Source organism: Meles meles, chromosome 8, assembly GCF_922984935.1.
Source record: "Meles meles chromosome 8, mMelMel3.1 paternal haplotype, whole genome shotgun sequence".
Lineage (NCBI taxonomy): Eukaryota > Metazoa > Chordata > Mammalia > Carnivora > Mustelidae > Meles > Meles meles.
In genome coordinates this window covers 104,765,552-105,011,565 of record NC_060073.1, presented here as the reverse complement: position 1 = coordinate 105,011,565, position 246,014 = coordinate 104,765,552, and the positions used below count along the sequence as shown (strand labels likewise).

Genomic DNA, 246,014 nt, shown 5'->3' with positions numbered 1-246,014 from the left:
AGGACAGCGCCCCTTAGGGGCTGGATTCGTATGTTCCCTTCTTAACTGATGGCTTTCCACAAATCCGTTTTTCGTGAGTGCACTACCACTGCTCCCGCGTTGTTCACAATCTGAGAAAGGCCTTGTAAAGAGTACAGTCTTTTCTGTAAGAAATTAAGGCAGTTCTCAGTAAGCACAATACGAACATTTAACTTGTAATCAGACTGTTGGGAACGGGGTTAAGATAAAATAGACGGAGTGTTTAAAAGTACCTGGCTGGAAATAAACGTTAAATTCTAATCCCAGACCCACTACATTTTAACAATGTGACCTTTGGTAATAATCTCTATGAGCCCCAGTTTTTTACAAACCTCATAGGTTTGTTGTGAGGACTGAGAAGAAGATTTTTTTTAATTAAAGATTATTTATTTATTTATTTATTGGACAGAGAGAGATCACAAGTAGGCAGAGAGGCAGGCAGAGAGAGTGAGAGGGAAGCAGGCTCCCTGCCGAGCAGAGAGCCCGATGCAGGGCTCCATCCCAGAACCCTGAGATCATGACCTGAGCCTAAGGCAGCGGCTTAAACCACTGAGCCACCCAGGTGCCCTAGAAGAAGATTTTTTAAAAACTGTAATTGTTAAAGTAATCTCTGCACCCAAAGTGGGACTTGAACTCTCAATCCGGAGATCAAGAGTCTTATGACACCGACTGAATCAGCCAGGTGCCCCTCAATAGAAGATTTAGATAAGAATCAAGAAAATTCAGATAATTGCTTTCATAGAGACCGCTGGAGAATTGCTGAAAGAATTTTAAGTGTTCGAAAGTTGACAGCAAAGAAGTTTTATATTGGGGGACGCCTGGGTGGCTCACTTGGTTAAGCGGCTTGCCTTTGGCTAAGGTCGTGATCCCAGCGTCCTGGGATCGAGTACTACATCAGGCTTCTTGCTCGGCAAGGAGCCTGCTTCTCCCTCTGCCTGCCACTCTGTCTGCCCGTGCTTGCTCTCTCGCTCTCTCTCTGACAAATAAATGGATAAAATCTTAAAAAAAAAAAAGTTTTAAATTGGGAAGGTGGTCCGGGAAGGGAGAAGAAGCCCACAATCTGCCACCAGCCCAAGCAGAAGTCCTCATGAAAGATTTTAAAATGAGATTATAAAACACTGCAGTATGATAGCTACATGCAATGTACAACCCTTGATTGGATTCTGATGAGAATCCTTAGTGTGATCAGCATTTCCCCTCCTTTCTGTCTGGGTCCCTGAAATGATGAATGCTGTCAGGGATTCCCGTCCACACGGGGTAAAGCATTCAGCCTCCCAGATGGCTATCTTGGATCTAGACAATTGGGAGGAGCCGACGTAGGAGAAAACAAGAAATTAATGAAGAATCAGAGTCTCGATACCAGCAAAGTATGGAAAGTAAATTATCAGGAAGATATTGAGGACCTTGTAGACTTGGCTCCAGTAAGGTAGGAGATCATGATGGAGAAGGTGTTGTGGCTGGAGATGGTAATGGTGATTCACCTGATCCTGAAAGTGCAGATGACTCAGAAAGTGATTCACAGAGAAAGAATCGGCTAAAGAACTCCAAGCTACTGAGTCCCCTGATGAAGTATCCTCAACAAAACTAAAAGACAACCTACTACTGAATGGGATGATATTTGCAAGTGACATATCCAATAAAGCATTAGTACCCAAAATATATAAAGAACTTATACAGCTCACCACCAAAGAACAAATAATCAGACTTAAAAATGGGCAGAAGAGGGGCATCTGGCTGGCTCAATCAGTAGAGCATGTGACTCTTCATCTCGGAGTTGTGAGTTCAAGCCCCATGTTGGGTACAGAGATTACTCAAAAATAAATAAATAAAACTTTAAAAATTTTAATTAAAAAAATGGGTGGAAGACACGAACAGACATTTCTCCAAAGAAGACATCCAGATGGCCAACAGACACATGAAAAGATGCTCAACGGCACTCATCATCAGGGAAATGCAAATCAAGACCACAATGAGATATCACTTCACACCTGTCAGAATGGCTAAAATAAAAAACACAAGAAACAAGTGTTGGCAAGGATGTGGAGAAAAAGGAACCCCCATGCACTGTTGGTGGGAATGCAAACTGGTGCAGCCACTCTGGAAAACAGTACGGAGGTTCCTCAAAAAGTTAAAAATAGAATTACCATATGATCCAGTAATTCCACTACTGGGTACTTACCCAAAGAATATGAAAACACGGGGGTGCCTGGGTGGCTCAGTTGTTGGGCATCTGCCTTTGGCTCGGGTCATGATCCCAGGGTCCTGGGATCGAGCCCCACATCAGGCTCCCTGCTCAGCCGGGAGCCTTCTTCTCCCTCTCCTACATCCCCTACTAGTGTTCCCTCTCTTGCTGCATCTCTCTCTGTCAAATAAATAAATAAAATCTTAAAAAAAAATCTAAATTAATGTTGGCACAAGGTTAGGTACTGGTCTTTGGACCAAAGCAACATGAAAGCAAATACTTTTGACATCTGTTGGGGTGGATTGTAACTGTAATACATTTGGAGTGTTAGGATTCCAAGCAATCTTTATATAATGTGAAACACTGTATGTTATATATATATATTTTTAAAGATTTATTTATTTGACAGAGAGAAATCACAAGAGATGTATATTATATTTTTAAATAAAATTTGGCCAAATTTTACAGAAGAAATCATTTCTCTGATCATCTGGTCCTATCTATTTAAAACTGGATTTTTTTTTAAACATAATATGTGACCGAAGTTAACTTTCTTCCTAAGGCCTAAATAAAGAGAAAGAAGTTTCCCATTAACAAAAAAAAAAAAAAAAAAAAAAGGAAAAAACTTTCATGACTTTAATATTTTTCAAGAGTGTAAAAAAATTTTTTTAATTAAATCATTAAAAAGAGTCTAGGTCAGTTTTTTTGCAGAATGTCTCTCAATATAGATTTGTCCAACTGTTGTTGCAATAAGGATCATGTTAAGCAGTTTTTGGCGGATGTACTGAATAGACACTGATATACCACAACAGGAGGCTTGGAATAAGTTTGATCACTTAGTTAAAATGGTGCTCATCTGATTTCTATACTGTAAAGTGTATCTCTTTGTAATTAGTCATCCATGGGTCCATACATTGATACCGTCATCTGTGGGCCTCCTCTTTCTAGGCTTCAATTTCTTCCATTGTTACTGGATTCCTTTAACTGTTCTTTATTTTTTTAAAGATTTTATTTATTTATTTGACAGAGAGCAAGAGATCACAAGTAGGCAGAGAGGCAGGCAGAGAGAGAGGAGGAAGCAGGCTCCCTGCTGAGCAGAGAGCCTGATGTGGGACTCAATCCCGGACCCCGAGATCATGACCTGAGCCGAAGGCAGAGGCTTAACCCACTGAATCACCCAGGTGCCCCATCCTTTCCAGATATTTGTGAATATTCTTTTTTGATACTACACAAAGCTAGACAAATGTTAGTTTCTTAAAGACTGGCTGCAATGTGGAATCTAAAACCAAGTCAATGAAGCTTTCATATTCTGATAAGTTAAAATCTATTGGTCTATCTTGTACTAAAAATGGGTATTTTACACATGCATAATTTTTTTTTTTTTAGAGTGGGTGTGTACATCCAGTGGGAGCAGGGACAGAGGGAGAAGGAGAGGGAGAGAATCCTAAGCAGGCTCCATGCCCAGCACAGAGCCCCAGGCAGGGCTTGATCTCCAGGACCCTGAGATCATGACCTGAGCCAAAATCAAGAGTCATATGCTCGGGGCAACTGGGTGGCTCAGTGGGTTAAAGCCTCTGCCTTCGGCTCAGGTCATGATCCCAGGGTCCTGGGATGGAGCCCCGCATCGGGCTCTCTGCTCAGCAGGAACCCTGCTTCCCCCTCATTCTCTCTGCCTGCCTCTCTGCCTACTTGTGATCTCTGTCTGTCAAATAAATAAATAAAATCTTAAAAAAAAAAAAGAGTCATATGCTCAACTGACAGAGCCACCCAGGCGCGCCGCATGCATGATTTTTTTAACATCATGTATTGGTCATTTGGAAGTGGTTGGTTCACTGAATTTTGCAGATCTTCCCAATGTTAATGCATTTCATTACACAATACCAAAAAAAAAAATTTGGTACTACCACCACTGGTTTTATTGGAAAAGGGTTAAAAGAGTAGGAAGCCGTCAAGCTCAAATTTTATATTTGGCAGCAAATACTGTCAGTTGTTTTCCCGGAAGGGACGTGATCACTTTGTTCATTTTGTACAAAATGTCTGCCAAATACCCAAGTCCCAGTAACCGCGGCTTGTTTCTCAGGTGTTCTTTCCAGTACAACTGGTGTTCCATGAGAAAAGAGGCTAATTCAGCTTGTAGCTCCAACAACTGAATAGATGTGTTTCCTCCAGGCAACCACTGTACTTCCAACAGAAGTAGTTTGCTTTATATGGGCGCCTGGGTGGCTCAGTCCTTAAGCGTCTGCCTTCAGCTCAGGTCAGTCAGTTGTTTTTTTTTTAAAGATTTTATTTATTTATTTGACAGACAGAGATCACAAGTAGGCAGAGAGGCAGGCAGAGAGAGAGGAAGGGAAGCAAGCACCCTGCTGAGCAGAGAGCCCGATTCGGGGCTTGATCCTAGGACCCTGAGATCATGACCTGAGCCACCCAGGCATCCCGAGAGTTTTTTAAGAGAGGAAAAATCTAGGGGCACCTGGGTGGCTCAGTGGGTTAAAGCCTCTGCCTTCGGCTCAGGTCATGATCTCAGAGTCCTGGGATGGAGCCCCACATTGGACTCTTTGTTCAGCAGGGAGCCTGCTTCCCCCTCTCTCTCTGCCTACTTGTGATCTCTCTCTCTGTCAAAAAAATACATAAAATCTTAAAAAAAAAAGAGGAAAAACCTAAAGAAAATGGAAGAAATCAGAAGTAAGAGCAAAAGTTAGTGGAATAGAAAACAAACTACAATACAGTGTATCAAAGCCAGATTCTGACAAGCTAAATCTAGGAAATACTTTGAAAATACTGATTAAGAAAAAAATGGGGAGCTCCTGGTTGGCTCAGTCAGAAAAGCGCATGACTCAATCTCGGGGTTCTAAGTTCAAGCCCCATGTTGGTTGTAGAGATTACTTAGAAGTAAAATATTTTAAAAAAGAAATGTCTAGGGGCGCCTGGGTGGCTCAGTGGGTTAAAGCCTCTGCCTTAAGCTCAGGTCATGATCCCAGGATCTTGGGATCGAGCCCTGCATTGGGCTCTCTGCTCCGCAGGGAGCTTGCTTCCTCTTCTCTCTCTGCCTGCCTCTCTGCCTACTTGTGATCTCTGTCTGTCAAATAAATAAATAAAAAGAAAGAAAACTATGAATAAATTATAAAAAAAAAAAGAAATGTCTACTCAAACCTTTGCTGATATTTTTAAAAACTGGGTTGTCTTTTTGTTGTTGCGTTGTAGGTGTTCTCTTTGTATTCTGGATACTATACTCTCATCAGATACATGATTTGCAAATATTGATTTTTCACTCTCTAGCTAGGGTCCTTTAATGAACAAAGTTTTCGATTTTGATGAAGTCAAATTTGCCTATTTTTCTTTTATTGTTTTTTATTTTACCTTCGGGGTCATATTTATACATATTATACAACAATTGCCAAATCCAAATCCAAATCCCCCTATGCTTTCCTCTAAGTTTTTTATAGTGTTAACTCTTAAATTTAGGTCTTTGATCTGTTTGGTCTTTTTTGTAGGATATTTATTTATTTATTTATTTGACAGAGAGAGACAGGGAGAGAGGGAACATAAGCAGAGGGAGTGGGAGAGGGAGAAACAGGCTTCCTGTGGAGCAGGGAGCCCGATGTGGGGCTTGATCCCAGGACGCTGGGATCATGACCTGACCCGAAGGCTGACGCTTAATGACTGAGCCACCCAGGTGCCCCTGTTTGTTATTATTATTATTTTTTTTTTAAAGTAGGGCTTGAACTCACAACCCTCAGATCAAGACCTGAGCTGAAGTCAAAAGTCAGACACTCAACCGACTAAGCCACCCAGGCGCCCCTGTCCTGTTTTGAGTTAGTTTTTGTATATGGCATGAGGTAAGGTTCCAATTACATTTTTTTTTGCATGTGGAAATCCACATTGGCTGAAGAGAGTGTTCTTTCCCTATTACATTGTCTTGACACTCTTGTCAAAATTCAATTGAGTATATACGTAGAGGTTCATTTCTGGTCTCCCAGTTCTATTCCATTAGTCTGTATGTGTATCTATATGCCAGTACTACACTGTTCTGACTACCGTAGCTTTGCATTTTGAAACTGGAATTGTGGGTCCTAAACTTTGTCCTCCGTTTTCAAGATTGCTTTAGCTAGTTGGGGTCCCTTGAATTTCCAGATGAATTTTAGGATCAGATGATCTGTTTCTGCAAAGAAACTCACTGGAATTTTGAGATATTGTCTTGAATCCTAAATCAATCTGGGGAGTGGCGTCTGGATGGTTCAGATGGGTAAGTGTTTGCTTTTAGTTCCAGTCGTGACCTCAGAGTTCTGTGATTGAGCCCCTCATTCAGGTCCCTGCTCAGCAGGGAGCCTGCTTCTCCCTCTGCCTGCTGCTCCTCCTGCTTGTGCTCTATCTGACAAATAAATACAATCTTAAAAAATATACTAACAGGGGACACCTGGGTGGCTCAGTTGGTTAAGCAGCTGCCTTCGGCTCAGGTCATGATCCCAGCATCCTGGGATCGAGTCCCACATCGGGCTTCTTGCTCAGCGGGGAGCCTGCTTCTCCCTCTGCCTCTGCCTGCCTCTCTGTCTGCTTGTGCTCACTCTCGCTCCTCTCTCTCTCTGACAAATAAATAAAATCTTTAAAAAATAAAAAATAAAAAAATATACTAACAGATTTTCTGTGGTTTCCATAGAGTTTCTACATAGAAGATCAAGTCATCTGTGAACAGAGATGGTTTTACTTCTTCCTTTCCAATTTGGATGGCTTTGATCTCTTTTCTTACTTAATTGCTCTGGCTAGAACTTCTAGAGCTATATTAAATACAAGTGGTGAACAAAAACATCCTTGTCTTATTCCTGATCTTAGAGGAAAAGCTTCCGTCATTGGTATAATGTTCACTATGGGTTTTTCCAAATATGGCCTTTGTCATGTTGAGATAATCCCTTTCTACTCCTAGATTTTTTAGTTTTGTTTTTTTTTTTATCATGAAAGGGTGATGGATTTTGTCAGATGCTTTTTTTGCAGCAGTTAAGATGATCATGTGTTTTTTCTCTTCATCCTATTAAGGTGGTGTATTATACTGATTGATTTTCACATATGAAACTACCCTTGTATGCCTGGGATAAGTCTCATTTGGTCATGCAATATGGTCTGGTTAATATACTGCTTAATTTGTTTTGTCAGTATATGTATTTTTTAAGATTTTTGCCTCTTTATTCATAAGCATATTGATTATGGTTTTCATTTCTGTAGTGCCTTGTTCTGGCTTTGGTATAGTCTGAGAAGGATTGGTGTTAGTTTGTCTTTATTTTTTAAGTTTTTTAAAGATTTTATTTATTTGTAAAAGAGAGAGCACAAGCAGGGGGAGCAGCAGGCAGAGGGAGAGGGAGAAGCAGGCTTCCCACTGAGCAGAGAGCTCAATGTGGGACTCAATCCCAGGAGCCCAGAATCAGGCCATGAGCCGAAGGCAGACATTCAACTGACTGAGCCACCCAGGTGCCCTGTTAATTCATCTCTAAACATTTGGTAAAATTCACCAGTGACGCCATCTGGTCTTGGAGTTTTCTTGTGTTAGAGATTTTTTTTTTTAAGATTTTATTTATTTATTTGACAGACAGAGATCACAAGTAGCAGAGAGGCAGGCAGAGAGAGAGAGAGGTGGAAGCAGGCTCCCTGCTGAGCAGAGAGCTCAATCCCAGGACCCTGGGATCATGGCCTGAGCTGAAGGCAGAGACTTAACCCACTGAGCCACCCAGGCGCCCGTTTACTCTTTTTATATGTAGGCATTTACTGCTATAAATTTCCCTCTGTGTATTGCTTTCTGTGAATCCCACAGGTTTGGGTATGTTGTGTGTATGTATGTGTGCATGCAAGTGTGTGTGTGTGTGTGTGTGTGTGTGTGTGTGTGTGTGTATAGACTTTATTAATTAACCTGAATGGACATATCATTATCACCCAGAGTCTACAGTTTACATTAGGGCTCACTTTTGGTGTAGTACATTTTTGGGGTTTGGACAAACAACAACATGTAGCCACCATTACAGTCTACAGGATACTTTCATTGCCCTGAAAACCTTGTCCCCCATCTGTTCCTCTCTCCCTCCCCACCAGACCCTAGAAACCACTGATCTTTTTACTGTCTCCCTTGTTACTTTCATTTGTCTGAAGGTATATTCTAATTTCCCTTGTGATTCCTTCTTTGACCCACTGGTTCTTTAAGATCATACTGCTTGGGATGCCTGGGTGGCTCTGTTGGTTAAGCGGCTGCCTTCGGCTCAGGTCATGATCCCAGCATCCTGGAATCGAGTCCTGCATCGGGCTCCTTGCTCAGCAGGGAGCCTGCTTCTCCCTGTGCCTCTGCTGCCACTCTGCCTGCCTGTGCTTGCTCAATCTCTCTCTCTCTGAGAAATAAATAAATAATCAATAAAAGATCATACCGCTTACTTTCTACATATCTGTGGGTTCTCCAGTTTTCCATCTGTTATTGATTTCTAGCTGCCTTTCATTGTGTCCATGAAGATACTTTGTATGATTTCTGTCTTAGAATGTATCGAGACTTGTTTGTGACCTAAAATATAGTCTATCCTGAAGAATATTCTATGTACAATAGAGAAGAATGACTATTCTGCTGTTGGTGGGCAGAATGTTCTATTATTGGGTGAAGTCTTTTAGGTGTAATTGATTTATGGTGAGGTTAAAGTCCTCTGTTTTCTTACTGATCTTTCATCTAGAAGTTCTATCCATCAGTGCAAGTAGGGTATCGAAATCTCAAATACTATTGTAGAATTGTCTATTTCTTCCTTCGGTTCTTTTTTTTAAAAGTTATTGATTGATTGATTGATTGATTGATTGCTTGGGGGTGCGGAGTACAGAGGGAGTGGGAGAGGGAGAAGCAGATTCCCTGCTTGATGCAGGGCTCAATCCCAGGACCCCAAGATTATGTCATGAGCTGAAGGCAGATGCTTAACCGACTGAGCCAGCCAGGTGCCCCTCTTCCTTTAATTTTTTTTTTTTTTTAAATTTTTTTTTTAAATATTTTATTTATTTATTTGACAGAGAGAGATCACAAATAGGCAGAGAGGCAGGCAGAGAGAGAGAGAGGAGGAAGCAGGCTCTCCGCACAGCAGAGAGCCCGATGTGGGGCTCGATCCCGGGACCCTGAGATCATGACCCGAGCCGAAGGCAGCGGCTTAACCCACTGAGCCACCCAGGTGCCCCTTTCTTTCTTCCTTTTTTTTTTTTTTAAGATTTTATGTATTTATTTGGCAGAGAAAGAGAGATCACAAGTAGGCAGAGAAGCAGGCAAAGGGAGAGGGGGAAGCCTGATGCGGGGCTCGATCCCAGGACCTGAGATCATGACCTGAGCCGAAGGCAGAGGCTTAACCCACTGAGCCACCCAGGCGCCCCCTTCCTTTAATTTTTCACTGAATGTCTTTTCATGCTTTGTATTTTGGGGGCCTCTTTTGTTTGGTATATACGTTTATAATTGTTATAGCTCCTTGATTAACTGACTCTCTTATTAACATACTGCGTTTGTCTCTTATAACAAGGAAAAAATATGTATGTAACAAAAGTATATAGAGAATGTCTTTTTTTTTTTTTTAAGATTTTATTTATTTATTTGACAGAGATCACAAGTAGGCAGAGAGGCAGGCAGAGAATGGGGCTCGATCCCAGGACCCTGGGACCATGACCTGAGCCGAAGGCAGAGGCTTTAACCCACTGAGCCACCTAGGCGCCCCTAAAGAATGTCTTTTTAAAAAGATTTTATTTATTTATTTGATAGACAAGAGATCACAAGTAGGCAGAGAGGCAGGCAGGCAGAGAGAGGAGGAAGCAGGCTCCCCGCTGAGCAGAGAGCCCGATGCAGGGCTCCATCCCAGGACCCTGAGATCATGACCTGAGCCAAAGGCAGAGGCTTTAACCCACTGAGCCACCCAGGTGCCCCGAGAATGCCTTTCTTAAGTCTCTTTTGACTTATAGTCTATTTTGCTGAATTGATAGAGCCACTCCAGCTCTTTTTTAGTTACATGAAATATGATTTTCCATTTTTTCACTTTCAACCTATTGGAGTCTTTGATCCAAAGTGAGTCTTTTAGAGGTGCCTGGCTGGCTCAGTTGGCAGACCAGGCCACTCTTGATCTCAGGGTCATGAGTTCAAGCTCCATGTTGGGTGTAGAGATTAAATAATTTTTAAAAAAGATTTTATTTATTTGACAAAAAGAGAGAGCACGAGTGGGGAGGAGTGGGGCAGGGAGAAGCAGGCTCCCCACTGACCGGGGAGCCTGATGCGAGGCTCGATCCCAGGACCCCGGGATCATTACTTGAGCCAAAGGCAGGTGTGTAACCAACTGTACACCCAGGTGCCCTAATAAATAAATATTTTTAAAAAAATAAAGTGAGTTGGGGTGCCTGGGTGGCTCAGGTGGTTAGGTGTGCAGCTCTTGGTTTTGGCTCAGGTCATGATCTCAAGGTTGTGAGATCAAGGCCTGCATTGGACTCCGCACTCAGTGGGGAGTCTGCTTGAGATTCCCTGCTTCTCTCTCTCCCAAAACAAACAAAAAATTTTTAAAAAATAAAGTGAGCATTCTGAAGGCAGCATATCCTTAATTATTAAGAACCACACTTACATTTACTTTTTCTCTATTCCTTAAGGTTTCCAAAATTGATATTGTCCCCTTAACAAAGTAAACTCCTTAGTCTCAATTCCTCTACTTACTATCTGCACTTTTCATCATTTATAATTTTATTTCAGAATTCTTGAACTGGCTAATAACAATAGCAAACATTTAGACAGTGTTCATTAGGTCCTTGGCCCTGCTCTGAGAGCTTTTCTATATTATTAGATATATATTGTTAACTCTCCCAACAACCTTATGAGGTAGGTCGAATTTTTATGGGAAAACTGAGGCAAGAGCAAAGAAACTTGCCCACATCACGGGGCTAATAAGCGGCAGTCAGGATTTAAGTCACTCAGATAAGCCAATTCTGGAGCTGTTGGGAAAAAAATAAGCAAGACACCCAAGAAATGTTTTAAAGTGTAATGAGGTTATTAAAAAGTATAAAACTCCAGAGCGCCTGGGTGGTTCAGTTGGTTAAGCGATTGCTTTTTGCTCAAGTCATGATCCTGGAGTCCTGGGATTGAGTCCCATATCAGGCTCCCAGCTCCATGGGGAGTCTGCTTCTCCCTCTGACCTTCTCTCTTCTCATGCTCTCTCTTTCTCTCAAATAAATAAATAAAATCTTAAAAAGAGAATAAAACTATAATAATTAAAACCGTACATTATTTTTTAAAGTTTATTTATATAAGTAATCTCTACCCCCAACATGGGGCTCGAACTCATCACCCCAAGATCAAGAGCTGTATGCTCTTCTGACTTAGCCACCCAGGTGCTCCAAAGCTGTGCATTACTAAAAAGTATCATTGAAACATAATTAAAAATTCCAATATAAGCTCAAATCCATCTGAGAACTTGTTGTATAATAAAGGTGGCTCTCTGGGGCACCTGGGTGACTCAGTGGGTTAAAGCCTCTGCCTTTGGCTCAGGTCATGATCCCAGGGTCCTGGGATTGAGCCCCGCATAGGGTTCTCTGTTCGGCAGGGAGCCTGCTTTCCCGTCTTTTTCTGCCTGCCTCTCTGCCTTCTTGTCATCTCTGTCTGTGAAATAAATAAATAAAATCTTAAAAAAAAAAAAAAAGGTGGCTCTCCATAACAGCCTAGAAAAAAACAACAACCCAGATTTAAATGGTATTGGAATACTGGCTAATCGGATCACTGCTTCATACCTTACAGTAACATAAACTCTAGGTGGGGGCGCCTGGGTGGCTCAGTGGGTTAAGCCGCTGCCTTCGGCTCGGGTCATGATCTCAGGGTCCTGGGATCGAGCCCCACATCGGGCTCTCTGCTTAGCGGAGAGCCTGCTTCCCTTCCTCTCTCTCTGCCTGCCTCTCTTGTGATTTCTCTCTGTCAAATAAATAAATAAAATCTTAAAAAAAAAAACCATAAACTCTAGGTGGATCCAAAGTCTAAACACAAAAAACTAAAACCATAAATACTAGACAAAAGCATGGAAACATTCTTATTATCTTGGAATGGCGATGACCACACCACAACAAATGCCTAAAAGCCATACAAAAATAATGGTAAGTTCTACCTAAAATAAATTTATGCTGAAGACCATATACAGAGCCAAAACCTAAACTGGGTAAGATATATTTACAATTCATGGATTAAGGACTGATTTCCTTAATAGAGTGAGAATCCTGAAAGGTCATTAAGACCAACAGAACCTAAGAGAAAAAGGGACAAGAGGTAAGGAGTGATAGCTCACAGAGAAAGAAAATACAAGCAGCACTTAAGATGCCCAACCTCAATTCTAAAATAAAATCAAAGCCACTTTTTAATTTATCAGGTTGGCAAAATTAAAGTACTAATGTTGTGTTGGTTTTAGAAACTATCTGAGGGGGGTGCCTGGGTGGCTCAGTCTGCTAAGCCTTTGGCTCATGTCATGGTCCCAGGGTCCTGGGATCAAGCCCCACATTGGGCTCCTTGCTTAGCAGGGAGCCTGCTTCTCTCTCTGCCTCTGCCCACCACTCTGCCTGCTTGTGTTCTCTCTTTCTCTCTCTCTCTCTGACAAATAAATAAATAAATAAAATCTAAAAAAAAAAAAAAAAAGAAAGAAACCATGTGAGGTTAGGTCTCATCTTGCTTTAAAAAGAAAAATCAAAGCCAAATGATTTGTCTCAGGAATAGGTTACTACCTAGTTCCTAATTTGTTGGACACTAAAACCTATGTGCTTAATCAACGAATGATGCTGCTTCCCATCCACAATGGCAAAGAATTAAAAGAAGAATTTAGATTAGGGTTTCTCCGTATCAACGCTATTGACATTTTGGGCGAGGTAATTCTTTGTGGTGGGGAGGGCTGTTCTCTGTTCATGGTAGGATGCTTGGCAGCATTCTTGACATCTATCCACTAGATACCAGTAATATCTCTCCTCCCCACCCCCCCGCCCATTTTGACAGCCCAGAATGTCTCCAAGCATTGCCAAAGGTCTTCTGGAAAACTGCCCCAAATGAACCACTGCCTTAAATATTCCTACCTTCTAATGTAACCTAAGAGATCATGAAAACAACACTGAGCCCAAAGGTAGTCATTGTTATTTGCAATACTGAAAAGCAGAAACAGATGAAAGATTAACAGATGAAAGTAACATATGAAAGATTAAGGAAAGCATGGAATATCTATTCAGTGTATTACAGAGTTGTTAGTAATGCCCATCTGATGGTAGAAACTAGAGAACTCAAAATGTAAACTCAAAATGTAAAAATCAATCCTTCCAAAAGAATGGCTATTAAAAGCTCACTACTTTTATATTTAAAATTGCTAATGGCATGCTTATGACATTAATTTAAAAATATATGCAGGGGCACCTGGGTGGCTCAGTGGGTTAAAGCCTCTGCCTTCGGCTCAGGTCATGATCCCAGTGTCCTGGGATCGAGCCCTGTATTGGGCTCTCTGCTCAGTGAGGAGCCTGCTTCCTCCTCTCTCAATGCCTGCCTCTCTGCCTACTTGTGATCTCTGTCAAATAAATAAATAAAATCTTTTAAAAAATAAATATATGTAAAATTACATACCGCTACAAGTTGAAAAACGTAAAACCTGGACGCAGAGATTTATAGCAGCTTTGTTCATGATTGGCACAACCTGGAAAAGCAACCAAGATGTCTTTCATTAGGTGAATGGCTACACCATGGTGCATCCAGACAATGGGGTATTATTCCGAGCTACAAAGAAATGAGCTGTCGAGCCACGAAGACATGGAGGAAATGCGTTTGCATGTTGCTAAGCAGAAGTAGCCAGTCTGAAAGGCTACAGGCTGTCTGACTCCAACTAGATGACATTCTGGAAAAGGCAAAACTATGGAGACAGCAAAAAGGTCTGTTTGCCAGGAGCTGGAGGGGGAAGGGAGGGATCGACGAAGAGACTTGAGTATGGGAAATATTTTGGGCAGTGGAACTACTCTATATGACATGTAATGGTGGTTACATGTATTTTACATTTGTCCAAAACTGAAGAATGTCCAAGTTCAAGACTGAACCCTAATGTAAACTATACTTTGAGTGATGACAAAATCAATATGGGGTCATAGATTATTATGACTATACTACTCTGGTGAGGGATGGTTTCAGTGGGGAAACTGTGCTTGTCTGGCGCCAGAGGGTATATGGGAAGTCTCTGTACTTTCTGCTCAATTTTGGTGTGAACTTAAAACTGCTCAAAAAAATAGTCTATTAAAAAAAAAAAGACTTCTAGGCTTAAAACTTGTCTGACGTGTTTAGCCTTTAGAGAAAAACATCTTAGATATGTAAGAGATTAATGACCGGAGTGACCTTCCTTTGGTAAAATACGGTTCCATCCAGTTTGGGTTGATGAACAACCCAAATTAGTTGTGCCGGTGAATTAATTGAGTGGTGAATGTCTAGCAACACCTTCTCCTATCAGAGCAGTTAACAGCGAGGGCTAACAGATCAGAATTAAGTTCGGACATAGTTGAGGGACTTAACACCTGATTCCTTGGGTCCATAACTGAAACCTTTATGAACTGTCAACTATCAACTTATTTATTTATTTATTTAGCTAGCTAGCTAGTTAGTAAGTAAGTAGGCTCCACACCCAAGATGGGGCTTGAACCCACAACCCTGAGATGAAGTCTCATTGCTCTATTGACTGAGCCAGCCAGGCGCCCCATGAACTGTCAATTTCTTATTTGCAAAATGGGGTTGTCATCTTAAAAAGTGATTGTCACCTAAAGAAGTCTGGGACATAGAAGTCCAAAAATGTCAGTGGAAAAATAAAAAGTTTTGTTTTCATGAAAAAACAAAACAACTTAACACATATGAATCTCAACTGGGTCCAAAATGTTAATATTGTGGTACTAGTGTATGTAATTTTGAGATTCAAACTCCTCTTACAAATTTTCTCTAATAAACATGGGACTGTCTATACTCAGGAAACAAACGTTTAAAAAATCACAGCACAAGGGATGCCTGGGCAGCCCAGTCGATGAAGCATCTGCCTTCACCTCAGGTCATGATCCCAGGGTCCTGGGATGGAGCCCTGCGTCAGCCTCCTTGCTCAGCAGGGAGCCTGCTTCTCCCTCTGCCTGCTGCCCCCGACCCCCGTTTGTGCTCTCTCTCACTGACAAATAAATTTTAAAAACTTTTTAAAAATCACGGCACAAAAACTGTAGAAAAGAATATTTTATTGAAACAGTTTCTCAATTAACAATGGACCAAAGTACAATCTGACTCAAACCTGTCCAACCAGCCTCAACCGCTAGTGAAAGAATTCAAACATACAGGACGGGGTGGGACCCTGCGGTCTCATTTCTGCCAATGTGGCAAAAAAAAAAAAAAAAAAAAAAAAGAAAAGAAAAAAAAAGGACAGAAGACAGACACAACCAGGTTCCCCCTTACCCTGGGAGCTGGGTGGCAGCTGGGGCTACTGCTCCATCCGGGATACGGAGGGTAGGCTCCCCAACATGGGCACGGTGGGTTAAGAGCCCCCATCTCAGCAGAGCAACTCAAGAAAGGCAGGCCAGCCCCTACCCCCTTCCGTCCCCCACAAGGCCTGCCACGAAAAGGGCGAGGTGGCCTTTTTACATTCACACCACGGCCTCTCCTTCTCCCAGGTTCTTGGGATAGGGGCTCACAGTAGAAAGCACATTTTGGTCAGCCCAGGAGGCTAGGGGGCCAGGGCAAGGCTATGTCTGGATGGGCAAAAGAGGAGAAAGGAGGGGGCCAAGAGTCATACAGACATGGAGGGACAGGCTACTGGGTCCATGCAGACTCCGACAGCGCTCGCAGGAGGCTGGCATCCCACGCTGGCCGCTCCGCACGCTCTCCTGAGCCCAAGAGCCCGCAAGTGGGAGCTCTGGGTTTGCACACACCTCTCCCACAGAGGTGGCTGGATTCCCTCCTTCGCTTTCTCCCTGCCTACTCTGGCCACCGCAGGGGGGAGTGCTAGGGGGGTGGGGTGCACAAGCAGGTGGGGATTAATCTAGCTTTGCTGCAGCCTGCCCGGATGGAAGGGCTTGGGCAGGAGGCAGACGGCTGCCTAACTTGCCACAGGAAGGCAAGGAAACCATGAGAAGAGGAGTCACTGGGGATGAGGCCTTTTAGGGAAAGACAAGACCGTGGAGAAGAAAAGAGCAAAGATAGGCACTCAGAAACCAGACCTGGTAACCAAGGCTCTGTAGATACTGGCCCCTGTAGGGCGGACTTCTTGGTGGAAGAGGGAGCGGGAACGAGGACAGAAAAGACTGGAGACTCTCTAATATCCCAGGGCATCCCTCCCCCTGCCAGGTCCGTTGACCCCTCACGGTCAATCTCTCACCTACCCACAGGCAAAGAATTAAGACATAATAGTGATTTTTCCCAAATTAGGGCCTGGATGGGTAGGGAACCAGGGGTGGGATTAGGAAATCGAGCAATTTCAGTTTTTACCACAGAACCATTGCAGAAGGAACTGGTGAACTGTCCCTTCCGTCCCCTTCTCCGCACCTCCGATCAAGGTGAGAGACAGGGAACTGAAGCCTGTGAGGGCAGGAGCAACCCCTCCCCCGACCCTCGATGTTTAATAAATAGAGGAGGTAGGAGAAGGGGGCGGGATGGACGGGAACCAGGGGTTATAGTTCATCATTTTTCAAAGTTGGCTTCTGTCCTGTTGGCTGTTCCTTCTGTTCCGGTTCCGCTGGGAGTGGGGAAGAGCAAAGGGATGCCAGCAGGTGAAACCAAGGTGACCTGGCTCCATTCTGTGCAGATCCCCCCCACCCCAGGACCTCCCAACCAGGCTTCCCAGGTAGCCCCAGTTCCACGCTCACCTGCTCCAGGACCTCCCAGCTCCAGAGGCTCAGCATCTGCCGGTTCAGATCCTGTTTTTGGGAAGGAAAAGGTCAGCCTCTGCAGAAGGGAGGAAGGGGCTAATGGAGGGGTTGGGAAACTTTTTCTGTAATAAGCCAGACAATAAATGTTTTAGGAGCTGTGGGCCACACCTCTTTGTGTGTGTGCGTGCGTGTGTGTGTATGTGTCTAATAACCTAAAAATGTAATGGCCACTCACAGCTTGTGGACCTTCCAGAAACCAGCTGTGCCTGCCAGTGTGCCAACCCTTAGGTTAAGCAACAGCCATATTCCCAATCACTTTCCCCAACTCACGAGTCTCTTTCTCAGGTTCTGAAATGGGCTTTGCATCTTCATTCTGGCCTGGAAGGAAACCAGGGATAAAATGTAGTCCCGGGAAGGAGAGGCCTTTTTCCTGCCCAGTAGCACCCGCAGTGGGCACCCTGCCCTCACCTGGTGGAGGGATGACCTTCTCCGCTTGGTCACTGGCATTGAGGGGAGGCTCCGCCCGGGTCCCGTTCTTGTCCTTGGGTCGGGGCCGGGGCTTGGTAAACTTGGCCTTATTGAGCAGATACTGCACCTCACGGTCCAGGGCCATCATCTTGGCCTCAATGTCTTTTGAGAGCAATACGGGCTTCTCTGTGGCGGGAAGTTTGGCCTGCTCGGCCATGGTCGCGTTCTTCCAGGCCTGTGGGTGAGGCCAGGACAAGCTGAGAGCTAGCCCTGGAGCCCGCAGACATCTGCCCCAGACGAAATACACCCCAAGCAGCCTTGGACTCTGCCCTCACATCACAAACCACTCCACTCCACCTGGCTGTCAGCCCCATAAGGGGAGGCAGGCTCCTCAAAATGGCATCCGAGGCTTTCCACAAAGGAGTCCCAAACGACGCGCTTGGGGCTTACTTGGAACCGACTACAGCCGAACCTCTCGATTATTCCCTTGTCTCTGCGCTTCTAGAGCTCTGATTCAAAGATGTTCCCCACACATCCAAAAGGGAAGTTTCTGCTTCCTGTGACCAGTCCTCCTCACCTCCCCGAACCCAGGCCCACTTGCTGAGTGCAGCTCAAGCCCCAGCTCCTTGGAGCTCAAACATCATGGGAATGGGCTCTGCTGCTACTCCAGTCTGACAACTCAGGCATGGCCATGACCCTTGTTTGGGGCTAATCTGACACGGCCCATCGCAATCAGCTGCGAGGCCAGGAGGCGGCGGCTGCTCAGTCTCCATCACTCGGCATCTCCCATGCTGCCTAGCTTGGACACCTTGCCAGGGCGAGGATCCCCGGGAGAATTTGCACCCGGATTACCCAGGTCTCGTTGATGACTTTCTCTAACGTTGTCATCTCCACTTCAGTGAAGATCTGATCCATCTCTGGGATGAGCCGGGCACCCCTGGAAGCCAGAAAGGAGATGGTGAGCCCAAGAGGAAGAGGGGTCAGGGGTGTGCACGCAGGGCATGGGAAGCTGAAGGACACTGAGGCTTGGCAGGACTGAATTGGGAAGAAAAGCAAAGGGGCTGCTCACTTGAGGAACATGCTGGAATGGTTGAGGAGATTATCAAGGGCAGACAACCGTTCAGGCCACTTCTTGCGCTCTTCCACCCGAAAAAACAACCCATGACATAGCTTCCTCAGTTCAGTCAGCTTCTCCTTCAGCATCTGAGGGATGCGGGGCGGGAGTGGGCAGAGGCGATGAAGGGAGGAGAGGCCGGCCCTGCAGCCAGCCCTGCATCCCAATCACAGCTTCACACCCCAACTCTCCTCATCTTCTCTGACCCTGGAGAGGAAAGCGAGGGCTCCCATCCCACCCACCAGGTCCTGGGAGGCCGCTTACCATGGTGGTGGCCTCAAAGCCCTCGTCCTCCAGCCAGGTGGAGGCCGCACTGAGCCTCCCAGAGATCTCCTCACGCTGCTCCTCGGTGGACACTTCCTGGTACTCAGGCTGGTACAGTTTGTCCTAGGGAGGAGCACACAGGCCCAAGCATGCACCGAGCCCCTGAGGGCAAGGCTCATAGAGCCAGACCCTCGTCAGACACCAGACGCAGGGCAGGCGTGCCTCCCAGCCTACCAACCTGGGTCTCAAAAATAAAAGCTTCCAAGCTGTTGGCAGCTTTTTCCCGTTCCTGCTTCTCTAGGTCTCGGAGTGTCAAGTCTTGAAGTCTGTGGGACAAAAAAGAATCACGCATGAGGGAGAGAGCATGTTGAACTCGGACCCTGGGTCAGACAGCTCTCCCTCCCAGGGGAGGGATTCCATATCCTGCCCACCCTACACACACTCTACACACACACACACACACACACACACACACCCTACACACACACACACACACACACACACACACACACACACACACACACACACACACACACAGTCTCTACTCACTTTTTCACTGAGCGGGCCAGCTCTTCCTCAGGTAAGTCAGGCAGGTCCAGGACCACCAGCTCCACCCCAATCTCCTCTACCATTCTCTGCTTCCGGGCAGGCTTCTGCTTCTTTTCTTCCTCTGGGGCTGGAGGAACACCCTCAGACCCTGTTTCCTTTTTCTCACTTGGCTTCTAGTGGGGAAAGAGAGGAGCGTATCAGGAAAAGCTTAGGCCCTTCTATTCTCCACAGGCGGGGCTCTGGGGACAAGCAACAAGGCAGGCATCTATTCCCTTAGCCCCTGGGGCCACCCTGGCCTTATTCGGAGCCTGCAGTTCACCTGGGCCTCAGACTTTTCCTCATTTTCTTTTTCTGCAGCCTTTTCTTCCTCAGGGGCTGCATCCTCCTTGGGCTCAGTGGATGGGGGCTGAGAAATGTCCTCTGCAGGGGCCTCAGCCTCCTCCTTGAGCTCTGCTTGCTCCCCAGGCTCATCCTTGCTCCCCTCAGCAGGGCTTTCCTCCTCCTCCTGGGAAACAATCACAGACGCCCCCCCCCGCAGGAAACCGTCACTGAGGCAGAGCCTAAGGCCCAGCCAGGCCGCGTCCCCCAGGCTTGCGGCTGCCAGCACAGCGTGGGGGCAGACAGATGACTGGATGGCAACGGTGGCCTAGTCGGACAAAGGACAAGGGCTTGGAGAAGAGGGGAATGTGCCCTGGATTCCGAGCACAGGGGCCGCCTGGAGTCCAGAGGATGGTTGGTTCACTGGGCAGGGGAAGGGGTAGTCTAGCTAGTCCCAGGCAGCTGGAAAGCCCACCCCAATCCCTGCCTCCGCTGCCACTCCTGGGGCGCACACTCCCTCCTCTGAGCTCCCCTGGCTCCATGCTGGCCTCACCTGGACGGCGTCTGTACCGTTCTCTTTAGTGTCTGCCGTTGTGCCCCCTCCGAACAGGCTAGAGATGGTGTTGCCGAGTTCTGCGAGGAAGAAAGCCCCAAAAGTCAAAAGGGCCACAGCAGTGACGCCACCTCACCCAAGGGCAAGGCCTGCCCGCCCCCAACGCATACAAACACCGCCTCCCTCACGCACGCACACGCACACATGCTCATCTTACTGGTCAGAGTGGATTCCTCCTCGGGACTGTCCTCCACCAGGGTCTCAAACACAGACTCCACCTGAAAACAGGGTGAAGAAACACACATGCTAAGCCACCTTTCCCCCAGAAATATCCTGTCACCGTGGGCGTCTACTCACGCGCATCCGGGTGACTTGTGGCGCTGCCCTAGTCCCTCACCAGCCTCCTTCTACCGGTTCCGGAGCCAAGTCACCTCTGTCCCCTTTGATTACGAGCCCTCTGAAGACAGAGTCCTAGCTCCTTTCCCGAGCCCTGCACTTCTCTACTCGACAACAGAATGGACCATTATTTCCCACAGTGTGTTTTGAAAGATTTTAACCCCAGACCTACTCTTTGAGAATGACTTACTTAGCCATCCTACAGGTCCTGAACTTTACAACACTCGTAAGCACTTATAGGCCCTGAAAACACCACAGCAAATCCCCGGTTAGCTGTGTTCAGAGACAAGACTTTTCCTTCTCATCTTCTTGATTTTTATGCTCTAATACCATATGGAGGAACCACTCTGAGAAGGCTGGTGGGACCTGGGCCCTTGGCCTGTACCCAGGGCCGCCTCCTGCTCTCACCCTGATGAGGCTGAGCACACCGCTCTCATCCAGGTTGAAGTGAGCCTTGATGCCCTTAGACTCGTGGTCAGGATACTTCTTGAAGCTCTCACCCACACCTTTTAGCTTCACCGTGGTCAAATTCTGGGAGCCGAAGACCCTAGTTGAGGGAGGAAAGAGCCATTCTAGGGAGCTCACCCAGCCTGCCTCCTCCAGCTCTAGACTACATAGCTTCCCGGCATGAAATATCTCCCCTTTCCTCCCAGAAGATGCTCACCCCAACCGTGACCGCACAGCCTGCTGCCCGTGTCAGCCCTGTGGTCCCAGACCCTCCCTCCCATCCCGACCACCCCCTCTCACCGAAGATCCTCGGGCCCCAGGAAGCCCAGGTCGCCATAGTTGATGTGGAAGTTGAAGTCGTGGTTGTAGCGGTTAAAGGTGATGACTTTGCGTTGAGGGTAGGGCCCCATTCGAGAGAAGAGAACACGCTTATTGTGCTTCAGGCTCCGAACCCCAGGCTCCTCCTCCACCTCCCTCGTGAACTCCACCTACACAGCAGGCAGAGAGGAGGCACACTGGAGAGCGGGAGCAGGTCTGGGGTAAGGGTACGCGGAGAATGTCAGCGGGCAGAGAAACAAGGGGACAGGCTAGAGCAGACAGAGGGAGCGTGCTCAGTGAGGTAAAGGGAGCTTGTCACCCGATCAGACAGGTCTACTCACCAGGATGGGGTAGATGACCCCATCTCGGACTACAAATGGCTTCACCTTGAAGGCTTTGCTGAGTGCGGCTGCCTGGTACACGGCCCCCATGGCAGCTGCTTCGTCTGCGTTGATGTTCTTCCCTAGTTCCTCCCTGTGGAAGTCCCGTGCTTCAGCACGTGGTCTCTGGAGCAACCGGCCCGGCCGCCCTCTCCTCAGCCCTGCAGCCGCCCAGCCCCGGAGCCCCAGCCCCAGCGCCTCAACCCCCACACTCACTTGCCCACAGCCTTCAGCAGCACCTCCTGAACTTTAGGGACCCGAGTGGCCCCGCCGACCAGGATCACCTGCTCGATCTCATCCTGCAGAGAAAGAATGGGACACACAACAGCTGCGTGTTAGCCCTCCTCCGCAGGGCTGACTCGTTCCTTAACACTCCTGCCCACCAACCCGTCACCCTCTCTCCCACCCATCTCTCCACCCCAGGCCCACGCGTGACTCCCCCTTACCAAATTCATCTCGGCACTCTGGAGGGCCTGCTGTACGGGCCCAGGTACCCGCTCAAATAAGTCTGCACACAGCTCTTCAAACTCCACTCGGGTCACTTTCGCCTTGAAGTCCACATCGTCCATCAGGCCCTCGATCTGGGGGAGGATGAGGCAGGTCAGAGTTCCCACCCAGGTCCTCCTCTGGCTGGGCAGGCCAGAAACCGAGGGACTGGGACTTTGGGGGGATGGCAGGAGGCCGAGGAAGAAGGGATGGGCCACACCACACGCCAGCGGCCTAGCCCGGGAGGCTGGGGTCCTCTCCCCTCAGGCGGGGAATATTTTCCCTCAGGTAGCCACGCGCGGGCACCTGTGCCATGTGATCAGCGTTGGCACTCAGGACGGTTTTGAGTCGATTCGCTTCCCGCAGCAGCTTGGCCATCGCACGGGGGTTCTCCCGCACATCCTTTGCTCTCTGGCCCTTGCGCTGTTCATTGAAAAGCTTAGCCAGGTGCTCACGCAGCCGGAGCTCCATCTCCAGGCCCCCCAGGGTGCGGTCAAATCTATTCAGGAAACAGTGACAGAGAAAAGTGTGAGGAACACACAGGGTTCCTTCATCGACCCAGGATCCTGACTCTTGTTTCACGTACGTGGCTGACACCTCAGTGACAGGTCGCCTCCTCCTCTAATTCGCTATATTTACTAGGCGTCAACTATGTGCTGGTCTCAGGGCATGTGACTGAGAGAAAAAAACCAGGATCCCTGCGGCCGAGGAGTTTACAACCTGGCACTGAAAAAACACATGAACGTGAAGCGTGTACCACCCCATGAGTTATGACGGACAGACAAGCAACAGCGTCAGAAGACAGAAAAGGGAAGCATCGCCTACTTGCTGATATCAGGAAGGTTCTGTGGAGCTGTGATAATTGAGCTGCAATTTGAAGGATGAGTGGAGGTAACAAGGCGGAGAAGAGGGAAAACAACTCGAGAGGGGAGAACAGTACCCGAAAGGACGCGCGGTGGGAGCCAGCCCAGTATGTTCCCAAGGAGGGCAGGCGCGGCTGGCGCTCAAAGAGCAAAGGGCTCTGGGTAGAGACAAGTGGGAGGAGTCAGGGCTCCCACAGGCTAACGTAAAAGGTATGAGGGATTTTTTTTAAAAGAAACAGATTATAATCAGGTCAGCATTTTGAAAAAAACCCTCTGGCTGCAATGAGGAGAAAAAACTGGAAGGAGGCCGCACTGGAGGCAAGGAGACCTTTCCGAACCCTGCAGGTCAGAGATGATAGCAGCCTGGACTCAAGCGCTGGCAGGAGAGCTGGCCAGAAAGGAATGGGTTTGAGAGAGAAGACAACGCTGTCAACAAGTACACCAGAAAAGACAAGAACAGCGAAACAACTGCATGTGGTCTACAGGTTTCCTTAGAAGCCGCTCAGAAAGGTCCCTGCCTTTCAAAATTTCCAAACCGTCCTCCTCCCTCCCCGTCTTCCCCTGGTTCTTCCAAGAGGTACCCCGTGATGATCGATGCTTTAGGAGAGAACTCGTGCAGGAAAATGAGGCGGCTGCCCCTCCGAGAAGCTCCGACCCGAGGGTGTCTCAGCGAGCCCAGCAGTGACTGCCCCGACCCGAGGGTGTCTCAGTGAGTCCAGGAGCGACTTACCCCACACCCCGGACCTGCAGCTGCGGCTGCATCCCCGCCTCCTTGGTCTTCACTGTCTGGTAGGTCACGATGGTGCACACAGTGCTGCCAGAGCCCATGTCGTAGAACATGACGTTCTGCAGAGACACCAAGACAATGCTCACGGGAACCTCATCTAACTCCAGCCGCGACACCCACTGTCTGCTTGAGGCTGAAAAGCTCCAAAAGCGGCCGAGAGGGCCAATCTCTTGCAGCATCCTGGCAAAGGCCCACCATGCACACGAGATGCCAAACACGCCGAGTGGCCTCCATCCTCAAAACCAGCCACCCTCTGGCCGGAAGTTCCTCCCTGGCTCACCTGGGCGGTGGTGTTGATATCTTTCCTGCGGAAGACCCCATAGCTGAGGGCTGTGGCAGTGTTGTCGTTGATAAGCTGGAGCACTTTGAGGCCGGCCATGCGCGCGGCCTGCAGCACGGCTCGGCGCTCAGCCTGATTGAAGAAGGCCGGCACCGTGATCACCGCGTCTTTGATGGGCTGCTCTACAGAGGACAACAGAACGGGGCTCCCACCAGCTCCATGCCTTGGATGACACTTTCCTAGTCTTGGTGCTGTTGGCATTTTGGGCCAAATAACTCTTTGCTGTGTGGGGCTGTCCTATGCACTGTAGGACGTTTGGCAGCGTCCCCGGCCCAGTAGATGCCAGGAGCAGCTCCCCGGATAACCAAAGCGAAGATATCTTCTAATAGTGCCGAAGGATCCCTGGGAGGCGAAGCTGCCCCGCTAGGAGACCCTAGGGAACCTGGCCACCACCAGCCCCACCTTAGCTACTCACCAGCAAAATCCTCAGCCAGGGAACGGGAGTAGTTGAGAACCATGCCAAGCACCTCTTCAGGCGAGAACTGTAGCTGCCTGGGGGAAAGTGAGTAGTTAGAGGCAAGGACAACTGTGAGCACTAGAGGAGCCCATCGGGCCTGAGCCCGCCGTCCCCAGCAGAGCACTCACGGGCTGATCTGGAAATGCACGGTCTGCCTCTGTGGGTCAAAGCCTAGCTCGTGCTCTGGAAAACGAGCTCTGTAAAGGGCCACATGAGGGTTTCCCTCCTGCTTCCCCAGGAGGTGCTGGAAGTAACGCAGTGTCGCCTTTGGATTCTTGATGGCCTGAGAAGGAATAGAGTATGAGGCTCCTGAGCCCATCGTCACCTACCTCTCACATCAGAGGTCGATAAGGGCTCAGGCTCTGGGGTCTGTCATCTCCTCCCCTCTGCCCACCACTCCAGGCTGCTAATAAGCTCACCATGCTTGCTGCACTGTCTCCAAAGAATCTTTCATTTTCTTTCAGGGTCACAGTCACTGGGGTTTTCCTCCGGGATTCCCTGAAGAGAGGAGATGCAGGGCCCAGGTGCCTATAGCAGGGTGTGGACTCAGGAGCCCCAACCCCCCCAAATACAACCACTCAGACACCAGACTGTTGGGGGCCCTAGGAAGCATACACACTAGCTTGGAGCACAGACTCCCCTCTTTCCCCACCCCGGACACTGGGGTGGCCCTCACTTGTTCAAGACAATTTCCATGGGCACTCCGGGTTTGACGATGGCCACCTTCATCGACTCGCTGCCCAGGTCCACAGACATCACAGCCAGTGTGTCTGCAAAGGAAACAGATTTGTCAATTCGCCCCTCTTCCCCCACATTCTTGAGTCCCCTCTAACCGAAGGACACCTCTCTCCACAGAAAAGGTAAAAAAGTGAAAAGATAAAGGACTAGATTCAGCAACTCCAGTCTAGAGGCTTCCAACCAGAAGCTCTGCTCCCGCCATGGATCATTCATCATTCGCTCATTTATGAGCCTGCTCCTGGGGTACACACCACTCAGTGCCAACAGGTCAGCCAAGAGCACAGCCATCACAGCCAAACGGGCTAGCCTCCGCGGCCTCTGCCTCCTGATGGTGGCTGCCATTGTGCCTCTGAGGGAGGAGAAAAACAACACTTGTAACCGGATGCCCTGTGTGAAGAAGACAGAACCTCATCCCAGAACAGAGAAGCTTTAAGATTCATACTCCACCGTCTCCCCGGGGCTTAGTAGCCTACATCCCCCTCCTCTCCCTTCTGATAATGACCCAGGACTCTAATCACACAAAGGATCCTGGGCTCCATCCAGTACATCCCTAAACAAGGAAAGGTACCAGGACGGAAGAAAGGAGACCAGAACCTTCCGTCCACTGCATAGGCTATAACCGGCGCACCCTAGCCCTGCCCCTTCTGTCAGACACCTTGGGGGAGACCAAGAATCTCCGCCCAGGGCTCAACTACCTCCCTACACCTGGAGCTCCCCCGCTGGCTGGGGAAAGCCAGGCCGGGCCTGGACGGGAACTGAAAGGTGGTGACGTTGGAGGAGATTGGGATGTTAGAAGGGCCTGTCTCCTTCTCGGTATCCCTTTGGGGTGTCCCACCCCGCCCCCCGTTCTCCATCCCAACCCCCGGCCCCGCTGCCTACACAGACGCCGTACCAGGAGCGCTAAGATTCTTCGCCGGGCGGGCAACGAGTCCCCGGAGTTCACCTAAGCCTCACCTGGCGAAGGCGGGGGCTCCCACTCCCGGAAACGCGGCCCGGCCCACCCCTAAGACGTGGGGGCGCCCCAGGGACCGAGCTTCGGGGCCAAGCGCACCGGCATCCGTGCGGCCTCGCTCCAGCTACCGACCCGCCCCCGGAGCTAGCACGTTGCCTCCTCCCGGAGGGGTGGCCCGCTCCCATCGCCATCCCCACCCCACCCCCCCACCGCTTGCCTGCGCTCCTGCGGCCCCAGCTCTGGGACAAACGCGGCGGCGGACGTACCCACGAGGCCGGCAGCGCGCCCCCAAACCCGCGCCCTTCACAACTCCCCTCGGTTTGCAAACTGTTACATTAGCCACCAATCTCTCCGCGGCGTCTCGCGCACCAGCCGGCCCCGGACGCGGCGCGCGCTCATTGGAGCCTCCGCCGCCCGGCCCTGCGCCGCGCGCCCGGCCCCGCCCCCGCCGCCCCGGCGCGCGCTCCCATTGGGCCACGTCCTAGGCCCGCCCCCTCCTCCGTAGCCGGCTCGGGCCTCGGAGGCCGCCGAGGGGCCAGTCCGCCAGTTGGGGGAAAACCGCCGACGCCGGCTGGGGATTGGGCCACGTCACGGGGTCCGGAGCCCGCCCCGGTGCGCTCCCGGACCTTTCTGGCCTCGGCGCTGGATGCCCGACTGCCGGGGTCTGTAATGACCCGAGGCCGGTGCGAGTGGGCGCAAGTACAGTCCCGCAGTCGGCCCCCTTTCTCCGATCACCTGGGGAGCCCCGGCCGAGGAGCGGGAGTGACCCGCATTCCCTCCGTAGCCACGCGGAAGAGGCGCTCGCTTGCTGGTTGGTATTGAACTGCCGTAGGCTTTGGATAGAAATCAGAATGGCTGCGCTACAGGCTTAGTTCACCCCGCCCCGATTCACCGATGACACTAAAGCCACCAGAAGAGATGATGTTCGTTAGCGGGACGGAGATGGCGCTTGTTATCAGTGGCAGAATTTGGCCTGAACTCCTTACTCTAAGCTCCATTTTTATGAAACGGAATATTCCAGAATGCAAAGCGCTGAGGCTGTAATTGGGCGTAAAGGCGCTACCTCATGTTTTCGTTCCATTAAATCTTATGTGGCTTCCCTTCTCTTTTTCTGCTTCTGTCCGAATTAAAGTACCTCAGACAGGTATTTGGCGCTTCTTCCTCCCTCCTCTGTATTTTCACAGCCCCATGGAAGTGTGCACAGTCCTTGGAAAGCGCCCCGCCCCCCGTTTTATTGACATGAGTTCAAATTTCTTAAATGTGGAAAATGGGTCTCCTGTTTCCTCCCTCTCCCGAAACCGACTCCAGGGCTCCCTTCACAGAATTCTCCTTAAAGGCCCTGACCATAACTGCCATGGCTTGGTTAAGGAACTCTTACCTATTCTTTCCCTACATTTTTCATGATGCTTAGGGGGACAGAGGAGTCAGGTTTCTATGCTTAGAAGATAAACCAACTGGCAGTACCAGGGAGAAGTCGACTTTTCTTCAATTTGTGGGTTGTTCAGTCATCATATGGAGACCTTGGTAGAAACAAGGAGGAGTAAATCACTTTTATACCATCCTTAACCTCATCTCTGGAGCTATCATGCTGTTAGTGCGGTGTGTAACCTTCCAGGCCTCTTCTGTGCATTTACTTACATAGGTATCTTGAAAGATGTAGCTTTTGCGTTTTTGTAAATGATAGGATGTTATAGAATTAGATTGTTTGCAACCTGCTTTTTTCTTCTTTTTTTGTAACTAAGAACAAATCGGGAGGATTTTCCATATCTGTGTGTAAAGATTCACCTCATGGTTTACTGCTGTAGAACATTCCACAGCATGGGGGTTGGTTAGCCACAGTGATGGACACATACGTTGTCATTTCAGTCCCACTAAGACTTTGTTCTGTATGACTGACTCTACTTTTGGTAGATTCTTTCCATCCATTTGTTTCTTTTTTAAATATTTATTTATTTAAAAAGATTTTATTTACTTATTTGAGAGCAAGAGAGAGAGCACAAGCAGGATGAAGAGCAGAGGGAGCAGAGCCCGATGTGGAACTCGATATTGGGACTCCAGGATCATGACCCGAGTGGAAGGCAGATGCTTAACCAGCTGAGCCACCCAGGTGCCCTTCTTTCCATCTGTTTTAAACAGATTTTGCATTTTTAAGATTTATTGGGCCTTTATCGCATATAAGCACAGTACCAGGTTTGGGATTCCACAGATGGGGATGACCGTGTCCTTGCTTTTGGAAAAGTCACAGTCTGTTGGGAAACAAATAGGTTTATGGTTTCAATGCACTTACTAAAAACCTATTGAATGGCTGCAAATTGGGAAAGCGGAAAGATTAGTGTGCCCTGCTCCTGAGCTCCCATCCCCAGAATATCCTTCTGGGATATTCTGGTGGGAGCACAGGTTTGCTGCAGTGATGGTTTTTGACCTGGGAATTTGTCCCCTTGGGAGATGGAGCAGGTGCAAGTCCTCTGGGGAGTCACCTATTTTGTCCTCTGAACAGAGGGGAGAAGTGTTTCACAAGGACATGTCGTAAAACAATGGGAACGTTTAAAAGTAAAACACCTGATTTAGATTGACCAAAGCAGCTGAATTCGCTAGTTCTTATTTAGAATAACTAGTTAATAACATTTGAGGACTACATCCCTTCCCCCACACTGAGCAGAAACCCACAAGTTGCCACCTTGCAGAACATACACCAAACTGACAGAAGACAGGAGCCCCCAGTTTCACTTTGGATATAAAGTTTATTTATTTATTTATTTAAATTTTATTTATTTATTTGACAGACCGAGATTGCAACTAGTCAGAGAGGCAGGCAGGGAGAGAGAGGAGGAAGCAGGCTCCCCGCTGAGCAGAGAGCCCGATGTGGGGCTTGATCCCAGGACCCTGGGATCATGACCTGAGCTGAAGGCAGAGGCTTTAACCCACTGAGCCACCCAGGCGCCCTGGATATAAAGTTTAAAACCAGGCAAAACTAAGCTATGGTGATAGAAGTGGAGATGGTTCTCACTTTGTGGGGTGGTAGTGTTTAGAAGAGGGCATAACAGGTTTCTTGGGGTCCTGGCTGTGCTGTTTGCAATGCTTGTTGCAATGGCTTTGTGAAAATTTAATGGGCTGCTTTATGTACGCTTTTCCATGTATATGTTGTACTTCAATAAAAATTTTAAAAATAGGGTGCCTGGGTGGCTCAGTGGGTTAAGCCTCTGCCTTCAGCTCAGGTCATGATCTCAGGGTCCTGGGATTGAGCTCTGCATTGGGTCTCTGCTCAGCAGGAAGCCTGCTTCCCCCCTCTCTCTCTGTGCCTGTCTCTCTGCCTGCTTGTGATCTGTCAAATAAATAAAATCTTTTAAAAAAATAAAAAAAATTAAAATATGTGTTGCACAAAAGACTAGAAGACTTGGGATGCCTGGGTGGCATAGTCGGTCAAGCGTCCAACTCTTAATTTCAGTTCAGATCATGATCTCAGGGTCGTGAGACCAAGCCCTGCATCAGGCTCTGTGCTGAGCATGGAGCCTGTTTAAGATTCTCTCCCTCTGCGCCACTCTCTTACCCCTCCCCCCTCCCTCCCTCCCCAGCACTGCTGCTCTCTCTTTCTCCGTCTCTCTCTCAAAAAGGAAAACAAAATTAGAGGGTTTGATTTTTGCTGGAAACCTTAAGCAGGGGAAAACTTTTATCAGGAGAAGCTGCACCAGATGAGTTTTTTCCTACTACTTCACCAGTGGTTTTAGAATTACAAAAATATGGTTAATGAAAAAAACTGGAAGAACATGAAAAATAAAGAATAAAATAAAAACCACCCACAATTGAATTTTCTAAATTAAATACTTTTAGCATTATGTTGTATATCCCCCCACACACTTTAAACTTTAATGGAAATAATATTTTGTGACTTTTTCATTTAATTTACTGAGAACATTTTCCTGTGTCATTTTTTCTCTACAGAATTTTCAGTGGCTATCTATAGAATTGCAGCATGAAGAACTACAATAATGTATTCATCAAGATTACTATTTGACAATTAGGTTGTTTCTTTTTTTCTGCTGTTATAAAATTGCAATAGACACTTATTGACAAATCTTTATTCAGATCTACCCCTTATAATCTACTTAGGATAAATTCCTAGAAGTGGTTATGCAGGCTTAAATTCCTCTTTAGGCATTTGATATATTCTGCCAAGTTGCCCTCCAGAAAGATTTATCATCTCTGCTCCCAACAGCAGTGAATGACAGTGCCTGTATCTTTAGACACTAGTAAGAATACTGATGTGTTTCTGTGGTCCTGGTATTATGAATTTGAATAGGATGGGGGGTGTGGAAGAGAAGGCAAAGGATTGGGAACATTTCACAGTTTGCATTGAGACGGGGATGATTATGTGTCAGGAGAAAGCAAGAATTCCAGTTTTCTTGAATTCTGTCATTTCACGACCGCATAGAGAATTGCTCAGAATTATAAACAAATTTATGGAATTGGTTGTTAGAAAAAATAAATAAATCGAGCACCCAGAATATGGGGTTTTAGAGTCGGACAGACCTGGATTTGCCTGTAAAGACCACTTTCTACCTGTGTGACTCCAGGCAAGTTGTTCAGCTCTCCTGAGCCTCCGTTTCTACAGCATTAAAAGCGACCTGGTGGTACATGCCTGACAGGGCTGATGTAGAGGGGGGTAAGGTGCTTAGCACAATGCTTGGGACGCCTTAAGCACCAAATAGACATTAGTTAACTACTTGTTTCTGTTCTTAGTGGGGAGAAATACAACTTAAAAATGGGCACTACTGGGCGCCTGGGTGGCTCAGTGGTTTAAGCTGCTGCCTTCAGCTCAGGTCATGATCTCAGGGTCCTGGAATCGAGTCCCACATCGGGCTCTCTGCTCGGCAGGGAGCCTACTTCCCTCTCTCTCTCTCTGACTGCCTCTCTGCCTACTTGTGATCTCTCTCTGTCAAAATAAATAAATAAAAAAAAAAAAAAAAAAAAAAGGGCACTACTGCAGTGTTAAAAGCTTGTTTAAGTGCTCTGCCAAGTTCATGGGGAATTTCCTTTCTCTTTTGGGGGCCAGATTTTCACAATCAATAATCAGCTAATTGCTTCCTCCTGTTTCATTGTAGCTTTGGAAGCTGGGCTCTCCTGTATATGGAGACCTCTGAGTATATTTTAAGATTTTATTTATTTGTTACGGAGAGAGAAAGAGCACAAGCAGGGGGAGTAGCAGGCAGAGAGAGAAGCAGGCTCCTCAGTGAGCAGAAACCCCCATGTGGGACTCGATCCCAGGACCCTGGGATCATGACCCGAGCCGAAGGTAGACGCCCAAACAGTTTATTTTAGATTGACCTTCCTGTTGCTAAAGTGGAAACTTCTGCTAGCCCTCATACGGGCTAAGAGAAAAAAAACCCAGACCTTTCAGTATTCTAGAAAACGGTCTCTATCCCGAGAGCCAGATGAGAAAAAACAAAACAAACTGATAGAAAATAAAAGCTTGCAGCCAGAACAAGAAGTGTTCCTGTTTTGCTCCAGTGGATATGACTGTTCTGTACGTCATGGACAGCAGTTTGCTGAAGAGGAAAAGAGGCCATGGCTAGGGTCACCTGGGTGGCTCAGTAGGTTAAAGCCTCTGCCTTCGGCTCAGGTCATGATCCCAGGGTCCTGGGATCGAGCCCCACATCGGGCTCGCTCGCTACTTAGCAGGGAGCCTGCTTCCTCTCTCTCTCTCTCTCTCTCTGCCTGCCTCTCTGCCTACTTGTGATCTCTGTCAAATAAAGAAATAAAATCTTAAAAAAAAAAAAAAAAGAGGCCATGGCTAGGCACTCCTTGATTCTGAATTGTGATCTCTTTAATTTCAAGCTGAAGACTTGAATTGCTTCTTTATCTTCAGTCCATTCAGAACTCAAGTTCTCCATATGCAGAACTATAACTGAATTAGCATATCATTTTCTGTGCAGTTTGCCTGCTTATCTTTCTTACTATACTGAAGTTCCTGGATTTAGACAAGTATAACAAAAAGATAAATCCTTGTTTATGTTCTTTTTAAAAAATTATTTGTTTATTTATTTATTTGACAGAGATGGTGAGAGAGGGAACACAAGGAGGGGGAGTGGGAGAGGGAAAAGCAGGCTCCCCGCCAAGCAGGGAGCCTGATGCAGGGCTCAATCCCAGAACCCCAGAATCACAACCGGAGTCAAAGGCAGGCACTTAATGACTGAGCCACCCAGGTGCTCTTCCGGTGTCTGTTCTGACAAGTATAGCCCAGCTTCACGCTTCAGAAAAGTGTCTAATTAAAGGTTAGGGACCGGAAGAACTTTGATGTGCTCACCCAGGGAGAGTCACTTGAACCTCTCGGAGACTCCGTTTCCCACCAGAGATAATGATACTTCTGCAAATGGTTACTATGAAAAGTCCATGAAAAGAGAAAGCACCCTGTTAGGTATAAGTCATTATATAAAATTAAGGACTGGTTACTGTCAGACCTTTCTTTAAAAAATTTTTTTCTTTAATTTATTTGTGTGTGCATGACAGAGCACAAGCAGAGGGAGCAGCGGGAAGAGGGAGAGGGAGAAGCAGGCTCACTGCCAAGCAACGGAACCCGACGGACTCAGGGCTCGATCCCAGCACCTTGGGATCACGACCTGAGCCAAAGGCAGATGCTTAACCAACTGAACCACCCAGGCATCCCTGTCAGTCCTTTCTGTGTCTGTCCCTCGTGGTGGTGGTTGAGCTCCCTAAAGGGCAAGAATCATGTCCTGTTCATATTTACATTCTGGGTAGTTAGTACGATTGCAGGAATAGTGAGTACTTGATACATGTTTGTCAAAAGGAGGAAAGGAGGGTGCCTGGGTGGCTCAGATGGTTGGGCCTCTGCCTTTGGCTTATGATCCTGGGGTCTTGGGATCCAGTCCCTCATCTGGCTCCCTGCTCAGTGGGGAGCCTGCTTCTCCCTCTGCCTCTCTCTCTCTCTCTCTCTCTCTCTCATGAATAAATAAAACCTTAAAAAAGAAGAGGAAGGGAAGGAAGGCAGTAAGTCTGAACAGGTGCAATGGGTTGTGAATCCCTGCCTTTGTACCCCTGTACCCTCATCAATAGGACCAAATGGACGCAGGCTTTACCAGGTTCAGGTATCATAGGAAGACTCTAGGCCTCTGCCATTGAACAGTAGCGGGAGTACCCAAGTCAAGAACAAAGATGCCCCTCTGCTGTTCACATCTCTGCGTTCACATTACTTCTTTATTTTATTGAAAAATGATTGATATATAACATTGTGTTAGTTTCAAATATACACCCTATCAGTTTAATATTTAAATACGTTACAAAATGGTCACCATGTAAATCTAGTTAACCATCTGTTGCTATAAAAAGTTTTTACAATATTATTGACTATATTCCCTATGTTGTACATTACATTCTTATGTATTGTATAAATACATTTAACCCCTTTACCTGATGCACTTGGGTGGTTCAGTCTGTTGAGTGTCTGGCTCTTACTTTTGGCTCAGGTCATGATCTCGGGATGGAGTTTCACATGGGGTACAGCGCTCGGGCCAGAGTCTTCTTGGGACTCTCCCTCTCCCTCTGCTCCTCCCCCTGCTTGCATGCTCTCTCTCTAAACAAAAATAAAATCTTTTTTTAAAAGATTTTATTTATTTGACAGACAGAGATCAGAAGTAGGCCGGGGGGGGGGAGCAAGCTCCCCACAGAGCAGAGAACCCTCGATGCAGGGCTCGATCCCAGTACCCTGAGACCATGACCCGAGCCAAAGGCAGAGGCTTAACTCACTGAGCCACCCAGGCGCCCCCAAAAATAAAATCTTAAAAATAGATGAGGGGTGCCTGGGTGGCTCAGTGGGTTAAAGCCTCTGCCTTTCGCTCAGGTCATGATCCCAGAGTCCTGGGATCAAGCCCTGCATTGGGCTTTCTGCTCGGCAGGGAGCCTGCTTCCTCCTCTCTCTCTGCCTGCCTCTCTGCTTACTTGTGATCTCTGTCTGTCAAGTAAATGAATAAAATCTTTTAAAAAAATCCGCTTTACCTCTTTCACCATCCTTCACCCCGCCCTCCTCACATCCTCACATTGCTCCTTTTTTTTTTTTTTTTTTTAATGTAAGCTCTGTGTCCAATGTCAGGCTTGAACTGATGACCCCAAGATCAAGAGCCGCATGCTCTACCAACTGAGCCAGCCAGGCACTCCCCACATTGCTTCTTTTAACATATATTATTCATAGTCTTAACAAATGCAATACACACAATATCCAAAAAATTTAAGGAATGTTACAAAATATACTCAACAGATGAAAGAGAGTCAACTCCCCATTTGTGCTTCTGCCCATGGGTTCAGATCCTGAAACTGTGACAGAGGAAAGAAATCTGAGCTGGATGTCAGGAAATCTATGTGAACTAGACAGTTTCTTCCTCTCACTTACCCCTTTAGCAAATGGGGCACTACCTTTTTTCTCACCCAGATTGAGGAGAGGATGGGGTAAGGGGAAAATCATCCACATTCATTTCTTCAACCAAACGTGGAATATCTACCAGCTCTGTTAAGCCTGGTTCCTGGTAAAAAAAAAAAAAAAAAAAAAAAAGAACACAGCCCCCACTCTCTGGGAACTCCTGGTGGGAACAAAGAGTAAAATAGTCTGGAAATAAAAAGCTGTGGGGGAGAGGGGTGCAAAACAAACTCCACAAATACTAACCACATGGTCACTTTTCCACACGTCCATATTATCTCAAAATGACTGTCACTCCTGTACATAGCTCCTTGTGACACCAAACTGTACACCTACAGTTTTCCGCGCGAACAGTTGGTTTAGCCAGAGATGGAAATGGTGGGTGGCCATTGGACACTTGCCACTTGTTAAATCACTTGGCTCTCAGAGCTAACCCTTCCAGGCATTTTCCTCGTGTTGGGCTTATGTCCCATACCCTCCCACTATAGAAAGGGAAAGAAAGCCCACGTTCTTGAGAGTTCCTGCACCGTGAGTATTTCCTAGTTTCCTTAAGAAACATATTCTATGTGTCTACTTCATGCCACACTAACAGAGGGACAGAAAAACGAATGTAAGACTGTGGTTTGCAATCTGTATCTGGTGGCAGATGCAAACTTCTCATTTTAGTTCTCCGCTCCTACAGCTGAAAAGCCAGTTTCATATACCTTCATTCATTTATGCCTCAAAACAGCCCTGGGAGATCGGGACATAATGCACTTAAGCACAGTGGGTTACAATTCACAAGGCGCCTGACGTTCCTCACCTTTTTTTCTTCAAGATTTTATTTATTTGAGAGGAAGAGAGCGTTCAGGGTAAGGGGCAGAAGAAGAGGGAGAGAGAAACTCAAGCAGACTGCGCTGAGCCCAGAGCCCCAGGCCGGGGTCGATTCCACGACCTTGATATCAAGACCTGGGTGGAAATCAATAGTCGATGCTTAACCGACTGAGCCACCCAGGCGCCTTCATATGCCTCATCTTGATCCCTCATTGCCCATGCATTTAATAAGGGAGGAACCTGATGCTCAAAGAGGTGAAGGATCTAGCACTTCAGAAGCATTTTACCCAGTGCACGTATAGAACCAACAAATTAGCAACCGGAGGAGTGAGCGAGTGACCAGCTAGGAATCCTACCTCACGCGAGCCCCGCCCACCGGCCTGGGGAAGCTGTCACTCAGACTTCAGGGCGCATGTGCAGTCTGGCTCCAGGAAGCGGTCCTGTCACGTGATCCTTGCGCGCCTCTCACATGACCTCTCTCCCGGAGGCGGGGACCTTGGGCCAAAATGGCGGCTTACCTGCAGTGGCGGCGCTTCGTTTTCTTCGACAAGGAGCTGGTGAAGGAGCCGCTAGGGAATGATGGGGCTGCTCCTGCGGCTGCACCTGCCTCAGGACCCGCTGCTTCCAAGTTCCTCTGCCTCCCTTCCGGCATCACTGTCTGCGACTCCGGCCGAGGGAGCCTAGTCTTTGGAGATATCCTTCCTCTGGAGCTGTCTGTTCCCTTGCCAAATCCCTGAAGAGATCCAGCTGGGATGGAATCTGTCGGGCATAGGGGTTCGTGTTGCGTGCCACTTTCCTTTAGATGGGTGCCCAGTGCCCCTTCTGCGGCTTGAGGGAAGAAAGAAGGAAGTCCATTCTCTTAACATGTTACCAACTGAGCAATTCTGGGCAAGTCACTTAACCTCCCTGGGCTTCAATTTACTTATCTGTGAAAAGGGTATGAAATATCAACTTGGCGAGGTCGTTTTTAAAAAAGATTTTATCCACTTCAGAGAGAGAGAGAGAGAGAGAGAGAGAGAGAGATATCATGAGAAGGGAGGTCAGAGGGACAGGCAGACTCGCGGTGGACCTGGGCGCGTGATGCGCGACTGTATCCCCGGACTCCGGGATCATGCCTGAGCCCAGGGCAGTGGCTTAACCAACTGGGCCAGCCAGGCCACGACAAGGGAATTTTTAAGATCAGTCAGAACGATGAATGCAAGTAGGCTTTACAAGATAAACGTGTTAGATGTCATTACCTCCCCTGCCTAGATGGTGGGCAAGGAGATAAATGAAAGCGAGAGTTTGTTGCTTTGTTCTTGACAGTGTTGGTACTAAACTCTGGTCTTCTTTTTCGCTTTTTTAAAGATAGGGACTTTCCAGAGGTGATATGTGGGAAAATCCTCAAAATTTTAAGGATTGGGTATATGTTAGTAGTTATCTGGGTTCTGGTCTAAATATATATCTCCTTGGAAAGGAGGCTCCTTGACTATTTTGCACATATGGAAGGCCAAATCTGGTTCTTGCCTCGCTCCCTACAGCTGACAGGCTTCCAAGCCTACAAACTGCGGGTGACACACCTGTACCAACTGAAGCAGCACAATATTTTGGCATCTGTTGGTGAAGATGAAGAGGGCATCAACCCCCTGGTGAGTCCTAGAAAGGAAGTGGGAAAGGACCAGAAGACTAGAACGATTGTTGGAGGGGACTAGCATTCACACATCCGAGGTGTGTTCACAGGTAAAGATCTGGAACCTGGAGAAGAGAGATGGTGGCAATCCACTGTGCACCCGAATCTTCCCTGCCATCCCAGGAACAGAGCCGACAGTTGTGTCTTGCTTGACTGTCCATGAAAATCTCAACTTTATGGCCATCGGTAAGCAGAAGGCAAACGTATCGCTCCGTGATTCTTTACAGATTTTCTTCAGAGTTGCTTCTGCACCTTGTCTTCATTGTTTTAATGAGATCATTTTGTACTGAACTCAGGCCTTTGAGATATTAAAGTTTGGAGTGGGAAAGCATTCAGTTTTGTTCTTTGAAAAAAGAGTCCGTGAGTACCAATTTTTATGTTAACCACCGGGAAAGCTGGGTATGAGAAGAAAGTTTGTCACTTCCAACAAGTGCCTCAAATGGTCTTTTTCCCTTTCTGTGATTCCTGGTCTTTTCCATCTCAGTGAAGTGCTATTTCCTGCTCTCCTACAGGTTTCACAGATGGCAGTGTTACATTGAACAAAGGAGACATCACCCGGGACCGGCATAGCAAGACCCAGATTCTGCACAAGGGCAACTATCCTGTAACTGGGCTGGCCTTTCGCCAAGCGGGAAAAACCACTCATTTGTTTGTTGTGACAACTGAGAATGTTCAGGTATGAGTTAGGGGCAGGCAGGCGAGGGTTCTCCATTGCTCAGGGGCCTAGGGTAAGGAAGTGACAAGAGAGGTAGGATTCTTAAATTTTTCATCGTGTAGCCTTGAGTCATTTGCCTTGCTTAATATTTTATTTCTTCATTTAAAGATGAGGAAGATTCAGAATTAGGAAAAGAGCTAGAGCTTATAGTTAAAGACCTGAATTTTCTTCCTAACTTGTTAAGCGACATTTGACAAGTTGCTTTACTTTGCTGGTTCCTGGTGCTCTTCTTATTTCTAACAGCCTACTCTCAGGAATAATCTTTTGGTAAAACAGTACAAGATTATTGTATTTCTTACGGTGGCAGGATTCCATTAGTAGGTAGTGATAGTATACATATAGGAAGGCAGTGTGGTTCTTGCTTTCATATATATATGTAAATATATATTTTTTCCTTAAACAAAATCTTAGATTTAGAGATTTAGAGAATTAGAGAGAGTGCACACATACGCAAGCATGGAGCATGAGTGGGGTGGAAGGAGCAGAGGGAGAGGGAGAAGCAGGCACCCCACAGAGCAGGGAGTGCAACATGGGGCTCGATTCCAGGACCCTGGGATCATGACCTAAGCCGAAGGCAGATGCTCAGCTGACTGAGCCACCCAGGCACTGCACCCCCCCCCGCCAGCTTACATATTTAGTAGATGGGTGATGGTTAATGGACAAAGCAAACAGCCAGAGAAAGTCTTAGGGTGCTGTGAGTTAGAGAGAGAGAGCCAGTGTGGAGTTGGGAATACCTTTGGGAAGGCTTAGATGCCCGCTTCTGAAAGGGAGCCTGTTAACTCCTTTCTTCTCACAGTCCTATATAGTTTCTGGAAAGGACTACCCTCGTGTGGAGTTGGACACCCATGGTTGTGGCCTGCGCTGCTCAGCCCTAAGTGACCCTTCGCAGGACCTGCAATTCATAGTGGCCGGAGATGAATGTGTCTATTTGTACCAGCCTGATGAACGTGGGCCCTGCTTTGCCTTTGAGGGCCATAAACTCATCGCTCACTGGTTTAGAGGCTACCTTGTCATTGTCTCCCGTGACCGGAAGGTTTCTCCCAAGTAAGGACTCCAGGGAGAAGGAAGAGGGTGTAGGGCTATCCTTGGTCCCCCAAATTCACATGATTTTAAAATCCTAATGCCTGCATCCTGTCAATCTCCTACTTTGGTTTTATGTAAATTATGCTTATACCTAGATTGACTTGTAATGTTTTTACTGAAAAAGTATTTTTGCTACAGATGTTTGCCAAGCAGCCCTGGTGCACTAGAATGTTCCAGAGAATTTGGGATCGCCTTTTTTTTTCTTTTTTTTTAAATTCTTCCGTCAATATAAATTGGGAGGAGGGACAAGGAAACCAGTAGTAGAGATGTTGGAAAGGGCTGGGTGTGCAGGACCCGGTATTTTTATCCTGAGCAACCTGAAAGGGGCCGCAGGGTCTTCTGCATGAAGGAAGTGATCCCTGTCAATGTTTGTTTTCACTCAGAACTAAGTGCAGCATCTCGTATTTACCAGGTGCTAATTACGTTAAACGAATGAGTGGACATTCTTAGTTTTTTAATCTATTGCTTATGTTAATCAGAGGATCCTGAAGGGTAAGATCTCTTCCTACAGTTGCCAGTGAATGCTGCACTTGCGGAATGTGCTGCTAGAGGGGCTGAAGGGTGGTTTGTCAGGGGTGGAATGGGCAGCACTCAAGTGATGTAAGGGGTTGCTGAGACAGAGTGGTTAGAAATACCTGGTGCTTCTTCTTTTCCACACAGGTCGGAGTTTACCAGTAGGGACTCACAGAGCTCCGACAAGCAGATTCTCAACATCTATGACCTGTGCAACAAGTTCATAGCCTATAGCGCCGTCTTTGAGGATGTAGTGGATGTGCTTGCTGAGTGGGGCTCTCTGTACGTGCTGACGCGGGATGGGCGGGTCCACGCACTGCAGGAGAAGGACACACAGACCAAACTGGAGGCAAGGCCACCAGGTTCCCAGAGCTGGCCACAGGCACCCAGACACAGCTGTAGGAACAGGCTCCCCAAGTCACCTTGGCCAGGGTGTTTCCCTCCCTTTGGGGCACAGCCTTACCCAGGTCCCTTAGGGTAGAATTACAAGTTAAATGACCTGGGATGAGATTTTAGAGGAAGATAATGGCTAGGACCCCGAGTCCGTTCTCGGGGTCCGCTCTTTCTGCCGAGAGACTTGCGCGGTAAGGCAATGTTGGTCTTGGGGTTATCAGTGAGGTCTTGCCATGTCTGGGATCTAGGCTGACCAGAAATCCGGGAGTGCCTGGCTTGTGTAGTGTAGGTGCATTGTGGGAAGGTGTCTTCTCTGGATGGATTCTACCAATTTTTTAATCTCTCCCCTTCCAGATGCTATTTAAGAAGAACCTATTTGAGATGGCCATTAACCTGGCCAAGAGCCAGCACCTGGACAGTGATGGCTTGGCCCAGATCTTCATGCAGTATGGGGACCATCTCTACAGCAAGGGCAACCACGATGGGGCTGTTCAGCAGTATATCCGGTCAGTCCTGGGGTGCTTTAGGCTATAGCTCTGCATGCAGCCAGACAGACTGACGCCTGGGCTTCAGTGAGGGGAGCAGACTCACCAGGAACCACCTTTTCCTTCTGCAGGAACTGTGATGGCCTTGGTGAGAAGACAGTACACTTAATTGCAAAGGGTTAAATATTACATGACCAAGATACAGTTGAGCTGATGAGTTTTAAAGTTGAACCTCTTATTTTATACTTCAGCCTGGCCTTTGTTAATATCATTTTGGGAGCGGCCAGGGGCTCAGTTGGTAGAGCATTCAGTTCTTGATCTCAGGGTCATGAGTTCAAGTCCCATGTTGGGCATATAGCTTAGTTAAAAAAAAAAAAATTGTGTTTTGATCTGATTTTTATTTATTTATTTATATATTTATTTAAAATATTTTATTTATTTGACAGAGATCACAAGTAGGCAGAGAGGCAGGCAGAGAGAGAGAGAGAGAGAGAAGGAAGCAGGCTCCCCACGGAGCAGAGAGCCCAATGCGGGACTCGATCCCAGGACCCTGAGATCATGACCTGAGCCGAAGGCAGAGCCTTAACCACTGAGCCACCCAGGCGCCCCTTGATCTGATTTTTTTAAGAGAAAAGGATATTCATCTCTTGCTTCCACAGTTTCTTCTCTTGGTACTAATTCTTGGAATTTTCTGCCCTAATAAGGGGTTTGGGGACCCTGTCTAGCTCCTTTCCCTACCTTTCTAGAATTCCTGTTTTCAGCGAAGTTTAAGAATCAGTGCTCTGGAGCCTTGCTTTCTCATGTGGTCGATAATCCAGGAGCACTGGTATCATCTGAGTCTTTTTAGAAATACAGACTCAGGCCTTATCCCAGACCTCTCGAAACAGAATTTGCATTTTAAGAAGACCTGCAAGCGATTCCTATGCATGTGAAAGGTTGAAAAGTACACTGACGCAGATACTATGTGATGCATGTGTCTCTCCAGAACCATTGGAAAGTTGGAGCCGTCCTATGTGATCCGCAAGTTTCTGGATGCCCAGCGCATCCACAACCTGACCGCCTACCTGCAGACCCTGCACCGGCAGTCCCTGGCCAATGCCGACCACACCACCCTCCTGCTCAACTGCTATACCAAGCTCAAGGACAGCTCGAAGCTAGAGGAGTTCATCAAGGTGTGGGGGGTGTTAGTGGGAGAGTCCCTAACGGTCCCACTGAGCATGAGGTGGCCCTACCAGGGCTTGCCCCTCAGCAGATTCTGGGAGAGGAAGGAGCTGACCTTATGTGGGGACCAGGATCCTCTCTGGTCTATAAACTGGGAAGAGGAACAGCCTTCCCTGCTAGTTCTCTCCTAGCTCCCCTCTTGTTTTTTGATGCTTGGACTTCCCATAGTATCTAAGCTCGGAATTAACATTGGGAGGCCCCTGGGTCCCCACAGGAGTCCCTGAAATAGTAGGGGCAGAGGAAGACTTTGGCTCTTAGAGACTTTCTGAGAAGAGGACATAATGTTCTAAAACAATGGGCTTTATTTATTTGCTTTACTAGTATTATTATTGGTCTCCCACCGACCTGGCCTTGACTTTACTGCTGTCTGAAGAATCTGGGAGCACCTGCCTAGCTCAGTCAGTAGAGCCATGTGACTCTTGATTCTCTGGGTTGTGAGTTCAAGCCCCACATTAGGTCTAGAGCTTACTTAAAAAAAAAAAAAAAAGAAGAAAAAGAATCTGGTTTCAGAATCAGATGCATGTTTCCTCTCCGTTCCCCAACCCCATTTCTGTGAATGACTGTTTCATGTCTCCCTGGCAGACAAAGAGTGAGAGTGAAGTCCACTTCGATGTGGAGACAGCCATCAAGGTCCTCCGGCAGGCCGGCTACTACTCCCACGCCCTCTACTTAGCCGAGAACCATGCCCATCACGAGTGGTACTTAAAGATACAGTTAGAAGACATCAAGGTAAGTGAGACAGAGACCTGTTCTTTTGCTAGGACCTTCTTGGAAAGATGGGAGTGCTTCCTGGTGGGTGAGGCAGGAGCACGCGCTTCCTCTGCCCGTTACCTCTCTCCAGAATTATCAGGAAGCCCTCCGGTATATCGGCAAGCTGCCTTTTGAGCAGGCCGAGAGCAACATGAAACGCTATGGCAAGATCCTCATGCACCATATACCAGAGCAGACGACCCAGTTGCTGAAGGGGCTCTGTACAGACTATCAGCCTAGCCTTGAAGGTCGAGGCGATCGGGAGGCCCCAGGCTGCAGGGTGAGACCTCAGGGGAATGGCTTTTGGACATCAGGGATCACCTTGGGGGGCCTCAAGGAGACCATGCCAATGGCCTCCTCCCTCCCCCTCTTCCCCACTCCAGGCCAACTCTGAGGAGTTCATCCCCATCTTCGCCAACAACCCTCGAGAGTTGAAAGCTTTTCTGGAACACATGAGTGAGGTCCAGCCCGACTCACCGCAGGGCATCTACGACACGCTTCTAGAGCTGCGACTGCAGAACTGGGCCCACGAAAAGGATCCCCAGGTGAGGCCTGGCAGAGCTGGCGGAGGTGCTCCTCTTCCACCTTTTGTGGTGGCCTTTTGCCGCCTTCTTTAGACCAATAACACCTCACCCCCGGGGGGCTGAGTGGTCCCCTGTGAAGAGGCGGTTGAAGAGGTGGTTGATTGGGCTTGTCACGGAGAGCCTGTGATTCTGCCCTCTGGCCAGCAGCACGCTTCTCCTTCCCTAGGTCAAAGAGAAGCTTCATGCAGAGGCCATCTCCCTGCTGAAGAGCGGCCGCTTTTGCAACGTCTTTGACAAGGCCCTGGTCCTCTGCCAGATGCACGACTTCCAGGATGGGGTCCTTTACCTCTACGAACAGGGGAAGCTGTAAGATGTGGGCCAAGTTCCAGGAAGGGGGAAGGGTCCCGGTGTCCGGGGATGGCCGCTGAGTGTGCCCTGCCCCGGCCCCAGGTTCCAGCAGATCATGCACTACCACATGCAGCACGAGCAGTACCGGCAGGTGGTGGCCGTGTGCGAGCGCCACGGGGAGCAGGAGCCCTCCCTGTGGGAGCAGGCGCTCAGCTACTTCGCCCGGAAGGAGGAGGACTGCAAGGAGTACGTGGCCGCTGTGCTCAAGCACATTGAGAACAAGAACCTCATGCCGCCTCTACTAGGTGCTTGAGAGGACGGGGTAGCGGGGCCGAGGCGGGTGCGGGCTGCCGACAGCTCCCAGCAGGGGCTCTTCCATTCCATCCGGAGGGCGCCGCGTGCTTCATTGTCTCCTTTCCTTCCCGACCCGATCTCAGTGGTGCAGACGCTGGCCCACAACTCCACAGCCACCCTGTCTGTCATCCGGGATTACCTGGTCCAAAAACTGCAGAAACAGAGCCAGCAGATCGCACAGGATGAACTCCGGGTGCGGCGGTACCGAGAGGAGACCACCCGCATCCGCCAGGAGATCCAGGAGCTCAAGGCGAGGTACTTGGCAACTGGATACGTGCAGAGGCCCAGGGGATGGCCTCGTTCTTCACCCGGTGTCACTAATACTTTTCGTAGAGGGTTAGATGGAGCGTGTTCAGACATTTCATTCTTTTTTTTTTTTTTTTTAATTTTTTTTTTCTTTTTTACAGATTGAGAGAGAGAGAGAGAGAGAGATTACAAGTAGGCAGAGCAGCAGCCAGAGAGGGGAGGAAGCAGGCTCCCCGCCAAGCAGAGAGCCTGATACGGGGCTCGATCCCAGGACCCTGAGATCATGACCTGAGCTGAAGGCAGAGGCTTAACCCACTGAGCCACCCAGGCGCCCCCAGACATTTCATTCTTAAAGATCAGTCTTAATGGAGGAATTCCAAAGAATGGTTTATCCCATAGATCATTATTTATTGGGCTTTGGAGAATGCTACTTGTGGCAGGTACTTTTCTTTCTATAGGAGTCTGTGTTTTGTTCTTAAGATTTTTTTATTTAATTATTTGAGGGAGAGAGGGAGAGAGCATGAGAGCGGAGAAGGTAAGGAGAAGCAGACTCCCCATGGAGTTGGGAGCCAGATGCAGGACTCAGTCCCAGGACTCCGGGATCATGACCTGAGCTGAAGGCAGTTGCTTAACCAACTGAGCCACCCAGGCACCCCAGGAGTCTGTGTTTTACTTTTCCTAACAACACATCTAAGTTGTGGTTAGAAGCCATCAGAAGTAAAACAAAACAAAACAAAACTTGGTTTTAGACGATACAGGAAGTGGGTAATTATAAGTATTTGTACTATATATTAATCTCCTACTTTTAAGTTTTCATCTGCCCTTAGCATTATAAAATACTTATTAGAGAAGAAGAGTTTTTTCATCCCACAAATATTTACTAAGCCCCTGTTATGTCTCAAGCACTGTTCTTAACAGCACAGACAAAAAGCCCTACTGTATGGCGCTTACAATGTAGAGATAGAAACAGACACTGAGTAAGCAAAATGTTATGTTAGATGATGATAGGGTCTAAGGAAGAATTCAGTTCAGGAAGGGGAGGAGGGTGCAGAGCGTGTGTACGTTCTCGTGTAGAAGATGGCCAGGAAAGGCCTCACTGGAAAAGTCACATCTGAGTAGAGACCTGAAAGACCAGTGTAAGCGCCCAATTATGGAATGACTAAGTCTCAGGAATGAAAGGTATAGCATAGGGAATAGGACCGGAGGTGTGCTAATAGTGCTGTGTGGTAGCAGACCGTAGCTACCCTCTGGTGCGCGCAGCAGGACACAGACTTGTCAGTCACGGTGTTGTACACCTGAAACTAACGTGACCTATGTCAGCCATGCTGCAGTTTAAAAAACAAAGATATGCAGGACAGTTTAGTGGTAGTTGTGAAAACTGAAAGAGTTAGCCAGCCTTGCTGTGCTGAGACTCACTGCAGGCCCAAGGCAGTCCTCATTTGACTCTCTGTTGGTGACAAGGGCAGGGCTTTGCAGTCCCTTCCAGGGATCGATCTCTCCTCCTTGACTCCAGCCACCTTCTCTCTGCTCCTGGCTCTCAGCTCTGCTCTCACTCTTTGCCACTCCCTTCTGGTCTCCCTTGCCTGCAGTCCGAAGATCTTCCAGAAGACCAAGTGCAGCATCTGTAACAGTGCCTTGGAGTTGCCCTCCGTCCACTTTCTCTGCGGTCACTCCTTCCACCAACACTGCTTTGAGAGTTACTCGGAAAGTGATGCCGACTGTCCCACCTGCCTTCCTGAAAACCGGAAGGTCATGGATATGATCCGGGCCCAGGAACAGAAACGCGATCTGCACGATCAGTTCCAGCACCAGGTGGGCGTGAGTGTGTGGATAGCTGCCCCACTCTCCGAGCCTCACCAGAGCATCGGCTGGTTTCCTTCTCTCACTGAGGACTGGGAGATCTGCAGTTCTGATTCTTCTCTCTCTTTCCCTGCAGCTCAAGTGCTCCAACGATAGCTTCTCTGTGATCGCGGACTACTTTGGCCGAGGTGTTTTCAACAAATTGACTCTGCTGACCGACCCTCCCGCGGCCCGGCTGGCTGCAAGCCTGGAGGCTGGACTGCAGCGGGACCTGCTCATGCACTCCAGGAGGGGCACTTAAGCAGCTCAGGGGGTGAGGTGTGAGAGTGGGGGTGCAGCAGTGGAGACTTGGGGGACAGAGGCACAGGAGTCAGGCATATGTGCCCAGGACTACACCCTGATCCAACGCCATGGCCCTCAGGAGTAAAGGGGACTTTCTTTTTCTCCTTCCTTCTTTGGCCAGCCCGCCATTCCTCCTGTTGGCTTTTTGAGCAGTGTGGATCATTCCAGACCAGCGGGGGAGGGCACCTCAGCAACCTCTGAGTATGAACAATAGCTGCTTTATTCTCTCTCCAAGAGCACCAGGCTGTGCTTGGGTCCTTGCTCCCAGAGTCTATAAATAAAAGAATATAATAGCTTGGGGGTTGAAGGGTTTATTCTGGGCACTTCATGGTGATTCGTAGCTGTGCAAACTGTACCTTTCCTCTGCTCTGGAGGACCCCCGCTTCCTTTCCTGCACAGTTCCCTTGAAGACCGTGTTGGACAAAACCTCATTCCAGTAGTGGGTGGAGCCTGTGGCACCTGTAGACTTTGATTTAGGAACCTCTGCAAATGACCTGATACCTCTCTGCTCCAAGAGCAGCCTGGACCAAGGCCCCCAAAACAGCATCTGCTCTGCAGCCTGGCTGGTCTCTGTGGCTCTCGTGTCAAACACAGATTCAAGCAGGAAGCAGACTCTGGTGGGGATCCTGGAGTTGAGGCCTGCCTTCCCAGCGGTAGGTTGGTGTCTTGCTGGATTTAGTACCAGATGATAAGCAGGATAAAGAGCCCTTTGCCCTTGACTAAAACATTTATTTCCAACCTCTTCAAAGTTGCCAGCTGAAGTTTGTGTTGCTAGGTGTCTGCCTATAATTTGCGTTACAGTGCCTGTCAGAAAATTGCTCTGGGGCACCTGAGTGGCTCAGTTGGTTAAGCATCCAACTCTTGGTTTTGGCTCAGATCTTGATTTCAGGGTTGTGAGTTCAAGCCCTGCATTGTGCTCCAAGCCCAGCATGGAGCCTACTTAAAACATTTTTTTAAAAGGAAAACTGCTCCTATGGGGCTGCTTAGCCCAAGAAAGTAACCTTGGACATTGTGCTTTGGGTAGTATTCAGAAGAGGTAGAGTACACTATATTTATCGTGGCTAAAAATGGAGACTTTGGGTCAGCTGACCCAAGTTTGAATCCTAGTTTGATTTAGGTCATCTCTTATGTCCTTTGAGCCTCAGTTTCTTCATCTGTACATCAGGAATGAGAATACCTTCCTCGTACAGCTGTTACGAAGGCCAAAGGAGCAAACGGGTGTCCAGTTCTTTTGATAGTGGTTAGCCCACGGGTGCTTGGTACATGGTTATTAATACTGTTACCAAATAAAGCACTTTTCCTAACACGCCCTTTCCCACTAACATTAATCATGTGTTAGCACTCCCTCTTCAGTTACTTGTCTTTAGGCATGACCTTTGATCTCTGAACCAGTTTCCTCAATTACAAAGTAGGAATGTTTAGCCTACTTTGGGGTTGTAGCGGAGCTAAGTTTTAACGGAACCAGGGGAGAACCACGTAAACTGCACTCATTGGTTGTGCCACAGCTAGGAAAGAAAGCTGTAGCATTCTGGGGGCCAATTTTCTGGAGCACCCTCTTGTTTGGAGGTGTCTAATCCAACCGAAGGGGCGTGGACGGGGCTCAAGGATGCGTTACTTCCAACGCAGCATTTTAGGGTTAATACTCTTCTTTCAGGCAGGGCTCACTTTGGCTTGACTATCCCTTTGGGTGGTGGTCGGTGGGGCTGCACAGTTAGCTCTGTGGGTGAATCTGGGGAGCAAATCTAAGTCACTGACCATCAGCATTCTTGATTCAAAATGAGGTGTATGTAAAAGAAATGAACAGTGAGGCCCGGGTCTCAAGGTAGGAAGGGGGTGGAGGGGACGGGAACCCACCGTCCCCACCAGCCTGACAGAGCAGAGGCGGTAACAGGTGGGTAAAGTCGTCTCTGTCGCAACCGTTCTAATTCCCGCCCCGAGGGTGGTCCTCCCGGCTGAGGGCGGGTGCCGGAAGTGACGCAGAGCCCTGAGTCTGAGGCTGCAGGAGAAGCTCGGACCCGCGTGCACCCGCTGCCCGCTGGCCGGGCCCTCCGGCTCCCCCGGCTCCCGGGGGACCTCGGCGGCACCCCTCCGAACCTACCTCCCGAGCACAGCCATGTCTGGCAACGGCAACGGGGCCGCGACGGCGGTGAGTACTGAGCCGGGGACTCTCGCAACTTCGGCGTTCCGGACTGGCGGCCCAACGATTGGCTCCAGGTTGCCACCCTCCGTCGTCTATTGGTCGGAGCGACTATCCGTCATTTTTTTTTTCTTTGGTCGAAACAGTTTTTAAAGGGCCAGTAGCTGGGTTGCCCTTAGGAAGGACAGGGGAACTGGGTGAGCGCTGGGGGCGGGGTTAAGAATGGAAGGCTCGTCTGGAACGAAACCCCCATCCCAGCGGGCATCTGGGTGGAGTTCCGCCGTACCTGGCATCCACGGCCCTAGATTTAATGACCCAGCCTAGGAAAGTTCTTCTCCACCAAACGAGGTGCTATTCCTGGGACCCTTTCAGAACGAGACAGGGCCGAAGCGGGATTCGGCCACCTTGGGAATCTGTTCCAGTTTGGATCCCGAGAGGAGAGCGTACCCGCAAGTCCCCCAACTGCACACAAACATCTTGGAAGTGCGCCTTCTCCCTTTTTTCTCTTTTAGCGGTCACCCAGCCCCAGCCTACTCTCAAGGTCCCCAGCTGAGACACACCTTTGGGTTACTGTGGTGGGTGGGGCCGGCACCCTTGAGTCTTCTCCCTAGCTCGCAGCAGGACCTCTGGGCTTGCGTAGATGAAACTAAAGCCTGTGGAGGCCACTGCCAGTCTGAGATAAGAAAGAGCTGGGGCTGCTGCTTATCTCCCGACGTGCAGCCTGCTGGGGAGGAGAGGGATTTTTTGCCATTACGGACTTTCTTGAGCACTGGACTAGGAGTAGGAAAATCTGGATTCTGGCTCCAGCTCTTTTCCCATTATTAGCTGTGTGACTCTGGGCAAGTCATTTCACTTCTCAGTTGCTCCTGTAACATGGTCCCCGAGACACCTGCCCTGTCTAGCTGATAGAGTTTTCATGAAGATTAAAAGTAATAGTTCCAGCATATACAAGTTTAATAAATATTGTTTAATGGAATAAAATATGCCATGCAGAATTGATGCAGTTAAGGGATTATTTCAATCTAGCAGTTTCTGGGACCTTAGATTACTTTCTGTGGGCTCCCAGTGGCCCAGAATTTTAGGGGCCATGTTTAACATTTCAGGCCTAGCCTGACTGGCTCAGGGTCCATAGGGTTTATTTATGGGAGAACTGATAGCAATGCTGTAGACTAGGGTCCAGGAGCAGCCAGCTGTCACATCCTCCAACAACAGAGGGCCCAGAGGCTTGCCTGCAAAGCACCTCCATGGGATGACGATCTCAGAATAGGGAAAGTTGACATTATGTATAGTGGCTACTCTCTGATCTAGAAAGAGACAGGACCTCAGACTGAGGCACGCAGTTCTGCCTGCATGGCACTGGACACCTTTGTCACAGGTGCCTTGGCAGGAAGAAGAGGTGTGTCCCTTTGAGTTCCTAGATTGGTCAGCGACGTTCCAATATTTCCGGTTGGTGCGACCAGAGGCCGCACTCGAGGTGAATGGACGTTAGGCAGCTTAGCCTTTTAAGTCTCGTAGAACATCTGAGGCAGAAAATACTAGGGTCCAAACCTCTTCATTTTATAGATAAACAGATACTGAGGAGACGATGTGCTCAAGGTCAGCCTGCCAAGAGGCTGAGCAGGACTCTCAGTAAGATCTGTTGACCCCAATCCTTTCTGTTGTGTTCCAGCCGGATTAGGGAATCCGTGGTGTGGCAGCTGTGGGCTAGCTGTTCCCATCACGGCAGCAACACACCCGTGCCTGCTGTGCTGTGGATACCGAACATGTCCTCAGTGACTCAGCGCACAGTCTTGGCGGCCCCAGCTGCCCTGCCCCTGTCCTCTGCAGGCCGCCCTGCCCCTGTCCTCTGCGGGAGCCTCCCTCCCTGTGGTGGGGCTGATGGGCCTTATCTCTTTACCCACCTGGCTGTGTGCAGCACTCCCTGGCTTAGCCAGGATGGGCCTCAGGGCTCAGTGTCCAGTTATTAAAGCAACAGCAACCGTGGGTCCTGCTGGCGCTTTCCTCAGGTCTCTGTTTCTCTGAATCCGTGAGGAGGGCAGAAGGTTCTGAGGAAGGTAAAGGGACCAGTGTCAGAATATTTCCCCACACCAAGGCTCAGCAGGCCGCAGGCCAGGGGCTGAGGTCCTTTGCTTCCAGGCCCGTGATTGTGGTTCTTGGACAAGGTGTTGACGAACACAAGGAACAGAAGGGACTGCAACTTGGGGATTTTTTTTTCTGCAGGAAGAAAACGGCCCAAAGATGAGAGTGATTCGTGTGGGTACCCGAAAGAGCCAGGTTAGTACAGTTACCGGGCGGAGGAAGTTGGTGGGAAGAGTTCTGTGCTGGCGGTATCACAAGCTGGGGGGCCCAGAGGGTTAATTCCCAGGACCTCGGAAATGGAAGATAAATGGGGTGACTGGGTGTTAAATCCCATGGAGAATGGCATATTGCATTCTGTGGAGAGAGGGTCTGGGTAAGCTGTCGGGGTACAGAGAGCTTCCAGACCAGACCCCTCGCCTTCCCAAGTAGGCATTCAAACCCCTCTCTGAATTCCGGCTCCTTCAGTATGTCCCTCACCCAGTGAGGGTGTGAGCTCTGGGGTCGTGGCAGGGAAGGACAGGACTAATCGGAATGTTTGCCCCCAGCTGGCTCGCATACAGACAGACAGTGTGGTGGCAATGCTGAAAGCCTTCTACCCAGGTCTGCAGTTCGAAATCGGTGAGTTTTCTGGACAGGAGTGGAAGCTAATGGGAAGGAAGCCCTTCTGCCCCGGAGAGGCAAACATTTCTGGCCTAGGCTCAAAGCTTCATCCCACTGCCTTTGAGTATTTTTTTTTTTTTTAAGATTTTATTTATTTATTTGACAGAGAGACAGAGAGCACAAGCAGAGGGAGCAGCAGGCAGAGGGAGGGGGAGGAGCAGGCCCCGGAGCAAGGAGCCTGATGCGAGTCTCCATCCCAGGACCCCAGGATCATGACCCGAGCTGAAGGCAGACACTTAACCCACTGAGCCACACAGGCGCCCCGCCTCCGAGAATTCTTGGCTGTCCCCAGTTTGGAGGGCCACTTCCTCCTCTGAACACTTCCAACTCTGACTTGCTAGACCAGCCTGGCGTTTAACACCTCTGCTTTGGGTCTTTCTGTTGGGGTGTCTAGTCCTGCTGCTAGCTCATTACATTCCTAGAGGGCAGGGGTTGAGGTATGTGTGCCTCTGCATCCACAGTGCTGGGCTCAGGAAATACTGATCAGTGAGCTTCTGGTTGGTTCTCTCCTCAGTTGCTATGTCCACCACAGGGGACAAGATTCTTGATACTGCGCTCTCTAAGGTAACATATTCCCCCCAATCCTTTTCCCTCCCTCCTCTTTCCTTCCCCAAAAGAGATTCACTCTGGGGCTCTTTCTTTTTTCTTTCTTTCTTTTTTTATTTTTTAATTATTGTTTTTAAATATTTTATTTATTTATTTGAGAGAGTGTGAGAGAAAGAGAGCGTGCGCACAAGGGAAGGGCAGAGGGAGAGGGAGAAGCAGGGAGCCTGAGGCAGCACTCAGTCCCAGGACCCCAAAATCATGATCCAAGTGGAAGATAGAGGCTTAACCGACTGAGCTACCCAAGCGCCCCTTATTTTTTATTTTTTTTTTAAAGACTTTATTTATTTATTTGACAGATAGAGATCACAAGTAGGCAGAGAGGCAGGCAGAGAGAGAGGAGGAAGCAGGCTCTCTGCTGAGCAGCAGAGAACCTGATGCGGGGATCGATCCCAGGACCCCGGGGTCATGACCTGAGCGGAAGGCAGAGGCTTTAACCCACTGAGCCACCCAGGCACCCCAGGATTTATTTATTTAATTGAAAGAAAGAAAGCTGGGAGGGAGGGAGCACAGTGGGTGGGAGGGGCAGAGGGAGAGGGAGAAGCAGACTCCCTCCCTGAGCAGAGAGCCAAACATGGGGCTCGATCCCAGGACCCCGGGATCATGACCTGAGCTGAAGGCAGCCACTTAACCGACTGAGCCACCCAGGCTCTCCTCTCAGGCTCTTTTTTGACTGGCAGATTGGAGAGAAGAGCCTGTTTACCAAGGAGCTGGAACATGCGCTGGAGAAGAATGAGTAAGTGAAAGACAGTTCTTAGTCTCTTGCTAGGACCCCTGTGCACATCAGACCTGGATATCAGCTAGACTATGGAGCTTCAACCTTTGGATAGGCTAGAGGGAGGCTCGTGGGTTTCTCAGGCCTCAGAAAAGGGGAGTGTCCTGGTTCTGAGCCATCTGGCTGCCTGGAAGGCAGGATTGACTGGGGAAGGGGGATAGAAGGGAGGGTGCAGGGCTCAAGGTCCTGAGGTCTTGGGCAGGCCCGCTTCCTGATCTGCTCTAAGCACACCACTAAAGTAGAGGCGGGCATAGGTGGAGGAGGGGGTGGGAGCCTGCTGCTGGGATCCCTTCTCCTTGCCTCCCCTCTTCCATCTCTCTAGAGTGGACCTGGTCGTTCACTCCCTGAAGGACCTGCCCACCGTGCTTCCTCCTGGCTTTACCATCGGGGCCATCTGCAAGTAAGAACCGTGAAGTCGGGCATGGGGTGGGGGGAGGCATCATGTTAACCTCTGCTTTTCCCTTTGAGACTCTGCCCTGTGCCTCTAGGACTGAGGAGTGTCAGGCATGGCAGGAAATTGAGAACATGCCAGTTAGTTGGTTATGGAGAGAGCCTGGAAGTGACCTGCACTGAGATCTCGTCCTCATTCTTTGACTTTCCCTGTCTCCAGGCGGGAGAACCCTTATGATGCTGTTGTCTTTCACCCAAAATTTGTTGGGAAAACCCTAGAGACCTTGCCAGAGAAGAGGTGAGTGGGGCCTGGATAGGCATCCTGGTGGGACATGCACAGATGGGGGAGGGCTGGGAGGAAGAGGAGGAAATCTCGGGTGAAATCTCATTTTAAACCCTCTGAGCAGTGTGGTGGGAACCAGCTCCCTGCGGAGAGCGGCCCAGCTGCAGAGAAAGTTCCCACACCTGGAGTTCAAGAGCATTGTATCCTTTCCAAGGGGGGAGGGGCCAGTAGTCAAGGAGGAAGGCTGGGTCCAGAGGACCCAGGCAGTCATGAGAGCAAAAGGAGCTTCCAGAGGAAGTGGGCACAGGCCAATGGAGTATCTGTTCTCCAGTGTCTGCCCTATCATCCATCTACCCATCCATCCATCCATCCATCCATTCATAATTCTCTCATATTTTCTTAGCCCCAGGCCAGTGCCTGGCACTGGGGACAATGGTGAGCAAGACCAACGTCCTTGCTTATAGAGTTTTACATTTTTGTTCTGACGACAAATGAGGATTGATAATACAGAGTGGTACAGAACAGTGATTACTTGGGAAGTGGGGGAGGGTGCTTCCCTTTTATTTCATATTCTACTGTATTTTGATATTCTAAGCATATCAAGTGTTTTATAAAGCTAATTTTCAAAATAGTATGTGTTAAGCACTCCCATGCCCAAAGTAGGGAATTCTCTGGAAGCTTCTAGCTGGAACATCTATAACAGACTTGGGGGTCAGGGAATGCTTCTCAGAGGTCTTATAACCTTGTCAAGTTCGTTAACTTCTCTATATCATTTTCCTCATCTGTAAAATGGAAATAATTAGAATACCTACCTCACTGGGTTGTGAAAATTAAATAGGAGTAGGTGAAGCACTTTCTTTTTATTTCTTTTTATTTATTTTATATATATTTATTTTTATTTTATTTATTTGCCAGAGAGAGAGAGAACGCACACACAAGCAGGGGGAGCAGCAGAGAGAGGGAGAAACTGAGCAAGGAGCCCATTTCAGGACTCCATCCCAGAACCCTGGGATTATGATCTGAGCCGACGGCAGACGCTTAATGAACTGAGCCACCCAGGGAGTCCCTATAAAGGACTTTATCAGTGTCTGGTGTGTAGTTCAAGTGTAATGAAGTAAATGTTAGCTGTAATCAGTAAGCAGAAGACCAAAGGAGAGATGTTAGCTATAGAGAGACTCAGGTAGGGGGAGCGGTGTGAGGCTCAGGACTGCCCAGTGCTTGTGGTCCTTAGCATCTCCCCACAGCGGGGAAACCTCAACACTCGGCTGCGGAAGCTGGACGAGCTGCAGGATTTCAGTGCCATCATCCTGGCCGCCGCTGGCCTACAGCGCATGGGCTGGCAGCACCGGGTGGGGCAGGTAGGGGCTGTCCCTGTTCCATCCCCAGTTGATCTTCCTTTTCCTGCCTGTGTTCTCTTTCTGAACACCCTGCCTCTAACAGTATAAGCTGGACATGGGTCCCAGGCTGTGAAGATTGGGGATCAAATGTCAGAGTCCCCCTTTTGCCTATTTAGGCTTTCTGTGTGGTAGGGAAACCCCCTCTCACTCCTGTCTGCTTTTAGCCACCCCCATCTCCACCCTTCTGACTGCCTATTCTGCCCCTGCAGATCCTACACCCAGAGGAATGCATGTATGCTGTGGGTCAGGTATGTGTGACCAGGGAAGCCATGTGTTGATGTGCCCTTTCTTCTGCTGTCAACCAAAAAGCTGGTCTCATAACCTTCTGCAGCTGCTTCTCCCGGCATGAACATTTCTAGGGAGGGGCAGGTCTTGGGAGGCTTCTGGGCTGAAAGGGACGGCGGGGAGCAGTTAGAGGCGGGCTGGTTCCTGTCCTCACCTCCATTGGTTGGGGAAAGATTAGACCTGATATCTTGGGCTGTTTCTCCATCAGGGGGCCCTGGGCGTGGAAGTCCGAGCCAAGGACCAGGACATGCTGGATCTGGTGGGTGTGTTGCATGACCCGGAGACTCTGCTTCGCTGCATTGCCGAGCGAGCCTTCCTGAGGCACCTGGTAGGGTCCATGTTCCACCGGTGGAGGGGTGGGGACTTGAGGAGTTGGGAATAGTTGAGGGGGAGATTTCTCATATTAATGCTCTTTATCGAGTGGTAACTCATTCTTGAATGTATGGACAGGACCCAAGTCTGGGCCCCTGCCTCTGTCTCAGTTACGTCTTCTGAGGTCTCTCTCTGACGGCTCTGGCCTCGTGGTGCTGTTGTGTCCCTATCTCACACAGAGAACTTCTCATTGCAGGAAGGAGGTTGCAGTGTGCCCGTGGCGGTGCATACGGCTATGAAGGATGGGCAAGTACGCAGGGGAAGGTGGGAGGGAAGCCTGGTAAGGGAGCACCGTGACTCGTTCTGTGCATCTCGAGTTGCCTGCAAGAGCCCGGGTTTCTAATAGTTCTCTCTCAGAATATGCTGAGGTAACCTGTTTTCTTTGCCAGCTGTACCTGACCGGAGGAGTCTGGAGTCTAGACGGCTCAGATAGCATGCAAGAGACCATGCAGGCCACCATCCGGGTCACTGCCCAGGTGCCAAAGCTGGAGGGTGAGGGAGAGGGGGAGAAAACAGACCTGCCTGTTACCTCCTCTTTCCTGCTGACCACATCCCACCTCCTTCCCTCACCTAGCAGGAAGATGGCCCCGAGGATGATCCGCAGCTGGTGGGGATCACTGCCCGGAACATTCCACGAGAAGCCCAGCTGGCTGCTGAGAACCTGGGCATCAGCCTGGCCAGTTTGTTGCTGAACAAAGGAGCCAAGAACATACTGGATGTTGCTCGGCAGCTTAATGATGCCCACTAACTGGTTTGTGGGACACAGGTGCCTGGGTCGCTGTTGTTCAGTGCCTACCTCCCAGCCCTCAGTGCCCCATCCTCACTGCTACCTGGGGAGTTATTACCCCAGGGGATTGAACTGCAAGGTCAGAGACTTGCCTCACCTTGGCGCTGTGGGGGGTGCCTTGCCTCCACAGTAGGTGGGGGTTTCATCTCTTTAGAGAAAAAGTTCAAGCCACGGCCTTCGAATGTAACCAACTCAACTAATAAACCAGCTCTCAAGGTGACTTTGTTTTTGGTGGGGTTGCAGGAAAGATAAGGACAGACACAAAGCCTGTACTCTTCAGAGGCTGGGACCTCTGTGCAAAGTTCTCCTGGAATGTTCTTTGTTCCTGCCACAGTTCTCATTTCAAACAACAAATGGTCTCCCATGAAAGTGGTGATCGGAGAAACCTAGGACTAGCCCCTCTCCAGCTAGCTCATATGGACGTCCAATAGGTGGGCCATGTATCAGGGAGTCCCCGCCCCCCCGCCCCCCACCACCTCAGGATAGGAGTCTACAAAGTCGTCAGTGCTACAACTCTTAAAGAATGACAACAGACACTGCGTTTAAAAAAAAAAAAAAATCCTTTAATAAACAAAATTAGTCCATCTGAAACTCCCCAATACAGTAAGGTCCTAGTCTTGGGTGGGTTGTAGCTGCAAGATTCCAGTTCCGAAGCAATCGGAGGCTCAGTGCAGACGCGGACGAACGGGCCAGTGCTGGTACGGAGGTTCGTGGCCCGCGGAGTAGTGGCCCGAAGGAAAGTGGGGCGAGCGGCGGGGCCCGAGGGTCCGGCTGCGGTCACCGCGGGCGCGCGCACACCTCCTGCGGTCCCCACACCCGGGCCTCCGCCCCTCCCCCGCCGAGGCCCAGGCGGCGGTCCCCAAAGCGTCCGGCCCGCGGGTGCAGACGGTGGGGGGCGCCGGGGCCAACAGTGAACGGTTCTTCCCGGCCGCGTCTGTAGAGTCCCGGCCCCGGCGCGCACCTCAGCCCTGCGTCAGAGCGGCGAGCGGCTCCTCCAGGAGGCGCCGCGGCCTCCCTGCGGCCCATCGGCGGTTCCGGAGCCCGGGCGGCTGAGTCACGGGCGCCGCGGCGGGCAGCTGCGCGCCCCCGGCCCTCTCCCGGCGGCGGCGCTCGGGCCTCTGCGCCAGGCGAGCCGGGCCGCCCCCCGGCCTGGCCGCAGCGGGCGCGAGAACCGGCGGGCCCGCGCGGGGGAGGGGCGGGCCGGGCGGCGGCGGCGACGCGGGAGGGGGAGCCGAGCGCCGCGGCCGCCCGCCCCGAGCCCGACGTGGCTCAGCTCTTTCCGTGAGGGCGGTGGTGGCCCTTAAAAGGGCCTTTGTGGTGGCATAGAGGGGCCGGCTGCGGCGCGGGCGCCCCTCAGTACTCCTGAGAGGCCTGGGTGGCCTTCTTGCCGCCCGCGGGCGCTTTCGGCCCCACGGTGGCGCTGGTCTTCTTGGGCAGCAGCACGGCCTGGATGTTGGGCAGGACGCCTCCCTGGGCGATCGTCACGCCGCCCAGTAGCTTGTTGAGCTCCTCGTCGTTGCGGATGGCCAGCTGCAGGTGGCGGGGGATGATCCGCGTCTTCTTGTTGTCGCGGGCCGCGTTGCCCGCCAGCTCCAAGATCTCCGCGGTGAGGTACTCGAGCACCGCCGCCAGGTACACCGGCGCACCGGCGCCGACCCGCTCGGCGTAGTGGCCCTTCCGCAGCAGCCGGTGCACGCGACCCACTGGAAACTGGAGGCCGGCGCGCGACGAGCGCGATTTGGCCTTGGCGCGGGCCTTGCCGCCGGTCTTGCCGCGGCCCGACATGCTGCGCGAGGTAGAAGAGCGGTGAAGAGAGACGACTCGAACAGGACCAACGAACTGCCGCCCGCCGCAGTCCAACTGCTGCCGCGCGCGCCCAGAGGCCGCCCTTATAAGCCCCCAGGGCACACCTCCGCGCCCTCCTGATTGGCTCTTTTCTCGAATACCCGCCTCCGGTTGGCTGCAGTTAACCCTTCCGTGACGCGCCACGGCTGAGGGAGCGCGCCCGCCGATTGGCCCAATTTGAAAACCTTTTGCCCGGGGAAAAAGGCGAGGAGGAGTGGTAGCACGCAGCCGGCCAACCCCTCCCTGAGCGAGCCAATCCACGTGAAGGGCGCCAGATTTAAACGCTACAGCTGGAGCCCAGAACCGGAAGACAAAGAGGGTGGAGTCTGAGCCACCCCAAGAGCCTCTGGGAAATCAGTGAGGGCCTAGGATTTTTAAAGGAACGGGATCTGTGCCACTGCCTCCCCTTCCAGGTCTGGTCACTCTCCTTCTCCTTTCTCCCTCCTCCCATCCTGCAAAGGGAAAGTGAAAGAGAGAGGAAATGGGATCCCTTCCCTCTGTTCCCCCCCAAAAGTTCTGTCCCACACCAGACAAAGGTAACTCCAGCCTTATGGCTCTCCCGGCCACCTGAAGTGTGAGGATTTCAATATTTATTCAACATGTCCTGTCTGATCTCAGTTCTTTCTGTTCACTTCTTGTTACAAGGAGCCTGCTATGCTGAAAGGAAAAGGACTGATAGAGAGGGATGGGCATCCTCTTGGCTCCACCAACCGTCCCAACCTACCCTCAAATGCCCATATAGGAAATATACCTACAGGAACAACAAGAAGAAAAAGACAACACTTTATTGTCACCACTGGGAGCACCTGGCTCCCCCCCACCCCCGCAGTCTGCCCTTACTAATCAGAATACTTAATTTATAGTCAAATATCAAGTAATTTTAAAGCCTGTGTCCCTATCCCTGGCTAGGGTTCTATCCCCAGGCCCAACATATTCCTTGAGAGTCCGAGTCGTGGATAACTGCATAAAAGTGGCAGTATCCCACCTCAGGAGGCTGTAAAGACGGGACGGAGAGGGAGCGTGGCAGCTGAAGGAAGCCACAGGCAAAGTCCAACAGTCAGTAGAGGGCAAGACATGCCCCAGATGTCAATAATCACAGCGAAACGGAATCACTAAGTATAAAATCTGGGGGAGAAGAAGAGGTGGTGGGTAGAGGCCTGGGCCAGGAGGCATTCCTGGTCAGGAAAGAGGTTGGCCTGAGTCAGGAACCCTGCAGATTGTGCAGTAAAGGGCAAGCATCGGGGGACTCAGACATCGTAGAAGAGCCGGACAAGCTGGTACCGAATGGAGAAGGTGACGGCACTGCCAAGGATCTGTGAGGAGAAACACGCTAGAGTCAGCACCGTGGAGAAAGGGAAACAAGGAGCTATAAAGCTCTTCCCCGACCACACCTGGAGCAGCAGCAGGAGCAAGGTCAGGTTTCTCTCATGCATGGGCCCGATGACCTTAAGGAGCAAGTTGATGAGGGTCATGTTGTTACACTCCGTGAAGCCACCATCCTCATGCTCGCTCTGGCGCACCGTCACTAGCTGGAGGCTCTCTGCTACCTGGAGGGGCCAGAGGTGGAGAGAACTTCAACTCTGCTTCAGCAACGGAGATCTGCTTTGTACTTCCAAGCTCCCCTTGGATCTGATGCAGGCCTAGGATCCCCAGTCCCTGAATTCCGAATGACGGCCTAGAGCCTTACCTCCTTGTTACCCTGTTACCTTTAGAATAAAGGTGCCCAAGAAAGAGAGGTTCTTGGTCTTGAACTTGGAATAGCTCATCTCCAGTTTGCCTGTCTTGGTATTGAGTCTGCAGGGGGAAGAGAGCTTTATGTGACTGGGCCACTATTCCAAGAACTCTCCTCACTGAGGTCAATTAATAGGAAGAGCACCAAACGTGGCATCAAACGACCTAAGATCTATTTCTGGCTCTGCTTACTACTGTGTGATCAGAGCTGATTAAATTATGTAGGTGAATGTGCTCTGTAATTTAGAAGGGCTAACCATGCGGAAAGAGCCCTTCTTTGGGCCCATTCCCTTTGCACAGCAGATGTATAAGGCTGGCTTTATGCATCCCAAGTGAAAAAGCTACGATGTCCCTTTCAAGCCCCGAAGTGGCTACCTGGGAATACGGTGGCGAGGGCATGGTATGATATGCAGGAGCTGAGGCAGTGAGTAGAGGAAGTTGAACACCTGGGGCATGAAGAAGAGTAGCATGGTCTTGCTGAAGTGTCCCAAGATGCCCACCACGGCAAAGGTCATGCCAGCAAAGTAACAGAAGGTATCTCCCACAAACACCCGTGATGGGTACCTGTGTGGGGGAGAGGATCTGAGCCAGTGGCGGAGGCACTATCCTTCTTGTCTCTCACATTACACCCCCTGGGCCCTGGGCTAGCCCTGACTCTAGTTCTGGCCCAGAGGACATTCTAGCTCTTCCAGCAACTGTCCAGGACCCAACACCCTGCATTCATCTCTTCTGGGGGCTTCACAGCACTTGTTTCTAACTGCGACTGGGCAGGGAGCAATTGAAGAATATTTCCAACTAGAGACCCAGAAAACACTCAACATAGGTGTGCGCAGGGTTAGCCTCTCCAGGAGCTGGGTCATGACCAGAACCATACTCATTCTACAATCACATAGCTATCCCCCTAGCCACAGGCCCACTTACCAGTTATGGTAGAGCAATCCCAAGGTGGTGAAAAAAAAGGGTATCATGAAGTAGAGGGAAAAGACATGATCATCTCGACAATCACCTTTGGAAGCAGGAGAAAAAGAAAAGGAGAAGTTGATAGTACTTCTCTGCATATCTGGGTCCTATTTTTGTCTCTAAGTTCTGTCGCAAGGGGTACTCTCCATGTCTCTCAAGTCACATTCAAGAACTCACTACTCCTTTTGTGTCACCCAGGCAATTCCTAATATTCCACCCTCGTTCATGAACCCTTCCTAAATGAGGTACTGTCTTCAGTTTGGTTTAGATCAGTCAGACCTAGGTTTGAATACCAGTTTTACTTCCTGTGTGACCTCGATCATGACACATTTAAATTCTCTTGCCCCCAGTTTCCTCCACTATAAAATATGGTTCACAAGAACCCCTGCCACATGTTACGAAATTTAAATGAGATAATGTTTTAAAAGTGGGTTTTTTTTTTTTTTGAACATTTTATTCATTTGTCAGAGAGAGAGAAATAGCGCACAAGCAGACAGAGTGGCAGGGAGAGGCAGAGAGAGAAGCAGGCTCCCTGCTGAGCAAGGAGACCGATGTGGGACTCGATCCCAGGACCCCAGCTAGGAGCATGACCTGAGCCAGAGGCAGCGACTTAACCCACTGAGCCACCCAGGTGCCCCTAAAAGTGGTTAGTTTTAATAAGGATTGATATCCATCAGCCAAAGACACCAGAAACACACTTGCACTCAAAGCTGGGTCTACTGACTTGTAACAAGGGAAACATTGGAGACTACATGCCACAGGCAACCATGGGATGCCTCAGTAAGGAGGTACTAGGAGGATTTGTTTTAAGTGATTCTGGTGAGAAAGCAAGGAGGTGGAGTTTTGCCCTAGACTGGGTGCTGTCAATCGAAATAATTGTATAAGTGAGCATCTCAGTTTTGCCTAAAAAACACGAGGAACTGTTATCAGAAGGAAGCAGCAATTGCTCCCGTTAGCCAGAAGAGGGAGACCTTAGTCATCTTTGAAGGATGCACAAAATGTGGTTTGGTCTATACTTGGACATGTTTAGGGAGGGACCTGGGTTTACTCTATATCATGGTCATAGACTGACCCTGTCTGACTTAGAAGTTCTGTGAAATGGTTTATATTCAACAGAAGACTATGGCCTACCTATTAGTGCCAATCCAACTAAAAATGACAGGGCTGCTATTTTTCTTTCTTAACATTTAATATATCTTCATATATTGCTTTCCCCCCCCAGAACTCCCCAAAGCCAGGTATCAGGCAACTTCCTTAGCACTCAGACTTCTCTTCTCTCCCTACTCCCAATCCCACCTACCTTCCAGCTCCACCAGATTGAAGATGATGATGGAAGCAGCAATGACTAGTGACTGGCCAGCCTCTAGGCCATTAATTCCTGCTAGGATATTGATGGCATTGGTACAGAACACTGCCAGCAGCCCCATGTAGACATAGTACAGGATCCCTGGGGGAAGAAGACAGAAGTGTGCCACCCATAGAAATGGGGACTTAAGGATATTCTGCTGAAAAAAGTGGTGGGGACAGAGGATTGGACGAAGGACCAACAGAAAGGATCTTAGAAGACACAGGGACAAGTCAGGGACACTTGGAGGAGAATCGAGTACCAGGAATGATGCTCTGCTAAATATCTCCCAAGGTGAGGGTGCCCTGAAGCAGGGGCCACAGGGGCAGTGGTGGCAGGGCTACTCACCCAAGTCCAGGTGCAGGCCAAGAATGGGCCGGAAAGGCTTGGGCACCACAATGGTCGTGTTGCCAAAGTTGGTGAAATAGACCATGAGAAGAGGTAGTGAGGCAGCTGTAGGCAGCAGCAGCTTATGACGCCAGCGCAGATTCAGTACATCGTCCGCAAAGCCCAGGAAAATCATGCAGCAGATGGCAAGGAGCGCACCTATCAGGGCCACAAACTGGGGGAGGCTCGGGCAGGTCACAGCTCAAGCCTACGCCCACTTCACCTTTCAAAACTACCTGTCTTTTTGCTCAGTTCCTCAGCCCCTCCACCCAAACCCAAATAACCCCAGCTCTCTCAGGTAGCTTCCAGATCCCGGCCACAAGCAACCGCCCCCACTCATCCACTTACTTCATGGTGCGGGAAGGCTTTACATCGCTCCTCCATAAAGCAGTTCAGGAAAGGGAAAGGGATGAAGCAGAAGAGGATGATAAGGAAAACAGCACCGCTGATCACTCCCTGGGACTCTGGGCTGTGGCCCAGCAGCAAAGGGGGGGGCGGGGCGGAGGGAGAGGAAAGGGGCGTGGTCACTCACTAGTGCGGGCACACCAGTGCTGGCCCACCTAATGAGGAAAGAGGGTGGGGAAGGGCACCAGCGCTGGAATCCCTGATACACCCGAGGGTCCCCTCAACCACAACATCCCTTCCCAGTGTTAGCCAGTGCTGCCCTTCATCTCCCAGAATCCCGAGCTGTCGGCGGAGTTAGGGCTCGGTCTCCGCGGGGTCAGGCACCCCAGTCCCCGCCCGTGCCCTGCGGGCCCCTTCCTCTGCCCGTGCCTCCCGCCCAGGACCCGGGTGCCACCGCTCACATTTGCTGCCGGCCGGTTTTGTTGAGGTCCTGGCCACAGAGGTGCGCGGCGATGAAGTGGCCACGGAAGGCGGGGATGAGGGTGACTGTGGCCACAAATCCCAGCAGCGAGCCGACCAAATTCACCAGTAGCGGCATTGGCAACTCCGGGAAGGCCCACATGACGCCCAGGCAGGGGCCCCGCTCTGCCACCTCCTCAGCTAACTGACAAGCCGGCGGAAGCCTTGAGCCTCCGGCAGAGAGGAGTGGCCGCTCCCCGCAGGCTGGGTCTTCCCACAGCAGCCTGAACGAAACCTAACAACTCTGACTTGAGGCGCGCTCAGGACTCCCGCGAGCCTCTACAGCGCAACCTCGCCTGTGACCACACTGCACTTGCATACCCACTGTTTCCTCCCGGATCTTGTTCGCAGAGCAACCAGCGTCCCGAAAGGCGGCGGCGGCCATTTTTAATATGGGCAAGTAAAGATGGGGGGCCCAAATTGTCCTTTAAACTGCGTCTTTATTTGAGAGTGTTCACCGCGAGGGTATTGGGAAAACAACTAAAGACAGACAAACAAAAGCGGATACTCTCCTAACGCCATATTAAAAATGTATAGCCCGAAGAGGACAACTCTTTGCCCGATTCCAAGATGAACACCTCCTGTCCCACGTGTCTGACAGCGCTTACTCCTGGTTCCACGTCAGTTTTAGGTCCGCCGGCCGCAGCGGGTCACGTTTAAAGGGCCAGTACCCCGCGTTTCCTCTGGGCTACCTCTGGAGCGGGGAAGATGGCTCTTGGAAGCAACGGGGAAGGCAGGAGGGACGAGGGTGAGGAGCCTCTCCTACTCGCGGTAGAAAACCTGTTGCCAACGTAGTCCGAAGTCAAGATAAACGCAGCTTAGTTCCCGGGAACGCAGCTACACTTCAGAAGCTGCTGTAAATTCTAAAGCCGAGACACTTGATAAGTCCCTCCCACTCCTCCCACTCCTCCCACTCCCTGTTTTTCTTGTCCCCGATTCAGGTACTTTGCCTTCATCATCCCACCGCCTTCTGCCCCCGCAGCAGCAGTAGTTGCCGGGCAACCCAGCGGGGCACTTCACCGCTGAAGGGACTGGCAGTGCTCTCCGCTCTTGAATTTAACACGGGACTTGGCTTTCCTTGGTCCGCCATTGTGCCAAGCTCCCAAACCGAGGCGAGGCTGTGGCTAAGGAAGCAAGAGAATCAGCCCCACACGTGGCTTCCTGTGGGCCCTCTTCCTCCAGGTTACCGTGCCTTCTGCTTGCACCTGTGCCCTTGCAAATAACAGTTCACCAGCTTCATTCCCTTTCATTCACCAGCGGGGGCTCAGTGGAAAATGATTTACGTTCCATAGAGAGGTAACCACCATCTGGGACTACGGCGACAACTTAAGTATCCCCACTTTGTCCGCTCTCAGAAATCCCATGCTCCAGAAGTCAGGGTCAGGTTGACTCTTTTTAGGCCAAAGATGGTCTCTCCTGCTTCTCAAAACTACGTGTTAAATGCCCCTCCTACTTAAAGGCAACTCTAATTAGCAACAAAAACTGCCTATGTATGAAATATACTTAATATACATATAGTAATCCCAGTAACATACTTGATAGTATTCCACCAGATTTTCAGTAACTCTTATTCCACTGGGTGTGTGTGTGTGTGTGTGTGTGTGCATGTGTGTGCATGTGTACATGCATTTGTGTCTTTTAGACTGGGAACTCCCTGGAGGCAAGTGTTTTCTACTCCACGGAGTATCCCCATGGGGCTAAGGACACAGAGCTATCTGTATACAAGGCATCATCCCACACAATGAGTCTGGGTCTTAAAGAAGGACAAATGGCAATTGGAGCACATGGAAAGAGCAATTAGTTGTGACCGGGGGAGGTAAGTAGTCTCTCCACAGATTTCAGTAGGTGGCAAGAGTGGAAGGGCCTCCCAAGTAGGGGAAGTGAGACTCCAGGAGCAGGTGGAAAGGAGGAGTTTGTGGGAGCCTCAGAGGAGGCAGCATTCAGTTATCTTGTTGATTGGGAGCAGGCTGAGACTCCCAGGAGGTTGGAGGGACAGCGTATCTATTTCCTTCCTTATTAGGAGTTCAGTCCTAATAAATCTTCCTTCCAACCTGGCATCAGGAAACTCTGACTCTGCTCCAAGAGATCATTAGCCACCCCCCAACCCCCCTATAACCCCTACTGGAACAGGGTTGGGAGGGGACTTGTTCAAAGACAAATCACTAGAGATTCCTCATCCAGTATACATGTTACCATCAGAACATGGTTACTGGGGTACTAGCATTACAATATTTTTGTTCCCATGATGGAAAATGCCCAGTTGATTATCAACCTAATTAAGAGAAGCAAACACAGGACTTGGCCACACTTGAAATTTTGTGCATTTCCTGGTAAAAATTCAAAACATTTGCCTGAATGTTAAAGCTAGTCCTAGAATTCACAGATCAGGTGAGTTGTCAGTGGCTTCTGCTGGTTTCTTGGGCTGAGTAAACAACATCTGGGAGGGTGTCTCCTACTAGGAGGCCCTGAGTGCCTCCCGCTGAGCAAGGCCAATCTGTTGTTAAGTTGGATTGCCTGTTGAAGTCCGTCCCAAATATGTCTTACAGTGCCTAAAAAGTCCATGAGACAGCTTTGGATAGTCTGGGGCAATGACACTTGCAAGACCCTATCCGTGGCTCTTTCCAGGCAGTTGAGTTACTTTTCCCCTTTCTTCCTGCTTCTCCCCTATCAGTGTATCAGAAGTTGTTAGCTGAGGGGTGCCTGTGTGGCTCAGTCATTAAGCCTCTGCCTTTGGCTCTGGTCATGGTCCTGGGGTCCTGGGATCTGGCTCCCTGCTCAGTGAGGGGCCTGCTTCTCTCTCTCCCACTCCGCCTGCTTGTGTTCCCTCTCTCTCTGTTTCTCTCCCTCTGTCAAATAAATAAAATCTTAAAAAAAAAAAAAAAGTTGTTAACTGAAAGCAAGCCCCAAGATCTCCCATTCCATTGAGATAACATGAGCTTTCAAAAGATGCAAACAATATAGAAATTCTTAGTGTTGGCATGTATAATGGAATGTCTTGTTAGACTTAAAATTACAAAGGATTTACTAATCCCTACTATATATGTGGGAAACTTTTAAGTACTGCCCGGACACAAAGTGATATAAATGCACTCCCCTTCCCCACAGCAAAGAGTCTGCTTTAGCATATTAAAGCACCTTAGTTAAATATGAGGAAAGACAGAGGACTGTGACAGGGGCCCCACTCTTTTTTTTAAAAGATTTTATTTATTTGTTTTATTTTATGGAGTTGGGACAGAGGGAGAGGGAGAGAATCCCAAGCAGACTCCACACTGAGCATAGAGCCTGACATGGGGTTCAATTCCACAACCCCGAGATCATGACCTGAGCCAAAACCAAGACTGGAACTGAGCCACGAAGGTGCCCTTACAGGGTCCCCGCACTTTTTTTTTGTTAAGATTTTATATATATATATTTAAAGATTTTATTTATTTATTTATTTATTCATTTATTTGACACAGAGAGAGAGAGAGAGAAAGAGTCAGCACAAGCAGGGGGAGCAGGAGAGGGAGAAGCAGGCTCCCCGCTGAGTAGGGAGACCAGTGTAGAGGCTCAATCCCAGGACCCAGATCATGACCTGAGATGAAGGCAGACGTTTAATTGACTGAGCGACCTAGGCGCCCCAAGATTTTATATATATTTTTAAATATTTATTTCCTTATTTAAGAGAGAGAGAGAGAGAGCGTGCATGCCAGCACAAGCAGGGGGAGCAGCAGGCAGAGGGAGAAAAAGAAGCAGCCTCCCTACTGAGCAGGTTCCATCCCACAAGATCCCGGGGACCACAACCTGAGCCAAAGACAGACACCCAATGAACTGAGCCACCCAGGCACCCAAAGATTTTTTATATTTGAGAGAGAGAATGAGAGAGAGAGAGAATGAGCAGGGGGAGGGGAAGGAGGAGGGGGACAGGGAGAGAGACAAGGGGAGCAGGGAGGGAGCCCGCTGAGTACGGTGTCCAACATGGGGCTGAATCCTAGGACACCAAGATCATGACCTGAGCAGAAGTCAGACATTTAACTGACCGAGCCACCCAAGCGGCCTGACAGGGTTGCCACTCTAAAGCAGCTTCCTCGTGAGTGGGGAAAGCAGACATAAACAATCAGCTAGACTCTACGACAGAATAAGTGCTAGAGATCTAAGTAACAAGTGGAAGGAAGAGTAGTGGGGCTAACGTGGGAGACTCGTGTGAGACTGAACCGTGAAGCAGTGTCTGGCCACCCAGGGCCCAGTGCTTAGTGGAGGAGTTCAGGAAGTAAATCCAAGAACTCAGAGAACTGAGATCCCTAGGAGGTTAGAGTGTTCCTGAAGAAGGATTCCTGGAGAGGAGTGTCTGCATAGTGAAACTGTGCACCTAGGCAACTTCTTATATAACCTGCTTCCCTAGCTCTATCCACTTTGCCCAATGACAGCTTATTCTTGGGGTCTGGCCCTGAGTTCTCTCCTCCCTTCATTGCATGTCTTTTCCTCCCTTTATGATTAGAAACTTGCATTCTCAGGGCACCTGGCTGGCTCAGTTGGAAGAGCATGAGATTCTTGATCTCAGGATCATGAGTTTGAGCCCCATGTTGGGTGTAGAGATTAACTTTTTAAAAATTAATAAACTTTAAAAATGCTAGGACTCTTCCATGATTTTTGGTGTCCAGTGATGATGCACGGGCAGGGTTATATCAAGGCTTGTCCATCACCAGCCATCTCCCCATCGTTCCTTACAGTGAATTCCTAGCATCCCAGGCTACCCCACCGCCTCCTCTGGTTCAGGAACCCTGTTGCTGACCTGCCAGATCCTGCCTAGCTCTGCAGCCCCACACTTTAGAAGGCATTGTATTCCCAGATACTCATTCCTTGGACTACTGACTGGATTGGGGAGAGAGATTAATACCTTCCCTGTTACCTATCTGAGAGCTGAACACTTGGTCATATGTAGCTGGAGAAGAAGGGTCTCTTGGGGAATGGGGGGGGGGTTCCTTTGAATCCTGTTGCAAGAGTTCCCTCCCCCTCCCTTCAGAGGGAAATGACAAGCCCCCGTCCTATATGAATGGAATCTACTTCCTCAAATCTAGGAAAAATGATGGATCCTGAGGCCAGAGTGTACCTGTAGCATCATTTTGTGTGTGTTTGTTGGGATATCACATATTTGGATGGCATCGCATTTTCTGGCTGAATCTATTGATAGTCCACTGCTACACTGCCAGCTCCCTTCTCATTACCACCTCTTCTACACGTGCTCCATAGGCAGGAGCTGTTACTATGGAAATATATTATTTTTAAAAACAGAAACAGCCCCAGGCTTGGGAAGGATCTCCAGAACAAACCCACACGAGCAAGGAGCTTCATTGGGTGTTCCTGAATCCCAGCTCCTAGTGGGAGGGAGGTGGTGGTGGTGGAGGGGTCTTAATATTCCGTGTTCTATTCTCGAGTCTACCAGGTTCAGGTTCTTTCCGGTCGGTATCTCCTGGACTACTGCCAGGCACTTCTATCTGGGAGGGATGCTCTGCGCTTAGTTATCCAGGGCCTAGCTTAGGCCAAGAAATGGAAAGGTGCTGAACCTGGCGGTGTTGAGAGAAGGGGGCGACGCTATCTACCGGGTTCAGGTCCTTCTTAACCCCCACAATGCGTCTAAACTGTAGAAATCTAAGCTGCGCGGGGGAAATTAAAGGCGGTATCTTAAGTGAGTGAAGTTACTCCTGCTGTGAGCTCAGGGGAAGGGGAGTACCCCGATTTCAGTACGGGGCGGGGTGGTCAAAGATCCCGCCTATTTTCAGCCCCGGAACCTCCTCCACTCTGTGTGGTCCTCCCGCCCGGTTCTAAGCCCTGGAGCCCCGGGCTCGCCAAGCCCCGCCCAGCGCGGGTGCGGCGCCTTTAAGGGCGGGTGGGGGCGGGGCGCCGGTCGTGTTGTCAGTGTCAGCTTTGCGCACGCAGCCCTTCCGGAGCCGGTGCCGGTGCTCGATCCCCCACGTCTCTGCAGAAGAGTCCCCGCCCGGGTCCGGGAGGGCCCGCGCCGTGGGAGGAGTCGGGCGCTGGCCGGAGACTAACCCAGGTCGGACTGTCGGACCAACCTAGGAGGCAACGGACGGCGCCGAGAGGGATCCCGACGTCGCGACCCCCCAGGACTCCTCTCATCGATCTGTGGCACCCGCTAGTTCCGGACATCCAGCCCCCAGAGCCCCCGAGCCCGCGCGCGCCCAGCCCCGGGGGAGCTCGCCCCCGCCCCGCGGCCCGCCCGGGCCATGCTCCCCCGGGGCAGCGGCTGAGCCCGAGCCGGGGCCCGGATCGGAGCCCGCGCGGAGCATGGATCCGGGCTGGTGGCAGCAGGACGTGGGCTGGGCGGCCCTGCTGATCCTTTTCGCCGCCTCGCTGCTCACGGTGTTTGGCTGGCTGCTACAGTATGCCCGGGGCTTGTGGCTGGCGCGGGCCGGTGGGGGCCGGGGCCCGGGACCCGCCTTAGCCGCGGAGCCCGTGGGCTCCCAGCGGGAGCTGGGCGTGTGGCGCTCGCTGCTGCGGCTGCGGCCGACTCGGGCCGGCGCCCCCGAGGAGCCAGGCGTCCGGGGCCTCCTGGCGTCGCTCTTCGCCTTCAAGTCTTTCCGAGAGAACTGGCAACGGGCTTGGGTGCGAGCGCTGAACGAGCAGGCCTGCAGGGACGGGGTGAGTTGGAGAGGAGCACCTGAGTGTTTCCCTCACTCAGCCTTTCGTTCCCAGGGAGGGAGTGAGGATCTGCTTGTGCCTGGAGGGCCAGATGGGGGTGGGGATCAGCTGGAGAACCCTATGGCTTCTCTTTCCCTCTGGGATTAGAGAAAAGGGTGCAGGTGAGGCTGGAGGTTGTGGAAATCTAGCCATGTCCCATATTCTCTATTCTGTGGTGGAGGTACTCTCTGGCTCCAAACCGGAGCACAAGTTGCTGTTCTCATAGCAACGCTAATCCCTGGGCCTGAGGGCACTTCCGTGTAGCCGGGGTGCTGGTTATGTTGGAGGAACGGGGATAGCAGGGAAACAGGTGCACCTGCGGAAGGAATTTGCCTGGTCCTCATGCCACCACACCCAGTTAACATTTCATGCCCCTTATCCCTGGTTTGACCAGGCAGATGGATCCTCAAGGAGGCTGAATTACCAACCCCACCAAGCCTTTAGTAATTTCACTGATACAGACTAACACATCCTCCTTTTTGCTGACCTGCAGCGTATATATTGAGGAAAAGGTGTTAAGGTGGAGAGCAGATCTGTGCCCTTCTCAGTGGATGAGCCTGGAGCTGCCCCTTGAGGGTCAGTCACAAACCAGCCCAGCCTACTTCCTCCCATTGCACCATGGGCATCTGGTCTCCCAGGAAGTAGGGCAGGAAGCGTGGTCATAAGACTGAGGTGGGGTGGGAGGTAGAGGCCTCCCTGTCATGGGGCCCTCTCCTATCCTGGCGCAGTGATCTCTCTTCACCCTCACTGTCTATCAGCCTCCCGCCCAGAGGGTTCTCTAGCTCCAGTTCCCACTAGGGCTTTGCTAGCTCCCCAGATGCCTGGAAGCAAAAGTGGCCACACAAGAAGTTGCCCAGTCTCCTCTGTCCAGCTAGCCAGCAGAAAGCCAGACGGCTTCTGTTGGTCCACATCTTGAACTCATCCCTCCACCCAGTTCTTCCTGTACCTTGTCCCTAGGTCAGGAGTGGCTCCTCGGGACAGCTGACTCAGCTGGACATTGGCCTCCCTTGTAGGGGGTGGGGAGATTGGGGTTCCAAGCATCCATATCCCCATCTCCCTGGGCCTGGCCTTCAAACAAGCCAGCGACAGGAACAGGGAAGTTGGTATTCCCTGATTTGCCAGGCTCATGAGTCCCGTGAATTTGTTTCCTCCCATCTCAAGACCCAAGGAAGGGCAGCCAGCTCAATTTATGCCCCCTCCTCAATTCTTCCCATCCTGCTCTCTGGATGGTGCTTCAGTAGGCTGTTTCCATCGCTGTGTAAGAATTAGGAAGCTCTTTCAAGACCTAAGCTAAGCAGCTTTCCGCTGCCTAATACCACCCTGCTGTTTGCCTTGAGGAATTAGCTCCGTCCCGGACCCTTGAGCCCTCTGAGTTTGCTTTTCTTCCCAGTCCCTCTGGGAAAGTTCCCCAAGGCCATGCTGAGCTAGTCTTCAACCCCAACAATATGGATAGGGTCATACCCTTGAGTCTCCGCATCCTATTTATCTGGAAGAAGTCTTAGCCTCGTTTCTTCAAGTCTTGTCTTGATTCAAGTGGCCTTGCTGCCTTTATCCTTAGCACAGCCATGTCCCTCTCTCCCCGGTTATATGTATCTACCAAGCAAAACCTTTATTATTATTTTTTTCTATGCATACCTTTCTTTGGGGGTAGGTTAGGGAATGAAGAAGAAGGTGAGGGGAGAAGAGGGAGGCTCCTGAAATCTGGGGTCTTCTCAAGGTGATCTGATCTTTGAGGTGATCTAGCTCCATGGCTCTCCCTAGTAACTGCAGTCCCCAGAGGGGTGTGGTTCTAGGGGAACACTTCCTGTCCTAAAGCCCTGAGCCAAGGAGGGGCCAGCAGCCAGCCTGCAGCCTCCGCAGTGCCAGGGCCCAGCCAATAACTGAGCAGGCCAGCCCTGTGGGGGGCAGCTCCAGAGACCTGAGCCTCTGTCCACATTACTCCCTCAGAGTTCCATCCAAATCGCATTTGAGGAGATGCCCCAGGTCCCACCCAGAGCCAGCATTAGTCATGTGACCTGCGTAGACCAATCGGACCGCACCATGGTAAGGGTTTGCAAGGCACTGCCTTCCACAGTGCCTGAGGGGGGCTGATCCCAAGAGTTCCTTTCAGTCTGAGGGCTCTTAACTTGGAGTCTCTGAATGCCTTCGGCATCCAAGGACTGGCTTCAGGAGGTCTTGAGAGCCACATTCAAATGCCATGCAAAATGGGGCACATGTGTATATATCTGCATTTTCCTGGCCAGAGGAGTCTTTGGGTTTTATTTAATTCTTTTATGGGCTTGTGACCCCAAAGAAGCGAAGTCCCAAGGAAAAGCAAGTGGGGTGGGCTCTTTATAGGGCAGAGCGAAGCAGGGTTGAGCCCCCGTCCTCCCATCACACCTGACCCTCGTTGCCTCCGTGCCTTGCTGGTCTCAGGTGCTGCATTGCCAGCTCTCTGCTGAGGAGGTGATGTTCCCAGTCTCTGTGACCCAGCAGTCCCCCGCTGCCGTCTCCATGGAGACCTACCACGTCACTCTGACACTGCCACCAACACAGGTGGAGAGGGATGTGGGAAACGGAGTTGGGCAGGGGGTGGTTCAAGGCCTCAGCCTTGGGTTTGGGTTCCTCTCTGGGACAGAATTGGGGAAGGGAGGGTCCTGGGGAGTAGGGAGTCAGTTGGAGGCAGGAGGCAAGTCAACCCACCCCTTTCTCCATCCCCCACAGTTGGAAGTCAGCCTGGAGGAAATCCCTGACGAGGGGCTGCTGGTGTCCTGGGCCTTTACTGATCGCCCAGACCTCAGCCTGACGGTGCTTCCCAAGCTGCAGGCCAAGGAGGTAAGGAGGCAGGCTGGGGCAGAAGAGGCAGAGCAGGGAGGCCACGCAGAGCTGGGGGCCCCATCTCTTTGTTCTCCTCTTCACCATGCAGAGAGGCGAGGAGCAGGTGGAGCTCTCCACCATTGAAGAATTAATTGAGGACGCCATTATCAGCACCCAGCCGGCCATGATGGTCAACCTCAGGGCTTGCTCTGTGCCTGGAGGCCCGGTAAGTAGGTCCTCAAAGCAAATCGTTTGTAAGCGGAATGTCCCCAGTGTGCTCTGTTGGGATTCCTGTTCTTTTTACCTCCTTCTGCTCTTAGGTGCCCAGTGAGAAGCCACCTGTGGTGCCCCAGGCACAGCCCGCCATCTCCAGACCTACACGGTTATTCCTACGGCAGCTTCGAGCATCTCACCTGGGAAGTGAGTTGGAAGGTAAGAGCCAGAAGCAGCTGGGGGACTGCCAAGGCTATGGGTGCAGGTGCTCCCTGCCCTTCTGCCAAGGGTGTGGCTTCATTATTCCTCAGTGGCTTCCTGTCTTTGATCTGAGCATCGTCTAATTTCTGGTTCCTCCCAGGCTCTGGGGAACTGTGCTGTGTAGCTGAGCTCGATAACCCAGTGCAACAGAAGTGGACCAAGCCCGTGAGCGCTGGTCCCGAGGTGGAGTGGACCGAGGACCTGGCCCTGTAAGGAGTGACTCCTCCACCCCCACCCTTGCTCTCCTGGGCAGACTGAGGATCAAACCCTTCCGGCATAGCTCTGGCAGGAATCAGCTCTGCTGTCAGTACACTCTTGTGTGAGCCCCGATTGTATGCCAGGCCCTGGCCTAGGTCCTGGGGATGCAACCGTGACCAAGTTGATTGCGGGCTCCAGGCAGAGACCAATGTACATGAGGGAGAATGGGATAAGGGCTTCAGTCAAGATTTGCCCCGGGCATGCTTAGGTGGGGGAGATTAATTCCCACAGCGGGGAAATCAAGATCAGAGTAGGCTTCCTGGAGGAGGTGGCATTTAAAGTACAGCTTAAAGAATGAATAGGATTTCAACAGAGTGTGACAGAAAAGTGTTTTTGGCAGAGGAAACAGCCTGAGCAAAGGGAAGGGGGTGGTTTGACATAGAGAGAGAGACAGGGAGGGCAAGACCAGGGAGGATCCATGCCCAGCATACTGCGCAGAACCCTGTCGTGTTCCCTTCGTAAGAGAGGGTGTTTGTTTGTTCCATTTTTTAAAAAATTTCATTGATTTAAGTGATCTCTCCACCCAGTGTGGGGCTCCATCTCATGACCCTGACATCAGGAGTCATGTGCTCTTCCACACTCAGCCGGCCAGGTGCCCCTGGAAGAGAGAATATTTTTGGAGAGCAGGAGTTAATCCAATTGGAGCCCTTGTTCCTGCTTGTTTGTGTACATCCCTCTTTGCCTCTGGCCTATGATCAGTTCCAGGGTGGGTTTGGTTTGCTAATCGTCACCCTCCTTGCCTCACTTCCCCTTGCCCACAGGGATCTGGGCCCCCAGAGCGGGGAGCTGAGCCTCAAAGTGCTGAAGAGCAGCAGCTGCGGAGACTGTGAGTATGGGACAGGGAGGAGCCCCTCTGCTGGGTGCTAAGTGGGGCCTGGTCCTGGGCCCAGCTCACAATGCTGTCCCTTTCCCCAGCTGAAATCTTGGGCCAGATCACACTGTCTGTGGGCCCCCCTTCCAGACCTCTGTCCCGAAGACAGGTCTGCCCACTCACCCCTGGGCCGGGAAAAGCCCTGGGACCTGCGGCCACCATGGCAGTAGAGGTGAGAAGCTGAGCCCAGGGAGAATGGATGGGAGGACACCGGGGACTGGGGAAGGGCAGTCTTTGAGCTCCGCCTCTTTGCTCTTCCCCTTCTGGGCAGCTTCAGTATGAGGAGGGCTCCCCCAGGAACCTGGGCACTCCAACTCCCTCCACTCCACGCCCCAGCATCACACCCACCAAGAAGATCGAGCTAGACCGGACCATCATGCCTGATGGCACCATTGTGACCACAGTCACCACCGTCCAGTCCCGGCCCCGTGTAGAAGGGAAACTAGGTAAAGAGAAGGGAGCCCAGTTCGAGCCAGGGTCCCCTGGCTGCAGACCCGTGTGGGGCAGGGAAGGGCAAGGGAAGCCCTAATTCCAGCTCCTCCTGTTTTCCAGCCACAACTTCCTCATCATCTTTGTCTCTCAGACCTCCCCTTACATCCTTCCTTTTCCCCACTGTTCCTCTTCCGCCAACCGTCCTGGGATCCTGGGTCTGCCGGGCCCTCCTGCAGGACCCTTGCCCTTCTGTCTCCCCCATTCCCCGCGGTCTTTTCATAGGTCTCCTGCCAGCCCTTTCCCCAGACCTAGGCACCTAGTTGTCCCTCCGTCCACCCCCAACCTTCTAGCACCTTTGGGATCTGCCAACAAACCCACTGACCTCTTTGATACTTGTCTTACTCCTGGGGACCCTCCATGACATTATTCCCATCTCTGGGGGCCCCATGGGGCTCCCCTTGCCCCCAGGCATCTTCGTGGCATCTCCCTACGCCCTGGGTGGGCCCCACGACCCTTCCCCGCACTCCTATTGGTTCCTGTGGTGTTTTTTTGCCCCCCTGGCATCTTATTAATCCCCCGTGTGATTAACTGTCCCTTAGTCACCCCTGCCTCTGAGTCAGCCTGCATCTCAATACACTAGGGGGTGGGGGCCACTTTAAGGCACCTCCCAGCTCACTGACCCTCCCCCACCCACCAGACTCCCCCTCCCGCTCCCCGTCCAAGGTGGAGGTGACCGAGAAGACGACAACTGTGCTGAGTGAGAGCAGCGGCCCCAGCAGCACCTCCCACAGCAGCAGCCGTGAGTGGGGGATCGGGAGGTGTGAGTGTCGGCCGGCACGGGGGCCCCAGAGTCAAGAAACCATTTTGTGTGGGACCCAGGAGCCAGGGAGCAGTCAGGTTATCCAGCCTCTGTACCCCCCCAGCAGGGGAGAGCCACCTTTCCAACGGCTTGGACCCTGTCGCAGAGACAGCGATTCGTCAGCTCACTGAGCCCAGCGGGCGGGCAGCCAAAAAGACACCCACCAAGCGTAGCACTCTTATCATCTCTGGCGTTTCCAAGGTAACATGGCTCTGAGGAGAGGAGCTGGGATAGGGAGAAAACCCTGATGGGTCACTCCTGCCCATTAAAACATGTCGCTCCTGCCAGGTGCCCATTGCTCAGGACGAGTTGGCACTATCTCTGGGCTATGCGGCATCCCTGGACGCCTCCATGCGGGAGGACGCAGGAACCAGTGGGGGTCCCTCCTCCCCGCCCTCAGACCCACCAGCCACGTCCCCAGGACCCCTCGATGCCCTCTCCAGCCCCACCAGCGTCCAGGAAGCAGATGAGACAACACGTTCGGACATTTCTGAGAGGCCATCTGTGGATGACGTTGAGTCGGAAACAGGGTCTACTGGTGCGCTGGAGACCCGCAGCCTCAAGGATCACAAAGGTGGGGAGACATTGGCAGCACCCCCTCCCTTTCTTTTATGCCCAGTATCAGGACCTGCGTCCTACTGGACACTTAGGGGAATGGGATTCTCTACCCAGTTTTGCCTTCTCCTTCCTCCGCTAAGGGATCCCCAGAGTTCCCAACCTGTTTCAGCCAAGCCAGAGTAGAAAAGGAGAACTTACTGCCTAGGCTCCTGGCCTGAATCTGACAGGCGCCAGTGACAGCAAGGGATGCTGGAGTCTTTCCCGTTACCTACACTTTTCTTCTTGGGTCTAAGCACCTATGTTCTTTCCTATGGTCTTTGTTTTTTTCCTCCCCCCACCTTCCATTCTGTACTCTCTTCCTTATGAATATAAGGAATCCTACCCCGGGATCAACTCTAGGAATGTCCTTCTAGCAGCCACTCGGCTGGCCCAGGGATAGGCGTGGTGCTTTTCTCACTCCTAAGGATGAGGGGCTTGCCCCCCACATCTTTATCCCTCTGCCAATGAGTCTGTCAACCACAAATATTTAACTGGGACTTAAGCCTTCATCACTTCTTGGGATAATGAGATTCCTAAGTCCAAAGCCTGCTGTGTAAGCACTTTTCTCATTATGTTGGTTCTGAATTTACCTCCTTGAGGTTTTCCAGCTGCCCCGCTTCCTGCTTACATCCTGGAATTTGGTTGGCGAGTCAGTGCCTACCATGTCCTTCCATGACTTTATGGGCTTTTAGGAGTATCCTCTGGTCAGCCTTTGTCTTTCCATCGTAGAGACCCAGTTGTCAGGCTGGTGCTCAGCGGCACTAGCCAGGAGTGCACACAGGAATCCCATAAGCACCTCCATGTCTCTCCTTCGGAAAGATGGAAGCATATTTTGTCTCTACTTTCTTTCGTAAGGAAGCCTGGCCTTTAGACAGAGGAACTGCTTCTGTATCTCCGACCCCTGCACGCTTGGTTCTTTCTCTGCTCCCCACCTCACCCCATGCCAGCTGTGCCCCTCTCTCTGCCTCAGCCTCCCCTCTTCCCCCACAGTGAGTTTCCTGCGCAGTGGCACGAAGCTTATCTTCCGCCGGAGGCCTCGCCAGAAGGAAGCTGGTCTGAGCCAATCACACGACGACCTCTCCAACACCACGGCCACACCCAGTGTCCGAAAGAAGGCTGGCAGCTTTTCTCGCCGCCTTATCAAGCGCTTTTCCTTCAAATCCAAACCCAAGGCCAATGGCAATCCCAGCCCCCAGCTCTGAGGGCCCTTCTCACCTCCTGAGCTAGGAGAGGGCAGGAGTCCTCTCAGCCCACACCCCACATCCTCTTCCATTCCCCTTCCTGGATTCCCAACAGCCTGGGCCGGGGAAGTCCTCTGGGTTCCAGGAAGCCCTGTGCACCCTGGGCTGTGGGGCCAGCTGGAAGGGTACTTGCAACGGGAAGCATGAGACAGGGGAGCACCCGTTGCTGAGGAGGCAGAAGAGGGAGTGGGTGGCTGGGAGTGAGAGGAGGGCTCTGTCCCGGCATATGTGGGCATTCCTCAGAACTGGTCGCCTGCTGTTGACATTGGCCCCTCAGAGGAGCCCCAGGGTGCTCAGCTCCTCAGCTGGTCCTTCCTCCCCTATTTATTCTCTTTTCTATTTATATGTGTGGTCCAGGACCCTCAGCAAACAGATCAGAGAGGGCATCTCTCCCAGGTGACCCTTCTTTCCTGTCCCAGGAGGGTAGGCAGTTAATTCCCTTTGGGACAGGACTCCCATGTCTCCCTCAGGTCCCCACTCCGACCAGCACCAGTGTCTGCCTCTGGGGACATTGGCAGCTCACAGAAAGCCGGGCTGGTGCCCGGGAAGGGGGGCAGGTACTCCCCACCTCCCTGCCTCCCCTCCTGCTCTTCATCCCTCCCTTCCCTTTATTACTGTTTTTGTACTTGATGCCTTCTCCGTGAGCAGTGGCTCTGTTGGAAGGAGGGAGCCAGGAGCTGGGTGGAAGCCTTCCCCAGAGAAATGGCTTCAGGGGCTTCATTAAAGACTGTGATGATGATGGCGCAAGAGCAGGGCTACACCTCTGTGTGTTGGGAGATGATGATGTCCATTGCTGTGTGATGGCTCGGAATTTAATTTATTAAATTAAAGTCAAATTGGAGTTTATAAACTGGTTATCCTTTGAAAGGTCAGTGAGCAGCGAGGCTGTGGCGTTGGTAGGGTGGGAAGCTCAGAGACGGGGGCGCCCAGATAGTGTGGTGGGGTAGATGACGCACATGTCGGGTCTGCTAAGAAGTTCATGCAGGGAAGAAGGGATGCGTGGAGAGATATGGGAGAAGGGTGAAGTCATAGCAAAAAACATCAATCAGAGAGAAAAGTCAATCAACTCGTACAGGCATCTTCATTCCCCTTTCTTGAATAGACTGTTCCTTCCAGGATATGATAGGATCCTAAGCATGGATTCTGGATCTAGATGGCCTAGATTTGAGTCTCAGCTCTTCTAATTACCCGTGTGACCTCGGGCAAGTTACGTTTACCACAGAGTGCCTCAGTTTTTTCATCTGTAAAATGGGAACTGTGATAGTAGCTATGACTTGGTTGTGGCTGAGAAGTAAATGCATGAAGTGCTTACTATTCTGCTGGCATATGGTCAATGCTGAATAAGTTCTAACTGTTGCCTCACAAGAGACAGATTGGGAGGGGGAAGTCCTATAAAGGTTTCATCAGACTGAAAATTCTTTCATTCCTAAATATGGCCAAGTTTCAGGGAGTTCTGGCTGTTAGCAAAATCTAGACCCCTGGTTCCCCTTCTGTGGACCTTACCCGGGATTTGAACCAGGTAAGCTGCTGCAGGATGTCAGACAGAGCCCTGGACCAAGAACAGAAAGCCTGAGTGTGCCACAGACACACCAAGTGACCTTGGACAGACCACTTCTCCTTTCTGGACCTCCACTTCCTCATCCCTATAATGAAGAGTGACCTAGATAATCATCCAGGTCACCTCCAGCCTCACCATTCTAACTGACTGACATCACAGGGGGTTTAGGGCACATGCCTTGGGGTAGGCAGCATGGAACTGTCCATCTTTCCCATGTCCCATCCATACTAGTCACCAAATATAGGATTTTTATTATTTATTTATTTATTTGAGAGAGAGCACCAGCAGAGTGAGGGGCAGAGGGAGAAGCAGACTCCCAGTTGAGCAGGGAGCCCGAGAGGGGACTCAGTCCTAGAACTTGCTCTGAGCGCAATGCAGACACTTAACCACCTCGCCCCCCGAATATAGTATTTTTTAAAAAGATTTTATTTATTTCACAGAGAAAGATCACAAGTAGGCAGAGAGGGAGGGGAAAGCAGGCTCCCCGCTGAGCAGAGAGCCCGATGCGGCGGGGCTCGACCCCAGGACCCTGGGATCATGACCCGAGCCGAAGGCCAAGGATTAACCTAATGAGCCACCCAGGCGCCCCCCCGAATATAGGATATTTAGTAAGAGTGGCAGAGTATGGATGTTTGGTTAATTTGGATATAGTGATATGCTCAACTCTAGGTCAAGAAAACTCAGAGATTTATCAATCTGTTTCCCTTGATCTAAGAAGTAGCTTATTTACCAAGAATAAAGAACAAATCTCAGGATGGGCCTGAATTTTCCAACCAAAATTGTAGCTTGTTTTCAAGAGAAGCAGATTGAGATGGAAGTAAATAATGCTAGACAGCAAGATGTGGTCTAAAATTCTGGAGTCATGGGTGGATCCCAGAGCTATCCTGAAATTTTTGCTCTGTAAAAATTGTTTTGAATCTACATAGCTCTGTGAATAAATTTTTCTTCATGAAATTGCTAAATTAAAGCTAAAAACCATCTTCAGTGGTGTAAATCTGAATTAAAAGAAAGTTGGCATTTTGTGTATTACCATAACTGTGCTTTTGAAGGAATGAAGTTGATAAGCTATATTTTTATTACTTCAGAATTATATATTTTTTAAAACCCGATTTTAAAATAGGGACAACGCCATAGTCCACTGTTAGTAACAAACTTCATGCACAAATTTCTGATTTTACTCTGACTTTGTCATTTTTAACTGCCTTTCATTTATATTGAACATTTAATGTGTTTTCTGATTATATGAATCATATAGGCTTATTTTTAGATTAGAAAAATACAGAAAAATGTAACAAAATAAATCTCAACCCCAATGAACTTTACCAAGTTACATTATTTAACAAATATGTCTCAAACCCTTAATGTTTGAGCTGCTAGGCTAAGCGATGGAGTCACGTGGGTGAAGAGCACATACAACCCCTGCCCTCCCCTACTGGAAGACTTGGGAAAAGAAGCATCTTCACTGAGACAGAAGAATGAGTAGGAGTCAATCAGATACATGTCAGAGGGGGGAGAAGGGGGAAGATGGCACCAGGCAGAGGAAACAGCAAGTACAAGGCAGGAAAGGTAAAAGGCGGCTAGGTGTGGTCGAGAAACCGCAAGAAACTGGGCTGGAGAACAGAAAGTGAGGACCAGGACTAAAGACACAGTTGCAGTATGCACGACTCAGATATCGAACAGTCTAGAAAGCCTCAGTATGGTTTGGGGTTTTTGCCTCCGGGCCACAGAAGGTCTTGAAGTGTTGAAAGCAGGGTCGTGGTTTAATCAGAATTTCTCCGTGGGGAAGGTCTGGTAGGGAAGGGAGCGTGCGCGCGATGGAAGTGTAGACCTGGGACTAGGCGTCGTTTAAATAGACTAGCGAGGGGGCGGCGAAGGGTGGGGGTTGAATTTGAGAGCTCCCGTGTTTAAGAAGTTAAAATTCACAGGACTTGGGCGGAGGATGGTAGGTAACGAATGAGGGAGGAATCAGGGAGGACTGCTGGGTTTCTGGTTTGAAAGAGTGGATAAATAACGCGGCTGTTCACTGAGTCTCGGAAGAGGAGAGGTGGTGGAGGGAAAAGATGGTCCTGGAATGCCGATATTTAAGAAATCAGAGTAAGGTGAGGGTAGAGGTAGAACTTCAGTTTGGGTCGAGAGAGGCTGACAGCTCGGTGCACGCAACCCTGCGCGCAACTGCCACCGCCCCCCACTCCTCCCTGCGCTCGCCGGCAGCTAACGCAGTAAGCCACGCGAGGAAGGAGAGGCCCCACTCGGCGCTCAGCTCGAGCCCCGCGCAGGCCCAGTGGGTGTCAGCGCGGAGCCTGCGCAGTTGGGCGAATTCGGGACCTTGGGATCCCAGACCGCGCCGCGCCTGGAACCCAGCCGCGCCAGCAAAGCTACCTTCCCCGCAGCCCGCCGGTCCACACTCCCACCCCTTCCGTATTTTGGTCGCGCACGGTTTCCGTCCGTCGCAGCGGCCATTGGCTGTTAGAGGGATCTGAGAGCGGCGATTGGCTCTCGCTGGCCGTCGCTCAAGCGCCCTTCCGGAGATGGTCCGAGGTGGGAAGAGCTGGAGAGAGCCGGCAGTCGAGGTAAGCTGGGTTGCGGGTTTCCCGGGGCAGCGTTGGGGTGCTTTCTGAGCAGGCTTCTAGGGCCAGACTCTTCTTTAATCACCTCCGCGAGACTTCTTCTGGCAGCTCGGCCACGTCGGTCTGCCGGGCGCCTGCAGTGTCCCCGACCCTAACCCCAACTCGAACCTCCCAGCTCCCTCGTCTGGGGCTTCACTGCTTCTGAGACATGGTTACCGCCATGCCTTAGTGGGAGAAGGACTCCGGGAAGCCTGCGAGGCTGCGAGGGAGAGGTTTTACCTGCCGGGACTGTCTCCTTTTCTCCGAATTCGACCGGTGTTTCAGGGGCCCGGGCCCCGCCGCTTAGGGCAAGTCTTCCCTGCTTCGCTTCTGCACTGGGATTTCTTTCTGTCCTGGCTTCCTCCATCGGCGTTTTGTTTTGGCGGTTGTCTTCGTACGTCAGAGCCATCTTTTCGGCCAGATTGTGAGTTTTTAGGAGGTTCAGGACGTAGGTCTCCCCTTTTCTTGAATATTGTTCAGGGTTATCTGTCGGTGCCTTGCGTTAAAATATATACCCGTAGGTATTTGCTGATTTCTTCTTACTGTGATTCCAGATGAAAAGTGTTAGGGATTTTTCCGGTGGTCCTTTTGTTTACCTTTTTGTAGAATTGTGCTTAGATCATCTCACCCTCAGAATCAAGGATACAAACAGCTAACACTTGTTGAGTTCTGGCGAGATGTTATGCTAAGCATTTTAATATACATTATTTAGTTTAGTCCATAAATCAGTTCAGTGGGATAGGCTTAATGATTTCCCTGCTTTATGGGAAACTGAGGTTTAAGTAACTTGCGAGAGATAACACAGCTAGTAAATGTTGGTGGTTTCTAACCAGGTTTGTTCAGTCTATCACTAGATGTGATACTAGTATTAGTTGTGATATTAGTTAGTTCAATCTATCACTAGTGATTTTACATTTAAAAAAAAAAAGGTTCAAGGAAGTTAGGTTATTTATCAAAAAAGTAAAGTAATAAGTTATAGGTTCACTTAAACATTAAAAGAGCTTATATGAGGGTGTGCTGGTCCTGAAGTTAGAACTGAATGGGGCACAGGCCAGGCCTTCTAGGAGCTAACAATTTATTGGGGGGAAGTTGGCAGAATAACTGCTTAATAAAACATGTTTGGGGTATTGTGTATGCGGATACAAGGTCTATGGGGAGGAAGGAATCAGACAAGGAGAGATAAGATGGCGGTGTAGGAGGAAAACGGAGCCAGACTCCCTGGCTTTGAATTCTGTCTCCATCACTAGCTTTGTGGCCTTGGGTAAATTCCTTAATCTATCAGGGCCCATTACCTCATTTGTGGAGTGGGAGAATAATACCTCAGTAGGTGGGTTGTTATATTAATGAGTTTTTTTTTTTTAAGATTTTATTTATTTAGTTGACAGACAAATAGGCAGAGAGGCAGGCAGAGACAGAGAGAGGAGGAAGCAGGCTCCCCACGTAGCAGAGGGCCCGATGCGGGGCTCGATCCCAGGACCCTGGGATCATGACCTGACCCGAAGGCAGAGGCTTTAACCCACTGAGCCACCCAGGCGCTCCTATTAATGAGTTTTTATACATACAGGACACTTAGAACAGTGCTTTGCCTACTGTAGATACTTAATATTCTATTTTTCAAGGCAGAGTAAAATAATTGAGACAGGAAACTTGAACCTAGGCTTTCTGACAGTTGGTCCAGTGCCCTCTGCAGTATACAGGGTGCCTTACTGGATTCCTTGCCTACAGAAGGAGGAATGGTGTCCAGATAGTCACTGTCCCACAGCTCCCCAGGAAAGAGACAAGCAGGGCACAAGGAGAGAAACTGAGGAACGCTGGGGGACAGCGAAAGGGATTCAGGGAACTTTGCCTAATTTTCAAGTCATTCTAGATATCTAGATGCCTAGAGAGCCCACCTGCTGGGCCTTACCCAGTCCGACAACAGGTATATGTTTACAGTGTCTGTGCTCAGCACTGTGCTGGACACAGTATAGGGACACAGATGGGCGTGGTGTGGTTCCTGCTCCAAAGCAGCTGATATTGTCCCAGTTGTGTGAATGAGAGTAGAACACATCAAATGACCATGGGCAGCATACAAATCGGGTTGAGATTTTCTGGTGTTAGCTATGGCAGCTATAGAACTGAAAGGCAGGAGTAATCCGAGGGCAAGTAATTTAGGAAGGCTTCCTGGAATATGATCAGATCCTGACATTGTCTGAAGAGTACAGAGCTCTGGGCTAATGCTGGGAAAGGGAAGGGAAGGGGCAAGGTCCCTGCCCTGAGAAGCCCCTAGTCTGGTGGAGACAGATGTTCCATTCCGTTGTAACAGCACTGTAATGGAGCAGTACACAGTGCTGCAGGGACAGCAGCTGGATTTTCCAGCTGTACCAAGATAAATTGGAAAGGACTCACCAAGGAAGGGACAGTGGGCTTGAGGGTAGGTGGAAGTTTCTCAGGCACAGAGTTTCAGTAGTATGTAATGTGTTTAGGGACAAACATGGTTGGATCAAAGAGGGAGAGGAATGAACGGACAGGAGAGGAAGCCAGGGGAGCAGCATGGTGTCGACGAGAAGAGCATGATCTTTGGGTTAGAGTCAGGATGCTCTTACATCAAATGAAATGAAGTTTAAGGGGTGCCTGGGTGGCTCAGTGAGTTGAGCCTCTGCCTTCGGCTCAAGTCATGATCTCAGGGTCCTGGGATCGAGCCCTGTGTCCCCCTCTCTCTCTGCCTGCTTGTGATCTCTCTCTGTCAAATAAAATCTTTGTTTAAAAAAAAAAAAAAAAAAGAAATGAAGGGGCTGACTCATGTTAGGCCCTCAGTCATGGTAGTGTCCTTTCTCAGTTTCTGGAGAAGTAAGTTGAGGCCAGTTGGAGAAGAGCCTTGCATGCAGTTCTCAATGGACTTGATCCTGTAGGCAGGAGAGAGAGGAGGTTTGGGATGTTATGTGACGTAGGAAGGCTTTCCCTACTTTTCTTCCTGTTATTAAGAAAATCATAAGGAAGAGAACATAGGTTTATAGTACTGGACTGTATTTATTGAAACTGTTTTATGTGGCCTCTTGATAAGGTGAGTCGTCTGTCAAAACCTACATCAATATTGTCTTATATGAATCAAAACACAGCAGATGTTGCACATATTACTAACACTAGACATAAATGAAAAGGTAATGTACTGTCTGTAAGTGTGTGCGTAAGCCTTGATAAATTTTAACTTTTTAAAATTTTTAAAGTAATCTACGTCCAGTGTGGGGCTTGAACTCATGACCCCAAGATCAAGAGTTACATGCTCCACCGACTGAGCCAACCAGGTGAACAATAAATTTTAATTTTTTATAATAGATTTGGGCATATTTTATGGTATTAAATAATAAATAATAAATAGTAAATAATAAAACAGACTTGTATTCTAAAATAGATTAGTATTTATGTCTTCATGATATATCTTATTCATATTCTTTTTTTTTTTTTTTTAAGATTTTGTTTATTTACTTGGCAGAGACACAGCGAGAGAGGGAACACAAGCAGGGGGAGTGGGAGAGGGAGAAGCAGGGTTCCCACCAAGCAGGGACCCTGATGTGGGGCTCGATCCTGGGACTCTGGGGTCATGACCCGAGCCAAAGATAGACACTTAATGACTGAGTCACCCAGGTACCCCCAATTAGTTAGCTTTCTTTTTTCCCCCCTAATTAGTTTTCTAAAATAGACTAGTATTTATGTATTCATGACATACCTAATTTTTTCTTAATTCTTTACTTATGTCTAGACTACACAATTCATCTGGGAATTTTTTCAAATTGTTGCAAACCTCCAGAAAGTTTACCAGTGTATTCAAAAAGTATTGCAGAACTCTGCGTATAAGTGGATCTGCGCAGTTCACGTGTCTGTTGTTCAGGGTCACCTGGATGTTTTAGTTCTGAGGATGTTAGGGGAGTGGTCAGTATCTGCTGGGTAGGTTAGGCAAAGGCAGATTGAATGGTGGTTTAAAATTCTGGCGGGGACTTAGGACAGATGCAGTAAGAGATAAAGAGTTTTGGGGCTCATCTGCAAGCTGTGTGGGTTAGAAAGAATACGGAGTTTGGAGTCAGCCTGACTTGGTCCTACTGCCCCACTAGTGTGTGGCCTTGAGCAAACCAGTTAACCTCTCCGAACCTGAAGTTCTTACCTGTAAGTGAAGTTAAAAATAGTACTTCCCTCATTGGGTGGTGGTGGTAATTCAGTGACATCATGTAATGTGCTTAGTATGGTACTTGACCTATACAGTAAGTGTGAAATTAAAAACAAAGAGTTTTGTTATCCCCATTTCGAAGCTGAGGGTGTTCAAGATTCGAAGGGTGAAGTTACTTGGCCACCGTCACACAGCTAATAGGTGGTGGACACCGAAGTCTGGATTTGAAGTCTGTTCCTTGTCCAAAGCCATCTCTTGGAACTCGTGCACAGTGTTCTGCATTCTGTTGGAATAATTAATTCCTTCTCAGCCCGTCACTCTGAAGCTTCATGAGAAATCGGCTGTTGAAGTTCTTAGCTCAGTGCCTGGCACCTGCTCCATGATGTTAGCATGTGTTTTCCCTTCACAGGCACGCCAGGTGGCATCCAGGGGCTTGAGGAACCGAGCCACAGTAGCTGTTGCTCACGGGTCATGGGGGAAATGCCTGCCGGTTCTTGGCAGGCAGTGCACCCGTTTGCCCCCAGCAGCGCTTGGTGGAATCCTTGTAGCTGTGGATCTCTTCCTCTTCTAGGGTGAAGGCCATGCCGCCTCCGGCGAAAGTTCCCCGAAAGGAGAACCTGGGGCTCCAGTGCGAGTGGGGGTCCTGCTCCTTTGTGTGCTCCGCTATGGAGGAGTTCTGCGAGCATGTCACTCAGCACCTGCAGGAACACCTGCACGGCTCCGGGGAGGAGGAAGAGGAGGAGGAGGACCCACTTGGTAAGGGAGCAGGACAGGAAGGGGAAAGAGGCAAGGAAGGTGGGAAATCTGACTTTTCCTAATGGTGCCGTTTTTGCTTACAAAAACATGGTAGACGCCTTATAGAAAACGGAATGAATCTGCCAGCCTGCCATCAAAAGGTAGTATATGTGTACATTTTTTTGTAGGTACATAAATATGTACATTTTTAAAAAGACTTTATTTATCTGACAAAGAGAGAGATCACAAGTAGGCAGAGAGGCAGGCAGAGAGAGTGAGGGAGGAAGCAGGCTCCCGACTGAGCAGAGAACTCGATGTGGGGCTCGATCCCAGGACCCTGAGATCATGACCTGAGCCAAAGGCAGAGGCTTTAACCCACTGAGCCATCCAGGCGCCCCATATATGTACACTAGATAAAGAGGATTTTATTTTTTAAAAAGGATCATACTGTACAAGATCATGCTGTACAACATACAAGATCATACTGTACAACAGCCTGCTTGTCTGATTCTCTGGTAGTGCTTCTTGGTTTTTTCTTTACTGCAGCTGCCAGTTAGGAATACATTTTGCATCCCAACCCCATACACAAAAGTTAAAAAATACTTGAAATAATCCTTGCCTCTATTAAGTGCTCTCTGAAGTGTTCTGTCTTGTTCTTTTTCATTAAAAAAAAAAAAAAAAATGCAGAGGGGCACCTGGCTGGCTCAGTCGGTGGAGCACTCAACTCTTGATCGCAGAGTCATGAGTTCAAGCCCCACATTGAGCCTGGAGCCTCCTCAAAAAAATTGGTTTTCAGTCCTCTAAATTGATTTCTCCAGTCACTAATAGGTCACAACACAGTTTAAAGAACTCTGTTCTACAGAAAGCACAGAGGCAGCTCTCTTTCCCCTATCTCAAATTCTGTTTTAAGTCTAGTGACTATGAACTATAAGCAGTAGTTTTAGAAGTCAAATAATACATGTGTGAAAGAGAAATTATTTTTTAAAGATTTTATTTATTTAACACAGAGAGAGATCACAGGCAGGCAGAGGGAGAGGAAGAAGCAGGCTCCCCACTGAGCAGAGAGCTTGATACGGAGCTCAATCTCAGGACCCTGAGACCATGACCTGAGCTGAAGGCAGAGGCTGAACCCACTGAGCCACCCAGGCGCCCCTGTATGAAAGAGAAATTAGGGTGTGTGTGTGTGTGTGTGTGTGTGCATGTGTGTTTTAAAGTAGGCTCTATGCCCAGCATGGGGCTTGAACTCAGGACTGTGAGATCAAGACTTGACCCAACATCGGGAGTTGGATGCTGAAGCAGCTGAGCCACTTGGGCGCCCCGTATATAGATATTTTAAAAATCTTTTGTTTATTTTTGAGAGAGAGAGAGAGAGAGAGAGCGCACACGCACACAAACTAGCAAGGGAGAGGGGCAGAGGGAGAAGCAGACTCCTGCCAGACCTCACCCCCAGCTGCCATGCAGGACTCAATCCAGGACCCTGGGATCATGACCTGAGCCAAAGGCAGATGCTGAAGCAACTGAGCCACTCAAGCACCCACCCCTTATATTTTTTTAAGTACCTACTTTTTTTTTTTTATATATTTTATTTATTTATTTGACAGAGAGAGATCACAAGTAGGCAGAGAGGCAGGCAGAGAGAGAGAGAGGGAGGCAGGCTCCCTGCTGAGCAGAGAACCCGATGCGGGACTCGATCCCAGGACCCCGAGATCATGACCTGAGCCGAAGGCAGCGGCTTAACCCACTGAGCCACCCAGGCGCCCCTAAGTACCTACTTTCTAAAACAACTAAACCCCTGTAAAGAATTGAAAATGTGCTTGGAGGGGCGCCTGGGTGGCTCAACGGCTCAACAAGTCACCACCTGCCTCTCTGCCTACTTGTGATCTCTGTCAAATAAATAAATAAAATCTTTAAAAAAAAAAAAGAAAAAGAAAGAAAATGTGCTTTGAGAGAGCTGCTTAAGAACCAGGCAGTGAACTGCAGCAGGGTGATGGCTTTTCCAGAGAGGACAGGCCTCGGGGAGAATATAGGGAAAGGAAGGACTGGTCTGAAGGAAGGAGTGGGAGGTGTCCCGAGCTGGGAGGCCGCGGCAGAAATTCGGAGCCACTACCGCTTGCCAGCCACCCCTGCCATCTGGGAGTTTTGGGTACCGGGCCTTGAACACACCCTTCCCTCTGTCTCAACGGCCACACTTCTCCATCTAGTGCACAGATATTCTCCCTTCACATCTCAGCACAGGGACACTTCCAAGTCATCCCTGTCCACATCAGATGACCTCTGCTTGATGATGTTATAGTACCCCAGACCACCACCCCCTCACAGAGCCTGGGACTGGCTGGGGTTTTATATTCATGCGTGTGATTACTTGATTACTGTTTTTTCTCCATGACTGAAAGCTGTTGTGAGGGCGAGGGCTGGGATCCTTTCTACTTGTTACATCCCCAGTGCCTGGGGCACGATTGGTGGTAGTTAAATGCTGGTAATTGGGTCAGAGTCCAGCCTCCTCTCTCATTGCTAAGTGCTATAGGTAGGAGAACTGAGTTTGCAAAGTATCAGACTCTTCCTTCTAAACCCCCTTCTGCAGAGGAGGAGTTCTCCTGCTTGTGGCAGGAGTGTGGCTTTTGTTCTATGGACAGTTCGGCTGACCTCATCCGCCACGTTTACTTCCACTGCTACCACACCAAGCTGAAGCAGTGGGGGCTGCAGGCCCTGCAGAGCCAGGCCAACCTCAGCCCCTGCATCCTCGACTTCCAGAGCCGCAACATCATCCCCGACATCCCTGACCACTTCCTGTGTCTGTGGGAGCACTGTGAGGTCAGCGGGCAGTGCTGGGAATGGGGCGGAAGGAAGTTGGGGGGTCTTAGCTCACGATGCCTTGACCCTGTCAGGGATGCCCTATATATGCCAGGTTCCTGCTAGCATCTCATTTCCAGGGAGCTCCCTTGCTCAAATAGGGAGGGGCGAGCCCCTGCCGACCTAATTTGGGAGACAGCCAAGGAGCCCCCCTTGGACACATAGGGGTCAAAGTCCCTCTACCCATCCTCACCCCAAGTTGCTCCTGGCACAGAGTTCCTTCGACAATCCTGAGTGGTTCTATCGGCACGTGGAAGCGCACAGCCTGTGCTGTGAGTACCAGGCGGTCGGCAAGGACAACCATGTGGTGCTGTGTGGCTGGAAAGGTAGGGCCTTTAAAGAACGCCTGGGGTTGCTGAGGGCTTAGGGCAGCTAGGCATGGGCCCAGTCCCATGGGGTAAGGGTCGCTGCTGTCTGGAGACTCGGCACCAGAGCCTGCTCTGGGGGTCCGTGGCTGGAGCCTGACTGGGCTTTCCTTCCCAGGCTGTACCTGCACCTTCAAGGACTGCCGGAAGCTTCGAGAGCACCTCCGCAGCCATACCCAGGAGAAGGTGGTGGCCTGCCCCACCTGTGGGGGCATGTTTGCCAACAACACCAAGTTCTTAGATCACATCCGTCGCCAGACCTCTTTGGATCGTAAGCAGTCGGAGAAGAAGGGGAGGAGGTGCAGGCTGTCCTGCTTGGGGTGGGGGGTTAAGGGCATGTTCCTGGGAGAGGGGGCCACTGAAGGCATCTGCAGCTTGGTTACATCTGTCCTTAGGGCTCAGTCACCTGCCACAGCCTTGGCTGCCTGAGAATCATTAGATGTTTTATTCAGTGCTTACCGCGTGCCCTCTTTTCCCAGTGAGCTCTCACAGCCCCATGAGGTGTGCTTCTGTCCCCCTCTTTTTTTTGAAGATTTTATGTATGGATGGATGTATGTATTTGTGAGAGAAAGGGCCTGAGAGCACAAGCAGGGGGAGGAATAGGCCAAGGGAGAAGCAGGCTCCCTGCTCAACAGGGAGCCTGGTGTGGGACTCCATCCCAGGACTCTGGGATCATGACTTGAGCTGAAGGCAAACACTTAACCAGCTGAGCTATTCAGGCATCCCTCACCCTCTTTTTGCAGATGAAGAAACTGAGTCTCAGGTTAAATCACTTACATGAGGTTGCACAGCTCGTTAGGGGGCAAGGCGGGATTCTAATTCAAGTTCTCGACTCCCAAGCCCCATGCTCCTTCAGTGGTACTGTGTCTATCCCTAGTTCTTAAGCTCCCCCTTTTCTTGGGTGGTTCCCCTCTCCCGGGCTTGCTGTCCTCCGTGCGCCTCCCCGCCATCCCCCGCAGCCCACGCTGTCTTCTGCCTGTTCCGCCGCAGAGCAGCGCTTCCAGTGCTCTCACTGCTCCAAGAGATTTGCCACAGAGCGGCTCTTGCGGGACCATATGCGTAACCACGGTGAGTAGCCAGAGCCCCCAAGCGCCTGGCCCTCCCTCCAGGTTCCCGCTAGGCTTCAGGTCACGGCCCCCCTCTCTGCTCCTCTCAGTGAATCACTATAAGTGCCCTCTGTGTGATATGACCTGTCCGCTGCCATCCTCCCTCCGAAACCACATGCGCTTTCGCCACAGCGAGGACCGGCCCTTCAAGTGTGACTGTTGTGACTACAGGTAAGGGGGACCAGGGGCTGGAAGTCCGAGAACTCACGGTCCAGCGTCCCCTGTGCCCTCCAGCCCTGCCTGACCTCTCCCTACAGCTGCAAGAATCTGATTGACCTGCGGAAGCACCTGGATACCCACAGCAAGGAGCCAGCCTACAGGTGTGATTTTGAGAACTGCAGCTTCAGTGCGCGATCCCTCTGCTCCATCAAGTCCCATTACCGAAAAGTGCATGAAGTGAGTGGGGCTGTCGGTGGGAGAGGGCAGGCAGAGGTGTGGGGAGCCCAGGGTGGAGAGCTGGCCTCACTGTCCTCCCCTCCCCATCAGGGAGACTCAGAGCCAAGGTACAAGTGTCATGTGTGTGACAAATGCTTCACAAGGGGCAACAACCTCACTGTGCATCTTCGTGAGAAGCACCAGTTCAAGTGGCCCTCAGGGCACCCCCGTTTTCGGTATGTCAACCCTGCCCTCTAGATTCACAGACCTTCTCCCCCTTACCCCCATACCTTTTCAACAAGTTAAAAACTTCGAATTTGGAACACCTGGGTGGCTCAGTGTTTAAGCATCTGCCTTCAGCCCAGGTCATGATCCCAGCCAGGGTCCTGGGGTCCGCCTGCATCGGGCTGTCTGCCCAGTGGGGAGTCTGCTTCTCCCTCTGCTTCTCACCCTTTGCCCCTCTTCCTACTTGTGCTCGCTCTCTCAAATAAATACATAAAATCTTTAAAAATTTCTTTGAATTTGATGATAATCCACCATCTCCGTTCAGGCTTGAGGAACCCTGAGAATAAAGTGGTGGAGCAAAGATGATTATTTTGATTTTTAAATGTGGTTCTGGAGCCCTGCAGCCAGAACCACAACTGGAGCCAAAGGGTCCTGACGCATAGCTCCATGGCCATCTCCTAAGTCCCGTGACACCCCGCCCTCCAACACAGATCTTGTCTTTATCCCACCTTCTCTCCCTCTCTCCGTCCCTCTCAGGTTTCTACATACTGTTTTCCGTTGTGAGTAATGCTCTTTCCCTCTTGTCTTGTCTTCTGCATATGACCCTAAAGATCTTTTTGGTCTCCAACTCCTGTCGCTTAAAATCCCAGGGCCTGTCCCACCCCCTCGTGTCTGTCCCTTACCTTGCTGTCCCCCTGCGCGCGGTCGCTGCCCTGTGTGCTCCTGCTTCGCCAGGTACAAGGAGCACGAAGACGGCTACATGCGGCTGCAGCTGGTGCGCTACGAGAGTGTGGAGCTGACACAGCAGCTGCTGCGGCAGCCGCAAGAGGGCTCGGGGCTGGCAGCGGCGCTCAGTGAGACCAGCCTGCAGGGCATCATTCTCGAGGCAGTGCCGGGGGAGCCAGGACCCCAGGAGGAGGCTGAAGAGGAGGGGGAGGGCGGGAGCAGCCAGGGGACAGGCCTCCCAGCCTCTCAGGACACTCCCAGCCCCGTCATCCATGTGGTGAATCAGACCAACGCCCAAGGCGAGCAAGAGATTGTCTACTACGTGCTGTCGGAAGCCCCCGGGGAGCCCCCGCCAGCCCCTGAGCCCTCCTCGGGGGACATCATGGAAGAGCTTCAGGGAATAGCTGAGGAGCCAGAAGGGATGGTGTGAAGGCTGCGGAGCCTGACCGTTTCCACCCCAGGCCCCGGGGTTTGCGCCGGGCTGCTGGCTGTGCCCCAAGCGGGCAGCCCCTGCCGGTGGAGGCCTTTGAGAGTGGTGCCAAGAGCAGTGTGGTGCGCCCTGGACCCGGCCTGCGTCATGCAGCAGACTCTGAAGACTTCCCTTTTCTGCCGGACCACATTTGGTGGGGGATCCTGAGGGGGATGCCCTGGTCCTGTGTGTTCCTGTAGAGGGCCTAGTATCAGGCTTACCCGTAACCCCCTAGTCATACTGAGATGGTGGCCAAAATCCTGTCAGCTCGTACCCAGTCCCGTCTTTAGGGGTCCTTAGGTCCAACGATGCCGTGTAACTGGTCCCTGCGAGGGCCTTTTCCTCACAACCAGCCAAGGCAGTGTGAGCCAGGCAGTCCTTTCCCTCCGAAGGGCTCCTACAACCGCAAGGACCTCCCCGGTTATCCTCAGGGATGGGAGTGGAGGCCCTGAGTGTGTAACAGTTGCTTCGGTAATAAAAGAAACACTTGGGCTGTTACTCATTTCTCCTTCCTTATGTCTGGTGGCTTTTAGCTGGATAGTGAGGAGATGGAGCTGCCCGGAAGAGGAGCTGAATAGTTAGGCTTGTTCTTCTAGTGACTGAGGTTCATTTAACTTTCCTCTTGTTCCCCTCCCCCGACCCCTTGGTGAAACTTCTCCATTTCTTCTCAGAGCATCTACCGTCTCCATAGAGGTCCCGTGCGTGGGCACAAGTATCGCTCTAGAATGTGCGTTCGGGGCTCATCAGGAAGGGAGAGCACCTAGCCACAGCCATGCCCTCTGAGTCCTGCTTAGATACCCAGTGTCTCTGGGGGAGGGGTTTCCACCTGTGGGACTGGGAAGGAAGCCTCAGGGTGGGGGGTGTGGATTTGGGGGCTCTAGGGAATGGCAGGTACTCTAGGTTTAGGAACCAAGTTAGGAAAGGGGAAAGGTTCTGTTTTTCACTAGATTCTTAAAGAAGTTGCAAGCATCCAAAATAAGAGCCAATTTTTTGGCCTGTCTAGCCACTTCTCAGCACCGTGTCCATGCTTCGGGTCGCTTCCACTCTGGAGAGGTCAAGGAAATATTCTCAGGGGTCCTAGCTGGACAGAAAGCTGCCCACCAAAGACCAAATGTAATTCTCTTCACAAAAACATGTGCCTGTTGCAGGAAGAATTTAGGAAAGAAACATCTCTGTTAATTCTATCCACCATTTACTGAGTTCCTTCTATATAGTCCAGGCACCGTGGCAGGTGCTAAAGATACAAAGATGGACAAAACTCAGAATCTGCCCTGAAGACCCTTGGTACAGAGGCAGGGACAGTGAAGTGATCGCAGCCAGGCGGGGCTCACTGAGGAGGCTCCGAGCAGGAGGCAGCAGTATCCCTTGGGCGAGGCGTCCAGAAAGGTGTGGAGGAAGTGATTGAGCTGCCATGTTCGGAGGTGTAGACAGGTTACTCCAGGTCGAGGAAACTAGGTCTGTAAAGCCGAAGGAGTGCTTTATGGTCTGCATCCCAGAAGGCAGGAGGCCGTGGGCAGAGGTCAGGGAGGCAGGCCAGGCCACCCAGAAGGACTGTGTCAGGTTTTCAGGTGGTGATTCTGCAAGAGATGGGGTATATACATTTGGAAGCGTGAGAGGTTGCAAGTAGAGAAGTTAAGAGCTGCTGCGAGGTTTCAGGCAAGAGAGAATGAGGGCTTTAGGCTATGTGTCCATGTGGATGTTCCCGTGGCCTTTACGAGGAGCACCTTCAAGGACAGGCAGTGTCGGGGAGAGTGGAGACATGGATGAAAGTTTGGCCCCCGTGGAGCTACAGGGTTTCCAGGATCCTGGACTGGTTTTGCCGCCCACACGCTGTCCTCCACCAAACAAGTGTAATCTGCTTCCCCCAGCACACCTTCCGCTAGTTGAAGACAATTGAGGTTTCTTTGGGTTAAGGACCTCCAGTTTCTTCTATATCTCCTCATGTCATGTAATTTGGGATCCCCTCCCCTCCCTCTGGGCCTGTGTTTTGGTGGTTCTACCAGGCTCTCTGTTGTGAAGCCACTGCCCTCTAGAACCCCCTTCTTTACATATTTTGTTACTGCCCAGACCATGTTCCCTTCACTTCAGATGTATGCAACTGTTAACCTTGGACTTAACAGCAGGATCTTGTGTTTGTCCTTAGTAAATTTTGTGTCGTTAGGCTTGATGGACACCTAACTTGGTGGGTTAAAAAAGTTGAGTAGAACAGACCCCAAAAGCATGTCATTAGAGATCTTTCTCCTAACCAAGACCAGATAAAGACTTGAAAGACTCCAAACCTTGGGGCACCTGGCTGCCTCCATCCATAGAATGAGTGACTCTTGATCTCAGTTGTAAGTTCAAGCCCCGCGTTGATTACGTTTATTATTAAAAATAATAAAGTCTTTAAAAATAAAGGCTCCAAACCTTGGAAACGTGATGGTGTCCCATTTTCCATATACAATTCAAAATGAAGGAGCACCTGGGTGGCTCAGTGGGTTAAGCCTCTGCCTTTGGCTCAGGTCATGATCCCAGGGTCCTGGAATCAAGTCCCACATTGGGTTCTTTGCTCAGCAAGGAGCCTGCTTCTCCCTCTGCCTGCTGCTCCTCCTGCTTGTGCTCTCTCTGACAAAATCTTTAAGAAACAAAGCCCCCCCCAAATGTATTAGACCATGAAGCATATATAAGGACATCCAACTGATTATAGTTTTCTTTTGAAAATACACAGTTGACCCTTGAACAAGGTGGGGGTAGGGGTGCCGACCCCTCATACAATTGGAAATTCATGCGTAACTTTTGAGTCCCCTAAAACTTAATTGGTGACCAGAAGCCTCACCGAGAGCAGAAGCTGTAAATTTACATGTTTTGTATGTCGTATGTACTCTACTGTGTATTCCTACAACAAAGCTAGCAAAAAAGTTTTAAGAAAATCATAAGAAAAAATACATTTACAGTACTGTTGTGTATTTCTTTTAAAAATCTGAGTACAGTTGGGGGGCGCCTGGGTGGCTCAGTGGGCTAAGTCTCTGCCTTCAGCTTGGGTCGGGGTCCTGAAATCGAGCCCTGCATTGGGCTCCCCGCTCAGCGGGGAGCCTGCTTCGTCCTCTCTCTCTGCCTGCCTCTCTGACTATTTGTGATCTCTGTCTGTCAAATAAATAAATAAAAATCTTTTAAAAAAAAGTCTGAAGAGCTCCTGGGTGGCTCAGTGGGTTAAGCCACTGCCTTCGGCTCAGGTCATGGTCTCAGGGTCCTGGGATCAAGTCTTGCATCAGGCTGTGCTCAGCGGGGATCCTGCTTCCACCTCTCTCTCTGTTTGCCTCTCTGCCTACTTGTGATCTCTGTCTGTCAAATAAATAAAATCTTAAAAAAATCTGAGTACAGTTGGACCCATACAGTTCAAACTAGTGTTCAAGGGCAGCTGTATATAGTAATGATCAAATTCTGGTCTCAGTTTTTTCTTCCCTTTTTTTTATGCCCTTGTTTTGTGGGTATTCTAAGGAGTGGCTCAGGCTGCCCGCCCCCTCCCTCCATAATCCAGTATTACCTATGCTTCCTTTCCTCCGCTGAGCAGTGCCTCGAGGGTCAAGCCGATGCCCGAGGTAAATGGCCTCCCCTACCAGTGTTCTTAGCCATGCCCACACCATGCTCTGAATCGCGGTGATTCTGGCCTGCTACCATGTGACTCCCATTCTCCAGGAGGAGGGGCTTCTGGGCTCAGCAGGCATTGGTTAGCAAGCACTGGACCCAGTGGCAGGGGTTACTGAGTCAAAGCAGCCAGAGGCCTGTGGAAGGATATCCGAGACGGGATGGGGGAGGGTGGAAATTTGGAGGGTGACAATACTAATTTGATCGCGTTAGGGTTTCATCCAGGTTAGCCCATGGGTCAGACATCATGGTGTCTGAAGATAAAAGAGACAACCTGTCTTCCTCTAGGAGTCAGGGGCAGTGGAGGTCAGGAGAGGAACAAGTGGCCCAGGAGTGCGGAAGCTAATGCTGCTTTTCTCCTACATGGGGGCAGGTCCGAAATCTCAGAGAAGAGGAGCTGAGTGAGTATAGAGGAGAAGTGATTCCCCAAGGTGTGGAGAGGGAGGAATGGTCATGAGGAATAAAGTCTTCTTCTGTAAGATTATGACCTATCGAATATATGTATAAGAATGGTAAGCAAATGAATGAGTTTTGAGCAAGCAAACACCAGGAATCCCACGGTGCACTTTCAGAATAAGGAGCGTTTCAGTTGCATGGTCAACAGCAGGAATTGAGGCTGAGAGGGAAGGTCAGTGGGGACAACTGAAAACTTTTCATTCCATGTTAAATAGCTTGAATGTCTTCACCGGGCAAGGAATATAGAGGACAAGTAGAGAGATGACACGTGGGGGAAGGAATGGAGACACCCCTTCCTTCTGAGTAGAGGGAAGGAGGGATGGATGGGAGGGGTGAGGGCCTTCATGTCTGGTTGTCTCTATTTCCTTGAGAAAGTAGGAATTAAGGTTTTGAGGAGTGGTTTTTTTTTAAAGATTTTATTCATTTACTTGACAGAGAGAGATCACAAGTAGGCAGAGAGGCAGGCAGAGAGAGAGAGGGAAGTAGGCTCCCCGCGGAGCAGAGAGCCCGACTCGGGTCTCGATCCCAGGACCTTGAGATCATGAGCTGAGCTGAAGGCAGAGGTTTTAACCCACTGAGCCACACAGGCACCAGGTTTTGAGGAGTTTTATGAGAATTGTCAAGTTTTAGAATTGCCATTAATAGGTATAGGAGTGGGATAGATCACCTGATGACACAGCCGAGGTTGAAGACCAAGATCAGGCAGTGGCAACTTCACTACAACCAAACACTTTTTTTTGTATAAGACACTGGCACCCACCGGAGCAAATGCAGAAGACAGACCTCAGGGTTGACCCCCAAGCAGGATGTGTATTGCGCTGGCCAAGGAGCAGGGTAATTAAAGCAGCTGGAGAAGACTGGACAGGGAACTCCTGGGAGACTAGAAGGTGGTGGTTAGAATCAAAGCACTGGAAGTTCCAGGGTATCTGGCTAGCTCAGTCTGTGAGCAGGTGACTCTTGGTTTCAGGGTCATGAGTTCAAGCCCCACGTTGGACACAGAGCTTACTTAAAAATAAAACAAACCCCAAAAAACAACCCCCCAAAAGAACCCCACAAAACATTAGAGGTTCCAATAAGGCTTTTGGGGATTAGAAAGCAGAAGGGAAAGTTTATGGTCAGAAAGGACATTTTTTTAAACTGGGGGGAGGGGCAGAGGGAGAGGGAGAATCCCAAGCAGGCTCCTTGCTCAGCGTGGAGCCCAACACTGGGCTCAATCCCATGACCCTGAGATTATGGCCTGAGTCAAAATCAAGAGTGTGGCGCCTGGGTGGCTCAGTGGGTTAAAGCCTCCGCCTTCGGCTCGGGTCATGATCCCAGGGTCCTGGGATCGAGCCCCACATCGGGCTTTCTGCTCAGCAGGGAGCCTGCTTCCTCCTCTCTCTCTGCCTGCCTCTCTGCCTACTTGTGATCTCTGTCTGTCAAATAAATAAATAAAATCTTAAAAAAAAAAAAAAAGAGTGTGTCGTCTAATTGACTGAGCCACCCAGGAGTCCCAGAAAGGGGACATTGTTAAATAGATCTATTCAGAGTTCACAGTGTGTCTAAAAGAAGTCAGCTTCTGCGTGAAGACAAGTCACTGTAGTGGAGGAGTTCAAGAGAAACGGCTACCAAAGAGGCCTTTCTGCCCCCGCCCTGGAGGAGTGGGCGCTGTCTCACAAGGGGAACAGGCCCCAGAGAAACACTGGCAGACACCTGCTCCGAGGCTGGTTCCATGAAAAGGACACAGCCAAGAGGTGTGGGGAGAGTTCAAGTTCTGGGGGAAGGAAGATGATTGGCTGAGACTGGGAGAGGGGAAATGGGAGGGATCTGAAGGAAAAAGAGAAAGAGACTCTTGGGCAGAGAACCTTGGCATTTTACAGCTTTGGAGAGCTCCTGATTTTCTTCGTAGCAAAAGGAAATAGCACTACCTAGCGAGAGAGATGGAGAGGTACATACTACACTTTAAAAATGCACTTCAGCGTTGCTTGATTTTGTTATATATGTCATGTTTTTATAATTTTAAAAGACTAAAGGTCTTTTAGAAATCAACAGCAAGGGCTTCGCCTAGTAGCTACCCCTTCACTGCTGGGACTAGGGCCGAGGATGACTCCGGCAGCCTCCTTGCCTATGGACCCCTCATTCCCAGTCCTGGGCTGTGTTTCCCCCAGTGGCCAGCAGAGGGTCTGTTGACAAATACACTTTAAAATCGTTCTTTCCGGGGCACCTGAGTGGCTCAGTGGGTTAAAGTCTCTGCCTTTGGCTCAGGTTGTGATCCCAGGGTCCTGGGATCGAGATCCGCATCGGGCTCTCTACTCCGCAGGGAGCCTGCTTCCTCCTCTCTCTCTGCCTGCCTCTCTGCCTACTTGTGATCTCTGTCAAGTAAATAAAGAAAATCTTTAATAAAATGGAAAAAAAAAAAAAAAAGAAAATCTTTAAAGAAAAATCATTCTTTCCAAAGATGAAAGACTAGCATGCCGGCCAAGGGAGGCACCGTGAATGGGGGTCCTAGGGTGATGGAAGCAGAACTGAGGTGGTTCCAGAGTCCCCAGTTCTGTTCCTTCCCAGCTCCCACAGGACACTGCTACCCTCCCTTTCCCATAGGTCCTCAAAGCTCCTTACCAACTGCTTCTCCCATAAATCCCCACCAGGGCGGCCTGTCTGCTAGGTTAACTCCTGGGACTTAAATTGAGACAGGAATTTTCTGCTTCTGCCTGCTCCTTATAAGCCAATTATCGTCAGCCCTTACCTGGGTCTAGGGAACCTGCCCAGGGTGGAGGCTCTGTCTTGGGAAGGGAGAGGTCTGGGGTGGAAATTGAGGAGTTCCTAGAGAAAGGAAAAGATCAGTCTCAGGGAATGGAGCAGGGCTATTTGGGGAAGAGATGGATTGTCCATCTGAGGGAAAGAAAGTCCATGGTAGGAGATGGGGGGTGGGGTTCTGGGAATGGTGAGATCTAAACTGAGGAATGAAGGTTCTCTTGAGCAATGGTTCTCAAAGTGTGGTCCCCAGACTAGCAGCATCAGCATCACCTTGGAACTTGTTAGAGATGCAGATTATCTGGCCCCACCCCAGCTATTGAATCAGAAACTCGGAGAGTAGAGCTAGCAATTTAACAAGACCTCCAGATGATTCTGACTTGTGCTCAAGTTTGAGGACCACCAACCACTCTTGAGTTATGAGATCTCTTCTAGGAACTAGAGATGTGTTCTAGGGAATCAAAGGTCTGGTCTGGGGGGGATATGTGGTGGGCGTATCTCCTAGAATGAAGGTTTTATATCCTGGAATGAGAAGAGGTCTGTTCATAGGAGTGGAGATGGATCTGCTTACAAAATGGGAAGGTGAAATATTAGAGAATGAGGAAGGGTGACATCGGGGATAACATCACAGTTTTGAATCACCAAGTCTTGGATTTGGATCCCTGGAGCAATTATGTTAGCTGTGTGAACTCATACTTGTAACTAACATTTCTTTTCCTTTTGTTTTTAAGATTTTATTTATTTATTTGACAGACAGAGATCACAAGTAGGCAGAGAGAGAGGAAGGGAAGCAGGCTCCCTGCTGAGCAGAGAGCCCGATGCAGAGCTCGATCCCAGGACCCTGAGATCATGACCTGAGCCAAAGGCAGAGGCTTTAACCCACTGAGCCACCCAGGCGCCCCTATAACTAACATTTCTGAGCATCAGTTTCCTTACCCGAAACGCGAGAGGCTAATACTGTCCTCACAGAGTTGTCATGAGGCCTGGTTAGACCGTCCAGTCAGTGGTTAGTTATTGAGTTACTGAGTGTATTTTCTGGGTCCAAGTTCTAGGAATTCAGGGGAGAAAATGCAAGCCTAGCTCTTTCCCCAGAAATCATATATCTCTGCCAGCTACCTAGCACATGGTAGGCATTCGATAAATGTAGTTTCCCCTCTTTTGCCAAGGAAATGCTAGGGGAAATAAAATGAAGCATGTTAATAAAAATAAATAAAATGAAGTATGTTTCATTGATTCTTGAGAATAAGCACTAAGCTCTTGGACCCTCGAACCTCATAAGAACCTTTCAAGGCTGATCTGCAGGATTTTTTTAAAAAAGATTTTATTTATTTATTTGACAGAGAGAGAGATCACAAGTAGGCAGAGAGGCAGGCAGAGAGAGAGGGGGGAAGCTGGATCCCTGCTGAGCAGAGAGCCCGATGTGGGACTCGATCCCAGGACCCTGAGACCATGACCTGAGCCAAAGGCAGAGGCTTAACCCACTGAGCCACCCAGGCGCCCCTGATCTGCAGGATTTTTATCATGTCTCTTTCATGGATGAGGCTCAGAGAGGTAGAAAACTTTGCTTAAGAGCATGGAATGAGTAAAAGCATCAAGGGTCAGAATGCGGATCTCGGACTCCAGATTTAGGACATGGAATATGAGCTCACAAAGTGGGGAAGGGATGTCCTTGAGAACGGGAAGGCCTGTTCTAGGGGAGAGAGAGGACTTCCATGGTTATATGGCAACCGTTTCAACCTAGGGAATGGAAGGTTCAGGGAGGGTAGTGGATCTTGACTTCCTTCCCCGTGGGATTAGCTCAGGACTTCTAGAAACACTAAGATCTGAGTCCCACCTTAGAGATCAAGATTAACAGGTTTGGAATATTATCTGGATGTCTTTTGAAATTCCCCCAGGTGATGCTTATCACAGCCAAAACTGAGGACCTTTGCTCTGGGGCATGGGATGTGAATCCCACGGTGTGGAAAGCCAATCAAAGACTTGGAAATGTTGGTCTCTGAAGCTGGGGAAGCCTGTCCAGAGGAAAAGGCGACATGGTGTTCCCAAGAAAGGGGAGGAAAATTTCCCGAGAACTTGCAAGTTGTATGCCAGGAAAAGGAGAGGAGTGTCATTAGAACGTGGTGGTTATCTTGAAAGAAGAGAAGAGCCTGCCCAGCAAATGGAGGAAGCTAAGCCATCTAGGGATAGGGCTCTAAGAGTGCCCCCCCCACCCCCAGCAGGATGGGTAAAAACAAAGACTTCAAGGTTCAAGCCCTGGTCTGCCGCCAACTAGAAGCATACTCTGGGGGACATTGCTTAACCAACTTCCTTATGCCCCTGTTTCTTTATTTCTAAAGAGAGGCTGTAATGCTTGCCTCCTAAGGGCATGATGAGAATTAAGTCAGGCAATGCCATGTCCATAATGATTGCTCAGTAAATGCAACCATTGGGGATGGGGAGTCGCTACAGGAGACTGGCGGTTAACTTGGAGAACGGGGGTCCATCTCGAGAGTGAGAACTTTGGTCCTGAGGGATGGTGCTGATGTAGGCAGGGGAGGAGAGGAAGGGAGGGAGGGCTGGATCCTAAACACACTAGCCCTCACAGTTACAGGGCGGAGCCTGGAGATGTCCTGCAGGGGCCGCCAGCTTCCAGGCTGTGATGAGGCTGGAGGAGGGGCCGAGGAGCACGGGAGAGGTTTGACTGCTGGTAACCTCTCAGCTGCTGCAGTAAGAAGGTGGCAGCAGACCCCGCGGCCTCCCCTCCCATCTGCCTTTGCTGTGTGACAGGTGGGAACTTAAAAGCTCAGGCCACGTGTCTCAACTGGCTAACCTACTTACCCCTAGAAGACTCAGCCTGGGCAGGGGGGTGGGGCGGCCGGCAAGAGGAGCATGAGGAAGGAGCAAAGCAGGGGAAAGCCCCAGAGTGTTTTGGAGGACGTGCATTTGAAGGCTTGTGGGCTGAGGGAGAGCATGACATGTGTACTAGAAGATGCCCAAGGCAGTGTCTGTGAGCCTGGTGCCATTGCCATGGTGCGTCTGTGCGTCCAGCATCAGGCAAGTGCCTGTCTTAAAGGTCTGAATTTGCCTGGGAGAGTAAGGACTTCTGTCTGTAGTTGGAGCAGGCTGAGTCCTAAGTACCACTGTCACCTCCCAGCTGTTGGCAAGGTCTCCCAGAGCGTCCACCGGCCCTCCCTTCTTAACTAGTTAGGGAAGGTGGAGAATGGGGTGGGGAAAGGGGAGGAGGCTCTCCGAGACTCTAGCTTTCAAGCCTTTTTATCTAGTTAGGGGAATCGCTGGAGGAAGCCTGAGCTCAAGGGCCAGAACCAGGGGAAACTGATGGGGGAGTGGTGCAGACGGTCTGACAGCTTCACAGTCCCTGGAGAAGGATGGCGTCTGCACCCCCATGCCCACCCCATCCCCTGTACGCACACCACCATCGTCTAGTCTGTAATCCAGGGACCTGTCCCCACCGAGGGACTTCAGCTCTCCTGCCCTCACCGTGTTCAAGTCGGCCCTTCGCCAACAACCCCCCAGTCCGGGGTCCAAACTGCGCCCGCTCTGGCCCCGCGTCGCCGGCACTGCTGTCCCTTTCGCCGTGCTCGCCCCCCACCGGCTGCGGGGCGGCGTGGGCCCTTTAAGAACAGCCGGACCGGCGAGCAGTAGCTGGGAGGAGAGCGCAGTCGCCCGGCGGGCTCGGGAGGACGCGGCGCCCAGTACCGGGCTCTGGGAACCCGCTGTGAGCAGCCGAGTTGGGGCGCGCCCCCATCGCCCCTCCCCATCGTTGTCATCTCTCCGCGGACCTGAGGCCCGGGCCCTCCCCGGTCGCCCGCCCCGCCCCGGCCCCGGCCCCGCCCCGGCCCGCGCCGCCGGGACCGGGAGCCGGGCGGTGGGTGCCGCAGCCGGAGGCAGGTGAGGAGGGCCCGGAGTCTCCATCCCTGGCCCGCGGCAGCGCCAAGCTTCTCGGTCCACACCGGCCCGGGGGCGCGTCAAGGTGACTAGGCATGCGGGAGATAGAGAGGGGGGAGCCCGCCCCCGGGGACTAGTTGGCGGCGGCGGCGGGGGGCGGTGGTCTCGAGTCCCGTGGTGCGCCCGCCTTTGGGGAGAGTCCGGGACGCGCGGGCGCAGGGGAGCCGGCGGGAGGGGCCGGCCAGGGGACGCGCCCGGGGATGGGGAGGGGGATGCAGCGGGAGGCCCAGAGCCTCCTCTTCCTCCGCCTTCTCCCGGGTCTGCCCTGCGCGGCCCCGGGTACCCTGACCTCCTAGCGGGCAGCTGCCGTCCCTGTCCTCCTCCCCGCCCCCCCAACGCTTCAGTCCCCAGGGGCTGCTGGCCTGCGGGGTAAGGAGATTAGAGCCGCCGCGGGGAGGGGAGAGCGGGTGAGGGTTTCTAGGGGCTGGGCTGGGGCCAGGCTGGGGCCAGACTGGAGCTGGGGCTGCCTGGACCGAGGAGAGGTCGAGATTGAGCGTAGCTACGACGGGAGTGGGGGGCAGGAGTGGGCAGATGCTCTGGCGGTGGGAAGTGGGGTGCTCCCAGTAGCGGGTCTGCCCTGAGAAGGAGGCGGGCAGTGGGGGTGGGGAGCATTAGAAAACAAGGAGGCTTTGAGCCAGGCTTGGGGGTCTGCCCCGAACTGAGCAGGCCCTCTCCCTGCAGGCCGGCAGCGCGATGGCCGAGAAGGCGCTGGAGGCCGTGGGCTGTGGACTAGGACCCGGGGCCGTGGCCATGGCCGTGGCGCTGGAGGACGGGGCGGAGCCCCCGATGCTGACCACACACCTGAAGAAGGTGGAGAACCACATTACCGAAGCCCAACGCTTCTCCCACCTACCCAAGCGCTCAGCGGTGGACATCGAATTCGTGGAGCTGTCCTATTCCGTGCGGGAAGGGCCCTGCTGGCGCAAACGGGGTAAGGGAGCAGCCTGGTGGGGAGTTGTGGAGCCCCCAGGAGTTGTCTCTTAGAGAGCTGGAGGTCTGGGTGTCCTCTGTTGCCCGAGTTCCGCCCCCGGAGGCTCTGTGTGGCTGAAATCTCAGCCCACCAGCTGACCCGCCAGGTCTGTGCTACACCACCACTCCTCCCGGCCTCCCTTCTCCCCTGCACCTGTGAGCGCTGAGGTGGGACACTTGGTTCAGCTGTCGATTGAAGTTTTCCTCCTCCAAGATGACACTACAACCTCTGGTCCCTAAGTGCCCCTGGAGGAGTTTCTTTTATTTTAGGTAGAATTCCTGCCTTTGAGGCCTGGCATGAGAAAGTCCCTGGCTGTGTTGTGGCCTTCCTCAGGGGTTAGCAGTATCCTTGTACCTATAGACTGCTAATTTTATTATTTTTATTTTTATTTTTTTTGAGATTTTATTTATTTTACACAGAAAGAGAGAGAGAGAGCGACTAAGCAGGGAGAGTGGAAGAGGGAGAAGCAGGCCTCCCATTGAGCAGGGAGCCTGATGTGGGGCTCGATCCCAGGACCCCGGGACCATAACCCGAGCCAAAGGCAGATGCCCAACAACTGAGCCACCCAGGCACCCCGACACTGCTAATTTTAAAAGATGTTCTCATTCCTGTCATCTTACTTCATTCTTGCTGAAGTCCTCCGAGGCAGGGAGGGTGAAGGTTTAGCAGGCTGGGTGACATCCCCATGGTACGAGTAAGGAAACTGAGGTCCAGGAAACTTGAGTCACTTGACTGGGCCACACAGCAAATTAGTGGCAGAGCTGGGACCAGAAGCCTGGTTTGCCAGCTCTCTGTGGGTTGGTCTTTCCTTCTTAACGTCCCTGGTGCTGCATTCCTATCTCCTCCTCTTTTCTCTCATCAGCGCAGGTGGGTAAGGTCTGGGTTCTTGGAACCTTCTGAGGTCCTTGGAACCTTCACCAGACCCTGGAGTCCTTGCCTCCTCCTGACCTGGGCAGCTTGAGCTGGGAATAGAGAAGCTGAGCAGTTTTTTGGTTTTGTTTTTTATTTTTCCCAGAGCTGGGTGTGGGTCAGGGGTGGAGTTGGGGCATTGTTCTCTGAGATTTAAGAAATAAGTTTGGGGTGCTTCCGAGCAGGGCTGAGCAGGAGCTGTCTCTGCATTTCCCACCCTCGCTCTCTCATGAGTGCCCAAAAGGTCACAGGGCCTGAGCCAATGGCAACTGAGGTCTCTGGGCCCCCTGCAGGGGGCCCTGTTCCAGAGCAGCCTCTCGACCCTGAGATCAGCTCTGGGCAAATGAAGAGGTGGCCATATTTCCTACAGCCCTGTTTTTCCTCAGTTTTAAGTAGATAAGTTATTTTTTTTTTAAGATTTTATTTATTTATTTGACACAGAGAGAGATCACAAGTAGGCAGAGAGGCAGGCAGAGAGAGGAGGAAGCAGGCTCCCCGCAGAGCAGAGAGCCTGATGTGGGGCTCAATCCCAGAACCCTGAGATCATGACCTGAGCTGAAGGCAGAGGCTCAACCCACTGAGCCACCCAGGCACCCGAGGAGATAAGTTTTAAGGAGCTAAGAAAGAAATGTAGCTAGAGGGACTGGTTGCTTCAACCCACCAGCCAGATTGGCTCCTTCGACCTTGCCAGCCCCCTGCTCTCTACTGTCCATTTTGCTATCTCTTCTGCCCCTTGCCCCTTTCCTAGCCCACTGTCCTTCTCTCTTTGACTTGTCTTTTCACTGGAGTCCCTCTCCCCTTGCCTGAAGGACGGAAAGCCATTAGAGGCAGGCAGAGAGGAAGAGCGAGGGATGTGGAGAGAGGGTGGTGTCTGCCTTGCCCAGGTAGGGACTTGCCACCGGTCTCCCCTAATTATATATGTTTCTTGTTTTTCAAAACACTTTCCCATTAGCTACTATTAAATATCTCATTCAATAGTCACAATAACCCTATTATGCCTTGGGAGGAGATCTTACTGTCCTTATTTTATAGATGAGGAAACGGAGATCCTCAAAGATTAGGTAACTTGACAAAATTTCAAGAGAGTTACTGACAGAGGCGGGACCAGAACTCTGGTGTGTTCTTACCTGGAAGGGCTGACAGGTCCTTCCTGTGATGAGCAGCTGGGGACCAGCAGGCATTCGAAGACTGGGTTCCTAGCTGCCTGTCCACTGGATGACCTTGGGCCTCTCTTGGACTCACTTTCTTCATCTGTAAACAGGGACGATAAGAATCGTCCCTGCACAGGCGTGTTGTGAAGCTGAGCCGAGACGTTATCTGTGAAAATGCTTGGTGAGAGGCAAGTGTAAGATGATATATGTATTAGGCATCAGTGTTCAGTCTGGTGCTTGGCTCGGATTAAATGAGGGAAAGATTCCTCGTCGCCCGTTTCCTCTCCTGCCAAAGAAATCACTTCCCGTCAGTGGCTCTGAAAGGTGTTTGCTGGAGTGCACAGCCACACGTCTTTCTGATTGGTGGTGATAATCCCTGAGGCAGAGAGATGGAGCCTACGACTTCCCCTCTCCCAGGGAAGAACTTGCTGTGTGACCTTGGGTGAGTCACTGGATGTCCCTGGGCCCCAGCTGGCTCATCCGTGTTGCTATAGCAGCAATGGAAGTAATGAGTTTGTAAACCCTAAAGCACATCCGGGCCGCTGGTGTGATGGGGACCCCACAGTGGACAGCAACTGAGTCTCCTGCTGAATGGATGTGTCCAGAGGGACAGCCGGGTGCTGCAGAGGGAGGGTGAAAGGTCACATCCCTTCACTGTCTCTGCTAAGCAGGTAGAGGGGAGAGGACACTGCGCTCTGTGGGGGGCGGAGGACAATGGTGGTGAGCAAAACCTCCAATCGAGCTTGGTGTTCCTGCCTCACTGAGGGAGGTGTGTAAGCATAGCAGGCAAGGCTTGCCTCGTGGGCTCCCTCCTTCCTCTCCACCACCTTGGTTCCCAGGCGACACCATGTAGTCTCTGACCTCTGCTTCTGGACATGCTCTCCTGTAGCAAAGCTCTCCCTCCCAAGGACTGGAGAGCCTTGACTTCCCTCTCCATTTTTGAATGCGGCTCATCCTTCAAGACTTTCCTCAAATGCCACTTCTTCCATGAAGCCTTCTTAATTTTTCCCTTGTCCCTCCACTCTCTTCAATTCTGTTTTCTTCATTCTCATTGTACATTATTTATGCTTCTGTTTTAACCTTATTTTATCTCTCCTCAGATCCACAGATGTTTCCCATCTTTTTTTTACCTAGACCATGACTTTCTTTTTTTTTTTTTTTAAGATTTTATTTATTTGACAGAGAGAGATCACAAGTAGACAGAGAGGCAGGCAGAGAGAGAGAGAGAGGGAAACAGGCTCGCTGCTGAGCAGAGAGCCCGATGTGGGACTCGATCCCAGGACCCTGAGATCATGACCTGAGCCGAAGGCAGCGGCTTAACCCACTGAGCCACCCAGGCGCCCATAGACCATGACTTTCTTGAATGCAGGAAATGTGTCTTCTTCATTTTTTTGTCCAGTGTGTGGGACAGAGCTTGGAATGTAGTAGATATCAGTAAGCGTTTGTCAAATAGAATTAATAATAAAATGTCACTTTTTAAATGTATTCTATGTGCTAAGCACTGTGTCATATGCTTTACATATATTATCTCATTGCATCTTTATAGCAACCCTATGAGATAGGTAGGTCATCCTCATTTTACAGATGAGGGACCTGGAGCTCAGAGAGGTTAAGCAACTTGCCTGAGGTCCCACAGCTGGTAAGTGTGGAGCCAGAATTTGAACCTCCATCCACCTGACTCCAAATCAGTGCTCTTAATGCATATTCTGCCTCCCCCAGAGAGTGAATGAATCATGAGATTTTTACCGGGCCATATTGGGGGCTGCGGAGACAAGCCTCCTGGGCCAGGAGAGCACAAAGAAGAAGGCTTTTTCAGAATGAAACAAAAGTTCTGAGAATCCGTTCTCCTAGGACCCATGGTGAGCCTCTAGTACATGCCAGTCTGCTGAGGTCACAAAGATGAGTAGGACACGGGTTCTAGCCCCAAGCAGCTCACAGACTAGGAGGCTGGGGGACAGGGGTGAGGGACGGGCACAGCAACTAGCAAGCGTGCTCGTGTGTGCAGGGGCTGTGCAAACACAGGGGACATTTAACCACTTTGCTCAGGCCAACGGTTGGCAAAGTCTTCCTGGAGGGAGTGAGAGTGACTGCTGCATTTATAGAGGGGGAGCGGAGTCGTCTATAAACTTTATGCCCTCTCCGTGCCCGTCCACGATGTATGGCGGTCTTCTCCTGGCCTACAGGAGAGTGTTCTCAGCCTCTGGTACTTTGATGCTGGTCCTTGGCCCTTCTAGGGGAACAGGCAGAAACGGTGTGAATCTCGGTGTCCCTCGGAAGGTGCTTCTCCACCGTCATCAATCCCCACCCCCCACCCAGGAGGGAATTGCCTCATTCACTAGGGCCATTCCTCAGAGTTTCGGGTGCCTCTGTTCACCATAACCCTGATCACAAGTTCCATTCTCCCTCGCCGCAGGTTATAAGACCCTCCTCAAGTGCCTGTCGGGTAAATTCTGCCGCCGGGAGCTGATTGGCATCATGGGCCCCTCCGGCGCCGGCAAGTCCACGTTCATGAACATCTTGGCAGGGTACAGGTGAGGACGAGGCTGGGGTGAAATGGGGGCAGGAGCCAGGAAGAAGGATCCCCCGGGGAGCTCAGAAGGTGTTCTGAGGTGGCCTTGACCCCACTCCCCATCTGTGACCAATGTGGCTGCAGGGAGTCTGGAATGAAGGGGCAGATCCTGGTCAACGGGAGGCCGCGGGAGCTGAGGACCTTCCGCAAGATGTCGTGTTACATCATGCAGGACGACATGCTGCTGCCTCACCTCACAGTGCTGGAAGCCATGATGGTGAGGGCAGGTGGCCCTCTCCCTCTCCCAGCCCCTGCTTCCGCCTGCCGTCCCCATCCTCCTTGGTTGGTGGCTAAGGGGACAAGGCAGGGCCCTCTTCCCACACGTACCTGACCTGTCTACTCTCTGGGCCTCAGGTCTCTGCTAACCTGAAGCTGAGTGAGAAGCAAGAGGTGAAGAAGGAACTGGTGAGTGGGGAAGAGAAAGGGGTGAGGACAGGGCAGCTGCCCTTCCTGGGCTTCTAGAGTTCTAGAGCCTTGAGTTTGCCAGGGGCGGGAGACTGGGCCCCAGGCTGGGACACTGGAGGCCAAGTGGGCTTAAGGGAATGCTTCTTTAAATTGGGGTGGTGTGTGGGTGGGGAGGAGCGGAGATTCTGAAGCTGACCTGGGGTGGGCGGGGGGCCGGGCCAGGTGACGGAGATCCTGACAGCACTGGGCCTGATGTCCTGCTCCCACACGAGGACAGCTCTGCTCTCCGGGGGGCAGAGGAAGCGCCTGGCCATCGCCCTGGAGCTGGTCAACAATCCGCCCGTCATGTTCTTTGATGAGCCCACCAGGTAGTTCTCCCCCTCCTCTCCCACCAGCATGCCGCCTCCCTTCGCCCCCCCTCCCCCAAGCCAGGGCGACATCTTTTCCATGGCCGGAGACCAGAGTCTGTGCACAGCAGCCTCCCGGAGCCAAGATAAGGGCTTCTCCTCATCCGTTCCTGCCAATCCCGTTGCCGTAGCAGCCGCATCCTTCACGCAGGCAGAAATCCCATGTCCTCCTTGATGGATGCCTCCCTCTCCCTCTCTTCCCCACAGCCAATCCGTCATCAAGTCCTGCTGACTCTACCTCCTCCCTCTGTCTCTCAGATCCGCCCCACCCCCATCCCGAGTGCCCGTGCTTAGGTTCTGGACCTCATCAGCTCTCACCTACATTTCTGCCACAGACTCCTACCCCCTCGTCTTCAGTCTCTCCCAGCCAATCCCCCCTCCGAGCTGCAGCCAGGGAGAGCTCTCTAAGAGACAAGTCTGGCAATCCTCACTACCGCCCCCCCGCCCTTAAAAACACACAGCGATTCCCATTTGCCCTCAGAACAAAGTCAGAAGACTTAGAGGTCCCGGCCTGAACCTATTTCCCCAGCCTCACATCTTGCTTCATGCTGGCTTGTATTTTATGCTCTAATAACACCGAACTGCTTATAATTCCCTGGGCCAGCCATGTGTTTCATGCCTCTAAGCTTTGCACATGTTGTGTCTTCTGTCTGGACTGCCCTTCGCCACCACGCCTGCCCTTCCGCCTTCAGCCAGTTCAGCTCCTTCCTCTTCCGCACACGCTCAGGAAACTTCCCTGACTACCCCCAAGCCCTGTGCCGAAGAGCTGAAGCCTCCCCCCCTGCCCCACGTTTCTACAGCACGTTCCACATCATCTCGAGTGATCTCTGCGCTTCTCTCTCTCCCTCCAGACCAGAGTCTATGTCTTAGCCATCCATCATGGTCATCCCAGTGCTGGCCATTCAACAAGTTCTCACTTGATATTTGCTTGTTAAATGGAATGGTGCTTGGGCTTCTTGGTATCTCCAAAGGCCGGCACTGTGTAGCATGGACAGGCTGTCAGGCGGCCAGAGGGACTCCCTTCCTGCCAGCTCCAGCCCCTTCGGAGCAGCTGCCCCATCTCAAGCACTCCCTTCTCCTGGCACTGCCCAACTCACCACCGCCCCCCCCTCCCCTGTGGCCTTTCTCTGGACAGTGGTCTGGACAGCGCGTCCTGTTTCCAAGTGGTGTCCCTCATGAAGTCCCTGGCCCAGGGGGGCCGCACAATCATCTGCACCATCCACCAGCCCAGTGCCAAGCTCTTTGAGATGTTTGACAAGGTGAGTGGTTCTGGGCTTCCCAGGGCACTGGCCTATGGCAGGGAGAGGGAGGGGTTTGGGGGAGGGGCTGGTGGGGCCCACCTAGTGGGCCAGTTGTGTTGTCCTCACCCCTCCCTTTCCACCTCAGCTCTACATCCTGAGCCAGGGTCAGTGCATCTTCAAAGGCGTGGTCACCAACCTGATCCCCTACCTGAAGGGGCTTGGCTTGCACTGCCCCACCTACCACAACCCGGCTGACTTCAGTGAGTGGCAGGGCGGGGGGCTGGGCTGTGGTGTTGGGCCAAATCTGGAGGATCGGTTCCCATGCCTAGGTCTCCTTGGGGAGGTCTCACTGTCCTCTACCTTCCCCATATACCCATGGAGGGGCTGGCTTGCCCTCGGGAACCAAGGAGTGACCTTAGCCACGCACTCTGCTCCGTGTCTCCCAGTCATCGAGGTGGCCTCTGGAGAGTATGGAGACCTGAACCCCATGCTGTTCAGGGCTGTGCAGAATGGGCTCTGTGCCATGGCCGAGAAGAAGAGCAGCCCTGAGAAGAACGAGGTGCCTACCCCGTGTCCCTCTTGTCCTCAGGTGAGTAGGGCTGGAGAGGGCAGAGAGGGAAAAGTGGGGGCGGGCAGGTGGGACCCTGAATGATGGCCCTGCTTAAGAGGCTGTCCCCCAGAGGCATCACAACCATTAGGGACTAGGAAGAACTCAGAACTTGGACTAGACCTACTGTGAACTGCAGTGTGACCTTGGGCACGTTGTTCAACCTCCGTTCATTTATGTGTTCAGCAAATTCTCACTAAGCATCTGTAGTGTGTTGTCCTCAGGGCCGGCACGGGGCCACCTGGTAAGCAGACCCAGTGCTGCGTCTCTTGCCGCATGGCCCATGGGTCTTGCTGTCATCTCCAGGCTGGAGGTGATGACACTGAGCTCCAGTGTTATTGGGAGAACTAACCAGATCATCACGTATATCTCTCTGCACCGGGGCTGGTACAGCGGATATTGGTTTGGTTCCGGTTCTTGTTCCTAAATGAGATACCACGACCCTGGAAAACGTCCCCGAACTGAAGGAGAGCTCGTGCAGCAAGCCAGTACAGACAGACAGCAAGCTTGTGCAGTGAAGGAACATAGGCGAGTTCCTGGTCTAGGGCCACCCGGGAGAATGGGGAGATAATGCTCCCAAGTCCCACACTCCCCAGTGGCTCAATGAGCGAGGGTTTTTAAGGCCATGACTTGGGGCAGGGGTCTCTTGAGAAGCTGGTTGTCCTTGACTGGAGACCCCTGAGGTCATGCCAGCAGGCGCTTGGTGCTGTTTCATCTGGTCCCCGGAGGTCTTTTCCTATCTCAAGAGACTTGCCTCCTGAAAAATACCCTTATTCTTTATGTTCGAGGTTTCATTTGGTCCATCTGGCGATCATATCTTTTGGGTAGTGCTGATGAGCCACTTGGAAGCTAGTGGGGTCGCGTTCCTACAAGTCCTTTGGTCGGTCCAGCTGCGCCCGGGGGCCCTGTGACCTCCAGTGTTCATTCTGTCATCTGAACTGACAAGCTAGATGCCAGCTTCAAAACCCAGGAGGGCTGGTTGCGGTTGTTGCCGCCGTTATGATCATTGTTTAATACGATTGTGGCACAGGGGGCAGAAAGGCACTGTGGCCTTCGGGTGAATGTTTCTTGAGGGAGTGAAGATGAGAAGAGGAGTGACTGGCCTACTCTTAGTCCCCACGGTGTCCTCAACATCCTTGCACTCTCCTCTCCCTGAAGTCTTTACTCGCTCCTTACATCTCTCACTCTAATGCATGACCCTGAGGCCAGCTTCCAGGCATGCACCTCAGTGGTGGAGAGTCTCCCATCAGCAGGAAGGACCTGGAGGAGCCCTGCCCTGGGGAAGGGCTCGAGGGTCTTCCCATCACCAAGCTGGGCATGCCGTGGGCGGATGGGGTAGGCTCGCCTGACCCAGTGTCCTCCCCCCAGGAAGCGGACCCCATGGAAAGCCACACCTTTGCTACCAGCACGCTCACACAGTTCTGCATCCTCTTCAAGAGGACCTTCTTGTCCATCCTCAGGGACACGGTGAGGCATCACTCGGGGGGAGAGGAGGCTGGTACAGACCTGCCCGGCTTATGGGGGGCATAGGATCTCAGCAGCTGGGAAGGGAAGGCCCCCCCCACCCCCACCAGCCAGCCGTCTCCCGAGGCACCCATGGGTCTATGTGTCTGTGAGGGCGGCTCTGAGTTCCTGCCCCACTTGGTCTGCCCATCCCTGGCCTGTGGCCCATCCCCTCTCCTCACCCAGGTCCTCACCCACCTGCGGTTTGTGTCCCACGTGGTCATCGGCGTGCTCATCGGCCTCCTTTACCTGCACATTGGTAACGATGCCAGCAAGGTCTTCAACAACACCGGCTGCCTCTTCTTCTCCATGCTCTTCCTCATGTTTGCCGCCCTTATGCCGACCGTGCTCACCTGTGAGCTGAGCCGCCCTGGGTGGGGGGGGTGGGTACTGGGGCACAGGGTCAGGGTCAGGGGCTCAGACAGCAGCGCCTCACCTGCCTGTATCCTCAGTCCCCTTAGAGATGGCGGTCTTCATGAGGGAGCATCTCAACTACTGGTACAGCCTCAAAGCGTACTACCTGGCCAAGACCATGGCCGATGTGCCCTTCCAGGTAAGCCTCTTCCTCCCTCCCCTCTGGCTTCTCCCATCCTTGCTTGCTTGCCTCCTTCAACCTTGTCACCTGCCATCCTCTTTTTTCCTTCCCCTCACTTAACAAATAGGCGGGGAGTACCTACCGTGTACCAGGCTCTGTGCTGGGCATGGAGATCAGGCAATGAATAAGACAGATGGGATCTTGACCTTGTGGAACTGATGTTCTCATGGGAACAACCGATGACAGATAGACAGTGATGAAAATAATAGCCCTATGAATACGTCTGTGGATCTTTTTTTTTTTTTAAAGGTTACTTATTTATTGATTTGACAGAGAGCGATCACAAGTAGGCAGAGAGGCAGGCAGAGAGAGAGGGAAGCAGTCTCCCTGCCAAGCAGAGAGCCCGATGCGGGGCTCGATCCCAGGACCCTGAGATCATGACCCAAGCCACAAGCAGAGGCTTAACCCACTGAGCCACCCAGGCGCCCCGGGTCTGTGGATCTTATCCGCGGCAGTGGAGGGCAGCTAGTGCGGGGGCTGAAGCCTTACCGCCACTTGTTAGCTGCGAGACATGGAGCAGCCGCCTGCCTCTCACTGCTTCCCCGTCCCCATCTATCAAGAGGAAGGATGAGAGTATCCAGCTCAGGATTGTTTGGGAGAAGTCAATGAGTTAATACACGTGAAGGACTTCGGCTAACCCTTGGCACGTGCGAAAGTGCCTGATAAGCGTTAGCTGGTTTGGGTTGGTTTTGTTGCATTAGCCTCCCCTCCCCCCATCCATGCTCTGAGGCCACCAGTAATCTGTGGGGCAGCTGTGTGCCAATGAGAAAAAGCTGGGCGGGTGGCGCACGGCGCTGCGGTGCATGGCCTCGTGAGAAGAGCCCAGTTGGTCCTCGGCGTCTGGTGGTCTCTTGATTGGGTGCCTAGTGCAGGGAACAGCCTACATGATGGTCCGCGCTAGGCTTGGTCGCCGGCCCCCTGGACTTGACCGCTCAGAGGGGGACGACACACGCTCACATGCAGAGTTAATGAATCAGCAGTATAAAGAACCAGCAGGTCCAGTTTAGGAGCTCAGATATGGAGACGTCACCATGCCTGAACTGGTCAGAAGGGGTCCAGTGGAAATGGTGTCATTGGAGGAAACAATGGGACAGGCAACATCCCGGGCAGGGGTGGGGGGGTTGCGGGCAGCACACACCGAGCATGGGGGTGGAGGGACCAAGCGTGGACACTCTAGGAAGAGCGAGTGCTCCAGGGATTTCCCCCCTGGTGGCGTGGAGGGTCTTGGCATCTGCGGCCCCCGCTGGTGCCCCTGATCAGGCCCGTGCCCCCCCCCCAGGTGGTGTGCCCGGTGGTATATTGCAGCATCATCTACTGGATGACAGGCCAGCCGGCCGAAACCAGCCGCTTCCTGCTGTTCTCCTCCCTGGCTGCGGCCACCGCCTTGGTGGCCCAGTCTTTGGGGCTGCTGATTGGAGCTGCCTCCAATTCCCTCCAGGTGGGAGGGCTGGCCCTTGGGGATCCGGGGAGGGGATGGGGTCTGGTGGGAGGAAGCAGAGGCTGACATCAGGAGTGGAAGGGAACTCTGGGAAACCGCAGGGCCACCCCTGTCCCTGTCACTCCTGTGATGAACCGGTCCCCTTCCCTCCCCTCCAGGTGGCCACCTTTGTGGGCCCAGTTACCGCCATCCCTGTCCTCTTGTTCTCCGGTTTCTTTGTCAGCTTCAAGACCATCCCCACGTACCTGCAGTGGAGCTCCTACCTCTCCTATGTCAGGTCAGTGCTGCGGCCCGCACTGTCCATCCCTGCTCCTCCCTGCAGGAGCCCAGGCTCCAGGGAGGACAGAGTGGCTGCTGGGCCCTGGCAGTCTGCCCAGGGAACAGGGACCCTATGCTCTGTATCCAGCTCTGATGTCCCCACGTGCACAGGTATGGCTTTGAGGGTGTGATTCTGACCATCTATGGCATGGATCGAGGCGATCTGACCTGCTTGGAGGAACACTGCCCTTTCCAGAACCCGCAGAGTATCCTCCGAGCGCTGGATGTGGAGGATGCCAAGCTCTACCTGGACTTCCTGGTCTTGGGCATCTTCTTCCTGGCCTTGCGGCTGCTGGCATACCTTGTGCTCCGTTACCGGGTCAAGTCGGAGAGATAGAGCCTCGCCCTGGCCTGCGCCCCAGCCCCCGCAGCGCAAGCCCCCAGCCCCAGCCCTCTGGGACTGTTTTAACCTTGTAGACTTTGGCACGGGTTGCTGGTGCAGCCACGTTCTCCTCTCTCAGCTCCTCCCCGGGTTGGCTGCTGGACTGCACTCCCAGCCGTGGCCATGGTCGTGGCCACAGGGGGCTCCAGCCCCCCCCCCCCCCGCACCATGTCCAGGAGTCTTCCCCAGTTGATGCAGTTTATAGCTTCCTCCCTACTCTCTCCGACATCTGCATGCAAAGACCACCAGGAGGCTGCCTCCCTCCTTCCCCTACCTCGTCCCCTGTCTCTGTTGTCTGCTTGGGAGCCCCAGGTTCTCCAGGCCCCCATTTACAACTGACCAAAGTGGCCCCCTCTGGGGGTCCCCACCACACAAGTGTTTGTAAACTGGGCTGATCCAAGGTTCGGGTTCCAGGGCTGGGCCCTGGTGGGGTCCCCTGGAAGTCCCATTTGGACATTGGAACGGAGCAGGGAAGGCTCTGGAAGTCTCTTCCTCCTCCTCACCTTCTCCCCACCCCCAGACCTGACTGATTTGGGCAATCTGCTGGAACAGAAGCTGGGTTTTCTGTCTGGGTCATTCTTCCCAATCCTGGGGATTGGAGAGACCTGGGGGCCTGGGATGCCCCGTCCCCTTCCCTGTCCCCTTTGGTGGGGGGTAGGGTCTGGTGGCATTGCTGCAATAATGTCTGTGCTTCTCTCCCTCCTGCCGCTGGAACCGGGGAATGCACTTTACTCTGGGGCGTGAGCAGGAGAAGACCAAGCCTCCTTCTTGCTTCTCCTGCCCAGTCCTGCGACACTCCCTCCCCTCCCCAGGTTACAGGCACATACATGCGAACAGGCAATCTCAGCCCGACACACACGCGCTGTCCCATACGGCTCCGAGGAGGAGTGGTGGTGGCATGGTGGTGGTGGCGGCGGGGGGCGCCATAGGAAGGGCAGTGCCCACCTCCTGTGGGGACGCAGCTTTGACCGCACGGATGAGGCTTGTGCCGCCCAGGGTGTCCTGGGACCCGGGGTATCTACCCCCCCGAGTCTTCTTTCCCCTCCAAGTCCGGGATGGCACAGGGCACTAGCTCCCTGGAGCTCAGCAGCCGACACAAGCATGGGCAAAAGTGGGCCTTGGCCACTGCCACCCTGTGGCCCTTCTTCTGTGTGTCAGGCTGGCATTCTCACTCCCTCGCCCCTCCCGCAGCCGCCTGCTGGTCATTCGAGCTCCTGCCTAGGTCTGTGCACACCCTCCCCACCTTCCCATCAGCCGAGGTGGCTCCGGGGCACCAGAGCGACAGACACAGAGCATGTCTGGCTTTTGTGGCAGGTCCAGACTCACACCACTTCTGATCTCCCCTTCCCCCAGGGCTCGCCCACTGCTTTTTCTTGTGCACACACCACTCTCCCTTCTCTTGCCCTGCCACGGATTCTCCCCACCGCCCAGAGATGCCACTTGTATTTGTGGGACTTTGCCCATTATTAATAAAACCTATATTTATACAGTATGCAGTGCGTGAATGGGTCCAGCTGGGGCTCCTGGCCCTGTGGTCTGTGGTGGGTCTTCAGAGCACTGGAGAGAAGTCTGTGAGCTTTAGAGAGTTTGTGGCGGGGGGTGGTAAGTTAGTATATGTCAAGCGAGTGAGTGTACATCCTAGGAAATACCTGTGTTATGCTTTATATGTTGCAAATGCTTCGTGTTCATGATCTCAATGGAGTCCCATACCCACTCTGCATTATCCCTCATGACCACCCATTTTCCAGATGAGAAAACTGATGTGGGTTAAGTAAGTTGCCCAAGGACACTTAGCTAATAGGGGTGAAAGCAGGCCTGGTAACCAGGTGTTCTTCCTTCAGACTCCTCATTCTTGGCATTGGCCAATGGCGCTGACGAGGGTGGATCTGCAAGCTGTGTGGGTGCCCTGGGTATGTGGCATGGGTATGTTCTTTTTTAAAATTTTTAATTATTTTTAAGCATTTTTATTATTTTTTTTATTTGACAGACAGAGATCACAAGTAGGCAGAGAGGCAGGCAGAGAGAGAGGAGGAAGCAGGCTCCTCGGATCCTGGGGTCCTGGGATCAGGACCCAAGCTGAAGGCAGAGGCTTCTGAGGCCCACTGAGCCACCCAGATGCCCCATTTTCAAACATTTTTCATTTAAATTCAATTAATTAACATACAATGCATTATTGGTTTCAGAGTGTGATTCATCAGTCTTTTTTTTTTTTTTTTTTAAGATCTTATCTGTTTATCTGACACAGCAGGGCAGCAGTAGAGGGAGAGGGAGAAGCAGGCTCCCCAGACCCTGGGATCACCTGAGCCAAAGGCAGATGCTTAACCAACTGAGCCCCCCAGATGCCCTTACCAGTCTTATATAACACCCAGGGCTCATTATATCACATGCCCTCTTTAATGTCCATCACCCACTTGCCCCATTCCTCCCATCTCCCTCCCTTCCAGCAACCCTCAGTTTGTTTCCTATGATTAAGAGTCTCTTATGGTTTGTCTCACTCTCTGGTTTGGTCTTTTTAAATTTTTTCCTCTCTTCCCTAATGGTCCTCTGTTTTGTTTCTTACATTCCACACATCAGTGAGATCAGATGGTAATTGTCTTTCTCTGATTGACTTATTTCACTTAGCATAATACCTTCTAGTTCCATCCATGTCATTGCAAATGGCAAGATCTCATTCTTTTTTTTTTTTTTTAAGATTTTATGTATGTATTTGATAGACAGAGATCACAAATAGGCAGAGAGGCAGGCAGAGAGAGGGGGGGAAGCAGGCTTCCCACCGAGCAGAGAGCCTGATGCTGGGCTCGATCCCAGGACCCTGGGATCACGACCAGAGCCGAAGGCAGAGGCTTTAACCGACTGAGCCACCCAGGCGCCCTGATCTCATTCTTTTTCATGACTGCATAATAGTCCTGTGTATATATGTGTGTGTGCGTGCGTGCGTGTGTGTGTGTGTGTATACCACATCTTCTTTATACATTTTTTGGTTGATGGACATCTGGGCTCTTTCCATAGTTTGGCTACTGTGGACATTGCTGCTATAAACATTGGGGTGCACATGTCCCTTTGGGTCACTACCTTTGTATCTTTGGAGAAAATACCCAGTAGTGCAATGGCTGGGTCATAGCATAGCTCTATTTTCAACTTTTTTGAGGAACCTCCATACGGTTGTCCAGAGTGGCTGCACCAGCTTGCATTCCCACCAACAGTGTAGGAGGGTTCCCCTTTCTCCGCATCCTCATCAACATTTGTCGCTTCCTGACTTGCCAATTTTAACCATTCTAACTGATGTGAGGTGGTATCTTATTGTGGTTTTGATTTGTATCTCCCTGATGCTGAGTGATGTGGAGCATTTTTTCATGTGTCTGTTGGCCATTTAGATGTCTTCTTTGGAGAAATGTCTGTTCAGGGCATCTGCCCATATCTTGACTGGATTATTTGTTCTTTGGGTGTTGAGTTTGATTAAGTCTTTTATAGATTTTGGATGCTAGCCCTTTATCTGTTAAGATATTTGCAAATATCTTCTCCCATTCTGTCAGTTGTCTTTTGGTTTCCCCCACTGTTTCCTTTATTGTGCAAAAGCTTTTTATCTTGATGAAGTCCCCTTGTTCGTTTTTTCCTTTGTTTCCCTTGCCTTTAGAGAAGTGTCTAGCAAGAAGTTGCTGTGGCCGAGGCCAAAGAGGTTGCTGCCTGTGTTCTTCTCTGGGATTTTTTTTTTTTTTAAGATTTTATTTATTTATTTGACAGATAGAGATCACAAGTAGGCAGAGCAGCAGGCAGAGAGAGAGGGGGAAGCAGGCTCCCCGCTGAGCAGAGAGCCAGATGTGGGACTCGATCCCAGGACCCTGAGATCATGACCTGAGAAAAGGCAGAGGCTTAACCCACTGAGCCACCCAGGCGCCCTCTCCTCTAGGATTTTGATGGATTACTGTCTCACATTTAGGTCTTTCAGGCATTTTGAGTTTATTTTTGTGTGTGGTATAAGGCAATGGTCCAGTTTCATTCTTCTGCGTGTGACTATCCAGTCTTCACATGGGTCTGTTCTTGCGGAGTGATACACGTCTCTCTCTTTAGAATTCACCGAGCCCTGGTTGTACCCATAGTGGGGGTTATAGTCAGTGGTCATGAAAGGCAGTGAGAACCAGGAAAGACCCTGAAGCCAAAGCTCTAGGAGGAAAATGGCAGGGACCTCACTGAGCTTACCCCAGCTTTCTTTTTTTCTTCCTCTTTTCTCTCATCCTCGGGGTCACCCTTAGCAGGGCCAAGCCATTGGCCACCAGGACAGTAGATGGGTTGGTGGCCTGAGGTTTGGAGCAAGCAATTGTCCAGAAGTCCTTGAAGGCTGGTGGCAAGACAACCCAAGGAACAGCAGCACACTGTCTCACCCTCTTCCTTCCTGATCCTGAAGCTTGGGGACTGAAGGGGAAAAGTGGCCTCCACCTGACTAGTGGTGCACGCAGAGCTAAGTGTCCTGGGCTAGATGAGGGTCCCATCTGTTACAGGTGGAGTCTTTGCCTGGAGATGGGCTTTCTCATGAGGGCTTCAGGCTGCTAGTGGGAAGGAACCAGAGTTGTAGCTTCTGGAACTCGGGGGGGGGGGTTCCGGGAGTCACCCTGTCTCTGCAGTGATGCCTACAGATGGCTTTTTAAAGGCCACGGGCACAAAATGCCAAGGTTAAGTAATCTTTCTTAAGATTCTTCCTCTTTACTTTCTCTTTCAAAATGTAAATACCCCTAAAAGAGTAAAACATTTATAAATTCACACTTCAAGTGCCCCTGGGAGCAAGAGGAGATGAAGAGCCTTTCTGGAGCCAGCAAGGGCCATCCAGGCACAGAGAACATCTGCAGAGTGGCTCATGCATTTGCAGGGAAAGCTCTCTGGATTCGGGCAATAACCCCATGAGGCTGCTAGGATGAGTATTATTGTTTCCTCCTTTCACAGAGAAGAAAACCGAGGCTTGGAAAAGCGACTTGAGCGAGTGCTCCAGATACCGTGCTCCTGCCGCTGGGAGGCCCCTGCAATTTCTTCCCACCGGTCCCATCGGCCCGCAGAGCTGTGGCACAAATGCTCTCGGCCAGGCCTGGCATGCTTTGAAATGGGCCCCCTCTCCCTGAGGGCCAGCCCTCCCGGTCTCAGAGATCACTGCCTTCCCTGTAGCCAGCCTCCGTGTCAGGGCCTGTGCGAGAGGCTGGAGGACAGGGAAGAGGCAGGCCGTTCTCCATGCTGTGGGTCTGTGGGACCCGGCGCCTCATCTTGAGGTCAGATGACAGAGCACATGCCCACAGCGTGACTCACGGTACTTCTGTCTGCAAGAGGCCAGTCAAATTATATGTTATTAATAAAGCCTCCATGGCTGTCAAAGCCACTGGGGGCGGGGAGGGGAACAGCTTGCTCTGAGCCTTGTCCAGTAACTGTAGCCGGAGGCCTGTTTCACATGGCTAGGGAAGTGGAATGAACCCAGAAGACCCCCAGGTCTGAAATGTCACCCTGAGACCCCACTCATAGCGTTGCTCTATCTCCCTCCCCTCTCCACATCCCGTTCTACTCCCCTGTCAGAGCTTCTCTTAAAATGAGAACGTCCCTCTATTGTCTGGAAATGCCCTTCTCTTCCCAGACTTTTTTTTTTTTTTAAGATTTTATTATTTTTTATTTTTTTTTAAAAAAGCTTTTATTTATTTCTTTGTCAGAGAGAGAGAGAGTGCAAGCAGGGACAGCAGCAGGCAGAAGGAGAAGCTGGAGAAGCAGACTCCCTCACAGAGCAGGGAGCCCGACGTTGGGCTCGATCCCAGGACCCTGGGATCATGACTGGAGGCAAAGGAGGCGCTTAACTGACTGAGCCAGGTGCCCCTAAAGATTTTATTTACTGAGAGACAGAGAGATCGAGAGAACAAGTAGGGGGAGGGGCAGAGGGAGAAGCAGTTTCCCCAAGGAGCAGGGAGCCCGACGCAGGACTTGATCCCTGGACTTGATCCCAGGACCCTGGGATGGTGACTTGAGCTGAAGGCAGACGCTTAACCAAATGAGCCACCCAGGAGCCGGGATCCACAGGGAGCAGGATGAGGGTGGGAACTTCCTGGGCTGTCCCCCTGAGTTGTGCTTGCCCTCCGTGGCCCACCCCTTCCCAGACTTATTTAAGAGTCAAATGTCACCTCCTCTTCCAGAATCAGTAACTTCCTCTCCCAGCCTTTCCAAAGGCTTCCTTCCATCAGCCTCTGAAGTACCATCATTTGGGCTACTTGGAGGGAAGCTACGGTCTGGACCCTGCTCGCCTTTCTTTCTTTCTTTCTTTTTTCTTTTTTAAAGATTTTATTTATTTATTTGTCAGAGAGAGTGAGCCCAGACGGACAGAGTGGCAGGCAGAGGCAGAGGGAGAACAGGCTCCCTGCCGGGCAAGGAGCCCAATGTGGGACTGGATCCCAGGACGCTGGGATCACGACTTGAGCGGAAGGCAGCCGCTTAGCCAACTGAGCCACCCAGGCGTCTTTCTACCAGTAGCTCAGTAGCTCAGTAGGAGCTCCGTGAATGAACACGCCTTCAAGTGTAAATGAAATATCAACTCTGTCTTCAGTCTGGATGGGGAGTAGAGATCACAAAGCCCTCTTCCCAGCCCTGCCCTGAGGAGCTTCTCTACAGCTTCCCCACTGCACACCTCTGCTCAGTGCACACTACACACCTGTGTCTGCATGTGGGGCATGCCCTGGTTGTGGGCGGTGGTGGCTGTTCCACGGGTGACGTGGGCCCTGGGTGTGCCCTGTGTGGAAGCAGAGGGATGAGGGTGAGGGCTCTGGGGACCAGGAAGCCCCAGGGCTAGGCCGTGACTGGGTGCTAGACAAGAAGAGCAGGTTGGGGTGGGAGCTCTCCCTCAGCCCCCATTTTTGCTCCTTTCTTGGTCAAAGTGACCAGAAGCCACACACAGAGGTTTGGGGGTCTGAAGAGCGCCAGGTATGGAGGGAGGACCCACCAAGGCCTTGACTCAGATCTCTGCTAGGACGTAGGCTGAGGGGGTGAAGAGGCACCGCGGGAAGAATGTCCTGGGGACCAGTAGGTGGCTCAGGAGGGGCAGGGTGGGGGTGCCAAGGTAGGAGGACCCAGGCAGGGACTTCTAGTTCCCGCCCTGCCACTTCCTCATTAGGTCAACCCCAGGCACTTCAGGTCAACCTGGGCACGTCCGGTCACCCCTGTGCGCCGCAGCTCCTCCATCTGCACAATGGGCCGAGCAGCGAGCCCTGCCCGGGAAGGGAGGTAACCGGCTGGCCCTGGAGCGGGGTCACCCGCGGAGGGCGCTGGGCGCGGCGGGACCCGCCTGGATCGAGGGCTGCGGCCACGGAGGGCGGGCGCGACTCGCGACGGCCCGTGAAATCCCCGCCCCGGTCTCCGAGCCCTGCCTCCGCGGGTCGCCAGCGCCCTGGCTGTCCTCTCCGCTGCCCGCTGCCCGCGGCCGGCGCCGGCTGCCAGGACGTGCCGGGCTCCGCGCAGGCGGGCGGGGCTGGCGGGACGCGCGGCGCCGGGGCCTCTGGGAGGAAGCTAGAGACGCCGGCAGCGGCGGAGGAAGGCCCAACCGGCTCCGCCGCCCCTGGTCCCCGACCGGGCCGCAGCTCTGGGCGCGCGTGCTGCGGGGAGTTCGCCCCCGGACCCGGAGGACCAAACGGGTGCGCTGAGCGGTGGGCATGCCGGCCGCCTCCCTCCTTGGGCTCTGAAGCCAGCGGGAACGGGGAGAGCTGTTTGGGACCCAGTCTGTGCGCGCGTGGAGGGGGGAGGGGAGCTCTGGACCCCTGGGAGCACAGCCCCTGCACCCTTCCTGCGGCGCCCCCTCCTTTCCTCTCTGGCCCGCTGAGCTCTGGTGACTTTGGAAATTGCCTTCACCACCGCCCCACCGCCCGGGGAGTCCCATCTCTTTTTTCTTTCTTTCTTTCTTTTTTTTTTTTTTAAAGATTTTATTTATTTATTTGACAGACAGAGATCACAAGTAGGCAGAGAGAGAGAGAGAGAGAGAGAGAGAGGAGGAAGCGGGCTCCCCACCAAGCAGAGAGCCCTTTGTGGGCCTTGATCCCAGGAGACTGGGATCATGACCCCAGCCAAAGGCAGAGGCTTTAACCCAGTGAGCCACCCAGGCGCCCCGCGGTGAGTCCCATCTTGAGGCAGTGGCCAGGGAGCCGGTCTGATCCCACTGAGCTGGTTTTCCCAGCTTCCCAGGGCCCTCTCTTCACCTTTCTCCAGCCCCAGCCCCTCCACTGGTTGGTCCTGCTGGCGGGTGGGCTCAAGGCAGCCGATTTTCCCTAGGGCCTGTCCTGCTCTTGAGGATAGCAGCACTCCAATGTAAGGGGCATCAGGAGAGACTTCCTGGGAGAGGGGGCCTTTGAGCAGGGTCTTAAAAGATTGTGTAGCGTTCTGATTGGGGAGTAAGGCCGTTCCAAGTCCAAGTGTATAAACGAAGTCAGAAAAGTGTAAGCATGAATTTGGGGAGACTGGCAAATGAGGTACAGGTTGGGGGCAAATTCCAAAAAATAGCTTGTGTGGGCAGGGAGGGGGTTTGGACGCTATAGGTAACCTAGGATTTTAGGGAGGTGATGGGTGGTGGGAGTGAGGGATTGCGATGAGGTGGGGCGAGGAGACTGCAGGCAGAGGCTGGGAAGGAGACAGAGGGTCCCTAGAAGTCCACAGAGGGCCTAAGGTAGCACAGGAAGGGCATAGGGACCATGCAATAGGACCAGGCTGGCAAAGCACTGGGAGAAGGGATCAGTTGGACTGTTGCAGCTGCATGAAGGAGGGGAGAAAGGGTTTGAAGACCAAGAGCTCAGGTTCCTAGTATAAATGTGTGATTGGGAAGACCGGCAGTAAAGGAACAAAAAGGGGAAGCTGGTGAAGAATGTCTGTGCGGAGCTTAAAGCATGGGCAGGATAGCCACATGGAGATGTCAAGTAGGAAGTTCATTCTTTCATTTATTTATTATTTATGCCAACCTCAAAGGCAGCTGGCATAAAAGTCACAGAGAAGATAAGATGATAAAATCATTAAAACTCAGCTAACAGGACCTGATAGCTGGGGGGGAAAAACACAGAGGAGAATGGATTATTGTTACTTGAAAATGTAGGTTCAGGAAAGCCGTTGAAAATGAACACAGGACTCATCTGAGCTTGCTGGCCGCCAAGCAAAAAAAAGGGACACCTAAATAAAGCAGCAGGGCACCGGGGCTGGGACTCAGGAGCAAGGCAGCTGTGGAAGCTCAGCGGGAGACGCAGAGGTGGTAGGAAATAAAATGGCATCCGGCAAGTGGTGGATATAGGAGAGGGAGTCAGTCCGAAGGCCAGCCAGGTCAGGGCACTAGCATTGCTGACATTTAAGAAAGGGCCGATGCTCCCTGAGGAGGAAGACCTTTCTGCGGCCTCACAGGGAGGTAGGGGTGGGAAGGTGTGTGTGTGTGTGTGTGTGTGTGTGTGTATGGTCCCTTCACACAAGTCTTCTTGCAGAGGAACAGGACAGAAGGTGGCGTGCTAATTGCCCTGAGCTCTGACCTTCTTCTGTACCATGAGGTGGGGTCGCCATTTGCCCAGGGCCTCGTGGGGCTCTGGTCTGGGAGGAGCACTCCAGTCTGCAGGTGAGCTGGAAGCAGGGCTTTCTGTTTCTGCCTCTCCTTTCAGAGTCCAGATGGTGTCTCCAAGAGAGCAGGGATCCAGACACCAGGTGTTGTGGCCCTAGCTCTGCGATTCACATGCTGTTGGCCTTGGGCAAGTCACCTCACCTGCCTGAGGTTCCCTTTTTCTCATCCTAAACTAAGGGAGTCAAGCTAGATGATCTTTGAGGGTCCCTGTAGCTACATGAAGTCTAGGATCACTTGTCTGATCTCATTTTGCATTCGGCAAATATTTATTAATGCGTGCTATGTGCAGACCTTGTGCTAACTTCTAAGTATGGCATTATAAGCAAAAACAGATGTGGTCCCTGCTCTCGTGGGGCGAATGTTAATCAAATAATCACACGAGATATAAAGTTACATAGTAACTGCTACAAAGGGGCAGTACATGATGCGATGAGAACAAGTGACGGGAGATTTGATGGAGATATGAAGTCTGTGTGTCAGTGGGGAAATGTGGGTGGGATCTCAATGTTCTTTCTTTCTTTCCCTTTCTCTGTATAGATGAACGAATCCCTTTCCTGATCCACTGGAGTTGGCCCTTTAAAGGGAAGCTGCCCCTTGGGCTCCCTAGGTGAGGCCTCGGGACACATCTGGGCACAGCACAGTAGTCTGGGAAGGGTCAGGACTTGGAAAGAACTTGACTCCCACCCCCCAGGGTGAGGTTGGTTTTCTGGGAGTGAGGAGGGTACAGGGTCAGCTGCAAGGCCTCAGAGGAAGTTGGGTCACTTTATCTACAGTGTAAGTGACAGTGGGCAGCCAGAGGGAGGATCTGTGGGGGAAGTGGGTGGAGCCTGGCAGTGGCCAGCCTGAGTTGCAGGGGGCGAGACCTCCGTCCCCGGGAAGAGTATGAGAGTCAGACAAGGCTCTCAACTTGGGTGTCCAGAGTCAGGCCTAGATCTCGGAAAGCGAGAAGTCCGGCAATTCAGATGGGCCTGGGCTCTGAGCCTGTCCAGAGGCTGAGCCCAGGAGCCAAGCCCCAGCTCATTCCTTCTTCTTGCTCTCAGGGCCTTTGCACGTCACCATGGAAGTTCAGCAGGCAGTGGTCCTACGTCCAGAAGCCGTGGAAAGTTGTTCCAGGGCATCTCTGCATCGGGTAAAGGGACTGACTGCTCAGTCGGCCTGAGGGGAGGGGCTGGCTGGGATCCCAGGGGCAGGGGATGGGGAGGTGGGGAGTTGGGTCTGGAGGGAGAAGAAGGCAGGAAGAAGGGGGCAGAGAGGATCCATTGCCATCATCCGTCAGTGGGCAAACCCTCCCCTGTCGCCCCATTGTCCACCCACCCATGTCTCCCTTCCCGCAACACTTGTACAGTGCACACCCACGCGCTTGCCATGCACAAAGCACTGGGAGGGGCACATCGTCCCGACTCCCAACAAACTGGGTCTCACAGGCAAGTGGAGATTGCACACAGACAACCACACAACCGCTCAACCCAGGTTTGGTGTTACTGGTCTCTTGGCTTGCCCCTTTCTGCCATGGGGGGTTCCAAACTTCCCGGGAGAGTCCTATATACACAGCCCCATCCTAGGTCTCTGTGTCCTGGTGCTGCGCGTCTTACTCTGTGGCCTGACCAGCCCTAAGCTCCTGTACCTTCCTGCCCCTTTCCTTGACCCATTCCCCTTGCCTCCCATCCAGAAGCCGTCGAGCGCCACCGCTGGAATCTGGCTGAGTGGTTCAGCCGGCTGCCCAGAGAAGAGCGCCAGTTTGGCCCGACCTTTGCACTGGACACGGTCCACGTAGACCCTGTGATCCGCGAGAGCACCCCAGATGAGCTGCTTCGCCCGCCAGCACAGCTGGCCCTGGAGCACCAACACCCCACCGCTGGGCTCCCCCCACTGGCCCTGTCCCAGCTCTTTGACCCCGATGCCTGTGGGCGCCGGGTGCAGACAGTGGTGCTGTACGGGACAGTGGGCACGGGGAAGAGCACGCTGGTGCGCAAGATGGTCTTGGACTGGTGTTACGGGCGCTTGCCGGCCTTCGAGCTGCTTGTCCCCTTCTCCTGCGAGGACCTGTCCTCCCTGGGCTCGGCCCCAGCCTCCTTGTGCCAACTTGTGGCTCAGCGCTACACGTCCCTGAAGGAGATCCTGCCTCTGATGGCAGCTGCTGGGTCCCGCCTGCTTTTTGTCCTGCACGGCCTGGAGCGGCTCAACCTCGACTTCCGGTTAGCGGGGACAGGGCTTTGCAGCGACCCCGAGAAGCCAGAGGCGCCAGCTGCCATCGTTGTCAACCTGCTGCGCAAATACATGCTGCCCGAGGTGAGTGTCCTCCCCACCCACCCTGCCACCACTGCCCCTGACTTGTCCCCTAAGGACTTTGGTGTCCCCAGCCCACGTGTTTACTGGTGTGGGAGCACCAGCTCTCTACCAGTTCAGACCTGCCTGACCACATCCCAGCTGTGTGTCTTTGAGCAAGTCCCTAACTTCCCTGAACTTGTTTCCTTCCCTCCTAGAGCTGTCCCGATCAGATTAGATCCCGGGTCCCAGCTGGGTCTCAGTCATAGAATTACGATGCTCACCCTTATCCTCGGACGCTCGGTCTGTGGGGACTTTCCGAGGAGTGAGGCAGTCAGGACATGGAGGTCCTTCCTAACCCTCAACCGTGCGTTCCCCAGGCCAGCATTCTGGTGACTACCCGGCCCTCTGCCGTCGGCCGAATCCCCAGCAAATACGTGGGCCGCTATGGCGAGATCTGTGGCTTCTCGGACACCAACCTGCAGAAGCTCTACTTCCAGCTCCGCCTCAACCAGCCGGACTGTGAGACAGGCGCCGGGGGCGCGGGGATCTCGGCCACGCTGGCTCAGCGGGACAGCCTGGTGGAGATGCTGTCCCGCAACCTGGAGGGGCACCACCAGATTGCCGCTGCCTGCTTCCTGCCCTCCTACTGCTGGCTGGTGTGTGCCACCTTGCACTTCCTGCACGCCCCCACGCCGCCCGGGCAGACCCTCACCAGCATTTACACCAGCTTCCTGCGTCTCAACTTCAGCGGGGAGACGCTGGACAGCACTGATCCCTCCAACCTGTCCCTCATGGCCTACGCCGCCCGGACCATGGGCAAGTTGGCCTACGAGGGTGTGTCCTCCCGCAAGACCTACTTCTCCGAAGACGACGTCCGCGGCTGCCTGGAAGCCGGCCTCAAGACGGAGGAAGAGTTCCAGCTGCTGCATGTCTTCCGCCGGGATGCCCTGCGGTTTTTCCTGGCTCCGTGTGTGGAGCCAGGGCACCGGGGCACCTTTGTGTTCACCGTGCCCGCCATGCAGGAGTACCTGGCCGCCCTCTACATTGTGCTGGGCTTGCGGAAGACGACCTTGCAGCGGGTGGGCAAGGAGGTGGCCGAGCTCGTGGGCCGTGTCGGGGAGGACGTCAGTCTGGTCCTGGGCATCATGGCCAAGCTTCTGCCCCTGCGAGCCCTGCCTCTGCTCTTCAACCTGCTCAAGGTAACAGCCCGAGCGCGCCAGGCTGTCTGCGCCCCTGTATCCCCCCTTCACCCCTTGCTCCCCTCCCAGGAGACCACTGCGACTTCCTGCATAGCCTCTTCTTTTTTTTTTTTTTTTTAAAGATTTTATTTATTTATTTGACAGAGAGAGACCACAAGTAGATGGAGAGGCAGGCAGAGAGAGAGAGAGAGGGAAGCAGGCCCCTGCTGAGCAGAGAGCCTGATGCGGGACTCGATCCCAGGACCCCGAGATCATGACCTGAGCCGAAGGCAGCGGCTTAACCCACTGAGCCACCCAGGCGCCCTGCATAGCCTCTTCTTTTTTTTTTTTTTTAAAGATTTTATTTATTTATTTGACAGAGAGAGATCACAAGTAGACAGAGAGGCAGGCAGAGAGAGAGAGAGGGAAGCAGGCTCGCTGCTGAGCAGAGAGCCCGATGCGGGACTTGATCCCAGGACCCTGAGATCATGACCCGAGCCGAAGGCAGTGGCTTAACCCACTGAGCCACCCAGGCGCCCCGCATAGCCTCTTCTTGACCCTGGTTTCAGATTTGGGCAATCTGGCTTTTCATGGGGTTGACACACAAGGGAGGGAGAGAGAGAAACCACAGGCCGAGCAGGACTTGGCTTGGAGGATGCGAGGGTGCAAGGCCTTTCCTCACAGTCCTGTGACCCTAATGACGATTGTCTTTTTGTGCTTCTCTTCCTCGTCTTTGTCGGCGGGAGGCAGGAGTCGCTACAGTCCGAGGTCTGTGCTCTGCTTTGTGGACCCCAGAAACTCCGCTGTATCTGTTCCCCCAGAGGTGGTTGGACTCTGGGAATGATGACTCATCCTAACAAGATCACCAGAGACAAGTTTATAAAGCAGATGCCATTTTATTCACTTATACCGGGAGGATAAATGGCATTGGTAATTGGCTTAGGATAGTGCAGGCCTGCTCCAGGATCCCAATTACGAGGCCGGGGACTGTGTTCTGAACAGGGAGGATGTGCTAGGGTTTTGAGGGGAGGAAGGAGGCACCCTCTGGTAATGTCTCTCAGTGGCTCATAAATGAAATATTATTATGATTCCTTTTTAGATAAAGATACTGAGGCTCACAGGGGCTAAGGAATTTGTCCAAGGTCACTCAGATCGCAGAAGAGCTAGGCTCTGAGTCCAGATCCTAGTTTTGTGATTCTGAACCCTGTGCTCTCTCAGCTAAACCTGCTGATATATTATGGATATTGCTGTTCAGCTTCTGTGCCTTGCTAGGTAACCCGGTCCTCTCTAGGAATGTTTCGGTAGCTCGTCTTGAGGCAGCAGAGCCCTGGTCAGCGCTGGCAAAATTTTAACAAGTTTTCCTTTTTTATAGGCAACAAAGCATAAGGATTAGGATCAGGGATTTGGTAATCCAGCCCTGTGGGTTCAAATGCAGGCTCTGCCGCTTCCTAGCTATGTGATCTTGAACAAGTTACTTAACCTCTCTGTGCCTCCAAGTCCTTATCTGTTAAATGGGGATAATACAATGTATATCATGGGCCCAATATGAGGATTAAATGTGTTCATCATCAGGACTCGGCACATAGGAAGTTTCTATTTCAGTGTTTGTTAAACCTCAAAAACAGGCTCAGGTGGCCTACCCCTTCTGCGACCATTGCCTCGAGGGGTGGGGGGGGGCATGGCCATTCATTGCTCAGCATGGCCATGGCTCAGGCCAGCCCAGCCCTGTGAGGACAGGCTTGCATGCTCTGGATCACGGTGAGAGGCTGTGGTCTCCTGACAGGGTTCACCCTATGGTTAGCACCACAGCTCCGGGCCCTCTGGGAGGGAGCACTGCCTAGCAGAGGACTAGTCCCGTCTGTTTCTTTAGCCCTAGTGACTCCGCTTCACCACGTGACGTTTCCTCATCTTGTCACCAGGTGACTGTTGAGAGAGAAGCACTTGAATCTCCATGGCAGGAACCTCACCTGTGAAATGTGAAAAACAAAACAAAACAAAAAACAAAACCAAAACCAGTCAGTCATTAGAGAAGAGGCCGCAAAATAGCCTCGTGGCTCCTTGCCAGAGGTCTGGGCCCCTTCTTGCTTTTCAGCCCCAACCCAAGACCGGGAGCCGATGTCCCAAACCCAGACATTAATTTCTCCAACACGTATTTGAGCCCTTGCTGTGTGCCAGGCACTGTGTTAGAGTCTGAGGAAGAAACAGTGAAGAGAACCCCAGGTTTCTGCCCTTTCTGGTCCTCCAGGAAGAACACAAACAGGTCACCATAACCATGTCATCTAAAGGTGTGCTAAGGGCCTGGAGAGCAAAGTGCTAGTGTTGTGAAGGTGTGTAAGTGGGGGAGCTGGATTGGTGGTGGGGGGGATGGGGAAAACCTCTCTACAGGAAGGGCGTTTACTCTGATTCCTGGAGGACTGATTGATCCCCTACTACTGGGAGAAGAATGGGGAGGACATCACCCCAGGAAGAGTACAGCTTTGAAGGAAGAGAACTGTGGTACTGTCCAAAAAAAAAAAAAATCCTAATAATGAGAAAAGCTGAAAGCCCAGAAGCAGAGTGCGTGAGTGTGAGAGGTCTGTAGAAGGAGACAGTGGGGCTGGCAGGGGCCAGATCCTGCAGGGCCTGGAAGGAGCAGGAGCGAAGCCAGTCATCGTTGCTGGGATGACCGAGGGGGTATGGAGGGTGTACGTGTCTTCACAGCATCTAGCCTGGTACGGAACAAAAGGCATGGCAGATGCTAGTGCCTTCCTACCACTGGGCTTGCAGATGTCTGGGGCATTTGGGGAAAAAGAATTTCCTAAGGGCCTGAGGGTATGACGAGGGTATGACGCAAGTGTTGAGAGGGGAGTCTGGAAAGGTCAAATTGGGGCCAAATCATGACCCATTTTCTATTCCACATGGGCAGTGGGGAGCCACAGCAGATGCTACGGGGGTGGGGGGGGTAATGTGATCAGACAAACGGTGCTGCCGGTTTGAGAGGGATGGCGAGGCCGGAGCAGGGAGGGAGAGCGGCCCCTTGGGCTGAGCTTCGAAGGCTGAGCGGGAGGCGGGAGGCTACAGCACCTTCCCTGCGTGCCCTCCCAGGTGGTGCCGCGAGTGTTTGGGCGCGTGCTTGGTAAGAGCCGCGAGGCGGTGGCCCAGGCCATGGTGCTGGAGATGTTCCGAGAGGAGGATTACTACAACGATGACGTCCTGGACCAGATGGGTGCCAGTATCCTGGGCGTGGAGGGCCCGCGGCGGCACCCGGACGAGCCTCCCGAGGACGAGGTCTTCGAGCTCTTCCCCATGTTCATGGGGGGGCTCCTCTCTGCACAAAACCGGGCCGTGCTGGCTCAGCTCGGCTGCCCCATCAAGACCCTGGATGCCCTGGAGAACGCCCAGGCCATCAAGAAGAAGCTGGGTAAGCTGGGCCGGCAGGTGCTGCCCCCGTCTGAGCTCCTTGACCACCTCTTCTTCCACTACGAGTTCCAGAATCAGCGCTTCTCCGCCGAGGTGCTCAGCTCCCTGCGCCAGCTCAACCTGGCGGGGGTGCGCATGACGCCCGTCAAGTGCACGGTGGTGGCGGCCGTCCTGGGCAGCGGGAGGCATGCGCTGGACGAGGTGAACTTGGCCTCCTGTCAGCTGGACCCTGCTGGGCTGCACACACTCATGCCTGTCTTCCTGCGTGCTCGGAAGCTGGGGTGAGGACCCCTGGAGACTCGTGGGGATTGGGGGTGAAGGGTCTGGAAGAGAAGGTGCTAGGGAGGCCAGAGGTGGGGAGGAAGGAGCAGAGGGTGGGATGAAGAAGTCTGGTATGTGTGGAGGTGATGAGCAGTGGGAGGGAGGACACCGTGGGTGGGCGGGCTCCATGCTGAGCTCCTTTCCTTGCTTCTCCCCTCCCCTCCGGCCACCTCCTGTTCCAGCTTGCAGCTCAACAGCCTGGGCCCCGAAGCCTGCAGTGTCCTCCGGGACCTGCTGCTGCATGACCAGTGCCAAATTACCACCCTGCGGTAAGTGTTTCGGGAGCAGAGCTGGAGGGAAGTTCTCCCCATTCTGGTGGCAGGCTGAGGTCAAGGGTGAGCTCATGCCTGGTGCTGGCCCACCCATGCTGTGGTAGAGGGGCTGGGAGCCTAGACCCTGGCCTGCCCCCTCTCCCTAGGTCCAGTGCGAGCAGCAGGGTAGACGAACAATGCTTCCAGGAATGGCGGGGGGGCGGGATAATACTCAGGCTGGTTGCCTGGTTACAGTGCCACTGATGCCCTCCCAGAATGTTCCCTGTTGCCTCGCAAGGATGACCCTAATGCTGGGTGCTCAGTAGGTGCTTCCAAAGTGCTGGCTGATTTACTAGGAGCCCAGAAGCCTGGTTGGAGGAAGGGGAGGTGAATGAGAAGGGGGAGGGCCCTGGGGCAGGGACCTCTGCATGGGAGGTAAGAAAAGGAGAAAGAGGAGGAATAGTAATGATGAAGAGTGGGGAGTCAAGGGAGGAGGGGAAGCTGGCTCCCACCCTGCTCTCCCTCCCCTGCAGTGTGCCATACCCCCTGCTTCTTCCTTCCCTTCCCCCATCCCCCACATTTCTTTGTGTCTGGGCTCCCCTCCACCCCAGGCTGTGTGTCCTTTGGGTCCAAGTCCCGAGGCAAGTCCCTGCCACAGGCCCTCATCATCTCCTCGGGGTGCATGTGGCTATAGGCTGTCCAACAACCCGCTGACGGTGGCTGGTGTGGCCCAGCTGGTGGAGGGGCTGGCGGGGAACAGCTCGCTGACGCACCTGTCCCTGTTGCACACGGGCCTCGGGGACGAGGGCCTGCAGCTGCTGGCCACCCAGCTGGACCGGAATCGACAGCTACAGGAGCTGAACGTGGCCTACAACGGTGCTGGCGACACGGCGGCCCTGGCCCTGGCGCAAGCCGCCTGGGACCACCCTTCCTTGGAGTTGCTGCAGTAAGTCTGACCCCCACCCTCCGCCAGCCAGGAGCTCCTGGTCTCCACTGATTTTTTCCTGTGGTAGGGCCTGCCCTCTCTCCTTGCCTTCTCACGGATCTTTGTGGACTGGTTTCTGAACCAACCTGCCCCTCTATGATTGGCCCCTCCCCTGCCCTGGTCCCCTACTACTGTTTCTCTTAGGATCCTGGTGGCTCCGTCTTACTGTCCCTGGTCCTACTGAATTCAGGTGTCATCCCTGCCTCCTGTTGGCCACCACCCCCATCTTTGGCTCACCGCAGACACCTGCCCTGTTACGTTCCATAGCCAGGGGATGAGTTAGGAGAATTCTTTCTCTGCTCCGCCCCGCCCGGCACCCTCTGTCCTCTGTCTCAGAACTCTGCTGAGCGGTGTCTTCTCTTCTCTCTCTTCCAGCCTCTACTTCAATGAGCTGAGCTCAGAGGGCCGCCAGGCCCTGCGGGACTTGGGTGGCACTGCTAAAGGGGGTGCTCGGGTCGTGGTGTCGCTGACAGAGGGGACAGCGGTGTCCGAATACTGGTCGGTGATCCTTAGTGAAATCCAGCGGAACCTCAACAGCTGGGATCGGGGCCGTGTCCGCCGCCACCTTGACCTTCTGCTTCGTGATCTGGAAGACAGCCGAGGGGCCACCCTTAACCCTTGGCGCAAGGCCCAGCTGCTGCGAGTGGAGGGTGAGGTCAGGGTCCTGCTGGAGCAGCTGGAAGGCTCTGGAACCTGGAGCAGGGGCAGCAGTCACCAAGCGGTGTGACCCCTGGCCCCAAGATCCTTCCCTCTGTGGCCTCCTGGTTTGCATTACTACTTGCAGAAAGACTCCTTTGGGGCTGGAGGTAAAGGGAGGAGCACACCTGTGGCAGTTGCTCTCCTAGGGCAAGTCCATCCGTGGCTTCCAGGTCTGGAATTTCCAGGGTTATGGAACAGGCCTCTCCATTCAAGAAGAAGACTGAGAAAGATTTCAAGCCGGCAGTTGTCCTGGGGCAACTACCAACCTTGCCTCTCTGCTCTTGGGAGCCCCTGACTGTGCCACCAGGGGGCGCACTTCTTAAGTCGCCTTTGCCAAAGGTGCAGCCTTCCAGCTGTCCGAGGACCTGCTCTTTCTGCCTTGTTGCTTGTCCAGGACGCCCAAGATGCCCCCTGCCACTTTCCAGTCGTGTTGGTGCCTTCTCCCCTTCACACCTCCTTCCTCACCACCCTACCTACCTGTGCTCAGGTGCTCCAAGGGCCCTGTGCAGTGCCTTGCTTCCATTAAAAAGCTGTGTCTTCCACCGACTGTGGCCTCCTCCTTGCCTGGTGCTTTCAGGAAGGGGTACTGTGTTTGGTCGTTCTGGTAAACTACTGACCACATTCTGTTACAGGTGGTTCTCGGGCACTAGGTTCAGAGGCAGTGAGGGCTGAAGCGGGGGGTGGGGGGCATGAACAAGATCCTGGGGGGTGGGGAAGGCCATGCTGAGCCTTAGGACCCCTATCACCTTTTCCAACATACTTATCCCAGGCTCGGAATTACAGTGACCAGCAAGCTCTCTGCCTTTGTCTGCCCAGAGCAGAAGCTGGGACAGCAGCAGAGTCTCCGGAGGAAGTCTAGGGCCCAGGAATGGGGGCAGGAGGAACACACATACTTCCCCAGAGGATAAGACTGTCCTCCCGTTAACCATTACCCTGCTGCTTCTAAGGCAGTGTCTTTAAGGAGGCGGGACGTGGCAGGGTTGGTGGGAGGGTCAGCTGGTTTTGATGAACCTTGTCCCTACCCTGAGCTCTGGGTCGCTGGTCCAACTATGGAGGCAGCTACAGGTAGGAGGCCAGGAGAAATCCTCCGGTGGGGGCTTTAGGGCAGTGAGAGAGGTAGAGGCTTCGGGGACCAGAGTGTACTTGATGTTGTGACTTGGAGACCTAAGGTAAATAGACCCAAGTTAGGAGAGAAGAGGTGAGTGGAGAGGTCTGCCTTCCTGGTCCACGCCCTGTCCTGCTATGTTCAGATTTCTGTGCCAGGGACTAGGAGGAGAAGGGAAGGGAGAGGGAGGGAAGATTTTTCTGGAGCAGAATGGAGGGGGCAAGCCCTGAGTGTGGGGGTTCCCCTGAGTCGCTTTAGTTAATGACCCTGGAAGAGGAGTCCGGGTAGGGAGAGAATGCAGCCCTCCTCCCCTCATCCCTTCTTTGCACAGCAGGTCTTTGGGACACAGCCTCGTTAACTCGGTAAGTGCCGTGCGGTGCTGGGAAGGGTTGGGGCCGTGCGGTGCTGGGAAGGGTTGGGGCCGGGAGCAGAGGGACTCCAAGGTGGGGAGGCTCTTCAGCTGCCATTCGCCCCTCAAGTAGAGGCTGGGACCAGAGTCCAGATGTCATCAGCTCGCTCCTACCTGCATCCCTCGCCCCCTTGCAGGAAGTTTGAGTTTAACCCAAAGTGGGGCATTGATAATCCTGTCCTCTCTCTGGCTGAAGACTTCGACCCCTCCGGTAACCCCCTTGCCCTGGGCAACCCTTCCCTTTCCCCAGAGATACCCAGCTCCTCACGGCCTTCCATCTCCTTGGCAACCACTCCACTCTGCCTCCCTCTGATAACAGCCTTGGTGGGGAGTGACTGTGTGGAGGGAGGAGGGGGTTGGCTGCTTTCTTCTGCCCAAACCGCTCTGCCCACAGGGTATTTAGCCGCACTGTCCAACACCTAACTGGGTAGAAGCCTACCCAGTGCCCTATCACAAGGGCAGTGTGAGCCAGGTCAAGGTGACCTGTACTTGGGCCGTATCCCCTCCCCCCTCCCCGCCCCCACCAGATCGCCAGTGCCTGCTGCGGCCTCGATTCTGTCTGCTGAGCAAAGAGGAAGGCGGGAGTTTTGGCTTCCACCTGCAGGAGCTGGGCAGGGCTGGGCCTGTGGTGTGCAGGGTGGACCCAGGCACCTCTGCCCAGTACCAGGGCCTTCGGGAAGGGGACCGGATCCTGAGGGTGAATGACCGAGTCGTGGAATGTGAAGACTACGCTGTGGTGAGGTTGGGCCGGGGGGACTCCCTGTGGAATCGAAGGACGCTCCGCAGCACCTCGGGGAGAGAGGAGCCAGGGGGCCCCCTCCCTGGTTATAGGCGGGCAGTACCCAAGCCTCTGTCTCCCCCGCCTCCCGGGATCGGGGCCGTTCAGGTGGGGATGGTTGAGTGAAGGTGTCCACACAGCTGGGTCGGGGGAAGTAAAATGAAGGCTCTGGGGAGGGGGCGTTGGCAGGAGGGGCGGGCCCCACCTCATGCCACGCCCCCTTGGTTTAGGTGGTTTGCTGCATCCGGGCCAGCGGGCCCCGCGTACTGCTGACGGTCTTGGCGCAGCACGTGCATGACGTAGCTCGAGCTCAGCAGGGGGACAGCGCCCACCTCTGTCCTCCTCTCGGCCCTGGGGTCCGGCCCCGACTGTGCCACGTAGTGAAAGACGAGGGTGGTTTTGGCTTCAGTGTCTCCTACAGTGAGCTTAGGGGCTCGGGAGGGAGGTCAGGAGGGGGAACTCAGCCCTGTTCTGGGCAGACAGCAGACCGAACCTTGCTTTTTTTTTTTGGCTTGCAGGCCATCAGGGTCCTTTCTGGCTGGTGCTGAGTACTGGAGGGGCAGCCGAGCGGGCAGGGGTGCCCCCTGGGGCCCGGCTGCTGGAAGTGAACGGGGTCAGCGTGGAGAAGTTCACTTATCACCAGCTCAGCAGGAAGGTATGGCTGTTTCCCGTTCATCCTCACCCACCTGGGCCGCAGGGCCTTGCCTCAGGCAGCGGATTCCTCCCCCTGCACCTCATCTGAACTTGACCTTCTACCTCCTGCCATCCTTCCCTTGACAGTTGGTCCTAGGCTCTGCTCTCCCCCACCTTGCTGCCTCCCTCCTGGGGCTGTGAGGAGTGCCTGCCTCTGCCCTCCCCACCCAGGTGCTTGATGCTGATGCCCCACTGGGTCCCCACAGCTTTGGCAGAGTGGAGACCAAGTGACCCTGCTGGTGGCAGGGCCAGAGGTGGAGGAACAGTGTCGCCAGCTGGGAATGCCCCTGGCTGCACCCCTGGCAGAGGGCTGGGCACTGCCCACCAGGCCTCGCTGTCTGCACCTAAAGAAAGGGCCCCAGGGCTTTGGCTTCCTGCTTCGTGAGGAGAAAGGTCTTGATGGTCGCTCCGGTGAGTGGGAGCCCCAGAGATGGGTCGGGAAGGTGTGGCTCGGGGGTGGGCATGCACCTGGTGCACAGAAAACCCCAGCCCTGAGCCTCAGCGCTCCTCCTCCTGTGTACCCCCTGGCTCTGTTCCTCTGTGTGCCCACAGTGGCCTGGGCTGGTGCTGGGGTTGGGGGAGGAACAATGAGGATGTTTATGTCCCAGGACAGTTCCTGTGGGAGGTGGACCCAGGACTGCCAGCTGAGAAAGCCGGGATGCAGGCTGGGGACCGGCTGGTGGCTGTGGCTGGGGAAAGTGTGGAGGGGCTGGGCCATGAGGAGACGGTGGCCAGGATCCGGGCGCAGGGCTCCTGTGTCTCCCTCACTGTTGTCGACCCTAAAGCTGACCGCTTCTTCAGCATGGTGCGAGTGCGGGGCAGGGGCTGGAGTGTGGGCAGGAATGGAGCAGGGCTCAGGCAGAGGGAGAGGCTATAGGTCTGTCCGCCTCCTTCCAGGTTCGCTTGTCCCCACTTCTCTTCTTGGAGAGCACAGAGGCTCCTGCCTCCCCGCAGGAAACCTGCTCGGCCTCTCTGGTTGAAACCAAGGACCTACCAGTTGAAGATACAGCCGTGCCTCTTGTCCCAGACGGCTCCCGCCAGTGCTCCTTATACCCTGCGCCCGGCGGTGGCTATGGCTTCCGACTTAGCTGTGTGGCCAGTGAGCCTCGAATCTTCATCTCCCAGGTGACTTATGCCCCATGGACCTTGGATCTTTCCAATCATTTGCCTCCTGATGAGCCTTCATCTGCTTGCCTCCCGAGGTCTTAGAACAATCCAGCAACTTTTCCGTGGTATCCCATGTTCTGTGACCTCTCTCTTTGCCACCAGGTGACCCTAGGAGGCTCAGCTGCCCAGGCAGGGCTGCAAATGGGAGACGTGATTCTGGAGGTGAACGGGTGTCCCATGGGTGGAGAGGATGACCTGGAGAAGCTTCAGCAGCTGGCTGTAGCTGAGCCACCGCTCCACCTGAAGCTGGCAGCGAGGTCTTGCCAGGGCTCAGAAGCCCGCAATCCCCCTGGGTTTGGAGAGGTAAGGTAGAAGAGACGGATGGACTGCAGGCAGCCAGAGAAGGATAGAGGGAGTCAGAGAAGGGAACCACAGGGTGAAGCAGTGTGGCACATGCAGGTTGGGATGTTAGGCCATGATAGGTGGGGACAGAAGGACCCATGGAACTCGCTGCCATTCCTGGGCATCGCAGGGCAGGTGGGCGCAGGGAAAATGTTTACTCTTCTCACCCTTGAATGACCTTCTCTCTCCTCTCTCTGCTCAGGACTGGGTTCCAGTGTCAGAGCCGTTATCGTCCTCTCCTGCTTGGCACAGACCTGCTCAGTGGCCTTCCTGTCTTCATCCTCCTGCTTGTGATGGTAGGAGCTGAGAAGCTCTCTTTAAGCCAGAAGTGACAGCTCTGGGCACCTCCAATCACCGGATTGCCCTGGGTCTCCCTCCCTTCCCTTGGGCCCACCTCCCAGAAGAAGGTGTGGCCAGAGGCCTTAGCCAGCCCCACTAGGTGGCGGTCTGCCCTCTGGTTGCACAGGAAGTCCTATGGGAGCTTTGGGAGTTGTGTCCCGCAGATGAAGTGCTGCCTGAAACAAGGGGTGGGATTTATAATAAATTCTACTCTTTCCCGGCACAGAGCTCCTAAAGCCCTTGGAATTTCCCAAGGAGTAAGAGTGATCTTCTTTTACTCATAACAAGTCCTTTTCAACCAAACCTAACTTTGTTAAGGAAGTGACTTTTGGAAAACACCTAGGAATGGGGGGCTGGTTGCCAGGGAAACCAACCACGTGATTAGATGGCTGGAACTTTCAGCCTACCCCACCCCCACGTAGGGCCTCCTGGGAGAGGGGAGGAGCTGGAGGTGGAATGAATCATGGACCATGGACCATGACTCCATAGTAAATAAAGCCTCCATGAAAAACCAAAAAGATGGAACCACAAAGAGATGCTGGGAGGGCGGCGCCCCCAAAGAGGACACAGGCTTCCATGCTCGTGCCTTGCCCCCAGCAGACCTGCCACCTGGCTCTTCCTGAGTTGTGTCCTTCATAATAAACTTGGAAGCTAGTGAGTAAACCGTTTCTCTGGGTTCCGTGAGTCACGCTAGCAGATGATGGAACCTGAGGAGGGGGTCGGGGGAACCTCTGTTTTTCCACCAGTGGGTCAGAAGCACAGGAGACGAGCTGGACTTGACACAGGCATTTCAGGTGGGGACAGTCTTGTGGGACTGAGCCCGAGGCCTGTGGGATCGGATGCTCTTTTCACATCGGTAGTGCCAGAATGGAATTAAATCGTAAGATACCCAGCTGGTGTCCGCAGAGCTGTTAGAGAGTTTGTCAAATTTCTCTCCTCTCTTTCAGTCTCCAGGGCAAAGGGCCAGCCCAGAACCAAGGTGCCCCCGAAGGAGACACTCATATCTGCCAAAAAGCCACAGACCACAGTTCTGTTGAGTTCTACATCAAGATAGCTTTATTGCTGGAGCCTCCAAGAGTCCCAGAGACTAGCGGCTTATGGCTTCAAAGATCCAGGGGGTTGAGTCCAAACTGGCGGAGCTGTTCCTTGTACTTGGCGTGAAGTCTCAGCACAGCCCCGTCCCACTGAGGCTTAACGACCCTCAGCTTGGCCAAGAGTCGGTCCAGGCTGCCCTGCAGACACCAAGTTTGAGGCCCCAGGAAAGGAGAGGGTAGAGTGAGCGGTGCCCCAGGCTGGTCTGTAAGCTTTCCTCACCAGGGTCTTCTTCAAGTTCTTACTCTTAGGAAGTAGGCGTGGTTGTATTCCCCTGGCAGTCTGCCCTCAAGACAGAGCAGGATTCCTTGTGGGGATGCTGCTTCTCCTTCCCCCCGGTCTACCATTGATATCGATGGCAGCATGAACTAGTTTGGGTCTGAGTGGGAGGATCGGGGAGCGCTAGGTACTAGGGGTGGGGCTTCCAATGGTGCTTACCTGTAAGATTTCCTCATACTTGGCCTCCATGTCTGCCACGTGGGCCCGAAGCTGAGCCAGAGTCTGGTCCCGCTCTCCCAGGGCCTGCGCAGCCTCTTGCCCTGCAGCCTTGGCCTCCTTCTGGCACGTCTCTGCGGGGCAGGGCAGAAGGATGAAGGGGACCGCATAGTGACACTCTCCCTGTGAACAGAGTCCCCAAAGGTGCCTAAAAAGCAGATCTTAAATGGGATCGTTCCAGCCTTCCCCCAGGATCATCAGTTTTCCCACAGTCTGTATAAAGAGCTGACGTACACCATTAAGGTACAGCTGAGAAATTAGTGGACTTGGGACAAGGGATGTGGGTCCAAGGTCTGGTTGTCACTTACTTCATACCTGTGTAAGCTCAGGCATGCCTCTCTCAGACTCAGTTTTTTCATCTTTAAAGACAGACTGATACAAACCTTACCGGCTTACTGTGAGTTAAATGCGAGAATGTGGGGGAAAATACCTCGTGTACACAGGAGGTGCTCCCTAAATGCTGATTGATTTTAAATTTGAGATAAGGCAAGGATGAAGAAAGAAATGCAGGGTCTGCATGGCAGAGAAGCAACTCTTGGGTATCTGTAGCTAAACTGAGGCCATTTTAGGGGAGCCTGACTGACTTAGTCCATACTGCCTGCCACTCGATCTCAGGGTCATGAGTTCAAGCCCCACATTGGGCGTGGCACCTACTAAGAAAGAAACTGAGGCTATTTTAGGTTAAGAAAACTCTGAGACCACAATTATGAAATATCTTATGTGCCATGCCAAGAGAGTTCAACTCTATCTTGTAACCAAGAAAGAAAAGAAAACCTTACTGTTCTTTACATTTTTGTTTACCTGGAAGGTTTATTCTTTTATTTAGCAATAATTATGTAGGACTTGGCATGCACTTGGCATTGAAGATAGGGAAGTAAATAAGTCAAATATCTTTCTTTAGTTTCATTGTAAAAAGTCAGCGAAGAGGGAATATGTTTCGCTCATGACAGATAAGGCAGGGGTGGGGAGAATGACCGAGATTTGGAGAGATCCATGGAGAGAAGGAGATGAGATCAGAGACCCAGGTCTGCTTTAGTTACAGCTTAGAGATTTTTGTCATCTTGAACCCTCTGCTCCAGTCCTCCATGGTGGAAGAGTCAGTGGGGAAAATGGTCCAAGAGCCTAGACAGCACGCAGTCTTCTAGAGAAAGACCATCTTTAGTTCCCCCCTGCAGGCTGGACCTTGTTAGTGCCCCTAGGAGAGAAAGGGCGTAGGGGGTGGGGAAGCCTACCCAGCTGTTCCCGAAGGCCCGTCACTTCCTCCTCCAGCTGCCTGCTGTGGGTCTCCATTTCCTTCTGCAGGGCCCGGCACTGACGACTCATTTCTGTGGTGGGGGCAGAGAGTGACCAGGGACCCAGGTGTGGATGGAGTAGTGGAGAGGGGAAAGGAAGCTGTGGGTGGGGAAGGGCCTGCTTGGCCCAGTGGGACAGGAACATAAAGGCCTTCTCAGTTTCTGTGATTTTAAGAAGCTGGCAGAACTGGAACACCTGGGGCAGAGCTGGGAAACCACACCTCTTTCCCCCTCCCCGACCTGGTCCAGCTCCGGACCTGGATTCTAGCCCTTCTCCCCACTTACTCCCATGGCACCATGACAAGGCATGTAAGTTTTTGTATTCCACATTACAAGAGGTGCTTTCTGTAATCCATAAAGCACGTGGCACTGGGCATCCTGGAAGGTTCCTGCCCAGCATCCCGGAGGCCTTCCTTTGGTTCTTTCAGGCCCTGTGCCTGATCCATGCTGAGCTGGAAGGTTGGGGCTAGGCGTGGTAGATGGAAGTCCTCCTCGGTTCCCTTCCTGCATCCTCTGGCCCTCTTGGTTGTCCTCTTCCAGGCCCCTGTCTCCCGCCTACCTGCCTGGCCAATCACACACCTGCATAGACGGCCTTGCCCTCACTTCGGGCCTCCTCCAACTCAGCCTCCAGCACCTGCAGCCTCTGCCTCAGCTGCTCTTCAGAAGCTTTAGCCCTGCGGGCCTCATCCCTCCGCAGAGCTGCGAAGAAAAGTCCCAGAGAATCAGGCCCCAAGGGCTTGATAGACTCCTCCCACCTCTGGGAACCTGGTGGCAGATTCCCAGCCTCTCATTCTCTTTCTGGGTGGGTTGGTTGGTTGGTTGGTTGGTTGGTTGGTTTGTTGGTTTTTCCCCCTAGAATCCCATGAGCTCTTCATTGCTAAGAAGGCAAAACTCCATGTCCTGCTTATGAAAAATAGCTATCCTCACCCACCCTCACTGCCCACCCCTCCTCGCAATGTCAAGTCTTTCTCCACTGGGGCACAGGGGAGAGATCAGCTTAGCCTCCTGCCACAGTTCCAATAATCCAAGCCTCCAGGATGCAAACTGCCCCATTGCCCCACCTCTGGTGTCCCAGAGCCTCTACCCTTCTTACCCAGGTGGTCTTGGAGCAGCTCCTTCTCCATCACTGCCCGCCAGTGTGCGGACTTGGCCTCCACATCTGCCCTGGCAAGTTGGCAAAGTCTCAGCTTATCATGATCTCAGCCTTCCTCCCCATCCTCAGCCTACACTTTGGACTTCCTGCAGCTCTGAGGGCCTCTAAATGAGGGATCTCTGAGAGTAGAGGCTACCGAGTTCACCCCTGTGTCCTGGCTGCCCAGCACAGAGTAGGTACTTGGAATATGGGTGATGAATAAATTAAGGAAGGCACAGAGCCAGAAGGGCACCGCAGAGCGGGTGTGTGCTGATTTCCCCAATTTCCCAGCTCCATGGAACCTGGGGACCATGCAGACTGCCTTCTCTCTGGAGCACCTCTGCTTGGTCTCCAAGCCAGAGCATGGAGAAGCAGGAGGCACTCACCTCCAGCCACCCTGACTCACCAGCACCCGCATTCTCTTTCTTCTTCTGTGCCCCAGTTTTCTTCCCTTTTCCTTTGGTTTTGGGTGGCATCTCCTTGCTGTCCTGGGGAGGGAGAGGACTCATATTTAAGCCTGGGCATGGGGCTCCTTTCCTGACCCCTGGACTGAACCAGGAGTCCTAGGAAAGTTAGAGTTCCAAGTCTGTCTCTCATACTTTCCAGAAGCTTCCATGCTTGGACTCCTTGGAACCTTAGGCAAGGCTGGGATGTGGGGAGGGTGGAGCTGTTTCTTTCTATCAGTCAGGTTCTATGGGCAGAACTCATTCCTCTCAATCGTCTTTTGGAGAAAATAAATCTCAGTACTTGTCCCTTTCCTCTTCCCATCATCCTTACCCTGCCTCTTCTTACCTGTAGGATCCTCTCTGGCCTCTGCTGTGTCTCCCTGTGGGGTGACCCACTCATGGGAGGGGCAGAGAAAAGGCCCAACCAGCTCAGAGCCTGAGGAGGAGCCTGGGTTCTGGGAACCAATCCAGGGTGGCAAATTTCCTTTGAGGGCAGGACTGAGAACTGCACGGTTGGGTTTCTGGAGACCAAATGTTGTCCAGGTAACTGGGAAACATGGAGCTCATAGGCAGGTGGAATGTGCCTAGCACAAAGCTTAAAATAGGAAGGTTCTGGAGGGTTGCTTCTCTTCTTATCCCTAAATCCTAAATGTATTTGGAGGAGAGAGAGCTTTGGAACCAGTTAACTATGCTTTATTTTCACATAGCAGTGCCTGAAGTTCCGAGATGTACAAATGACAGATTTTCCCATCTGACAGGATGCTGTTGTGCTGATACAGAGGAAAAGGGCTGACAGTAGCCATTCTAGGTGATTGATATCCTCAGGGCTCATGAGGGAGCACAATGGCATTATTAGGCTTTGGGAAGGCGTTCGGCAGTGTATGAGGGAAAGAAGTGCAGAAGGTAGCTGAGGCAGTTTCTCACTTCAGAGAAAGGCAACACAGAGGAGAGGTAGACCCATGGACTCCAGGGTGCTAACATAGAAGGAGGCAAATGTAGAAGAAAGGATATTGGTTAGAGACAAGAGCCATGAGTTCTAGTCCGCCTTCCGGTTGTGTAAACTCTGACAAGCTCTTTAATTTTGTTCAACCTCAGTTTCCTGGTCTTTAAGTCTTTGATTCTGTAAATCCTGACAGGACCGGATTTTAACTGGGTATTCACAGGGCTATCTTCCCTTGTGGGGACTTAATTTATTGCCTTGCTTCCCCTGTCCCCTAATGTGGCTGATTCTCAGTCGGTTGCTGTGAAGCTACTTTGCCAGGCTCCCCTCAGTCCTGAGTTGGTCGGGGCTCCCTCTAGTGGACTTGCTTGACTTCTGACGTCTCCTAAATTTTTCTACTTAAATTCTTGGGCCATGTCTGGGGAGCCTCCCTCTTGGGCTACTTCCTAGCAACTTGCTGGGGTCATGAGTGGTTGGAAAAACAAATTCAGGGAAGGGAATATGATGGGTGACTTGTCCTTATCCCCACCCTCCTTCCAGCTCTGTGCTACTCCGGCCTTGTCATCTGTCTGCCACCTGGATCTCTGGGCACCGTACTGGCTAGAATGAAAATGGCAGAAACGTCAGGATTTTCCTCTTGTGGGTCAAGGAACCTGCAGACCCTTTAGATACTTTCTCTCTCTCTCTCTCCCTGTCAACACTTTTGGTCTATTGCCTGCTGTCAGGAGCAGATCTGAAGAAACGCTTTGAGATCTGGGATTTAAAAAGCCTTCCTCGGCGCCTGGGTGGCTCAGTGGGTTGAGCCTCTGCCTTTGGCTCAGGTCATGATCCCAGGGTCCTGGGATAGAGACCTGCATTGGGCTCTCTGCTCAGCAGGGAGCCTGCTTCCCCCTCTCCCCTCTGCCTGCTGCTCTGCCTACTTGTGATCTCTCTGTCAAATAAATTAAAAAAAAAAAAAGCCTTTCTCTGGGGAGTGGACAGATTCAGGTGGCGGCTGATTCGTGTTTATTTGTCTGTCACCTTGGTGGCTGCAGGGTACTTCTCTGATTCTTCAGATATTTTACAGCCTAAAGAGAAGAACTAGTCTTGCCTTTCCTGGGGCTTATAGTTCCTGTACCCCAGGGTCAGATAACTCTGTGCACAATTCCCAGATCTGGAGAATACTTTTCTTCTCATCTTAAAGTATGTTTTTCATTTACTCTCTGCCCCTCCTCCCCTGAACCCTTCCCCCTTGCACAGAAATGCAATAGAGATTCCTGCCCCAGTACTTCTCCTCATCTAGAAGCCTGTTTGGGGTCATTTTCCAGGGAATGAGTAATCTCTGCATTACGCTGATGCATGGGCCAACATTTTGAGGACAGGGCTTACAGAAAACAAACAACATATCATGCCTCAGAAGAGCATTTACTTTTCAAATATGTTCAGTCAACTGACTTTCGGGTGCAGAATGAGGATGTGGTTTGGGTGAAGGTGAAATGGAGTAAGAAAGTGCCCCATGTCACATGATGTGATGATACAAACCGAGCCGGCTCTCGAATAAGCCAAGAATGCAAATGACACTGTGATCAACAATCCAATCCCATCTTCAGTATATGTTGAAAACATGCCAAGTAAAATTGTGGGGCCGGGGGGAAGGTCATTCTTTCCTTCTTTTTTCATTAACTTCAGCTTAGAAGTGAAAAATAGGTAAGATCATCCCCACGGAACTCTGTCTTCCTTTGGATAGCATCCCATCCAGGGGTTTGTGGGGCCGGGGGGAAGGTCATTCTTTCCTTCTTTTTTCATTAACTTCAGCTTAGAAGTGAAAAATAGGTAAGATCATCCCCACGGAACTCTGTCTTCCTTTGGATAGCATCCCATCCAGGGGTTTCAAAGAGACACAGAGGAGAGAACCATCACTCTCTCTGGTTTATTCAAATGTGAGAGATAGGTCATTTGTATATTCAAGGAAATATGGCTTTTTCTCTTTTGTAGGGCATAGTGGCATAGTCAGTTAAGCACCTGACTCTTGATTTTGCTTCAGGTCCTGATCTCAGGGTCTTGAGATAGAGGCCCCCACCCCCACCCCAACCCTCAGGCTCTGCACAGCGCCCAATCTGTTGAGATTCTCTGCACCCCTTCCCCCGTTTGCATGTGTCCTGCACGCGCTCTCTGTCTCTCTAATAAATAAATCATTAAAAAAACCCCCAAATTATGGCTTCTGTTTTTCCTTCTTCTTGGGGGGGGGAGCAGAGAGAGAGAGAGAGAGACTCTTAAGCAGTCTCTGCACCCAGTATAAGCCTGATGCAGGGCTTGACCTCATGACCTGAGATGAAATTGAGAGTCACAGGCTCCCAGGTGCCCCCAGAAATATGGCTCCTGCAAGCAGAAATAAAGTACAAATTATACCATTACATTCTATCCAGGTGGTACTGAAATAATAAAAATTGGAAGCCTTAAAGGAAGCCAGAGATGTGTAGATGACCCAGCGGAACCCATATAGGTCCAGGGGTTAATTTCTTGCCTGTATTCCATTAAATCTAGCATTCGATGAAGAGGGGGAAAATACCCTGTGTACTTATACTGTGTTAGGTACTGTGGAAGACTAAAGTCTACCAGACAGCATAGCATAAATTAATATGAGGCATCTGTGAGACTACAGGGTTATGGAAATTTAGAAGAGGAAAGGATATTTCTAGCTGGAATGTCTGGTGAGAAAGAAAATATTTGAGCTGAGTTCTGAAGAATGGATAGGACTTCAGTAGCACACTTTTTTTTTTTTTTAAGATTTTATTTATTTATTTGACAGAGAGAGATCACAAGTAGGCCGAGAGGCAGGCAGAGGGAGAGGGGATTAGGCTCCCTGCCGAGGAGAGATCCCAGGACACTGGGATCATGAGCCAAGCAGAAGGCAGAGGCCCAACCCACCGAGGCACACAGGCGCCCAGGTGCCCCTTCAGTAGCACACTTTAGGCAGAGGGAACACTCAGCCATGGTGAAAAAAGAAAGAATTGTGGTATTTTGTGACTTGGTGACTCACCCAGCATAGGATATACATACTGGAATTCTGCAAGGTAGTTTGGAGTTAGATCATGACTGTTAACTTCATCCAGGAGACAATCAGGAATGCTTGAAGTTTTTTTTCCGATGCCATCAGAACTATATGTCAGGAAGACTGGTCTGGTGGCAGAATGGATTGGAGATGGCAGGGAAACCAGTGAGGAAAATGTTTTAATAAACAGATCAGGGGAGAGAAAGGGAGGGCCTGCAACCAGGGTGGTAGATGGGAAGTTTTGACAATTATCTAAGAGGCTTGCCTAGATTTTTCCCTTGGGAGATTTTTTCTCTCTCTCAGTAGGAACTGATTAAAAGAAACTCTACTAATAGGAAATAATGTTGACTCCTTTTTTTTTAAGATTTTATTTATTTGACAGGCAGAGATCACAGGTAGGCAGAGAGACAGGCAGACAGAGAGGAAGGGAAGCAGGCTCCCTGCTGAGCAGAGAGCCCGATGCGGGTCTTGATCCTAGGACCCTGGGATCCCAGGACCCTAGAATCATGACCTGAGCAGAAGGCAGAGGCTTTAACACACTGAGCCACCCAGGCGCCCTGTAACGTTGACTCAGTAATCAATCTTAGGTAAAGGGCATTGAATTGCAAAGCAAGGATATCTGGCTGATGGGTGCTTGAGTTTGGAGAGATTTTCCCCAACTGTGACAGGATCACACGTTAAAGTTAATTCCCTTATCAGTCAACGGCTTTGTGGAAGACCCAGGTGGGGGATCTAAGACGGAACTGAGTACTTACAGACACACTAGAGCCTGCAAGTTCCCAAAGAGTAGGCTGAGAATTAGCAAATTAGGGCAGGGCACTTCCTTCTTTAGGAAGAAAGTTCCCTTTTTTTTTTTCAAAGTTTTTCCAACAGAACTTCTAGATTAGAGAAGTGGAAATGACTGGGAACTGCATTTCTGTTCCACAAGAGGAGCGAGTACTGCTCTGGTCAGAGCTCAACACCCGTCTTACAGCATCTGTGGTCAAGGCCTGTGCCGGCCACGCTGACCTGCCGCGCAATGTGTGGAGCCCACTGCGCTGAGCTGGGGAATCTTAAGTACATACTCAATTCCCAGAAAAAGGAACTAGTGTTCAGAAGCCAAAAGAGGGGGAGGTGTTTTGTTTTCAAGAAAGTCAAAAGGCCTGGAAGAAGAGCTTGCGGCCTGAGTGTCTCAAGCCTTTCTGGGGTGTAATCAGGCTTGAATATCGGCAACAGTCACATTCCTGTCACATTCTTGTCCTTGGTGCCGACTTAATGAGTTCAAAACACCAAGGAGTGGGGAAACAACTTCTGTTTTTCTCCAACAGTGTGAAGAAGCAAATGACTTTAAGCTCAATTTCCTCATCCGTCAGGTATGCGGGAAAGACTTGAGGTTCCTTCCAGTGCTACCTGTCCTCATTTAAATGTCCCCATAACCCACTCAAAGTGCCAAGCTTACAGCCCACAAGGAACATGGAGGGCTCGGCTTCTGTCTAGTGCGCAGACTCCTGCCAGACCCGCCCCCTTCCTTTCCCGGCTTCTCCAGCAGAGGGCGCAGGCGCAAAGGTTCCGCCTGGGCCCGCCCCCGGGGGCAGGGGAGGGGTAGGCGGCGCGGAAACTTGGCCCCGGCTTTCCGGGAGCTGTGACTAGGGAGGGGGTGGCGCAGGAGCCGTCGCTACCCAGTCGGGACCAGGCCGCCGGCTTCGCCCGGCTCCGCGCGCTCCTCCCGCCCCGGGGCTCACGCTCTTGGAAGGGACGCGCCCGCGCGGACCCGTGCTCCCGTCGCCGCCCACTCCCCTCCCAGCGGCCGCCCCTCCCTCGGCCGGGACAGCCGGCGGTGGCGGTGGCGGCGGCGGCGGCGGCGGCGGCGGCGGCCGGGAGAGGCCCCTCCTTCACGCCCTCCTTCTTTCCCTCGCTCGCAGCGGAGCGGAGCCGGCGGACGCGACTGGGCCCCCAACCCTCCCCGGGCCATGGCCGGTAACGTGAAAAAGAGCTCCGGGACCGGGGGCGGCGGCGGCTCCGGGGGCTCGGGCTCGGGCGGCCTGATCGGGCTCATGAAGGACGCCTTCCAGCCGCACCACCACCACCACCACCTCAGCCCCCACCCGCCGGGCACCGTGGACAAGAAGATGGTGGAGAAGTGCTGGAAGCTCATGGACAAGGTGAAAGGCCTGCCCGGGACCCGCGGGAGCAGGGGTGGGCGTGGGCGGAGGGGCCGAGCGAGGGGAAGGAAGGGACAGAGGAAGCTGGGGGGGAGGGGACGGGTCATGCGGGGCTGGGGAGGCGAGGAGCTGGGGTGACCCAGCCGAGGGGTAGGGGACGTGGGGGTGGGGAAGAGACCGCGAGGGTGTGGGGGTCGGCGTTGGGGGAAGGGCTGCAGTTGGGAGTGGGGAACGTTGAGGTGCTGTATTTGGGGTAACGAGACAAAGATGGGGTGGGGGCTGGGGCGAAGGTTAACTGGGAAGCCACCGGGGCGGAAGTATAATGGGGGGGGGTTATGTTGGGGCTCTGCGGGGTCTAGGGATGTGGGTCACGAAATTGGCCCCAGGAGGTAGGAAGGAGGGGGAGGGCAAAGAAAAGAGTGTGCGATGTACCGGCTGGGCCTGTTAGCTGGATGAGGAGTCGAGCTCGGACTCGGGAATTAACGTTGATGGGCTCTGACTGAGAGACCTGGGGTCAGGACAACTCCGCAGGCAAACTGCGCTCGCGGCGCGCGCACAGTTTTCTCTCGTTAAGATGTAACACCAAGATAAAAGAAATTCGGGATGTTTAAATGGGCCAGGGAAGGAACTTTCCTCCACATCTAGCGCTGGGGCAAGTTTTCAATCCTCCAAAACATTGGATGGGATCCATTGCTGGTGCTGAGATTAAACCACAAGTTCTGGTTAGAACCATTATCTTCGGAAAGATGTATTCACTGAGCGGGCTGAACAGCAGCTTCAGCCTCCTTCCAGATTCTGCCTGCTTCCAGAACTTGCTCCTCACGCTGCTTTTAGCTGGGTTCTAGTTTTTTCGTGGTGGACCTGACTCCTTGTTGCAGGACCTGGCTTTAAGCTTGTTCCGTGAGCTTTGATTACCTTTTTTAAAGCAAGTGTGAAAAATACCGCTTTTATATTTGGCCATTAAGTTTGCCGTTTGGGAGAATTTTACTTCTTCATTGTGTCCGTGTAAAGAGCTGTAGTGTTCCAGAGTACTTCAGAGTGTTTAAGCATTTCCAGAGAATTCAGTGCAGTGTTTCCTTAATATTTTTCACATTCATTAATTCATAGCTTATTTCTTGAAAATTTCATATTGCTAATGAAAAGTAATTAAGAGTATCTGGCATATTGTAAAAGAATGGTGTTATTTCCTCCAGAATAAACTTGGTTTTCTTTGGTTCCTCTCTAGGTTTAGGTTCCTCTTCTGTAAGTTCTTCATGGATTCTTTTGGAGTAAAACAGTTAATAAAAATGATTATGAAACACTTGGCAAATACAAATGTTCTATATGAATGCTTAATAAGTCCAGTGCGTGAATTAACACTTCTGCAGTGCATAATAGTGGTTCCTGAGCCACTTTGTCAGGCCTAGTGTTTCTAATGTTAAATACTTTGGTACTGTAATGAATGATCCCAGTATTTGTATGTTCATTATATTGGTGGTGTAGTGCTAATTTCATTATTAGAAGTTATAATAAAACCATTATAGAAAGTTAGGCATGGAAAGGAAACTTTGAATTCATTGACACTTTTTAAAAAATTACCCATTGTATTCAGTATCTGAAGTTTGTAGGGTTGCATTTTTTTTTTTTTTAGAGATTTATAGCTAAGGACTAAGCTTCTCCTGGAATAGAAAAAAATTTGTATTTTTAGTTTCTTGTTTAAAATGTGTGTATGCGGTATATCGAAACTGTTGACTAGAGACCTTTCCTTAAAAATGACAAACTTTTTCTCAGACTTTTGAATCTCTGTAAAGTAGTTCAAGTAAGATCCTTCTTTAAGATTTATTCCTTTGTTTCTTAAAGTATGTGTATGGATTTTTGATTTTTTTCTGCAGAGTGTTTAATGGGGAAGAATGCCCATTTTTGAGTGCTTCTCAGGTTTTGATAGTTTCAAGGAAAGTGGGCGCCTAGCTTTTCATTTCTAGTGTTGGGAGAGGAATGTTTTATTCTTGTGTTGCTTGTCCTGGAAGGTAATTTTTAGTACTCTTCTGTGCCCCATATCACATATCACTAATCATGTTGAAATAAAACTTAGTTCTTTCTGATGTATTCGTCTGATAGGTTCATACTGCTCTCCAGATTTTGGGTACTTTCATAAGCATTAGATCGAACTGTCTCTTCTATGCTTTCAGAAATGGTCTTTTTTTCACCTTTTTATTGTTAGAGTCTTAAATGTGTCAGTAACCCTCCTTGACTTTGTATGGTATGATGTAAGAGGTAAAGAACTTAACTCTCAAATCCATAGTGTCCCACACAGTTACTGAATTTGGTTCTAAGACCCCCTTCTATTTCCTGTTTTGTCCTTGTTATTGAAGCTAGGTGAATGTTACTCCAGCCTATTAATAATCAATTTATTGACTTTGCACTGGGAACTGTTGGTGTCCTCCCCTCCTCCCGTACTGAATATGTGCAGATGGAGAAGTTGGCCTAAGTCATGGGTTCTGGTCAACATAGGCCCGATTTTGCTAATCCATTGTGGAACTTAAACTCATTGTTGGGAAAATGCTTGTCCTAGAACACTTGTTATTTAACAAATGACATGGTCAGCCTCTGGGGTTTTTTGGTGCTAGCCTAGTATTTGTAATTAATATTTGTGTAAATACTTGTGTGTGAAGAAAGTGGCTAGTAAGAGCCAAGTGGGCAGGGGAGTGGAGAGAGAAATCCCATAAATTGCCTTAAGTGTCAGCTCGGAAGTATTGAAGTATTTAATTTGGTGAGAGATTCAAAATTCTGTTAGGAAGTAGAGCAGGAGTTGGCAAACTTTCTGTCGAGGGACAGACAGTAAATGTTTTAGGCTTTGCTGGACCCACTTAGTCTTGTTTTCTTTGCTATTGTTTTATAACTCTTTAAAAATGTAAAAGCCATTCTTAGTTTGCAGGTTTAAAAGAAGGATGGAGATTGTAGGTTGCCCGTCTCTGGAGTAGAGCATCATGCTGGCTGTATTTTAGGTCTGTACTATGTTTTTGTTTTGAATTAGCTTATATCACTAGAACATGAATGTGTTGATTTTTTTTTTAATGGGATATAATTTATAAAAGAATTTATGGGACACCTGAGTGGCTCAGTCGGTTAAGCATCTGACTCTTGGTTTCCGCTCAGGTTATGATCTCTGGGTCGTGAGATTGAACCCTATGTCCGGCTTAGTTGGCAGTCAGCCTGAGGATTCTTTCTCTCCCTTCCCCCCATCCCTCCCCCCAGCTCTCTGAAATAAATAAATATTTAAAAAATTATAATTCCTTTATGATTTATAAGGAGAAAAAAGCTTCTTTTTAAGTCATGAGTTTTAAAAGTTTTTTTTTTTTTAAGATTTATTTATTTGACAGACAGAGATTACAAGTAGACAGAGGGCAGGCAGAGAGAGGAAGGGAAGCAGGCTCCCTGCTGAGCAGAGAGCCCGATGCGATGCGGGGCTCCATCCCAGGACCCTGGGATCATGACCTGAGCTGAAGGCAGACGCTTTAGCCACCGAGCCACCCAGGCGCCCCTAAAAAAGTATTTTCAAAAGGTGATTCTTCCTTCTACTACCTATCTTCTCTTTGTCCTATCTGCCCCCTCCCCCAAAAGTACCTTTCTATATTTTGGAATTAAGGTGCACTAAATAGAATTTGTGATTTAGTATATTTCATTGGACTACTTCCTCCTTCCCTTCTCAGCTTCCTGCATGCTACGTCCCAAGCATAGTGCTAGGTGTACATTACCTTCCAGGAGATTACATTATAGTGATAAGGGACCATGTAAGTATGTACAAAGAGATATGAGATCTCTTGAGTTTAAACATAGCGTACATACAAGATTGTAAACTCCATGAGGACAGCAACTACTGTCTGCTAACCTCCTGCAGTATCCAGTCATGAGGCTTACTCAATAGTAAGTGCTTCGTAAATATTTCAGTTGTTCTGTATGGTGCTTGCTTCGGCAGCACATATACTAAGTTGTTTTGTATGTTCCAAAGAAATAACTGAAAAGAAAAGATGTGGGGGTGGGAATACATTTTAATTACATTAAACTTATTTTTTTGCAGTCGCCCTTTGGTGGTATCGTGTGTTTTATAGAAGGAGACAGTTAGGCTCAGAGAAGTTAGGTAATTTAATTTAGTGAGTTTGGAGGCTGACTTGGAATCCAGGATCACCTATCACCTGAGGCTTAGTTATTCCCTCCATACAGTATACAGCAGAGGTATACAGCAGAGCCTCAGTAACAAAAAGCCATTTATTCAGAAAGTGACCTGTGTAGGTATAAAACAATCTTCACGCACACTTAATGTTCCGCCATTCACACACTCAAGCCAAGTAGATGTTCGCTTGAGTGATACTAGGATAGCATTTAATATCATTCAGTGAAATATCATTTGTCTTCTACTTTCAGGTTAAGGGTTTGTGTCTCTCCAAATTATGTGTACCGGTTACTTTGCATGGTGGTCTCAGAAGCCTGTGCACTTTATTTTCCCATTATACTCAATGCATGTTATCTCTGGCATCATTTATGACTTTTCTTTTTCCATCTGTTTTACTGTCCAGTAGAGCTCTTCAGGACCAAGGCTTTGTCTTAATTTCAGTTCCTGGGCCTGATAAGGGGTAGTTGGTGAATGAAGTGCAAGCAGTTAACGAAATAAAATGAGCTCAAAGCATAGTCCCACCTCACTCTCTGTGTGATGAATTAGGGAGAATCAGGTAGGGAATCTCTTGAGTGCTGACTTAAGGTACCATTTACTCAAAGTACTTTTAGCTTTCTTGGTTATAAAGGTAATATATAGTCATTTTAAAACATGATTGTGCTGTTAAGACCTCCCCCAAAGGATGTAAAATTCTTTGTAATTCCTTGTGAAACATGAGCTTGCTTGAGCATTTCACGTGTTTGTGATAACTTGGTAGGTATATAGAATGAAAGTGAGGTTGGGCCAGGGGAGAAGAGAATCTTTTCATTTTGTAACTTTGGTTGATATGTTTGGTAACTTTGCTATATAGTAAAACCTGTTTTTAGTATGTAGTAGGTTTGTCGTTAGTCTACATACATTAAACCTGATAAATCATGGCAGATTGGTCCCTTACTCTTCACTGCCAACAAAGTTCATGTTCTGTTCAAACATAACAATTTAGTAACTTTTTTTTTTTAAGATTTTATTTATTTTTTTTGACAGAGAGACAGCGAGAGAGGAAACACAAGCAGGGGGAGTGGGAGAGGGAGAAGCAGGCCTCCCGCAGAGCAGGGAGCCGGATGTGGGGCTCTATCCCAGGGTCCCGGGATCATGACCTGTGGCGAAGGCACCCAGGTGCCACCTTAGTAATGTTTTTACTATGGAAAAAAAATGAACCCATTTCCCTAATGATTAATGTAGATCATTAAAAGAATAACAAATGAAGTATTAACTTGAAAACAGTTTAAACTTCAATCATATTTTTTAATGAAGCTAATTCTGATCTACATTAGGTTTGTTGGAAGTAGGGGGATTATAACAAGCAAGTCATTGTGAAATGTTTTCATGATTAGCACATTTTGTGCTGGAAGGAAATAGGTGGGAGTAGTCAACCAGGAGCACTGGAAGCCAGCCTCAGCTCTGTCCGCACAGTGTTCCTTCCTGCAACAGCTTCCAAAGGGAGGAAGGGAAAGGGGTGCTAACGATGGCATTGGTGCTATACGCCCACTGGGGATTTCAAGCCCTGGGAAGATTTGGTGCCACAGCCATAGATGCCCCTGTGATTCCTTTAGAAGAAATCCACGATGACTCTGGGTCTCCTCTCTGCAGCTTTTAGGATGGACAGTGACTCTTGCTTTGCAGACTCTACTGCCTGGGCACCTTCTCAGACCCACCTCTGAATACTGCCTTTGCTCTGGCTCTGGGATCAGGCATGAGGAAGTCTTAAAATGAGGCCAGCATATTAATACTTTAGCGAATGGGATGGGATCCTAATTCCCGCCTCTTCCTACTTTGAATAGCAGTATCTGTTGTAGCACTCTTTGTGAAAAATGACATATGAACCGTAACATATACAGAACAAAATGTAAAAGTCCCCTATTACTCTCCTGCCCCCACGTGACTACCTCTCCAGGGGTACATACTATGTGCAGTTTGGGTTCCATCTCTCTAGTCCTTAGTCCCTTTCCCTAAGCTAGGCTCTGAGAGGGTTGGATGGACAGCATTGCCCATGAAAGATAGATCAACTTGAGCAAGGTACTGACTTTTTAGCATTTACTCACTAAGACTGATAACTGAGTTCTAATCGTCCCTTTTAGAGCAGTTTACAGTTCACATCTGCTGATACATCAGGAATCTCAAAATAGTGTATTTGAGGAGAATGGAATCGAGATTCAGAGAGATTAAGTAACCTAAGTCACCCAGTTAATACTTTTGTTTTTCGTCTGGATCTTGAACTGGTGTTCAGACTCTGTTAGGTGATTTCTTTTTTTTTTTTTTTTTTTTTTTATTTGACAGAGAGAAATCACAACTAGGCAGAGAGGCAGGCAGAGAGAGAGGAGGAAGCAGGCTCCCTGCAGAGCAGAGAGCCCGATGCGGGGCTCGATCCCAGGACTCTGGGATCACGACCTGAGCCGAAGGCAGCGGCTTAACCCACTGAGCCACCCAGGCGCCCCTGTTAGGTGATTTCTTATAAGCCAGTGCTTCTCAGACTTTAATATGAATTCAGACCATTGCGGGGAGGGGGGGGTCAGATTTATTTATTTTTTAGAGGGCGGGGAGGGGCAGAGGCAGAAGGAGAGAGAGAGAGAGACTCAAGCAGATTGCATTGAGTGGGAGCCTAATGCAGGGCTTGGTCTCATGACCCTTAGATCATGACCTGAGCCGAAACAAAGAGTTGGATGCTTGACCGACTGTGCCACCCAGGTGTCCCCAGACCATCTGGGCATCTTGTTAAAAATATAGAGACTGAGTAAACCTGGGCTGGGGCCCATGATTTCTGTATTCCTGACCAGCTCCTGGGTGATGTCCCTGCAGCTGGCCCCAGGGACCACGCTTGAAGTAGCAAGCCTCCATTCCACAGTTGCTTTTATTTTAGGTGAGCCTAACAGAGTTTTTTTTTCTTTCTTGAGAAATAGCAGTAGCGTATCTCGTTTATGTTGAAGACTTTAATTATTATGTTCTTAAATTTCAAAAGTAATTTGTTCTCAGAATATATATATATATTTTAAAGATTTTATTTATTTATTTGACAGATCACATGTAGGCAGAGAGGCAGGCAGAGAGAGGGGGAAGCAGTCTTCTCGCTGAGGAGAGAGCCCGATGCGGGACTCGATCCCAGGACCCTGAGATCACGACCTGAGTTGAAGGCAGAGGCTTAACCCACTGAGCCACCCAGGCGCCCCCAGAATATACATTTTTTTAAGGAAAAGTGGGCTTTTAAATAAAAATGGTTCTAGAATGTTTTTCTTTTACTTTCTTTTTTTTTCCTTTTTAAGATTTTATATATTTATTTGACAGAGATCACAAGTAGGCAGAGAGGCAGGCAGAGAGAGAATGGAGCAAGCAGGCTCCCCGCGGAGCAGAGAGCCCAGTGTGGGGCTGGATCCCAGGACCCTGGGATCATGACCTGAGTTGAAAGCAGAGGCTTTAACCCACTGAGCCACCCAGGCGCCCTGTTTTGCTTTTTCAAAATTTGCTATATTGTGTAGATTTACCATGTTAATACCACATATAGGTCTCCCTGAATTCCTTTTTTTTTAAGGATTGTATAAGATTTTATAATTATATGTTTATCTAATAAATTCGTATTGATAATCTTTTAGGTTATTTCTGATTTTTAATATTAGGAACAGTGCTGTGGTGACTATCCATTATGCAGTTTCTAAATATTTCTTTAGAATAAACTCCTAGAAATGAAATGTGCTGGATCAGAAGACTCATACATTCAAGTTTTAAAATATATATGTATTAGCACGTTACCCTCTAAAAAATTTGCTTCCACTCATGATCCTTGTCTAGTTTGTTCATTTAAATACGATTCCTTGGTACCTTAGATGAAAATCTGGGGTAGGGAGAGGCTGGTTGGGTTATGGACACTGGGGAAGGTATGTGGTATGAAGTGTGTAAACCTGGTGATTCACAGACCTGTACCCCTGGGCCTAATAATACATTATATGTTAATAAAAAATAAAAAATTTAAAAAAATTACATTGGCATCTGTCCATACACTTTTATTCAACACAAGCTGTATGCCAGGTGCTGGGGAGTTAAAGATGACCCAGTGTACTCAAATTCTGGTGATCTAACTGAAGGTATACAAAGGGCTTTGGGAAGTGTCTGTGGGAATCATTAGGCGAACCTTTACTTCATTCCTGATGAGACAAGACAGGATTGGGAAGAAGGAAGGGTCTTGAGAGCACATCAGTGCCTCTGTACTATCCTAAGCCACAGTTGTATCTTAATGAGGGTCTGACATCCAAAAGTGATGCTAAAATCATTTAATCTCTAGTTCATGCTGAGTATTCCGTTTGAAGTTGCACTGATAAGTCTGGGTGGAGAATTATATTTTCCTTTAAAAAGTAGAATCTGTGTGTAAAAACTGCATGGTTAAACTATCAGTACATGTAGGTTATTTAATATCCTACATTGTTGGATTTTTTTCCTGCAGCTAATGAGATAAATGAAAGTAATGAGATTGGTAATTAGTTATAAGTGGCATAGTGTCTTTAATAAATAGTGTTGGGTAGTATTTGAGAAGTGTTAGGTAGTAATTATAGTTCAAGTCCCTGAATGGAGTTTTGAGAAATCAATAATGGAGAATAGTAATTAGAAGTAAAAGGCTTTTTTCTTTGGGCCATTATCTAGTGATGATAGGTTTCTTAAAAAAAAAAGTACAGGTTTCTGATTTCTCTTTAAAAAACATTTCAAAGCTTCACTGTATATAGTTGTAATACTGTTAACCGTTTTCTGGTTTCTGTGTTGGTGAGTTTCTAAACCTGAAGCTTTAAGAAGATGTTAAAAAATTAAAGTTTAAAGAGGTTTTAGAAATTAATTGATCTCTTTCATTTATAGAGGCAGAAATTGAGACCCAGAGAGGTCAATAAACTTGGTTAAGGTCAGCATAGCCAAATAATAGTGGTCATCAGGCTAGAACCCAGGTCTCCGGACCTGGTGTCCTTCCTGCCATACCTCCTGCTCCCTTAAGCAATATGGAGCCTTTTAATAAAACTGTAACCAGATTTTATGTTTTTTATGTTCAACTCAACCAACTGAATACTCATTTTGAAGCATAAAGCTTATTTTAATCACGTTTTAACATATGCAATGTTTGAAATGAAAAACCGTTCCGTGGATAAGTTGAGGTCTACAGACCGAAGAATACATAGTCATTCATAGTCTTATATGGTTATAGTTTTATGTTTAATTGGAAATTCAGGTTCCTTAGTAGTAGAGAAGAGTCTGTGTTCAGAATAGAATTAGGCTTAGGCACTGTTCTTGGTACCTTTTCTCTTTTTATAAATTTAGCTGTTTCCAAGCATAATTTTATTCATTTTTATTGTGATCATAGCACTTTCCAAATTTTTTCAATTGACCATTGAGGCTTGGCAGAAGCAAAGGGAGGAGTGAGGCCAACGAGAAAGCTGTTATGAATGAACTGTGTGGCAGCTCTACAAGGATGCTGTTGCTTTCCCAGAGCACGTTTCTTTTTGGCATTGTTTTGAGTGATGCTATAAATGTACAGGCAGAAGTAAACAAAAGGAAGCCATTTTTGCCATTGCAAGACTTGGAAGGCCAAATAAAGTTGGCCAAATGGAGGACACACTGAACAGGAAAATATTTTAGCTTTTTAGAAATTTTTTGGTGAATGTTTTTGAAGCTCAGTGTCCATTTATGCTTTACCTAGCTATGACTGGCAAAGTAATAAAGGCAGGTTTTAACTTTTGATGTTTGTTAACTGTTAAATTAGTTACAGAGCCTTTTTTGAACTTTTTCCTAAAGGTTATACGTGTTGAGGTCATTTCTTTTCCATTCTAGGAGATTTTAGTATCAAAAGAGTAGGTCTGCTTACATATTTTCTTTATGGTCTGTGTTAGTGTTAAAAACTCAAGAGTTGTTAGTGGAATATTGATTTCCCTGCTCATGTGATGATTCTTCTCGAAAAGATCTTAAGAGCAGACATTTAATCTGCAAATGATCTTCATAAGGTCACATTTGAGGGAGGGATGAATAATATTTGTGAAAGGTAAACGGTACTAGCTTGAAAATGCAAGCGAATCAAGTGTTTTTGGAGACATTTTTTAACTTGTGATATTTAAAATGTTATGAGGAATGTTATTTTTTTTGGAGAATTATCGTTAACATTTATTGATCGCATGTTATAGGTTGGGTATTGTATGTAAGATAAAGCAATTTTAGTTTTGTTGTTGAAAGAAAGTATGCTTTTTTTTCAGAGGTATTAGGCAAATAACTGCATTTTAACCTAAACTCTCTGAGGTTAATGCATTTATCTTTAAATAGGGAGAGCAGGGGGGGCCTGGGTGGCTCAGTCAGGTAAGTGTCTGAGTCGGCTCAGGTCGTGATCCCAGGGTTGTGGCATGGAGTCCCGCACTGGGCTCCTTGCTCAACGGGGAGCCTGCATCTCCCTCTCCTGCTCCCCCTGCTTGTGCTCTCTCTCGCTCTCTCTCTGTCAGATAAATAAAATCTTTAAAAATAAGTAAATAGAACAGGTGGGTTGGTGTGTGTAGCCCCGGATATAAATATAAATTCATATTGGGATCTCTGCTGGATTTGGACCTTGGAAGGTGGGGTGGGAGGATACTGTAGCTTTTGCAGATCGTGGGTCACCCTGTTCTTGGGTGGCCTGCTGCCTTTTCTCTATCCTTTGGTCATCAGTTAGAGACTATGCAGGACTGGAAAGGTAGCAGTGGCATAAACCAGGATGGTAGGAATTATGGTATCAGTTTCTGGGAGTCATCAAAAGGTGATGTTCAGTCTGTCACTCTACCTAAAGTCCATAATTCCTGCCTACCCTGAAGATAAGCCTGGCCAAGGTGAATGGAAATGAGGAGCAGAACACGTATTGAATACCCAGTTTATTGGAAACTGTGTAGGCCTTTTATAAGTGTTTATCGTGAGGTAAGTATTTTCTCTGTTTTTGCTGGTAGAAGAGCTGAGGTTCAGAGGTTAAGAAAATTAGTGAAGGTAAATGACTGAAACAGGACATTTCAATATAGCTGGTTGATGCAATCTTAGCAAAATATGAAAACATTTGGTCCTTTCAAATTTTAATCAAAAACTTAAAAGCTTATATTACAGGCTTCATCCTAATGCCTCCTTATTAATTACCTATTTCACATCTCTTGCTCCTCTCTCTACTTTGCTGTCTCCTTCTTAGTCTTACTGATCTTTTTATTCCTCAGACAAATCCAGACCTGTTCCCACATTCAGACTGTTGGATTAGTTTCCTGCTCTGGGCTCCTCTTCTGCTGATACTGCATGGCTAACTACTTTGTGTAATTTCAGCTCTTAATCCAAAAACACATCAAAGAATCTTTCCCTATTCAGTGTTCTAAAGGAGTCGTTCAGGAGCGCCTTGGTGGCTCAGTCAATTAAGCATCCGCCTTTGGCTCGGGTCATGATCCCAGAGTCCTGGGATAGAGCCCCAAGTTAGGCTTCCTGCTCAGCAAGGAGCCTGCTTCTCCCTCTGCTGTTTCTCCTGCTTGTGTTCTATCAAATAAATAAAATCTTTAAAAAAAAATAAAGGAATTGTTCAGCATGTTCTTACTCTATTTAGATGCTCTGCATCGAGCCTGACACTTTTCTTTTTATTGAAGTATAACTGACATGTAACATGATGTTAGTTTCAGCTGTATAACATGATGAATGATTCTGTTTGTATACATTGCAGAATGATCACTACAAGTACAGTTAATATCTCTCACCATACAAAGTTACAAAGCTGTCCTCACAATTTTTTTCTTTCAATGAGAACTTTTTTTTTTTTAAAGATTTTATTTATTTATTTGACAGACAGAGATCATAAGTAGGCAGAGAGGCAGGCAGAGAGAGAGGAGGAAGCAGGCTCCCTGCTGAGCATCAGAGAGCCCGATGCGGGGCTTGATCCCAGGACCCTGAGATCATGACCTGAGCCGAAGGCAGAGGCTTAACCCACTGAGCCACCCAGGTGCCCCTCAATGAGAACTTTTAAGATTTACTCTATTAACAATGCTTAGTTATCTAATACATATTGTATTATTGACTATAGTCAGCAAGCATTATATTCCCTCGATCGAAGTTTATACTTTTTGACTCCCTTCACCCATTTTGCTGACCTCCGAACCCCCCCCTCCCTTCTGGCAACCACAAATTTGTTCTCTGTGAGTTTTGTTTGCATGTTTGTCTTATTTATTAGATTCTACATATAAGTGAAATCATATGGTATTTGTCTTTCTCTGTCTGGCTTATTTCACAGCAGAATACCCTCAGGGTCCATCTATATTACAGATGGTGAGATTTCATTCTTTTTTATGGCCGAGTAGTATTCTGTTATACACACATACCACATCTTCTTTATCCATTCATCAGACCATGGACACTTAGATCGTTTCCGTATGTTGGCTATTGTAAATAGTGCTTCAGTGAACACAGGGGTGCATGTCTTTTCAAATTAGTTTTTTTTTTCTTCAGGTAGATATTCACAAATGGAATTCCTGGATTGTATGGTAGTTCTGTTTTAAATTTTTTTTCAGGAACCTCCACACTGGTTCCTGTACGGTTGCATCAGTTTACATTCCCACTAAGAATGCATGAGGGTTCCCTCTTCTCTGCATCCTTGCCAACACTTCCTTCTTGTCTTTCTTATACTAGCCGTTCTGACAGGTATAAGGTGGTATCTCATTGTGGTTTTGATTTGCAGTTTCCTGATGTTGAGTGATGTTCAGCATCTTTTCATGGTCTGTTGGCCATCTGTATGTCTTTGGAAATATGTCTATGGAGATTCTTTGCTCACATGAAAATCAGGTTGTTTGTCTTTTTGTTATTGAGTTGTGTGAGTTCTTTAATGTTTGGATGTTAAACCCTTATCAAATGCATGATTTGCCGGTATCTTCTCCCATTTGGCAGGTGGCCTTTTCATTTTGTTATGATTGCCTTTACTGGGCAGAAACTTCAGTTTGATGTTGTTTCCTTTAATTTTGCTCTTTTGCCCTTGCTTTTGAAGTGAGATCCAAAAAATCATCACTATGACCATTGTCAAGGAGTTTACCACCTGTGTTTTCTTCTGGGAGTTTAATGGTTTCAGGTCTTAGAACCCCCTATATATATATTTTTTTAATTTCTTTTTTGTAGCTTATTGCCTGATGGCTCCCAGATTCAGGCATGTTGTCTTTTTACTTCTGTGTATCCTAGTGCTTGACATACATCTGTTGAATGGGTACGTTGAGAAAAATCAAAACCATCAGGAACATTGCTGCCTTCACGTTAACTGCCTTCATATGTCTGAATTTGTCTCTCAATCTTCCCTCACTCCCTTCTGATTCAGAGGATGGAGGTGTCCTTTCTTTCTAATGATGTGTAATGTTCCTAGCCATATAGAGCTATATATATATATATATATATATATACATATATATATATATGTCTCATTTCCTGTTGTCTTCCCAGAAACCTTAGCTTTTCGCTTATCTTTTTCTCTTCTGGTTCTTTCTCCTTGTCATTTCCAATTTTCTGTGAAGATAAAAACCTTCAATTACGTACCTCTTATAGCCTTTGCTGGATCTTGAGATCTTAAGTCTTATAGTCAGTCTCTCTACTTTCTTCCATGAACTAACCTAAGGAAGCTTTCCTTTTAATTATTTTTATTATAAACATATATTCTGTAAAAATATATCCTGAATTATAAACTACTGGCTTACAAATGAGGTTTTGGAATGTAACTGTAAATTGAAGACTATATTTGTTTTATTAATATGAGTTCTTATTAACTCTTGCACTGAGAATATAGTTGTCTTTTGAGGTAGTCTTTCTTTCTTGGCTGTGTTTTTCCCTTTTGGCTTGAAGTCTTTAATAGGATGAGCAGCTTCCTAAAACACTCCTAAAATATTCATACATCAGATATTTTTGTTGATTCAGCTTATGTTTAGTAGGATTATATGGGCCTCGTTTTTCAAGAGTTCAGGAAATGCTGTACAGAGAATAAAATTCCTAGCTTTAAAAATTTAGTACCATCTGACTCATCTTAAGAAGAGTCATTGATGATTAGTTATTAAATGGAAGGTTTGAGGTTATCCTAGCTGAACCTAATATTTCCACTTCTGGGGGAATCTATTTGAACGAAATAATCTGATGTATAAAAGAATAACATGCTCAGTGATGTTCATCACAGTGGTCCTTGTAATAGTAAAGACTTAAAAACAACGTAAATGTTAAAACAGTGTGGGGTGAGGGGGATGGTTAAAATACACTGTGGTATATGTATAGTGTGGAATCATTTAGACATCTCAGTCTTATAATGAGCTTTTGTTGACACAAGGAAATAGATGTTTTTAAATGAAATAAAAAGCAAGATGGCAGATTTTGCTTCTGCCAATGTTAGACAACGTCAGATTGTTTTAAACCAAACCAAATATATTGCTGACAACTAGAAAAGCTAGAAAGCATTGAAGAGCTATAAAAGCAGTAAGGAATTATGAGGCCAAGTTCCAGAAGATAAGGAAGACTCTGAGAAGTTAGCCTGATGTTAGAGGCTGCCTGTCCATGAGATCATGGTTGACTTGGGAAGCGACAGTTGAGAGGCTGAGTAGAGTGTTCCAAAGGCTGATGTCAGGGAAGACAAAAAATTGGAATCAGAGCCTCCCAGGGTAGAGGGCCCTGGGAAACTCTGGTGTTGGGTTGGGTTCCTCAGGACCTTAATTGTAGGAGTAAGGATAAAACAAGTAGACTAGTCTTTACTAAGGAGTGAAGCCCAGTTGTTCAGTCTTTTCAGTCCTGGGTTAGATTAAGATGATCTGGGAACCCTAATATCCCTAGCCTATCTGCTTGCCAGAAGCAAAAATGAACCCTTTCCCCATCATCCATAGCCTCAGATTGTGTCTATAATTTTTTATTTATAATGTCCAACGTTCAGTAAAACATAACCAGGCATATGAAAAGACGAAATGCAACTAGAAACCAAGAAGAAAAACTAACAGTAGAAACATACCCATAGGATAGGCAGAGATATTTGAATTATCAATCATGGGCTTAAAAAAATGTATGATTAATGTGTTAGAGGAACTAAAGACAAAATTGATAATTTTGACATTTGAAATAAATTCTGAAACTGAAAAACGCAGCTGATTATTATGAATTCTGTGAATGGGTTTAACAGCATAGATACAGCTGAAGAGAAAATTAGTGAAGTGAAAGCTAAATTAGGGGAAAAAAATCCAGACTAAACCACTAGAAGCAGAGGATGGAGAAGACAGAAAAGAGTGTAAAAGATATATGGAACATGATGAACGGTCTTATGGATTAAGTCACTGAAGTTCCAGAAGGAGAGAAGAAAGTAAATGGCACTGAAGCAGTTACAGGCATCCCTCAGTTTATTGTGCTCTGCACATACTGCATTTTTTACAAATTGAAGGAAGCCTCTTGACAAATTCAAGTCTCTCTATTCCATTTTTCCAACAGCATTTGCTCACTTTGCTCATTTTTTGCTATATGAAAAATTGTCCCAGTATTTCAGACTTTCTCATTTATGTTTGTTTATGTGATCAGTAATCTTTGATATTACTATTTTAATAGTTTTAGGGCACCACAAACTGCACCCATGAGAAATGTTGAAAAAAAAATTTTTTTTTAAGGGTGCTCTACACCTAATGTGGGCCTTCATCTCAAGACCCCAAGATCAAGAGTTGTATGCTTTAAAAAAAAAAAAAAAGAAAAAAGAGTTGTATGCTGTACTCACCCAGCCAGCCAGAAGCCCCTGAAATTGCAAGCTTAATAAATGTTCTGTGTTCTGACTATTCTACTGACCTGGCCAGCTATTCCCCCTCTTTCTCCTTCTCGTGTGGCCTCTCTATTTCCTGAGACACAATGATACTGAAATTAGGACAATTAATAAACCTACATTGGTCTCTGAGTGTTCAAGTGAAAAAATCGCACATCTCTCACTTTAAATCAACCAGCAGCCAGCACCTTGATGAGTCAGTAGGCATCCACATTGAGGCAGGACCCTCAATTGCAAAAAAGTTACAACTCACTGAAAGCTTTGAGGATGCTTAGCATTTTGTAGCAATAAAGTATTTATTAAGGTATGTACATTTTTTTAGGACCTAGTATTGTATGCTTAATAGACTGCAGTATAGTATAAACATAACTTTTAATATGCACTGGGAAACCAAAATACTCATTTGATTCACTTTATTAAGTGCTTTCTTGTGGTTGTCTGGAATCAAGCCTGTGCTGTCTCTGAACTATGCCTGTATAATCTGAATATATACATTTGGATATATATATGTTATATATTCTTTGATTCTCTACAGGTTTTTTTTTTTTAAAGGTTTTATTTATTATTTATTTAACAGACAGAGATCACAAGTAGGCAGAGAGAGAGAGAGGAGGAGGAAGCAGGCTCCCCACTGAGCAGAGAGCCTGATGAGGGGCTCAATCCTAGACCCTGGAATCACGACCTGAGCCGAAGGCAGAGGCTCTAACCCACTGAGCCACCCAGGCACCCCTCTGCAGGGGTTTTTATTCTTTATAGGGCATCTTGATAAACAGAAGTTCTTATGAAGTAGTAGACTTTCAATTAATGTTTTCGTATATGTGGTTAATGCTTATTATAGTCCTGTTTAAGAAAGTTTTCTCTGTAGTTTAGATAATTTTCTTATATTATCTTCTAAAGCTTTATAGATCTGCCTTTCACATTTAGGTCTGTAACCCAAGGTCTACTTTTTTGGGGTTTGTTTTTTTGTGTGTGTATATGTATGGTTTTGGTTTTTGGTATAGTGTAAGATGAGGGTTTAGTTTGATTTTGTTTTTTGTTCTGTATAGATACCAGATTGTTCCACTACTATTTTTGGAAAAGACCACTCCTTTGTGATAAGTGAAGGGCCTGTGTATGTGTGGGTCTGTTTCTAGACTTTTCCCTTCCACTTTCCCAGATACAGAAAAATCCATGTAAGTGGAAAATACAAAATGAGATAGTAGGAATGAATATAAATTTATTAGTCACTATTAACAAATATAAAATGTACTAAACTCACTAGTTTAAAAACAAAGATTGTTACATTGGGTTTTAAAAATACTGCTACGTATTCCTTAAAAGAAACCCACATAAAACACAAGAACTCAGAAATTGAATGTAAAAGATGGGAAAAAGAATTATTAAGCTAAATGTTCTGGAGGTTATTTTTTTTTTTTTCTTTTCTTTCTTTTTAAGCATTCTCCATACCCAGCATGGGGACTGGAGGTCATTTATATGGCAAGAAATGGTATCTCAGTGGAGCTCCATGGGGTTAAAGGCTCCTCTGCTCCTAGACCCTAGTGGCTGTTAAAATTCTAGTCTCTCCATTACTTCCCAGGGCAGCCATGTTCTTTATTTCTGTCCTTAGGAATTGTCCTTATTGTGTTGTGGGGTGAGCCATGCATTTAAAATGAACTTGTCCTAGTTCATCTAGCACTTTTTGGGTATTAGTGTGATGTCTTCCTCCTGCTGCAATGTTTAGTCGGCTATGTAATTTCTTTTCTTTTCTTTCTTTCTTTCTTTTTTTTTTAAAAGATTTTATTTATTTATTTATTTGACAGAGAGGTCACAAGTAGAGAGGCAGGAGGGATGGGGTGGGGGGTGGGGGCAAGCATGCTCCCTGCTGAGCAGAGAGCCTGATGCAGGGCTCCATCCCAGGACCCTGGGATCATGACCTGAGCTGAAGGCAGAGGCTTAACCCACTGAGCCACCCAGGCGCCCCTATTTTCTTTTCTATTTTTTTTTTAAAGATTTATTTTTAAGTCGTCTCTACACTCAACGTGGGGCTTAAACTCACAATCTCTAGATCAAGAGTCGCACATGCTACCGACTGAGCCAGCCAGGCCCCCGTTGTCTGCTATGTAATTTCTGGACCATTAGTCTCTCATATGGTTTTAAGAACCCGCCCTTCTAGGGGAGCCACTAAAAATGCAAAATAATTGCAGGGGTGTTATGGATCATTTCTTATGGTCTTGTGCATTTTTTAGTATTTCTGCAACAGAGCACATATTTTATAACTTTTTTTTTTTTTAAACTTGAAAAAGGAAGTTGTCCTTAAGATCCTCCAAGTAATAGCCCTTCTTTTCCATTTGTTGCAGGTGGTGCGATTGTGTCAGAACCCAAAGCTGGCGCTAAAGAATAGCCCACCTTATATCTTAGACCTGCTGCCAGACACCTACCAGCACCTCCGCACTGTCTTGTCAAGATATGAGGGGAAGATGGAGACACTTGGAGAAAATGAGTATTTTAGGGTGTTCATGGAGAATTTGATGAAGAAAACTAAACAGACCATAAGCCTCTTCAAGGAGGGGAAAGAAAGGATGTATGAGGAGAATTCTCAGCCTAGGTAATGGCACATACCACACAAATACTTCTTCAGGTCTGTGACTGCCTAAATGGGTAACACTTAGAAGTAGTTGACTTGGTTTTAAATTTTAGGTCAGTGAGAATGCAAAGTTGACATTTGATTTAAAGGTGGGTTTTATATAAAACATTACCTTGGAGGACACTGAATCCCCCTGCCTCTGAAAAGTCAGTGACTTTTAGTCATGAAGATGAGTTGGAGGTACTAGGACCATTGGAGACCCCACAGATCATGGAAGTGTGGGGATAGGTGAGAGTTTGAAAGAAGGTTGGGATTCAGCTGAGATTGGGAGTCAACAATAAGAGGGCAGATTTTGCCAGAGCTGTAACTCATTAGGAAGTCATGTATGTAGGGTAACAAGTAAAAAAATAAAGTCAATAGTTAAGTAACTTTTTTTTTTTTTTTTTTAAATCAAAGTGAAATGACATTTCTTTTGTAGGTAACTTTTCCAATAGAATAGATATTGACAAAAAATATAGTTGAGTAAATATTTGACAGACTCCTTCATATTCTTTTATATTTATTACTGTATTGGGTATCCCATCCCATGTGTTATTAGTTTGGTTGTTATAAATTACATACTGGGAGAGAAACAGGTTGATTGTAGGTATGGTTGTATTTGGTTTGGTCCAGTGGGAAATACTAACTCATCTAGGACAAGTAATAAAATGTAAATTCCACTAGATATTTGTAGGTAATAAATTAACACTCAGGAGTGCCACCAGTTAGGAAGAACAGTAATTTCTGAGGCCGTTAAGTAAGCATGCATTACTCAAGCACTAACTTACTAAATGGTATCCTTGTAGCTTACCTACCACTCCTTTGACTCTGGTGTAGATTCTGGGAACCCTCATCCCTTAGTTAAAATTTTACGCCCATCATTATTTATATTGTTTACTGCAACAGATTACTCAGGTTTGGTCCAGAGTATCAGTCTTTTCTCATTAAAAAGATTTCTGGTGACTGAATTCGATCTGTAGGAACCTTTATAGCTTCTAATTTATATGAAAATGCACTTTATTCCTTTTAAATATTTAAATTTTATGACTTGTTAAGATAAAACTTGACTATGTGGACCCTAGCTAACTGGTGATTTTGTATGGCTGAGTTTTTAAAAAATAATTTTGCTGTATTTATTTAATTTGAAATTTAATTTATCAACTAGGTTCTAATTGTAGGAGGTGAAAAGGGGAGTTTTTAATTATGATGTACTGAGGCAGATGCTTTAATAGATGTACAAAAGGCTGCGTGAACACAGGTTTGCTTGGTGGCCTCAGGGGATGTGGCAAAGAGGAAGTGTGATGTGAGCTGGGTTGCAGAAGGCAAGTAGAAATTTTCTAATCAGAGAAGTGAAAAAAAGGCCTTTAACACGGGGGCATGAACATGCACAGGCTCCGTATGTTGGAGGAACGTGAGTGGTCTGGGTTGGCTAGAATTGGGGCAGACAAGTGAGCTGTGAGTACAGGTGGGAGTCAGGGCATAAGTGTTCTTTTGCCTCTGGACATTGTCCTGTGGGTAAGAGGCTGCCACAGAACTGTCACTGTTGTGTTCTTTTTTGAAGAGCACTTTTATAGGGAGATTAAAATAGTAGATTTCCCAGTTTTAGAGAATACTGAACATTAACTGATTTTTTTTTTCTTTTCCCTGCTGGATTGTTCATTCCTGAGAGGCAGTATGCTGTGTTGGTTAAGAGGATGGACCCTGAAGCTTGCATTTGAATCTTAATTTTGCCATTTAGCTATGTGATCCCTATTTATTCATCTGTAAAATGAGATAACAGTAGTACTTTATTTGTAGGGTTGTTGGGAGTTGTTTAATGAGTAAATGTTTAGCACTTAGAGTGGTGATCAGTACAATGAAAGTAATAAGTGGGTTAGCTCTAATTTTAATCCTCATCCTGATTTTCTTTTACTATAAACATCGGTTATTGTATCAAGCTGTGTGTTGGTGATACTGCCAGATCATAATTAAGTACATGGACCAATTTGCCCTTAATAAGTGGCCTCATACAATTGCTTTCAGGTTCTTCTGCTGTTTTTTTAAAATTTTCCTGTCAGTATGTTTGTCTGTATCAAGTGTTATTACCCATAATAGGAAGTTTTTAATACACTATGGGCTTTGAATCCATACAGCAAGGTTTGTACAAGTTATCTGTAAAATAATAAATTATAAATAAAATAATATTATAAATAAAATTATATTTATATATATTTATATAAATAAAATTATATTATATAAATAATATTATAAATAAAAAAATAAAATAAATTTCAATTGAGATTCAGATTTTTTTTTTTAAGATTTTATTTATTTGAGAGAGAGAGAGAGAGCATGAGAGGAGAGAAGGTCAGCGGGAGAAGCAGACTCCCTGCAGAGCTGGGAGCCCGATGCGGGAATTGATCCCAGGACCCTGGGATCGTGACCTGAGCCAAAGGCAGTGGCTTAACCAACTGAGCCACCCAGGTGCCCGTCAGATTTTTTTTTTTAACCAAGGAAAATGTATGGCTTTCTTGCATGACCTTTCTGATCTGTATTTTGGTTCCTTAAAGACTTTTTTCCTAATCAGTTTTTTAAATTGAGATATTAATATATCATAAAATTCACCCTTTTACAGAATGTAATTCGGTGATTTTTGGTATGTTAACAAAGTCTTGTAACTGTCTCCCACTATCTAATTTAAGAATGTTTCCATCATCTCAAGAAACCCCACACTCATTAGCAGTCACTGCCCATTCCCCACTCCTGCTCCGTGCCGTCCCCCCCCCAAGCCCCTGGCAGTCAAAAATATCTATTTTCTGTCTCTGAAGATTTGCCTGCTCTAGAGGTTTCATGTAAGTGGACTTGGAATGTGTGGCCTTTTTTGTCTCGCTTTCCTAACAACTCATTCATGTTATAGTGTGGGTCAGTACTACTTTCCTTTTTAATGGCTAGATAATACTCGATTTCATGGATATACCACATTTTTGATTATGGACCTTTGGGTTGTTTGCACTTGGCATAATGAATAATCCGCTGTGAACATCTGCATATGAGCTTTTGTGTGGCGATATGTTTTCCGTTCTCTTGGGTAAATACCTGGGAGAGGAATTGCTGAGTCATATGGTAATTCTATGTTTAACTTTGTGAGGAACCATTGGACTGTTTATCATGGCAGCATTTTACATTCCTCTAGTAATGGAGGAGGAGAGTTCCAGTTTCTCACCAGCACCTGTTATTTTTTTGTTTTTTGTTTTTTGTTTTTTTTTAATGGCCTTCCTACTGGGTATGGGGTAGCTATCATTGTGGTTTTGATTTGCATTTCCCTAATGAGTAATAATGTGAGCTTTTTTTTCATGTGTTTATTGGTCATTTGTGTATCTTCTTTGGAGGAATTTCTGTTCAAATCCTTTGCCTAGTTGGGGTTCTTTTTATTGTTGAGTTGTAGCGTTCTTTACCTATTCTGGATACTAGACCCTTATCAGATATATGATTTACAACATTTAATTCCCATTTTGTGGGTGGTCTTTTCACTTTCTTTTTAGTGTCATTTGAAGTACAAGCAATTTTAAGTTTGGTGAGGTCCACTGTTTTCTTTGGTTACTTGTGCTTTTGATATCATGGCTAAGAAACCATTGCTTAATCTGATGTCATGAAGATTATGCCCGTGATCATTTTGAGTTAATTTTTGTATATCGTCGAAGGTAAGGGTCCAACTTTATTCTTTTGCATATGGGTATCCTTTAGTGCCAGCACTGTTTATTGAAAAGAACATTCTTTCCCTGTTGAATTGGCTTGATTCCCTTGTCAAAAGTCAGTTGTATGAAGGTTTATTTCTGGGTTCTCTCTCTTCTTTCCATGGATTATGTCTGTCCTTGGGCCAGTAACCACACCGTCTTGATTACTGTAGCTTTGTAGTAAAGTTTTGGAATCAGGAAGCATGAATCCTCCAACTCTGTTCTTTTTTTTTCTAAGGTGGTTTTAACTATTTGAGGTCCCTTGAGATTCTTTATGAATTTTAGGATCAGCTCACCAATTTCTGCAAAACGGGTGGCTGTAATTTTCACAGAAATTGGATTGGACTGGTACATCTGTTTGGGAAGTATTGCTGTCTTAACAGTACTAAGTCTTGGGGTGCCTGGGTGGCTCAGTGGGTTAAGCCTCTGCCTTTGGCTTGGGTCATGATCTCAGGGTCCTGGGATCAAGCTCTGCATCGGGCTCTCTGCTCAGAGGGGAGCCTATTTCCCCTCTCTCTCTGCCTGCTTCTCGCTTGCTTGTAATCTCTCTCTCTGTCAAATAAATAAATAAAATCTTAAAAAAAAATACTGAGTCTTACTATCTATGAACATGGGATGTTTTCCCATTTGTTTAGGTCTTTTAAAACATCTCAGCAGCGTTTCTGTAGTTTCCAATGTACAAGTTTTTCACTTCCTTGGTTCAATTTATTTCTAAGTAGGCATGCTGGTTGGCAATTTATTTCTAAGTAGGCATGCTAAGTAGGCAGTTGGTTAAGAGGCCAACTCTTGGTTTCATCTCAGGTCCTACGATGGAGCCCTGTGTTGGGCTCTGCAGTCAATACGGAGTTTGCTTGAGGATTCTCTATCTCCCTCTCCCTAACATGGTATGTACATGAGCTTGCTCTCTCTCACCCAGTCAATAAAAATCTTTTAAAAAATAAAATTAAAAAACTTTTATTCCTGGGTGCCTGGGTGGCTCAGTTGGTTTAGCTTCTTGCCTGTGGCTCAGGTCATAATCCCAGAGTTCTGGGATCGATTTCTGCTTTGGGCTCCCTGCTCAGTGGGGAGCCTGCTTCTTGCTCTCCCTCTGCTATTCCCCCTGTTTGTGCTCTCACTCCTCTTTCTCTCATATAAATAAATGAAATCTTTGAAAAAGTTTTAATACTTCTCCTTTATGGATGCCTTTTATTTTTTATTTTCTTGCCTGTTGTGTGACTAGAACTTCATGTTGAATAGAATTCATGTTGAACAGAAGTGATGAGAGCAAACATCCTTGTCTTGTTCTTGATATGAGGAGGAAATCTTTTGGTGTTTTCACCATTGAGTATGATGTTAACTGTGGGATTTTCTTTCTTTCTTGTTTTTTTTTTTTTTTTAAGATTTTATTTATTTATTTGACAGACAGAGATCACAAGTAGGCAGATGGCAGGCAGAGAGAGGGGGAAGCAGACTCCCTTCCGAGCAGAGAGCCTGATGTGGGGCTTGATCCCAGGACCCTTAGATCATGACCTGACCCAAAAGCAGAGGCTTAACCCACTGAGCCACCCAGGCGGCCCGTAGCTGTGGGATTTTCATAGATGTCCTTTATCAGGTTGAGAAGGTTTCTTTGTGTCCCTTGTTCAGTGTTTTTTATCATGAAAGGGTATTACAGGCCTTTTATGCTTCATTCCTGGTTTTTCTTCTTGGGAGAGAGAAATGTGTGGACTTGTAAATTCTAGAAAAAGTGAATATGTTAAGTTGCACTTAGGGCAAGGATGCAAGGAAGCCTCAGGAGTAACAAACCGGGGTTGGAAATGTTGCCGGGAATCTCTCCGCATTCTCTTGATGCAGACTGATGTCTGAATTGCCAGAAAACTGACCTCTGCTACATCCAACATTTACATCTTGTGGGGTTTCCACTGTAGCAGAACGTCTGACTCTCAGTTTCAGTTTTGACTTTGGCTTGCTGTGTATGTATAGATCAGTTGATGATCCCTGAACCAGTCAACTCGAAAGAAAAGGTAAGTGCTGTGATTAGTCCAACGTGGGCCAGGAGTCACTTCTAGATGAACCTGCTGGCTTGGGGAACACACTTGTTTCCCTAAAGCTGTATGCACAAGGGAATTTGTTCCTAGGCTGGATGTTGAAGAGCTGATCCCTTAAGTCCGCTCTGCATATCTGTCCATATTTAATAGAGTTGCTTCCTATCCTTATTTTAGAGAGGATATTAGGTGAAGTAACTTCTCAAGATAAACTTGCCCTTATTTCTCTTAGACTTTATAAAAAACGACTTAAGCAAAAACTGTAAGCTGCTTTCTTGTCTTTGATCTGTGACCCTGGTTTTTGCACCTGTTTTCCTTCTTGCACAGGATGTTACAGTAGAAGCTGAATGGGATTATGCAGCGAAGTCCATCTTAAAAACATTACTATTTCATTGCCTACAATTTGAAAGTAAGATGAAACTTTGTTGTAATTCTGCTGTCTTTTTAGTTATAAGCTGAAATGATCAAGATTTGGCTTCATTGTCATTCAGCTGGGAATAATTCAGAACTAACTAAAAGCTCATGTTCTAACCATTCATTAAAGAAAAAATTAGTCTTGGGTACTTTCTTGATGGTAAGCCCTACTCGAGGAGCAGTGATCGCACACCGGGTAGTACCAACACAGTCCTTCTCTTATGAGGGTTGTAACCCTAGGGTTTTAGCTGCTAAGGTTTTTGGTGTTTCTCTAGTAGAACAGAGGTGTTTCATAGACAAGACAGAAGTATTTGTGCTGCTGTAGTCTTCCCCTAGCCCCCCAAAGAGAGGTTTTCAGTTAGTGTGTCATTATCTTAGTGTAGGCAGCTTAGATCTTTGTGTGGAGAAGATAGGGCTTGGGGCGCTTGGCTGTCACAGCTGGTTAAGTGTCTGACTTTTGGTTTCATCTTCAGTCATGATATTGAGCTCTGCTTTGGGCCCTGTGCTCAGCTGAAGTTTGCTTAAGTTTCTCTCCCTCTGGCCTGCGCCTGCCCCCCACCAGGCTTGCTCTCTGTCTCTCTGTTTCTCTCTCTCTCACACACATAAATACATTTTGTTTTTATTTTTTATTTATTTTTTTAAAAGATTTTATTTATTTATTTGACAGAGAGAGAGATCGCAAGTAGGCAGAGAGAGAGAGAGAGAGAGAGAGAGAGAGAGAGGAGGAAGCAGGCTCCCTGCTGAGCAGAGAGCCCCATGCGGGGCTTGATCCCAGGACCCTGGGATCATGACCCGAGCTGAAGGCAGAGGCTTTAACCCACTGAGCCACCCAGGCGCTCCAATACATTTTGTTTTTTAAAAGAAGTTTGATTTTGGTTAACGATTCCCACTCAGATTAGGAATGACTTCCTGATGATTGGGAAAGGGGCAGCACCCCCTTTTTGGTCCTGGAGAGAGATGATGGCTTGAATCATCTCTGGTGGTGGTGGTGGTAGAGATGGCAAGAAGTAGACAGTACTTGATGTGTTTTAAACCTAGCGAGGGGCACGTGGGCGGCTAAGTCGTTTAAGCCTCTTGATTTTGACTCAGGTCGTGATCTTGGGGTTGAGGCATTGAGCCCCACATTGGGCTCTGCGCTCAGTGCAGAGTCTGCTTGGGATTCTCTCTCTCTTCTCTCCCTCATTGTCTGACTCTTTCCCCTGCTCTGTGCATGCTTTCTTTCCACCTCCCATAAAAAATAAGTAAGTAAGTGAATAAAATCTTAAAAAAAAAAAAAAAAAGGAAACAGCGCTAGCATTGGCTAGGTTTCTGGTTTGAGCAATGGGAAGTCACAGAACCATATAAAAAGAGGGGAAGGACCTGATCCAGTAGTTACTTGAGAATGATAGCATTGGCTGCTCTGTGGGAAATGGATTAGGCTTGGGGGTAGCAGTGATGGGAGCAGAGGGGTAGGTTACAAGTCTGTTGTCAGCCAGATGGGAGGCAAGATAGCTTGGTCTAGGGAGAGGCTGAAAGAAGAAAAGTGGACAGATTGGAGCTAGAATCAGAAAGAATTCCTGGGGAATTGGACAAGAGGAGGGCAGGAAGAAATAACAGGGAAGGATCAAGATGACGTATAGGTCTCTGTCATTAACTCTGCCAGTGGCAGCAGTGTTTACTAAAATGGGGTGTTCAGAGTATAGACGTGGGGAGAGCTAAATTGGGAGTGAGGAGGATCAAGAGTTCCATTTTGGACTTGTTTACGTTGGAGATATTTTTATGAGCCATCTAAGGCAATAAGTCAAGCAGGCAATTGGCTGTATTAGACTTCGGAATTCAGAGGGAGATGTGTGGGATGCAGTTTTTGGTGGCATTCAGAGTAATATTTAAAGCCAACAGAGTGGACAGAATCATCTAGGGGGAAAGGAGTCGGTAATGGAGACTGAGGAAGAAAGAAGGGAGAGAATAGATTGCAATAGCTATAAAGAAAAAAGGGGGAAATGCCTGGGTGGCTCAGTCGGTTATACATCTGCTTCAGCTCAAGTATGACCCCGGCATCCTGGGATCAAGCCCTGCAGCAGGCTCCCTGCTTAGTAGGGAGAGCCCGCTCCTCGGAACTCTCCCTCTGCTGCTCCCCCTGCTTGTGCTCTCCCTTTCTCTCTGTCAAAGAAATAAATAAAATCTTAAAAAAAAATTAAAAAAAAACAAAAAACATCCTCTTTCTAAATAGAAAATTGACAAAGGAAATGACTAGTTCACAAAAGAAGAAAAATAAAAGGGCACATATAAATATTAAAAGAACAGTCTAGTTTATAAGTCATAAAATAATTTTCTTTGGCCCCCAAATTGGCAAAAATTGGAAAATCAGCTTATAATTAGTGTTTCAAAGGAGGGTGCGTGCAGGAAAAGGGAGTGCTCCCTTACCTGGTTGTGGTAGGAATGAAATTGGTTTAGCCTTTCGGGGGGCTGGTATATATAGAAAGATTTAGAATCTTGCTCAGTTCCACTTTTAGAAATTTATCAAAAAGAAGTGAGAAGGGATTTGGATTAAAATATAAAACCATAAAACTCCCAAAGGAAAATCTAGGGGCGCCTGGTGATGCATTCAGTTAAGCATCTGACTTTTGGTTTCAGCTCAGGTAATGATCTCAGGGTCATGAGATCGAGCACCACGTGGAGTCTTGGGCGCCTGGGTGGCTCAGTCGGTTGAGTATCTGCCTTCAGCTCACATACTGGTCCCGGGGTTCCGGGATTGAGTCCCAGTCTGGCTCCCTGCTCAGCAGGGAGTCTGCTCCTCCCTTATCCTCTGCTCCCCGCCTCAAATAAATGAATAAAATATTTGAAAAAATCATTAAATAAAAAGACTGTCTCTCCCTCTGTCCTTTCCCCCTCCATGGGTGTGCCCTCTCTCTCAAATCTTTTTTTTAAAAAGAGAGAGAAAAGAAAATCTAGGCAGTAAACTCTTGGACATTGGCCTTAGCAATATTTTTCTGGATTTGTCTCCTCAGACGAGAAACAAAAGCAAAAATAAACAGTTGAGATGACATCGAATTAAAAAGCTTTTGCACAGTGAAGGAAATCAACAACAAAACGAAAAGGCAACCCGCTGAAGGGGAGAAAAATATCTGCAAGTGACATATCCAATATGGGGTTAGTTATCGAAATACATAAAGATTCCCTACAACTCAAGACCAGAAATACAAATAATCTGACTAAAAAATAGGCAGAGGACCTGAGCAGGCATTTTTGTATTACTGAGAGTTAGACTAAGTTACCCAAGTACGGGAGCTAGTTAATGCCGGAACCTCTTTTTTCTTTCTTTCTTTCTTTCTTTTTTTTTTTTTTTTTAAAAAGCTAGTCTCCCACGTGTTTATTACGAATTATTTTGGTTTTCTTTGAATGTAAAGGAATGGTAATGGTATATTCCACTCCGTATTACAGAAATGGTCTTTTGGAGGTAACACTTCAAGTATCATATGAAATAGTAAATCACGTAGACTCAGACACGAATACATCTTTCAATTGGTATGTCTTTTGCACACAAAAATACTCAATAGTGTGATTTACCACAGGATTCTGTCTTTACATAACAATCTCATTCCAAATATTTTGTATTGAACATAAGCTTGATTATGTAAATAGAGGAACATGAAGCTCTCCCTTACCTCCTCTCAAAGAATCTGTGATAACTTTTAGAAAACCAGAACATTATAGAGAAGTAGGCAGCGAATGTCAAGTAGAATGTGCAAAAGCTTTTTCTAATCACTTCGTTCTACTAGTGCCAACCAAGCCTTGCTCTAAAACCATAATACTTGGGAAGTGCACAACTGCATTTAAATTAGAACATCTTAAAGAACAAGGTCAAAAGCTGGCTCCAAGAATGTCTTTTTTGCCAGGCTGTAGTGTACGGAGGAACAAATGCTTGCTGGCAATAACCTAGTGGTTTGAAAATGCATTGTGTACTTTAATCCTGGCAGCTTAATTTTTTACTTACTGTGTTTTAAAATACATGGTTTTTATCCCCAGAAAGCTTAAATCAACTGTTTTAAATTTGTCAAAGAAACGGAATAAGGAGGCTTCGCTAACATTTTTGTTTCCTCTCTTTGTTTAAACCCTCCCCCTCCTCCTTTCACATGTAAAACACTCACCCCACTTCAGTGTCTAATACAATATACCTGGATGGTTGAAATCCAAGTTTAAGCATTCAGAGTTTAGTATCCCTCAACTCGTTTCATTCTTAGAACTTCTTCCCCCGGTTTAACCAACATTTAAAATGGTTGACTTGTATTTCCTGGGTAAAGTTGATCCAGATAATAGTGATGCTTTTTTTTTTTTTTTAATTCTCCTGTTCTGACTTCAAAGAGCATGATTAAAAAGGCACTTAGGAAAGAGAATCCTCCATTGTGACTTGTAACTGAGCTAAATTCTCTGCCTGAACCTTTGTGCTGGGGATCTCTAGACCGATCTCTCTGTGAGTGAATATTAACTATTTTACCTTTTAATAACTGGATCAGGGTTTTGTAGATTAAATCTTCACTTGCAGATCCTGAATGATCATTAGGGCCCTGCCTTATATAGCACAGTTTCTCAGTTTCTTGGGCAGTGACACAAGCGCGTGTTGAGAAATATGGCATGTTGAGCAGGGATGTTGAAACAGAACAGAATTAGATGTAAGTAGGACTGTATGTGTGAGCTGGATTGCCCAGAGTGGAGCCCTCTGCCGTTCACTGTCTATGCCTTGATACCAGGTACTGCTCTTTGCCTCAGCTATCTCACTTAAAGGTGTTCTGGGACCGTCGTGTTATAATAAATATGGTAATATTTGGAAAACACTTAGAATAATGCATCGTTCACAGAAAGCAGACCTAAGTATTTGCTTTTTTTTTTCTTTTAAAGATTTTATTTATTTGATAGAGAGCGAGCGAGAGAGCACAAGCAGGGGGAGCTGCAGAGGGAGAGGAGAAGCAGATTCCCCGCTGAGCAGGGAGCCCGAAATAGGACTCGAACCCAGGACTTCTGGGATCATGACCTCAGGCCAAGGCAGCAGACACTTAACTGACTGAGCCACCCAGGTGCCCCAGTATTTGCTTAAAAAAAAAAAAAATTAGAGGGGCGCCTGGGTGACTCAGTTGGTTAAGTGTCTGCCTTCAGCTTAGGTCCGGATCCCAGGTCCTGGCATTGAGACCCCCATTGGGTTTGGCTTCCCAGAGCAGGGAGCCTGCTTCTCCCTCTTCCTCTGCCCACTCCTCCCCTTGCTTATGTTCTCTGTACTCTGTCAAATGAATAAATAAAATCTTAAGAAAAAAAAGCAGAGATCCACAGTCAGCGAAAAATAAGGGAAGGAGAAAAGTATTGAGTGCTCTATCCACCAAATTACACACTTGAAAATGGTTAAAATAGTCATTTTGATCTCATGTATGCTTTGCCATCACCTTTCCAGAAGCAGTGAGTGTCCTAATGCAAAGGCTGTTGAAGTTTTCTTGCTGCAAGTGTTCGGTCAGCAAGTAGTTCTGAGAACTTACTCTCAGTGGGCCGCAGGTGAAGGTCGGGCTGGAGTTCGTTGGGTAGAAGGATGACAGGAACACAGACCCCCTCTTCTCAGTGTCCTGTGGAGAGGAGTGCTCAGATTGGGGCATACCTGGCTGTTCTGTGAGACTGGGCTTCAGGAAAGAGACTCTGTCTCCCAGCCCACCCTGTCCTCTCTTTTTATGGGGTTAATTGTGGTGAGTGAGGTAAAAAGGCAAAGTCTAGGAACCACCTGTTTCTAGGAGTTGCTGAGAACCATCTGTCGCCCACCTAGAGACTGTGGGAACCCTTGGGAAGGGGTTTAGTAGAAACCCCTCCTGGCAGAGGGAGGGGAAGGAGGAGCCCTTGGTCCTGTTTAGCTCATTGCTGAGCTCATTGCCAGAGAGCACAGGATGACCAGTTAGGAGCTAAACCAGTTGTCCAGGTGAGATGGTGGGAGCTGGGACCACGGTGGTAACTGGATTGCCATGGACGTAAGAAGTCACTGGCTCTGTGAACTGAACATGTTTTGTTTTTCTTTCCTTTTCCCTTCTCTTTTCTTTCTTGATTTATTTAAGAGAGAGAGCTTGCAGGGGGTGGAGTTGAATGGGAGGGACAGAGGGAGAGAGAGAATCTCAAGCAAACTCCCTGCTGAGCGCAGAGCCCAGTGTGGGTCTGGATCTCACGACCATGAGATCACAGCCTGAGCCAGCATCAAGAGTTGGATGCTCGACCAGTGGAGACACCCAGGTGCCTCCATGTTGTGTTTCTCTGTGCGCAGTTGTTACAATGAATTATGGTAATAGATCGGCAAAGTTAAACTATCCTTGCATTGATTGGATTATCTCTAGTTTGTAATGATGTATAAATGCTCACTGGACTCTATTTAACAATCATTTATGATTCTGGGGCTCTTGATTTTGGCTCAAGTCATGATCTCAGGGTTGTGAGATTGAGTCCCATGTCTGGCTTCACACTCAGTGCAGAGTCTGCTTGAGATTCTCTGCCTTTCCCTCTCCCTCTGCTCTCCCCCTGCTCACATTCTCTCTCTGTGTCTCTAAAATAAAGAAAATCTTTATTTTAAAAACAAAACAATCATTTAGGATTTTTTATCTGTGTAGTGTGTTTTATTAGTTTGTATAATATATAAATATATAACTAACAATCGTTTATGATTTGTTCACCTATATAATATATTAGTAAGTGAAACTAGCATGTGATTTTTTTCTCATATTTGATTATGGAAATAATCACAGTGACTTAATTCTTTCTGATTTTGTGACAATTTGCAAAAATAAGAATTTGCTTTTGTGGGGAATATCTAGCAAAAATTTCTTCTGTCGGGGCGCCTGGGTGGCTCAGTGGATTAGGCCGCTGCCTTCGGCTCAGGTCATGATCTCAGGGTCCTGGGATCGAGCCCCGCATCGGGCTCTCTGCTCCGCAGGGAGCCTACTTCCTCCTCTCTCTCTGCCTCCTTGTGATCTTTCTCTCTGTCAAAAAAAAAAAAAAAAATTTCTTCTGTAGTTCTGTTATGGTCTAATGGGCATGCTTGTGCACATGTGTGTGCATTGCTGTGTCTCTGAGGGCTGGGGAGGGACTTTTGATACCTACTCTGTTTAATGGTTGTGGTTTACTCAGCATTTGAAATGGAATAGTCCATTTCCCCTAAATTTGTAAGCTTAAGGACAGTGCTTGCCATAGAGTAGGCTTTTAGTATTTGTGGAATGAGTGAATTAGTGAAAGTTACTGGACTAGAGTTCACTGTAATCCTTATTAGAATGCCTTCTATATTGTGTGTCTAACTTGATGTTGAGACAGAACAGAATTAGATGTTAAGATTTTAAGAGTTGCTGCGTTCTGAAGATTTTTACCAATTCATTTTTTCAGTTACCATTTTTTGGTTTCCTCTCTTTGTTTAAACCCTTCCCTCCTCCTTTCACATGCAAAACACATCACTTTTTTTTTTTTTTTACGATTTCATTTATTTATTTCACAGAGATCACAAGTAGGCAAAGAGGCAGGCAGAGAGAGGAGGAAGCAGGCTCCCTGCTGGGCAGAGAGCCCGATGCGGGGCTTGAACCCAGGACCCTGAGATCATGACCTGAGCCAAAGGCAGAGGCTTAACCCACTGAGCCACCCAGGCACCCCACATCACTTTTTCAAGTACCTTTCAGTTTCTACCCAGTTCATCATAATAGGTTTAAGTTTGCATTCTCACATAGCTTTCAGATATCTAGTATTCTATTCAAGGTACATTTGTGTTTTTTTTTTTCTTTATTTTTCCTCATATGTAAATATACTTCTGCACCTTGACCTTGTTGATATTTTATATGTGTTTTATTTTGCTGAACTTACTGTACACAGTAAATACTATTTACTCTTGCGTGGTGGCTTCGATACACATGGGTGACTCAAATGTGCATTTTCCTGTTGGGAAGTAGGATAGATACTGGGAAGGTGGCGCAGCCCCTGAAATCCTGCAATCTATGAAGCTGTGCTAAGATGCTACGTGCATTTTTGAGTCTGTATAAAAGATACCGACAAAGACTGGGTCTCAAAGAGAGTGCATTATTTTCTGTCTTAGGTGAGAATATACAAAATTAGCTTGATTTTCTTATAAAGGTAGTTTGCTTGGGACATTGGCCAGTATTTCAAAATAACTGTTCACATGGATTTGTTCTGCCTTTTAAAAATTTATTTATTTATATATTTTAAGTAATCTCCACACCCAGTATGGGCTCCAACTCATGACCCTGAGACCAAAAGTTGCACTCTCTTCCAACTGAGCTAGCCATGTGCCCTGGATTTGTTTTGCCCCTCCTCTTTTAAAAAAGATTTTATTTATTTATTTGACAGAGAGACAGCGGGAGCAGGAATACAAGTAGGGGGAGTGGGAGAGAAGAGAAACAGGCTTCTCGGCAAGCAGGGAGCCTGATGTGGGGCTCTCTCCCAGGACCCTGGGATCATGACCTGAGCTGAAGGCAGACGCTTAACTGACTGAACCACCCAGGCATCCCAAGGAGCATTATTTTTCATGGAAAATACATTGAAGAGAATGGCTGGCAGTTGCGAGGATTTCTCCAGTTTTGATCCCTTCAAAAGTCTTAGATTCAGATAGTTACAGAAAATTCCATATTTCTTCCCCTGTTTTGAGGCTACTAAAGTTTAGTAGCTACTCTATTTGTTCAGAGAAACCATATGTTTAAATGTCTAATGTGTCATATATTTAGGAGGTAAATAATTAATGATAACCAGATAGACTTTCTGCATATTTGATTAGATTCTGTTAGAGCTATTTCCTGCTCAGTATAAGTTGTTTTGTCTGTCTGTGTATCCATATATTTTTAAATATATATATATATATATTTTTTTTTAAGATTTTATTTATTTATTTGACAGAGAGAGATCACAAGTAGGCAGAGAGGCAGGCAGAGAGAGTGAGAGGGAAGCAGGCTCCCTTCAGAGCAGAGAGCCGGACGTGGGACTCGATCCCAGGACGCTGAGATCATGACCTGAGCCGAAGGCAGCGGCTTAAACCACTGAGCCACCCAGGCGCCCCTTTAAATATATTTTTTAAGTTCATAGGACAGGCTTTCTGAAAGCAACTTGGTGGTTTTGTCATTTGCTAGTGAGAAGGCATGAGAAGTTTTAGAGATGATTTTTCTTTTTGCATTTTGTTATGTAAGTGCTTGGCATATTCTTTAAAGAACTGGTATGGAGAAGAAGTAATCAATTCTTGGGGTTAATACACTTTTAGCTGCAGACAAATGCTTCAGTGTCTGTAATAGCTTATATACTTACCTTTCAATACTTGCGTTGAATAAATTCAAAGGTTATGTTGAAATACAGAGAAGTCAGATTATGTTCTTAAACTCTTTAGGAAATGATTATTTTCAAATATTGTCTCTAGTATAAATGATCCTGTTTCAGATGAGTTAGGAAATGACGACTGTCGGTGAAAAAGGAAATCTCGTCCACTATTAACTGTCCAGTGGAGAAGCATGCCAAACACTCCTGGCATTAACCCAGTGATCAAGGTTCGCATCACCAGTGATGTTATGTGGACTTCATGTAGTCCCTGATAGGATGTGATGAGAAGGGCATCTCAGTTCCGTGGGATTCTCTCTGTAAACTCAGTCCTCATCAAAAATACGAGCATAACATCAGCTAAGCACATCGGGGGATGTTCTGCAAAATACCCGACAGGAGCCCCTCAAAACTCTGTGAGGTCGAAGAAGAACAAAGACTAAGAAACTGTCTCAGATTAGATGAAAGTAAGGAGATGTGATGTTAAATGTTATGTATCCTGGATTGGATCCTGAAACAAGGGCATTAATGGAAAAAACCAGGCAAGACCTGCATAAAGTCTACGGTTCAGTTGATAGGACCATACGGATGTTGGTTTGTTAGTGTTCACAAATGAACCACAGTAATATAAGGTGTTAATACTATTAAGGGAAACTGAAACTGTATGAGGGCTGTGTGGGAAATTCTGTAGTGTCTTTCAACTTCTTTTATATAAATCTAAGGTTCCAGAGTAAAATGTTTATTTAAAAAAAATAATATTTTCCCGTTCAGTTCTACAAATTTATTGAATGCCTGTTAGGTGCAAGGCAGTGTGCTCACTACTGCAGGAGAAAAAGTATGTGAGACACCGTCCCTGCCCACAAGGAGTTGTCCAGTTGAGGACTAAGACAATGGATACAAAGCAGAACATGGTAGAGCTTGTGCTGAGTATGAGCAAGGTGCTTTGGGGTCTGAGGCTGGAGAGTGGACATGAAATAAAGACAGGCGAATATCCCACACCTGCCCACCCCACTACACACACTGGGGAGATAGCATTTGAGATGGACTTTGGGCAGGAGTTCAGTAACCATAGGCGATAGAAAGGAAATCTGCATCATACTGACCAGTCTGGGCTCTTGAATCAGTAGACCAGCTTTGCCATTTACTAGCTCTGTGACTTTGGGCAAGTCATTTAATATCACTAAGTCTTTGTTTCTCATTTGTGTGATAGGATTAGTAATTCCTATTTCAAAGCACTGTTATGAGAATTAAATGAGGTATATATGTAGCTTAGCAAAGCATCTGATACGTAGTAAGCTCTTAATGTTAACTGTTAGAAATAGAGGCATATATTATTGATGTAACATCATCAAGAAAGGTGCGGGACCCCGGAAAGTATAGGATTTGGGGGGAAATAATGAGTCATGTGTGTTTAGAAAGATGAATCAGGACCATATTGTAAGTGCTCTGACTCGTAAGCTGAGCAATTTGAACTTTTTTGGTGGTTACTGGGAAGTCCGGGAAGATTTTTGTGTAGGGGGGAGTAATGAGATTGAGTCTGTGGCTTAAGATTAATTTGTTAGAAGTGTGAGGGGAGTACTGGAGATTTCTCACATGGGCTGCTGCCTTCCCATTCATCCAGTGAATTAGATTAGTGTCCCTTCAGCTTTCAATTCTATGAAACAGGAGCTGAAAATGCTGCGGTTGGTTAATGCTGTGATGTAATCAGTTACATGTAACTTGGGGGTCTTAAAAAGGATGGCCACAAGTATAGCAACAGGTACATTTAATATGTGTTTTGTATTTTAAAAAAAAAGTCATTGATATTTTTAGAGATATTGGCTCAGAACTCCTTTTGTAGGTGATGGTTTTGGTTTTGCCACCCCCATCCCCCTTTTTTTAAGCAGTTTAAGCAGATAAGAGTTACACAGTACTTTACTGACTTCCTGTGGAGCTTGTTGAAAGAAGTTCCGTTCTATCTATTTTTAAAGCTGATTACTGTGAGCAGGGGTGCTGCTGCCCAGTTTTGAATGTTCACCACAGTATGCGCTCAGCATTCTTTGGATGACACTGTGTTTGCATATAGGGTTCTCAGGGTTCAATGAAGAGGAAAGCAGCATAGTTATCGCTGAAATGGTGGCAGTAAATGAAATTCTTACAAGCATTGATCGTTTCACCATTCAACAGTATAATCAATTTATGGGGCCTTTACCTCACGCTGCTGGCTGAATGGCAAAAAATGGGTTATTGCTGTGACCTCATTTTGGGGAAGATTTTACAACTTCAAAATGATATTATATAATGTTCTATAGCTTGTTTGTTAATCACAGTGTCAAAAGTGCTAATCATTTTGAAATTTCCTCACTGGGAAGTAGAGGTTCATTGGGCTCATAAATATTAAAATAGATTCCAGCCTAAATTATTGGGGTTCCCCCAATGTTTTGTTATGAAAATTTTTAGTCATGCAGAGAAATTGAATTTACACCAATTGTATCCCCCATCACTTAGAATCTCTAGTAACTAAATGGTAAAAGGCAAGTTCTGTTTTCTTCTCTTTGAAAATCAAAGAAACTTCTTCCTGAAACTTTGAACCGTTTTCACGTGAGGTAGTATTTTGAAATGGCTGAGGTGATTTTTTTTTTTTTTTTAAGATTTTATTTATTAGAGAGAGACAGGGTGAGCATGAGCAGGGGGAGGGGCAAAGGGAGAAACTGACTCCCGGCTGAGCAGAGAGCCCAATGTGGGGTTCACTTCCAGGACTCTGGGATCATAACACGAGCGGAAGGCAGACACTGAACCAACTGAGATACCCAGGTGCCCCAGCCATGATGATTTTTGATGTTAGTTATTTCTTCGGAAATGAAATTGAGTAAAATAACTCACCACACATTCTGGGATTTAGTAAATCCCCAGTGTTAGAATAGAAAACACTATTTACCAGATCAGATTAACTTTTCAGATCCCACAGTGGGTTCATACAATAAACTGCTCATTTAAATTCCATGAGACATGAGTTCATTTAAATTCTTTGTAGGTTGGGTGCCGGCCGGGTGGCTCAGTCAGTTAAGCTTCTGCCAGTCAGCTCAGGTCATGATCCTAGGGTCTTGAGATTTGAGCCCCACATTGAGGGAGCCTGCTTCTCCCTCTTCCTCTGCCTGCTGCTCTCCTTGCTTGTGTGCTCGTTTTCTCTGTGTCTCTGTCAAATAAATAAATAGAATCTTTAAAAATAAATGAACAAGTTCTTTGCAGGCAAAAATAAAACAAGATGAAATCAGAGGAGGAGACAAACCATAAGAGACTCTTAATCATAGGAAACAAACTGAGGGTTGCTGGAAGGGAGGGAGGGGGAGATGGGGTGACCGGGTGATGACATTAAGGAGGGCATGTGATGTAATGAGCCCTGGGTGTTATATAAGACTGATGAATCTTTAACCTCTACCTCTGAAACTAATAGTACATTATGTTATTTAATTGAATTTAATTAAAAAAATAAAACGTTAAAAAATAAAAAAAAATTCTTTGCAGGCAGAAAGAAAATAAACTTGTAAAATTTATTTCTTATAATTTCTAGTCCTCAATCTTATAAAGATATATATACTCCTTTGCTTTCTCTTGAGTCTTTCTTCTTCAATCCTATTGTGAAATTAAAATGCTGAAGTTAAGGTTTCTAGTTTCAAATCTGTGGAATAGCATAAATTCATAAATTTTTATTCATAGAAAGAGATCTTTAAGAGTCATTGGTTCCAGCTCCCTTATATTACATCTCAGGAAGTGGCAGCCCAGAGAGGTTAAGTAACTGCCCAAGGGCCCAGTAAATTAATGGGGGATCAGGAAATAGATTTTATTTTGTTTATTTTTAAGTATTTTGATTTTAATTTTAAGTAATCTCTATACCCAATTATGTGGGGCTCAAACTCACAACTGGGAGATCGAGAGTCATGTACTCTACCAACTGAGCCCACCAGGCATCCCAGGAAAAACATTTTAGTATATGTGCTGCCGAAGCGAGCACAGGAAAAACATTTTAGATCTCTAGTCTTCTCTAGTATTATCATACATTATTTTTAGATAACTCCTGTAGAAAGAATAAACAGAGTATGCTTGTCAGTTATAGAATTTATCTCTATTTAAATGGAGTTTCAGAAAATGGCACCCTAAATGAGAATATCTTTATGAATACATTGGACTCTTTTATAAGTCATATTTTTTTCCTAGAAGATCTCAAGCCCTTAATGTGTTGATTTCTTGACAGTCCTTTTCTTCAGAATATTGTTGCTGTACTTCGAAGGGATGGGGCAATCTCACTAAGCAAGGAAGAGTGGTACTATCAGTACTCATCTTAAATGTTAATAAATGTATTTTATTTTAATTTTTTTAAAAGATTTTGTTTATTTATTACGCAGAGAGGCAGGCAGAGAGAGAGAGGAAGGGAAGCAGTCTCCCTGCAGAGCAGAGAGCCGGATGTGGCACTCGATCCCAGGACCCTGAGATCATGACCTGAGCCAAAGGCAGAGGCCTCAACTCACTGAGCCACCCAGGCGCCCAATAAATATATTTTAATAGAAAGTGTTAATATATCTCCCCGCACTATGTTCTTTTTTCCATTTCCTCTTTCTCTGCAAAGAACTCCGTGGCTATGAGTTACAAGGTAGCTTGTTTTTCAGTATTTTGTGCAGTAGTAACTTTATCAGTCGGAATCATTTGAAGAGGTTTCTGTTTATCTCATTCATATAAAGGCTACTTTTCAACACTGTCTTATTTGATCTGCAGAAGTGGTGATTGTAATTCCTCTCAAGTTGTATTTATCTTTCTACTTTAGAAGCTGAAACAGGAACTGTAATTGCTTCTTTAATCTTTAATGTACCTATTTGTGACACAGAAATCTTAGTCCGTACTAGCTGAAATTATACTCAGAAGATGTAACCGTTGTTTTAGGCCCGAGGTACAAAAAAGGTGTGTTAGCTTTTAGAATAGGACTGGAGGTGAGGAGAAAAGAACTGACACTGTTCTTGAACTTAAACTGACACCGCATCCTGAATCAGCATTTGATTACGAGGAAGTTGTGAGCGAAGAGAAGAGGAAGATCGAAGCTATATGGTAGAATTTGTGGTTACTTAGATGTAGATGTTTGACATTAAAGGCAATAAAAGTGACCTCCTTCTTCAAATACTGAGTTAAAGAAAAACCTGTATTGCTTGCTGCTGGTGGAACTTGAGAGAAGTTTTGTCTTCAGGGTATTTATTAAAAAAAAAAAAAAAAAATAGAAGAGATATGTTCCTTTGTGTTTCTTTGGAGAATTGTTAGAATGTAGTGTATGAATTGAAGTAACTGCTGACAGAATTTTGCGAAGTATTGCTTGCTTTGTCATAAGCCTAAACATCCATCATGCCTCATTGTTCTAAGATTACATGTTGAGACAGATTCTGCTGATTAAATTCAGCTCTGTACACGGTGGACACTCAGCTATAAGCCTATGGTCTTAAAATGTTATTGAACAGAATTTCAACTTAGATCAGTTACAAAATGCTCTGATGCTCTGACCCATGGGATTTTATAGATGCTTAATTTCCTTTTAAGAAGTGTGGTGCTTATGGTGCACATCTCTGGTGGTTTTAAGAAATGTAAGCTGGCTTTTTGGGGAATGCATCCTTAAGTAGGAAAGTGTCTCAAATTGATTTTCTGTGTCTATTTCAGTCAGCACTTTGAACTGCTGTTATGTACCTGGTCCCATTACATCCTTGTGGTCAATAACTTTCCCTTTTCTCGTGGCTTACTTCACATATTAAAATAGCCTTCTGTCCATTATTATTTTGGTGTGTGTATTTTATCTCTGATCCAGCATAATGCTGGGCACTTGGTAGATCTGACTGGAAATTTTTTTTTCTTAATCTGTTTGACAGACAGAGATCACAAGTAGGCAGAGAGGCAGGCAGAGAGAGAGAGGAGGAAGCATGCTCCCTACTGAGCCACCCAGCTGCCCCTCTGACTGTAAGATTATTTGAAAAGATGCCGACATGGCTTGGTCATCCCAGACTCACTTTGTCCCCACTTCTTACTTCGTTTAAGAATCTGCTCTTGGGGGCGCCTGAGTGGCTCAGTGGGTTAAGTTTCTGCCTTCTGCTCAGGTCGTGATCTCAGGGTCCTGGGCTCGAGCCCCGCATTGGGCTCTGTGTTCAGCGGGGAGCCTCCTTCCCCCTCTCTCTCTGCCTGCCTCTCTGCCTACTTGTGATCTCTCTCTCTGTCAAATAAATAAATAAAAATCTTAAAAAAAAAAAAAAAGAATCTGCTCTTGGAGAGAGGTTCCCAAGACCACCTTCTCTAAAACAGCAAACCTACATAACTTTCTCCTCATAGTCTGCTTTGTCTTTCTTCAGAGCACTTTTCTCCCATCACCTGATGCTCTCCTACGGGAATGTAAATGCCATAAAAACAGGAATTTTGTTCTGTTCACTGTTGTATCCGTCCCTGTTGCCTAGCAAGCACATAGTAGGCACTCAGTGTTTTTGGAAGGTATCATGGAGGTTAGAAATTGTGCCAGATATCCTGTGGGATATAAATACACATTAGAAACGGATTTAGCCCTTGTGTACGCAGATAGCTAAAGCACAAGATGGGTTCAGACGGTCTGAGAACTTCAGCAAATAGGCTGTGGGTATTTCAGTGGCTTATTACTTCTAGCTGGCTTCTTAGGAAATGACATTTAAGCTGCGTCTTCTTTCATACTGGGGAACCAGATAAGCAGAGGCTCAGAGGTGGGAAAGTGAGTAAGGGCGGTATGTATGAGAAAAGATGACATATTCAGTTTGGCTAGAATATATTTCTGACAAAGTAAGAAGTCAGGTAGAAGGGTAGGTTAGATCCAGGGCAGTGGGAAGTCTTCAGATCAAAGCTGAGTTTGGGTTTTGTCCCACTGGCACTGTGGAAATTGTTATTTTCCCTCCTGAAAGGGCAGTTGGGATGCCTAGATAGCTCAGTCGGTTATGTGTCTGCCTCCAGCTCAGGTCATGATCCTGGCTCCCTACTCAGCGGGGAGTCTGCTTCCCCTCTACACCTGACCCCATTTGTGCTTGTGCGCACGCGCGTGCGCTCTCTCTCTCTCTCTGTCATATAAATAAATAAACAAATAACTTTTAAAAAAGGGCAATTATATGGCATGACTGGACCTGTAGAGGAGGAGATTGAAGACTCAAGTCTGTTCTTATTATTATTAGATGTTTTATTTTAATCCAGTATGTTAGCAAAGTGTTATATTAATCTCAGGTGTACAGCATAGTGATTCAGAGTTCTGTACCTGATTCGGCACTCACCACCATAAGTGCACTCTGAATCCCTTCACCTAGTCCACCCCTCCCCCCACCCACCGCCCCTCTGGCAGCCACCAGTTTGTTCTCTAGAGTTAAGAGTCTGTTTCTTGTTTTTGTGTGTCTCTTTCTTTATTTTCCTTTGCTCATTTGTTTCTTAAATTCCACATATGAGTGAAATCAGAGGGTATTTGTTTTTCTCTGACTGACTGACTTCACTTGGCCTTATCCTTTCTAGTTCCATCCATGTTGTTGCAAATGGCAAAAATCTCACTTTTTATGGCTGAGTAATATTTCGTGGACATATATACACCACATCTTCTTTATCCATTCACCTGGACAGTTGAGCTGCTTCCTTGGTTTAACTATTGTAAATAATGCTGCCGTAACCATAGAGGTGCGTGTGTGTTTATAGTTTTTGGGTTAAGAACCAGTAGTGCGGTTACTGGATTGTAGGTCAGTTCTATTTTTAACTTTTTGAGGAGCCTCTGTACTGTTTTCCACAGTGACTGTTCCAGTTCATTCTAGTCAACACCCTCACCAACACCTGTTGTTTGGTTGTTGATTTTAACCATTCTGTCAGGTGAGAGGTGACGTCTCGTGATGAGTGATGTTGAGCATCTTTTTGTGTGTCTGTTGAAAGACTGAAGTTTGAATTGTAGGGTAGGTGTAGGGAAGTTTGAATTATAGGGTAGGTGTATATTAGAATAATAATATAATTTAAAGGTGGGAAGACAACAGTGGTCAGCAACTTGACAGATCTGATATGGAGAATAAGGGAAATGGAAGAAACCAAGATGACTTTAAGGTTTCGAATTTGTGAGAAGTAAGATGGTGTTGTTATTAAAGAGAACATGAAGTAAGAACAGATTTGAGAAGGAAGATTAATTTAATTTTGAACATGTTGCTCTGAGGTGCTAGCATTTGAGTGGAGGAATGTGGTTGGCAGTTGGAGAGCTACCAAGGCTTGAGATTTGGGAATCACTTGCAGGGTAGTTTCTGAAGCTTGAGAATGTGAAGGAAGAGTCAGGAGAGCACATGGAAAAAGAAAGGAAAGTGGCGGAGAACATATTCTTGGGAAATAACTGTTAAGAGAACAGGAGGAGAACCAAGAGAGGACATCCTTATAGGAGTCCAGAAAAAGCTCTGTGGTAACCTTGAGAGTGTGATATATATGTTTTTGGTCATATCACACATTGTTCTGAACTGTTTAGCATAGTTCTTTCTTTTTAAAAAATATTTAAGTGATCTCTGCCTCCACTGAGGGGCTCAAAATTATGACCCTGAGATTAGGAGTCGCAGGGTCTACTTACTGAACTAACCAGGTGCCCCATTCTGTGATATATTCTTGGTCTTTCTGCTTTTTGTTTCTTTTTTGATAAAATAGTAAAAGTTCTAACAAGCCATAATTGAAGGATCTCAAAGTGTGAGGAGGACAACGGTTAAAGTTGTCCTCCTTAGGGATTGGGTAAGTACTTGTCTTCATATCTCACACTTGATCTACATAGCATAGGAATTATTTTAGACTGTCTTCAAAGAATATATTATCACTTTTGTAGTGCTTTCAGAAAACAAATCAGAAACTAGAAAGAATAACTTGCTAAAGTGCAAGAAGACAGATCTCAGAACTGAAGCTGATTTGTTGAAAGCTGACTGGAAAGATTTCAGTAGCATTTTGCACAAGAATCAGGGCTGGGAAGACTTGGTGTCTTTGGTGCAGCATTTTATGTAGCAAAAAAGAGAACAATCTCTCCATGAAAGAGAATTTTTAGGTACTCAAATTTGATCACGAATTGACTTGAAATTTTATAATCCATTTCAGAGAAGAATAGACTTTTGAATATAAAAATACCAATGATTGGGACAAGGGGAAAATAAGTACAGATGGTACCTGGTTTGGCGTATCTAAAGCATCTGTCTATCTTACTCTTTGTGGCAGCACATTAAAGATAAGAAAGATAATCTGATTAAAGGACATACCTCAAAGTAGAGGCATCATCCGGTGTGTTAAATTGGTACTATGTGGCATCTTTTTTTTTTTATTATAGTTGACACAGAATGTTACATTAATTTCAATGTGCAACGTAGTGACTTGATAACTCTCCATTGTTCTCTGTGGCATCTTTATGAGGTTATTAGAGTAAAGCGCACTAATGGGTAAAGCATAGCAATAGCATATGCACGCAGGTAGAAATTGTCACATGGTTTGGATACTAGCATTCCAGTTTTGGTATAGGAAGAACTGTTTTTGGTAAAACTTAACCTCTTTAAGGTCTGATTTAAGTGAAAATACTTTTTAGGTCTGGATATTCAAACTGAAAATTGTGATTTATTAATTTATTTTTTAATTTGGATGACTGATAGGATTAGCTTTAAAATCCAGAATAGTGGGGATCCTGGGTGGCTCAGCCAATTAAGTGTCTGCCTTCGGCTCAGGTCATGATCCCAGGGTCCTGGGATTGAGCCCTGCATTGGGCTTCCCTGTTCAGTGAGGAGTCTCCTCCTCCCTTCTCTCTGCCTTTCTCCCCACTCATGCGTGCATGCTCGCGCTTTCTCTCTTTCTCTTTTCCCTGTCTCTAGCTCAGATAAATAAAATCTTAAAAAAAAAAAAATCAGAATAGCTTATGCAAAGCAGAAATAGTATATTTTGCTTTTTTAATATTTCCTTTCTTTTGTTTGTGAATGATTATATCAGTGTACAAGTTTGTACCTTTATTTGTTGAGTCATTGTATCTATGCATCCTCAAAACGTAGATTTGTTCATGTTAGTTAATACTCAGAGGTATTAGACCTGATTATTAACATGAGATTGAAAGCCTTAAAATATATTATTGTTAAATTTTTGATTTACTATATGACATCTTTTTGAATGCGGGGAGTAGGAGTGGACCTAGTGAATGCAACAGTCTTCCCTGTGTTATATCTGCATCTTTCATATGATATTAGGACAAAAACAGTTTTTGAAGTCCTTCTTTGAACAAAGATAAAAATCAGAGTATTTAATAGTGTCAACAGCATATTCTTTCCTCTCTTCTTTCCTAGTTTTATGTATCTCTGAATAATATTTGCCAGAAAGTATATTTTGAAGACATTCTTTGTACGTGTATGTTCATATTCATATTAATTACGTACCTGATATGGTGAATTCAGCGCATTTAAAATAAAAGTAATTTTATGTGTTTAATTATTGCACTTCTGATCATTTGTAGGCGAAACCTAACCAAACTGTCCCTGATCTTCAGCCACATGCTGGCAGAACTAAAAGGAATCTTTCCGAGCGGACTCTTTCAAGGAGACACATTTCGGATTACGAAAGCAGATGCTGCAGAATTTTGGAGGAAAGCTTTTGGGGAAAAGTAAGTCTCAAAATAATGAATTTGATTTTTTTGTTTGTTTTGTTTATGTGTTTGTTTTTTAAGTAGGCTCCCAGCATGGAGCACATTGTGGGTCTTGAACTCACAAACCCTGAGATCAGGCCTTGAGCTGAAATCCAGGAGTCAGACGCTTAACCATTAAGCTACCCAGGTGCCCCTCAAAATAATGAATTTGAACTGTGAAGAGCTAAAGCTTATGTTGTAGCCTTTTGCTTAAAATTTTTTGCTGTTTTAACTCTTTTTTTTTTTTAAAGTAAACTCCAGCCTCAGTGTGAGGCTCAAAATCACTACCTCAGCATCGATAGTTGCATGGTCTACCGAGTGAGCCCGCTGGGTGCTCCTGTTTATTTTTTTAATTAATGCAATAATTATATCATGGGAAAACATAAAGAAAAATAGTAAATGTGTGTGTACAGTAGGGCCCCCCCCCTTATTGGCAGTTTTACTTTCCATGGTTTCAGATACCTGAGGTCAGCTGTGGTCCAGAAGCTGATGGTCTTCCTGGTGTATTAGCAGAAGGTCAATAGTAGCCTAACGCTGTCGCAGTGCTTGCGCCCTTCCCCTCACTCCATCTCCTCCTGTAGGCATCTTATCTCATCATGACCAGAAGGTGTCTGCAGCCCAGTGAGATGCTGTGAGAGAAAATCCACATTCACATACCTTTCATTAAGAGTATATTGGTTATAATTGTTCTATTTTGTTATTGTTGTTGTCTTAACTGTGCCTCATTTATAAATTAAACTTCATCATAGGTGCACGTATAGGAAAAACCATAGTATATGTAGGGTTTGGTACTATCTGCCTTTGCAGCCATCCACTGAGGATTTTGCAAAGTATCCCTTGCAGATAAGGGGGGCACTATTGTACCTACCTCCCCATGTTTTGGAGGTTCTTTTTTTTTTTTTTTTTAAAGAAATCTTTGCAGACTCAACTGATACCCAGGCTCTTATATTGAATATTTGTCTGTCTCTCTCCCCATCCATTCCGCTGTTAAGAGATGTTTATGTTTCACATTCTTTGTGCTCACAAACTGTGCCACAGTGAACAAAATTATTTTTGTCTTCATATGCAAGAGCTTTTTCACAGTTACATGCCTAAGAGTGAAATAGCTGAATCAGGGAGTTTCACGTCCTCTGCTTTGCCAGATATTGCCTAATTGCTTTCCAGAGTGGTTATACCAGTTTATATCCCTGTAAGTAGTCTGCACAAATTCCATAGCTCTATGGTCGGGCTAACACAGGTAGTGTGACTTGGGTATCATATTTTGCTTTCTATTCCTAATGACAAAGGAGATTGGGCATCTTTTCACAGTTATGACCAGTTGGGATTCTTACTCTGACTTGCCTGTTCCTGTTCCTAACTTTCCATTTCTGTACTGAGTAACTTGTCTTTTTCCTGTTGAAAGACACTGATTGTTAGTTACCTTACGTTACAAATATCTTCTCCTAATCTGTGGCTAGTTTTCTACTTTGTCATATTGTCTTTTGTTGTATAGAAGTTTTAAATTATATAGACAGATTTATGTGTTACACTTAATGCTTTTAAGTATTAATATAAATGTTCTTGTATAGCCTATGAAATTTTGGATCGAGGAACTGAAAAAAAAATAGCAATACAGCTTTTTAGTTGTATATACAGATCCTAATATAAATTTCCCTTTAGATGCCTTCTTTTAAAAAATATGCTTAAATGTAAAATATAGAATAATCGGTGATTTAAAATCTTTGTTAAAGAGGATGGGAATAAATTTAACTTTGTTCCTTTTAACTTAATAACTCCATTAGAAGGGTTCAAAATGCAGTGAGTACATAAACTTTTCAGAGTCAGTGAGCTTGTGTTTACATAAATATCTTGAGAAATAGAAATCCCATAGTATCTTGTGCTAGCCTTCTCTGGGGTTTAATCACTCTTATGTTAATAATTTATTCCTCCTCCCTATCAGAACTGTGTTCTTCCTGTGTCTTAAGCCTATTTCCTCCTGTCTAGGCCTGAGATTATGAGTTCCCCAAAGAACTCAGGATGTTTTATATGCTTTTAAAAAGTTAGTTTAAATGTAAGCTTTTAAGTTAGTGAAGGCCTGGCCTCAGATGACATTTATATAAAAAGAGTAATCTCTCTCTTTCCATGTTTCTCTAAAGAGAACAGATGTGTGAAGAAAGACAAGAAAAGGAATTAGTTGATGACATATTGCCAAAGAATAGTGGGATTTCCTTATTACTAATTTCTTTATTAGAAATTTCCTATTAGAATAAATTTCCTATTACTAATTTCCTTATTAGAAAGTTAAGAAATACATTATTTATTCCCTTTCTGTTCTCAATCTAAAATATAACTTAACTTCTTTAAGAGAATTGAAATTGATATTGTGACCTTAATGTGGCTTTCTTGGTTATTATGGCAGTGCACAGCATTGTCTGTTACCTCACTCTGCCTTCCCTTTCACCCCTGCTCCCCTATCTAGGACAATAGTCCCTTGGAAGAGTTTCCGACAGGCCCTTCACGAAGTGCATCCCATCAGCTCCGGGCTCGAGGCCATGGCTCTGAAATCCACTATTGATCTGACCTGCAATGATTATATTTCAGTTTTTGAATTTGACATCTTCACACGACTCTTTCAGGTAGGATACTAAAATGTTGGCTAAACTAGTTGCTTCTTTCCTGAAGGGAGAGCTCTTTAAAAAAATAACATTTGGAAGTTTACATATTGTACAAAAGTTGTTGTTTTTTTTTTTTTTCAAAGATTTATGTATGTATTCATTCGACAGACAGAGATCACAAGTAGGCAGAGAGAGAGGAGGAAGCAGGCTCCCCGCTGAGTGGAGAGCCCGATGCGGGGCTCCATCCCAGGACCCTGGGACCATGACCCGAGCCGAAGGCAGAGGCTTTAACCCACTGAGCCACCCAGGCGCCCCTGTACAAAAGTATTTTTAGTCAGTGTAGAAATTATAAGCAAAAAAACCTCACTGCTCAGTTTTTATCTGTTTATTGTTAAACACGATAACTATATAATGTGCTTTCTTCTCCTCACATTTATAATCTCTCTTTTAAATATTCTTTGCATCGTTTAAATCGTTGTAGAATGCCCAGAAAATGGGTATAATATGATCTATCTAATCAGTTTCCTGTTGTTGGACATTTATGTACATTTCCAGCTTTTTCTCCTATTGTATTGAAATTCTTGACTGTTATTATTAACGTGCATTGATGCTTCAGAAAGAGCTCATTTCTTTCTCTCTGTAAAGATAATACGTATATGCCAGCTGGCATAAGCCTTTATTTGCAACTTCTTAGTTGTACACGTGGGCCCTGCTGTTGGTTAAAACTTCTGTAAAATGTCTTGAATTTCATTTTATAATGAAATTTCTTTCTACAAGCATATATTTGTTTCTTCTTAGCTTTTCTGAGTTCTTAACGTCTCAAACATATTTCCCTCAAAGTAACCATATAGTTGAAAATTTGTGACAATGAATGGAGAATTGAGGTGGTTTTCTTTCTGTTCCTCCTTGCTCTGAGGATGGTGGGATGTCCTGAGCTAAGTGGTCTGATCGAGCTCTTGTTCCCGTAGCCCTGGTCCTCTTTGCTCAGGAACTGGAACAGTCTTGCCGTAACTCATCCTGGTTATATGGCTTTCCTGACATACGATGAAGTGAAAGCTCGGCTCCAGAAGTTCATTCACAAACCAGGCAGGTCAGTGCTGGGAAGCAAAGGGGTTTATTCTCCTGAATTCTGTGCTTTTGTGACCTCTGCCAGGATAGAGGAAATGTGATCTTGGATTGGTTTCCCAGTGGCCCTGTTGCCGCACTGGGATTGATGTCTCTTTACCAGAAGAATTGACTTATTCAGATCTTAGGATTTGATAAATGCTTTCAAGTCACTTAAGAATTGAACTTAAGTATTTTTTGCTTTTGGTCTGGAGTCACTGTAGAATCTATTATTGATGATCCGTTTGATTTTTGTCTCTGTCTTGCCTTCCACCCTAACAAAAGCATATAAAATGTTCTGTTCATCTCTGTTCTCAGTTACATTTTCCGGCTGAGTTGCACTCGTCTGGGTCAGTGGGCTATTGGGTATGTCACTGCTGATGGGAACATTCTGCAGACGATCCCTCACAATAAACCTCTCTTCCAAGCCCTGATTGATGGCTTCAGGGAAGGCTTGTGAGTATCTGCTGTTTGCCCCTTGCTGGAATACAGGAATTTAGGGGTTATAAAGCTTAATCATCAGTGACTTGATTCCAGGTGTCTTCAGGACTGAAGATTCAAGAAACATATTAACAGGTTGTATTATTTTAACCTTCAGGTTCTGTAGGACTTTTGTTGTTATTTAAAAGGATTCTTCGAGTGAAATGATTTTTCTCTAGTGCTTTAGTTATTACCATGCGTAAACTGTATCTTTTTCCTTTTCCAGATGTTAACTTATTTCCAAGTCTATATTTGAAAATATGCCAATTAGCAGGAAGTGTTACCAGTTATTTAACTGGTATTTATTTATTTAACTAGCCACATTAGAGTGCTTAGATGTTTTTAATAACAGCAGGCTCTGTGGCCTTCATCTGCCCTAAGCATTTTGGTTTGGCAGTATTTCTTCAGGCTTTGGGCTTTTGTAATCTCTGCTAATATTGATGAGTAAGTTCTTACTTATTCCAGAGTGCTATTCCTTTGGGAACGCAAACTGATTATCGCTTGGTAGGCACTAAAAATACTAGCAGTTGACCAGCTGTCAGAAAGCTACTTGTGTTTTAAAGCAACGAGGAGAGTCCATTTTCCATCGTGTTCTGTGGCAGCGTTGGCGCTGAAGGGGGTGCTTTCCCACACATCAGAGCAGGCCGGCACTCCAGGCTTCCTGGTAGCTGGTCTCAGAGGCTTGCTTTGCTTCTTGTTACATTTCTTTTAAATTGTTGTCTTTCCATGTTAAATACCCAGTAAACAAGGGCATTTTAGGCCTTTGGTCAAAACAGATGGTGCTTAAATTAAGAATTTGGGGACACCGACGTAACTCAGTGGTTAAGTGTCCAACTCTTGATCTCAGCTCAGGTGTTGATGTCAGGGTCGTGAGATCGAGCCCTCTGTCAGCCTGCACGCTGGGTGTGGAGCGTACTTAAAATAAAATAAAAATAAATTAATAATTTGTATTTTATGGCTATCCGTAGATTAAAATAGGGGTTGGGCCAACTATCGCCCATCAGCTAGCTGTTGCAGTATGGCCTGGAACTAAGATGGGTTTTCCTTTTTAAAGGGTTACTTTAAACAATAACAACCAAAGAATATAGGACACAGGCTTCTATGTCTTGCAAAGTCTAAAATATTTATTGTGTGGCCCTTACAGAAAAAGTTTGTCAGCCACTTAGTTTAAAGATAAAGCCTGTGGCCTTGTGGCCTAGAGAAGGAGTATCATTGTTTGGAACTGTTCTGTGTTACTTATTTTTTGAAGTATTTATCTTTGATAAGTACAAAGATTTACCTTTGTACCTTATGCAAAGTAGCCTATTTATGTATTTGAGAGAGTGTGCATGAGCCGTGGGAGGGGCCAAGGGAGAAAGAGCATCTCAAGCAGACTCCTGTGCTGAGTGTGGAGCTGATGGCGTGGGGCTCAGTCTCCCCACGCTGAGGTCATGACTTGAGCTGGAGTCAGGGATTGGACGTTTAACTGACGGAGCCACCCAGATGCCCCCACAGTTGCCCTTTTAAAGATTTTTTTTCTAATTTATTTGACAGAGATCACAGGTAGGCAGAGAGGCAGGCAGAGAGAGAGAGAGGGAGGAGGAAGCAGGCTCCCCGCTGAGCAGAGATCCTGATGCGGGGCTCAATCCCAGCACCCAGGATCATGACCTGAGCCGAAGACAGAGGCTTTAACCCACTGAGCCACCAAGGCACCCCAACACAGTTGCCCTTTTAGATGAGAGAATGCCCAGCTACTATTTTGTCTGCATTAGCCAGCAGTTATGAATTGTCTTTAGTAAAACCCCAAGGCCGGTTACTCTTTTTACAGCTATCTGTTTCCAGATGGACGGAATCAGAATCCCGACCTGACAGGCTTATGTGAACCAACTCCCCAAGATCACATCAAAGTGACCCAGGTGAATTTTATTTTACCTCCCCACCGTGTCTCTGGAGGCAAGCTTTTGTCCTTGACACAACTCATGGTAGAGCCGTACGGAGTGATTGGAACCCTTAGGTTTTAAACCATCGACTAGCCTAGTGGATTTGTGTGTGTGTGGTTTCTCTAAAGAACTTGAAATAGGACCAAGACTGTGTGCTTTCCGTGTCGGTGAGAGAATGGTGACCACTGTTGGGGCACTTCCATACAAGCCAGATTTGTGGAGGGGGTAGCAGTCTAGTTTTCCTGGTGTCAGTGTTGAAGGTTGCAGTCATTCATTCATTCGACAGATACCGCACTCGGCTGAGTAGTCTCTTCAATTTTTCTTTATCAAAGGAACAATATGAATTATACTGTGAGATGGGCTCCACCTTCCAGCTGTGTAAAATATGCGCTGAAAACGACAAGGATGTGAAAATTGAGCCCTGTGGACACCTCATGTGCACGTCCTGTCTCACGTCCTGGCAGGTACGGCTCTAGACCGTGTGCTCTACTGTGTAATCTTCGGAGGAACTGGGGGTTTTGTATCCTCTACGGAGAGAAAGGATGGTCTGGTTTGTGGGGGAGGTTTTAAGCTTCTGGTTTCTTTTTTCATCTTTAGGAACTGTATTTCCATATTGTCCATACTTTGACCTTTGACCATCTCCCGTTTGCTCTGCAGGAATCCGAAGGCCAGGGCTGTCCTTTCTGCCGATGTGAAATTAAAGGTACTGAGCCCATTGTGGTCGATCCGTTTGACCCTCGAGGAAGTGGCAGCCTACTGAGGCAAGGAGCCGAGGGAGCTCCCTCCCCAAATTATGAGGACGATGATGATGAACGAGCTGACGATTCTCTCTTTATGATGAAGGAACTGGCTGGTGCAAAGGTGAGACTTCAGGTTCAGAGACTGGCAGACTCCATTGTGAGTTGTGTTCTAAAGGAATAGAGAGCATTTGATGACATCCAGATCACAGGAAGCAATAGTAGCTGACTATTTACTGAGCATTTACTCTGTGAAAGATGCCATGCTGAGTACTTCCCTTTTTCTAACTCCTGTAATCCTGTCCTCGTATATACTCAAATAACCCAAGAGTAGGTACTCTTATTTTCATTTAGCAGATGAAGAAACCAGGGCACGGCAAGATTAAGGAATTGGCTGAAAATTACATAGCTGTGGCCAGACGTTCTGGCTTCAAGGCCCATGCTCTGTGCCCTAGAACTGGGCTTTCCTCAGCTTGTTGGAGAGAATGAGAGGCGATAAGACAGTGAGGCCCTATTGTGCTTCTCTGAGTAGGGTCTGGTGTTCTGCTGTTCTTTCGTAAGGGGGTCCTGGCACTGGAAAGTTAGATTGCGGAGGGGAGAGGCACAGTTAATAACCAAAGACATGGCGACCGAAGTGATTGGAGGGTGGCAGAGGAGGTACCAGGTAGAAGCTAAGCAAACTGGAAAGGCCCTAGTAAGGAGAGAAAACATACAGACTAAGAAAGGATGGGATCAAATTTTGTAACATCAGTGGGTAGGATAAAACAGGGATCTGCTGACTAGTTAGAAGGAAGGGAGTCCTTTGAAGATGATAAGCAATACAGGGCCAACAGAAGATCCTAACGTGCTTTCGATTCTCTAGTTGAGGATTTTTATATAAATTCATAGGCAGCCTTCTTTTATAATAGTACCTTACTGCCTGACACGTGGTAGATGGAAAGAATGGATTTGGGGAGGCCCCTGGGTAGCTCAGTTGGTTGAGAGTCTGACTTGATTTCAGCTCAGGTCATGATCCTTGGGGTCCTTGGCTCAAGCCCAGCTTTAGGCTCCATGCTCAGCGGGGAGTCTGTTTGGTATTCTCGCTCGCTCTCTCCCTTGGCCCTACCACCCTCACCCCCAGGAAAAGGAATAGATTTGATCTCTTAAATGATTGGATCCAGTGTGTCTCCTTCTCTCTGTCCTCAGTGCCACTGCCTTATTTCAGGCCATCATCATCGTCTTCTTGCCCTGTGCCAGCACCGGAGAGCTCAGCGCAAACCTGACCATCCCATTCCTTTGCCTCATACTCTGATGACTTCTCGTTACTTAATGGGTTAAGCAATTCTCCTTTCCTCCAGCACTTTGCCCTCAGAATCCTTTTTGCTTTATGTTTTGTGGTCCAGCAAGGCCAAACCACTAAAATCTCTCTGTGCTTTTGTCTTGGTAGTTTCTTTTATCTTTTTTTAAAGAATTTTAAAATTTCTTTTAGAGAGGGAGTGTGTGAGCAAGGGAAGGAGCAGAGGGGGAGGGACAAGCAGACTCCCTGCTGAGTGGGGCTCAATCCCAGGACCCTGAGATCATGACCTGAGCCGAAGCTCAGAGTCACATGTTTAATCAACTGAACCACTCAGGTGCCCCTGTCTTGGTAGTTTCTTTGTAAGTTAGTTGAGTTTTCATTTCCTAGGACACCTTTCCAGACTGTTCCTGCTTTCCCCACCCACAGTTCCCATGTGTTTACATACACATCATTTCTAGGTCTGCCCAGGTGTCTCTGAGACACTGAATATGTCTGCCATAGAACTTACTACCTCGTAATATTTTATTAAATGTATTTCCTGGTATATTATAAATTATGGAAGGCAAGAGCCATGTCTCATTTGTAATTTACTATTCAAAATTGAGCACATAGCAATTACTTTGTTTGGGAATTGAAACAACTTCAATACAGGAATTAATCTATGCTTTACCAATAGCAGGTAGTTGAGGAAATCTGGAATGAGTAGTACCTTTTTGGTTTTTTGGAGTGGACAGAGTTTTTTTTAAAGTTTTGGCCCCTTATAACAGGTTCTTTGGGTCCATTTTAAGAGATTAGTTTGAGGGGCGCCTGGGTGGCTCAGTTCGGTTAAGCGTCTGCCTTCGGCTCAGGTCATGATCCTGGGGTCCTGGAATCAAGTCCCACGTCGGGCTCCCTGCCCAACAGGGAGTCTGCTTCTGCCTTTCCCTTCGCCCCTCTCTCATGCTGTCTTTCTCTCTCTCTCTCAAATAAATAAATGAAAATTTTAAAAAGAAATTAATTTGATCTCTAAAGCAGTTTTATATGTTCTTACATAGATTTCTTTCTGTTCATTGATGAAAATTTTTTGGTAACTCCTGGAGTATTAGGGAAGCTGAATACTAAGATAAGTGATTTTTCCTGGCTATATTTATTTAAAGTTAAAATTACCCCTTTCTCTTCATGAAATTCTATAGGTGAATAGTACTTATTGTGGAGTAACAGGCATCGTATTCAGTGTTGATGTGGGTACAGATTAGCCCATCTTTTGGAAGGGCAGTTTGGCATCTGTCAAAATGCATAATGGTCACAGTTTGAACTAGCTATTCCAATTCTAGGGATTTATCCTAAAGAAATCCTCAGATAAGCACCCAAAGATACAGATCCAGTTCATATAGCATTATTTGCAGTAATGAAAAATTTGAATCAACTCACATGTCCAGCAGTAAGAAATTTTGATACGTCCATGTGTTTGTATTCTGTTGCTGCCATAACAAGTTACTACAAATTAAGCAGCTTAAAGCAACACAAGTTTATTCTGTTACAGTGTTGAAGGTCAGAAGCCCAACACCTGTGCCGTCCAGCCAGATCAGGGTAGATGCAGGCTGTAGTTCTTCCTGTAGGCCCTAGGGGAAGACCCAGTTCCTTTTCTACTGGGATTTGGCAGAGTTTAGTTCCTTGCCAGCTGTAGGACTGAGATCCCCATGTCCTTGCTGGCTGTCCGCTCATGGTATCCCAGCTTCTAGTGGTCAGCCGCACTCTGGCTCCTGGATTTCTTTCCTCCTCCTTCTGCCTTCTCTCTGAGGTTCTCTGCTTTTAAGGACTCATGTGGGATGTGAGGGTGCTATGGCTGCAACATCTGTCACCCCACTGATCACCAGGGTTGACTCGGCCGATCCGGCTGGCGAGGCGGGTGTCCCCTGCCTCCCTCACAGCTCCATGTGTGTCCCTCCCGAAGCTGCGTGCTGGGTCAAAGAGGACGACCTTCCCCAATAGAGGAGAGGACTGGTCTTCGGTCGGGGTATACGAGTAGCTGCGCTCCCCTGCTAGAAGCTTTAAACAAGCTCTCAAGGACTCATGTGATTAGATTGGGCCTGTCCAGATAGTCCAGGATAATTCCCCCATCTCAAAACCCATACCTTCAGTCACATTAGCGAAGTCCCTTTTATCAAGTAAAATGACATGTTCAGTTTCTGGCTTTGGGGGTGTGAATAAACATCTTGGGGCTGGGGGATAGGGAATCCTCATTCTGCCTGCTACAGTCCCCATAATGGAATGCTCTGCAGAATGAGTTCGGTATACGTATACTTAGGTCGAAAATTGCCTGATACTAAGTTTAAAAAATAATTGTATGTTATGTGTAGTATCACCTTATTTCTCTAAGAAAAAATTGGTTGTAAAAAAGTTTTTTTAACACGCATGGGGAAAAAATTGACTCCCCACTGAATTGCTGTAATTTTTGAGGGCACAAGTTTCGAGGACTTGGACTTTATGGGATATTTGAGGGTTTTACAATAAACGTAGTATTTTTGCAAGGTGTCCATTATACTGGGTAAGAGGCTCTTATTGGGTGCTCTAAGTACTGAGTGAGATAAGAAACCTGAAACAAAGACCTGCGAGGAGCTAGTGGTTGTATTTGAGAAGAGAGCATGCATGCGGGTGGAACAGTTTTCCACAGGCAGACCGCATGCGCTGTTGTAGATGCTGGGTCCACACTCTTAAGTGCTGTAGGGCTGTAAAGAAAAGAAAAGGAACCCTTTCCCATAGCTGATCTGTATGAATGATTTTAAATTTACTCATTTAAATAAAAGTCATAAATGTACACTGGAGAAGTTCAGAAAAAAACAGCTTCATGCATGGTGCTGTCATTTGGCCATTCCGTTTATTTAGTCTCTTAATGGATGTTCATATTATTTCCAGACTTACACAGATTGATACTCTTTTCAGGTCTGTAGGGTGAATTCCTGGCAGTGGAACTGCTGGATGAAAGTGAACGTACATTTTAAACTCTTGGATGGAGGAAAGGATATAATTTAGGGGAGGGGCGGTGGGAATTGCACAAAGTCAGTGCTCTTGCATTTCTTAGTTGTTCAGTAGGTCTACGGGGGTGTCAATTATTCTTTGTATGAATTAAATTTGTTATAAAATATTTAACTTTTTTTGAGTAGATAACTAAAATTTATCCCCACGTTTTTGTCCTAAAATCACTCCTGAAAGTGTAGGAGACTAGCGGTGCCTGACTTGTCACATCCCGGGTAGCTGTTGGCGGGTGCTTTTATTTATTTATTTATTTATTTATTATTTTTTAATTTTTTTAAAGATTTTATTTATTTATGTGTCAGAGAGAGAGAGAGAACACAAATAGGCCCAGGGAGGGGGAAGCAGGCTCCTCCCGCTGGAGCCCGACGCGGATCTCAATCCCAGGACCCTGAGATCATGACCTGAGCCGAAGGCAGATGCTTAACCCACTGAGCCATCCAGGCATCCCTCGGTGGGTGCTTTTTGTTGCTGTTTGTAACAGTTTTTTTTTAATTTTAAGGATTTTATTTATTTATTTGACACAGAGAGATCACAAGTAGGAGGAGAGGCAGGCGGGGGAGGGGGTGGGGAGCAGACTTCCCACTGAGCAGAGAGCCCAATGTGGGGCTCGATCCCAGGACCCTGAGATCATGACCTGAGCTGAAGGCAGAGGCTTAACCCACTGAGCCCCCCAGGTGCCCCTGTTGCTGTTTTATTGTGATCTGTTTTTAATGCAGTGAATGTACTTATTACAAAATCCAAGTGACAAACGCATATGGATTATTTGGTAAGTTTAAAAGACTTGCTAGAAGCCTGGCAGAAACCTTGGCTCCCAGCCTCTGCCGCCTTCAGCTCCTCTGTGGGCCCTGCTCACATTTGTGGGTTCTTAACACCTTTCACACCGTATACTTCTTAACACCTTTCACACCGTGCTTTCTCTTGCCTCTTCAGTGTGTCATCTGTTCACTTCAGGTGTTGTAGAAAAGGATTGATTATCTCCCTCCTTCCTACACCTTATCTCCCTCCTTCCTACACTTTATCTCCCCACTATGGTTACTTGAGTGGTTTTTTTTGTTTTGTTTTGTTTTGTTTTGTTTTGTGGGGGGTGTTTTGCTATTTGGTGTGTAAATGATTCTGTTCCTTGCTGTTCCAAGCAATGCAATATGATGTAATTGCTGTTGTTTTCTCATATGACCTTCTGCTTTTCCTGGGGAAATTGCTATATATATTATTTATTTATTTATTTATTTAATTTTACTTACTTGAGAGAGGGTGTGAGCAGGGGGAGAAGCAGAGGGAGAGGGAGAGAATCTCCAGCAGACTCCCCACTGCGCCGGGAGCCAGAGGCAGGACTCCATCTCACAACCCTGTGAGATCATAACCTGAGCTGACATAAGTTGGAGGCTTAACTGACTGAGCCTCCTGGGCACCCCAAATTGCTTTATTTTTATTTCCTTAGTTTTCTGTTTGTACCTGTCACTACCAGGTCTTACCAAGCTATCTGACATTCTCTCAGTATAATTTTCTATGAAGTAAATTTTCTAAATATAGTAGACAGTATATAACATCACGGTGATATGGGAAACATGGCTTCCACGGTTTCCTCTTTCTTGCTTTACTTCCTTTTGTGGGTGAAGTATGTCCTCAGAAAGGTGCGAGAGAAAACTTTTGAGACGTTTGATACCTTAGATATCTCCTCAGCCTTCAGACTGACTAGTTACACGATGCGAGGTTGAAAAAAATCTCTCAAAATTGTTATGGCTGCACTTCACTTCTAGGTTCTAGTGTTTTTTTGCTATTTGGTGCCCCCTTACCCGCTATCCAAGAAGCTTTTAGGTTATTTTCCTTATGCTTGATTCCTTGAAAACATAAAGGTGCTTTTTGGTTTGTTTGCTTGTTTGTCACGGTTTTTTTTTCCTTCAATGGACTGGCTATGCAATAAACCCTTTCTATATGGATATTTATGTCCCTTTGGTCGTAGAACCATTCTTGTGGTATTTCTGTGATCATTTCCTCTCCACTTGTGTTTTTTATTATTATTTTTTTTTTTAAGATTTTATTTATTTATTTGACAGATAGAGATCACAAGTAGGGAGAGAGGCAGGCAGAGAGAGGTGGAGGAAGCAGGCTCCCTGCCAAGCAGAGAGCCCGATGCGGGGCTCGATCCCAGGACCCTGGGATCATGACCTGAGTGAAAGGCAGAGGCTTTAACCCACTGAGCCACCCAGGCGCCCCATCCACTTGTGTTTTTTATCTTTTTCTGCAACTTGATTATCTGCTGTAATAAAGGAATGATGCAAGGATAGGTAACGATGTTGAGCCACAAAGAGTGTAATTAGCTCAGACCTCTGCACTCAGGAAGGGATGCAAGCCATAGATGGTGAGAGGGGTTGTAGGCAGAGAGGGGCGCCTGGCTGGCTCAGTCAGTGGAATGTACGACTCTTATCTTGGGGTTGTGAATTTGAGCCCCCCGCATTGGGTTGAATGTAGAGATCACTTAAAAATAAAATCCTAAAAAAAAAAAAAGTCAGAGAGGGCTTTTTTCCAATTGGGAAACAACCTGATCAAAGGCAAGGAGGTAGGAATTGCAGAGTCAAGACTGGTAGGAGAGAGGGAGTTATGGACGGACGAGCTGTTGCATAGTCTGAGGATGGCTCAGGTGGTAATGGCAAACGGATTTGGGGAGATAAGAAACCAGAATTTGGGAGAATTGCAAGAAGGTGGTTTTAATAAATCAGATCTGAGGTTGGTAAGCAAAATGAAGAGGCAGATCAAGATATGAGACTTTTTCGAGGTGCCTGGGTGGCTCAGTCGTAAGCATCTGTCTTCAGCTTAGGTCGTGATCCCAGGGTCCTGGGATCAAGCCCCGCATTGGGCTCCCTCCTTGGGGGAGACCTGCTTCTCCCTCTGCCACTCCCCCTGCTTGTGTTCCCCTTTTCGCTGTGTCTCTCTCTGTCAGATAAAATCTTTAAAAAAAGGTATGAGGCTCTTTCATGGAAGAATCAGCAAGATACAGTGACTAGCTAGAGATGGATGAAGTGACAATTAGCCTAATAACTTTCTCACTTAAGCCTTGAGGTGTCTTAACTGTTCATGCTGCATCACTCATGCACCAGTGACATGGAGCCCTTTCCTTAAAGCATGAGTAAAAGCAGGTAGCTAATGGTGAGGGCTTTCTTTGCCTTCATTTACCACCCAGCACTAATGATAGGCCTAAGTATGTGAATGGGTATCTTTCTGTCATCTTACGTAAGTGCTTGTAATACATATTTGCCTATATTCCATCTGTATTGCTCCCTGGGAGAGAATGCAAATGCCAAGTAGCATTTTGTATGAATTATGCAGATCTCTTGATAGCTTGCCTGGACAAGCTTACCAGCCATTCATCACCCTTGCTGCAGGCTCGGAAATGGGAGAGGTTATACATGTATTGCTTTGTCTAATTTGGCACCTCATTTTTATTTTTATTTTTTATTTTTTTTAAAGATTTTATTTATTTATTTGACAGAGATCATAAGTCGGCAGAGAGGCAGACAGAGAGAATGAGAGGGAAGCAGGCTCCCTGCTGAGCAGAGAGCCCGATGCGGGACTCGATCCTAGGACCCTGAGATCATGACCTGAGCCGAAGGCAGCAGCTTAAACCACTGAGCCACCCAGGCGCCCCAGCACCTCATTTTTAAAGAACACAAACTGATGGGAAATATTAATTCCTTTAAATTACTGACTTGAAATAACATTTCTTCAGAAGGACTTGAGATGCTTTTTACTGATTCTGTTGATTCTTTCCCTCTAAATGTCTTTATTTTTTTCTTTTTCCTATCCTAACAAGCCACAGAGAATTTCTCATCTTTGATCTCTCTCATTGTTCTGTGCCTTAAATGTTATTTCCCCACATGATTTGTTGAGAGGTTAATGTCTGCTCCTTCCTTTTTATATGGGTTCCTCTTTTTGATCTTGGAAAGATTTTTTTCTTTCTTTGAAGAGGAGGAGGTGGAAAGTTGGTATATTTGTTTTCAGTTGTGAGCTAGGAAGCTGCTTGTAGCAGAGCCATTTCTCCACACTTGCCTGTGACTTGGATCTGTGTGGTAGTTCTGTGATTGAGAGCGCCCTCTCATGGTGATGCAGAAATAACTCAGGAAGCCTGACCCATTGGTGGTAACTGTTCAGAGAACTTGCTGTCTACGACTTTAGGAGGAATTGAAAGATGCCACTCCCTCATACAAGAATAACCTATTGGGAAATTTTATGTGTGTTAGGTGGAACGGCCCCCTTCTCCGTTTTCGATGGCCCCACAAGCTTCCCTTCCCCCAGTGCCACCGCGACTTGACCTTCTGCAACAGCGGGTATCTCTTCCTGCAAGTGCTTCTGGTCTTGGAACGGCTTCTAAGGTAAGATGTTATCCATTTCTACAGTCTTCTGATTCTTTGTTGTGGATTATAGCGTTGTGGATTACAGTGGGATTTTTTGGTTTTTTAGATAAGTAGGTTTTGATTGATTTGCTTTCCTCATGCTTCACAGGTAGCTTCTGGCTCCCTTCATAAGGACAAACCATTACCAATACCTCCCACACTTCGAGATCTTCCACCACCACCCCCTCCAGACCGGCCATATTCTGTTGGAGCAGAATCCCGGCCTCAGAGACGTCCCTTGCCTTGTACACCGGGCGACAGTTCATCCAGAGACAAACTGCCCCCTGTTCCCTGTGGCCGCCTTGGGGAATCATGGCTGCCTCGGCCAATCCCCAAAGTACCAGTGGTTGCCTCCAACTCTAGTGACCCCTGGACAGGTAGAGAATTAACCAACAGGCACTCACTCCCATTTTCATTGCCCTCACAAATGGAACCCAGAGCGGATGTGTCTAGGCTTGGAGGCACATTCAGTGTGGATACCTCCATGGTGAGTCCTGTTTCTGACATTTTTTTGCCTATTAACAAATACTTTTGCACGATGTTGAATGGGTCAGAGTTTTGTGATAGGTTTTGTGCAGGATTCCAAGACAATGAAACATCCCTGTCCTCAGGCGTGTGTATGTGTACCCTCAAGAAGTATACTACTAGAGCAGATAAAGCGTGTTTGCCAATAACGTGTGCACCTGCGTGTGTGTGTGTGTGTGTGTGTGTGTGTGTGCATGTATGGCTGGGTTCATATAGTGGGAGTATTATAAATAGAAAGCATTGAAGTTGCAGAGAAAGGAGAGATTATTTCCAAATAGAGCAATCATGAGGGCTTTATGGAACAAATGACGTTTGAATTCAAAGTGTTCTTTTCAAAGTGAATAGTGTGAAGGTCATGACTACAATGACACCGATGCTTGAGGTATATTGTGGAACTAGAAGTAGTTTAATTTGAGTGGAGCAGAAGTTTTATATGTCAGAGGAAGGACAAGGTGTAGAAAGGGGCATTAGTACTAGATTGGAGGACCTTGAAAATCCCATCAAGGCCAAAAGAGTTTGAATTTATTTGGTAGGAGATGAGCATTTGAAGGTTTTAAATTAGGGGAGTGACATGAGCAAAATGATGGTTTACAGAGATAAATCCGGTAGTATGCATAAATGGATGGCTAAGAGAGTAGATTGAGAGGTCAGTGGTTCATTGTGTAAGCATGAGATAAGGGGTCCAGACCTGGGGGTGGGGAGGTTTGTTTGTTCTTTTGTTGGCTCATTTGTGTATGCGCTCCACAAAAAATATCCTGCCCTCACAAAGTTTACATTCTAATGGAGTAAAGACAAACATGGTAAGTTAATAAAACAAAGGACATTGGATGCTAATGAGAGCTATGGAGAAAAAGAGCAGGAAAAAGGGGTATTGGGGCAGTTGGGGCGGGGGGTACATGGAGGGATGGGGTACAATTCTGAGTGAGGATCTGGAGCGCTGTTGAGAGCGAGCCGTGCTGATTCTGAGGGAGACCCTTCGAGGATGAAGGGGAGGCAGGTGAGTTTTGGAAAGTATGGCGCGAAGTAAGCAAGAGGGAGAATGCGCTGGTACACATTTCATTGACCTGCTTTCTCTTGTGTATGTGAACAGTGTTATTTCTTATGTGCTGCGCAAATAGTTGAAGGTTAATCAGCAGTGTAACTACATAGTAATGCTGCCAGTCCCCTTCAGACAAACAAAACAAGACAGGGGGAGAATAACCTGTGAGCAGTGAAGTTTGGAATGTAGCAGAGCCCTTACGTGAACTGGGTGCTGCTGCTTGGTGGCAAGAGAAGGGGGATGGTCACTTGCAAGTGGCATTGAGTGACAGGCCATCTAATTCGTGAGAATGAAGTAGGTCCGGCTTTCTGGTGACTATAGAAAGAGGTGTAGGTTTTTAAAGCTAGAAAGGGTATTTGTATAGATAGCCCATTTCCTCAAATCTTCTAGAGTCAAAACAAAACCCCCCATTTCCTTGGCTCTTTTTAGATCTCTGTCTTCCTCGCCCTGACATTTAAACTCTGTTCAGAGCCTGAAAGCAGCTCTGCTTTTGATCAGATGTAGTAATGTGTGAGTGGCATTGAGAGCGGGGTCTGAGTCTGTGTTACTGTTCTTACTATTTTGACGGGGTTGGAGAAGGAAGAGGAGACACTGAGTCGTGTTAAGAAGGTTCTTTCTCACTCTTCTTTCCAGAATGTGAATAACAGCCCATTAACAGGTTCAGAGTGCGAGCACCCCAAAATCAAACCTTCCGCATCGGCCAATGCCATTTACTCTCTGGCTGCCCGGTAAGTACAAGGCCACAGCCCGCACAGTGGACACGCTCCCGCTGACCAACAGCCTCCACGCACAGCGTAGGGAGCCCAGGGTGGCCTGAGGAAGAAAGTATAAGCTGATCTGTGTTTGTATCAGCTCAAAACTAGATTCTCTGTTTTGGTCTCCTCCTTTCTATTTCCTCTATGTCCGTGTACGTCAATCAGCCTTGCTGGGCTTAGTGATTTCGTTAATCTTCTCAAAGAAGCAGTTTGGTTTTGTTGACTTCTGTTTTTAAAGGAAAAAAAAAAGTCTTTTCTTAATCATTCTTATAATTTTTAAGCTTGATTCTTAATTCTTAGTATGTATGGTAAAGTACACACCAAATACACGTCTTGGGGCACCCAGGTGGCTCAGTTGGTTAAGTGTCTTACTCTTAGTTTTGTTTGGCTCAGGCCATGATCTTAGGGCTGTGGGATTGAGCCCTGTGCTGGGCTCTGCGTGGGGCATGGAGTCTGCTTGGGATTCTCTCTCTCCCTCTGCCCCTCCCCCTCTCCCTTTCTTCCTCTCTAAAAATGTATGCATATAGCATCATACTTAGAGTGTACGGGTCAGTGGTATTAAGTGCATTCACATTATGCAACCGTCACCATCATCCATGCCCATAACTCTTCATCTTGTAAAACTGAAATCCTGCGCATACTAAGCAGTTGCTCCCCATCCTTCCCTGCCCTGGCCCCCACCGTTACGCTTTGTCTTCAGGAATTTGACTACTTTAAATACCACCTGTAAGTGCAACCGTACAGTATTTGTCTTTTTGTGACTGGTTTAATTTACTTATCATAATGTTCTCGTCCATGTTGTAGAATATGGCAGAATTTCCTTACTCTTTAAGGCAGAGTAATATTCCAGTGTATGTATATACAGTCGTGCCCCCCCTTTATCTGCATGAGATACTTTTCAAGGCCCCCTGAATGCCTGAAACCAAGGATAGTACTGAACCCTATATGTACACTATGTTTTTTTTTTTTCTATACATACATACATGGTAAAGTTTAATTTACAAATTAGGCACGGTAAGAGATTAGCAACAACAATAATAAAATAGAACAACTGGAACAGTTTGCTATAGAAGTTGTATGAATGTGGTCTTTCTCAGAATACTGTCCCGTACTCCCCCTTCTTGTGGTCATGTGAGGGAAAGTGCCTCTGATTAGAAGTGAGGGGGGTGATATAGGCATTCAGACATAGTGTTAAGCTGCTGTTGACCTTCTGATAATACATCAGAAGGAGGATCATCTGCTTCCACACCATAGCTGACTATGGGTAAGTAAAACCACAGAAGATAAAATTGCAGATAAAGGGTGACTCCCGTACCACGTTTTGCTTATCTGTTCATCGGTGGGTGGACACTGCGGTGGCTTTCACGTTTTAGCTGTTGCAGTGATGCTGCTGTGAATGTGGGTGAACAGCTACTGGTCAGGGCCCTACTTTCAATTCTTTTGAATATATATGCAGAAGTAGTATTCCTGGATCCTATGGTAATTCTATTTTTAATTTTTTGAGACACCACCCTACTGTTTCCCATGCCCTTTTTGTGGCATCTTTAGGCTTTTCTATATATGAGATCATGTCATCTGCAAACGAGATAATTTTTCTTCTTTTCCAATATGATTGCCTTTTATTTTTCTTGCCTTGTTGATCTGGTTAGAAATTCTAGTACTGAGACATCTGGGTGGCTCAGTCAGTTAAGCATCTGCCTTCAGTTCCAGTCACCCTGGGGTCCTGGGATCGAGTCCTGCATCGGGCTCCCTGCTCAGTGGGGAGCCTGCTTCTCCTCCCCACTGCTCCCCCTGCTTATGCTTGCTCTCTATCTGACAAATAAATCAATAAAATCTGAAAAAAGAAAAGAAAAAGAAATTCCAGTACTCTCTCGAGTACTCAGGAATGGTGAAAGTGGACATGCTTGCCTTGTTCCTTATCCTTCAGGAAAAGCTTTTCAGTCTTTCACCATTGCGTATGATGCTTGCTGTGGGCGTTTCATATATGGCTTTCGTTATGTTTAGGTACTTTTATTCCTATTTTACTTGAGTGTTTTTGTCATAAAAGGGTGTTAAATATTGTCAAATGCTTTTCTGCACCAATGGAGATGATTGTGTGGGTTTTTTTCCCCTTTTGTTGACCTGCTGTATTTATATTAATCCACTGGCATTTGTTGAGCCATCCTTGCATTCCTGGTATGAATCCCACTGATGTATAATGGTGTATAATCCTTCTTAAGTGCTGCTGAATTCTTTTTGCTGGTATTTTGTTGTGGACTTTTGCATCAGTGTTCATAAGGACATTGGTGTGTTGTTTTCCTGTAGTGTCCTTGTCTGGCTTTGTGTCATGATTGTGCCATCCTCACAGAAAGAGTTAGAAAGTGTTCCTTCTTCAGGTCTTTGGAGCAACTTGAAAAGAACTGGTGGCATGCCTGCGTGGTCCATTGAGTCAGGCGTCAGCCTTCAGCTCAGGTCACGATCCCCCTGCTCAGCGGGAGCCTTCTTCTCCCTCTGCCTCCACTCGTGTGATGCTCTCTCTCTCTCTCTCCCAAGTAAATAAAATCTTTACAAAAAAAGAATTGGTACTCGTTTTTGTATTAAAAACTTGGTCGCATTCACCAGAGGAACTATCAGGTACACGGCTTATTGTTGTTGGCAGGTTTTGGACTACTGAATTCATCTCCTATAAGTCTTTTCAAATTCTCAATTTTTTGTGATGTAGTCTTGGGAAGTATTGTCCCAATACTTAAATTTGTCCATTTAAGTTACATTGTTTTGGCATATAACTATTCATAGTACTTTCTTAAAATCTTTTTTATTTCTGTAGAATTGGTAGTAATGTCTCCACTTTAATATCTGAGTTTTAGTAATTGGAGTCTTCTCTCTTTTTTTCTTAATCCATCTAGATATTGACACAAAGATAATGATAATGACATCGTGACACAAAGCCAGACAAGTTTTGTCAGTTTTGTTGCTCCTTCTGAAGAACTAACTTTTGTTTTCATTGATTTTTCTCTGTTGTAGTGGGTTTTTTTTTTCTCCTATGTATGTATTTATTTGACAGAGAGAACGAGCGAGCACCAGTAGGCAGAGCAGCAGGCAGAGGGAGAAGCAGGCTCCTCGCTGAGCAGGGAGCCTGATGTGGGGCTCCATCCCAGGACCCTGAGATGATAACCTGAGCCAAAGGCGGTCGCCTCACTGACTGAGCCACCCAGGCGCCCCAGTTCCTCTGTAGTTTATTTACTTCTGCTCTAGTCTTCATTGCTTCCTTCCTTCCACTAGCTTTTGTTTTGGTTGATTCTTTTTGTAGTTCCTTAAGTTGTAAAGTTAGGTTGATTGGAGATCTTTTTTTATCTTTAATGGAACCATCAATGCTATAAATATAGCACTGCTTTTGGTTTTGGTGTGCCATGTTTTTGGTCTCATTCACCTCTAAGTGTTTTCTAATTTCCTTTGTAGTTTCTTCTTTGATCCGTTGGCTGTTTCAAAGTTTATTATTTGATTTTCACAATTTTGTAGAATTTTCAGTCTCACTTTTGTTACTGATTTCTAATTTGATGAGATTGTGGTCAGAGAAGATACTTTGCGTGTCTTTTAAAATCTATTAAGACTTGGGGCGCCTGGGTGGCTCGGTGGATTAAGCCGCTGCCTTCGGCTCGGGTCATGATCTCAGGGTCCTGGGATTGAGCCCCGCATCGGGCTCTCTGCTCCGCGGGGAGCCTGCTTCCTCCTCTCTCTCTGCCTGCCTCTCTGCCTACTTGTGATCTCTCTCTCTGTCAATTAAATAAATTTAAAAAAAAAAAAAATCTAAAATCTATTAAGACTTAATTTGTGTCCTCACATACTGTCTGCCTAGGAACTGTCCCTCTGCACTTGAGAAGAACGTGTGCTGCTGTTGAGTGGAGTGTCGTGTCTGTGTCTGTTAGAGCTGATCGGTTTATATGTTGTTTAAGTACTGTCTCCATGCTTCTGTCTGGCTGTTCTATCCATTATTGTGGGTGAGGTTCAGAAATTTCCACCTATTGGGGCCTCTGGGTGGTGCACTTGGTCAGGTGTCCAGCTCTTGGTTTCGGCTCAGGTCATGAGATCAAACCCCGCATCAGTCTCCAAGCTCAGCACGGAGTCTGCTTCAGGATTCTTCCTTCCTTCCCTCTCTCTCCCTCCTCCCCTCACCTCCCTGACTCCCCCACCGTGTGCACATGTTCACTCTCTCCCTCTTTTTCTCTCTCTCAAATATTTTTTTTTGAAGTTCCTTTATTCAGTACATTATTATTTGACAGGTTGTCACCTTTTTTTTTTTTTTCAGTGTCATTAATAGTACTGTAATGAATATTCTTGATTATTTTCTTAGAGAAAATTCTTAGAGGAGTGGAATTTCTGAGTCCAAGGGTATACATGTTTGGTTATATATTTTGGGGGAATTACACTCCAGAAAAGTTGTACTAATTTCTTATTTCTGAAACTATGTAAGAAAGTATCCATTTCCCTATATTTTCCCCAATACTTGGTATTTTTCCTTAATCTTTATAGGCATTTCCTTAATCTTTATTTAAAAACAATTTATTATGAAAAGTGTCAAGCATAGAGTCAGGGTGACAGATTTTCACTGTGACCATCCATATACTCCCTGCCTGAATTCTACTGACAGCATTTTTTATCCTTGTTTTATCACGCATTTCTATCTATCCTTTTTTTTTCCTTTAATAGTCTCTACACCCAGTGTGGAGCTTGAACCTACAACCCTGAGATTAAGCATCACATGCCCCATGACTGAGCCCGCCAGGCACCGCTCTGTCTGTACTTCTGTCCATCCATAAGTCTATCTTTTTGGGACACGTTTCAGAGTAAATTGTAGATACTAAGTTCCACCTGAAAACCTGAGCATGCCGCGTGCAAAGAAAGTAACGTGAGGACCTGAGAAAAACAGAATCTCCGGTTATGTTATAGGGATTGTCTGTGTTAGGTTTCCTTGGCATTTAAGTGTCTTATAATCAGCTGCTGCTTTCATAATTGGGAAAAACAAACACTGAGTAAATGCAGGCAAACCCCGTAGGTGCTCCCGCTAGTTACAGACTGCTTCAGATGCACGGAGACGGTGTAAAGGGGACGGGGAGATGCTCTCTTTAACTCACATTCCTGGTAGCCATTGTGTCTGTGTGCCTGTGTACACGTGCGTGTTTCTCAATTTGTGGATTTGTTTTGTCTTGTTTTCTTGTTGTTTTTGTCTTTGTCCGGTTTCGGGGTGGGTAGTAGGAGAAGTGTCAGTTCAAAAGTTCCTGGGTGAGAGCTTGTACGCCCTTTGGGTATAACGGCAGGATCCCTGAAGCAGGAGTCAGGATGGGAAGTCTGGTCTCAGATCTGGTGCTAAGCTAGTAAGGCACCTAATCTCTTTTATTTCAGATGGTTCTTACATCAAACGAGGAGAAAAGGTGTTTATACTATGAGATAATGAACGAGAAGGCTTTTGACAAGCTGTAAACTCTCTGAAACTGTAGGTAGATTCTAGAGTGGGGACTCGGTACAGGTTCCTAGCATATGGGATGGGGACTCCAGACTTACCTGGGGACGGAGACTCGAGTATCAAGTACTGCCCCCGTTTGCAGCCCAGCTCAGCGCAGCTGCGTCTGTGGTCAGCTGAGAGCAGAGATCTGTTAGTGTCTTTTGTTATAACGACCGTTCTTGGCCGGGAGGAGGAGTAGTTGCCTAGGTGCCGTCCGTCCGCTCTGTCGGATTTGAGTCGTGGCCTGGATGAAGGCACTCATTTCATACTTGCCCGTTTAGCAGCTTGTTAGTTTTCAGTTTCTTTCTCTTTTATTCTTCTTCTTCCAGGCCTCTTCCTGTGCCAAAGCTGCCCCCCGGGGAGCAGTGTGAAAGTGAGGAGGACACAGAGTATATGACCCCCTCCTCCAGGCCTCTGGGGCTTCCAAAGCCAGATGGGAAACGGCCTTTGGAGACCGCCCAGAGTTCACGGTATGTTCATGACAGCCCCATCTGGGAGCGGGGGTGACACCACTCACCTGCTTGGCTGCCGCCTGTGCGATGTCACTGGCCGGAGTTAAAGCGGATGGTTGTATGCGGCCCCTAGAGTTTGGTCTCTTCCAGCTTTAGGCGATCCCACTTACACTTCCTCACGGTCACAGTCATTTCAAAAACACTCATCTATTATGCATCGGAAGAGTCAGTCTTGGGACGTTTGTTAGTGATCCTGGCAAAAGGAGTATGTGTTGTCCTGGTAGACTCCGGGTCTAGAGTAGTGAAGACCAGATAAGTGTTAATAAGTTTGCAGGTAACAGAGTTCTATTGTGAAGATCATCTGCCCCGTTTCTTCTGCTTCAGAGCGTGTGACTGTGACCAGCCGATCGATAGCTGTACATACGAAGCAATGTATAATATCCAGTCCCAAGCAACGCCATCAGCCACGGAGAGCAGCTCCTTCGGTGAGTAGCTGTCCTGCCACTTGGAAAATCATTGCTGTGTCATAGGAATGAACCTGTAATATTTGGCCATTTGGGACAGCTTGATCTTAGCAAAAACTTCTTTTAAATAATTTCCTTTGCAAAATATCTTTGATCCATGGGTCAAAGATAAAGAGATCCTCTCTTTCATTTCCTGTTCCCACAGTGAGTTGCCTTTTCATCCTTCCAGGGCCTAGAGACATTCGGGGTGATGGGGCCTGGGCCCGCAGTGCTGACAGCTCCCTTTTATTTCCTTTGCTTTTTAGCATTGATGAAATTCTTTTGTGTGGGGGTGGTGAACACTCTATTCCCATATCCACTAGCTTCCCAAGTGGAAAGTCCAAGAAGGCAGCACACACAGGCTCTTCAGCTAGTGCTCCAAGGTGACATGTCGAAGCGATGTTGAACGGGTGCCCTAAAATGGCGCTGAGTCTTTGGCGTCAGCGGCCATCACCATTGGCAGGGGTAGCCGTTGCCCCGTTCAGGAAAGCAGAGCTTTGGGATTGGCACAGACTGCATTTTCTCTGTTCTTTCATCTCCAGCCGCAGGGCTTCACATGGTGGTTGGCCTGGGGTAGACAGTCGGTAACTTTGATGGGTTTCTCTCCACGAGCTGTATTAGCACACGGGTGTGCAAGAAGGCGGTAACAGCACACACTTTTCTCTAGGGGAAGGGAATCTGGCCGCGGGCCATGGGGGCGCCGGCCCCGAGGGATCGGAAAATGAGGAAGACGGCTATGACGTCCCTAAGCCGCCGGTGCCGGCTGTGCTGGCCCGCCGGACCCTCTCCGACATCTCTAACGCCAGCTCCTCTTTCGGCTGGTTGTCTCTGGAAGGCGAGCCCACCACACGTGAGTCTCCAGGCCGGCTTGGGTTGTGCTATGGCAGAGGTGACCACTGGGCCACAGCGCCTTTGTCACCAGATTTTAGTCTCTTTAGTCTAAGTGGGAGGAAGAGCTGGTCCTAGGTCCCAGTTAAGAAGTTAAACTGGAGACTGACTTTTCAGGATTCTGCCGGGCTTAAGAGGTTGTTCCTTAAACCCTGGCCCCTCTTGGCTGGTGGGAGGTGGGGCTTCTGGTTCTTCCGAGCTTGTATTAGGACACTGGTAATGAAGCCTGATGGTACAGAGCGTGCATTCCTGACTTCTGGACCGTGTTGCGTTGCCAGGAGGGCGTGCGGGCTCTGGAAAGCAGACTGAGTGGGCTTGGAGCCAGCCTGCACTTGGGCCTTAACCGTCAAGGGCTGCCCTTGCACCTGTGCCTGCCTGGAAGGGCAGCACCCAGGGTTGCTGTCCCGCTGGAAACTGAAGCCCGCGCTCAGGACAGCTGGCGAAAGAGAGACAGCATCCAGCTGCCCAGGGAGGCGGTGACCCCACCCACCCAGCCTTGCTTCCTGCTGCTCGGCGGCAGCTCAGGCTTCCTTCTGTTTTCCTTTGTCAGAGGAGATGTTTAGCGTCCTCTCTGGCCCCATCTGAAACGTTATTTTCAATCGTCCCAGCACTACCGTGCATGAACACTTGTTGCAAAATGTGTAAAGCACGACGATGTAGATAGAGGTGTCTGAACTCAGGGCAGCAGTGTCCCCACCAGCAGAGCAGGCGGATGTTATATTTAGAAGGTGGCTCCTGCCAGGAGGGAGGAGGAGGAGGAGGAGGTTAGCTGCTACAACCCTGGAACCTGTAGAGCCTGGCCCTTTGAGAGCCCAAGTACCCTGTTGCAGTAGATTAGCTCGATCCTAGGACACTGTTCTTACTGCCGTTAAAGGGCGGCTCCCCCCAGATTTGCACCTCTTTTCTGTTTGATTTCCTCTAGACTTCACCGAGGGTTCCCAAGTTCCTGAAAGGCCTCCCAAGCCGTTCCCTCGGCGAATCAACTCAGAACGGAAAGCAGGCAGCTGTCAGCCGGGTGCCTCCGCCGCCGCCGCCTCCTCGCCGCAGCTTTCCAGTGAGATCGAGAGCCTCATGAGCCAGGGCTACTCCTACCAGGACATTCAGAAGGCCCTGGTCATTGCCCACAACAACATCGAAATGGCCAAGAACATCCTCCGGGAATTTGTTTCTATCTCGTCTCCCGCCCACGTCGCCACCTAGCAGAGCCCTCCCCGCTGTGGCGTCAGGACCAGTGAGCTGGGCGCTGTCCCCCGGGCGGCCCCTCAGAGGGCAGCGGTTCCTCGGGAGACTTCACAGTGAAGTCTGGCCCTCTCTGTGGGATTCCACATCTGTGGTTCCAAGATTTCAAAACAGTGGAATGAACGTGGAGCAGCTAGTGTGTTTTACTTTACTTGTCTTGAGAATGGATTTGAAGGTGTCCTTTAGTCCCCAGTTAGAGTGTGGATTTTTATTAAATGGTAGCCTACCGGGGGAACAGTCCAGAAAGTGGTGGGAGAAGTATTGTGCTATAAATCCTCATGGGGGACTTCAGACTTCCCTGGGTTAAGGAGTGCTTGTGTGTGTGTCTGTCTGTCTGTCTGTGGTGGCGTGTGTCCTGTGATTATAAGATGAGCCTGCTGTGTGTGTTATTCCCGGGCAGGGAATTAGCACAAGAGACGTAGGAAGGAATGGTCCGGAGACCTCCATCTACTGTGGTGTGAGACCCTGTCCTCGTGTGTAGTACAGCACCCTCGAGCTCCCCTGTGGCTTGAATTACCGTGCACACAGCTCGAGTCTTGTATTTTTAGAACACCCTCCCTCTGTCCTTTCCCCTGTCTCTGCCTCCTCCTCCTTGGTGTCTGTCGTTGGCCGCAGGCTTGCTCCAACCAGCTTCACTGAAGCCCTGTGGCTTACAGGATGTTCCTGATTATGTGCGATGGTGTTGGTTGGTTGGGTGGATAGACGGGGCAAGGAAAATTACTGCTGCTGCATCATCACGTCCTGTGTGATCCTAGCGGCTAACACTGGTCACTCCAAAGCACTGTTTCCATAGGAACATTGACTCTGTGACAATGAGATGTTTTAATTATCCTAATGACGTAATGACTGATCTGAGATAGAGGCCTTCAGATACATTCCATGCCCTCCCCAGAAGACAGTCTGTGGGAGTCCGTTGCCTTCATGCCAGGTGTGTGTTCTCATGTAGGTCACGGGCGTTTGTCCTTACTGGGAAGGGAAGAACATTGGTTTGCAGTCTGGCTTTCTGGCCTGAATGCCACCAAACTTTCAGGAGCTTCCTTTTCATGCTCTTTCCTTTGTTATGCAGAAGATGCACAAAATAGGATTCATCGGTTTGGTTTTTTTCCCAGTGAGTCAGTTCCAACTTTTGTGGGCATCTCCCTCGGAACGTGAGCCAGGTTATACTTTCAGAAGAGGCTTTTGTCTTTGCCCTTGAAGGGGAGGGGATGGCACCCATGGTAGTGCAGCAGTTTGCTGGTAATGAGCACCAGTCCTCCCCTGGCACCACCGATGATGTGGTTTTCTCTTGTGCCTGTGGCTTTGGGAATGGAGCATCCCCTCCCCTCTCCTCTCCACACTGGTCCTCTGTGCTCTTCACAGACCGCATTCTCCATAGTAATGACAGGTCCTGAAGTGCGATGAACACCTTCGCGGGGGTCAGAGATAGGGCGAAAAGCCCAGCAGCTGGTGTGCCTGCGGGTTTGTGAGTCCAGCGTGGGGCAGCCGTGAGTCGGTTCCGGTAAGGTACTGCGAAATGAGCCCCAGTCAGCCAGTGCTCTGGACGGTCTTTGCTGACTTCCCTAGCAGGCTGTACCCTCCCGCGCAGCAGAAGCAAATCTACTCTTTGATACATCTGCCCTCCTCAAAGTCTAAATCATGCTTTGGTCTTTAGATCCAGACAGAAATGAATCTCTCAAGGTCCATTTTCTTTCCCGTCTTTTCGTCTATGGAACTGAAACGTGTCCTGATTCTTCTCTTCGCTTTCGGCTATTCCTAGACCTTTTGGCTTTATGCTCTTGCCTCAGAGCCATTTACATTCCCAGGGTAGATGGTACTGGACCTCTTGTCGATAGGCCCCGGCTCCCCAGTGTCTGCTCAGCATGGCCGGGAGTAGCAGGCCCTGCCCGGGCGCACCTGGGAGCGGGACAGTGGCAGTCACTGGGAAGCAGTGACCTAGCATCTCCTTCTAGGAGCCAGTAAGGAGCCTGTTTCATTTGTGGTTAACACTCAGTTTGCATTTTGTTTAGATGCTGAAGAGTGAGGCAAAGAACTAGGGAAGGTGGCAGCATTTTCCCTGCCTGTCCACACTGCAAGATTTCCTTGTCTGCAGACCTCGTCCCCAGTCCGAAGGTGTGTCAGGAGAACCGAGCCCTGGTTCTGCATATCTCTTTCCTGTTTGGTGTATCTTACATCTTCTCTGGAGAGTCTCTCCTTACTCATATAGGCCAAGGGCAGGTTCGTCCCTTTTTTCCTAATTGAGTACTCCCATGCCTCCTGGGGTGGGCCCTGAGACTGGGCTGTCAAGACCCGAGGGTCAGACATACACATTGGTGACCAGCTTGCTGGATGGCTCTCCACTGCGGGCCTGGGCTTCCCACGCGTTAGACCGTTCTGGGAGGTTTGCTCTCTTTGGGTGCCTGAGACCGCCATCGTCCCCTCAGGAAAGGTTCCACGTGGGCGTTTGTCTTAAGGGGACTTCCAAAACTTTAATTTCTTCCACTTTGCCTTGGACTAAGGCACAAATAACCCTTCTTCATCTTCTGGTTGTATGGCAGTTTCTAATTCTGGGCTCTGCTTGGAATTTAAAATTGCCCTTTCAAAGTGGGCTCTGAGTTCTGCCAGTTTGGGCAGACCCCTCCCCTCTCTCCCTCCGAATTCAGGGTGGTTCCTTCTCTGGTCCCTTCCCAGGAGGATGAGGTAAAAGCCACTTAGGGGTTTTGTCAGATGCATTAGGCTCTTCTCTTCAGTGCGGTCTCCTGCTTTCCCTCTGTCTTTCTGGCTTGGTCTACGCAGCCTGCCTCATTGTCGTCTGGGGGCTGCTCAGCAGTGGGTCTTCCGCTGCCCCTGCCAGGCTCCTATCGCTCAGGTAAAGTGGGAAAACCTGTGGGCTCTGTGATATACCTCCCTTGAAGAAATGAAGAGATCGGGCAGTTTCTCGTCTCAGCGTTTACCTGTTAATGTTGATGTAAATAGCGCTCTGTACCTGTGGATGGCCATTCTTCTCCCCTGGCCTTCTGGCCCCCCACAGCCCACCCCCCACACACTCTGCCCTTCTCTTCTCTTACCCACACAGCCCCAGGGCCCAGGATGGGGGAGAGTGCTTGTATCAGTTAGCTGTTCTGTGGATTAAAATTTTTGGAAGGGGCTCGCTATTCTTCATACTTAAAAGTATTTATTTTCTTTGTAGAAAAGTAAAATATAACCCATGGTCCACACAGCAAACATACAAATGATTTTTGTAAATTTGCTAGCAGAGTAGGGACCAAGCTCTGTGTTCCCTTTAAGACACCATTAACAAGATCGGCACCTGTTTCGGGTGGTCGGCGCAGGTGTTGATGCAGAATATTTTCCTACCTCACGTCATGACAGTCAGGGTTACAGACCTTCTTCCTAAACTGCAACTTTCCCTTCCTGCCATTGGCCTTTCTGACTCCAGTGGCCCCTGGCCTGGGAAGAGCGGCTTCGGACCACTGGCCTGGCTGTGTGCCCGTTAGCCCGTTCGTTCGGCAGATGTGAGTGAGTCCCAGGGCCAGCAGTGCCAGCTTCGAGCTCTTCCCTCCCACCACGTGCAGGTTTACCGATGCGCGTATGTTGTACTTGCCGGCTCGCCTTTGCCTTTGTCCCTGAGATAGCTCTTCCTGGAAGATTGTGCAGTGTGTATTCACAGCGCTTTTCATGGAGCTGTGGGTTTCCTTGTAGAACTGTCCTGTGTAAAAGCAATTCGGGGCTCTCCCGTGAATCCCGGTTGTCTTCCCAGAGCCTTGATGACGTCTGGGAGATTCGGCGGTGGTCTCCTGGGTACCCACCGGCTTGGATGCGCTTCAGTGGAATCCGTGTGGTGGGTTGAGGTTTATATTGGCTCAGAGTTGCACAGTAGGGCAGTTAAATGTTTAAGCAAGTCATCTGCCCACAGTCCCCTCTCCAGTCTAGTGCCTTCCTTGATCTTTTTACTGAACTGCTTGGAGTCCCTAATCCCCCTTGTGAAGTTTTCTTGTCACCCTCGTGGGACCTGTCACCATCTCCCATTCTCTATGGGACTTGTCCCCCAGTCCTTCAACGACCTTTGCAGCTAATTCTGTGTCCTAGAAGGGCTGGGGGTGTGGGAGATGATGGTTGGAGTGTTGGAGACCCAACATTAGGGTCCTGGTCTTGAACAGATGTATGTGCTCTCCCAGGAGCCAGGCAGTAAACTAGAAGGAACTCAGTCATTTCGCAGAAATGCAAGCCTTTCCGTCCCAGGGTAGGAAGCTCAGGACCCTAGAACTTTGCATCAGTGTGCACACGTCAGCAGGAAGGGGTCCTCGCACCACTGTGTTGCGGTCTTTCTTTACAAATGCATCAAGCCATTTGTGCACGGCAGAGGGTGCAAAGGGAAAGGAGGTCACAGTCTTGTATCGTTGACTCTCCTGTTTAGGAATCCTTCAGATTCAAGAAATCGGTATCCAGGCTAAAGAAAGGAGAGAATCCTCCGGATGCAGGGTGTTTCACAGACCCCAGCATGGGAAGCGCATCGGGTTCTTGCATGGAGCTGGGACTGTCAGAATTTGCACCTAGTCCTTTCTCCTGCTTGCGACGCCCTGGACTAGACACCCCATTGCCCAGGTGCACACCACCTCCCGGCTCTTGGGATTACCGTGCACAGCTTCTCAGTACCTCTTAAACTCCTATTCTCAAGAAAAAATACAGTCAGCCCAGCATGTTGCTCGGCTTTCTACCCTCATTGGTCAGCCTGGGTGCAGGGGGTGGGGGGGGGTGGCAGTGGCCTGCCCCCTTGGGTGGGAGTTGGGGTGGGGGGTGTGCTCTCCGAGAAGAGGCTTCAGACAGGATAAATACCTTAGAAGTATTTTAGTAGCAAAACTGCTGTCCTGCTGTGCCCCCCCCCCCCCCGCTTTTTTGAGAGCGGAAAGGCAGGACACAGGACTGTATCTGGACATTGAGGAAATTCTTAGGTTTTGCTTAATTTGGGTTTCTGTCATCTTTGTTGCTTTATTTCCTGTTTTAATTCCCTTTACCAGTCTTGGCATCCAAGATTTCTTACCTCCCTCTTCAGGACCAGTTTCTCCTGCTCCGGAGCTAGTCTGTTCTTGGGTGACATTTCTTCACCTTCATTCAATCTCAGGTTTTTAGCCTTCTTTCGTACTTAGAGAGCAGATCACAAATCCCACTGTCGTCACCCATGGACTTCTGGGCTCTCCTCAGGTTTTAGCGCTGAAAATATATTCACTCTGTGGGCCTGTGGCCCGTGCCCCTCCCTGCCCGCCTCCTCACCCTTGCATTTGGTCTTTGCCGTGTGAGGAGAGGTCTGCGCTAATAGCCGTAGGCAGGCCTTCCGAGGTACCTCAGAAGCTACTTCCCTGTAGCCAGCAAGAGTGTCTGGTAGCTGGGACAGTTGCCAGGACAGAAATCAGATGTAGATGTCAGCTCGGAGTTTTGGCTGAGAGCTCTTTAGACCGGAAACCCTTGTCTTCCCTGTCCACCGGCTTCCTCTGTGGTCCCGTATCAAAGCCTTTAATTTTTTGGATTTTGACACAACTGCTTCTGCTTGCCTAAGTGTTTTGATCTTACTTACCTCATCCTGGGGCCTGTCCCATGTTAGTAAGGCATTTCATAATTACTTGTAACTTTTTTAAACTGTTGGAGTCGTTTGGAATACACAGAAGTAACCTAGTAATCCAAAGATACACATTGAGGCACGTGACGAAGGGTGGGGTCGTTAGCCTTTGCTTTTGATACTCTGGACTCGGCTCCAGAATTAAGGACCAGAGGGACAGCAACGCCATGTGCCTCTGTTCAAGGAAATCTGGGTTGGTCCCAAAGGGGAGTAGCAGTGTTTTTTGATTCTAGTAAGTGGCACCCCAGTGAAGAAGCGGGGAGGTAGGGACGGGCAGAGCGAACGCTGCGTGAAGGCTCGTTCACGTTCAGAGGCGAAGGTCAGCCCTTCCAAAGGGCCAGCTGTTCATCGGAGTAGCAGCTGTCTGCAGCTCTCCCTGCCCCTTCCCCTGGGTGGCGCTTGAGAAAAATGTGGCGGACCACTCCCTCTTTTTGTACAGGGCCAAGGCTGAAAGCCAAACTCCGCTCTCCTACTGATTTGGCAGCCAAACAGATCAGCAGAGTTGGGATCACCCGGCTCCATGTTCCTGACTTCTTCCTGCAGCGAACGTGAGAGGCACCTCTCTTTTGCCTCACAAGTTCTCCTTCCACCCCTGCACCAGACTGGGAGACCAGGTTGGGGGGCGGGGGGTGCTCAGGACAAGCCCCGTGTGACTCCTCAGGCCTGGCACCGCCTGCCTGCTCAGCCCCGCCAGGGGAAGGGGCGGGGGTTTTGGCGGGGGTGGGGAGAGGATGGTGTGCAGGCCAGGCTGTGTGCCCCCACTTGGTGCCCTGAAGTCCGTGTGTCGCTCCCTCCTCCCTACCTACCTCTGACCCTGTTGTGGGTGAGGGTGGCCATGCTCATGGCTGTCTGGAAACTGAAGGGGCAGAGACCTATTAAGGAATCTGTAGACCACATGTTTTCTCTTCCTTGGCTTCTTTCTTCTGCTGTCTGGGTAAGCCTGTAGGCACAGTGCCCGGGAGAGCGGCTGCCTCCCGACCTGCCTGTCTCGGTGTCGTGGCCTTGACCTCCTGCTGAAACACGTGGTAGAGGCATGGCAGCTAAGAGGTACCGCCTACATGTGCTTTCTGGCTGTGGTGACTTGGGATTTTTAACCTTATATATCTTTTTCCTTTATTCAAAACAGAACAATTTTTAGCACACTGAAAAAAAAAAAAAGCCAAACATTTTGTGCCTTTCTAAGGCAGCACTGTATCCCAGGCTGCATTTTAGGACTTAATATGGAAATACCAGAGTCGTAGCTCCTCTACCTTGAGTGTCAGTCCTTACAGTCTAGGGGGGAGGAGGAGACACCGTGTGGGGCTGGGGAGAGGGCACACCGGTGTGCTGGGGCAGCGGTCCCTTCCGCCTGCCCTGATGGCTCTGTTGCAAGAAGCAAGCATTACCCTGGGATCATTTGGCTCCAATCAGAATCGTAGTTAGAGGTTGAATGCTGTGTCTCCAGCAGGAGGAGAGAGGCTGCCCTGGGACTCCCAGGAGTGCTGTGGACGCTGCAGGTGTGCTAGCCTCCGTGTCCTGGGAAGGACCCAGCTTCGGGGAAGAGCGTAAGATGGACTCTGCTGGCAACAGGAGGTGGTTTCTTTGTGTCTTTCTGCTGGATCCCAAACTGGCCTGGACCTCCTGCTTCTCCCTTCAGACTTGGCTTTTCTTTTATTTGAAGACTTAGGTCTTAAAGCATTAAGCAGCCAATGCCCTGGGGGCGGGGGGGGGGGGCAGTTTTCCCCTGGGAAAGGCAGCAAGGCCCACGTGCCAGAGTCGGGCCTCAGGATTGTGGCCACTGTAGGTTTCAGCAAAGGAGAAGGAAAAAATGTTTTCTTCGTGGTATTTTACTTCTCCCTTTCCCTTTTCAATTCTTCCCTGCCTTTAACTAATAAGGAATTGGGGAGAGAATTCTTTTTCAAGTCCTCCCTCCTTAGGATTTTGACATTCTTGGCCTGGGTGGGGCTGAGGAGAACTCGATGCTTTCTCCATAAAGAGTCCCAATTTGTATATCAGTGTTAAAAATAAGACAAAAACTTAGATGAGATTTTTGTGGACTATTTTAAAAAATGTGTCATTAATATAAAAAAATTTATATTAGCAGTATTTAATCATTCTCACCTGTAAAGAGTAAGAAAAACAGAAGGTAAATATTCTTACAAAGAGCAGAGCTTTAAGATTCATTTTTGATTTTAAGTCCCTTTTGTTTGCCAGTGTATTAATGTTTAGAGGTCTGTTATACTAATGTTATTTATTAATTTTTTTTCATTTCCATACACAGTTAACTAAAGAGCTTTTCAAGCACCCATGTCTGTAAAAAAAAAAAATATTTTTAAATAAAGTTTCTTTTGTTGTAGCAGACTGGAGTTCTTGCCCTTCCACAGGGGTGGGAGAGCGACAGACAGACGGGGCCAGCCCCATCCTCACGGTGAGTCTACTGCTACCCCACCGCAGGTCTGCGCAACGTGTCAGCAGAGCGAAGGGCCAACTTGTCCCGGCTGCTGCCGAGAAGGGCCGTGGTCCTTTGAGAGCTTGAGCCATTTGCTCAGAAGCAGAGGTAACCCCTCGTCCCCACTCCCAGATGCAAAGGGTTTCGTGTTCCTTTTGGTGTGATGCCAGATCCCGGGGCCCCAGGCTGTGGAGGCAATGTGATGAATCAAAAGCGCTGTGAGGTTTCTGGGACAATTAAGCTTTATTTTTCATATATATATATATATATACACACATATATATATATAAAGGAAATTTGCAAATTTACAGACAATGTAACAAAACCACATATACATACACTCACACATGCACACAGATACCCATACACACCCCAAAGCTCCAGCCAAGCCCGCCTCTTGTCCCTAAGTACCATTCTCTCATGAGGGCCCTCTTTGCCAGGACCTAAGCCCCTTAGCTCAGTTTGTACAAGTTTGGTGCTAGTGTAATTATAGTTTTAATCCTCCTAAAGGACAGTTTGGACCTCATCTGTCCCCTAACCTTTCAGTCTGACATGACCCGCTGACTGGCAGTAGGAGCCAAACTTGGGGTGGGGGCTGTTGGGCTCAATGGCCTAACTCTGGAGAACTGCCCAGCTTCCTCCCTGCAGGGACGAGATCCACCCAGCACCTCTTAGGGAATGACACCATTCCCAGCTTCTGCCCCGAGAAAGGTGGGTCCCAGTAGGACCTGAAGCATGCAGGCAGCTGCTTGTCATAAAGGCTGGGGAGCGCTCTAGAACCGGCGTGAGAGGGGCTTGTGCTCCGTGAGTCCTCACTTCGGTGACAAAACTGACCAACGAAGCCAGCCTTTGGGGCAGGAACCAGTTCGAGACAAACTGCCTCATCCGGCTGCGGCAGAAGACAGGTATATGCCTCCACGATCTACATACGGAGAGAGCGCGGTCTGCGAGACACTCTCTCCCGCCCCCAGGATGCCGAGGCCCCTCCCTGGGATGAGCATCACCCAATGGAGTGAGCCGGTGGCAGGTTGGTCCCCAACAAGGGCCCTCTGCGATGGGGCCTGCAGGCCAGCTGGGGCAGGGGACCTTCTCTGCAGCCCGCTGTAGAGGCCTGGGTGGTCATCCTGAGCGCTGGGAGGGAGAGGGTGAGCAGGGAGTACAAAATGTTCCAGGCGGGAGGGGCGCTCAGTGGGGTGAACGGGCTAGTGCCTCAGATCGATGTATTTCTCTCCCTAGAAACCGGTGAAGAGAAAAGGTAAGGGGGGTGCGGTGGGGACAGGGACGGGAGCCCGAGGTGGGTGAGCGCTGGAGGGACGAGGGACTGAAGCCAAAGCTGATGGACTAGGTGTGGAGGGAAGCAGTGGGAGGGAGTGGTGGGGTGGGGTGGGAAAGCCTAGGCCCCTGAACCAGACTGGCCACACTGCACCTGGTGACCTGAGCCACGGCACCGTTCAGGAAAGGTGGTGACAGAAAGTGTTTGCTCTCAAGCCCGAGAGCTACCCCTTTTCCAGGGTCCCTGGGCCATTCGCCTCACCCTGCCATCTGGGACTAGTGTTAGGAAGCCAAGATGGGCCTGCTCCCAGTCTCCAACAGAGGAGGAGTAAGGGGGGAGACAGTTAGTGTTCGGGGACACGAGAGCCATCAGCCCCAGCTGCTCCCGATCCCTGAAGCTGGGTCAGGCGCTGGCCATGGGCGCTGCCTCCTACCTGGTCTCCAGGCGCCCTCTGGTCACGGCTGCTGCCCTGTAGGAGGCCCATCTCTTCTGGGAGCTTATCTGACTTAACTTCAACTACAAATTCGCTCTTACGAGACGGGGGCAGCGTGCTGGGAGGAGGGAGGGAGGCAAGAAGTTGGCATCTCGGGCAAGGAAAGGGAGGCTCATTGAGAAAGATGTTGGACTGGGCGATGTGCTCTGGGGCTGGCTCAGGGAAGGGGAACAGGCGATGAGTGGAGAGGAAGTGTGGGTGATGGCAGCTGGCCAGTGGGCAGGAAAGCGGGGAGCACTCACACCCAGTGTCCCCCTCCTGCTCCAAAGGGGCGAGGGGGCAGGCAGGGAATGTCCCTGCCCAGGCGACAAGCTGGGGAGCACGCAATTGGGTGGGGGCGCAGGGTACCCGGCTTACATCTCCTGCTTGCCTGACCGCCCGCAAGGCAGCTTGCCCTTCTTGTAGAAGAAATAGAGGACAGCACCCAGCACAGCCAGGACCAGGACGCACACGGTCACGGCCACGATGGCCACGCCCTTGCTTTCAGGCTCTGGCAGCTTCTTCTCTGTCCCACAAAGATGCTCCGGGTCACTCCCAGCCCCAGGCAGCTCTGAGGCCACCATGCCCCACCCCACCCCACCCCTCCACCCCACCCCGCCGCAGCCCAGGACTGATGGAAGAAGGGTCCCTGCTCACCTTTCTGAACAGGGTTCCCCCGGGGGAAGGGTCAGGGCGGGAGGTGGCTGCCCGGCCGCAGCCCTACTCTCGCGCCAGGACCACTTACCTGTGGAGGTGCCGTTGGCTCGGACAGAGGGGCTGACAGTGGACGCGCTGAGGCCGGTGCTTCTGCTGGAGTCTGGTGAGTGGTGAAAGGGGTTGAGAGGGGGTTAGGAAAAGCACACGCTCGTGCCCACACCCGCCATGCCGCTGGATGAGGCCCTTACCCAGCTCCAGGAAAATGGTGGTGGTGTTTCTGCCCAGGGAGTTGGAGGCCACGCACTCAGCACCTGTCCGCAACAGCTCTGGGGTCACAAGGACGCTCAGGACACTCAGGACGCTCTGTGGCTCTTGGTCTTGTTCCTGTGCCTACAGGATGGGGACGCCACTCAGGGAGGGGAGCGCGGGGAGGGAGAGCGGGGAGGGTGCCCGTGGCCCGCAGCAGAGCCTCGGCAGGGGCGGCGGGCCTGCTCACCGTGCCCTCGACGCTCCAGGAGATGGTGGGCCGGGGATGTCCCGAGGCTTCGCAAGACAGATTCAACACTGCATTCTCCTGCACCCACATCCTCCTCTCCTTCTGTGTCATCCATGGGGACCCTTAGGGAGAGAGCGGTACCGGTGTGGCAGCGAACTCTGCCAGCCTGCCTCTCCGTCCCCACCGGAGCATGCCAGGGCAGCAGGAGGAGGGTTTCTGTCCTCCAAGGAGCTTGAAACCACCCAGCCCCGGGGAGCTCTACAGGGTGGCCTGATCTCTGCCCCGAGGGCTTCTCACCAAAAACGGACACGTGGACCAGCTGCGTGCGGTTCAGGCCGGGGACGCTGGGCACGGACGCCATGCAGCGGTAGCCTCCCCCTGCCTCGCGTTTCAGGTTGTGTAACTGGAGCACAGGCCCCTCCGTCAGCACCTGGCCTGTCTGGGGGCACAGATGGGTCAGGGCCTTGCTCCCAGCCCCACGTGGCCCGCAGCCCCAGAGCCGCCGGGTACCTGTTCTCTCAGCCACTGGAACTGCACGGCTTGGTTGCTCTCCGCCTCGCAGCTGAGGGCGAGGCTGCCGCCCTCCTGGCTCTCCGGGGCTGCAGGGCTCACCCGCACAGCAGACACGTCTGGGGACAGAGCCAATGCTCTCAGCCTGGGTGGAGGTGGGCCAAATTCCCTCTTGCCCCCGCCCAGTCCCCCCACCCCGGGCCCCCGGCCCCTCACAGTTCACCAGCAGCTCCTGCTGGTCGCTCAGCAGCGACGCCATGGTTTCCAAGTCCAGACCCTGACACTGATAGAGGCCGCTGTGCTCCTTCTGGGCAGACCCCAAGACCAGGACCCCGCTGTCCTCGGGCGTCATCTCCTCCACCTCCTTGGTGCTGAGGTTCTGGGGGAGAGCAGAGGGGTGAGCCGAGCACACCTCCAGCCACTCCTGCGGCCCCTGACCCCTAGCGCGGCGCCCTTCGCACCTGCTTGCTGATGGTGAAGTGGGGCGGGGGGTTGCCGTCCGCCAGACACCTGATTTCCACGCGGTCCCCTTCCTTGAGCGCTCCCACAGGCTCCACCTCCAGCCACACCTTCTCCGCCGGGTCTGAAGAGGAACAGGGGGCGGCCCTCAGCCCCAGAGCCGTCCCCGAGCACTGGGGAGCTGGCTGGGGCTGCCACGAGTCTCGGCCCAGGGCCGCGCTGGGACTCACAGAAAACCTGGACGCTGACTTCCCGAGACTCCTTCATGTGGTTGCCGCTGGGCAGCCGGTAGCTGAGCTCACAGTAAAACAGGGCGTCCTTGTCGGCTGTCACCAGCTGGGCCTTCAGAACACTCACCAAGGTGTACAGACCGCTCGACTCCACGATCTGAGACGACTGAATATAAACCCCTGGCAGGGCGGAGAAGGGGGAGAAGAGCTCAGCCTCGGCCCTGCCTCCAGCCCGGGGTCCCCTGGGATTCTCGGGGGGGCACCTGGAGAGGGACCCCTGCCCGCCACCAAGACCCTTCAGGTCAGCGGTTCTGTGTATCTCGCCATCTAGCTATGCCACCGACACCCGCGCACACACAGGGACGGGGTGCCACACTCCAGATGTCCACCAGCCGGGGACCCCCCTCCACCATCCCCATGGTAAGGCGATCCTGGGCGGGGGGCACAGAACCATCAGGTCCAGCCACACAGGCTGTGCCTGAAAGACTTCCAGGACTGACCGTCCAAAGAAAAACAATACTGTGCAGCGACGTATGCCACACTGAGCCACTGAGGTCAGGGCCGCTCAACCTCAGCGCGACCTCAGGTGGGCTTGGGGGGGCTGCCCAGAGTACTCTGGGGTATTTAGCAGCAGCTCCCCTCGGCCTCCGCCCACTAGGTGCCTGTAGCCCCTCTCTGTTCACGACAACCAAAAATATCCCCAGACGTGGCTGAGTGTCCCCGAGGGGGAGCCGCAGTGTCCCTGGTCGAGAACCACTGCTTCAGCTGATAAAACAATAAAGCCTTCGTGTGCCCAAGATGTATTTCTGTGTGGGAGTAAGTACCCCGAAACTGGCTGGAAAGAACCAACACTGACAGCAGAGATGACTTCTGGGAGGGGACCAGGGGACTGGGGGCAGGAAGGGAATTTTCCTTCTAGATCTAATGTGCAGTTTAAAATCTCATGAAAAGATTTTCAGGCATCACTTGTGAACTGAAGCAAACAAAGCCCAAGGACGGGGGTGGGCCCTGTGCGGTGCCATCGGCATGGCTTCCGAGGGCTCAGAGGGCGACTCACGGTCCTTCTCCTCCTTCAGGGAGTGGCCATTCTTATACCAGATGACTTGAGGAAGGGGGTACCCATTTCTCCCCACACAGGTGGCCACCTGAGGAGGACAGGGTGTGAGTCTCCCTGCGGTGGAGCCTCCCCCCAAACTCCCCCCCCCCCCCCAAGCTCCTGCTTCCCACCTGGCCAATCTCACCTCCTCAGGCTCCTTACTGCTGACCGAGATGCCCAAGGGATTCACCTGGATGGTCGGCTCCTCCGGGGCTTCTACAAGAGAAGGGAATGAGGGGCCGGAACCTCCACCGCGGGCCCACGAAGCCCGGCCGAGGCACTCACTGTAGACGCGGAGTTGGATGCGGTGCTCCTGGGACTGAGGGCGCTTGACCTGGCACAGGAAGATGCGCTCATCGTGGGGGGTGACATGGCTCAGGACCAGCGCGGTCCCTCTGTCCTGCAGGCTGAGCCGCTGCTGGTACTCGCCAGGTTCACTCTGGCCCTGGCCCTTGCGCACACGGAAGATGAGCGTCGGCTTCTCCTTGTGCACCTGAGGGCCGGTGTGCAAGGGGACGTGAGGGTCCTGGGGCTGCAGGAGGGGTACGGCCTCCCGCCACCCCAACACGCTCTCCAGGGCCCCGCACACTCACAGAAAACCAGTCCACGTGGCTGAAGTTGTTCTGGGAATTGGGGGGGCCGCACCTCAGAAGCGCCGTGCCGCCCACTTCCGCCTCCACCAGCTCCGGGGCAGGGGGCTCCGCCTCTCCCGGCACACCTGGGGGGTAGAGGAGGGGCCGTCCCAGCCCTGGGTCAACTCCAGCTGCTTTCCATGCCCTCCCCTCACCCCTCTGCCTTGCAGCTGTTCCCCCTGCCACTTGGAAGGGTTTGGAGGGGGCTCTGGCCTCTGAACCTTCAATCCCTCTCTCTACCTGCTGGCCCAGGCAGCCCGTTCCGGGGAGCCGAAGGTCACTGCCTCTGGTCATGGCAGCTGAGACCCTGAGCACCAAGCATCTTCCTGATGAGGCTGACAGAGGGGCAACCCAGGCTCTGGGCCAAGAGGAAGGCCCCTTTCCTTCCAGGCCCCCACCCCTTCCAGTGAGCTCAGAGTATGGGAATGCAAGGCATGTGCCAGCCTGCGCCACACAGGCCCCTTTGTGTCCCCATGCCGAGGGCGAGACATCGCTACTCTGCCCCCCAAAGAGCCCTCCCCAAATTTCCTGCAAGAGCCAGTGGGCCAACCCTAGCCAGAAGCTCCCATCACATGCTCCCTAAGCAGGACCTCTATGGACATCCCACAAACTCAGAGGACCCCATCCTGGGAGTATTGTGAGCATGAAGGGGTCAGAATCTCCCCCAGGGGTCAGGCCAAGGGCCAGGCAATGGGCAAGAGTGACGTCAGTGGTGCCGCGTGCTGCCTGCCCTGTGAGGAGGTGATGTCACTCACTACCATCTGGCCAGCCTCTGGGGTGCCGGGGCTGTTGCCCTGGGCTGGCTCCTGGACAGGGAGGGCAGATGGAGTGGTCTGCAACCAGGAGCAGGGCCTTGGATCCCTGACTCTGTTTCCCCAGAGCTAAAGGAGCAGGGCGTGGTGGGGCTAGATCTTCTGCCGCGGGGGAGCCCAGTTTAGCCCTTTCCCCAGAAACACAGCTTGGGAGCCAGCAGCCAGGGGGGACCCCAGGGACACTGTAGGCACTGGGCATGAGGCCAGTGAGCTGGGTACTGCCTAGCCCTCCCCTTCCCCAGCCGGACAGCGGCTGGGACCCAGGAAAAGAAGCCAAGAGAAACACGCGACACGGCTGCAGGCCATACAAGGGCAGTGTGCACCGGGGAGCGCCGGGCTCCCAGGCAGTTCCAGAAAGAAACTCCGAGGTGCAGGGGCGCTCTTCCCACCTGAATGTGCTCCCATTCCGGGAGACCTAACGGATCTGCGGCGCTTCCACTCAGGGCACCCTCAATCTCTCGTTTCTGCCTCCTGTGACCCGTCACCCGGGCAGGCACGAGGCGACCCACGCCGGCCCCCAGCTCCTGCCAACGCCCTGCTCCGGCGGGAGCCGCCGTCCCGTCCCTCCCCTCCCTCGCTCACCTCCAACCTGGCTCGAAGCCCAGGCGGGAGAGGAGGCGTCTGCGCACCCCCTCCGGCTAAGCAAGCTGCCTTTTTCTAGCAACAGGCAGGCGCAGAATTCGGGATTTGGAGATGCGCTCCGGCTGCGGCAGCTTCAGCCACGGGGCCCCCAGAGCCGGCACCTGAGGCAGAGCTCTCCCCAGCCCACCGAGAGGCTCGGCCCCACCCCTTCCCGCTCCGGGCGGCAGCCTCCTCCCCGCCTCCCCGGGCGTCCTCCCGGGATACTCCAGAATCCAGGCTGCAAACTGCCTGCAAAGAAGAGTTGCACGCGCGCAAGGCACCCGGGCGCCGGCGAGGAGGAGCGCACGCCGGAGCGCAGAGCCCCGCACCGCGCTGCCAGCTCCGCCGCCCGGCACGCCCCGCCGAAGACCCACCCCCCGCCTGGCGGGGCCGTTCGGGGCGCGGGCCCCCCCTCTGAAGCCACTCACCCGCGGCGCGGCGACTGCAGCAGCAGGCGGCGAGCAGAAGGGCGCAGACCAGCCCGGACGGTCCCATGCTTCCCGGCCGGAGGGCGAGCGCCTAGTGAGCGAGCGGCCAGCGGCCGGGGGCTGACGTCAGGGGGGCGGGGGAGGGGGCCCGGCCCGCCCCGCCCCGCGCAGCCCCCCGCCCCCGCCGCGGCTCCGTGGGGGCGGGCCCTGAGCTGAGCCCGGCCGCTCGGTCCCTGCTGGGCCGGGCCGGCTGCCCAGCTCCCGCGCGCCCCCACCCCCCGCCCACCCCGGGCTTGGGTCGGCCGAGGGGGCAGTGACAGGTGTCTCGAGGCCGGGCCGGCTGGCCGAGGCGGCGGCGAGGAGAGGCTGGCTAGGATGCCCAGAGTCACGCCGGGTCAGAACCAGCCGTGCTCACCCCCCCGCAGCCCCTGGCAGCCTGTGTGGCCCTGGCGGGCCGCGGGGCGGAGAAACAGCAGACCGGGGCCTCCGGTGCAGGCTCCTCTTCCCGCCGCCACCCCGCCGGACCCCTGCCACAGAGAAACTGGCCGGCCTCGGTCGCTTCCCAGAACGATTGCACCACTGCGGCTGCCGCGGGCCTGGCACTGAACCCAAGCCTCGCACACCCCCAGCCTCGCAGTGCCGGCAGCTTTGAGGGAAGAACCCCGGGCCGGGTGCCACAGACCCAGAGGTACCTGTCGTGGGGAGTGCAGGTGGTGCCTTATGGGCTGCTCCCGCAAACCCCAGCTCCCTCAAGTCCCGAGTAGCCGGAGAGGGAAGGGGCTGAATTCACAGGTCCAGGGTTTTCACACTTTTCCACGTCCAGACCTTGCAAATCCTGTTTTTGCCCTCTTCACTCCATGACCCTAGCTGGGACTCAGTTTCCCCTCACCTGAATGAAGAGAAGAGGGGGAAGGAAGGGTAAACGCGTGTGAGGTCTCCGGCTTGGCCCCTGAAAACCTGTTGCTGTCCCGATGGTTGAGAGGACCCCCTGCAGCAGGGCTCCCCGCACACCTCACTGGGGACGGTGGCTCAGCAGCTGGGGGTGGAAGCAGGGAGCGGGGATCGGAGCTGGTTGCAGGCACCGCTCCACATAGCAAGCTCCCCCTCTTCCCAAACCTGGGTCTTCCTGCCTCTTGAACGAAGGCCCTGGGGAGTGGGATGGGCTCTTGCCTCTCAGAGACCCCAGCATCACATCTGCTGTGGCTCCTTCGGCAGGAGGGTCAAATAGAGGTCTGGACTTGGGGTGGAGGCCTGTCGCCTGGCAGGGCAGCCTTTCTGCGGCGTGGGGGAGGAGCAGCGTGAGGCAGCAAACGCCAGAGCCCGGCAGGTGACTTGAGAGAAGGCTCTGGGGTGGTATTTTGATGACGCAGAGATGACTGGCAAACCACATCAGCCTCGATTTTTCTGAACCTTGCCGACCCCTCCTCTCTCTCCCCGTCAGTCTCCAGCCAGAGGCAATGCTAAGCCGGCCAGGGCAGGGGCCTGGAGCCCGAGGTCTGCGGGGAGAGGACCATGGCTCCCCAGCCCCCAGAGTGAACGTATGGACTGGCCCAGGGCCCAGAGTGGCATGGAGGAGTTTGTTTGTCTACAGGGGCAGGAGTGGGAATGGCTGAAGGATGCCGTTTGCCCTGGCCAGCCACAGCTGGGCATGGAGCTCTGCTTCCCTGCCCCCACTCCCTTCCCTTCACTTAACACCATTAACTAATCATTCTCCTCTCCGCCTGGAAACAAAGGCAGCGAGCCACCAAGGACAGTCAGTTCGGAAATTTCGTCTTCAGCCAGGTGGGGGTGGAGGCGCTGTCCCTGCGGTGAAGGGGAAATGAGGTTAGAGACCCGGGTGACATCGTCTCCCAGTGTAGCTCCACCAAGCAAGCCCGAGGACTGTCCTTTAAGGAAGCCGGGAGCTTGGGGCGACAGAGGCCTGCCAGCTAGTGGGAGGTCAGGGGGCAGGCAGCTCGGGAGGACGGCTTCCTGGGCGGGGAGCACTTTTGGGATTCCAAACCAAAGAGAGATCAGGACTTTGGAGAGGATTCAGAGGGGTCTGGAAGGAGGAGGAAAGGGCAGTGAAGGCAGGAGGGATCAGAAGCTGGTGGAGAGTATCAGCCCTCTGGCTCCTTGACGATACCAGAAGAGAAAGGCCGCAGAGGAAGAACTTTCAGGGACACGACTGCGACCCAACCGAAGAGGGGGTGGTTAGGGGGGTAGAGATGGGCCTCCCTGCAGCAGAGACTCTGGCACCTGGGCTGGGTTGGAAGCAGTGTTGCCCGGATGTAGGCTAAGATGAGAGAGCCCGACCAGAGTCCTAATTCTTTGTCTGTTTCTCTCCAGAAAGAAGGGGTAGGAAGGCTGCTTTCCTCCACCTCCATGGTAGACCCATTGTACACAGAGATGAAGGGACCGCTGTGTGGCATGTCCTCTGGGTAGCGTCTCTGGCATAGGTCTGATCACAGGCAGAGAAACTGAGGCTGGGTGGGCTGGTGGCCATGGTTTTTGTCTTCAGGGTGGTGGGGCTTTCATTTGGGTGGGAGGAAAAGTGGGAAGAGTGCAGCCCCAGCCGCCGCTGTGGAGGGGGAGATAGAAAGAAAAGGATCGGCCTGCCCCCCCCACCCCTGGCGCCACTGGGGCCAGGTTCTAACCTAGGAGTCCTCCCTCAGGTCCTCTCTCCGCTCCAGCCTAGCGGGCACAGTGGCCTCCACCCACCCCTCTGGCCCAGGGGCTTGACCAGGAGGAAGATACGAGAAAGGCGAGAAAGGCGTGCTGAGCTGGGCGGAGGAAGGAAGCTAATAAAGACGTTGCAGCTGCAGTGAGGAAGGAACAGAGGATGGAGGGGGGAGGCCCAGTAACCTTGGCAATTAAGGAGGCTGGGGAACCCCCTGGCCTGGCCAGAAAATAGAGACCAGTTTGAGTCTTTGGAGGAGAGGGGAGAGAAGTTTTCCAGAATGGGGGTCTGACTTGGGAGGAGCTGTGGAAAACAGGGTGGGAGGAGGGTGGGGGGCAATTGTTGTCGAGGACATCATCAGGCCAGGAAACCGGATACTGGGGGGCTGGGTTGGAAGATACGGGGGAAGAGATTGAATGGGGGGAAGCAGCCCCTATCCTGGCCGGACGCTGTCTCACCCATGCCCTTTGCACCTGACCCAGGGCAGGAGGAAGGAGGTGCAGCATGGACTGAGGTGTGCCCCAGAAGCACAGGGGAAGAGGAGGAGGGTGACTTGAGGGTGGGGGGGGGTGGGAGGGGCTATTTTTAAACTTGGAAAAACCTTGAGTGAGTTCATCTCCACCCTAAGTACTGGAGGCGGCAAAGGCCCCATTGTACAGGGGTCCAGAGAAGGGGGGCGGGGAGGGGGTGAGTGGCACAATGGCAAGAATTATGTTGGAGTAGGCCGGCCAGCCCGGGACGGGGGAGGGGACTCCTCGTCACAGCTGGCCTACTGAACTCCGGGGTCCAGTGGGGGGTGGGGGGTGGTTCCACAGTCACAAAGCCCCCTGCGGGGGAAGCTGGGTCTCTGGCATCCGGTGGTTCATCCTGGGGAGGGGGCTGCGGGTGGGATTCCCACAGTCTGGCTTTCCCAGGGACAGCGGGGCCTGTTCCCAGGCTCCCAGCATTCCAGCGACTCCCCTGGGAGCTAATGGCCTCTCTTCTCAGCCCCTTCTCTGCCCCGGGGTGGGGGGAGAGAAGGAGAAAGAGGATGTGAATGCGTAGGGACTCCTCCTGGGGACTAGGGACCCTTACGCCAGAGGGAGAGTGCCATCCTTACATCCTAGTCCCCAACCCTGCTAAGGCCTCAGAATGGGGACTGTCCTCCTTGTCCCCTCCGACCCCAGGCGCCTCTCCACGTTGGCAGTCCTCCAGCACCCAGACCTCAGCCTGGGGGAGATTCCGCCGGGAGTCCCAGGAGCCCAGATCGCGGGGTCTCGCCCAGCGGGGGCCGCGGGGGGCGGGGCATCCGGCGCCGCTCGCACCAACCCAAACATTACCTTAAATGCTCAGGCGGCTGCCGCGGGTCGGGGAGGGGCTCGGCGGGGCCCTGGGGCTCTCCGGAAGCCCGGGATCTGTCTCTAGGCCTTTCCCAGCGCAGCCGGCAGCCGTGATTCAGTCCACTGGCCCCTCTTCTGGAAAGCAGGAGGGGGAGGGAGATGGGGGGCTGCTGTTGGGGAGAGAGCCGCGGCTGCACTGGGAGTCCCTGGGGGCCGCTGCCTGGGCGCGCAGTGACCTCCGATCCAGGAAAGAGTAGGACCCTCCAGCCAGGATTTCAGCCTGTGGACAGGAGTGGGGGCTTCTGTTAGCCTCTTGCACCCCCGTCCCCCAATCCTGGATCTCAGCTCTCTGGCTTCTGAGGGCTCGGCCACTTCCTCCTCCCCCGACCCTAAATTTGGAGAAGGGAGCACGTTGGTGGGGTGGGGGAGAGGGCACAGTAGCAGGATGCCGGAGGCCACACCACTCCCCCTCAGGGAAGTTCACATCCGCTCCCCAAAATACCACCACCCAGAATGTCCCCAGAGAGCTGTTTAAGTCTGACTTGGAGTTGTCCCTGAGGAAAGGCAGCTTGTCCATTGCAGAGAGGCCTAAGAGGAACCCAGGCTCACCACCTAGGGGCTCCTGGCCCTTTCCTCCCTGACGGCCACTTCTGCATTGGCTTTCTTTCCACACGCCCGGGGAGGGGACCTGTAGCTGCTACAGCTCACCTTGGAGGCAGGGAGGGAGGAGGAAAGACAGAAGGAGGCAAGCCTGGGGCCTGCTCCAGGCCTCCCTGTACCACATCCCTGTGACTGTGTGTGGATATGTACCACATCCGGTGGCAAGAATACAGAATTTGGAGTCAGGAAAAAGCCCGCACTAGGTAAGACCCTGGCACCTTCCCTTTGCCGCCCTGGCGCACTCACAGCGCTTGTTGGGCTCTGCTCTCAGACAGCCTGACTGCAGCCCCGAGACTGGGAGCGCTGGCTTCCAGACAGCCCGGCCACTTCGCTAGCTGATCTTGGGCAAGTGACTGAACCAAGGACTGTTCAGAGGGTACAGATCTGCTATCGGTACAGGCCTTTACAACTTAAGACTTTTCACATCCGGATCCTTTTCATCACCCATATTTATCTGGATCTTTGCCCCCCAAATGAAAAAACTGAAGAACAAAGAGAGACATGGTCTAAAGTCATACAGCCTGTAGGGATGAAACTACCTATTTCCCCCTTTTTTAAAAAAATTGACTTATTATTTATTGTGGGGGGAGAGTGGGGGAAGGGGCAGAGGGAGAGGGAGCAAGAGAATCCCAGGTTGACTGTGCTGAGCGTGGAGCCCGACGTGGGGCTCGGTCTCACAACCCTGATGTCACAACCTGAGCCAAAATCAGAAGTTGGTTGCCCAACAGAAGCACTCAGGTGCCCCCCATAAATATTTGTTTGCTGTGGTAATATATACACACCATAAAATGCACCCTCTTCACCATTTTAAATGGTGACTCAGTGGCATTAAGTCCATTCACAGTGTGCAACCATCATGACTGCCCAGTTCCAGAACTTTCTGATCACCTCGAGGAACTTACCTCTGAAGTGAGATAGCTCTAAGTCCGAAACCCAGTGCACATACCTGTAACAATTTGCAGCTGAACTGAGTAAACATATAACGGAAATGAAAGTAGCGGATAGACGAGCACTGAATCACGTCTTATAAACAGGAAACGCAAGAGGGAATCAGTAACGGGAGCATCCATGGGGACCTCTGCCTGCACTAGCTAAGAAAGTCTTTCTGCAAGTGGGGAGGCTTTCGTAAAAAGGCAAGTTTCGAGAGGGAGCAGTGAGGATCCATCATTCCAGGCAGGGCAAGCGGCAGGAGCAAAGAGAGAGGGATGAAGCTGAAGAAAGAGGCATTTACAACGACAACGGCAGGATTTCTGTATAAACAGTTTTCGAGGAGCCATCTGGCTGGAGGGGAGGCTAGGCGACGTGGCTTGCGAGCACACTGGCACAGCAAGCCCACTGCTTTTGCTTCCACCACGTGTTTGTTTGGAGTGGCTAAGACAGCTCTAGCCACAAGTCCACCTGTGGCACCAGCCTTATGCAAACATGTGGCACTCAATAAAGAGTGTTATGTGGCTAACTAGAAAGTCAGCAGGGTAGAGGGTGCGTGCATGGGACAGCCTGGGCGGAGGAGCTGGACTTAGGTCATAGGAGAGGAACTGGATCTTAAAGACAGGCAATCGGGAGCCACTGCAGGTTCTTGAGCAATGGCAGATGATGTGATGCCATTGGAACTCAGAATTAGACGGTTTCCTCTATTTCTTCTTTGCCTGACAGTGCCCCCTGGTGTCCCTAGTTTGAATTGTTCCCTCATTTTATGGAGTGGCTGGGAGGATCCGAGACTGAGAAGCAGGACTGATGAGTTGGAGAAGCCAGACTCTTGGGCCACATTCCAATTCATCCTGAGTGATAACAGTAGTGGAACAAAATAGAGATGACATGTGGACAGAGAGGGTGTGATGTGAGGGACAAGGGCATGGTGGTGGTTCCCTCTTCTGTCTCATCGTTCTGAGCTTGGATGTTGGGCATCAGGTACTAAGGTGGAGCTGGAAGCAGGATGGTAACTGAGACAAGGTCGGTGTTCTTGGGGAACTTGTACGCTAGTGAGGAAACAATTAGAATACAAGTGTCAAATACGAGGGCGCAAATATGCACATACACCAGTTACTGAACCCAGCTTGACGTGGTCCCAGACAGCTGCCTGGAAGAGTCGAAACCTAGCTTCGTTTTCTTCTCTTTTCTTTTTTTTAAAGATTTTTTTAAAGATTTTATTTATTTATTTGACAGACAGAGATCACAAGTAGGCAAAGAGGCAGGCAGAAAGAGAGAGAGGAGGAAAGCAGGCTCCCTGCAGAGCAGAAAGCCCGACGCGGGGTTCGACCCAGGACCCCAGGATCATGACCTGAACCGAAGGCAGAGGCTTTAACCCACTGAGCCACCCAGGTGCCCCCTTTTTTTTTTTTTAATTTTTTTTCTTTTTTTTTTTTTTTACAGATTGAGAGAGAGAGAGAGAGAGAGATTACAAGTAGGCAGAGCAGCAGCCAGAGAGGGGAGGAAGCAGGCTCCCTGCCAAGCAGAGAGCCCGATACGGGGCTCGATCCCAGGACCCTGAGATCATGACCTGAGCTGAAGGCAGAGGCTTAACCCACTGAGCCACCCAGGCGCCCCCAGGTGCCCCCTTTTAAAGATTTTATTTATTTATTTGACAGAGAAAGACACCTCGGGAGAGGGAACACAAGCAGAGAGAGAGGGAGAAGCAGGCTTCCTGCTGAGCAGAGAGCCTGATATGGGGCTTGATTCCCAGAACCCTGGGATCATGACCTGAGCCAGATGCTTAATGCTTAACGAGTTAGCCACCCAGACGCCCCCCAGCTTCATTTTCATGATAATAATAGGTAACTATGGGGGCACCTGGTTACTCAGTCAGTTAAGCTCTCTGATAATAGAGTGATGGCCAGAACATCATTATAAATTAAAAATCTAGTTAGAGAACACTATACGGAGAATGCTACCTTTTCTGTAAGAATGGGTGAACATTTTATATATTACACACCTATATTTCTTACTTTCAAATAGAAACATTAAAAGGACCAAAACCAGATAAAAATAGTTACCTATACAGAGAGGTGGAAGAAGGGTCCTAACCCCAGTATTTCTGGGGCCAGGTCAGAGCACAAACGAGGGCTCACGTATCCTATATTGAAATATATGAGTTATTTGAAAGCTGACAGTTAAATATGCTTTAAACCCTTATCTTGACAAATACACTTTGTAACGACACTATAAAAAAATATGTAGGGGCGCCTGGGTGGCTCAGTGGGTTAAGCCTCTGCCTTCGGTTCAGGTCGTGGTCTCAGGGTCCTGGGATCGAGCCTCGAATCGGACTCTCTGCTCAGCGGGGAGTCTGCTTCCCCCTCTCTCTCTGCCTGCCTCTCTGCCTACTTGTGATCTCTCTCTCTGTGTCAAATAAATAAAATCTTTGAAAAAAAAAATGTAAAGCGATGGCTTTTGTATGAATTTAAGTCAACAAAATACCGAAGGAAAATTAACTTAATTTTTTAAAAGATTTTATGTTTAAGCAATCCCTCCACCCAAGGTGGGGCTCGAACTCACAACCCCGAGATCAAGAGTCACATACTCCACTGACTGAGCCAGCCAGGCGCCCCATAAATTAACTTAATTATTATTGCACATGCCTGGGTATTCTCAGGATGGGCCAGCAATGTTTGGATAAAATAATACAGTCATATACAACTCATAAATTATTGTGTATTTGATTACATTAAATTAATTTTTCTTGCCTTAACTTTGGCAAAATCCCTAATTGTGTTGTTATGATAAAAGTTTTTCTCACTGTGCATATTCTGTTGCTAGTTATGCTAAATTAATCAACCTTTCTTGAATTATTCTTGTTCTTAGATGTTTAAAAAATTAATTCCAATTTAGAGAAACTTTGCTCCTAACTGAAATTATTCCTAATATTTTTAAACCAGTGTTTTGAGGGGGGTCTGTGTGGCTCAGTCAGTTAAGCATCTGACTCTCGGTTTTGGCTCACGTCATGATCTCAGGGTCCTTAGATTGAGCCCCACATGGGGCTGTGTGCTCAGTGGGGAATCTGCTTCTCTCTCCGTCTCTCTTTCTCTCTGCCCCTTCCCCCACTTCTGTGTGTGGGTGCACTCTTTCTCAAATAAATTAAAAAATCTTCTTAAAAAATGTGCCTTGGGGTGCCTGGGTGGCTCAGTGGGTTAAAGCCTCTGCCATTGGCTCAGGTCATGATCCCGGGGTCCTGGGATCGAGCCCCGCATCGGGCTCTCTGCTCAGCGGGGAGCCTGCTTCCCCCTCTCTCTCTGCCTGCCTCTCTGCCTGCTTGTGATCTGTCTGTCAAATCAATAAATAAAATCTTTAAAAAAAATGTGCTTTGATTCAGAATTGGGTCATAAACTTTACATCATGTTCAGACATTATATAGGTGTTACATATGATAAATATTTTATCCCAGAAAATATGTAAAGTATTTTTTCATCATATTAGCCTTTATCATTTATATTGCAATTTTCACCATCTCTTAAAGCAATATCTAGATCCACTTGGTGTTTCTTGTTTTACTCTTCTAATGTTTTAAAAAATTTTTCCCTCAGAATTATATTTTATTTTTTAAAAGAGTTTATTTATTTATTTGAGGGAGAGTGAGAGTGAGAAATCACAAGCAGGGGAAAGGGCAGAGGGAGAAGCAGGCTCCTCCCTGAACAGGGAGCCTGATGAGCGCCTCTAACTCCAGGACCCTGGGGTCATAACCCGAGCCAAAGGCAGATGCTTAACCCACTGAGCCACTCAGGCACCTCAGAATTTTATTTAAAAAATTTTTATTTGATCTTAGCTGATCAAATAACATTGTAACACAATGTTACATTGTGTACAATATGGTGATTTGGCAACTCTAGACATTATTTTTTTTAAGATTTTTATTTATTCAACAGACAGAGATCACAAGTAGGCAGA

At 49.2% G+C, this 246,014-nt stretch overlaps 13 protein-coding genes and 1 non-coding gene across 30 annotated transcripts; 9 read left to right on the top strand and 5 right to left on the bottom strand.

Annotated features, from left to right (window-relative positions):
* Positions 1-15,410: 15,410 nt before the first annotated feature.
* Positions 15,411-26,885, bottom strand: HYOU1 (hypoxia up-regulated 1). 2 transcript variants are annotated; one of them, XM_046016511.1, is made up of 26 exons: positions 26,747-26,885; positions 25,780-25,877; positions 25,467-25,560; positions 25,210-25,288; positions 24,919-25,073; positions 24,749-24,825; positions 24,274-24,455; positions 23,937-24,052; positions 22,650-22,842; positions 22,304-22,438; positions 22,074-22,156; positions 21,819-21,951; positions 21,460-21,647; positions 21,121-21,259; positions 20,534-20,594; positions 20,317-20,396; positions 19,765-19,950; positions 19,446-19,618; positions 19,135-19,222; positions 18,897-19,019; positions 18,588-18,721; positions 18,371-18,455; positions 17,519-17,753; positions 17,381-17,428; positions 17,048-17,098; positions 15,411-16,917 (listed from the first exon to the last, which is right to left on the bottom strand). In XM_046016511.1, the coding sequence occupies exons 2-26, from the start codon at positions 25,868-25,870 to the stop codon at positions 16,853-16,855; spliced, it is 2,994 nt and encodes a 997-aa protein (XP_045872467.1). In that variant the 5' UTR covers positions 25,871-25,877; positions 26,747-26,885; the 3' UTR covers positions 15,411-16,852. The 2 variants fall into 2 exon arrangements, with proteins under 2 accessions (XP_045872467.1, XP_045872466.1); XM_046016510.1 differs by having other exon boundaries at positions 26,698-26,868.
* A 191-nt stretch (positions 26,886-27,076) lies between these two features.
* On the top strand, positions 27,077-46,455 carry VPS11 (VPS11 core subunit of CORVET and HOPS complexes). The gene is made up of 17 exons (XM_046014499.1): positions 27,077-27,291; positions 36,203-36,408; positions 37,195-37,343; positions 37,435-37,570; positions 37,897-38,060; positions 38,896-39,143; positions 39,843-40,044; positions 40,443-40,594; positions 41,559-41,745; positions 42,377-42,523; positions 42,636-42,824; positions 42,928-43,089; positions 43,295-43,434; positions 43,519-43,721; positions 43,854-44,025; positions 45,606-45,828; positions 45,953-46,455. The coding sequence occupies exons 2-17, from the start codon at positions 36,222-36,224 to the stop codon at positions 46,115-46,117; spliced, it is 2,826 nt and encodes a 941-aa protein (XP_045870455.1). The 5' UTR covers positions 27,077-27,291; positions 36,203-36,221; the 3' UTR covers positions 46,118-46,455.
* Positions 46,456-46,585: 130 nt separating this feature from the next.
* Positions 46,586-56,146, top strand: HMBS (hydroxymethylbilane synthase). Of its 4 annotated transcripts, none has more exons than XM_046014506.1 (14): positions 46,586-46,811; positions 50,516-50,569; positions 50,920-50,992; positions 51,549-51,598; positions 52,318-52,373; positions 52,735-52,812; positions 53,023-53,100; positions 53,210-53,285; positions 54,330-54,443; positions 54,692-54,730; positions 54,976-55,095; positions 55,336-55,389; positions 55,529-55,615; positions 55,714-56,146. In XM_046014506.1, exons 2-14 carry the CDS (start codon positions 50,534-50,536, stop codon positions 55,885-55,887), a joined length of 1,035 nt encoding a protein of 344 aa, XP_045870462.1. In that variant the 5' UTR covers positions 46,586-46,811; positions 50,516-50,533; the 3' UTR covers positions 55,888-56,146. The 4 variants fall into 4 exon arrangements, with proteins under 4 accessions (XP_045870462.1, XP_045870460.1, XP_045870458.1 ...); XM_046014504.1 differs by lacking the exon at positions 46,586-46,811 and adding an exon at positions 47,731-48,304 and having other exon boundaries at positions 55,717-56,146; XM_046014502.1 differs by lacking the exon at positions 46,586-46,811 and adding an exon at positions 47,990-48,304.
* Positions 56,147-56,473: 327 nt separating this feature from the next.
* Positions 56,474-57,795, bottom strand: LOC123948060 (histone H2AX). The gene has a single exon (XM_046014507.1). It carries the CDS (start codon positions 57,709-57,711, stop codon positions 57,280-57,282), a length of 432 nt encoding a protein of 143 aa, XP_045870463.1. The 5' UTR covers positions 57,712-57,795; the 3' UTR covers positions 56,474-57,279.
* A 742-nt stretch (positions 57,796-58,537) lies between these two features.
* Positions 58,538-63,855, bottom strand: DPAGT1 (dolichyl-phosphate N-acetylglucosaminephosphotransferase 1). Of its 2 annotated transcripts, XM_046014501.1 has the most exons (9): positions 63,001-63,849; positions 62,543-62,663; positions 62,156-62,369; positions 61,763-61,909; positions 60,424-60,508; positions 59,878-60,066; positions 59,478-59,565; positions 59,163-59,318; positions 58,538-59,084 (listed from the first exon to the last, which is right to left on the bottom strand). In XM_046014501.1, the coding sequence occupies exons 1-9, from the start codon at positions 63,159-63,161 to the stop codon at positions 59,019-59,021; spliced, it is 1,227 nt and encodes a 408-aa protein (XP_045870457.1). In that variant the 5' UTR covers positions 63,162-63,849; the 3' UTR covers positions 58,538-59,018. The 2 variants fall into 2 exon arrangements, with proteins under 2 accessions (XP_045870457.1, XP_045870456.1); XM_046014500.1 differs by having other exon boundaries at positions 58,538-59,318; positions 63,001-63,855.
* A 5,098-nt stretch (positions 63,856-68,953) lies between these two features.
* C2CD2L (C2CD2 like) lies at positions 68,954-78,110 on the top strand. 2 transcript variants are annotated; one of them, XM_046016718.1, is made up of 14 exons: positions 68,954-69,697; positions 71,684-71,779; positions 72,152-72,271; positions 72,440-72,550; positions 72,642-72,758; positions 72,853-72,964; positions 73,107-73,215; positions 74,026-74,090; positions 74,180-74,307; positions 74,407-74,581; positions 75,265-75,366; positions 75,494-75,627; positions 75,715-76,000; positions 77,014-78,110. In XM_046016718.1, the coding sequence occupies exons 1-14, from the start codon at positions 69,344-69,346 to the stop codon at positions 77,223-77,225; spliced, it is 2,121 nt and encodes a 706-aa protein (XP_045872674.1). In that variant the 5' UTR covers positions 68,954-69,343; the 3' UTR covers positions 77,226-78,110. The 2 variants fall into 2 exon arrangements, with proteins under 2 accessions (XP_045872674.1, XP_045872673.1); XM_046016717.1 differs by having other exon boundaries at positions 75,491-75,627.
* A 3,234-nt stretch (positions 78,111-81,344) lies between these two features.
* Positions 81,345-92,918, top strand: LOC123949330 (histone H4 transcription factor). 3 transcript variants are annotated; one of them, XM_046016731.1, is made up of 11 exons: positions 81,345-81,392; positions 83,825-83,829; positions 86,141-86,325; positions 88,886-89,115; positions 89,369-89,480; positions 89,638-89,790; positions 90,510-90,587; positions 90,676-90,796; positions 90,883-91,021; positions 91,112-91,236; positions 91,961-92,918. In XM_046016731.1, the coding sequence occupies exons 1-11, from the start codon at positions 81,351-81,353 to the stop codon at positions 92,379-92,381; spliced, it is 1,611 nt and encodes a 536-aa protein (XP_045872687.1). In that variant the 5' UTR covers positions 81,345-81,350; the 3' UTR covers positions 92,382-92,918. The 3 variants fall into 3 exon arrangements, with proteins under 3 accessions (XP_045872687.1, XP_045872688.1, XP_045872689.1); XM_046016732.1 differs by lacking the exon at positions 83,825-83,829 and having other exon boundaries at positions 81,360-81,392; XM_046016733.1 differs by lacking the exons at positions 81,345-81,392; positions 83,825-83,829 and adding an exon at positions 81,414-81,852.
* A 9,961-nt stretch (positions 92,919-102,879) lies between these two features.
* On the top strand, positions 102,880-117,165 carry ABCG4 (ATP binding cassette subfamily G member 4). Its single transcript, XM_046014307.1, has 15 exons — positions 102,880-103,203; positions 103,860-104,109; positions 108,622-108,739; positions 108,862-108,994; positions 109,132-109,182; positions 109,405-109,550; positions 110,725-110,848; positions 110,976-111,090; positions 111,277-111,419; positions 112,806-112,904; positions 113,127-113,295; positions 113,393-113,493; positions 114,815-114,973; positions 115,132-115,250; positions 115,403-117,165. The coding sequence occupies exons 2-15, from the start codon at positions 103,872-103,874 to the stop codon at positions 115,626-115,628; spliced, it is 1,941 nt and encodes a 646-aa protein (XP_045870263.1). The 5' UTR covers positions 102,880-103,203; positions 103,860-103,871; the 3' UTR covers positions 115,629-117,165.
* A 5,644-nt stretch (positions 117,166-122,809) lies between these two features.
* NLRX1 (NLR family member X1) lies at positions 122,810-134,909 on the top strand. Of its 4 annotated transcripts, none has more exons than XM_046016845.1 (10): positions 122,810-122,909; positions 125,135-125,262; positions 125,803-125,872; positions 126,306-126,394; positions 126,935-127,554; positions 127,911-128,732; positions 131,796-132,391; positions 132,614-132,700; positions 133,377-133,628; positions 134,043-134,909. In XM_046016845.1, the coding sequence occupies exons 2-10, from the start codon at positions 125,193-125,195 to the stop codon at positions 134,392-134,394; spliced, it is 2,958 nt and encodes a 985-aa protein (XP_045872801.1). In that variant the 5' UTR covers positions 122,810-122,909; positions 125,135-125,192; the 3' UTR covers positions 134,395-134,909. The 4 variants fall into 4 exon arrangements, with proteins under 4 accessions (XP_045872801.1, XP_045872802.1, XP_045872798.1 ...); XM_046016842.1 differs by having other exon boundaries at positions 122,826-123,316; XM_046016843.1 differs by having other exon boundaries at positions 122,826-123,328.
* A 466-nt stretch (positions 134,910-135,375) lies between these two features.
* PDZD3 (PDZ domain containing 3) lies at positions 135,376-139,422 on the top strand. Of its 5 annotated transcripts, none has more exons than XM_046016635.1 (11): positions 135,376-135,431; positions 135,806-135,833; positions 136,018-136,091; positions 136,408-136,616; positions 136,889-137,078; positions 137,177-137,313; positions 137,558-137,762; positions 137,960-138,156; positions 138,249-138,476; positions 138,621-138,821; positions 139,063-139,422. In XM_046016635.1, exons 1-11 carry the CDS (start codon positions 135,416-135,418, stop codon positions 139,165-139,167), a joined length of 1,590 nt encoding a protein of 529 aa, XP_045872591.1. In that variant the 5' UTR covers positions 135,376-135,415; the 3' UTR covers positions 139,168-139,422. The 5 variants fall into 5 exon arrangements, with proteins under 5 accessions (XP_045872591.1, XP_045872593.1, XP_045872590.1 ...); XM_046016637.1 differs by having other exon boundaries at positions 135,381-135,431; positions 135,954-136,091; XM_046016634.1 differs by having other exon boundaries at positions 135,389-135,431; positions 135,803-135,833.
* A 137-nt stretch (positions 139,423-139,559) lies between these two features.
* On the bottom strand, positions 139,560-146,774 carry CCDC153 (coiled-coil domain containing 153). The gene is made up of 7 exons (XM_046016641.1): positions 146,430-146,774; positions 143,617-146,304; positions 143,172-143,237; positions 142,658-142,777; positions 142,019-142,111; positions 140,730-140,860; positions 139,560-140,431 (listed from the first exon to the last, which is right to left on the bottom strand). Exons 2-7 carry the CDS (start codon positions 143,717-143,719, stop codon positions 140,303-140,305), a joined length of 642 nt encoding a protein of 213 aa, XP_045872597.1. The 5' UTR covers positions 143,720-146,304; positions 146,430-146,774; the 3' UTR covers positions 139,560-140,302.
* A 2,403-nt stretch (positions 146,775-149,177) lies between these two features.
* On the top strand, positions 149,178-228,512 carry CBL (Cbl proto-oncogene). Its single transcript, XM_046014905.1, has 16 exons — positions 149,178-149,768; positions 168,043-168,290; positions 194,237-194,383; positions 196,863-197,019; positions 197,967-198,088; positions 198,421-198,558; positions 200,390-200,477; positions 200,834-200,965; positions 201,159-201,362; positions 209,765-209,896; positions 210,027-210,404; positions 212,115-212,209; positions 218,045-218,185; positions 218,552-218,652; positions 219,338-219,520; positions 220,481-228,512. The coding sequence occupies exons 1-16, from the start codon at positions 149,577-149,579 to the stop codon at positions 220,756-220,758; spliced, it is 2,736 nt and encodes a 911-aa protein (XP_045870861.1). The 5' UTR covers positions 149,178-149,576; the 3' UTR covers positions 220,759-228,512.
* Positions 211,490-211,619, top strand: LOC123950198. Its single transcript, XR_006820188.1, has one exon. It is a non-coding gene; the product is annotated as a small nucleolar RNA SNORA19 (small nucleolar RNA).
* Positions 228,513-229,046: 534 nt separating the features above from the next.
* Positions 229,047-236,935, bottom strand: MCAM (melanoma cell adhesion molecule). Of its 2 annotated transcripts, none has more exons than XM_046017249.1 (16): positions 236,917-236,935; positions 236,502-236,592; positions 234,602-234,726; positions 234,294-234,501; positions 234,154-234,224; positions 233,970-234,057; positions 232,913-233,092; positions 232,685-232,806; positions 232,440-232,602; positions 232,224-232,342; positions 232,011-232,152; positions 231,714-231,835; positions 231,466-231,607; positions 231,306-231,377; positions 230,939-231,086; positions 229,047-230,047 (listed from the first exon to the last, which is right to left on the bottom strand). In XM_046017249.1, exons 2-16 carry the CDS (start codon positions 236,566-236,568, stop codon positions 230,026-230,028), a joined length of 1,791 nt encoding a protein of 596 aa, XP_045873205.1. In that variant the 5' UTR covers positions 236,569-236,592; positions 236,917-236,935; the 3' UTR covers positions 229,047-230,025. The 2 variants fall into 2 exon arrangements, with proteins under 2 accessions (XP_045873205.1, XP_045873204.1); XM_046017248.1 differs by lacking the exon at positions 236,917-236,935 and adding an exon at positions 230,522-230,639.
* Positions 236,936-246,014: the final 9,079 nt, after the last annotated feature.

Excerpts from the sequence above, each read along its gene's own strand:
- DPAGT1 (XM_046014500.1), bottom strand. The coding sequence starts at position 63,161 with ATGTGGGCCTTCCCGGAGTTGCCAATGCCGCTACTGGTGAATTTGGTC. Across the intron at positions 61,910-62,155 it reads TGGCCTGCACCTGGACTTGG|GGATCCTGTACTATGTCTAC; the intron begins GTGAGTAGCCCT and ends TTCTTCCCCCAG. Across the intron at positions 60,067-60,423 it reads GGATTGCTCTACCATAACTG|GTACCCATCACGGGTGTTTG; the intron begins GTAAGTGGGCCT and ends TCCCCCACACAG.
- PDZD3 (XM_046016634.1), top strand. Across the intron at positions 137,079-137,176 it reads TGGCTTCAGTGTCTCCTACA|GCCATCAGGGTCCTTTCTGG; the intron begins GTGAGCTTAGGG and ends TTTGGCTTGCAG. Across the intron at positions 138,822-139,062 it reads ATCCCCCTGGGTTTGGAGAG|GACTGGGTTCCAGTGTCAGA; the intron begins GTAAGGTAGAAG and ends CTCTCTGCTCAG.
- MCAM (XM_046017248.1), bottom strand. The coding sequence starts at position 236,568 with ATGGGACCGTCCGGGCTGGTCTGCGCCCTTCTGCTCGCCGCCTGCTGC. Across the intron at positions 232,153-232,223 it reads TCCAGTGGCTGAGAGAACAG|ACAGGCCAGGTGCTGACGGA; the intron begins GTACCCGGCGGC and ends CTGTGCCCCCAG. Across the intron at positions 230,640-230,938 it reads CGGTCAGGCAAGCAGGAGAT|CACGCTGCCCCCGTCTCGTA; the intron begins GTAAGCCGGGTA and ends CCCTCCTCCCAG.
- ABCG4 (XM_046014307.1), top strand. The coding sequence starts at position 103,872 with ATGGCCGAGAAGGCGCTGGAGGCCGTGGGCTGTGGACTAGGACCCGGG. Across the intron at positions 108,740-108,861 it reads AACATCTTGGCAGGGTACAG|GGAGTCTGGAATGAAGGGGC; the intron begins GTGAGGACGAGG and ends ATGTGGCTGCAG. Across the intron at positions 113,296-113,392 it reads TATGCCGACCGTGCTCACCT|TCCCCTTAGAGATGGCGGTC; the intron begins GTGAGCTGAGCC and ends CTGTATCCTCAG.
- CCDC153 (XM_046016641.1), bottom strand. The coding sequence starts at position 143,719 with ATGAGTCCTCTCCCTCCCCAGGACAGCAAGGAGATGCCACCCAAAACC. Across the intron at positions 143,238-143,616 it reads GAAAGAGAATGCGGGTGCTG|ATGTGGAGGCCAAGTCCGCA; the intron begins GTGAGTCAGGGT and ends TTGCCAGGGCAG. Across the intron at positions 140,861-142,018 it reads GGGCCTTCGGGAACAGCTGG|AGACGTGCCAGAAGGAGGCC; the intron begins GTAGGCTTCCCC and ends CCTGCCCCGCAG.
- LOC123949330 (XM_046016731.1), top strand. The coding sequence starts at position 81,351 with ATGGTCCGAGGTGGGAAGAGCTGGAGAGAGCCGGCAGTCGAG. Across the intron at positions 89,481-89,637 it reads GGTGCTGTGTGGCTGGAAAG|GCTGTACCTGCACCTTCAAG; the intron begins GTAGGGCCTTTA and ends TTTCCTTCCCAG. Across the intron at positions 90,588-90,675 it reads GGACCATATGCGTAACCACG|TGAATCACTATAAGTGCCCT; the intron begins GTGAGTAGCCAG and ends TGCTCCTCTCAG.
- C2CD2L (XM_046016717.1), top strand. The coding sequence starts at position 69,344 with ATGGATCCGGGCTGGTGGCAGCAGGACGTGGGCTGGGCGGCCCTGCTG. Across the intron at positions 72,551-72,641 it reads CCAAGCTGCAGGCCAAGGAG|AGAGGCGAGGAGCAGGTGGA; the intron begins GTAAGGAGGCAG and ends TTCACCATGCAG. Across the intron at positions 74,091-74,179 it reads GAGCAGCAGCTGCGGAGACT|CTGAAATCTTGGGCCAGATC; the intron begins GTGAGTATGGGA and ends CCCTTTCCCCAG.
- LOC123948060 (XM_046014507.1), bottom strand. The coding sequence starts at position 57,711 with ATGTCGGGCCGCGGCAAGACCGGCGGCAAGGCCCGCGCCAAGGCCAAA.
- CBL (XM_046014905.1), top strand. The coding sequence starts at position 149,577 with ATGGCCGGTAACGTGAAAAAGAGCTCCGGGACCGGGGGCGGCGGCGGC. Across the intron at positions 198,089-198,420 it reads TTCATTCACAAACCAGGCAG|TTACATTTTCCGGCTGAGTT; the intron begins GTCAGTGCTGGG and ends CTCTGTTCTCAG. Across the intron at positions 218,653-219,337 it reads CACGGAGAGCAGCTCCTTCG|GGGAAGGGAATCTGGCCGCG; the intron begins GTGAGTAGCTGT and ends ACTTTTCTCTAG.
- VPS11 (XM_046014499.1), top strand. The coding sequence starts at position 36,222 with ATGGCGGCTTACCTGCAGTGGCGGCGCTTCGTTTTCTTCGACAAGGAG. Across the intron at positions 37,344-37,434 it reads AAGAGGGCATCAACCCCCTG|GTAAAGATCTGGAACCTGGA; the intron begins GTGAGTCCTAGA and ends GTGTGTTCACAG. Across the intron at positions 40,595-41,558 it reads GCTGTTCAGCAGTATATCCG|AACCATTGGAAAGTTGGAGC; the intron begins GTCAGTCCTGGG and ends GTGTCTCTCCAG.
- NLRX1 (XM_046016845.1), top strand. The coding sequence starts at position 125,193 with ATGAGGTGGGGTCGCCATTTGCCCAGGGCCTCGTGGGGCTCTGGTCTG. Across the intron at positions 125,873-126,305 it reads CTGCCCCTTGGGCTCCCTAG|GGCCTTTGCACGTCACCATG; the intron begins GTGAGGCCTCGG and ends TCTTGCTCTCAG. Across the intron at positions 127,555-127,910 it reads GCAAATACATGCTGCCCGAG|GCCAGCATTCTGGTGACTAC; the intron begins GTGAGTGTCCTC and ends TGCGTTCCCCAG.
- HMBS (XM_046014502.1), top strand. The coding sequence starts at position 48,272 with ATGTCTGGCAACGGCAACGGGGCCGCGACGGCG. Across the intron at positions 50,570-50,919 it reads TGGGTACCCGAAAGAGCCAG|CTGGCTCGCATACAGACAGA; the intron begins GTTAGTACAGTT and ends GTTTGCCCCCAG. Across the intron at positions 54,731-54,975 it reads GCATGTATGCTGTGGGTCAG|GGGGCCCTGGGCGTGGAAGT; the intron begins GTATGTGTGACC and ends TTTCTCCATCAG.
- HYOU1 (XM_046016511.1), bottom strand. The coding sequence starts at position 25,870 with ATGGCAGCCACCATCAGGAGGCAGAGGCCGCGGAGGCTAGCCCGTTTG. Across the intron at positions 24,826-24,918 it reads GTGCATTTCCAGATCAGCCC|GCAGCTACAGTTCTCGCCTG; the intron begins GTGAGTGCTCTG and ends ACTTTCCCCCAG. Across the intron at positions 17,099-17,380 it reads AGAACCTGAGAAAGAGACTC|GATCTGAACCGGCAGATGCT; the intron begins GTGAGTTGGGGA and ends TCCCAAAAACAG.